General features: G+C 41.7%; 1 protein-coding gene across 2 annotated transcripts; it reads right to left on the minus strand.

Moving 5' to 3' along the window:
- Window positions 1-8,767: 8,767 nt before the first annotated feature.
- On the minus strand, window positions 8,768-155,623 carry CHRM2 (cholinergic receptor muscarinic 2). 2 transcript variants are annotated; one of them, XM_090043318.1, is made up of 2 exons: window positions 155,481-155,623; window positions 8,768-18,590 (listed from the first exon to the last, which is right to left on the minus strand). In XM_090043318.1, exon 2 carries the CDS (start codon window positions 18,542-18,544, stop codon window positions 17,135-17,137), a length of 1,410 nt encoding a protein of 469 aa, XP_089899444.1. In that variant the 5' UTR covers window positions 18,545-18,590; window positions 155,481-155,623; the 3' UTR covers window positions 8,768-17,134. The 2 variants fall into 2 exon arrangements, with proteins under 2 accessions (XP_089899444.1, XP_089899446.1); XM_090043320.1 differs by lacking the exon at window positions 155,481-155,623 and adding an exon at window positions 53,200-53,311.
- Between the last annotated feature and the right edge of the window lie 132,735 nt (window positions 155,624-288,358).

Genomic DNA, 288,358 nt, shown 5'->3' on the forward strand with positions numbered 1-288,358 from the left:
TATGCACATTTTCATAAATCCATTGATTGTAAGGGGCTGGAAGGGACCTTAGAAGATCATCAGGTCCAGCTCCCTGAACCAGGCAGGAAAGACAACTGGGGTCAGGTGACCCCAGTGAGGTGACCGTCCAGTCTCCTCTTGAAGATTTCCAGGGTAGGCGATTGCACCACTTCTGGGGGGAGCTTATTCCACAATCTGGACACCCTACCTGTGAAGAAGTTTTTCCTAATGTTGAACCTGACACGGTCTTCCAGGAGTTTGTGGCCATGACTCCTGGTTTTCCCCAAGGGTGTCCTGGTGAACAGTTGTTCACTGAGCCATTGATGTACTTTCCTGACATAGTGGTAAGCTTGCTACCAAGTCCCCTCTCAGCCTTCTCTTTTTCAAGCTGAAGAGTCCCAGGTCCTTCAGCCTTTTCTCGTATGGCTTGTATTGTAAGTCTCTGATCATATGCGTGGCCCTCCTCTGGACTCTCTCAAGCTTTACCACATCCTTGTTAAAGTGCAGCACTCAGTACTGGATGCAGTACTCCAGCTGGGTTCTCACCAATGCTAAGTAAATCGGAAGAATCACTTCCTTGGTTTTGATGGAGATGCACCGATTGATGCATGCCAGAGTATTATTTGACCTGCTGGCAACAGTGTCACACTGCCGGCTTATATTCATACAGTGGTCTGTTATTACTCCCAAGTCCCTTTTGTTCATGGAGCTGGTCAGTTTGGCATCACCAGGCCTGTAGGTGTGTAGTGGGTTGTTTGTCTCCAGGTAGAGCACTTTCCATTTCTCAATGTTGAACTTCATCTGGTTGCAACTCACTCAACTTGCCAGCCTTTCTAGATCCGCCTGTATCTGTAGCCTGTCTTTACTCTTTCCCAGAACTCGGTGTCGTCCACGAACTTAGACAGTGAGCTGTTCATCCCCACATCCAAATCATTGATAAAGATGTTCATAAAGATGCTACCCCAAGCACTGACCCCTGTGGGATGCTGCTGCCCACTTCTCTCCAGGACAACACACATCAGTTCATTAGAACTCTCTGTGGGTCCTACCCCACAGCCAGCTTCTTACCCACCTAACTGTCTTGCAGTTAAGCCCACAATCCTCCAATTTTCTCGTGAGAACATTGTGGGATACCAGATCAAAGGCTTTTTGGAAGTCAAGGTATACAATGTCAACCTCTTCTCTCTTATCCAGATGGCAAGTTACCTGTTCGTAAAAGGAAATGAGTTTGATAAGACAAGACCTGTCTGCAATGAAGTCATGCTAGCTGTCATTCAGAATTTCAACTTCCTTAAGACTATTGCAAATAGATTCCTTAATGAATTTTTCCTGAATTTTTTCCTGGAATGGAAGTTAGGCTAATTAGCCTATGGGTACCCAGATCCTCCCTCTTCCCCTTCTTGAACATGGGCACAACAGTGGCCCTCTTCCAGTCCTCAGAGACCACTCCGGAGTGCCATGAGTTTTGGAAGAGTTTGCCAGGGGCTCTGTGATGACTTTGGCCAGGTCCTTCAGCACTACTGGATGGAGTTCATCTGGTTCTGCTGACTTATATATGTCTAATTTCTTTAATTGATCACACACCAGTTCTATGGCAATAGTAGGAAGGCAGTCATTCTCGCCCTGCTCATTATGTGCCCTATCTGGCATAATTTTCCTCTTGGCCCAGTGAAATACTGATGCAAAGTAGTAATTCAGGAGTTCAGTTTTCTCCTGAGCGCTGGTAACCAGCTGTCCTGAGTTGTTGAGCAATGGCCCCACACTCCCATTTGTTTTCCTCCTGTTCCCTACATACTTAAAGAAGGACTTCTTGTTGTCCTTCATTCCTGTTGCTAATCTAAGTTCAGTTGCTGCCTTAGCCTTTCTAATTTGTTCTCTACAAGAGAGGGCTGTTGTTGTATAGCCCTTTTTGGGGCCTGTCCCCAGCTTCCTTTGTTTGTATGCCTCTTTCTTGAGAGGGCCAGCCATGATTTCCTGGTTTAGCCAAGAGGGCTTCCCAGCCCTTCTGGTACTCTTTCTCTGCATGGGAATGGATTTCCTTTGTGTCTCAAGGATCAAGTCCTCAAGGAATGACCACTCTTCATGCACTCCTTTTGCCTTCAGTCCCTGGTCCTGCAGTGCTATCCCTATTAGTGACCTGAACTTGTTGAAAATTTCCATTTTTGAAGTCCAAGCCTTCAACCCCACTATCAGATTTGTCTGCCTTGCAATGCACAGTGAACATGATGGTTTCATGGTTGCTGCTGCCCAGGCTCCCCTCCATATTTAAGTCGGTCAAAAGGTTGTCTCCTTTGGCCAGGACCAAGTCTAGGGAAGTGTTACCTCTGGTTGGCCTGCGCACCTCCTGAGTCAGGAAGAGCTCTTTGATGCAGGTCAGGAAGGAACATGACCAGTCTGACTTGGCTGAGTGTTCCTCCTTTTCTTGAAGGTCTCTTTCTCAGTGCTTTGTTTTGGGTTGGGTAGCCACAACCATTAGAAGTGTTTCATTGCCAACAAATGATAATGCTTTCTAGCCAGTGAGTGCCTGGTTTTAAGCCAGTGACCAACAGACAAGAACTTTTGTTATCACATTACTGGCTCCTGAGAGCTGTCTAGGACCCCAAGAAATTGTTGCTTCATAATCTGGCCAATAACTTAATGGACAATAAGAAGCACATTGCAGGTAATGTTGAATACTGGGAAACTGTTAGTACTGAGATAAACCAGAGCCTAATGGAGAGCAAGTCAGAGGCTGCTTCCTTATCTATGCACTCACTGCTTATCCATGACAGATACTGCATAAGGATCCAGAAAGAGCAGAAGCAAATATGGAATTGCCTTTTCAAATCTATTATTCTCTATCCCTTGTGTGCAAAATGCAAAGAGGAGGAGAGGCAAGGGGGAAGGTGCTTTGAAATCATGCTGTCAGTTATTCACCCTTAAGGGCTCTGTCATATTAGCCCCTTCCAATCAGATTATCAGTCTCTGTTGTACGGCTCATATCATTTCATGTTAGTATTCATGAGTGGTAATATTATTGGAAAGTGACTTTCATAGCATGTTAGCCAAGATGAATACTAATATGGAGTGATGGAGAGGAGCTAATGTGATGGGGCTGTCATACTGTGTTAACGCTGGAGTGCTGTGTCTGCCATTTCCGGCTCATACGGTGACTAGGAGTGTTAAGGAGCTGAGCATATTTCTCTTGTACTTTTCACCTGAAAAGGAAGCATATGGCATGAGGAGGATAACCCATACTAGTGGTTTCTATTGACATTGAAGTAGTGGAAGGAGATGCTCTTTGGCCATGTTTAAATCCCTTTGAATATGGATATGGATACATCTCAATGACTGTCCTATTGTATTCCAATGTATGTGACCCTAGATGTCACGGGATGAGTAGGACCTCTGAAAACCATGCAGTGCCTGTGACAGGTTTTATTTTCCAAAAGGAGATACGTATCCAACATATTTTGGGAAGAAGAGGGGGCCAGATGCTGACTTTAGATGATGTAGGGCAGAGTATTTTTCTTTTTGTGCCTTATCCCAAGTTCAGTTATAGTACTCACCTCTCCTAGCTGGCTTGCAAATCATCCAAAAAAAGTGATTAAACCCATTTTTTTCACCAAGGGCGCAACTTGCACTAAGCTAATGGATGGCACACTATCTTCTGTTTTCTCCTCTATGAATCTCCGTCACCGAATGTGGTGGCATTTTCTTAATTCTCTTCCCACTGTAACACAGCTCCGTAACTTTTTCTAGTTAGGGTGGTGCTTAAATCACCTAGTCTTAAGTCTGTGCATCTCTTCCATGGGAGTAGCAATACATAGTGATGGATACAGTATGGGGAGATGTTTGTATAAGGTGGGAACAATGTTTACCTTGTTGCTGTAGTTTGCAGCTCTTGAAGCCCAGCTCAAAGCAAGTTGCCCAGAGCCACAGCAGATGGTGAAGATTTTTCATATTCTAGCTATGTCACAAAGGCAGTTATGTTGTTAGCAATACCAATAGTAGGCAGACAAGAAGTGAAAATATAGAAAATTATGGAATAATGGGGAAGCATTCCAGGATCCAAGAAGAGATACTTGTTGAAGGAAGTCAGAGATATATTCAAAGGAACATTCACCTGACTCTCACATTGATATATAATCACACCATTGCTACTGTACCAATACTTAAGGGTGCTGCACATGCAATATCAGTTCTGTTATAACCAAACATTCATTAATTCTGCTATAGATCACAGCCTATAGGCCCCAATACAAGCAGAGGGGTAGAAGGCATCCATATAACACATGAGACATATAATATTGAAGTGGGCAGGCATTGTTTCTGTTGTTCTGCTTCAATTCCTGAGATTATAAAACATTAAAAAATGAAGGATTCTCTTTTGATAAGTCTGAGCTGCTTCATTTCAATTTTGACCCTTTTAATTTCTAACTGAAAAAATACCTCAAACAAAAATTTCGTTTCATTAAGAAAATATCAAAAAATCCCATGTCATCAAATATGAAACTTTTTTCAAATGTTTGTTTTTTTTTTTTTAAACTGAAACCAACCCCTTTCCATAAACAGTTTAGGCTTCCACAATTGGCATTTGCCAATGAAAAAATATTTACTATAAAGCCTAATATATTATATTATTATATATGTTATTCAATATAAATATATAATATAACTGGCAACTGTTTTTCTTCCAGGTACAATAAAATCCCCCAGGGAGACAGGGCATCAGCACAGCAAAATTACCATTTGTCACTTGTCATTTTGCGAGTGCTAGATATGCCAGCTGCATCTTTAAACCACTCGTTAGCTCTATGTATTTTATTTTCTTTCAAAAGAGCCAAATAATACGAACATGGGATTTGGGCTGGATCACCCCCAGTTTTGGGATGCCACAGCTATGCTTAATATAGCTCACCCAGTGGATGCTCAAGCCAGGCATGCTGAACTGGTCTCCTTTTCCTATTTCTTTGCTCTGGTGTAATACAGGCTAATTTTGATAGGGTTGGCTGTAACATAGACCTTTGTACAATATAGGACAGTCTGGACAAGTGAGTGTATTGTGCTACAGAATGCCAATTTTTACTTAGGGGGACACCAGTTGCTTTAAACTCCTGTCAGAGAATATCAACTTTCCTGTCTGTAAAGGGACTTGCGCTATATCTTGAGTTCTACAAGCAAGAGGCTCCCTGCTCTTTTTTTGTTTAGGGTTTTAGCAAGGCCCAGAAGAATTTTATGAGGCCAGCATCTATTTGTGTCCATATTCTCAGAAAATGACTCAAGGCAGCTGTCACCAGTAACACTTCCATTTGTGGATGTTTGTTGCTATGTGCCATATGGATGCAGTCACTCCTGCTTTGGCCTCATTTCCGAATATATTTCAATGGCATCCAAAGCTACATCTAATGATTATGGTCAGAGTCACATAACATCTGTATCTATACATTTAAAATGAATCCACTCAAATTTAATAGCCTTTGAAGCCTTCCTAGTGTAGCCTCTCTTCCTATTTCACTCCTTATTATGATTTATTCTGTGGCCATTAGCAAATTCTTAATGAGAGACTGAAACCTAGAGAGTAAGCTGAAAAGAGCACAGAGTAAAAGGAGAAAGGAGTCTATATTGGTGATGGTGGAAGGGGCGGAGGAGGTTTCTGTCTCTCTGTTTCTTTGAAATCACTGTTGCTGTTTTTATTATTCTCTCTGGATCTATGAAGTGGTGGCAATGAGTTGCCAAAGTCTGTAGAGAGGGCAGCAACAAAGTCCATTTCCTATCATAGCCAAGTGGGTTTTCTTGTGTAGACAGTGAACAAAACAGCTGGCAGAGAGCCAGAAGCAGACTTAATGGATTTACAGAATATCTGTATTTTTTCTATATTGATTTTCTCAGGGTTTTTCCTGAATGTAGTGAACAGTAGGTAGTTACACTGTGCAATCTGAGTCTTTAATAAAAAGCTGGCTCAGAGGGAAGCATCTAATGAAGACACTGCTGGCCTGAACAATTTCCAAAGCTCTTTCTTTCAGAAAATAACTTCTGGCGGGGACAAAGAAAGAAGAACTCTCTGCTGAGCAATGAACAAGAGCACATGCTACTGGATGTAAAGGGAGGTGTGGGTGGCACCAGACATTCCTACTCAATCTGCTTGAGAATGTATGATCTTTCTTGATTAAAGAGCAGAGTAATTTTGTGAACCCTGACACTGCAAGCTTATTAGGAAGAAGTGTATAAATACACACATTTTGGGGGTTGGTTTGTTACCAGCCTCTCTTTCTTTCTACTTTCTCTCCACCCACTCAGACACAGGTTGCAGAAGTCTGGAAACCCATATGCTCACTAAAATGCTTCTGTGTACATTCTGGTTAGATGTAGGAAACAAAGTTTAGTCGTTGACTCAGGATTATATATGCATATTTAGACCAATACATCCTAGTTCATTGGTCTGTATTTGCAGGTCTAGAAGCAGATAGGCTTATACTTGGGTTCCCCTCTTCCTGTCACCCACCTTGAAATGTTATTAAATGACTATTGAAAAAAATGTACAAATGAAGTCAAAATAGAACATAGAGATGAAAGCTAGTCAGCCTTTGTTTAAACTGGTATTTTCTAGGAAGGGATGTCATCACACACGCACCAGGAAGATAGCGCTCATTGTTCACCTAATCCTCAGTCATTAACCAACAGATTCATCACTCACATGTACCTGGGCCACATGGCAGCAGTTTCCAGGGGTTACAAGGGCAGGAGGAGGTGTGGGGGATTGAACACTAGGTGGATTGTATTGATATGCAAGTAACTGCTATTAGACAAATGATTCCACAGTATAATGGTTAGCACTGTAGATTCTGAGTCCAGTGATGTAAGTTCAAATATCAAGGAGAAGCTCATTTATTTTAGAGGGAAAAGATGGTCTAGTGATTAAGATGTTAGGCTGGGATTCAGAAGATTGGGGGTTCATTATTATCTGTTCTGCCACAGTCACTTTATGTGACCTTGATCAAGTTTCTCAATCCCTCATGACCATAGATCTTTGTTTAAAAAGTGGAGCTAAGATAGTGTCCCTACCTCACTGGGCTCTTGATAAGATAAAGGTTTTAAACACTATATTACGATGTGTTTATGATAGGATGGAAATGGGGGTCATATAAAATCAAGCAGAGATGTATATAATATGTGTATTTACCTGCAAGTTTCTGCCTCATTTATCTTGCAATCAGTCATTTTTAAATCTATATTGTGACATTACTGGAAAAAAGATCCAGGATAATAAGAAAGAGGCATTGGAAGGTGAAGATAGAAATGCTGGAGTGAGAGATAATGGTGGAAAAGAGTAAGGCAGAGAGAGAGAGGAAAGAATGGATGCAAAAACTGAGAAATAGAGAAGAGTCAGGGCATGTCTACATATGCTCCTGACTGCACAGTACCTACTAGTACTGTGCTATCCCGGTGGTGCATGGGTCATTTTTGACCCTACTACCCAGTAGCAATAAGTTACTGTGCAATACCTTGCTGCTACTGCACAGTAGTGGCAACATCATAGTTAGTGCCCACTGACACTATGTCACCATAACTCATCGCTATGTCACTGTAGCATCTTGTCTAGATGCATCCATTAATCAGAAAACAAAGAGGTCAAGAATAAAAAATAGACTCTTAAGAAAACAAGTGATGTACTGGAGACAGCAGTAGGTTAACACTGTATCATCAGATGACAGGCACCCTGCCTCCACAAAGTTTACCCCTTCTCCAGATACTGCTAAAACTTCTCTGCCAGAGAGGATATATCCATGCTGCTCACCAAAGTCCTGTTCATTACCACACTGAAATCACGGATTAAGCTATTTTTAAGAGGCATTTAGGTGCCTAGCATCCGTTGATCCCAATAGTAGTGAGGTATATAGATGTTTTTACAGATTTGCTCCCAAGATGCATTTACAATGCAAACATTGTGCAAGTACCAGATTTCATCAGCTACCAGGAGAGTTTCCATGGTACTATCCCTGGGCTTCCACTACTGTGTCTATACCCCTAGCCCTTTGCTTTTCAAAGTGCTGAGTATCTTGTGACATTTTGAGTATCTGTAGCTCTGACTAATTTCCATAAGATCTGGATTAGCTCAGCATCTTATACCACCCAGCCTTATATACTTAACAGGAATATTGTATATTTTAAGATCAAATTATAAATGTTCCAAGAAAAAGGAACTTATGAGAAGTTCTTACTCGGTGGTGCTGCCGCCTCCATTGTTTTAAACAGTGAACCCATGCTTGCTTAATGAGGAAAATACTCCTCTCTTTACAGAATTGTGTCCCAAAGTATACAGAGATGTATTCCAAGTGAAGTGGGGGTGGGGAAGGGGGAGGTGGCAAGGGGCAAGCTAAGTGAAGCTGGGGGTAGAGGGAAAGGATATTTTTCTAGATCCCTTTCTAAAGTATTGGTAGCATCCTGCACTTCCAAAGGATGACAAGTTTTCTGGGGAGGAAAAAGGAGAATTCAGAGAGGCTGGGGAAAATATGAATTAAAGCTACAGCAGCGAAGTGGAGAATAGGAAAAAACAAAGTAGTATGGGATTCTGTCCTTGCACTGATGAGCTGAACTTTACATGCAGGAAAAGGCTATGGGAAAAAAAGATTTGACTATAAACTGCCACTAAAACGAGAAATACCAAGTAACAAGCTTAGTATTTTTATTCTACTGTTATCCCAGCCTGGCACTGGAGGATGCAGTTTTCTCAAAGAGAGAGAAAAAAAGAGATGTACCACATACAAAAACATTTTTATTAGTAGTAATGTTATAGTTTGCTGTTTAATGCAATGCTTCAACTAGGAATACAACTTGGCAGAAGTACATACACATATATTGCATGTAATTTTAGTTGTGTCTTCAAAATATTTCAAATCCCTTATTTTTCAGTCCTTCCTTAGTTGTTTTGCTGGAGCTCTGCTTCCTAGATGGTTAAGGCTCCTCTCATTCTGTGTAACATACTCTAATGTTGCTGAATAAGTCTTTGTCCCCTCTGATGAACAGCAATATTGCGCACAAATAACCAATGCCTCTTCACCACTCTTTGCTTTCACTATTTGAATGCTGTGTATACTAACAGGTATATATCTATACAGTATATATAAATATATATATCTATAATGTATATATATATATATAATAATGTGGGTCAGCCTTACATAGCCAACCATAAAACTTGTGCTTATCTTATTTATATGAGATCAAATGTACGGCATCAAGATTTCAACCAATTCCCAGCTGCCCTGCTTGGCAATTCACAATCTTGCCAAATGAATTTGGACACCATTTATGTGTGATGCACTCACATTTTTTTCTGACAGTAAGTTTTTCTTCTTTTTTGTTGAAGACAAGATTACTGGTTTTTGCAAATCAGCAACAGGTTTTCATACCCTTACATTAAATAAAATGAAATAAAATAAAACAAAACAAAATAAAAATCTCCAGAGGAGACTAGGTACCTCCTCTTACATACAGTTTGAAGAGTAATTGGACATTCATTGTAGCTATATTTACATTGTAACTTATCTTTATAATATTACACGTGTTGTATTATTTCTGTACATAGCCAAGATACGCGGTTGGTCATGTTAAAATGCACTATCTAAAGGTATTTACAAATTGAATACTAGTCTCTGACTCACCAAGAGCCTCTTCAAAATGGCACCAGAAGTTAAGGGATAATTTGTAAGAACGTCCATTTATTAGTCAGCTTGGCACTCTTTCACCCTTATTTTATTAGTTTCTGCTTCCGAAGAGAATGGCTATCTTTGGAGTACAATGGTAAAGATGAAACCATCTGTAAAAACAAAACCTGTGAACTTCTCCAGATCAGATGAACAGAGGAGAGTATGAGAAGAGACTTCCTTCAACCAACCTGTCCTTTTGGAGCTTTAGGGGCCAGAATGCTTGGTTTGTTTCTTGTCCCCCTGTTTACTATATTGTACTTTCTTTAGTGCCAGTGGGGGAAACAGTGTTTTTGTCAAACACTCAGAAAACGACCACTGTCCAAGAAGGACATTTTAATAAATATTACAGTGATAATGCATCTAATGCCACCAGATACCAAATCCTCCTGGAGTCAAAGAAAGTCTTACATTAAACATTTTCCAAACGCTTCTTCATAATTACAATCCAGGGTGAATTTCACCCACCATATCCAAAGCAGATAAAAGAATTTCCATGCACCATGATAATTTAGTGAAGGAAGGAGAGGAAGAGTGATGACATGGTCCACTGTCTGCTTTTCATATTCAAATCAGTGCCTGGGTGAAGTTTATGTACAGCAAATATTCCTACTTTCCTCAAATATAAAGGCAGGGATAGGTGTGCAGTGGCATTATATTTTATTTCTGCAGGGAAGAAATGGTTTGGAATTAAAAATATGAAACAACATAATTGCATAAGATGAGCTACAGTGTGGGGTACTGCTCAAAAGCAGACTTGCTATGACTAGATTGCAAGGCTTTGTTCCCTTGTGAAAAAGGCAGTAGAAAGCAGATAACACATGAAGTGCTCTAATTGTATCTTAGCTCAGGACAGATGATGGTGGCTTTGCTTTATCATGTAATAACCCATAAACTACTGCACTGCATTGTATGATACTCCATCACGACAATATTCAATCTCTATTATTACCTATGTTGGTTATGGTTTGGAGATGACACATTAAAAAGAAAAAGATGGGGAAAGGATTATCTTGATTTTATTTTTTGTGTGATGGATTAAAGCTTTGAAGAGGAATTTTGATTACAGAGATTAGAGATCATATGCATCAAGATAACATGGAATGCAGTCAGGAGAGTTTGCACACCACAAAAAGTTAAGGTCTTTGTACGGTAGAAGTGGTAGTACAATTGTCTGAAAGAGAAAAGAAATCATAGACTCATTGCTGAAAAGCCTTAGAATTCACTTTTTTAATGCAGCAAGGTAAGAGGCTGTTTAAAGAAGGAAATTTTGGAAGAGATTGAAAAAGAGAAAAATAAAATATAGTTGAAAAATAAAACATAGTTAGGAGCCTCTACAAGTCTCCTTCATCAGGGAATGATTTTCTAAATAAATAAAATAAGTTAAAGTCCAAAACTAGGTACACTATATGTGGAGAGCAAACAGGATCACACATGAGTAGAAGTAGTATTTGTAGCCAACAGGACACAACAGTCTCAAAAGATCTGGAAGAAAAAGAGGCAAGTCTACTATCACCATCCCAGTTGCTATTAGGACTATCTACAATGCTATTTAGGAGCCCCACACTGGCAAAAAAAAAAAAAAAAAAAAGAAAGAAAGAAAAAAAGAAAAGAACCAGATGTCATTGACTTTGGTGATCTAATTCTCCTTTTGTGGATTTGAAGAATCTGCCTTTTAAGCCACAGGTTCTCTCTTCCTGGGTAAGAATTTGGCAAGAAGAAGAGACTTAAGAGACCACTGGCTTTGCAAAATACTTTTGAAGGTATTTGCGTGAGATTTTAAAACTAGAATCTCCAATACCCACCAACTGCTTTTCACCATTCCTGCAACTCAAGGCTACATACAGATGTCATAGTCTAACAAAATTCAATTGTTAGAATACAAAGTGCTAACAACTTATCCTAGGACATCACAAAATGCATCTGAACTGTTATCTGAGGATTGCATCATTGAATCAACAGCAATGCATTTAGCCACTCACTAAACCCTGCTTAGAAGGGTGAAATGTGTATATAACAATCCCAGGATATTTCTGCTCCAGGACAAGCACAGACACAACTTGTCTAGGAACAAATGCAATGTCTGTTCTTAGCTAAAATGACTGCAAATCTATTTTAACTAGCTGGTTAAGCTAGGTAAATGCCACTTTGTGTTACAGGAGTAGCAAAGAGCAGTGGCAGTACCTGATAGTTTCATCATAGAGTGAAAAGGTTGGAACAGCTCTGGCAGTATGTGTGTGTGTGTGTGTATAATATATACATATATAATATATATATACACACACACTTCCAGAGTGTGTATATATATATATACACACACAGACACATACAGCCCTGTGAGCATCAACCAAAGTTTGGGAACAGGGAGCAGTCTTTGTCTGCCTGGCCTGAACCTTTATTAACTATCCTGGACCCCAGCCAGACAGTGCAGAAACCCCTTCAAGCACTTGTCCTACCCAGTGAGAGATCACCAGAAGCTGACTGGTGTCAGAGCACATCTCAGGGACTTTGGCCTGTCCTTTCAGCTCCCCGTCATACACCTATTCCTGTGGACCAGGCTCCAGTGCCAGAGTATTACCAAAGAGGAATAAAACAGTCAGACCATAGAAGTGACTCTTTACTAATTTGGAGCTGTCTCCAGTGGTATAAAATAGGATGCCTCACTGGGAGATGAGAAGGGAGGAAAAACAATATCAATTATATTATAAAGATGATTCTTGGGATATTCTGAAAACATTTCCATGGGGTCTTGATTTTTCCAAGTGGACCATGTGTGAGAAAGGAGTGAGAAGAGGGGATATAGAAGAGTCAGTTTCTCAACATCTCTGTGTAAATTAACAGAGAGTAAGTTTCTGGTTGCTGTTTCATCTGCTTTGTACTGCTTCAGCGGCTTGGCAAAACAGCTGGAAAACCAAGTAAAATAGCCACCTGGCATTTTTGTCAGTCTATGGAAGCCCAAGACAACAGTAGAGTCAACATGTCTGGATGATGACAAGCCATGCTTCTGGATCAGCATATATAGGGTATATCAGGTGCATGAAGAGTGAGAGACTGATGGGGATGTTGCAGCTGGTACAACTTTGAATAGCCCTGGGGCTACCCTTGGTTGCTTCACCAAATCATACCAATTCCTTTTAAGGTAAAGAAATTTTCTTATAGATACTTTTATTCCTCCTCTATTCTGTGTTGGTACAACCAGTCTTCAGAATCTGATCTTGGCGCTCAAATCCTTACCGACATTTATGGAGAAGAACAACCCCCTGAAAAAAACTAACTTTTACACAGTGACCCTTTTGGATTGCTTGCTCTATTTTTCACAAGGCAACATTAAAAGGTATTGGCATATTCAACTGATCCTTGTGATCCCTAATAAATCAAGAGAAATTTCCAAATAGATGTCTGACAGATTTTTTTCCTTAGGTTTTGGACAGACTTGAGAACAGATTTTCAATGCTACTTCAGCTGGCTCCTTATATATCTCTTCTCCCCATTTTTTCCCCAAAGGTGACTTCAGTGCTCATGAACATTGCCAGCTAGATGTACTGTTTTGTCCTCTCAGAGAAGCGGCACAGAAACTTTTTCACCATGGACTGCCAATGTGAACTTAATCCTGATGTACAAGGACATTCTCTAGGGAGAAGAGAGAGGGTTCAAGCTCAATGCCCATTCACTTAGTGTCCCTCCAGAGGCTGTCAGCAAGGGGGCAAGCAGTGCTAATTTTAGCCTTTCACGTTTATTGTTCTTTATGAATTACATATGCAGTTTACCTAATTGACATGGGAACTGAAAATTCAGCCTGGAATGTGAAAATCCAGCTGGTCTCCTCCTGCCAACTGCATTGCAAATATGATGATTCTGGAATCAGAAGTTAGCCTGTGTATTATTGATGGTGCATGGAGCAGAACTGAATGCAGTTCTCCCTTCCACTGCTTCATTTGCTCAGCTGCACTAACAATGGTGGTTTATATCAGTCAGTTTAGCAGGCAGGATCCAAGTGACAAACGGGGCACCAAAGTGGGTAAACAGAAAGCACTGCTTTTAAAGAATCACATTTACATCTTTCGGAAACATAATTCACCAGGGAAATGAAGTGTGGTGATTGTGAAGTGTCATGTAGAGAGAACAAGGGAAGGTATGAGGGTTTTCTAAAACCCACAGCATTTTTAACAAGCACATCTTTGTTTGAAGGAACAAATTATTGTGTAGTCACGAGAAATTACTGCATTTCTTATTTTGCTAATCCACCACCAAACTGGATTAAACCTTTACGGATTTCAACTAATGTATGTGGTTTTCAGGAATCCCCCATGTCAAAGGAGGTTATACATGGTATGATGAATAGGAATTACCTTTGCACCTCAGAGTAGTTGTCAAGGAGAGCAACACAGCAATAATTACCATACATCATACTGAATAATGCACAATTTATATTATAACCCTGGAATCTATGTGAGTGTAGGTGTGTGTGCATGTGTGTGGACACATTATTTCATGTATGATGCTCTAAATTTTGAAGAATACATATCAAAGGAACTGTTGTTTCCCAGAATGAGTACAACTTAGAAGTATACGTGAAAGGCAAATTAAAACATGCCTGCTACGTGCATCCTATAAGACTTTCAACTGCTATAACGAATGGAAATAAAGTACCTTTTTCCTCAGGATAAAGGTGAGTCTGGTGCTGAGGAAGAGCATCGGAGGATGTTTATTGTGTTTAATTTCTCTGTGGGAGTTTGGCAGGGTATAAACATTTTCTTTACATCACAGAGTCTCTCATTATACCATGTGATGTGACAGAGCATTATATGGTATAATTGTTCCACAGAGCTTGTACTTTTTAAGCTGTCATTGTGTCCCAGGATATAAAATGGATTTGCAATTCATGTCCTGGTGACAGCTGGAGGATTCAGAGAAGAGTAGTTGGATACACGCCAGAAGTCTAAAGTTAAAAGGTGATCTCTAGGTGGCTTAGTAGAATATATGAAACTTCCTTTCCTACTTCAGCAATGAGTGTCATTGCTGTGAGGGAGGAGTGGGTGTTGTTTCTTGAAGAAAGAAATAGAAATTAAACATATTTCACTGTCTTTGATTTTTATCTGGAATTTTCAACATTTGGATGAAAACAAACAACAGACAAACTACTGAAGCATGGGAAGTTAATACCTTACTGGGGTTTTCATGATATGTCAGCTGAAGGTGGTTTTGACAGATACTCAGGCCTCTGTTTTGAAAGCCTTACACTGAGGAGCACTTACTTACCCAAGTAATTGCACTGAAGCAGAAACTCAGTATGGGTCACTGTGGGTAAAAGTTGCAAAATCAGACCATTGAGACCTGTCTGTTAGGAGATCCTCAGGTCACTTAAGATGAGTCAACTAAAGGTGCAAAGTTATTGCACATAAATTAAAGCATGTTAAAACCTTGTGTGGATGCTCTTATTCAAGTATCAAGTGACCTTAGTTCACTTTAGTTTAATTCACCTAATTTTCCCTTTCTGCCAGAAACTTTGGACTGCTAAGAATGAAAAGCATTCTATTTCCAAAGTGTTTCATTGCTTATTTCTGCTGAGTATCAGAAAAATGTAAGCCTGCAACATTTATATGCCTGTAATCCAAAAGGCTGCTATTTTGATGTTCACTTTGGAAGACTGTAATACAGTAGCATGATATGCCTAAAGGAGGCAGTGGCCTATTTGTTGGGCGAACATCATTTCATATATTGATGAATGTATTTGGATTACTACAGAGGCACCTGATGTGGGTTTCTCTGCAGAAAGCTGCTCTTTGGATAAGAATATCAAGGATCATGCCTTTTTGCCTCATCTAAAAGTTAGTATGACCCAGAGGGAGGCTATTGACCTCACAGAGAAAAGCTGTCCACAGTACTCTGATGCACTGTCCCCTGTTCACACAGTGAGCAGTTTTGTCACAATATATATCAAATACTAAGAATACGCCAGTCAGAAGAAGTCTGTTAGAATATTTTAAAGTGGTGATACTGAAGTGCCTCATTCATATAATCCCTTTTTCCTCCCTGCCCTTTTATTACTGTTATCCACTGATACGTACCGATAATATTGCTCCAAGCTGATAAAAGGGCAACATGACCAGAACCTTATCTTTTCAACAAAGTGTAGATAATCTCTTGTAGCCACCTAACAAGGGCCTAACAGGGACCTTGGCACGTACCCAGAATCAGTTCCAAGTGATGAACAATGCAAGGTTATTCTGTTCCTTAGCACAAATAAATTAGTAAGCATCTTATTTCTGTTGGACATTAGGACAGACTTTTTCATGTTAGCACTCTAGCTCATAGGCAAACCTCTTAACATTTGTGCCCATCTGAAGTGGCCAAACCAAAGTCTCCTTCCTTAAAAACAACCTACTATTTTTGGCTTCAGTTCAGTTCCTTGATTTTGGCCACATGGCTCTAAATTTAATGAAAGCTTCATATTTACAACTGGCTTCAATTTTTGATTTTTATGCCCAGGACACAGATGACACTAAAGGGAAGACATGTCTGATAGAGGCAAAAGAGAGATTCACAAGGGAGCATTATATAAGAGGAATTAAATGAACAAAATTCTCAACTACTTTGGCATACGAAGGCTTCTAGGAAGTCCATGGGGCATAAAGAGCTGAAAAGGACTTCCTTTTTCTTCATTTTCATCTCTGCTTGGTAGAGGCACCATGAGACTGAGTCCCTTAGACAAGGAAAGCTGACACACTTGGAACAATGAATAAATGAATCACTGGTTCAGACAAAGAAACTTTTGCCTGATATATGTTTGAAGATGAAAGAGACCCCTTATTTCATCTGCACATCCCCCAAATTCCTTGAGAATAATTTCTTTTTAAAAAAAGGGCGGAGGGGTTGGAGGGGTAAATGCAGTTCTCAAAGATGAACAATTAGCCTAACATTATGATTCTCAACATGAGACCTTGAGAAAAGTACTTAAGTTTGCTGTGACCCTGGCAAACAACCTTTGTAATACAGGTTCTTTTGGATTGCTCTTTGCCTCCATGCATTCTAAACCTTGTCCCTCCTGAATGTGTTGATGTTTTATTTATTGTTCAAGTTTTCTTACATTTTTTTTCCAAATGGACACACATCAGCAGACCAAAAGAAAGGAAAGGGTATTATTACTCCATACAAACTGAAACAAGTCATAGACACTAAAGCCCTTCTCCATGAGACCATCAGGAAGCAAGAAACTGTGCCTCAAGGCTGCTTTTTCTACTGACCCTTCCTTTCATCCCAACATTCCCCAAGAAAAAAGTTTTTTTAAGTGCAGTTCTCGAAGATGGAGCTGAGGCCCCATGTCAGTGTCTCCACTGGGCTCCTTGATTGCACATTCCATACTAGAGCATAAAGTGCTATGGCATTGTTTTTTTGTGTGTGTTTTTTTAAACTTGGAACTTCTTCCCCCTTTCTGTGATTTTTATTTTTTACCTTGTGGCTCCTATGTTCTTGTAATGGCACATAAGAAGGTGCTTAAAGGTTTTCTTGAAGGTAGCATTGCAGAGGGCGTAGCAGGCAGGATTGATGGTGCTGTTGATATAACAGAGCCAGTAACCAATAGTCCAAACAGTGCTGGGGATGCAGGGTCCACAGAAGCTGTTGATAAGCACCATCACATTGTATGGTGTCCAGGTAACGATGAAGGCCAAGAGAATTGCTAAGATAGTCCTGGTCACTTTTTTTTCTCTAGATGGGGGTGGTTTCTTTTTGGCTGGCTGCTTGGTCATTTTGACAATTTTACGGGCTACGCTGTTCTGCTTCTCATCCCCATTTTGGCCAGTGGTACCTACAATCTCCACGGTTGTGTTGGTTGGGACACAACAGTCCCCCTTTTGGGTCTTTGTGACTATCCTGATGCATGTCAGCTTGGAGTTCTCAGCTTTGGAGTGGGCTTGAGAAATGGAAGCCCTGTTGGCTTCTTTGGCAACTTCATCCTCCTTCATGTTGGAAGCAATGACACTGACGGAGGTGGAATCATTAGAGCTCTCCTTCTCCTCCCCTTGAATACAGTTCTCTGCTACACTCTCTCCAGTGGCTTTACCATTCTGAATTTTGCTATGGTCCAACCCATCTTCGCTGACTGGGATGTTGTTATTGTTTGGTTTCACTATTTTACCTTGGACTAGACTGGGACAAACTGGATCTTGGTTTTGTGCTGGTTCCTTTTTTCCTTTTTTCATCCTGCTCTTGCTGGCACGAGATATTTGCCAGTAGAGAATGGTCATAATGACAACGGGCAGGTAGAATGCTGCAATGGCAGTGCCAAAAGTGACAGCAGTATTGGAAAAGAACTGGATGTAGCAATCCCTATCGGGAACTGTTCTTCCCCCAACGATAAACTGCCAGAACAGAATTGCAGGTGCCCACAAGATGAAGGACAGCACCCAAGCGGCAGCAATCATCATGCCTGCCATCTTAGTGGTCCGCTTTACAGGGTATGTCAGAGGCTTGGTGACACAAAAGAATCTGTCAAAGCTAATAATGAGAAGGTTCATGACAGAGGCATTGCTGACCACATAGTCAAGAGCCAGCCACAAGTCACATACTACAGGCCCTAAGGGCCAGTAGCCAATCACAGTGTAAAGTGTGTATAGGTTCATGGAAAAGACGCCGATGATTAAGTCAGCACATGCCAAGCTGAACAGGAAGTAGTTGTTGACAGTCTGCAGGTGCCTGTTCACTTTGATTGACACCATGACCAAAATGTTCCCAATGATAGTCACTAGACTGAGAGACCCGGCTACCAGGACTATGAAGATCACCTCAACTGTTTTATAGGGGCTCCCCAGTGCCATTTCATTGTCCGTAGAAGCATTTATGTACGTTGAATTATTCATTTCTGTGTCTATAACAAGAAACCTGATGACCAATTATCACTTAAGCCTGCAGAGGAAAGAAAGAAAACAAAATCATTATGAAATTTACCCTTGATTCTTAACGAATAAAACCCAAGAAAACTGTATGGAAAACACTTAAATATAGTAACTTGGAGTGAGCTGGACTATTTGTGTATGAGTTATCTGAAAACTTGTGTGATTGTACTCTTTTTTGAAATAATATACAGTTGGGATTAAAATGCAATTTAAGAGCTTTTTTTAAAAAACATATTCTATTTCCATTTAAGAATTATTTGCAGTTTTAATTTGGATCTCTGTTAGTATTCACTCCCTATACCTCCAAATTTAGTTTGTTGTGATTCAGGGCTTTTTCAAGCTTGTATCTAAATTAAACCCGTTGGCGGGTGGAGGAGCCCAACTCGAAGAACATATAGTTATTAAAATATTGAAAGCAGATGAGTTTTATTTGGAACTGGGTGGTAAAAGATAATTTGTTTCTCTCTCTTTTTTTTTTTTTCCGAAGTGCCAACCCGAAAGCCTTCTGTGAGGTTCGTGGAACAAGTTGGTGTACTCTTTCCCCATAATTTTCTTATACTGCAATTACTTTTTGTCAGAGTTTGCAAAGATGGTGGTGCTGCTTGAGAAACTGAAAAATAATTCTGACAAGATACTCTACTGATAAAAATCTGCATAGCTCCATTGAAGTCAACAGAATTATGTGACTCCTATCAGCTCAGGGTCTGGCCATCTATTTAGAAACAAATCTGCATATATGATATTACATTTATTTTTTTCACAAATTTCAACAAGCTTTTTAAAGTGGTTCTGTACATTTTTACATGCATGTGTATGAAAAAAATGCCCTTGTAACAGGAAGAATTCATCCTCTGTTTTCTGACATCATAAATAGACCAAGTCATTTGTGTTACAAAAATCTATGGCATAAAGTAGCAGATGAACCACAAAGAAAGAAACCAACAAAAAAGAATCCTGTCTTCTTCGTATTTATCAATCCCTTTTTTGTTCTGTACAACATACTGACATTACCTAATAAATAATACTTAACATACTAGTAATATACCCATGATAGATGACCAAGAAACTAGCATCTGTTTTTGCCTTATGGTTATCAACCACACTTTTCTACATCCCACTGAAATCAATAGAATGCAGTAGAAGTGTGCAGCTTTTGAGTGCACATTATTTATGTGCTGAGCTCAAGGGATTATTAAAGCATGAAGGCCAGATGTGGTACAGAAGTCAGATTGTTTCTAATTGGAACGTTTCCCAAAGTTTTCCAGAAGGCAATGGTACTTTAAGACACAACTTTTAAGTTTGTGTGTGACTAAAGAAAGAAAACAAATCAGTTCAACTGGTGTGATAGACATTTACTACTGCAGGGAGATCAAGAGATTATTCTGTGGTACTTGATATTAACCAGATGACTTTACATGCATGCAAATGTGTGCATGCATCTGTGTGGGCACATAGTTTCGCAGTTGGTAGGGTCAGAAGGGACCTGAGCAGATCATCAAGTCCGACGCCTTGCCACGGGCAGGAAAGAACGCTGGGGTCAAACGACCCCAGCAAGGTGATTATCTAGCCTCAAGTCACTGATGAAGATATTGAACAGTGTGGGCCCAAGGACTGAGCCCTGGGGAACCCCACTGCCAACCTCCCTCCAGGTTGAAAATGACCCATCTACCACCACTGTCTGGGTGTAGCCCTCCAGCCAATTAGCGACCCATCTGACCATGTAGGCATTGACACCACAGTTGCCTAATTTTTTAATGAGAATGGGGTGAGAGACAGTGTCGAAGGCCTTCCTAAAGTCCAGAAAGACTACATGCTTGTAGGTATATGTATTCATGCATCTAGAATGCTATACACATATATTTTATACAGTATTACATACACTTTAACACCTTTAACACCCATATAATTCATAACTTGTAACTAGGATAATAGATTTTCACCATAATTAATACCCCCCACAGCAAAGAACCCCTTGGGTTTGGGGAGATGCTGGGGGACTACATCAAATTTAAGCATGCTTTGCCTGAACTATGTCTTTCAATTAAAACAACTGAAGAATGATGGACTAAAAATGGTGCTTATCTATTTGTCTCTAATATTACCATTACCTGAGATTTTGTGGAAAAGGCTTGTAGAACTGTAAATATAGCTGAGCAAAAGATGCTGCACCTTTATTGTTATGATTGTACTAGCCAATTGCCCATCAGGAATGACGTAGGGGGTGAGGGGTGGGTGGGGACGGAGTGCCACCACCCACCACCCCACGCTGCCACTGCCTCCCAAGAGTGGGGGTGGGGGGGACAGGGAGGGGAACCTTGCTCCACCGTCCCCTCCATCCCCCTTGACAAGCACCCCGTGCCACTGCCTGCTCAGTCCGTTCCATCACCACCACCACCAGGGAGCAGGGCGGGGTGTGGGGAGCCAGACCAGTGCCACTGGCCTTGCCCCCCTGCTCCATCCCCACCACCCAATGGCAATGCTCTGCCATGCCACTGCTGCCACCTCCTGTCCAGAATGCTCTTGGAGCACTCTGGTTGTTTCAGTAACCAATCAGAGTGCTCCAAAAGCATTACAGACAGACAGACAGATGGTCTAAGCCCTTTATTATATTAGAATTATAAAAAATGTGGATGGATGGTGAGATGGATATGTGGTGGGATATGTGGTGCGAAAATCAGATACTTTTGTTTTTTGATATATGAATGAATATTAGACATGAGGCTGGAGAAAAGCATACATCAGAGGGAGAAAAAGGTTGAGACAGAGAGAGAGATCATTTTAATTCAGGTATGCCTTTGGTATCTTGTGAATAGGCTAAAGGAAATCCACTAAAGAGTGTATACAAATTAAAGATTCTAAGTTATCAATCAATAATGCTGTATGATTGCTGTATGTATTACAAAGCTGTGTTTGGACACAAACCCTTAAGAATAGAATATTCAGAATTTCTTCCAAACGGAGCTAGTGTGGATTATTTTAGAAAAATATATTTTTGTTGAAATATGTTGTTTTGTCCAAGTGAAACTTTTTTTGGAAATTTATTGATTTCAGTGAAGTTTTTAACTGGAGGATTTCTGAGCTCTAGGGCTCTCTGATCAGAGAGGATGGGGAGGGGTGGGGGGAAGAAACAGAGAGAGAGAGAGGAGTTAATTTGAAACCAGATCTTTTAAACCTGCAAACAGGCATTTCATTTAATTCCGTTTTGCAGAGATGTGTCAAATGTTTTACTTTTATTCCAATGTGGTACAAAACAAATAGCAAAACGTTGACATTTGCTATAGAATGGACTTGTCATCTGATAGCCAACTCTACTCCTAGGCTTTCCCAACTTCATTTTCTCTTCTCATTTCTTCCTCAGAGAAATTCAGTTATTCATGAATAGTTCATTTGATTCAAGGGTTGGGGAGAAACCCAAGCTAATTTTATTTACCAGAAACAGGATTTTGCTGAGTGCTTTTAAACACAAAAACATTTCCCCAGACAAGCATGTTTTCTTACAGCATTCTTTCTTTGCACTGAGCTTTCCTGTAGTGCAAAAGTCAGTCTTACCTATAAACCAAAAACAATAGGATCCTGTTTAAAGGGATACTCACTTTTTCCTCTGGCGCACAGAAATATTGGACCAAATTCTGCTGCTGCTTACTTCAATATTCTCTTTTCCTTTGCACCCATGTAAGTTAGATAATGCTTTTTTCACTCATGTTAATGAAAACTAAGCAACGCAATCTAGGTTGGAGAAACATTTTATTAAAGACAACTAGTTTATCATAACTGTTATATAGTAATTGAGCACCAGTGTTGTCCTTTGCACTGCAAATAAACCATATGTAACCCCCCCCCCAAATCTCTTCCCTTTATCCAAAGCCCATTAAAGTCTGTTGGAATTTTTCCATTAATTCCAATGGGCTTCAGAAATCTCTTGATATCCATGGTTACTTTCCCAGCAATAGTTCACATGTCACTTCTAGACCTTTTTTGCTTCAGGAATATAATAACACTAACATGTCATATAGCCCAGATCCTTAATTATGGTGTTGATGTGTGACTGGAATTCAGTAGGCAAGCCCAGGGGTGGAGGCACCCTAATTCATTGTGACTTCTTATTAGTTCGGTGGTGATCAAGTGATGAAGGTGTCTGGCTAGAGCTCCAGAGACCTGTGTTCTAGTTTTGCTTGGGGCTTTCCTCAAAGGTTGACCTCTGTCCATCCAGCTGTAAATGGATGCATGTTATTCAAGCTGGAAAGTCAGAGGCAGCTTGATGTGTCGCTAGCCACATTGCTCTGTTAAATGCTGTTGCTTCCAGAAGCTCATGCACTCTGCTAGCCCAAAGTGCCCTTGAACTACCAGAGGTTTTTTTTCTTGAGCAATCAGGGCTTACCTTTGAAACTCATACATATATCAGTGGATTTGCAAAGTTGGGCACTGCCTATATGGGTTATTATGATAGATGTTTTAATAGTAACTTAGTATTTGCTAGTCAGATCAGTAAAGAAATCCATTTGATTTTTTGGGATAAATTCTCAGGCTTATACTTCTAAACATACAGATTTCTGTTATGAAAGCACAATCGTATCTATGTGAAAATGTTGAATATCATGGGCCTGATCATGGGGCCTGATCATATTCAGTGGGCCTAATCCAGCAAAGTGGCTGGGGGGGGCGAGTAGAAGGCCGATCCAGGTTGGTAGCTCTCCCACTGCCCAGCAAGGTTCCCTCCTCTCCCCATGTCCCTGGACAGCTGTGGCGGGGGATGGGCAGGTGGATTTCCCTTCCCTTCCTGCTCCCCTGGGATAGTGCTGGCAGCCAAAGTAAGCTGTGGAGGAAGACAGGGAGTGGGGTGAGTGGGGATCTGGGGTGCTAGGGGGACAGGGTATAATGGGCCTAATCTGGGGGGATGGGGGTCACCGGGCCAATCTGGGCTGGTGGTGGATGTGGACAGGGGGCCGTTGCCTGATCATTGGGCTTGGGGGGGTAGCAAGCCTGATTTGGGTCAGTGGGAAAGGGGGTGTGGGTGAGATGTTTACATTAATGTGTAGCCTAGAGTGGCTACATGTTAGTGTAACACCAGCTGGGTAACTTGGATCAGAGATAAACCTAGGGCTTTGTTACATATTAATTTTAGGTGGCTCCTGGAGCTTCTAACCCCTGGATTACCCACACCTTAACACCTGAAACTAGTTTTATGCACACTTTAGGTGGCTTAAAGTTACACCACAGCAGGGCAAGTTTATCTCTAATCTGTGGTACCCAGCTTGTGTTCCATTAATGTATAGCCACTCCCAACAGGTGAGTTGCCCAAGTTACAGTCCTCCAATAGCCCAGGATGCAGTGTTCCCTCCCCTTCTGTTCTGTATGGACAAACTTTTCACCCCTGAACTCTACTGCCCACAGAATAGTTCTAGCACCAAGCCAACTCCCTCTCTGACCCCCAGGGATGTGACTTTCCTACCCCCAGTGGTGCAACCCTGTGCTAATAGTCTGCAGAACACATGCCTGCTAGTCTGGTCACAGGGCATGGACAGACCCAGGAGTCTAGCGGGGCAGGGAAAGAACAAGGTGAGGGCCAGAACAGGTCTCAAGCTGGGGCTTTCTTCATAGGCAGGGGGAGTAGCTCCCCTCAAAAATGCCTTCCTTCACCACTTCCATCTCTGAATTACCCTGTGAAGCATGACCAGTATACACCAATCCCAAATCCCAATTTACTAAAACATAAGACCTTCTTTAATTTACATTTTTATAATAAATTATTTTTTTTTTAATTTCTTTTTATTTTATCCTTCAGTGGCTGACTTCCTTCATTTCACCACCTTTCTCCCATCCCCATTTCTCTTTAACCTCCCATTTCATTACCCATTCTCATCCTATTAACTCTCTGCCTCCCAGCTTCATGTTCCACCCTTCCCTCCTACAACCCATCCCTTCCCCCCGCCCCACACCACAGACATAGAAGCTTGTCCTGGTTCACCAGTCCTGTAGTGGCAACTCAGCTGTAGCTCCCAGTCAGGCCCCTGCTCACCAGCCTCCTAGTAACAAGTTACAGCTGTGCAGGTGGGGGACAGTTGGAGAAAGTTTTTAGCCTTAAGATAGGCTAGATATCAGGAGGTGCTACTTCATGGTCAGGGCGGCTAGGATCTGGAACCAACTTCCAAGAGACTATCCTGGGGGTCTTTAAGAGGAGGCTAGATGTACACCTTGCTGGGGTCTTTTGACCCCACTACTTTTTCCTGCCATGGCAAGGGGTCGGACTTATGATCTGCTCAGGTCCCTTCTGACCCTAGAAACTATGAAACTATATGACTGCTTCAAACTCAAGCTAGCACTGACACTGATAAATAGTTGAGCAAGCCAAATTGCAATGTGCAACAAGGCCCCTAGTCTGGAGTGGCATAACTTTAAGAAGCCTCAAGAGTATTTAAAACTAGTTTAATGTGTTAATGTGTGGATAATCAAGGGGTTAAGAGCACCAGGAGCTGCCTAAAATTAACATGTACGGGTTGTTGGGCAGAACTGATGAGTTTACTGCACACTCAGTACTGCTGGTCAGATAGGAAGCCCAGCTTCTTTGTGGAAACTGTTCTTGTGACTGGTAAAAGAGCAGTGGAAAAAGCTATTGAAGTAATGGTAATAGGTTGGACCACTGTGCAAACTCCCCATGCCTTCCTCCCAGGAATAAAACAGGACACTAAGTTTAGCTCCATAGCCTCAGCAGAGCTCATGGGAGGAAAAATAATCCTCTTTCTCATTTTCTTTCTTACATTTCTTTAGCATCCATCTGAGATATTCAGGCAGAGTTCTGGGGAGTGAACTTGTATTTAGAAACTATGGGTCACAATACCTGGGAACTACAGCTGGCACAATGAAGCAAACTGGTGAGATTCAGGATGTTGGTTGTACTCCAGTAAGCAGACCCTGAATATAACATGCAGCTATCTGTATACATGAGGTAAAGACAAGAACCTGAAGTATATCAATTTACCATCATCACTAGATACCATCATCACTATATGCAGTGCAAAAATGGAAAATGCCCCCCTGATGTGTTTTCCCCACACTGTCACTCCCCTAAGGCACAAGTTAATCCTGTAGCATAGTTACAATTCTAAAACCTTAAATTAGAAGATCCATTTTTTACAACATCCCTCACAAGGACAGTTACTATAATTTTGTGTGTGTTGAAAAATCTGACTGATACAATGAGCACATCAAGGTTTTATTAGGAAAACACTCTTTGTTTTGTATTAGTAATCATGTTTAATATGATGAGTTTAGAATGGTATCCTGGGGGCCTAGGAAAATGTACAAAGCCCAGGAGACTTCTCAGGAAAGAGACATTCTGTATTTTCAGGTTGGGTCTGTTGACTTCATTTAGGCTCCCCAGGACTGCGAGGGTGTTGCTAGATTGGGGTCAGTGTGCTGAGCACATTTCAGGACCCAAAGCAAGAGCAAAAAAACTATTGTACTAGTTGTTTTTTTTAATTCAAACTTCTGAATAGGCTATTTGCTTTCTGCTGCCAGAAAAGATGGGTCTTTGTATTCCCCCTGCACTGATCTGTGGGCTGTGCAATTTCTAGATAACACTTCATTCTGTGCACTTCTCTTGCAGCCTCAGGGGAAAGAATGTCATTAACTTGATGGACTTTGCTGAAGAACTTATGAGAGGTTACAAATTTAATCTTTTCTTTTGGTAAAAAATCATGAAGTATTCTCACATAGCAAAAAAGCTGATGTCTTTTCCTTATAGGTTATGTTGGGGAATCTGCTAGAGACAAGACGCATCTCTGTGGAATGCTTTTGATTTTGCTCTGATGCCCATTCTTTTCCTTGGCTTCGTGTGGCCCCAGACCAGCATGCCTGTAAAAACCATATGCTAGAGGCTACACTCTCCCCGATCAGTTCCCTTCTTTTACCTGAAGAGTATTTAATGGCACAGCAAGTACTCTTTGGGTATGTCTTTAAACAGTAAATGGGTCACTGTTCCATAAAATTAACAGCACAAATGTATATTGTGTTTCTGACAAAAAAAATAAAATAAAGTAAATGTAAAAAATACTCCAAAGAACAGTGGGGAGTTGTACATGAGTGGGTGCAAGTGCCTGCATTGATGCTGCTGCCTTAATTCCATCTTTAGAGCTGAGGGAGTTGTACAGGACTTAATTACATCTTGCTCACTGCTCTTCCAATAGTCTAAAACTGGTTGATGTACTGACTTGAGCACTATAGCTGGAACTCAAAATTGCACAGAGGAAAGATCCAAGATCAAGGATAATAAAAAGTCCTTTTTCAAATACATAGGGAGGATGAAGAAGGCACCGGGTAATGTGGGGCCCTTGCAAAGTACGCTGGGCAATCTGGTGGTTGCGCCAGAGGAGAAAGCGGAACTCTTTAACCAGTTCTTCATGTCCGTTTTCTTGTGCAGGGACCGGGACTTCCCCGCTGTGATGCCAGATGGACTCGAGGGGAACGCCTGCAGACCTCAGGTTGGGGAGGACCGGGTTAGAGAGCTTCTGGAGGAGCTGGACGTGTTCAAGTCAGCAGGTCCAGATGCTCTCCACCCCAGGGTGTTGAGGGAGCTAGCTGGGGTTATTGCAGGGCCCTTGGCATGGCTTTATGAGCACTCGTGGTGCTTGGGCCAGGTGCAGGATGACTGGAAGATAGCCGACGTGGTCCCCATCTTCAAAAAAGGGAAGAGAGAGGACCCGGGAAACTATAGGCCTGTCAGTCTTACCTCTATCCTTGGGAAGCTCTTGGAGAGGATCCTTAAGGAGCACATCTGTGATGGGCCGGCTTCAGAGATGATGCTCAAGGGCAATCAGCACGGTTTCGTTAGGGGCAGGTCATGTCAGACCAACCTGACTGCCTTTTATGATCAGGTCACAAAGGCAATGGATGCAGGTGTTGCCATGGACGTAGTCTTTCTAGACTTCAGCAAGGCCTTTGACACCGTCTCCCACCCCATCCTTATTAAAAAACTAGGCGACTGTGGCACTGATGCCTACACAGTCAGATGGATTGCAGATTGGCTCAAGGGTCATACTCAGAGGGTGGTGGTGGACAGGTCATATTCAACCTGGGGGGAAGTGGGCAGCAGAGTCCTGCAGGGCTCAGTCCTTGGGCCTGCGCTGTTCAATTTCTTCATCAGCGATTTGGACAATGGGGTGAAATGCAGCCTGTTTAAATTCGTTGATGATACCAAAATTCGGGGTGAGGTGAGCACGCTAGTAGGGAGGGAAAGACTGCAACAAGACCTGCATAGGTTACAGGAGTGGGCTGACATAAACAGGATGCGTTTCAATACTGACAAGTGCAGGGTGCTGCACTTGGGCAGTAGAAACCAGCAGCACACTTATAGAATGGGAAACTCCCTTCCTGAGAGCATGGAGGCATAAAGGGATCGTGGAGTCATTATTGACTCCAAGATGAACATGGGCCAGCAATGAGAGGTGACGGTTGGCAGGGCTAACTGGACCTTGTCGTGCATCCACAGGTGCATCTCAGGTAGAGCCAGGGAGATGATCCTCCCCCTCTATGCGACGCTGGTCAGGCCACAGCTGGAGTACTGCATCCAGTTCTGTGTGCCCCACTTCAGGAGGGATGTGGGCAACATTGAAAGGGTCCAGAGGAGGGCCACCCGCATGATCCGGGGACAGCAGGGCAGACCCTACATTGAGAGACTGCAGGACCTGAACCTGTTCAGCCTTCACAAGAGAAGGCTGAGGGGGGACCTGGTGACTGTCTATAAACTCACTAGGGGGGACCAGAAGGGTTTGGGGAGACACTGTTTCCCCTAGCGCCCCCTGGCATAACAAGGAATAATGGACACAAGTTATTGGAGAGTAGGTTTAGATTAGACATCCGTAAGAACTACTTCACAGTCAGGGCGGCTAGAAGCTGGAACCAACTTCCAAGGGAAGTGGTGCTGGCTCCTACCCTGGGGATCTTTAAGAAGAGGCTTGATGACTACCTGGCTGGGACCATTTGAGTCCAGTCTTTTCTCCCGCCCAGGCAGGGGGTCGGACTTGAAGATCTACAAGGTCCCTTCCGACCCTACTTCTATAAATCTATGATTCTATGAAAGGCCAGTATTAGCAAAAATATAGTCTCCATAGTTGCAGGAAGCAGCAAAAAATGAGCTATGACTCGTGTTAGAGTCTAATTAGGAATGTGCTGCTGCTACTGCTGCTGTTATCATTCTGCTGTGGGTGAGGACACCTACTTTGGAAGCTGTTCTCTAAACAGCTTCTCCAAAACACATTTCTTTTTGGTAGTGTTTAAGCATTTACATGATCATGAAAATATTTTCATTCTCTTTTGACCATCTCATAACACTATTTGCTTTTGCTTGCTCCTACACAAGGCAATATTAGGTAAACATGCACAACCTTATGTACTTTGTTTGGTCCACAAAACTGGATTTGACCTATCAAACCAGAGTGCATCTCTCCACACAGGTCTCCTCATTCCTACTTAGGGCTGCATGCAAAAAGCTCTCATGCACTGATTAGTGAAAAAGTAATCACACACAGGGAGAGATGAGTCTTCTTATAATTCTGTTCAAACTATACCTGGATTACTGCATGCAACTCTGGGTATCTCAGTCCCCAAACAAGGTCTGCAAAAAGAGGGAGCTTGCAGAAGGCACTAAAAAAGTACAGGCCTAATTCACCATTTGACATCAATGAAACTGTATTATTTAGAGCAATTGGGTATGGGAAGCTGAAAAAGAGATAGCCTTTCTATTTCACAGGGGCTCTGGAAATCCAGACACCCAGAATTATGGGACACCAGAAGCTCAGAAAGCAAAAGAACAGAGGAGGTGGTACTGTGGACGTATAATTTCTCTGATATTTCCCCCAGCTTGTACTTCCGCTGCAAGTACAGGACCCCAGAAAATGTCTCTAATCTCAGTGCCTTCCAAATGGACTCCTGCTCATTTGCACCTCAAAGTGATAGGAAAATAAAGAAAAAGAAATAAAGAATGAGAAACCGCTTCCTTCCTTCCTTCCTTTTAATTTGCTGGGATTCTTTAGGATAGAAGCTTATTAGGAGTTATGACTTGCTGCCAAAGGACATATCAGTTCCTGACTATGGATAATTACTTCCGCTACTTCCTTGACCACTAGAGTTTATACATTACAGTATCCATGCTCAGCATGTAGGGATATGCCTTTTAATTGCAACAACCTGTGCTGACATAAATGGGAAGTCCACTGTTCTTGATGTGGAGCTTTCCACTGGTCATAGCAGCACACATTAATATTTACAGAGAAATCAAAGATCAAAAGCAGGATTTTTAAAGGATTTGCAGCACACATGTAGACAGTGAAATCACAGCACCATCTTAAAGCTGTATTAGTAGTCCCCATTTTAGAAACTGGTGTTTCAAACTATCTTTGCATCTGCAGAGAGCCACAACCATTACATGCCACATATATTAAAAATCAGCACCATGAGGCTGATGTTTTCAAAGATGCCTAAGGAATTTGGACATGACACTCCCATTGAAATTAGTGGGGAACCCTGCACCTGCATCCCCAGGGTAGCTTAGAAAATCTTAGATGTTCTAGTTAATGGAGTTCAGAATTCAAAACCCGTTATTCAGCCTTATGGATGATATGTTCAGGTAAAAAGCCATTTGTAAAAATACTGGCTGCTGCATTCTGTACTTGCTGGGGATCTCCTTTCATGAGTACTACATCTAACTTTTTGTTAGGTATTACTATAGATCTATATACCTATATTGTTAGGTATCGCTATATACTGGCCAAGGCTAAGAGCAAGCCTTGTGGATCTGCCAGTCTGGGGACAAACCAGAGCAGGGGAACTGGAGAGGAGGAGTATCACTGAAGCTTATATTTGCAGCTGAAGCTATACTGCAGCTTTGCTGTTACTCTGTAGCTTATGGAGGAGAATTTCTTCTCTCTCCAAGGTCCTTAATTACACCATCTTTTTTCAAGAGCTTGAGCTTTTTTAAGCTTGAGCTCAAAATATCAATAAAATGTCTTGACACATCCTATCTATGCTCAAGTTCTTTACTACAGTAGATGAATTTTAGGAAATGAATCACTGGGTGGAGTGTCCCACATAGTGAACACAAGCCAACAAATACATTGGATACTTTTGGGATATGCTTTGTTGAAATTATGCAAAGGGGTAATTTGTGAGCAATTTCAGTAAAAAAAAACCTGATGGAATCTAGTGGTACAAGTAGATTGTTGTCTGCCAAGTAAGAAAAATAACAGAATTGAAATGTATGAAAATACTCCCTATTCTAACTGTAGCAACATGGGATTATAGAAATAGGGTAATCCAATCCATGTACTGGTCCCTGAGGTATGGATCCCTGAGGCACAAGACAGTGGGTCTGGGACACCACTGGCACCAGATAATGGACAATGTTCAATGTTCATCTTGAACTGAATCAAAGTGGTGCCTCACAATTAACTGTAAATGGGCCAGAATGCCAATGCCATCAGATGATAGCAAAGCTAGGCGCCAGACCTTCAGCTAAGGTGAATGAACATAGCTCCATCAATGGAGCTATATTAGTTTAGATGAGCAGAAGACATGGGTTCTAGATGTGAAAAAGAATCTTCACTGGCAGATTTTAGGTAGTCATTCTTCCCCCTTCACCAGAATCATCTCTGTGTTGTGGCACCATTTCTATAGTCTGATTAAAAATCCACATGTAGACTGAACTGAACAAAATGAGCTTGTATATGAATGTAAATGATTTCTTCATGCTATACTAGAATCAGAAACCAGAGGAAAGTAAGTTCTACTTCTGGCTACTGGGAAAGCTTGCCTCAGCAACTTTGTTACTTAAGCTTCTTTTAAGAGTAGATGAACAATACCAGATCCCAAGAAGATAGTCCTTGAATAATTAGTGCCATACCAGGTAAACACTTGCTAAGCAGCAGACTAGGAATTGGATCCAAAGCCTTTCATTACTCTCAGGCCATGTATCATTCCTGTGATATCAGAGAGAAAAATCTTATTAGAGTTACTCAAATAACCAGAGGGCAAGGGGAAAAAGCTAGAAATGAAGGAGTCTATTCACAGATTTCATAGATGTGAGGGTGGAAGGGACCTTGGAAGATCATCAAGTCCAGCCCCCTGCCCCAGGGGCAGGAAGCCAGCAGGGGTCATAGGATCCCAGCAAGATAAACATCTAAATTTCTCTTGAAGGTGTTCAAAGTAGGTGCTTGAACCACCTCTGGCAGCAGTCTATTCCAGACCTTGGGGGCTCAGACTGTAAAGAGGTTCTTCCTTATGTCCAGCTTGACACGGTCCTGAAGGAGTTTGTGACCATTTGACCTTGTCATCCCTTGGGGCACTCTGGTGAACAGATGTTCCCCCAGATCCTGATGAGCACCCCTGATAAACTTTTAGGTGGCTGTCAGATCACCCCTGAGCCTGCATTTTTCCAGGTTGAAGAGTCCCACAGGTCTCAGCCTCTCACTGTAGAGAGTCTGACCTCTGATCATCTGTATGGCTTTCCTCTGCCGTCTCACTAGCTTCTCCACATTCTTTTTGAATTGTGGAGCCCAAAACTGGACGCAGTACTCCAGCTGCAGCTTCACTAAGGCCAAGTATAATGGGACAATGACTTCCCAAGATTTGCTTGAGAAACATCTATGGATGCAAGCCAGTGTTTTGCTCGCTTTACTAGCTGCAGCATCACATTGAAGGTTCATGTTCATCTTGTGGTCAATCATGACCCCCAAGTTCTTTTTGTCTGTAGTGCTAGCCAGCGTAGCATAAGAATGCTGCTAGTTTTTCTTTCCAAGGTGGAGAACCGTACATTTTTCAGTGTAAAACACCATCAGGTTCTCATCTGCCCATTTCCTGAGCCTGTCACGGTCAGCCTGGATCGCCCTCCTGTCCTCAGGTGCGGACGCTTTACCGCAGAGTTTGGTGTCATTGGTGAACTTGGCCAGTCCGCTTCTGACACCTATGTCCACATCGTCAGTGAAGATGTTGAATAGTGTTGGCCCAAGGACAGAGCCTCGAGGGACCCCACTAGTCACAGGGCACTATGACAATTGACTTCATGATGATTTAACCAGATTCAGCCAGACTCAAGCCAATACACTCTTTGTTATCAATACTTTGAGCTAATTAATGACATAATTAAATCATCCACAAATGGAACTAATCCATAATAAACATTAATTTTTTCTCCCTTTGGTATAAAAGATTATACTCTCCAAGAAAGTACAGGAATGCTTTTGGTGAAATAATGATAAGAAACAGAAAAATTTAGAAGCAATATGTAGAGTCTCTCAAGGCATCACTTGTTAAAGCCCAGAGCAGGCCAAAAAGCCTGGCAATGACTGCAGGCACCTGTGATTTTTTACAGAATCTCTCTGGATCCTTTTTAATCACACAGAGTTCCCCACAAAGTCCCAGGGAATCCTGATTAAACCAAGGGAGGCCCACAGAGATTCCTCATCCTTTAATGCAATCTCCAAGAGTTGTTTCAACACATTGAGGGCCCAAATTTTGAACTCTTACTAAAGTCGGTGGGAATCTTTTCCTGTCCCTTAGAGGGAGTGGGGTCTATCAAGCTATTCTTATCATGACAAGAGAACTCAGCTGTCATCTAGTGAGACTCACAGTGACTTCCCATGCTTTAGCTTTAGAAAGAATGAATAAGTGGAATACACCTACTTGCTTTCCTTCCTAGCTTTTGAAAATATCCAGCTGCTTTACTTATCAGAGGACACCTAAGTCCTCAAATGCTGAAGGCTATGGCTCTCAACTGCCCTATGACATGGTCATAAACCAGGAGCATCTTAATCATCTTAAGACAGAAACTATGCCAAAAAACTGACCTCACCAGCTTTGAAGACTCAGCTGTATGGAGGGATACTTCATTCTATTATTTTTTTGGCAGCAGAGTTGCTTGTAGTATTCTTTCAGTTATAGCTGGGAAGGAAATTACTTTCCCATCAGCAAGACTGTTTGGGATTGTGAAATTTGTTCCTGTCTCAAATCAAATGAAAAGTAGGGCTGTGTGAAGCCTCGAGTGCTGATTCGATTCAGAGGAGATTCGGCCCAATTCGGTGGCCAAATCTCTGAATCCAAATTGAAGCAGGAGATCAATTAAAAGGTCTGAATTGATTCAAAGCTCTCTGAATCAATTCGGAAAAGATTTGGAGAGCTTCAATGATTCAGGCAGTCCCCACTGGCTGCAGCAGGGAGGTGGACCTGGACTCTGAGCTGGTAAGTAGGGGGCAGGGGAGAGGGGGCTGGAGGAGGGGGGAGGTGACCATGAGGGGATCCCTGCTAGGCCCCATCCCCTTCCTGCTCCCTCAACTCTTCCTGAGTGCCCCTGACCCCTGCCCATTGTCCCAGCCCCCGCTATGGATGCCTAACCTGTTCTAGCTCCTGGCTGTTTAAAAAAAAAATAATAAAGCCCCGGGCTCACCAGATGCTGCAGTAGCCTTTTGAGGCTTCTGGGGACTCACGGCAGAGCCCCCCATGCAACGCAGGGCAGTGGGGGGCAGCGGGGATTGCACCCTGCCTGGCAGGAGCCAGTGAGTGGGGTTTATTTTGTTTTTTGTTTTAAAGGACCAACAGCTGGGTCAGATGGGGCAGCCAGGGAGGCAGGGCTGGAGGCTCATGGCAGAGCCCCCCACACAGCATGGGGAAGTTGGGGGCAATGGGGATCGTGCCCCCCACCTGGCAGCAGCCGGTGAGTGGGGGCTTTTTTTTTTTTTTTTATAAGAGCTAGGAGCTGGGAGAGCAGCTGGAGCAGCCATTGAGAGTGACCAGGGGATGAGGCCAATTCAGAGATTCAGCTGATTCAGCGGTGGCTAAATCTCTGAATCAGATTCAACTGAATCAATTCAGGACAGTGATTTGAATCAACAAATTGAATCACTGTCCCCCGAATCAGCCTAATCCAAAGTGAATACTAGCTGCCTCACAAAGGCCTAATGAAAAGTCAAAATTTTGGAAAATTTTACACTCTAAAAATTTGAAAAATAATTATATTGAGTCAATAAAATGTTTCATTTAGATAAGTCCCAATTGTTCCACCTTGATTTGGACCTAATAAGGGTTGTTTTTTTTAAACTTGTTTACTGTAAATGATAAATGAACCTGAATTTTGAAACAGTCACTTTGTCCAACAAATGGTTCTTCTTTTGTTTTAAGAATGTTGACAATTTGATTTTTTTTTTAATTCTTTTCTTTCCAATAGAGGAAATTAATCAAAAATAGTCATTTGCCATAAAGAGTTTTTCCTTGAAAGACTGGAAAAATTTTTTGCCAACTTCAGTTACACTCATTTGCACCATGCTAGATGTCAGTTCTAGTGGCTCCACTGACTACAGGTGTTGCCCTTATCAGTATTGAAATATAGCAGCTGAAGTCCCTGATATATGAAGGAGCATCCCCTATATCTTCCCTTCCAGCAGAACAGGAAAAAGAGTGGGTGGGTGAATCAAATCTAGATTTCTTAAATTCAGACATATAGAAAGTAATGACTCTGCGACAAAACAAACAAGAATAAACACAACCAGCAGAAGGCTTCTGGGCAATCCACTAAAACAGCTGTAGACCCCGTAATAGGTGGCTCCTGTCATTCAGAATGACTGAAGCCTCTGAACCCGGGGGAATGTGCAGACCAAATCAGACATCTCTTGCATGTAGTGGTGACTTTCTTCTTCTCCCAGTTGTGACCAATAGTTAGAGAAATTATTAAGTGGTATTTCCTATCTTTCTTAAAACAGGAGAGAACAGAATTCTCATCAAAGAAGCTGTTCTTTAAAGGTTTCTAAATGAATTTTGCAGTTCAAAAGATTTTGTTTGTTTGGAAAAAGATTGGAGTAAGACCCAATAGCTTGTGTCCACTCAACTATGAAATGGGGTAACAATATTCATTGTTGTAAACTGCTTTGAAATCTTCAGGTACAAAGTATAGTATAGCCTTGTGTATGGCATTCTTATTCCAATTGCTTTGTGATCCTTTGACAGCGTCCTGTGCAATCACCCCTCTGTTTGGGATCACAGAGGACCAGGACGTATATACTTTCCTTGAGAGAACCAAATATTTATTTAGCAGTTTGTCTGTAGCCATTTTTATTCATAGTTGCAACATTATTAATAATCCTTCTAAGTCTCTGGCTGTATCATGTCTCAGCAAACAACCAGTACCGGCTTTACTTTTAATTACATATATCGCTGCTGCAGTCACATTGAATTTTTATTCCACTACAGATTTAAAACAGGCTTGTGAGTATAATTCTGTCTCTGATGCATAGCTCAAGATATTGGCCTTAACACATTGTGGTTTTGGCTAATGAGATACAGTACCGTAGTTTTGCATATGAATAATTTATCACAGTATTAAGAGAAGACCCTTATTCTATGTAAACTGGAAATTTAATACTTAAAAGGATGAACATTTAGTAACAAGAGATTTGGGGACTGTTTCTGACCTACACCCCAAATTAAAAACATGTGCAACATCACTGTAGCCTGAAGAACCAAACTACAGAAGCAAATAACCTCAGACTTTTTCCTCATTTTGTTTATTAAGGAAACAAATATTGGTCAGATGAATAGCTGGCCTGCCTGTTTCATTTGTGGCCATTAATAGGTATGTGGAGTTTTGCATCCAGGAAAAGCTTTGATTACAAGCTAGTATGACTGTGAAAGAATAAATGAAAATACATCAGTGTTTCTTTAAGGTTTTTGAAACCAAACCTTTTAAAAGTCCTAGATGGGAATATTTGAAATTGAAGCTGTTAGGAGTCTAAGATGTGGTGCTGACCAATACAGCAGAGCTGGGAAGGGAAAGAGAAGATTAGATTACCATAAACAAAAAGATACATCATGATTTGCCCTCTGTGGTCATTGCCATCCTTGTTGCTCAGAGCTGATTGTCAGCTCTTTGCTTGTGAGAGGCAGTGGTTCATTATGCAGAGCTATAGCTCATATGCCCAATCTAATGGCCCTGGGAACTGGCTGGAGAAATATGCTGAAGTATATGGTGTAGGCCATAAAGGGGGAGAGGATGCAAATCATTCTTCCCAAATTCAACATGAGGCCCAGAGGCCCCATGGCTCCTGTGGGGTGATGCCTTATGTTTTTTTGCAAATGCCATCTAGTCCAAAGTAAAGCTTTTTTAAGGGAGGGAAAAGAAAAACAAAACACACCTGAATAGATTATCTAGGCTAGGGACAGATATTCAAAAAGCCCGAGCCTGCATTGATTCAATCTTTGCAGGTTAGTTTTACCTGCAGAACTTGAACCAATTTGCAAGTGGATAGACATTCACTTTTGAATCAAGAAATGCAGGCACATGCCTGCAGTGGCTCAGGTTAGAAGCCAGGGGGCATTAGAGCAGCCCTCTCTTCCCTTCCACAGTGCTGAGCTGAGGGAAGGTGTGGCCAAGCCCCGGCAGGACACTCTGGTTATGGAGACGTTTAAACCTGCACTCTGGCCTGCACAGTCCCAGCTGGAGTGTGCTGGAGGAGGAGGGGGAAGCGCCCCTCACCAGGCTTTTCCTAGCTTGCTGCTTATGGGGTGGGAGTGTTGCCAGAACCTGGTCCCTAGCTACCACACTGAGGCAAGGTGGGGGAGGGGGAGGAGGGAGGACTGCTTGTGTGGGGTGCATGAATCTTTTGATGATACTGAGCTTTTCAATTTCCCTCTCCCTGCTTCTGCATACTGTCTGCAGCAAACTGGCACTCACAGGTCCCATGCGTTACAAAACAGGTAATTTCTCACACCTCTCACCGTCCCCTCTTGAACACTGACAGATTACAGCCTTTGAAGCAAGCAGCCAGCAGTCATCTTATCAGCCCATCAAGAAAACAGAGTCTCTTTCATTAGTTCAAGCTCTTCTTAAATAGCATTTTTCCAAGGAAGGAAGAAGGGAAATTACTAACTGACTTTTTGATTAGCTCCAAAAAGTCCTAAGTGGACACTGTCCTGTTTGCCTTTGTCCCAGTGAAATGGGAGATGCACACACACAGAGACACCTCTCAGCATTAGCTAGCATGGGGGTGGTGTGACCATGACTAGGGTAAGTGCTGCTGTGGTGCATGCTGTGGGAGAGGGGAGGTAAGGAGGGAGGGATCCCTGCTTGAGCAGCTAGGGGTTGGGGGCAGGGGGTGCATGGGGAAGCCAGGTAGACACTGATGTGTCTGCAGTCTCAGGATTATCAGACAGCTGGAATAGTGCCAGTGCTTTGGCTAGGGAGGAGAGGGGCAGGGGCAGCCCTGCTGTCTAAAGTGGACAGCCCAGCCCAGGTCTGAAAAGCATGCTGGGATGCTAGGGGAGTCTGATTTAACTTAAACCAGGAAGGGGCTGGTACAGAATGAATAAACTGGTTTGACTCGAATCAGTTAAGTCTAATACTACATTCAAACAAGTTGAACTTAAACCCATTTTGGCCATTTTGAAACTGGTTTATGTGTACTAAACTTATGTTCTGTTACAGGTTTAAACCAGTTTCTGATCACTTAAACTGGTTTATGTGTAACTTCTGACCCTGGCTTTAAAGTCTGACTTTATGGTTGCTAGCACACATTATGTCACCACATCCTAATACCTTTCAACACCAGCACTGGTCCAACCCTACTGCTGGGCTTTGGCCTGTGTGAGAATGATTGCCTTCATGTCTTTTGTGCTTAAGCTGTTGCCACTATTTTTATTAATAATCTGTCTTTCTGTATTTGTGCTTTACATTTTTTGTGCCATTGCTTTGGCTGATGGCCCAGGTATTTCCTACATGTGTACTACTTTCAGTCCCTTGATTCAGGGCACCTTACTAGTATTCACCTGAGAAATGTTTGCTGTGGAGAATTATGAGAGTTACAAATTATGATACCCAAAAGCTTATTTTAGTCTCATATGGAATGTCACTATCTGTGACCTAATTCTCTCAATATAGTTCCATATTTACTTAACTCATTAAACAGGAACTTCCACAAAGACAAAAACTTATGGTAAATCAAATACTGTTCAGAAATGCAAAGTACTTAGAAATAAATTCTTTCACTTGTACTTAGCCTGTGTTAGTTGACCTTGGTACTTTGAAACTGTGGAGTGGTATATTTGTAAACAAATCCTTCCCATCATGCAATACCACTATAGAAGAAGCTATTTTGCAGCAATTTTTCCACTCTAAATTTGAAATATTTTTGGTTCCAAGTATGTAAGACTTGATGTATGCACAATGTATATCAGCAGAAAGAAAGAGTAAGGGATAATACAAGAGAGTAAATGAGAAAAATAAAAGTGAGAGAGGAGTGTTAGCCACAAGAATTAAGTGCAGTGACTGAGGAAGGAGACTAGATGAGGCGAAAGCAAGAGGAAGTGAATGAGACTGGAGTGAGTTATAAGGAAAGGAGTAATGTGAGAATTTTTCCTAATAATGGTAAAAAATAAGGATTCTTTTTTCATAAACAATATTTGAAGGAAGTGAGTATATTTCTAGGTGTTTTTGGAAGTTTTCCTGAAATGTGCTTTTCTTTTCGTTTCTTTTTTTTTATGATAATTTTTTAGAACTTTTTTGATAGGACAAGGTCAAGTTCCACCTAAGTGTAGTGGTCCACTGGGCTAGTATAGGTAAGGCAGCCAATTTCCATAACCAATGACAAACAAAAGAGTGATGCAGTTAGTATCATATTTGGCTTCCTTTGACACACCAGCTCAAATGACCCATTTATAGCTAGGTGGGGAGAGCCTTTGGCAAAAATCTAGTCCAAAGCTTGAATTCATATATCTGGAGCTATGTGAGACATTTTAACTGCACTACAACCAAATCTTTTAGAATTCTGAAAAATGATCATAGGAAATTGCCTCATTCAAGTTCCTGCTCAAGGCAGAATCATATCTGTCTAAATCTAAGCCCTCATATGCAAGCTAAATTTCTCTTGTTGCAGTTTAAGGCCATTTGCACTTCTTGTCCTGTCCTGTATGGACACAGAGTATAGTTTATCTCTATCTTCTTTATAACACTTTATGTATCTGAAGCATAATTATCCCCACCTAGCCAGTCTTTCTTTCTCCAAAATAAATAATCTCCACTTTTCCAATCTTTCCTTGTAAATTAAGTATTCTACACCTGTAATCATTTTTATTGTTTTCTACTGGTTCTTCCCAATCTGTCCACATATTTCTTGAAGTGTGGGGCCCAAAACTGGACATAGTACGCCAGGTAAGGCCTCTCCAGTGCTGAACAGAGTGGAAGAATAAATGGGCTACTTCTTGACTTGCATGTAGCACGTTTATTTGTATAACCTATTATGCTACTGTTTGCTTGTTTTGCAACAAGAACACACTGATGACTCATATTTAGCTCACAGTCCATTACTGAGCTAACCTCCAGGTTCTTTTCTACAGTACTGAAGCTTAGCCAGTTATTCTTCTTTATTTTCTGTAGAATCTAATGGCACAGGTATGAATATTTTTCTCTCCTTTTTTCTTACACTTCTCTACTTTTTTCCAATTATGAAAAGAAAAGAAAACTAAAAACATGTCAGAGCCTGGAAACAATATGCTGTAATTACAAATTCTATTTATTTAAATGATTTTTTTAAAGTGTACCAGTGAAAAACTGGGACCTTAAACAAAAGGTAAGTTATTCAAAAGCATTTACAGTTATTCAAATGCAATACTGAAAAGTGCAGTGTGCTGCACTTGGGCAGTAGTAAGCAGCAGCACACTGTAAGATGGGAAACTCCCTTCTTGAGAGCACGGAGGCAGAAAGGGATCTTGGAGTCATTATTGACTCCAAGATGAACATGGGCCGACAATGAGAGGTCATGGCTGGCAGGGCTAACTGGACCTTGTCGTGCATCCACAGGTGCATCTCAAGTAGGGCCAAGGAGGTGATCCTCCCCCTCTACGCGACACTGGTCAGGCCACAGCTGGAGTACTGCGTCCAGTTCTGGGCGCCGCAGTTCAGGAGGGATGTGGACAACATTGAGAGGGTCCAGAGGAGGGCCACCCGCATGATCCTGGGACAATAGGGCAGACCCTACAATGAGAGACTGCGGGACCTGAACCCGTTCAGCCTTCACAAGAGAAGGCTGAGGGAGGACCTGGTGACCATCTATAAACTCACTAGGGGGGACCAGAAGGGTTTGGGAGAGACCTTGTTTCCCCTAGCAACCCCTGGCATAACAAGGAATAATGGCCACAAGTTGTTGGAGAGTAGGTTTAGATTAGACATCCGTAAGAACTACTTTACAGTTGGGGCGGCTATGAGCTAGAACCAACTTCCAAGGGAAGTGGTGCTGGCTCCTACCCTGGGGGTCTTTAAAAGGAGGCTTGATGCCTACCTGGCTGGAGTCATTTGAGCCCAGTTTTTCTCCCGCCCAGGCAGGGGGTCGGACTTGAAGATCTATATGGTCCTTTTCGACCCTACTTCTATGGTTCTATGATTCTGTGATTTTTCTTATCGTTGGAAAGGCAAATTACTCAAAATGACAATACGTTCTCTTCTCCCTAATATTTATGATATGCCTTTTCTACTTTTTTTTTAATTTCACAGATGGGTTGGGTGTGTTTGGTTACATGCCAAGCATCAGAAAGATCCATTATATTTTGGCTTTTGGTGAAGAATTGGCATCCTTTCTCAAACATGTCATGGACTTTGACTAAAATTTATCAAAGTACCAAAGTGAACTTTGGAGCCTCAGTCCCATTTCAAAAAGGACTTCAGCATTTGGGAACCTAAATCCTACTGACTAATAATGTGACTTAACTCTGGAATATCTTCTGAAGTGGCGTTTAGATTCTTTTTAATATACTGCCCTTCTTCTAATAATTGGGAAGTCTAGTCCTGGCAATTCAACTATTGTAGAAAGGCAAAGAGGCAGGAACAGCATTTTTCCATTGACAAGTTGTTCTCTATTTTTTCATTGCTATTAGTTATTGGTGGATAAGACCACATTCTCTTACAGCCTAGTCATTCTTTTCCCATTCAACTCTGCTACAAAGCCATGGTCTAGTGCTTGGGACCATTAAAGTCCATTTTAGTGACAGGCCAGTTGCAAAAGATTCTGAGATTCAGATAAACCTCTAGATGCTTATCTCTAAACAAAGCTGATTTCAGAGAGCCTGAATACATTACAAGAATGACATTTACTGTTGTATTTCTGTATTCTTGCTTCTGGTCCCAGGTAAAACCAGACTGCAAAAATGAGAAAGAATTATATAATAGGAAAAAAGAAGAGAAACTGTCATTGAACTCTCAAGCCTCCATGCACATAATGCCTACAGCAGAGCTGTCAACTGGTAGTCCATAGGCCACACGCAGTCCACAAAGGGTTATGTTATAGTCCTTGGGCTCCTGCCCAGACACCATTACCCCGATTACTTCTGTGGCAACAGGAGCCTGATTCTCCAGGTTCCCACTCCCTCTTCCAGCTTCTGCCTTTTGTGTCTACCCAAGGGCTGGTGCAGTGTGGCACAGGATGGGTTAGTGTAGGGTATAGGGCAAGGCCAGAGCCATGCAGCATGTGGTACAGTGGTAGGGGGGACCCATGAGGATGTGCCCTGCTGAAGTGGAGCATGCATGTAGTGGGTGGGGTGGTATCTGTGCAGGCATGACTTGCAGCGAGGAAGGGTGCAGGCACATAATACAATGTGCTTGGTGTGTGATCCAGAGGCCCATGGCTCCCACCGGTGCAGCCTGCAGGGCATGCAACTCATGGCTGCTTAGAAGTTGGAGTGTCCTGGTCTACAGCATCAGATATCTCAATCCAGAGCTGCCACTGGGTTCTGTAAGTCTATGCGCTGGAAATTTAGGCTGCAATGATTTCTTTTTCCCTTGACATTTATTATTAACTCTGATTTTTTTTTATGTCTGCTCTCCTCTTTTAGAGCAACATTCTTTTCTTACAGACACACAGGGGAACTCCTTTAGGGAAAAGCAGACTATCAGACATGTGCTTGATGTGGTTCTCAGAAAAGACTTGTCTTCCTTCTCAAAACATTCATCCATTCCTGTTTTGTTTCTCTTTCTTCCTGGAGCAACATCTAATATTCTCCCTGTTACTCATATTGATCTTTGTGCTCCCCACCCTTATCTATTCAGAAAGGTCAACTTGTATTCCCTTTTTTTGGTTGTCACACTGTGGTACATTTCTCTTCCATTGATTCAGCCATATCTGCTGTTCCACTGACAGTGTACACTGGAGTCCTTATATGTGAAGTGACCCTGTATCCTTTGCCAATTACTCACTGCTCTGACAGTGTTATGGACACTATGAAGTGTGGGAAGAAAATGAGGTACTTGCAGCTTGAAAGGAAATAACAGCTGTACACCATGAGAACTCCAGTGAGAAACAATGCTGTATTGTACATACAAGTATGGCATATCAAGCTTCAGCAGGGGAAATTTACATTGGAAATTTAGGGAGAACTTTCTCACTATAAGGGTGCTCAAACATTGGAACAGGCTACCTAGAGTAATTGTAGAATCTCCATCTCTGAAAATTTTCGAGAGTAGGTTAGACAGACACTTTGCTAGCATGGTTTAGTCAGAGCTAATCCTGCCTTGAACAGGAGGCTGGACTAGATGACCTCACAAGGTCATTTCCAGCCCTATTTTCCTATGATCCTCCAACCCAAAATAAATACTCAGTATGACTAACAATCTGTTTTGCTACACAGATTGCATATTATAATCACTCTCAATGTTCCTCCAAAGTTTATTTGAAGCTGTTACTTTGATTTCATTTGTTCCAAAATCACATGAAGTTGGCTTTGCTCACTATTGCAGAGTTGCGTGTGTAGTGTGTGTTGTGATCTGACTTCCCTGCAGGGGTGCCAGTCTTTTCTTGTCATCCCCCTAGTCCAAGCTTTTAATTTTCTCTAGTAGTTGTGGAGGACCAGGACTCCAGGATTATGCCACAGCATGGAGATCACACCTTACTATCTAATGGAAACCATGACATTAGTTTTGGCTGAAGATTGAAACAGCAGGGGAAGTTGTCAGTTTGGAATGAGCTGTGCTACAAGAGCTGTGAATTTGTTTTGGAATTTGCTTGTGATAATCACCAGGCCCGGCTTTGTGAGGGGGTGTTTTAGGTAGGTATGATGTAAGATTACAGTTTTTGGATGGTACCTTGGCTGAGGGGCCAAGATAGAAATAGTAGGATAACTGTAGGTCCATTTCTAGAGCTGTGTGGGGGCCCGGGTCTTGAATAGCAGTGACAGAGCTGTGGGGAGAAGGAAGAAGCAGCTTGCACAGCATCCCATATGCGTTATGCTTGGTGCTGTCCTCATCAGGAAAATTTTGCAGCAAAGTACTGTATGTAATGTGGGTTGGGGCTAGAGTGGGTGGTTGCAGGGAGTCCACAAAATTTATCTTTGATGAAGTTTGCAGCGCACCACAAATCCCTGATATGGAACCCAAACAAAATCTCTGAAATAGCACCCTGATTTACAGCTACCGTGTACCCTAGGTTGACAAGCCCCGTGATGTTTTTTAAGCAGGGTGTGACACAGGGGTGCATTACACAGCTGCCTGCTCACACAAGGAGTCTGCAACTTCAAAGCAACATCTGAAAAGGGATCTTGTGGGGGTAAAAAAAGAATTTCTACAGGTCGTTCTTTTCCCCTCCTGTGATATAACAAGATTAATATACCTTTGAAAAAACTCAGAGAGAAGAAGTTACACATTCTCACTTTTACAAAGATAACCAAAGGAAACTGGCAGTGGAAAAAAAAGGCAGCTCTGAGTCCATGCACTATCCCACAGTAGGGGTCACTAAGGTAGTTCCCACTGCTAGTGTCTTGATACATGCTTCTCAGGTAAAGATGGAACAATGCATCCCATACCCTGTCTTTAAGTTACTAAAAAAAAATAAAAAATCCATGTCTTCCCTAATTCTCAGTCCATATAACCATAAAGAGAGTATGTGGAAACCCCTGAGACCTATTTGTGAGGCTCTTGAGAATTTCAGAGCCCATGTTTTAAGGTTATGCTTCTAAGTGGATGGCAGATTCAGGTTATTACTTTTTTTTTGCAAATAAATTTTAAATCTAGATTTGATTCAACTTATGCTACTTAAAGACAATGTAAACTGTTTACCTCGGGACAAAGTGCAATTATTCATATTCATTTGTCTGTTGTCCCAGGATAAATCCTAAAATAGGTTGCTGGATAAGAAGTAGTAGTAGTGTATCCCAGGACATTTCAAAGTGTGTCTGAATGGTTATCCCATTAGAAGGATTACATCATTGAATCAATGGCAGAAAAGCTGCAGTACATTCAAGCTGTTCACTAAACTGTGATTAGAAGGGCAACGTGTGCACATGTCAATCCTGGGATATTTCTGTTCAGGACAAACATGGGCACAGCTTGTTCAGGGACAGATGCAATGTCTGTTCCTAGCCTTAGGGTTTTACATGATGTCCTGTCTCTGTTGCTTCTTCCGTGTAATATCGAAAGAAGTAATGAAGTCCCACATGGAGTTACTGGTGCTTATTTCTTTTGCAAGCATAAAAATTTTGCCTGAGGTAGGAATTTTTTTTATTTGATTTTTTGATTTGGTAGTTCTTTTGGAAGTGTCTTTAGTTATTTAGATTTGTAATATTCTGTCCTTCATGGGTTAAGGTTTGGACACTGAGGAGGCACGATCAAGTGGATTACAGTTGGGTAAACATTTGACTGGTTAGACATTTAAGGCAATACTTGGGGATAACCCTTTAAGTGGTCCTTAACATTTTCTACTTTACAAATGACTATGTAAGAATGTCAATAGTCACCCATTCTGGAGGCCTATAATGGGTCTGCTTCCACTCATGAGTAACATGGTCACCTGAAATAAATACCAGTGAAACTTTTGCGCCACCTGTGGTATCATTCATTCTGTCTGACTGCATCTACATGAGACGCTGATTGGGCAGTAGGCTGATACTACTGTGCAGTAGCATCACATGACAACAACCGTGATGCGACACTATTGTGCAGTAGTATTGGGCTATTGCACAGTAGTGTCATGAAAAATATGTTTGTTGGCATTGCTGCTCAGTAACTCAGGTTACTGCGCAGTCATTTAGTAAAAACAAGTACTAAACAAGTACTAAATGACTGCGCAGTAACAACTGTGCAGTCAGTGTCTCAGGTAGATGCAGCCTCTCTCCACAAAGAGTGAGCTTACTTCTGCACACCTTGGTCCACAACAGTCAAGAGACTGTTGCCTTTCTATTTTTCTTATTGTATTATGCCTAGGCAGGTGAATATTCAGCGTATCCCCAAATCATAATAGGTTAAGATGATTTGACGTTGAAAAAATTGAGAGTTCTCTTAATAAATGTGGCAGGGGAATGGTTCCAGGGAACATTTTCATTATGGATAGAAAGTTGGAGGTAAACTTTATCATATGAAAAGTTTGCTTTTTTGATGAACAAAGCCAAATCTAAAGTGAAAGCCTTAGTATGGACTTTATATAGTGTGTGGACTCTTTTGTTGGGGTGGTACCAACAGAAAGTCAAAGAATACTTTCTCTTTTCAGTCCCTCATATAGATAGAAGATGAGGCAATGCTTTGTGAGACCTTTCTATAGAAGAGGGTGCTGTTTTTGAAAAATGTTTTCCATTCTGACTTTGAATTGAAGCAGGAGGTGGAGAGAAGCATTGATCTAATTATATGATAAAGTTGGAGAAGGTCAGGAAGAAACAAGTGATAGGGAGATGTTTATCAGCAGAGCATCCAATGGTGTTTAGGGCACAATGACCCATCTGGGTTTTATCAGTTAATGAGATCCAAGCTAATTGTGATCCTGGGTGATGTGGTCAATGGAAAAATATACAGTATGACTTACAGGTAATGTACAAAATAGCTCTACTGTCCCACTTATAGTGCTCGTGCACTGGAATTGGAAAGCCACTGGGGTCACTCTGGCTAGATCCCTTCAGGGAGGACCTTATTCACTTTTTCTTGTTGGCTGTGTTGTTAAATGATTGCTATTGATGATATACATGGATGATAGATCTACTGTGCCAGATTCTATTTTGCCTATTAGGCTTGTAAGTGGATTTAGGCACCTAAGTGCAATTTTGTTCTTCCCTGCTCACATCCCTGAAAAAATGTAACGTGAAAGGTGGGTGGGTCCTCCTCCTCCTTGCTGCTTTTTTGTCTTTTAGTGTTAAGGGTAAGATGGTGATGTGTTACGTAAATGGATTTTCAGGATTTGGACAGGCTGGAGTGTCTAAGGCTTAGGTGTCTAAGTCCACTTAGATGCCTAATAGGTGGAATAGAATAGAATAGAATAGAATAGAATAGAATAGTAGCTACAGATGTGTGGGGGCATGTGGCTATACATGCGTTTGCTTGCTTGTATGTGTGTGTGAAAGAGAGAGGCAGAGAGGGAGAGAGCGACTGCACATCTTGTGATTTCATCTCTACTCTCCTTCTATGTGTGCATGTGTACTTGTGTGAGCAGATCTGTGCCATTTAACCTGGTCATCTGTATATTAATATCAGAACATATCTTATTTGTATGTGTGTCCATGTTGTGTTAGTGGGAAGTAGAGCATAAATACTGTAACTCATTGCACCAGATTCCTTTTTTGACTCAGGAAGGAGTTTAGCTTATTAATTTCAGACAGATTTTGTGCTTCTAACAGGCAATCCAAGGCATGTTTCACTCATCAGCAATAAGCAGACAGAGACTAGAGCCACGAGAAAAACATGCAGAATTACAAAAAATAGGAGGAGTATAAAAATACCAGGATTTTTCTTTGATTTAATCTTAAGCAGATATTTATAAATACACTCTTCCATTAATTTCAAAGCAGGTATTACCAATTGGTAAATACCAATTTAAATTGGTAAATACAATTTAAATCACACCCAGGAATCTTGAATTTTATTAGTGGTACAAATAAGGTCAAGTGTCTGGAACATGGGCATTTCTAAATAACATTGCTATATCTAAAAGAGAAACAGGTGTGCTTCCTGACCACTCCTGCTGGAACCTGGAATTTAATTTGTTCTTTCCCTTCATATCTCTACAAACATTTGTAACTGTTACATGCTTAGAGCCAGCTAAAGATTTGAGAAAGAGGTTGAGCTTCTCCAGTGAAAAGCTACCCACACTCTCCTGCACTCTGCATGGATACAGAAGAAACAATCAAGACATGCAATCCCTAACTAACGGTGCAAATGCGGTCAGACTTTAAATTCTAACACATGCTGGTATTCCAGTTTTGAGTTCTTACACAAATTTGTCAATGTAAAGAAGTCAAATGTTTCATATTTTAACAGAGATGAGATGCAACATTCTATAGGTGGTTCAGAAAATGGCCCAGTTTATACTGTGTTTGCTACTTTCACTTGTAAAGCGTATATGCAGACCTGGACACAGACATGGGTGAATTAGAGACTGCCCAGGAACTGGACAGAAAGGAGGCCTGAAAATGAAAAAAGAAAAAAATTGAAAAAAAAGTTTTAATGCTGCACATATATGGGACTGGCAACATTATCAATTAAGAATGAACTATTTAAAGACATAGATACCACAGATATGACAAAGGCTTTTGCAACAGGTCTTATTATTATGTCTGGCAAAGAAGGGCCTGATACCAAAAGTTTGCCTGGGGCTTCCAGGTGTCTAGGTACGGCACTATATACATGGGAATATCTATCATTAATCTGGCTTCTGATTCAAAACCAATTCTACTAGGCAGCTTGAGGGAGATTTGCTTATCTTCTTCCCTCTTTCTTTCCTAATGATTTGTTCCCAAGCCTCTTGTTAAAACTTTACTTGCAAATAGGAGGGAGGTTTAGAATGATTTCTCTAGAATTATCCATCCTCCAGATACCCCAGAAAGCCTCCAGTGCCACATGAAATTAATCCCTTTGCTATCTAATCAATATTTGCAGTATATTTTTTAAGAGTAAAGGAAAAACATTTCCAGAATTACACTTCATGCATGATTAGTTGCCCAGTGATGTTGCCTCTTTCCTTTTTTGCAGGGAGAACCACTTGTTCAAGGGTTTCTGGATGGGCCAGTAAGCCTTCCTGTGTGTAGAGTGAGGCTTTTGTCATTGCTTACTCCTGGCAAGGAGGGATTTTAAATTGCTTTAGGACTTTGCTTTGTGATATATGTGCAAAACTGTGAGCATAAGTAAATGTTGCTGCAAGTGGCAAACAAACTCCAGAAAACATAGTGGCCTTGTTTAGATAAACTTTCTGGAGTGATCTTATTGATCCTTCAAATTTAGAACAGGATTATTCACAAGATTCTCAGTAACCCTTGCATTCTGCCCATGTACACCTGCCGTGTACTTCCACTCCTAGTTCTGATTGAAGCAGAGAAGATTACAGACAAAGAATAGTGAAAATAACCCCCCAATATCCCTCTGAGAAGAATAGTCAAATGAACATTTTATCAGATCTCAAAAGTACCATTATGAACGTTGTTCAGTGGCTGACGTATAACCCCCCACACCCAACTGTTGTGTCCATTTAGGCCTTCAACCTTTGCACCCCTCATGAGCTCAAGGTGCCCCTCAGAAAATGCCAGGTATTAGTTTTCACTCTTTTTTTGACTATGGAAAAATAATAGAGCAATTTTCTATTGCAAAGAACTCAGAAAGGTTAGAATATTTTTAACACTATGGATTCTTATTTGAAATCGTTATTTTATCTTGTGAATCATGTTTGCACACCCATCAGTGTTGACATAGTGTGGCATTTTGTGGTACCCCTGAAAGAAGCTTAAAGTAACCCAGGGTGCCATGGTACTCTGGTTGAGAATCACTGATTTAGGCTGAAAAATCAGGGTTGAGATTTTTAAAGCCAATTAAGGTAATTAGAAATGGGACATCTAAAACCCCTCGTTAGCTTTCATGTCTTACAGAATGATTTCTTTAGGATGAGACATCAATGCATACGAGTCAGGTAAATGGTTGGTGTAATGTTTCCTTACAAAAAATGTTTCCTTAGCACACTGGGTACAAACAAACAGCAGGCAGCTTCCCTGTCAGAAATCCTCAAGACAGCCACTCCAGTGATATCCATGATCAAAAATTCCTGCCTTCCTGATCCTTTTAGTCATGCTCAAAACCCTACCTGGTGTTCTCTGCTTGCAGCCCCCTGATAGACTGCCACTCAATAACTTACTCCCTGAATTGTCAGAGAAACTCCTTAGGCCACATACATTTAAAACTGACCTGCCACATGATGAAGTGCCTTGGACAACTGGGGCATGTCCCCATGAGTGCACACATGCATTTCCCCCTGGGACAAAGAGCAGCAGCACATATTTGTGCACTCTGGCTCATGGCAAATTGCCCTGGGTGGGGTAGAGAGGCTGGGCTAGCACCTGGGCTGGCCCTAGCAGCCTTACCTGGAGCTCTAGGGGCCTTCTAGGGCTGGAGTAGTGGTGATCCAGGCATGTGGAGCCTGGGTGGCAGGTGGAGCATGACTCTGGCCAGTCACATTCCAGTTTCAGGCAGGTCACACTGCAGCCACATGTGCTGTGCCACTTTTTTTCCCCCATGTGTTTTTTAGATAGTGGGATTTTTTTTGTATCTAATTTTGCCATCATGCTGCAAACATGCAGCACGGTGAACCAATTCAGGTGCCCTGTGTGAGTTTTGCGATGCCTCAAAAGTATTTGAGGTGCCACAAAATGCATATTCCTGCTTGTGGGGAAATGGCCCTGTTGTGTTTACTATCTACATGGGTTTGGTTGTAACTTTTGTTGTAGGTTAGATAAGTCCATAAGGACATAACACAAGGGTATCATGTAATATATACATGTAAATTTGACCTGATGGATGGGAAAAGGGTGGCATTATACAAAGAATGAAATGTGCATCGCGGAGACCAACTGGCAGCTACAGGAATGGTGCTTCGAGGAGGGCTTTGGCTTCCTCAACCACGAGTGGCACATCACGACGAGAGACATGCTGGGACGGGACGGGACGGGCTCCACCTTTCCCCTAAAGGTAAGCATGTGTTCTCTTCTAGGTTGGCAGACCTCCTCTGGCGGGCTTTAAACTAGGCTCGTCGGGGGAAGGGGAAGATGAGGGCGGAGGAAACATCAAACTGCCAGACCAAACAGCACCCACAACTACAGCCCAGCCCAACAAGCGAAGCGAATAAACAGGTAAGAGAGAGGGGCAGGGTAACGCTGGGACTAGGGGGTCAGTACATACACCCACAGGAGGCCACAAATGCCTCTACACAAATGCTCATAGTATGGGTAACAAGCAGGAGGAACTCACCCTCCTGCTGGCTGACACCAGCCCGGACATAGTGGGGATTATGGAAACATGGTGGGACTCAACACATGATTGGGCAGTGAATGTCAAGGGATATAGGTTGTACAGGAGGGACAGGATAGGAAAGAGAGGTGGGGGCGTGGCGCTCTATATTAAGGAGGAATACACAGCCTCGTCAATTAGCAAGGAGTCAGGGGAGGGGCACTCTGAAGTGCTTTGGGTTAGAGTACAAGGCAGTTGAGGGGAAAGAGACTTAACGGTGGGAGTCTACTACAGACCTCCCAACCAGGGAGAAAAGCTTGACCAGGAATTGTTGGGTCAGCTCACAGAGGTAGTAAAGGCTAAGGATGTGGTAGTCATGGGGGACCTGAACTTCCCGGACATCTGCTGGGAAGAACAGTCAGCCAGGTCTGAACGCTCACGTAGGGGGGATCTTGTGGCCTGTTATAAACTAGTCAGGGGGGATCAGCAGGCATTGGGGAAGTCACTGTTTCCCCGAGCACCGCCAGGAGTGACCAGGAATAACGGTCACAACCTGGCAGAGGGCAGGTTTAGGTTAGATATCAGGAGGCGCTACTTCACAGTCAGGGTGGCTAGGGTTTGGAACCAGCTTCCAAGAGAAGTGGTGCAGGCTCCTACCCTGGGGGTGTTTAAGAGGAGGCTAGATGAACACCTTGCTGGGGTCGTTTGACCCCAGTACTCTTTCCTGCCATGGCAGGGGGTCGGACTACATGATCTGCTCAGGTCCCTTCTGACCTTAGAAACTATGAAACTATGAAACTAAGAAAGGCAGTCAATAGAAGGATGTAAGGTATTGTAAAATTGCTTTATCTTGCTTTTTCCTGTTGGTTGCTTTTCTAACTACAGCATCACCCATCTATTTGTGTGCTCTGTGGGCTTGTATATATGCTTGATTACACTTTCATCACCTCTGAACTGAGCCTGTAGAAAGCTGACTAATTGCCAATATGAGAGTCATTCATAGAAAGAACTCTTCCCTTCCACATTTTCAGCTGAAAAGTCCATCCTAGTTATTAGTCATCAACTTTGGATCTGGATTTTAAAGATTAACCTGAGAGTTACTGGTGTATTTTCTTCAGTTAGTAAAATGCTTTACCGTCAGTATCAGAAGGTGTCATTCTAGTGGCCTCGCTATGAAACTAAACTATAGAGACTGGATAGATGGGATGTCTCAGGATGTAGGATGCACTGGTAGGAAATATTCTATGGGTCAGTACATGGGGAGGCAAGGGGAAGGGGAAGGGCTGAATCTGGTTGTAGCAGCTCTAGAGGGGATGCTCTTCCTTCTCTCCAGGACACTGATACTAAAGCCATGCACAATTAAAGCTAAACTGACATCCGTGGAGTATTGTCTCCATTTTAGAGAGCTGTTGATAGTGCAACTCAGGACACAACAGGAAATAGGACTTCCCCTTAAAAGGTTTTTAGTATCTTTTGGTTGACGAGTTTGTGGTAGTTGATTTCTCTTGGCTGGCTTGAATGAAATACCTAGGGTTATCTCTACGGTCCCTAATCTATGCAAAATCTGGAAGAGGACTAGGAATTTGGAGACTGCATGCTTGGCAGAGCAAAAGAGAATGTATCTGTGGTATTACTGAAGAATTTCTAGGTAGGTTACAATAGCTGATGGATCGTGGGTGAATATTAGTAGCACATTAACACAAGAAATTAATTGAAGGCAATACAGAGTTTAAAATTCTAATGCATGCTAGCTATCAAACAAGAAATTAACAGTCAGCTGGCTATTCTAGGAGAGTCAGAGGTCTTGGCTTGATTTCTATTCCAGATCTCTCTCTAACCCAGTCTACATGGAATGGGAGTGCTAGAGAAGCTGTTTATTCAAGGATGGGAAAGAGTATCCCACATCAGCCAACCTTGACCTCTATGTAGGTGTAGCACTGAGTGTCTGTAAAGAAAATCTGATATAGTGCCCAGTCTAACGGAAGCCTGAGCACAGCTGAAGTCTCTAGTTGCTACTGCAATACAGAAGAATGAGTAAGTTTAATAAGTAATGGCAGTGGTAAGTGAGATCTTCAGATCTTCAAAAAAGTTCTGGGTAAGCCTTTCACAGGAAAGTTTCATTACGTTTGGTACATGCATGCATTGTTTATCTTCATGTGATTTGAACAAATCCTACCTCATATGGACATTTTTACTATGCTTTTATCAATATTACTTAAAATATTTAATTTCCTAGAATTCCCTCTCTTACTGTCTTTAATCTCATAAATAAATTAGGTAGATATAAGAAACAATTTTAAACAGAGAGTATCTATTGGCAAGTTTGCATTTACAATACAGTGCTGTAATGTAGAAGAGCACAGCATGCCAGCTAGTTAAATAATACAACATACCTTCTACCACAGTGAAAATATTCAAAAGATACCTCAGAGTCTCTTTCTCATGGGAGACAGGCAGTAAGTGGGTGAACGAACAGCAAGTACATCCAAGGGCCATATTATAGTCTCCTGTGTCTGTCTTCTCACATGGAGGTAAGATCCACTTGTGGAGTCTATGTCTGATCCTTTTCAGCTCAGCGGACACTCTGTGAATTCAATATTGAGTATTTCCTTTTTTGGTCTTATAGCCCAGGATTTTCTTCTTTGTTCCTCTTGTGTTATCTCAGTTATCTCTTATTATCCCTCTATTTTTAGTCAGGCAGCTTCTACAGCAAGAGCAGCAGCAGCCACTGCAGATAATATAAAATGTGGCCAGGGCTAATAATGATTCAGGCTATTCTTTTCTTACCTTCTTAAAAATATCTGTTCTGTAATAGATGGGACACCATAAATAAATACAGTGCCTATGAAATACAATCTCTAGCTCTCTGTATCAGATAGTAGTTGCATCTTTTCCTTTCATTTTTTCCTCCTTTACTGATTCTGTTCTTTTTTGTTCTAGTTGTGTATTTTTTAAAAATGTTCATTGTGTTCTCATTATGCTTTATATGAGGCTTATGGCCAGAGCTATGGCAGTTACAGTTAAGAATGTAAAATCCATTATACCCTTAATTACCCAAGCTAATTAACAACTATTGGCAGTTCAGTTAGAAGAGTTCAGACTGACTGAGTTTGAGATAAATCTAACCTCTCCAACTCTTTTTTGGGATAGCAAGAGTCAGAGCATTCATCTGAATTTATGAACAGAAGTAGAGCTTTATGTAAAAATGTATTTGTGCTTGCATAATGGCTGAGTCCACTTTCTTTGCTGTATATATCTGTCCTACAGTTGTTTTTACTGTCAATGTATAATCTAGAGAACTAATTTAGTGGCTGTTATGTTTATAGAAACAACAATTTTAAAGAAAATCTTAGTGAATATCTACGGAAAGCAAGCACACCCAGCATACCCGGTGGAAAATTAACTCAATCGAGTCTTAAAATAACAGCCTAGGATGTGCTCTACCTACAAATTAACTGTGACAGCTTGAATTTCAGATTCTGAAACTTCACAGCAAACAGCTCATCAAAAATCTACAGGTCAATAGTCCAACAGAAAAATTTCCATTGACTTCATCAGGGCCAGGAGTTGACCCCCCAAATTCATTCCCATTAAACTATCTAGAAAATGATGTTTGACTAACAGGTACATTTGTTATAATTACAAATTCTGGTGGATGATGGGGGCATGCCCACTACAATATCAATCAGTGAGGTTTTTGGAACACTTGTGAGGAATATAGATGTTTTAAGGTTGCTTAAAGAGCAATTTTATTGGACTAATCTCAGTCTGGAGTTGCCTGCTGGCTCCATATGGGAGAGAAGTTATGTGGGAAATTTCAGCTAGAATAGATGTATGGTACGAGTTCCCTTGTTTTGCTAAAAAGGAAAATACAATTAATGTATGCATTGGGGGGGTGGTGCCTGGGCTGGCATTGCATTGCTAGTTTAAACTTCACTAGGAAGCGAGAGCCATTGAGACAGAAACGCTAAACTCAGTGACTAGGTGGGAGCTTTGTTTGGCAGTGTAGAATTACCCCTGTGCTCACAATCACAGGATCTATAACCACTGAGTTTGCTTTTTATAGATCTACAAAAAATGGTACTTGGGAGGAGACTGGGGTAGTGGATTCAGTATTGATTTAGTAGGAGTGCCACTGAGAGTACACCCACCCTGCAATGAGAAATGTGATTGCAGCACACATAGTATATTTGAGCAAGTGTGGCTGCCATCACAATGAAGATGTGGTAGCTTGGGCTCCAGCATGGCTAATCACATAAGCAAATACATGGAGATAGCAGGGGGCTTATACTCTGTATGGAAGCTGGTATCGCCATCTCTTTACTACTAGTGTTATTAATAATGGCCTGAAATTGCAGTGGCAGAAATTTAGACTGGAGATTAGAAAGAAACGTTTATTATGAGCATAGTCAAAGCATTGGAACAGACTACCTAGTGAAATTGTGGAAGCAGATTAGATGGACATTTGCCTGGGATGATTTAAGCACAGATGACCTTGCCTTAAAAACATAACTTCACACGTGTTTTGCTTTTCAGATCCACTGTGCTGCCCTTCTACCTGTTGGTTTCCTTATTTGGTGAAAAATTACTAAAAGGGCCCTACTCCATAAGCATTTCAGTGAGCTAGGTCTCTCATAGTGTTTCAATACTACATGAAAGTAGCCTTGAAGAAATTTACAGTCTTGTGTTTATTCCTGACCCATTTCCTAATAGAAAAGTTTTCCAAGGTGCTGTCATTGTTGCAGGCTTCACATTGATGGAATGACAAATACTTCACGATTAGGCAGGAAGTTTTATTTTTAACTTGTAGTTAGGGCATATCAGTCGTGACAGTACCCATATTAACACACGTATTGCTACTAGCTTTTCTTCCTTCCTGTACCAAGTACAGCAATAACATACTAGAATGGTGGCACTAAGTTGGCATTCAAATGAGATTTAACATAGACAACTTAACCACTCCATTATTACAGATTCCACAGCTCTTTTCTCAACAGTTGGAGCTTGTTGTTCTGGTTAATCCCTAACAATTAGTAACTATATTTTGCTTGAACTCATAAGAAGGTGATCAAAGGCTCAAAGGTTCGTTAGGAGATTCAACTTCTATTAAAAGTAGTGGGAACTGGGAATCTTTTATTGTGCCCCACCCCTCCCAAATATATTTTTAGCATTTATTGCACTTTTTGTCTTGAGACCTCTTTGCAAACAGAGCTGGGAATATGCTGCAGCATGCCTCCTAATTACGATTAATTCCATTATTTTTAATCCACTTAACTTTAACTATTTTCATATGCATTTGCATTCTCTTTCAGTTACTGTTGTAGATTGGGAATTTTGGGGGGAGCATAAGGAAGTTTGGTGCCTGACTTCAAATTCATTTCAATGAGATTTAGGCACATAACTTGCTTAGGCTCCTTTGAAATTCTCAGTTCCTTCAAAAAAAGCTATTGGCAGAAATGTTCATGGACACAGCACATTTTAAGTAACTACTGAAGAACATATACATATAAAAAAAGTGATGACGGGCTCTGCTCTCTTTTTATATCTGTATTAAATCTCTCAGCCTGCCTACGATGAGCTAGATCTTTCTAGAGGCCAGAGAAAATTTAGATTGAATTAATTGCCCCTCTCCTATACAGTTTAGTGTTGCCCATTTCCTCCAAGAGCCACTCTTTATCTTTACAAGACACTGCTTCAAGACCTCTCTCCATCTCCTTTAAGAGCCATATAAACTCCCAAGCTCATTTAACATTGGGAAGTAATTGCCAATTTGCTGCACTGTTCAGTATAGCTCCATCATGTAAAGAGCAGAGCTGGACCACATAATTTAGGTCTAATGGGCTGTACAGTATCATACGGCCTTGGATGTAGTATTCTTTATATTCTTATCTGCAGCATGCTGCCTACTATTAAACAGCTGCTGTAATTCACACAACAGGCATCTGCATTTTGGTAATTGGTGAAGAGATCCCTAAATATATAATTTGTATATAATTTTAAGTTTGTGCTATAATTCAGGATCCTTAACAAATAAAGGCACTTTATGGATGTAAAAGGATGATAAAAATAATAGAGAGTAGAGCAATAATGATAAATAATATTATTAATGTACAAATTATAAAGAAGTTGAGCTAAGGAATAAAATCCCATCTCTGTGATTCAGCTTTTCCATGGAGGAGATACAGATTACATGGGTTTTTTCTGCAATCAAAATTAAAATCAAGGAAATAGCTGCAGGGAGCAGAGTTACTGGAATGGAACTAAGGAGTTTCTGGAAAAGAATGGGTCATCATGTTGCTAACAGAAGGGGGAAGAGAGATTACATGATTGCCATGGACTATCATTTCTCTGAATAAGATATAAAATATAATAGATGTAAGTCATCATTGTTGTTACCAATCCCTTGTTACCAAGTGGATAGGAGAATAGAAAAGTTATGTTAAAAAAGCCAGTTAACTCTCCTATCCCCCCCTATAAAACACTAGGTTTACATTCTGGCTGTGACGCTAGCTTTTTGTGGCACTCCAGTGATGAAAAAAGATCACGCATTTGAGCTGACATTCAGATATGAATAACTAAAAAATACCATAGGTGGGCATGTCCGAGATCTTCATACAAAGAGCCCTAATGAAAGGGAAATGTAGTAGGCTTTTAAGTGTTTCATTCTAAAAAAATCAATGAAGACTACAGGAAACTCATGCTGTATAACAGCATCTTGAGCGTTGAAGACCACAGATTCAATTTAGGCACCGAACCAACACAGAAGAATATGGATGGGGCAAGCTTTCCATATTGCTAGCAACTACCTAGCCCTGAGTAGGAGGAGAAATCACCACAATATGTGAACAGAAGATGGTATTTTATGCTTTGTACCCTTCCAGTTTGTGACCCCACTCTGCTGAGTCTGCTAGCAGTGGAGCTGATCATCTGTTGTGCTGTGGGGTACTTGCTCAGTGGGAACTGAACTTTATCCCACCAGCTCATTTCACATCAGCCACAGGATGTGAAACAGATGGCAAATATGTCCAGTCACAGATATAAGTTTACAGGGTCAACAGTCTTTGTAACATTGTAGGTGATTTGCCTGGCAATGGCTGCATCCTGAAAACTAGAGTGTGATTGAACCAGAGATGCGAGATCAGGAATGGTGCTATGTAGGAATATGCAATGATATTAGCAGTTAGCAGTGTTCTTGCTTTTATATAGCATTTCTCATCCCTAGATCTCAAAGCTCTTTAAGCATTAGAAGAAACTGAGGAGCAAAGACTTTAATCCTTACTTTTTCTTCGTGCAAGGGTGCCTTTTGCAGCAGAATTGATTTGGTCGCACTGAATAGGACAAAGAATGGGTAAAGGCAGCAGCCATGCATGCTACTTTCTTCACATGAACACTTTGAGAGACTCTGCACAGGGTTGGATGAGGGGTGACAGAAGCAGACGCAGTAATGTTAAGATTACGGCAGCATCAGGGCCATAGTAGTAATTTCACTGTGGCCAAAAGTTGGATTAGATCCAGGATCAGGACACAGGGGTCCTACTCCATTGCCAGCCCAGACGCAGATGACCTGTATATACAGTGCTACTATATAGGATGTATGCTGATTCCAAGCAGCTAGGCGTAAGAGATTTAACCAAGGAAACAGCAGAAGAGTCAGAAAGACTCTAAGGTTCTTGGTTTTCCAGACTATGAATTGTAATGATCATTGCTCTACAAGCCTTCTCCGTACTGGCTAGCCTGGTGCAGAAGGATCACCATGCACTTACAAAGCACTTCTAAGGAATGTCCTCAGTGAAAAGGATTCTACAATACATGCAGATCTGGGTCCACCAGCCCTGTGCCACTTCCATGTGACCCTGCAGTGTAAGGCATTCTCCATGGCAGGAGTAGGAGCTTCTGTAACTTGGGCAAACCTTAATGCTAGTGACTCTTTTGCATTGCAGAGCCTCTTAAGATACACAGATGAGCAAAAGTCCGAGTAGCTGTCAGGTAGAGATGATGCTGGCCCTGTGCTGCTATTCATTCCCTTTATTCTTTCCTGATTTGTCACATGATAGTACAATAGAACTAAGAAAGCAACAAAATTATCAATATCAATTATCATAATTTGAGTAGATTACTAGAGTCTCCACTAGTATATATCACTAGTATATATCACTGCTGAAGTGAACCCAGGCAAATTGATTCACGCCAGGCCTGGTCCAATGATCATGGAATAACATGCTGTAGGGAATATTATTAAATATTTATTTCCATTATTTGCCCACCCCTCATAACAACCCAGTTGTCAGTAGATTAGGGTTGACACTCAAGCAGGTTTTCCCCTCCATGGCTGTCCTGATATTACTGGGGCATGGCTATATCAGCAAAGTCTATCTTGCAAAATGATAAGAGAGTCCTCAGAACTTTGAGGCTGTACAAGGATCAATGCTGTACCAGTGCATCAAGGCATGATGATAACTATGTTAATAATAAGACACTGATATTTACCTCTAGGAACAAAGATGCTATAACGTTGGCCTGGAATGCACCTTGGCTTCATTCCTTGCCTCTGCAACTCTGGGCCTAGGGAGCCACTTACACAAAAGTGTTAAGGGAACATTCGCATGTGATGCTATGTTGCTGTAGCAATGCACTACAGCAATATAGCATTGGCAGGCACAAATCATGTTGCCGTATCTACGTTGCAGTAGAGACACAGTTCCTCAGTATAGCACTTCACTACGGCGATGCAGGGGCTAAAAATAACCATGTGGCACTGGGATGGAGCAGTAATGGCTGTTTCTGTGCCATCATTTAGTACTTCCTTTTGGAAGTACTAAATGATGGCACAGTATCAATGGCGCCATAGGGGCACATGTAGATGTGTCAAAGGAGTAGGGTTGCCATCATAGAGGGTATTTCAGTGTTTTGCTGCTCTGTCCTCTATTGATATGAAACTGGATGCCTTTATGTCCTCTATTTTTCTCTTGAAGAAAAGAGACCAGCTTCATATCAATAGAGGACAGACGACAACCAGATTGTCCTCTATGATGGCCACCCTACCAAGGAGTCTAAAACGTTTAAAACTCTAGCACTCTGTGCTTCCATTTCTACATGTCTGTTTGAATGTTGTGTCCTATTCGCCTGCTCTTTGTCTGTCTTGCTGTTTAATTTGTAAGCTCTTCTGCCCCAAACAGATACCATGTAAGCGCCTTAACAATTTGAACTGGCACTAGGTGTACCAGAAGTGTAGACATGCCCCATACATTTGTACAGCACTCAGATCAGTGGAACCTGTAGCCACTACAAAGGAATAATAATAATGCATGAAGAGGTTCCCTTGACCCGAGCAACACTATCAGTAGGACTTGGCAAAACTTATGTGCATTTATTTTTAATTTTGTGCTACCAGCAGTTATTTGTACCCAATACATTGCTAGGAATTAGCTGAATTTCTCAGAAAGCCATGGGTGGTGGGCATCTCTAGACACGCACGAGAAGACCGTTACTGAGGAACGGCCAGGACAATGCTCAAAGATAAAGGAGAAAGTGCAGGCTGAGAAGGGAATAAGGAAAGATAAGAGGATTCATTTTATGCAGCAGTGCTAGGCTAAACCTTGGATGAAAGCCTGGAAGTCATACAGTGAAGTCAGTGTGAGCCCTGCAGAAGTGGCCCAAATAAGACCATTAAATAATAGGTGATTCATTCTTATCTCTTTCCCCTCTCTTTCATCTTTATGAGCCAAGCAGTAAGAGTCCCTTTATTCCATATATCTCTGTTCAATGAAACAATAAATAAGCAAGTCCTGAACTCCAGCTGTAATAACAAGAGCTGGCAAGAGCCCAACAGGTCTGTACTGTTTTTATTTCAAAGGAAAAATAAACCCTTTTTTATTTATTAAAATGCTTTGGTTACTGATTCAGTTTCTTTGCTCCCTATATATGATTGCTTCACCTGCCTTGAGATGGAAACTGCAGGTATTTTGATAAATAGATTGTAAAGTTGTCTAGAATCACTACTGGTTCTTCAAGTGCCTGTGTATTCTCAACCAAATTGCATTTTTTGTTACTTCCTGCAGCAATGACTCCTAAATGAATCACAACAAATATCACTCTGCCTTCCACAGAGCGGGACACGAGGGGGGCTATTTCTTCCCTTTCGGGGTTGAAATTGTGCCAGTGGCATGGAGTATTGACCTACCTCATTGAGATGGTAAAGCTCCAACTAGGTCCTGCCTTCAGAGATGAGCTGCAAAGCTGCAGTCACACCCCAGAGCTAGATTCTAATCCTATAGTCCTGATCAAGAACCCATTACATTCCTACTGGAATTACACACCTAACCTACTTAGGCACTTTTATAAGTCCCATTAGGTATCCATCTGCACTTTTAGGCACCTAAATAACTTCATGAAACTGGCCCCTACTCTGCAAGTAAAATCATTGACAACTATGGTATTACTTTTGAAGTGAACAACTTATTGAATAAAGGTATAAGGATACGGACCAAAGAGACAGAAGTTAATTCTAACCATGGCAACTCAACACCAATGAAATAATGGGGCATTCTGGGATTTTTTTGGCAATTTAGAAAGTGCTGGGTATTTTTACAGTGTGGGGTAGTCATTTAAAAAGCTCTGTTAACAATGTTTTCCCCCTCCTGTGATCCAAACCTGCTTATGTGGTGAGTTTTGCTGTGTAAATTTGTGCTGATCTTTAATTTTCCTTCCAGTGTTTTAGTTCACTTTTAAACAGCAGACTGAGGAAAAAGAGTAATCATTTTGCTCTCTCTGAACCCCCAGTAAGGAACAGTTCTCACTGGTTGTAGCTACTTTGCAGCTAATTACTAATGTTTCATTCCAGTGACTCATTTGATTTACATTGTACTGACATAAAAAAGGGCCTAAAACCCAGAGAAGATTTTTCTGCTGGAAGACAGCATATCTTAGATACTATTTTAAGAGGTCAACTCCTCTTGAGTCATCCAGAACATACTTTACCTCATTAATCCATACAGGCATTCCTGATACCTTTTGCATGAGTGCTGAATAAGACAGCTCTAATGCAAACAAGGAATTAAATCATTTTCCTGTGATCATATGTTCCTCAGTGATTCTGTATGGAATACAGGTGTTTTAACACAAAGCCTCTTCTTAAGTTCTTTCCATTTGCACTTTCAGCCCTTGTCAAAGTTACCAACTATAATCTATGATAATCTTATATTTCATTAGAGAGCTGCAAAACTGTCTGAAATACTCATGTGATGGAAAAAGAAGAAAGCAAAAAAGGCAATGGATGGGTATTGCATCAGGGAACTGAAGAAAAAGCCAACACCTGAAATATTTAAATTAATAAACATACCCTTTAATAATGCTGCATTACTCAAAAGAGGCAAAGCAACTTTAAAGCTGGCCTAAATACTTGGCTGTGAATTCCCATGATTATGTGCTTTGTGACTTTCTGTTGGCCCACCACAGTGGATTTACAAGAGGTAGGGCAGGAACACATGGCTCTCCATTGATTCCTAAGCTGTTTAAGAGCCATTACAGTCTTCAGATTCCTGTAACTTAGGATATAGGCCAGATTCTGCCTTGGCAGACCTGTGGATCAGAGGTACACTAACATAGCATAACTCTCTCCTTTTGGTCTCTGAACTGCCCACACATTTTGTCCAGGCTGGATAAGCTGGTCTTTCAAATGAAGTTGAAAAGGTGACTCTACAAATGGCCTCATGGGGATCCTGGGTAGCAACTCAGTTAGGACCCTGATGACCCTAATTTCCCCTGTGACACTAGAAGTAACTCTTGCCTATTTGGTTCTTGCAGTTTAATTGCCTATATTGTACCATGTTGCTTGATGCACAGACCAGACAAAGTCACCAAAGATGGAGTATAGAAGGTCTTGTGGATGTGACAAAAGGAATAACAAACACAAAGTCCAGCAGGAGAGGGGGAGTGGAAGATTGTGGGAAGTTACTCACTGCCAGGTGCAAACGATGACAGTCTGAGAAGGCTTGAGGAGCCCAGAGATGGAGCAATGGAGGTAGGAAGGAAGCAGTCAGGGAGGAAGAGAAAGAAAATCAGAGAAAAACAAGGAGACGGCTAAGAATAGAGGGAATATGATGGTGAGACAGGAGACAGAGATATAAAAGTGGTGGGACCTATTAGAGAAGAAGCAGGGGGAGGCCATGTGAAGGAAAATAAAGAGCAAAAGGAATACAAGAAAGAGATAAGAAAGGACAATAACAGTGGGGCAAAGAAAAAAAGGGGAAAAAGGAGCAATTGTTGACATGGCAAAAGAAGAGGAAAAATGGTTTGGGGGGCTAGAAGAGTGAGGATTCACAGAACACTATGATTTCTCCCTTCCTGTGTAATATATGATTCTCCCCAGGATCATATATATCTAAATAGGGCAAAAAGCCCAAAGAAAAATCCCAGCATTTGGATATATGGGAGACAGGGAGAAAGATAACTTAGGTCAGATACACTAGCACACTGGGAGCTATTGACCAATTCCACTGATGTAACCGAACTATAAACCAAACAGGTAAGGTTGGATTATAGCCATACTATTCCTTTTGGGGCTCTGGAAATCGAAAGCAGCCAGAGTACCTTACTGAATCTGAGCCTAGACCTACATGGATACAGATGATATGTATATTTTACACAGAAAAAAATATGTTTTTTAAACAGATAATAGAACATTGTTAAATTTGCAAAACCAGTTTCTTAAAAGTCATGTAATGTCAGAATTAAAGAATTTCCTTTTAGACCAGGACTAATGTACTTGGATAGTGGTATTTTAGTATTTGTTTGAAGCACAAACTTCACTTAATGATGCTTCTTGCATTTATCATTACAAATACTCATCTTTCTGTCCAAGAAAAAATCTCTCAGGGAAAACACTTAAGGAAGAAAAACTCTCAGGAATTTCTATGCAGCCTTACTCACAAATTCACCCATTTCCATAACTCATCGTCTGATACTAGCTGAAGGAAACTGCAAAGATGATTTCAAACAGTTTTTTATGTCCCTAACTGCATTTTCATCATTTGCTCTATCTTTTCTTTCATTTAAGCTTCACATCAGTTCTTACTGATTTATATTTTCTGCTTCCAGATAAGCAAAGATAAATTGGTTAGGTGATGGTTCGCCAAGGCTCCCATCAAAATGGAGTCCATTTTTTATGGTCATTTTTCCTAGCTGAGTAGCAAATCTTTCCTTCTTGAATGGACTCTTGAAACTTCCTGCTTGATATTCCAACTTCCTAGTTCACTGTTCCTCTACTAAATGAAAGTGCTAAATCTGGGGCTTGAAGCACTGTGATGTTTTTAAGACTTTTAAGAAATCTTAGGTTGTAATAGTGGGTTTTCTCCCCCATTTTTCAGGCAAAATAATTTTTATTTGGTAGAATTCAGAAGTGCTGCTTTTTCTGCAAATATTTATTCAAACCTTCTGAAGCATCCTCAAAGGTCAGCAGAAGTGTTCTACCTCCTACAGGCTTATAGTGCTTCTTGTTGCTTTTAAAGCATCTTAGTTTCTTTAGCTGAGACTCCAGCAGTCCTTCATTTATTATGTGACCCAAGGAGCTAAGATGACACCACACAAGGTGAGGCAATCAGGGCAGTAGCTCTGGGAGATGGCTTGTGGGGGACAGACAAATAGCAGCTGCTCCTGCTGGCTGGCCACACTGCTGGCATCAGCACCCACGAGTTGCTGCTCCAGACACCAAGCTGCCCCATTACATCTCTGCTTGCATCCTTGCCACTTCAGTTTGGCATTAGTCAATGCTTAGCTGAAAACCACTAAATTATTCGTTACTGCTGTCTTATCAAAGGTGTCAGCTATGTGTTATGAAGTGAAAAGATATTTTGACCCATACTATATTCTCTTGGATTTCTGCAGTTAACGCCATTAGATGTTTTTAACCATTACAAATAGCACTGCCCAGAGTGATGCACATTTCTTTATTAGTTTATTCTCCAGCGTTTGGGTTAGCTTCTCTTTTGCTGCCTGCCACCCAATATGCCAGAAGAACTAAAGATAGGCTGCCTTACTTCGGCATTCCTTACTGTGAGGATCCTGATGATGCCCCAGGAAGGAACTGTTCTCTCTGTACTTGTTGGCTTAGGTAACTCCTGGCACCTCAGGAAAAAAAATCAACTATTTGATCTTAATTTCTACATTGCAGCCAACAGGGTGTCTGATTATTTCTCAGAAAATAGGCTGTTAAACTGAGTCCCCAAAAACCTCATGTGGGGTCATTTAATGCAATCCATTCCTTGCAGAACAGCACTGTAAATGCATGAAACATCAACACACATCTGTATTGCATGGAGACACCTCAGTTTTAGGGACAATTATCATTCTCTGGCTCCTTGCAAAATATGATGATTAGACACACATATTTTGTGGACAAAGTATATTTTGGATCCTCACTCTAGAGATACTGGACTTTACAGTTAGCACAGCTGGTAGCATTTACCAGGAATCCAGGGAAAAAACAGTATATGTTCCAGAAGACAGTGACATTGGTAATATCACATCAGAAATCTCCAGTTCTCCTGGAATTTGGAGTCCCTTTCTTTTGACTGACTAACTCTATTTTGACAAATTGTTGCCGTATTTCCACATACTTTATCATTGCCATTTATTTCTGAGGCATTAAAATTATGAGACATTTGAAATATTTATTGAGATAATGCCCAAGAAACGGTTTGGTCTGCTAAGAGAAGATAACCAGGAGTACGATTCTTAGGATGCAGCTTCACTGTATCCCTGGCATTCCTGCAGCTGCTCCCAAAAGCCCCTCTCAATTGCTCCGGCTTTGTATGCTCCAAACCTAGAACTAAGGTGTCAAGAAGACATGGCAGGGATGCCCACTGCTGCTGCTCGTGAGCACAACCGAGAACAGAGACTGCCCTAGAGTGACAAGAAGGGACATCCCTGAAACATCCTTACCATCTCAGTCCCAGGTTTGGAGACAGTGGAGGTGGGGAGGATGGGAAAGTCTTCATTTTCAGCAGAACCTCTGAAGCAATGTAGATATGACCTTAGGTTCCAAACTCAGATTTGCCAGTGATTCATAGGGTACATCTACATGTGCATATTAATGCACAGCAATAAACTCAGGGGTTTTATTGCTCCCAGGTGCTACATCTTCACATGTGCCCAGAACCACAGCAAAGTGAGCTGGGGTGTTGTAGCCCTGGCTGGCAGGGGGCCTGGTGAGCTTGCCAGCCTGGGGCTGCTTTGACTCAGCTCAGCGTGCTGAGGCATGAGGGTGTTTCAGTGAGCAGCTAGCTGGCAGGCAGCCCCCACACTGAAGTGCCTTCATGCTCCAGCCAGCCAGGTAGGCATCTACATGTATGTTGTTACTCACAAAAAAACTCCATAGCAGGATAGTACTTGTATTTACACATACTAACTTGCTGTGGCATTAATTAACTTCCTGCGACCTAATAGGGGAGCATGTGTAGATGCTGAGAATTTTACTGTGGAGCTAATTAGCCAACTCCACAGAAAACATGTCATGTTGACATGCCCATCTTTGGACAACTCAAGACCAAATACAATAACGCTCACATAGCTGTTATAAATATTCAGCAAAATCAATTTGAGGTCCCAAAATGGAAACCCCAGTACAAAACATTAGTAATGAGAGGTCTTCTGGACTTGAACTTGACATGGATATTCTACATATTGGCAGGAATGCTAGGTACCTGAGCCTGATCTCTTGCATGCTGTGATATCACTACAAGAAATGCAATCTCAGTAAGCAATGATTCTGGGAATAACATGACAGCAATGATCAAAATAGCATTACTGTCTCAAAGCCTGTGAATGCTAAGGGATGAGCAATCTGCCTTTGTGAAAGATCATGAGCTATATTCAGGATATTCTGCACTGAGATAGGCAAGGAAGTCATTGAGTTAAAAACAAAAGATTGAAAGGCTGTGAAAGTCATATAGGCAGGATGTAAAATGTGTCGTTGGCTAAGGGGGGGAATTAAATCCATTAAGAGATATCATGCTGGAGGAATATGCACTGTGTTATGCTGGGACACAGCTTTGGCCTCTCTTAGTGCAATTTCCTGCTTCCAGAAATGGTCAGTATTTAATGTTTTAGCGGAAATTGCTGCATAATGCATTAAGTTAATTATGCAATGCACTATTTCTCCTGTCTTCAATTCCCCTCTATTTCTAATCTGAGGGAATGCCTGGACCTTGTCTCTGTTCCTTCTTGCCTTCATCCCCTGTTGTGTACAGTCAGTAAGAGAAAAATGACAGTCTATCAAGTATGTTATAAATACTTTGAAATGAGTGGAGTAAACAGCATGGTAATAACATTTCATAAAGCTGGCCAGCCAGCCTCCCTAGTGAGATGCTTTTTATTATGTTCAGCTCCAAGTGTCATTTCCCTAATGCTGCCCATACATCTTGTGCCGGGTTACAAATCAAATCTGTATTCACCCTTGCTTTCTCCAGTGGTGGAGAAGCCTGGCAGTGGTCAGCTCGTGGCAAAGAAAGCATGTTATAAAACAGCAAGAGTTCTTTTGTAATTTATTCTCCTGACTTTTTGTTTCATTGTGGCGGCAGACAGCAGGTGATTGCAATTGTGCATTCTTCGATTGCATTGCCTGAGCTGTTCCCTTCCGGCACAGTGTTACCTGTTTATTTTCCAAATTGCATACACTGGAGGAATGAGAGCGAGATTCCAGTGGTCCTGGAAAGTCATGCTCTGTTGTCCCAGGCAGTGTGGAGAATATGATTTAAAAGTGGAGGGTGCTGGTTTGTGTGTGGATGGGGAGAGCAAATAAAATGGAAAACAAAAAAATACAAGTATGCTCCTTCAGTAAGAGATAGGGTGCAACAGTCAAAATGTTGTTATGTTCAAGTGCTCACATGGGGTCAGATGAATCAGGCTAGGGAAGACAGGGACAAAGTGTTAGTGCCACAGTAGGTTATCAGTAGTGACTTTGGTTCACGACCCTTTCAAATTACCAGTTGAATGAGTTTGACCTTCTCGTTCTAGTGTCACGAACAGGGTGTGTTTTGATTTTCAGGACTGAATAAAATACATTTCTGCTTATCTCTCCATCCAGGAGAGAAACAATAAATCTTCCTGGATAAATCTATTTTAAAAATTCACATTGAACCATTGCTAATCAAGCTATTCTATAATCCCAAGGCAGGTACTCATAAAATCCCCATGATATTTACATCTTCTGGCAGATGAATCCTCTCTATTCCAAACAACTACACTGATCAAATGCCTCTTTTATCCTGCCAGCAAATATCTTCTCCTTGTTTCCAACCCACGTATTAAGATTTGAAAGACTTTCCACTAGAAAAAGACCCAGTCCTTACTTTTGTTTCCCAAACCTGCATTCTTGTTGGATTTTATTCATCTGGCTGCTTCAAAAATTAACTGAAATACTCTTAAAACTGGGTTGTCTGGCAATAAAAAGTAATTGTGAAGAAGTATATGAAAGAAAAAAAGTCATACCAAAATGTGCCATTTGTTTACATCAAATTAGTTCAAGCTACTCTCTTACCAAAATCTGCAATGCATTGCACATTGGGAAGCAACATTTTTCTTTCTCCCATTTTGAAATCAAAATATCTCCTTTACCTGGAACAGTTTACTTTAGCAAGGAAATGGAGAGGAGGGGGCTTACTAGAAATATGCAAAACAATTCGTGTTATATAGGAGGTAGACTGTGCACTTCTGTTAAATTTCCTCATAATATGAGAGGATCTGTTGGGAACCCAGAAGTCAGCAAGTATAAAACTGATATAAGGAAATATTTTTTTCACACAAGGCACAGTTAGGCTGCATCTCTCAATGCTTCCAGATACTGAGGTCAAGATGAGAATGGTTTTTATACAGCACTGGCTTTTTATATGAAAATAAAGAATATCCAGTTTTCATAGCAAAGATTTGGGAGGAAAAGGGCTCTGTTACAGCTATAAATTTTTCTTTTTCAATGTTTCAGGAGTTAAGGCAATATCTAGCTATTGTGGACTTGGAAGAAACTTTTCTGAAGGACAGGTTATCCCATAATGGTTTACTGCAGAGGTTCTGGCACCTTTCTTTGAAGCAGGAGTTGGCAACCTTTTGTTACTGTGACTGAGTTCAGGCTCCTGATCTGGCCCCTTGATATGTGCTGCAAGCTCAAGCCCTCTGTACTTATCCTTGCTGCAGATACTCAGTCCCTCCACAGGAAGTGTAACCGTAAGCACAAGAGAGCAGCAGGGAGGGCTGTGGAGGGGACAGGCAGCCCAGTGCTGATGCAGCTGCATGCTACATGATCCTTAGTGCTGTCTGGGGCTGGATTGGACTTTCCTGGGCCAGATACAGTCTCTTCATGGGGCAGATCCAACCCATGACCCATAGGTTGTTAACACTCTTCTTCCTGTCATTGTGCTCTGGGGGTATCAATGGGGCTCACTGTAAGGGGAGAAAGGATTTATTTCTGGGCTCTTTTACTAAAGAAGAATAGTATGCACCAATGGCATAAATTGCAATTATTAATAGTAATCAAAGGATGTGCCTATTCTACAATTTGTGCTGATGTTTGGCAACTTGTAGCGATGTCTAGTAATTACATGATTCATTCATTAACTGAGTAATGCATTTAATTACTTTGCTTGTGGTATTTGGGATGTCCTCTATTATTTTGTTACGTAACGTAAGGACACAGAAAACGCAATTTTTTAAAAGCAATATGTATTCATTTAAATAATTCCTAGCAGACACAGATACGCTACAGTTAGTTCTTTTACTTTGGAGCACCAGTTATTTTTTCTCCACTAGAATCAGTGGGAAGCCTGTAGGTCAGGTCAGTGGTGTGTTTCCAAGTCCATGTAGCATGCCCAGGAGTGTGGGTGCTGATGTTAAGGACCAAGATGCATGGGGATGAATCAAAACAAGCTGTTGCTAGTCAATACAAAGATGCATTAACAAGGCTGTGTGAACACTGAGCAATGCATCTGTCCTCACTATGCTCCAGATCCTTTTGCTCCATACCTGCATTGAAGCCAGTAGAGTTATGCCAACATATATACCTGTGGAAGGTCTGATTTTCACCAGAGTGGATTACAATCTGACACAAGTGTGTGTGCGCGCGCGCACACACACACACAAAACCACATGTACATTTTTTTTTTTTATAAAGAGGTGATGGCCCTGAATTGTAAGGATGAGTGGCTGGCTCAGAGTTTTAGAGAGGTATAGAGACTTTCTCCTCCAGGAAGCAATCCAACTGGGTGGATTGCTATTGAAAATTGTGAGCAGACTTTGTGCAGTTAGCTGTAGGTCTGAGTCTGTTTCCTAGTAGACTGCTCCCCTCCTTCACCCCAAACAGTTTCAGTAGTAGAACAAATGGCTGTCACTGTCAATTGTTGCAGAAATGCCAAGCATTGCATGGTCCTGAAGCACAGCCCCATTATATCACCTCACATTGAAGCACTCAGGCAGGGGAGCCCATCCTTTCACAGGCCTGAGTACAGTCCTTTTGGCCAGTATCATCCTCCCTTACAATTTCTGTTTAAACACTTTTGAAATAATAACTGAGAAAATCCCCTGTTCTGATTAATCCCACAGCTGATTTCTTAGCTTTAAATCCTCTCATCATCTCTAGAGACATTCACCCACACACTCTGTCACGAGAGGAATGAAGACAGACTCCAACTCTCTGAGAGAGCACTAAGACATCGTTAACTGTATTATAATTGATGTTTTTATGGAGTTCCGGATCATTTACTGGTATTGAACAGTCCGGTGGCTTAATCCTACCTCACACAATGTAGAGACAAATAACAGCTCGATAGACTTCATCTCTCATGAAGGGCAGACAGAACAGGCCAGCCAGCATGAAAATACCTTAATCATGCTTCATCAGAGAGAGATCAAAGGAGATAAAAGGAGTGAAAGTGTTCCTGCCTTTGCTGCTTTCTTGTGCACAGTTTATTAAAGACATACAAACTATTATTAATACTGCTCTTGTGTCTTAATAGGGGACTTCCAAGTGGCTGAAAAACAGAAGCAACATTGGAACAAACACAAGAATGTAGACTAACTGAACACAACTTGCTCTTATATAAAAAATGCCTTCATTTGATACTAGGTACTAACTGGAAAGCCTCTCAGTTAACATAAAATGCTCAGTAGAAATATCCTCCCACTAGACAGCAGGCATTTGGTATTTGATCAGCTCTTTGTCTGAATTTGGGAAGGACTCCCTTCCTCATTAGATATCGTGTAAAAGCACCTCCTCATCAAGGTGCAAGGTGTTTCAAAGCTGCTACTCCAGGAAGGAACCTTCTCTTGATAGTTGCTCCCCCAACTTTTCCTCCTGGTCACTGAAAGCTGGGTTTTAATGGCATTCAGACACATAAAAGAGGCAGCCTACTGGGATCTACAAAAGCAAGTAATTATTTCATTTCTGTAGAAACAGTAGAATTTAGGCATTCTTGAGAGACTAAATACTGTTAAATATCTGGCCTAGAAATCGTAAGTGAATCTTTAAGTCTCCAGGTTTCTAGATGCCCTATGCTTCATCATTCTTTAAAATCATCTGCTCTTCCTTGGGCTGCTCCAGTTCTGATTTGATCAACATTAGGATGTCACCTTAGACATCCAGTAGACTATGGCTTACAAGAAGAAAAATGTTTAAAGGTATCTCCTCCAGTACTAGAAGGAGCAATGTGTTGGTGACCTGTTTGGACCTAGAGTCTAGTCCACTATAGCAATTCTATGTTCCTGTGTTTCACTAGTCGACAGCTGGCTATGGGATTTGGCACAGTATGACATGCAACAGACTATGCAGTGCATTGGGTCTGTTCCTCTTCTGCCAGTTCTAATATATCATTCCTTATTTTTACTGTGTGTAGAACAGTGGTTGATAAGAGTCTCAGAAATGCTCTCTTAGCAAAAATGATTTATGTAAACTTCTTTGTGCGAGTACTGGTTACAGGTAGCTAATCTGCTTACAAACGGTTGCAGTGAATGACAACACCAGAGAAACCTATCAGTCTTTCCACAACAAATTGGGACAAATGCTAAAAATAATTTGCTTTTTCTTTCTTGTCAATTCATGATACATACTGCAGAATGCCTGAATTGAAGACATGGACTGAAGACAAGGAATATGTAACAGAAGTGTTTTACTTATACCAGTTGGCCTCTGGGAGGGGAGCAGAGCATGATGGAAAAGGCCAATGACCTGTTTAATCAGGCCTCCTTTCTCCAGTAGTGGCGGATACTGGATACATTGGAGTACGAATTAAGAGTGAAATGTCCAATTAGTGCAAAGCATTGATCTATTCACATTGGCTTTAGTAGGGGCACAGTTTGGTCAGCACTGGGCACATCTACATGAGCTGTTTACTGTGGAATACATTAATAGCTCCACGGTAAATGTTTCAGCATCTCTGGGCATGAGTAGATGAAACGGGGGCCCTAAATTGAAGCTGTGGGTTTTAAAAAACACCACTTCAATTTAGGGCTGATTAAACCCCTGTGTTATGCACTCACCCCGCTGACTTACCTGTCTCTCATGTGGGGGGGATATGGTGAGCTGCCGGCGGATGGAGTGGTCCCTGGCTGTGGGGGTGGGGGAGGGCTGGTGCTTCCCTCCATGGCAGCAGTGCCCCCCCAGGTGGCACCCACCCGCAGACATCTGCAGGTGGTCCTGGGAGGAGTTTTAGTTTGCTGTGCCCCAGATCATTTAAGGCACATTATGCTGCTGGATTTCCTACAGTGACTGGAATTAGTGTGCAATATGCCACCAAGGCGTGCAAACACCGACACTATTAAAGCGGTGCAAAAGCTTTCTTTCAAAAGCATTTAGCTCAACTGGTCTTCTACAGGCAGTTTATCAGTTTTATACCTCTCTTATATATGCTATAACTCTTCTTTCAAAAGCATTTAGCCCACTGTAAGGTGTTGTGCACACACACCTCTTGTTTCATCTACACATGGCCTACATGTGTGGCTCTATTAGGCTGCAGGAAAACAGTAAACTCAGCAGCAGGTTAATACCTGCAAATACAAGTATTCTGTTGTGGAGTTTTTGTGTGTGCAAAGTTGTGGCTGGGGCACAAAGTTGCTTCAGTGCTGGGGCTGCCTGCCAGCTATCCCTGAATTGGAGCACCCTTGTGCCCCAGACAGCCTCTTCACAGGACATCGAGCCAGGTCAGAGCAGCCCCAGGCTGGCAAGCTGAACCCCCAGAGCCCCTGCCAGCTGGTGCTGATCTGACCCAGCTCAACATGCTGTGGTCCCAGTCACACATGTAAACGCGGTGCCCAGGAGCAATAAACTCTGGGACAATATACCCCAGAGTTTATTGTGTTGCATTAATATACTTGTGTAGATGCATCCACTGAGTACTTCTGAAATCCCTTCCTTTCATTGACTTTAATGGGAGCTAGATCAGGCTCTAGATTACTGCACTTGTTTTGTGCTATAATATATCCTGTATGAAAATGTTCTCCTGGCTCTTGTTCAGCTGGTTCTGAAAGCCATGAGAACTGATGCTGCTTGCAAGTCCCAGAAATACAATCCCTTTTTCAAATCTTGCTAAGCTATGAGTCTCAGTAACATCCCACTGTAGTGAGATCCACCAATTTAATTAAACATTGCATAATACTGTATTTCTTCTTGTCTGTTTTATATTTATTGCCTATTAATGTGTCTGATATTATGGGATGGGGTAAACGGAAGTGTCCAACTGGTCTTCTACAGGCAGTTTATCAGTTTTATACCTCTCTCATATATGCTATAACTCTTCTTTCAAACTACACTCACTTGGTCTTTTTGGTCCCTCCTTGGTATAATCTTTCAGGGCTTTTGGAGCTTTTCTACTTCCACTCTGTCTTTTTGCAGATCAGCTGCACTAAACTGGACAAAACATCATCAGGGAGGCAGTCAGTAATTTATATAATATAACATTCCACTTTCCATCTTACACACTCTTTCCCCTCTGCAATGTCTTGACCAGCACTGAATTGAGTAGAGAGGTCCTAATGATGACTTTCTCTCCCCTGAAAATTTACATTTGCTTAAAAGCCTATTTGAGTATATGGGCAGCCGAAACTGTGTCTTCCATTTGAAAGGTATTCACCACCTTGCTTAATTAGACCCTTCTAGAGTATCTTACAACCCTCATAGGGTTCTTTGACTAACCTACATTAGCCATCAGCTAATTTTGCTGCTGCAGCCATTGCCCCATATTTCAGGCTGTCAATAAATATAACAAACCACCAAAACCTCAATACTGCTATGCAGGGAAACCCATTTATTAACTTGGTCTAATGACAGGATTTGATCATTTATGACTGTTTCAGGCTGTTGATCTCTTACAGGTGCATCTCCTTTTGTACTACTGCAATAGATTGAGCTCAGGTGAGTCACTTGAGACAGCTGTCCCCAGGTTTAAATGGGAAGAGAATAATAGCATGGCAGTCTGATGAAGAGTCCTTCCTTCTGATACCAATTCTCATATCTAACAGAGTGAACATTTGGGCTTCAGGACCTGCTGCAGAGCTCATATAACTTCTTAAGTAGAGTTTTCTGGAAAATGACATGTATGTCTGATGGGAAATGTTGCTAATTCAACATACAAAGAATTTTCCCACCAAAGATGAGGAACTTCTGTCAAAATCAATGTCTTTCCAACAAAACATTTCTATTTCAATGATACCCCAAAGGCTCTTAGGAGTTCTTAAATTTGTATTTTTTCCAGGTTGAAAGACAGTGATTTGAGAAGGAATATTTGTGTGGGGGGGCAGATATTCAGCTTAGCTGTGCAACTCTATTGAAATAAATGGAAGTACTACTACAGTCTATACAGTACAAATACAGTCTTGTCAGCATGGCACATCCTGCAAATGGCTTGAAGTCACTGCACATAAATTAAAGTAAAATTAAACAACTAGAGGAATTTTCTCATTCAGGCATAAAGTAGTCTTAGGTCACTGTAGCCAAACACCTTCTCAGGGGAGCTGTCTTCCTTGGAGTGTTCACTCAAGGTAGAACTCAAGTGTTTTCCCTAATTTGACTACTGTGCATGCGCAAAAGTTAAGTGGTGTTTTCAACTTGTTAGCTATACTTCATATTCATGCTGGAGGAAAAAATCAAATGTCTGGTGCCTTGCTTATCTGGCTTTGGAGGCATGCTAGCAGCTGGCACGTTGTACCTTGTGCTAGAACAAAGCTGAGTTAGCTATCGGGGGTGAAGTGCTGGCAGAGTGCTGCTGATCTTTGAGCTAGTAATGCAGAGGGAACTCTGTACTGTTGGGTCAAATAGTCAGTGCTACTATTTTAATTATACTGTGTGGCATCACATCTCGTTTTACAGTGGGATCGTTGTTGCTTGAGTTAGGCCAACTCAAGAAGAACTGACAAAGTGAAGTAAAGTAACAGGAGCTAGTCCTGCAATGAAGATAAGCCTTTTAAAACTATGGTGGTAGATTAATAAACAGCCAGAAGTAAGTACATGGCATATAACACTGTGAAAGGACACATAACAGTTCCATTCCGGAAAGCTGGCAATTTTAGGCTGGCAATATTGTGAACTGATACATATCTATTATATTTCAGCAGAGTTTGTACACCATGCACATAAAACAGAAACTGATAAAAGGGATATTTTAAATATATTCTCATATATAATAGAACATCACAGTGCCTAGAGATTATGAGCTTTCTCTTCAGTTGATGTAAATAGGTATATTATACAAAACTAAAGATACAGCTGTGAATGTAAGTTTAGTCAAACTGTCCCTTGTTGGCTAGTATATGTTTGTTCATATACATGTGCATAGATCCTATCTGGAGAATAGCAGCCTCCCACAAGATGGGCATTTTAGTTATTAGGAAAAAAATCTTTTCAAACTGCCTCTTCTCTCTAAGTCTGTCTTAAACCGAACCCTCAGGTGTCCCACATGGGTAAAGGCTTTCACACATTGTCCTGGAAATGGCATATTTATGCTGATTGTTAACACTATGGAAATTAATATCTCCAGCTGGGGCACTGTGCTGGTCTAACACTGTTACCCTGAAGCTGAGCCATCTGAAAAAGGTGGAATGGGATTTTTCACTTGCTAGTGATAAAACATGAAGATGTCAGGCCTTGGAAACCCAGATTGGAAGTGACAGAAGTACTTGGCCGCAGAGCAAAGTAAACTGTAATCAGGGAGTTTTAGCTGCAGGCTTTAGTCAATGTACCTTTAGACGTTATCAAACTACATAGAGAAATAACATCAGAGGGACATTTCATTTTCTAAATTAGCCTTGGCCTTTCAGGCACCACCAAGGTTTCATAGGTTACCCAAGAGTGTATTAGTTGTGCTTGTCTGACTTACTTCTAGCCCTCTTTATTGTTTGTGTTATTTGAGACACTCATTGTAACCACATTTTTGTGGTTCAGTCTTTGTTGCTTCTATTGCTTACTGTGTATAATGCACTGATAGAATCAATTATATACAAAGATCTTAAAAGCCTTTTTCAAACATCAATTTTAGAAGCCATGGAGCAACCCTGGAAAGCAGAAGGCTTAAATGCATGCATTTCACAGCCAAGTTAAGAAAGCTGGTGAAGCCTACGTAAAGAGTCTGTGGCAGGCCTAGGAATTTTGGGTAGGGCTGGGTTGGCCTTTCACTATGAAAACTTAAACAACAAAAAATTCCTTTTGACTTCATGTTTCATTACAATTTCAAAGCCTGAACCCAGTTGGCCCATTGGCCCATCATTTCCAAGTAAACCTGAAACTACTCAAACAAATCTGGGCTTATTATTGCAAACTAAGTGAAACTTGAAGATTTCACCTTGATGATTTCTTTCATTCAAATGTAGCATACAAATATAATCTGAGCCCATCATAAGCCAGAACCAAAGAGAGGGTCCATGAGAAGTTCTGCAAGCAAAACATCCTAGCTGTATACACATCTAGCTATAATACTTCATCCTGTTCAATAATTCCCTGAGTTTCTAAGCTGGAAAAGGTCATTTTCTTGACAGATGGTCTTCAAATGAAAGGATGAGCCAGCTATTCAATAAATCAATTATGCCCCTTTCCATCCAAACTCAGAACTAATTCCCCAAGTTTTTCACTCCATTCTTACTCTGGATAAATTCTCTTTGGCTTAATGGGAGTTTGCCAGCGTAAGAACTTTGTAACTTGGCCATCTGTTTGGATACACAACTGCTCCATCTCCAAACCACAACTGCTTCATCTTCCCCCATTTGTTTTTCCCCTCCCTACTCTTTATGCATCTAAGCATCTGATTTCAAAGGCTAAAAACAACACCATAACTTTCCCTCAATTCCAAATGAATGACATGCCCTTAGGGGACAAGTCTTTTGGAGACAACCTGCTTCAATTCTTCTTCATGTGCATACATGCTTTTCTGCCACCCCCATGGGTGGATGCCCATATTCATCAGCTGTCTCTGCACGTCCTTCTTGCTCCAGTTTAAATCCTTGAGTGCTCTCCAGTGGATGTGAGAGCCTCAGGCTCCTTTGCCCTTTGAGCCATTGAAAAATCGTGATTATACAGAAGCAGATGTTATGTGCCAACACCAGAAGCTATAGGAGGGAGGTGTATTTTCAACAAAGAGCTGTTAAATCTATATGGACTTCTAATTGAATTGCAAAAATCTCACTAGAGAGACCAAGTCAATGCAACACATCCCTCTCTACCACTACCCCTCCTTAGCCCATCTCTTGTCTTCTTTTAAAAAACTGTTTTCCTTTTCATGACAGCAATTCTAATCCCTGGCCCTATTATCACAGTTTCTCTTGAGCAGTTATTTGGATTAGGCAGTACAATACATTGACTCACTTTGATTAAAACGATCCACAATTTAGAGGTTCCATCATCCACTATGTAAAAGGTAGTGATGGAGAGAGAACAGGAATATACAATGATTTCCAAACAAGGGCCTCTTGCTTCAACCTGCCTGCTATTTACATGGGCAATGAAAATTATTATTCCCTGTCAGCACAGTTCAACTTCTGTACTTTGTTCTTTCAATGATGTAGCAGAAATGAGTACTTGCTGTTGCCATAGACTATATTAGAGTGTCCCAAATGGTGGCATGCAGGCCCCTGCAAGTACCTCTTCCACTGCCACAAAGTGGGGGAGGGATTCTGGAGGACTGTGCACCACTGGCATTGCCTGTATGGCTGGGAGGAAATCCTGGGAGGCTGCTGGCACTACTTACACAGCGTGAAGGAGGGACTCTCATAGAGGCTGCCCGATGGCTTATGGCTGGTGTGGTGGAGGCCACCTGCAATTCTGCATGGGACTCCCAGTCATGGTGAAATAGGACAGTCTGTTCAATATTTTCCACCTGGGGCAGCATAGTATTACATGAAGTCCCTCCTGCTGAATGGAGCTAACTGGGATTTACTACTGCTTTACCACAATTACATGCATGTGTGATAAGACACATAACTTTGGTAGAACAGTGATAGTCTCCTTAGGAAAGTCTCAAGTACATGTGTGTATGCATTCAACCTTAATCACAAAGCTGGGTCAACATCATAACAACACACAAATACATACGATGTATATATATTCAGGGAATGATTCACCACTGCATTGGCCCAGTTTTATGCTGTTGTTATATCACTAAAATCCATGAATTTATACTAGTTGTAATCCTAAAGTATAGGTGAGTCAGACCTGCCTACTGTGTACTTCACACACACCCACTCTTTCACACACACACGAATATACATACATGCTGTATATATTCATCTAGTTTTAAAATTCTACCATTGTATAAGATTAGAGCTGGAATGAAATAGCAAAAAACAAATATTTCCTAACACGCATGCATTTCAATGCATTTGCTGCAGCAGAATGCATAACCCCTTAGTTCATGCATGTGGTTTCCAAAATGGAATATATAAGCAATACTATGCTATATTTCTTATAAGAAATATCATAAGAACTTAACAGCAGACTGAAATAGGTAAGAGCTAGAGATTGGCATACACAATGCACTTAGTCATGAATCTCTTTGGAAAATGTTTAAAAATGACACTGTCCAAGTGGGTGTTATATTAATTAGCTTGTGGAATCTATTGCCACCCGATGAATATGTTGTAGAGCTGGGTTCTGACATATCCACTGTTAGATGTTTTGACTAGTGAAATCTTTACATATATTTGCCTCTGCTTTAATTTACATGTGTTGACAGATTGTTCAGTATGTGCTATGTGCATCTACTTGAGATATATTTGCAGTTTGTATTGTGTTTGTACAAGTTGGGTTATATATACATAAGATGAATGTACACATCTGTTGATGACCTCTTCAGTTAACATGATGACTCCATTATCAGAGGGCCCTGGAGATCACAGGGATTTGGGGCAGCCAAAAAAGGGTCAGGCTGGTTAAAAACAGTAAAAAATATATATTTATGCTTTTAGGTTGCTTTAGCTCCTTGTCCAGAGTTATCCACATGCTGGTGTGGACCCTGAAGGCTATTTTAATTGGTCAGCTGTCACCTTTCACAAGGGATTTACAACTTCAGGGTTTAAGGATGCTCTCCTATAATTCCTTATCATACAACAACTAGAATAGGGGTGGCACTGAAACTGCTACTACAGACTGGAAACAGATGTAGCATTTGTGCCACCTTATATGTTGGCACAAAGCCCAGGTAAATGGATGTCCATGCCCCTAGTTGTGCCACAAATGCCCCTAAGTGTGGCTGTGACAAAAGGTGGTAAAATTTGTGCTGCTTGTTTGCACTGGGTGCCTGTTTGCTTTATAGTGCAAGAGCTCAGGCAGCCCAGAGGATCCCACACTATCCATCGACCCTAGGCAGGGGCTCCTGGGGCCTGATCCTCAGCACTGCAGGAATTCCCTCACAGGATCAGGCCCTGGAGATCCTAGCCTAGGTTTTCCTGCTTGCAGAGGCATGCCCTAAGAACCTGGCAGGGGATTCCCTGGTGCATGTATCACATTATGGTGCCCCAACTTAACACAGTGGTTGATGTCTGTCACTCAGTTAAATGGATCAGCTATGCTGGGACACATTCTGGAAGAGCTGATCCTGCTCTAAGGACAATGTCTGTTTACAGCCAGAGTTTATTGATGCCCATGGTTTCTCATGCAAAACAAGTGGTTTTTGATAATCTGCTCAGCCAGTTTAAAGGCTGCTATGCATTATTGGATCACTACAAAGCAATATAGAGAAGTATCAGGGCCATAGAGCTAGATTGTTAAAATTATTTACATGTAAATGAATAAAGGTGCATATACACATAAACGTCCAATGTGTGTGACTTTTGATGTAAAAATAAGGTAGGAAAAATGCAAGTGCTAATCTGTAAGTGCCTGTTTTGTAAAGGCACATTTGTGTCTCCTTCCACAAAATTAGGTGCAAATTTATATGTGAACAAAGTTAACCTTAGAAAGCTTGGCAGGCACAATGTCACTGAATTTAACCCTCTCAATGACCTATAATTACCAGGCAGCTATATAGAAAACCAAAGCAAACTACAGTTAACCAAAACATCTCATTTCTGAAAATATAACTTCAGGGCCTTCTATTCAAACAAAGACCAAGTTATATTTGTTCTGACTCATATATCATCAGCAAAATTGTCAGATCACTTGATTACATAATCTTTTAATTTCAGCAACAGTGTCTGGAAGAGAGAGAAAACATGGCATGCTTTTCAGAGATCAGGTTGCACTTGCAATACTAACATTTAGAAAAATCTTTTTCAGACACATGAACTGACTCATCTGGGTGATTTTGGCTTCAATTAGCAATGGGTGAACCTAAGGTTTACAGTTCAATTTAGATAAGCCTCCAAAATATCAATATGTTGCCTGAAGTGAAGTCTAATTAAAATGTATCTGAATCTGGTCTTAAAAACCCACCTAAAATTCACAAAAAAGAGTTCTATACTTTTAGTGAAACAATACATTTTTAAATTTAAAATGAAATTTTCAAAAATTTCAAGAAGACCTATAGCCAGTCAAAAACAAATGAATAGTCTTTCAGATGATATTCTGAAATGTTTTCCATTGTTGAATGAAATATAATCTTTGAATAGCCTTTTCTTTGCAATTGTGACCATTTCTGTTCTTGATATGTCTGATACTTCCTGTTTTTTTCTTGGTATTAAATATATACTAATGAGACTAGTCTTTTAATGTTATATTGATATTTCTGCAAAGTACAAATGCACTTGGAAAAAGGTAAATATACAAAGACCAAATATATTCATAATTGACCATAAATTTAGTTTGAGGTTCAGGTTAATACCCTGATCATTTTTCATTTTACCTAAACAGCTTGAATACTTTTCTCCCAAGAAGTGACAACTTCTGCTGGATTCCTTCTCCAATATCCATTTAAAGCAACTTGTTGTGGAAATCAAAGAGGTTGCAGCTCATTAGCATTCCCCTGTATACACAAGCACAATGTCCTCGAACTTTCAATTCCTTTCAAGTAACTCAGTGCATGGACACACAATAATTTTAATGGAGAGAGTTTAACCTTGGGCTCAGAGTATGTGCAGCTTAGACAGCAAATGCCTCCTGAAAGTAAAGAAGGGTAAAAGAAAAAGGGAGAAAATGCCTCCATTTAGAAACTACAGTTGCCTTGGGAATGTGGTGACGGTATTCAGGGTAACTGCAGAAGGCAACATTAAACAGACCATAAAACTAACAACATAGGAAATATGAACCCTCAGTCTGAGTGCCTGAATCACAATGCTTCTCAACTCATCCTTGGTTGGAGTTGGCACACCTGTCTGCTTTTCAAGTCAGAGAGCTAGGGAAGAGGAGGACATGAAATAGGAGAGGGTTCCTTTTTCAGGATTCCAAAGGCAAGATGGCATAAATCAGTGCTGTGCCACTGTGACTTCAATAAAATTATGCTGGTATTCACCAGCTGAGGATGTGGCCTTCAGGATGAGTGCTCCCTCATCCCAAGAGACAGTCCATATTGCAATGAATTTATAATTAATGGAAAAGACAGATAACTGGGAGAGACAATGCATTACCACTCCAGTTTTACAAATAGAAAATGGAAGCCCAGAGAGATAAAGGGCGAAATTTTCTCCTGCACCAGAGCTCTGGTTTCTGAGTCACAGGAGGCAGCCTCAGTGAAGGTGCTGCTTAGAGCAGTTTTTTACAAAAAGTTCCTTCAAAAATGCAAGCCTAGAATAATAGATCTCCACCCTGCCACCTCTTCTCTGCTAGGAGGCAGGGGGCACTTACAGGTGTATGACCCTGTTGCAGCAAAGTGGCACCAGAAGAGAACTCCTCTTCTGGGTATTTGCAGTGAATATACAATCTCTTTTGGACTGAGCGAAGCAAAATGGTCAGTAGAGAACCTGGCCCCAATGACTTCTCCGAAGTTATACATGAAATGTATAGCAGGCTGGGGAACGAAACCATGCATCTTGAGTCCTCCAGCACAGTAACATTATTCCTTTCTCTTTTGCCTTTTTTTAAAGTGTCTTCCTTTAAGTAATTCCTTTCATGGCAAACTAGGACATTGCGATTTAACAAAAGAAAGAAACAAACAAGAAGTTTTTTTTATGCTAAACCAAAATGCATACAAACAACATTTGTGACCATAAAAATCAATCAGATATTAGAAGTGAATTTCTGGGGGATTCCACACAACATCTAAGCAATCCTAAAGCATGATATTACCAAAAGCTTGTTATTTTTAATGTAGCCTCCCTAGAGCTTAGATCACAAACCCAAGGGCACAGATTTTAATCTCCACTGAATTTCCTTCCTATTAATCTTTTTGGCAGGTATATTTGTATTTAACAAATACTGTGTCTACACACTATATTCATGCTTGTAAATCTAGTCATGATTTCTGCTTGTCTCCCTGCTTCCAGTCATGGATCCCTGTCATGAGACAAAGCCATTGCCTCTACAGACAAATGCATCCTTTATTGTTATCTAGCCATCCATCGATGAAATTGAGTTATATTTCAAATATTCCATTTCTGCACAGACATTTGCAAACAGTCCTACTATGGTAAGATACACTAGGCCATAATAAAGCCTACTGAAAAGGGATGCAGTTTCTTCAATTTCAGTAGATTTGCATTAATTCATTGTACACTAGGTCCATATTTGATTAATTAATTCCTGGTTTTCAGAATGAGAATTCTGTTCCATGCATGGCAGCTTTCAAAGTTTGAGATTTGTTTTTCCTGTGCACTGGAACAAAATCAAAGACCTCAAATGCCTGTTTGCGAGGCAATATTTCTATTCTACACTATGGAAACATATGAAAGCTCTTGCCATATTGTATTAATCCACTGAAACTAAACATTGTGGGTTCTATGAGAAACTCTAAGCCCCTGGCATCACAAACATTCAAAGCATAGTATCATGTGATACCTGAGATTATTTTTTACATGTTTCTTACAGAGTAGAAGTGTGAAACTGCTCTGCTTCTTTTACCATTCTCGGTGACAACACAGTATTGAATTTCCTTCTCTATAACAGTGTAAATCATGCTGTAGCTACCTGCTATAATGATTACTGATGAACAGAAAAGGCTTCTGGCCATATACAATCTGCAGCTATATAAGTGTGTGTGTTCTTGACGATGCAGCAAGTAGCAACTTACAGGGCCTGTCTACACAAGATGCTATGTCACCATCAGCTATATCTCCATAGCTCACCATTATGGCGATGTAGCATCGGTGGGCACAAATTGTGATGCCAACGCTACTGCACAGTAGCTTGTTGGTAGTGTGTAGTAGTGTGGGAAAAAACCTGTGCCTCATCGGGACTGTGAAGTAACGCTGGTTACTTCACAGACATTTAGTAACAACTGCGTAGTCTGGCATGTGTGTAGATGCCCACAGGGTAGGAAAAGACAGGGCCCAAAAGAGGTAGCTCATGTAAAAGAAATATTATTTAGAAAATAGGCCATAGAACAGAGATTTAGCTGAGTGTTTTCAAGATGAGCTTAGCAGACGAAGTTAAGCAGACTGCAAGCCAGTCCAGGACAGGAGGAAAAGTGATGGATCTGAATCATCATGCTCTTTGACTGAATTCCCTGTGTCAATTAGAGCTGCAATGTGATAAGGTGCATTGGGTCATGGTGGGACCCAACACATGACTGGGCGGTGAATATCAAGGGCTATAGGCTGTACAGGAGGGACAGGACAGGGAGGGAAGGTGGGGGTGTGGCGCTCTACATCAAGGAGGAATATACATCCTTATCAAGTAGCACAAGGTCAGAGGAGGGGCACATTGAAGTGTTCTGGGTTAGAATACAAGGCACTCGAGGGGAAAGAGACAGACCACCCAACCAAATGGGAAGAGCTAGACCAGGAATTCTTAAGTCAGCTCATGGAGGTAGTTAGGGCAAAAGATATTGTCATCATGGGTGACCTGAACTTTCCAGATATCAGCTGGGAAGAGCAGTCAGCCAGGTCTGACCACTCACGTAGGTTCCTAGCTGAAATGCAGGACCTCCATCTAACCCAAGAGGTTTCATAGCTTCATAGTTTCTAGGGTCAGAAGGGACCCCCTGCCATGGCAGGAAAGAATACTGGGGTCAAACGACCCCAGCAAGATGTTCATCTAACCTCATCTTAAACACCCCCAGGGTAGGAGCCTGCACCACTTCTCTTGGAATTTGGTTCCAGACCCTAGCCGCCCTGACTGTGAAGTAGCGCCTCCTGGTATCTAACCTAAACCTACCCTCTGCCAGCTTGTGACCGTTAGTCCTGGTCACTCCTGGCGGTGCTCAGGGGAACAGTGACTCCCCCAATGCCTGCTGATCCCCCCTGACTAGTTTATAACAGGCCACAAGGTCCCCCCTCAGCCTTCTGTTGTGGAGGCTGAACAGGTTCAGGTCCCGTAGCCTCTCCTCATAGGGCCTGCCCTGTTGTCCTCTGATCATATGAGTGGCCCTCCTCTGGACCCTCTCCATGCTGTCGACATCCCTCTTGAAGTGCGGCTCCCAGAACTGGATGCAGTACTCCAACTGTGGCCTGACCAGTGCTGCACAGAGGGGGAGGATCACCTCTTTGGACCTGCTCGAGATGCATCTGTGGATGCATGACAAGGTGCGGTTGGCCTTCCTAACTGCCTCCCCACACTGCCGGCCCATGTTCATCTTGGAGTCAATGATGACCCCAAGATCCTTTTCTGCCTCTGTGCTGACAAGAGGGGAGTTCCCCAACCTGTAGGTATGGTGCTGGTTGTTCCTCCCGAGGTGCATCACCTTGCACTTGTCTGTGTTGAAACCCATCCTATTCTCATCCGCCCACCCTTGTAACCTGTCTGGGTCTGATTGTAGCCTGTTGCATCCTTCCAGTGTGCCCACGTCCCCCCACATCTTAGTGTCATCAGTGAATTTGAACAGGGTGCTTTTTACCCCCTCGTCCAAATCACTGATGAAGATGTTGAACAGTGCAGGCCGGAGGACCGAGCCCTGCGGAACCCCACTGCCCACGTCCTTCCAGGTTGAGAAGGACCCATCCACTACCACCATCTGGGTGTGGCCCTCCACCCAGTTGGTGACCCATTTGACTGTGTGGGTGTCTACACCACAGCACCCCAGTTTCTTAATGAGACCGGGGTGAGAGACAGTGTCAAAAGCCTTCCGGAAGTCCAGGAAGATTATATCCACTGCTACCCCTGCATCTAATTATCTGGTGATCTGATCGTAAAAGGCCACCAGGTTGGTCTGACAGGACCTGCCACTGATGAACCCGTGTTGGTTGCCCCTAAGCATGCAGTCCCCTGCTGGCCCCTCCTGGATGTGTGCCAGCATAATTTTCTCAAACAGCTTGCCTAGGATTGAGGTAAGACTAACCGGCCTATAGTTTCCTGGGTCCTCCTTCCTGCCTTTTTTGAAGATGGGGACCACGTTGGCCAGTCCTCCGGTATCTCACCAGAGCACCATGAGTGCTCGTAAAGCTGTGCCAGGGGACTTGCAATAACCTCGGCACAGCCCCATGAGGGGAGATGCCCTATTGGACCTGGTGCTGGCCACGGGCGATGACCTGGTGAGGGGGCTGTGGGTGCTCGACCACCTGGGCAACAGCAATTATCGCCTGCTGGAATTCACCATCCAGCACAAAGTGACAAAGGCCTGCAGCGAGGCAGCAGCCCTAGATTTCAGGAGGGTGGACTTCAATGAGGTAAGAAGAATAGTCGGGGAGGCACTGAGGTTCCAGAGGGGAGGGGAATTGGGTGTCCAAGAAGAGCGGTCATTCCTTCAGGAGACGATCCTCCAAGCCCAAAGGCGGGTAATCTCAACATGGATCAAAGGGGGCAGGAGGGCGCAAAAGCCCCCATGGCTCACCAAAAGCATCCAGGAACGTCTCCTAGCTAGAAGGAAGGCGTACACCGAATGGAAGGGAGGGGCCATCACCAGGGAGGACTACACTGCGGTTGCTCAGGGATGCGGGGGGGGGCAGTCAGGAAAGCCAAGGCGGAGATGGAACTGGGACTAGCTACCCAGATCAAGGACAACAAGAAGTCCTTTTTTAAATACATAGGAGGCAAAAAGAAGGTATCAGGTAACGTGGGGCCCCTGCAAGACACGCTAGGAAATCTGGTCATCACACCAGATGACAAAGCTAACCTATTTAACAATCTCTTTGCCTCCATTATCCTGAGCAGGGATCGGATCAGCCCCCCCCCAACCAGGACCCCCTCGGGCCCCAGGGGAGACACATCCAGACCAAGGGTCAGTGAGGATCTAGTCAGGGAACTTCTGGAGGGATTGGACATATTTAAATCAGCGGGTCGTGATGATCTCCACCCAAGAGTGCTGAGGGAATTAGCTGAGGTCATTGCGTGAATTCTGTATTGGCTTTATAAGCACTCGTGGTGCTCTGGTGTGGTGCCAGAGGACTGGAAGAGGGCCAATGTGGCTCCCATCTTCAAAAAAGGGAGGAAGGAGGACCAAGGAAACTATAGGCCAGTTAGTCTTACCTCAATCCTGGGTAAGCTGTTTGAGAAAATTATTCTGGCGCATGTCCATGAGGGGCCATTGGGGGAGGTTATGCTTAGGGGCAACAAATATGGGTTCATTAGAGGAAGGTCCTGTCAGACCAACCTGGTGGCCTTCTATGACCAGGTCAGCAAATCCTTAGATGCAGGGGTAGCAGTGGACGTAGTCTTTCTGGACTTTCGGAAAGCCTTTGACACTGTCTCTCACCTCATTCTCATTAAAAAACCGGGGGACTGTGGTGTCAATACCTACACATTCAAATGGGTTGCTAACTGGCTGGAGGGCTGCACTCAGAGACTGGTGGTAGATTTCGACCTGATGGGATGTGAGCAATGAGGTCCCCCAGGGCTCGGTCCTCATGCCCGCACTGTTCAACATGTTCATCAGTAACTTGGACGAGGGGGTAAAAAGCACCCTGTTCATATTTGCCAATGACACTAAGATGTGGGGGGATGTGGGCATGCTAGATGGGAGAAATAGGCTGCAATCAGACCTAGACAGGTTACAAGGGTGGGCGGATGAGAATAGGATGCGTTTCAACACTGACAAGTGCAAGGTGATGCACCTGGGGAGGAAGAACCAGAAGCAGACCTACAGGCTGGGGAACTCCCTTCTGGGCAGTGAAGAGGCAGAAAAGGATCTTGGAATTACTACTGATGCCAAGATGAACGTGGGCCGGCAGTGTGGGGATGCAGTCAGAAGGGCCAACCATACCCTGTCATGCAGCCACAGATGCATCTTGAGCAGGTCCAAGGAGGTGATCCTCCCCCTCTATGCGACGCTGGGCAGGCTGCAGTTGGAGTACTGCGTCCAGTTCTGGGCGCCTCACTTCAAGATGGATGTGGACAGCATGGAGAGGGTCCAGAGAAGGGCCACTCGCATGATCAGGGGGCAGCAGGGCAGGCCCTATGAGGAGAGGCTATGGGACCTGAACCTGTTCAGCCTCCACAACAGAAGGCTGAGGGGGATCGAATGGCCTGTTACAAACTAGTCAGAGGGGACCAGCAGGCACTGGGGGAGTCCCTGTTCCCCCAAGCACTACGAGTGACTAGAAATAACGGTCACAAGCTGGCAGAGGGTAAATTCAGATTAGACGTCAGGCGGTGCTACTTCACTGTCAGGACAGCTAGGATCTGAAACCAACTTCCAAGTGAAGTGGTGCTGGCTCCTACCCTGGGGGTCTTTAAGAGGAGGCTAGATGAACACCTTGCTGGGGTCTTTTGACCCCAGTACTTTTTCCTGCCATGGCAGGGGGTCGGACTTGATGATCTGCTCAGGTCCCTTCCGACCCTACTAACTATGAAACTAAGGTGAATTACTTGTGCATGTATAGATGTTTTTGGTTCAGGAGAGACCTCTGGAACTGCTCCACCTAAGGGGCTTCATACACCTTATAGACATTATATCATGGGCATGAAGACTACTCACCACTCCAAGATTTGTCCATCAAAGCATGCTGTAATATCTATGGGCTTGATCCAAAACCCATTGAAATCAGTGAAGAGATTCAATTTGAAGTTGTGGCCTTTGCCTCATGACTTATTTAGGAAAGTCAGGTGGTGATCAAGTGAGCAGCATTCTGTAAAAGGACAAGGACACCTTGGTTTCAGAGTACCCTGCCTGGTATTGCTCAGTCACCATGGCCTGTTGGGTATTCCACTGCTGAAAAGGACAAAAAGACTGTGCTTGGAGGATAAAGAAGAAAGTGGTGGTGGTGGAGGTGGAGGTGGGAACCAGCACATGAACGGTAAAGGTTAAATGCCAATGTTTCTCAGCAGTGAGATACTGAGGTACAGCTGACTTGGTCTGAGTTTAAATGTGGAGAAAGTGAAGGCATCTTCATTCTTTAGTATGAACTAAAAGCAAATACAGCATTCCTTCCTGGGAGGGGACAGAAAAATATGAATACTATGCTGGTTTCAAATTTGGGATGCCACAACACCCTTCTAAAACTTTTTGTAATGATTCACATGTCGCAAAATGAAAGTCCAATGAATTCATCATGAAAGGCTGCCTGCCAGCAAATCTAGAGATTCCCTACAGTGCCTTCTGCCAGCTGTTGAAAAGTCCTGCTGCTGGGCTCTTTAAGGACTCAGGATTTCCATCAGCAGAACCAAGTGACTTTCATTCAGAGTGCTCAAGAAGTTCAAACCCATTCATGAAAGGCCATTGTTGTTTCCCCAGGCAGTGCTGGGCCTTGGAAAGATTGCATCTTTACTATTCGAAAGGATTTCTTAGATCACAGAAAAAAAGAATAAAGCAGTGACATCTCTAGCCAGCCATTTCATTCACATCTGCTGAGCATGAACCAAAGATCACAGTCCTTTCATACAAACAGAGGAAGAGAATGAGATCTTTCTGTGATGAAGGTGCCCCATGTCTGTGGTGATCCTCATGGGATGAGATCTCTATATTTGAGTGGCCAACCATAAATGTACCTGCCTGAGTCTTTGGGCATGTCTATTAAGTTCTCATCTGCCTTCAAGAAAAAAGGAGATGAGAAGAAAAGAGTGGAGACCAGCAGCGAACAGGGTGATCTGATGGCAGGTCACATTAACCAGGAGAAATCAGCTACATTTTCTAGCTGATTTACATGGAACTTGCTCATTATGTCTTACATGCTGACAGGCCTAGGGAGAGACGAAGGCAAATTCAGCCACTTGGATGAATGGATCATCCATAGGAAACAAGCTTTCCTTACACATTTACCTCTTTCCCAAAATCTTAAAACAGAACATGCTGTGCAGGGTAATCAGAACAGAAGAATTTTCGGAGCTTAGATTGAATACATTCATATATTCAATAAGAAGATTACAATTCTTAATTCTGAAAGCATGGCAATAAGCATGTCTGTAATGGACTTGTTAGGTGTGTGATCATGTGAAAGGTTTGTTTCAAACAATCTAGCACAATTAGTTTATTTGGTAGAAGATTTGAGGTACCCAGTTAAAGATGCTATCTAAATTAAAAATATTTGGGCACTTTTTCATGTGCTCTGATTAGAGTCAGAACACTGCAGCATGATGTGGAGTCTCATGTATTCAGTGTCCCGCATTTAGAAATGGTGGTGGTGGGGGGAGGATGGAGCTTTAATAAAGCGTGTTGAAAGAGCTTTAGTTAAAGTGCCCCTGCCACCATTTTGAAAAGCGGGACACTGAATACACAAGATGCGTTTGTGCCTTTGAATTAAAGCAGCCCCCGAGAGCCACTCTAATTAAAACACCCTTGCCCTGACCCTGGAGCACATGTATTGGCACCCATTGTTCTTATGTGATTACAATGACATCAGAGTTGCTACATTTTGAGCTACTTTTTAGAGCAACAACATTTCAGAATGATGTAAATGTGTATGTCTGACCATGTTATTGGATGCTGTCACAATAATCTCGACATCTAATGGTGATAAGAGTATTGGAGGCAATGGGTGTTCTTGGAATGATAACATTCAGCATGATGATAAATACTTCTTGAAAGGCAGATCTTGAAGTAAAAAAATGCTGTCTTGGATTATCCAAACTACAAGAGCCAAATCAGATGTCTTACATAGCCCACCTCCAATTGAAGCATCCACTTCATACTTACTCACTTACAACACTTCTGGAATGCAGGTCTAGTTTCCCAAGGTTTAAATAGAGAGGGACACAGTAAGGCATTCGTTTGGTCTGTGTCACTGGGCAGCATGTCCTAGTTTTCTAAGCTTATCCCATTTTATAACTAGAAATTCATCAATAACATTTGTTATTGATACATTATGGCAGCTCTTGTATCTAAAAGTATTGGAAATCCAATAAATGGATTTCTTCAGAATATTAATGACAGATTAGGGGTTTGGGCACTGTCGCAGGGCACTAGGGTGTCCTGCTCCTTTAAGGGCTGACACTGCTAGGGAGAGGGCCCGAGCAGTCATCTGGGAGCCCCAGCTGCTGGTTACCAGGACATCCAGAATGTGATAGTTGGCCCACACCTGCCAGCTGTCAGCTGACCAGAAGAGGCAGGGCCTGGCATATATATAAACCCCAGGGCTGAGGCCAGGAAGGGAGTTCCCTGCTAGCAGCCAGAGGGGAAGGAGCCTCCAGGGAGGAAGTGCCCAGTGATGCTGCAACTGCCTGATATGCTGCACCTAGGGCTAAGGGGGCTCCATGAGCTCCACAGGTACCCTTGCCTACTAGACACTTAGTGCCAGGGACGAAATCTAATTCTTTTAAAGGGTCAGAGCACACTCTGATCTTTTGTATTATGTTATAGCCCAGGGGCTTGTTTTGTTTGCCATTGTATACCACTGGTGGTTTGGGTGAGGCTATTTGGGAAAGGAGGAGGCCTCACTGGGGGCCCACTGCAGTGTGGGGACCCTGGTGCCAGAGACAGTGCAGCATTTGGGGTGCACAAACCCCAGCACCAGAGAGGGCACAGTATTTTGGGGGGGGGGCACAGCCCCTCGCACCAGAGAGGGCATGGCATTTGGGGTGCACAGAGAGGGTACAGAGACAGGGCTGCGGAAAGCCCAGTGAGGACAAGAGGGCCTAATTATAGCACTAGGCGAGACAACGCCAGTACCATCTGCGAGGCTTGGGGCATGGTAAAGAGGTGGTTTGGAGCTATGCATATAGCCCATAAGGCTGGGGTGTCCTGTGACATCTGTTTTGAAATGTGACCCACAAGGGGCCTGGGAACCCACAGGGTTCAAGGAAATCCATCAGGACCATGTCCAACAGGATGTGAAGACAGCCTCCCTATATTACAAATACATCAAGATGTGGGAGGAGAGAATAGAGGGTGCCCATCAGGCCAAATTGGCACGGTTGAGGGGCCCTAGGGGTAACATGGCCATCCTTGAGGACCCCATCCTGTGACAGGTACATAAAGACATGGGAAGGAGGCAAGGAGGACCCATAAGATTGCTGTATCTCAAAGGCATGCCATGACCCAAACAGTCTATTACCTTACTATTCAGAGATCACTGAGGGATTTTGTTTGATTTCTACTTTCATTTGTAGGCTTCAATTCTGTCTGACTAAAAAAAAATATATATTGGATGTTCTGAAAATCTTGTCCATTAAAAAAAAACAACATATTTCTTCCCCCAAATTTGAAAGAATTCTAGAGCAAAATCTTCACTGCATGAAACCCCGGCTAAACCTTTCCTTCTCTATTACAACAGAAATCTTAAGTAATATTCTCCCTATAGATTGTTGGTGTTATATTTCTAGATAGATTAAATCTCCTAGGGTACTTGTAGACGTGCAGGGAGGCTGCTTTGATGGGCTGTAATTACAGTGTGTTGAAGCAGACACGATTTATCTAATTAGCATGCTCCAGCCATCAGAGTCCCTATGCTTAAAAATGATGGTGGGGGCACTTTAACTAAAGCTCATTAGACAAACTCTCAGAACCACTTTAATTAAAGTACCCCTCACCCCCACCCCTGGAGCATGTGCAAAAATGCCCCCTAATGTCTATGTATCCTTATTAACAATGCATGTAATGCAGAGACATGTAAGAAAAACAGACCTATCAGAAAGCTCATTTTACAGCAGTTTTGAGGGCTCCTTTCTTAAAAATACACCTGGGGAAAGGAAAATGATTAAAAGGAAGAATTCAGCAACCAGTTGAAAAACAAATTTACTGAAGAGTAGTGTTACTCAAAGATTCATATAAGTCTAGTAGATATATAACCAACTAAACACAACGTAGTCATATGGCCTGCTTTGCATTTGGCCACCTTTATCCCCCAGCCTAAGTGACCATATACTCATTTAAAGCTGGGTCAACTGGTGATGGAATTGGCAGGAGACCAGAGTGAAGCTCAAACTTGTACCCGTGGAGTCATAAAAAGGGCTTAACCACTCTGCCGCAGTGTCCCTACCACAAATCACATGCAATTGAGGGCAAGATGAGCTGAAATTGGAAGTTTCCGACAGTCAGGGGCCCTGATGTATATTATTTAGGGTATATAGAGTAAGTATGTAGAGTAATTTCTATACTGGAGCTTTACTTCATGGATGCATTGAAAGTTGAGGAGTGGCACAGCACATTGCAGGGTTTCCTCACCTCCATCTATCCCAATTTTCTCCAACCTTGGGAGTGAAAGCAGAGACGTAGGGTCTAATAGAAGCCTACCTATTCCATAAAGGGAGTTTCTATATTATAGAGGACTCTTTTGATAGTGAGTGGCAACTATATAATGTCTCCTTTAGGCAACCTGGGTGACACAGAGGGACAGTAACCAGGTTTCAGAGTCTGGCCCCCTTCCCAACATGAGCCTCTATTAAGTTAAAAGTCACCCCTGGGCAGAAGGCTTGGAATAGCATCTACATAAATTTTGGACCACATCTGGTGCATTGCTAAGGAAACAGCCTTAACAGGACAAGTGGCATTTTAGGGAAATGACAATCAGAGTATCACTTTGCCCATTTGCATATTATCAAAAAGCTTCAAAGAAAATGTGACCGCAGTTAACACAAGGACTGAGCAAAGAAAAGGGTTCCCTCCCCAATGTGTGCCACAGCATATCCAGATAGTTTGAGACAAGGCAGCTTTCAGCCATGCTCCAAGAGGCAATACACACTTTCCTGTATTGCCTCTTAGCTTAATGTTTCAGGTCTCAGACCCTTTTCACAGGGAAAGTTGTTCAATTAAAGATCTAATTAAATTTGTTTTCCCATGTTATTAGAAGTTTAATTTGTTTAAGCAAACTAAAGACGCTTGGCTTAGCTGAATTATTTTTGGTAAAATACTGTAGGACTGCTTCACAGAGAACATTCGTTCTCTTTGCTTGCCACAGGCAAGTACATGTGATATGAGTGACAACCTGACCACTGCTTGTGATTTAAGAATGGGACTGGATTTTGACATCTATATGGATGTCACCTACAGGTACAATGTGAACTCAGAGAGCAAAATGTCATGAAGAAACCAACAATAGTACACCCTTTATGTGCCATAGGCAAGAAAGCTATAAGTTTACATAAAATGCAATGGGAAAGGGGCTTTGAAAAAATCCAGGTGCAGAATGTGAGCTGAATTTTGCTGAGAGAAATGATTATGGCTAAATGATCAGATCAGGTCTTGTAATTGGTCATTTTTCTACTACCTTCCCCCTTATCATCTCTCACAGTAAATGCAAGAAAATTCAGTTATCTTCCATTTGAATTTCTTTCTAGTCTCTCTGGCCTGATTTAGTGGCAAATTCTCTGCTGGCATAACTCCACTGAGAAATGTCTCTTGTGACTGGAAAAAAACTGCAGCCCTTATGGTATTTATAGGCAAGGGTAAACCACCAAACCAAAGGGATGCTATGTAGCAATAACAACCTTTTAAAAAGAATATACAATATACTGGTTGGAAGAGGATAAATGCAGTTTCTGAAAATATTTTAATACCATAACCAGAAAAATAGGGATAGCCATTTAAAATTCCATTAAAACACACTGGGCTAAGAGAGAATTTTGAAGAGACAGAGGGGAAAATAGTAATTATTTTTTATGAAAAAGAAGGAATTGTTTCTCTCTAAATAGGGAGGCCTGGTATATCTGTAATGGAAAAAAGTAGTTTCAAAAGATCCACAGAAATAAAGTAAAAAACTTGTGTCAAATTAAGCTGAAATGCCTGTCATATTTCCTGCTGTACCACCAAGACTATGAAATAATATGAGAATGTCTCATTTAGCTGGATGGCTTTTTGCAATACATAATTCAATAAAGAAGACGTATGGATTGTTATATCCCTAAGGACTTGTCTTTAGTGTGCCAACAACCTATGTCAGGGAACACAGGATTGAATATGCTTCATCCATTTCAGTCCACTGACATGCTCCAGAGCTGGAAGTTCTCCACCCAGGCTACTCTGGGTTTGTCCTCATTGCCTGCTCTCAGGCTTGGAGAAATCTGAAGGCTAAGGACAAGCCTGAACTGGTGGTGAATATGCAACTCTAGGTCAGTGGATGGAGGTAGGTGGGGCACAGAGCTCAATGGACCACACTGCTGCCATGCTGTAGATGAGCTCAAAGACAAGAAGAAAGTAACATGTTCTTTAGATCTTGTCTCCCATCCTCTCTCAAGAAAAGCACAGCAGGCTGTCTATGTCCTTTTTGCAACTGCAGGAGCCCATCTGTTTTTGGAATTGAAAACTCTGGCTTTCCCGGGACAGTACGGGGGACTGTAGGACAGGAAGTGGAGTATTCGACAAGCATTTGCTTTCCACTTGTGTTTAATAGCATATTAATACCTTAAGTTCTTCTGTATTGAATTTTAATATACAAAAAGATATATGGCTCCATGAGAGATTCACATATTATTTAATAGGCTTGGTGGTACAGGAAATATAACTGGGATTAAAGTTTAAATTAACACAAATTTCTTTATTTGTCACAGGACTTTTGAAATGTTTCTGCTGTGCTAGATATCTATATTTGAAGACAGCAGTGATACTGCACTTTCCACCACTGCAAAATCTCCCAGTAGCATAAACTCTCAAGTGAATATGGGCTGCCAACCCCAACTTCCTGCAACAAATTATGGATTTAGGTGAGCCAAAGAAAATATGCAGGAGTCATTTTATCATGACCGGCAACAATATTGGATGCAGTTTTCAAATATATCCAAGTGATTTAGGAGCTCAAATTCAAAGTTACCTTTCTAAAAGCCAATATCCCTTTGACTTGTAATAAGATTCAGAGTCCCAAATTCCTGAGTCACTTTTGAAAATGAAATTTAGGCTTCTAAGTAAATGAGGAACATTTGAAATTTTTACGTTAGTTTGTATTAGTATGGAGAACATTTAATTTTTGCAATGGTTATTATACTATTATAGAGTAATTTTATGCGGTTATAGTAGTCTGAAAGACTTGGATGTTTTTAGTCTTTCTTATTTAGTTTACAATTTTGTACTGTATACTCAGTTTCTCTCTCTGGTTCTATTCAATACCCACATGCAGCCAGTAGGTGCACAATGACATGAACTTACACTAAGAAAGAAGTGCCTAAAGAAATGAATTAGAAAGAAAACTGTTCCACTGTCAATCAGAATCACCAGAATCACCACCTTTGTTTCCTTTTATTTCCATCCATAATACACTGCTCTAAATCACTTGAATACTTGGACCTGAGATATATAGTGATATTTTAAATGACTGTAAACTAGAATTGTAGAGGTGAAGGGTTTTAGGATTTTGTAACTAGAGGCTCCTAGGACAACAACACACAGGAAACCAGGGACATCTTAAACTTAACTTAAACTTAAGATCCCCCAAATTATTTTCTCTATTATTTTACATGATCAAAATTGCAGCCATTAATGAATTTATCCTCACCTTGTGTGTCTGTCAAAGGAATATACCAAGCCTTTGCAAGATCTACAATCTTCCAGGGTGAAACTGTCAATTTTGGATTCTTTGAAACAAATTCACTTATTGTAATCTAATTGCACTCAGTATATTGCATGAATTGTCTGTATAGAATATGCTTCAGTAGCTTCTGTAGATAATTTTTATTTAAACCCTTCCTCAACTTTAAAAATTCAAGCTCTAAGTTTGATTTTTAAATTCAGTAGGGTCATTGGGTACTATTTTCCAAAGCATTTCAAGTGACTTAAAACCCTAAATTATTTTGGAATTTAGGTCCTCTTACAAATGTTACTCCTTTGTTTTTATTAAGGGATACATGTTTACTACAAGACAATTAAAAATCTAGAAGAACCAGGTTACAGTCTCAAATCCCCTCGGTGAAGTGTCTATCTAATTCCCTTTCTCCTCCAGTATTTGCCCTCTCACAGCAAGTAAGCCGTGATGCTAGAAAACATTTTTAAAGGAACCTCTGATATTGGGTGCATCCTTTGAGAAACTTAGATATGTCAAGTTGGCCACCCCAAATCAGTCTCTCTCTGCAAATATTGAACTAATAATACTCTCAAATCATAAAGGATGTTTCTCATCTAGGTGGGCAACTTAATTAAAAGCCTCTTTCCTTGATAAATGCATATGTGATTAGCAGTCCTAGGAAAGGCTGTCCTTCAAGCTGTGCTTAAGGGCAGGTTGTCTGGTTATTAATGGAGAAGACATTCAGCATAGCTAATGAATACATTTGCTTCCTCTCAGGCAAAGAGATCTAAAGGGGGAGAATAAGAGAGACAGAGAGAAGAATACTGCGATGACCAGTTCCAGGGTTATGGAGGAAGGAAAGACATAACAGGCATTTGATACCATGACAGCTGGTCTTTTGGTGACAGTTGCAATAGCTGAGCCAAGATCATCCAGGGAAATGTCTTGGTTATGGACATTCAGCTATCCCCTCACCTTGAGTAAAGGTCCCATTAATCCAAGTTTGAAGACTTGTTAATACATGGCTGCTAACCATGATAATACATATAAGATGTGTGGTACCTACTGTGTGTCACAAACATACCAGTTCATTCTCCAAAACCTGTCAGTCTAACAACTTTCACCAATATTAAAATGACCTTTAAAATGAAAATGATGTTTTCCTAAGCATGTTAGAAGACAATCAATTGCTGTCTGTTATAATCATCTTTTACTGAGATAAATGGCATGTCCCAGTCAAGTATCCTTTAGAGACTTGACTTCCTTCATCACAATACTTAGAATGGTGACCCAATGGTCCTGCAAGCTACCTAATTGAATACAAATTCACTTACAGGATAATATCTTTCCCCTTGGAAAGTCTTCAATAGATAGCAGCAGGTTCTAACAAAGTCTTTCTTCTTACAGGTGTGATTGTACTCAGCAATTTAAAGCTTCAGAGGAGAGCTGTGTTGACAAATAACCGCCAAACTCTGGTCAACCTCCTCCTGGTTCTGGCCAAGCTGGCCATCTACAAGACCAGGAAGGAGGATGTAGCTGGTGAACCCAGGCGAGTATGGGGCTGTTTTTCTGCCACTTCTCTGCTCAGGTTTCTGGGTAGTGTTTCACTGGTCCGCATCCACAGGCTCTCTTGACTCATCCAGGGGGCAGTGGGTGCTGGCTGGTATGTTCTGCTTTGTGTCCACTTCTGGATCCCTTGTTTTGAACCTGTAACCCTCACTCCCGTTCCTGTGTTTTGTTTTTTTTAATTTGGGCCAAGCAATCAGGTGAGGTGTCCACATAGGCCTCCTTTATTAAGGGAGACTTATAGTAATTTGTGATGGGCCTAAGCCCATGATTTTACAGCATATCGAATAGGCCTGTTCATTGAGAACTGCTTATTGGCTTCCTGGGTTCATCCTTGTTCCTGGTTGCACACTCCAGCCCAATCCCATTGTGCTCCCAGACTCCAGTCTAGACCCAGATCTCTGACAGCCAAATCCTGGCTTGTGGCTTGGCTTGGTGAGCACCCATGTCCCAGTCCTATGCAGCTATAATTGCCTGGCTAGTGACTCTTGTTTGGATCCGTCTCTTCCATTTCTGGCTTGTGTTTCTTCCCAGGGTGGCCACCTACATCCCAGTCCCTTACATACCTGGGATTCCTGACCTGCCTGCGTCTGATCCCTTGGCTTCAGCTGAGACCCTTGCTTCCTTGATTGTGTCTGCTTCTGAACCCCTTCAAGTGTGACCTAGGAATAAGTCTCAAGTACCTGCATCCCAACTGTATGGTAGGGACCACTTACTATGGTTATCCCTATTGAAGGTAATGGATAATTTATAGCATCTCTAAATCATCTTGGGTGTAGTTAATTGGAAACATCCATTCCATGCTTGCCAAGTTTTGGAAATCTTGGCATAAGAGAGGTAAAACAATTTTGAAAGACATAATATAGCAATAGAAAGAAAATAAGGTTCAGAGAGAAGAGAAAGATAAAAGAGAAAGATGCAAGGAAAGAAGAAGAGAGAAAGGGGGGTGAATCAAAAGGGAGGAAGGAATATATTTTTGCTGCCTTTTCATAGACTCAGTACATCTTTTCCCTGGAGGATTTTTCTAGTGATTGCAGTTGGTGAATTATCTAGCATTTAAGACTTCTGAAGTTTAAGTCCACTTTCTGGTTACACAATAGCTGGAAGCAGTCTGGGATTAGTGCAGCTCCTTGTTCTTTTCATGTGCAGAAAAAAAAAGGGCTGGAGTTCTCTGAGCCTGTTGTTAGAGGAAATTTAATGATTTTTTTTTCTTTGCCACATTTTTAAATTAACATAAATTAAAAATTAAAGGGACTATACTGGTGTTGCAGGGATCTGAATGGATAACGAAAGACTAGTGCCTGTGCAGATTATTTTTTTTACTGAGTCCCTATTCTTGTCAGATCGGTCACCATGCAGTCTGCAGTGTGAATGTTATGTAGAAAATCTGGGATCTTTGCAGACAGGTTAATGCCATAAAAGCTTGCTTACAATGCTTAATGATACAGTACATGATACGTCAGTGAGCACTTCTCAGCCTTTTAACTAAGACAGAGGTAATATCATTTTAGATACCAACTTTCAAAGCATGCTGTGTCCTGCCTTTGAAGCATTTAGCTGTAGAATGTGTTTTCTGTCTCTAACTGATACAAGTCCACCTTTGTTATAAGAATACTACATTGTGACATGGCACTATTGAATTATGCTACACCATCACTGAACTATGATGAAGCATCCTGCTGTCATCCTGTTATGCTTGGTCATGAAAAGAAATGGTTTAAAAGTTACAGTTATAAGTAGATGTAGGATACTCCTTATCTACCCTGTCTTGGGTTCAAAATAGCTTAGGCTGCTCACACTGAAATGAGATTCCTTGTCTAATCTCAACCTTCTGGAATGCATCACAAAAATACCATGTAGATGGAGACATCTGGATTTTTTTTGCACATTTTCTGTGAAGCTGATGTTTTATTGAATGGGTTTCTGCATAAAGTCTTTAAAAAACCTAGAAACCTGCATTGTTTTAACTATACTGGTAAATATCTAAACTGGCAATTGGTTAATATACTTTTATTACCGCACCACATTTTATGACAAGTACCAGAGGATTTATAATAAATACAAAAGCTTTCTTCCGAAATTCCTGGGTTGTAAAAATTAATAAAAGATAGAATTTATTCATTCATATTCAGTCATATGCCAGATCCATGCCAAATGGAATTAATTTTGCAAGTAAAACTCCAAGAGATAATGCAGCAAATTATTTTCCAAAATTAAGATATGTATTATTAAAGCATTTGATATAGTGATTCATGAAACATTACTCTCACTGTTAAGCAAAACTGACTTGGATATGAGCATGGTTTGTCACTTGCACTGAAAGGATTGCTAACATGGATTAATGTTTAATTGATGTATCTCATCTAAAGGGAAACATCTAGTAATGCGCCACTGGAGAGGTGCGAGGCTTGGTTTTATTTAACATATTCATTAATGACTTGGAAAAACATAAACAAAACAGGAATGAAATAAATAATTCTAAAATGGGATAAGAGAACAAAGGGAGAAATAATATAAATGGTCTTGGGCCCTGATTCATTAAAGCATTTGAGCTGAACTTTGAGCACATACTTAAATCCTATTGACTTCAATGGTTTGTGCATATAGTGAAACATGTACTTAAATACTGTCTTGAAAGGAGATGCTTTCCTGAATCACATGCTCAGCAAGATTTGGCATATAGCCAGGAAATATATTTCAATTTGCTGCATCTGGGAGAATCATCTAAGACACAACTGTTCTATAGGAAGGGGAAGAAGTAATGGTCGGAAGACATGTGGGTGGTAGTGGACATTAATTGGTTATAAGAGATACGGGTTGTAGTGGACATTAATTGAGTATGTAATACAGCATCATAAAAGATCAATGTGATTCTGGAGTGCACACAAAGAGACTCTGCCAGAGATGTGGGAGGAAATAGCTGTTTCTCTATGGCACAGCTGCATGTGGAATAGTGGGTTCATTTCTCTATTAGTATCAGAAAGATATAGACAAACTACAGATGGTTCAAAGGAGAGGCAAACATGCTAAGTATGGCAATGAATGAATGAAGTGATGGAGGGATATAAAATATTTGTTGCCTGTTTCCACATTGAGAAAGCCAAGGGATTTTTCAGCATGGTACAAGCTTGCATAACTAGGAAGGAGGAATAGACTTAAATAAAGATTTATGGAAATTAATAGTAAATTAATAGTAAATATATACATCGAATGATGACTTAATATATAAAATAATAAAATAACAAATTAATCATTAAATGGAATAAAATAAAGAAGAGGGAAAAGTTAGATTGAATATTAGATTAAGATTACTGTCATTAGTATGCAATTGTGAAATTTATTTTCAAACTAAAAGAACATATCAAATGGGGTGATATGTCCTGGGTCTGGTACCATACAATAATTTACGCAATGGAAAATAGAGTACACTTATCAAATGAACAGATATCACCAAACAGAAAAGGATTACAAAGATTTAGGAAGACAGGATTAGAACTGAAAATAATATTGATACATTAGAGGAATAATCTAAAAACAGTAAGATGGTAGTTAATAAAGAAAAGTGCAAATTACTACACCTATGAAGGAAAAAAAAATCACATGGATGAATAAAAATGGAAAAAACTGGCTACTGCAGAAGAGGATCTGGGGAGTAATAGTAGACCACAAGCAAAATATGAATCAACATTGGTATGCTGTTTGAAAAAGGCAAATGTCATTTTGGGGGTATATAAGCAGAAATGTCATGCATAAGACACAGGAAATCACTGTTCCACATTGCTTGGCCTTGCTGAGCCTTCAGCTGGAGTACTCTGATTTTGAGACCCACAAAGATGTAAGCAAATTGGTGAGACTCTCAAGGGCAGCTTAAAAAAAAAAGCAGCAGCAGCCAAGAGGTTTAGAAACCAGGACCTAGGATGAAAGGGTGAAATAGCTGTATTTGTTTATTTTAGGAAAAAGAGGATAGAATGAATATGATAATAGCTTTCAACGTGTAAAAGGTTATTATAAAAAGATAGTGATCATTTGTTCTCCACACCCATAGACTGTAGGGGAAGAAGTAATTGTCTTAATATGCAGGAAGGGAGATTTAGGTTACATATTAAGAAAAACTTTCTAAGTATAACAACAGTTAACCATTGAAACAGGATATCTAGGGAGGCGATGCAATCTCGCTCACTGAAAGGTTTTTGTGAACAGTTTAAAATAACATCTGCCAGGGATATTTTAGGCGTGCTTGATCCTGCTTCAAGAGTAGAAGGATGGATAACCTCTTGAGATCCCTGCCCACCCTATGATTTCTAAGAGGTAGAAGTACAATGCTTACAGACAGTAAAATTAAACAGGCTAAAGATGAATATATATATCTTATATTGTACATCACACTTGATATATTATCATATATACTTTTTATTTTAAAATATTGTATGTAATGTTATTTTATATAATGCTATAACATTATACATAATATTATATATAAAACATATTTACTTTATTTAATATATATATTTCTATATATAACAGGGAAACATTTGAATGAAAAGAATGATGTACTAGCATGTAACCTATAGAGCTTGTCCATCTTTGAACTCTAGGAACATCTAATTCAGTTCCTTTTATTTATCTGGATTAGTTAAGGGTAAATCACAAATTTGTATGCATTCCTCATACTGTTCCATAATACTTAAAGGCAGTGGTGTAAAAAATAGGGTCTGTGTTCTGGGTGGTGCTGGTGGCAGCAGCTGTGGCAGCTGGGATGCAGTTGCAGCAACTGCCATTTTTTCCACTCCTCCCTAAGTGGCCACTCAAGGCTGGTGCCCCGGTCAACCACCACTCATTGCATTGCTGCATAGAGGGAAAACTTACATCTTATCTGCATAGGTGTACCAGAGAGGGGAAATACAAATCAAGGTCTTTTCACACTCTAGCATACCAAGGGTGGCTATTGGCCCTGTTTTATACCAGACCATCCTGTTTTTAAAGTCTTTGTCCCTTGTCCATTTCTAAATGAGAAACAAATAGCAAAAAGTCAACTTTTTCAGTTCAGTGGTGCAAATACATGTCAATCATTTGTCCTTGCAATTCTATTCTATTGGCTGTGTCTAGAGGTAGGGTGGTGCACAGCCAGGAGCAGCAGGGTTTCCAGCCAGGGAGGGAGGTGGCCTTTTTGTGGTGGTCCTGCCCCTTGCTGCTGATTGGCCAAGGAGGTTGCAGCCCCACTCCTCACTGCTGATTGGCCAAGGGGACCCAGCCCTCACCAAGGGGATGTCCTGTATTCTGGGGATGCATCAGTGGCCACCCTAATAACAGAGTAGATGGCAAATATATTTTGTCCCTCAAAGCTCTAAAGTACCTGGGAGGATTAATCAGTTTATATTACCTGTAGTGCTTATTACCCATGGTAATGGGTATGAGAATTTTCCAGGCTAGTCTAGCCTATAAATTACTGGTTAGGACATGGATGAAGCCGTGACTACCTTGCATATGGGTATAGATACTTGGAAAAGTATTTATTACATCTTCTTAAATGTAACCTGTAAATCATTTTATAAGTACAGTGAACACTATAAATAAGCTGAGCAGCAAGCAGAGAGCAAGAGCTCTGGGATAAGCAGCTCTGGTGTGGGACTGCCTTAAAGAGGGTTTCCTCTGTGCTAATGACTTGAGGTGGCTGACTGCTGCTAAAATGTTTGCCTAGTACATGGTGTGTGTTCAGGTTCCCACCCGCCATAGTGTGTGACTGCTTCCAACCTCCCATGCTTTTTTTCATTTTTTCCCCTTCTCTCTCTCTCTTCTTTCTCACTCTTTTTTCTTTTTTCTTTTCTTCTCTTTTCTTTTCCCTCCTGGAGTGACTGAGTGACAGAGCTTGTTCTGGGTGGGGCTGGTTTAAGTAATAGAGGGGTGCAGCTAGGCTAGGAAGCCTTATAAAAGGCAGCCCCTGGTGAAACATGGGAGCAGTAAACAGAGATGGAGTTTGTCCAGGGTGTTCACTCAAGGAGAGAGCCAGGGAGATGGGCACTTTGTGTGTGTGTGGGAAGGCGGGGAGGGGGAGTGTGGGAAAGGCCCCTAGTGTGGATGCTTGGTGTGCAGGTTCTTGTGGTGTGTCTTCCCTCTCCTTCTCCCCCACCTCCCTCTCTTTATTTTATCCTTACAGCATAGGTGTGCGCCAGGGAGCATAGGAGGCACACATGGAGTCTGGGTTAGGTGTTGTAACCTGCATGGGATGTGCCATGTTTGTGTTTCTCCCAGAGGGTCAGGAGCACTTCATTTGCACCAAGTGTAGGCTGGTGTTTGCCTTGGAGGAGAAGATCCATAGATTGGAAGCACAGGTATCAATGCTTCATTGCATTAGGGACCAGGGAGATTACTTGGACAAGAGTTCTGAAAGGCTGGTACTGGAGGATCCAAAGGGCAATGAAGAGAAGTGGCAGGATGTGACTACTCAAAGAAGGAAGGCCCCCAGAATTGAAGAGGAGTGGATTGAAGTTAGCAACTGCTTTAAAACACTCTGCAGTAGAATTGCTGAGGAAGAGGCAGGGGAGAGGACATCTGCAGGCATGAGGCAGAGGAAGCAGCCTAGAGAGCAGGAAGTGCAAGGACCCAAGAAGAAGGGCTCGAGGGCTACTGCACCAAGAAGGAGGAGAAAAATGGTGGTGGTTGGTGACTCCCTTTTGCTGAAGACAGAGGCACCAGTCTGTTGTCTAGATTTGGGGGCCCTGAAAGTTTGCTGCCTCCTGAATTCAGGATATCATAGACAGTCTGCCAAAGCTCATCCATCCTTCAGACAACTACTCCTTCCTGCTTGTCCACATAGGCACCAATGATACTGCCAGGAGTGACACTGATTAAAAAGGTAGGAGTTCAGGCAGAGACCATCGTATCTTGGAAACAAATGTGTGGCTGAGATGGTGATGTCCACATGAAGCCTTCAGCTTCTTCAACAATGGGTGGATGGTCTTGGGAGGAGGGGTCCTATCAAGAGATGGGATCCATTTGACAAGAATCAGGAAGAGCATCTTTGCTTGTCATCTGGCCAATCTAGTAAGGAGGACTTTAAACTAAGTTCTGTGGGGAGGGGTGATCAAAATCCTTCAGTAACAGAGCACTCTGTCCAGAGGGGAAAGAACTTGAAGAAGCAATTCAACTCTGGGAGGGCCAGAGAGCTACAGGACTGCAAAAAGTGGCACAAAAAGAAAGCAAGGAGATCAAATTTCAAAATACATCCAATGCATATATGTCAATGTGAGAAGTATGAGGAATAAACAAGATGAGCTGGTAGCTGCAGCCTGTGAAAAAGAAACATGACCTGACTGGCATCACTGAGACCAGGTGGGACATCTCTTATGATTGGAATGTGAACATTGAAGGCTAGGCTCTGTTTTGGAAGGACAGAGTTGGGAGAAAATGTGGTGAAGTAGCCTTGTATGTCAGAAACATCTATTTGTTCCCTGATTCAGGAGAAAAAAGACAGCAAAGCAGAATAGATTTGGGTGAATATGAAAGGTAGAAGACGTGGCACCAATATAATGGTGGGGATTTATTATAGGCCACCTAATCAGGAAAAGGAGGTGAGTGAGGCTTCAAGTACTCTTCAAGTATGTGACAAATCTATCCAAATGCTAATGGAAGAACAATACAGCCAAACAAAATGTCAAGCCAGTTCCTAACTTGTATGGAGGATTATCTTGGATCTTGTCCTGACCAACATAGAAGAACTGGGGGAGGATGTGAAGGATGTATAACTTGGGAAGAAGCAATCACAATGTGACAGAATTCCAGATCCTGAGACAGGGAAACCATGAGGTCAGCAAAATTAGGATGCTATTTCAAAACGGCAAATTTCACCTGACTCAAGGAGCTAATAGGCATAGTGTCATGGGAGGACAGACTAATGAATAAAGGTGCCCAGGAGGTCTGGGAGCTTCTAATGGGCACCATATTGGAAATCCAACAAGAAACTGTTTAGACACAATGGAAGCACAAGAAGAATGGCAAGAGACAAATGTGGCTGCACAAGGAGCTTCTAAAATGCCTCAAATACAAAAGGACAGCATATAGGCAATGGAAGAATGGGCAGGTCACCAGGGACACATACCAGGAAATAGCAAGAACCTGTAGGGACAAAATCAGCAAGGCAAAGATTAGGTTATTTTCCTGCTTAGGTGGCTTAACAAGCTAGAAAAAGGACCAGGGAAGCTGTGGGGCCTCTGTTAACAAGCCAGGGGGAACTCCTAACTAATTTGAATTAATCAAATCAAAAAGCAGAGAGAAATAATAAAGAAGTTCTTGTGAATCGCTATGTAGTCAAAGTCCAAATATCAGTTCAAACACGAACCAAGAGTTATAGGGCATTACAGAGGTATAGCCTCAGAGAAAGGCAATGTCCCCTACTAGTTTTCTCATTAAGGTTTAGTTCATGAGTAGCAGAGCATCGAACACCATTAAATTCAAACAGACATTAAACTCAAATATGCCCATTTGGGAAAGGTTCAAGCTAGCTGTGGAAGTTGAAACCCATCTTTTATAGCAAAGGAATAGCTGTGAGATCCAAAACATGGCTATCTATCTATTGCAGGAAGACTTAACTGTTCTGTGGATTTCACTTAGTCTGGTTTGCTAATATAGAGCTCTTTAATAGGAGAGAGTAATACGAATACTCAGAAGAAGGCATGTTGATAATTTGTAGTATTTGTGCCATATATTAGTGTATAGCAATTGAGTTTTAGGGCTATCTAAACTCTTGTACAAAGAAGGCAGTTTGAGGTACTCACATCTGAGGTAAGTTTTGCTTGGTTTAGGATTAATACAAGATAAAGGGAAAAGAAGGAAGAAGCTTTAAAACCTGTTGGCCCATTTATATTGGAGTCTATGAAATCTGTGGCTATCAAAAGGGAGCATATTGCTTGTCTACACTTCTCCCATCTGTCATCTGGGGAAAAAAAGCTTTAAATTAGATCTCCATTGCCAAGAGTCCTATTCCTGGTTGAATTTATGTAAGATTGAACATGCTGCCGAAATAGAATGTTCATAAGGCATTCTTTAATTAAGGAATATAATTTCCAGTGGGGAGGAGATTCCCTTTGGCTCATGGGAGGGTACTATTTGTATACAACTATAGCAGTTCTTCTGCAAAAATAAAATTACAGTGTGTTTGAGGAAGCTGGTCTTTTAAAGCTATCTTCTGAAGACAGAAGTGATTAGGGGAAAAAAAATCTACCAAGACCACCAGCCTACATATTAAGCAATTGAATTTAATGGGATCATTAAATAAAGAAGAGAGGTTAAGGTAATTGTGGGCAGGCTTTTTTTTAGAAATGCTTTTTTCTAGAAATGATTTCTTTTTGGAGATCTAAAGTCAACTAAATTAAATATTTTGGGGGTTGTATGGGAGCTACCTCTTTTTTGTTCAGCCTCCAGCACAATGGAAGTTGTGCTTGGGACCTCTGGGGGCTATTACAATATGAATAAATAGGAAGAAATTAGATCTGGCAATTCTGGTATGTCTTTGTTAGAAAATATACTGCAGAGAAACAGCTTACTCTATTTGATTCAGCTAAGACAATGCTTTAGCAAATGCCACGGAAGAGTTTAAGCCAGGGTTTCAGGGTTATACATTTTCTTTTTCAAGACAAGAGGTCACTGTAACGTTTGTCAGTCTTTTAACACAATGCTCTTTATACTCATTCTAGTCAACATCAGTCTTATAGAATTTCCATTGCAATCAATGACAAAACTTCAACTTACTTCATTTGGGCAACATAAATCACAGCACAACAACCATTTATTGCATTATGGACGATCTGCACTTCACCCTACATCACCATAGTGATGTGCTATGTCACCGTATGGCATGCTACAGTGATGTAGTGATCACATGGGTCTACCCGTGATTGGCAGCTGCATCACTGTAGCAGCACACTTCCCAGTTTTAGCGTGCTGCTATGGTGATATAAGGGTGAAATCTAGCAGTGTGCCATGTCCACAGTGTCATACAACAAGTTACTGAACTGTGCTTTAGTACTGCCTTGAAAGTATTAAAGCACAGCACTGTAGCAGTATTGCCATACAGCAACATGTAGATGCATCCTACAAGAGTAAACTCACAGGCATACATCCCACACCACATCCACATAGCAACATATCAGCAGAGCACCCTTCCCACAATATCAGACCATAAAGATTGACTCCTCCTCTTTCTTACCACTCTGTCACCCTCTTTGCCTACATAAAACAAATTACTCACTGAACATACCACGATGCAATAGGATATGCTGGACCCATCTACACATGCATTTCCTTTGGCCTAAATTCTGGTATAAGCTACTCCAGAGTAAGTGTTTTCAGGCAAGCATCTACATGTGCAGGGATTAGGGAAAAGATTTGCTGCTCTTTATTCCAAGTTTCCTGCAGCCCTGTAATAAGCTCCTGCCATCACCACCAGGAGGAGCTCTAGGCTCCCTCTGGGTGGTAGCCCAGGGGCAGGCAGGGAGCCCTAGGCCAGGAGACAACTGTTTTCTGGCCTCAAGGGGGGCTGCCTGCTGCTAGGGTGGGGACATTGTTTACCTGCCCTGGCAGCAGGGAGCTCCTGGCCCTGATCAGGGGCAGGGGACTTGGAAAAAGCTGCAGGGGAGAGGCAGGTCCCATCCATCTGCCCTGATCTGTTGGTGGGGCAGCTAGCTTGCTGCTAGGTGCCCCAGCAGCAGGTTGGGGCAGGGGGCTGGGACCTAACCCACCCCTGCAGCTCTTTCCAAGCCCTGTGCCTCAATCATCTGATCAGGACAGTTCCCAGCCTTCATCCAGCTGGGCATTTTGCATTCACAGAACTGAGTGGGAAACAGAGCTGGGAGGGGAACAAGGAAACAGAGCTGGGAGGGGAACAGCTTTGTGAGCATGGAGCTGGGGGAGCAGGAGAAACAGGCTAGGGGGCTTGATCCCACCATCTTGTTCCCTTCCCAGCCTGTTCCCCACCCAGCTCTATACTCATGTTGCTGGGGGCAGGGGGAGGGGGGGACAGGATCACCTGCTGCCACCAGGGGTGACAGCAGGGGAGCACATTATCACCGGCTCCATGACCATGGGGCTGGTGCAGAGAGATCGCTGTCTCCCAGCCTGAGCTCTGCGATCATGGAGCTCGAGCTGGGAGACATTTATCTCCTGGCCTGAGCTCCATGGCTGTGGGGCTTGGGTTAGAAGACCCTTATCTTTTAATGCTGACTCCACCACTGCGGAGCTCGGGCGGAGAGATAAGGGTCTCCTAGCCTGAGCTTTGTGACCATGGAGCTCAGGCTGGCAGATGAAAATCTCCCAGTCCCCTCTTCATGATTACAAACTGGGAGTGGGGGCTTGGACCTCCCTGCTGCTGGGGCAGGGGAACACGGTCCCTGCCCATGCTCCTATGGCAGAGCCTGCCCCAGCAGCAGGCAGCTCCCAGGAGCAGGGAGCTATCTCCTGCCTTCTGGTGGACAGCTAACTGGGAGCAGATTTGGCTTCTGGTCAGGTGACTATACAAGCACAACTGTGTCATTACTAACCGTGAGTAAATTTGCTACTTGCATTTGGAGGTAGCAAATTTACTCAGGATTAGGGAGGTTTACTGCGAAGTAAGCATGTGCACAGGTAGACACACATGCTTACTTTGCAGTAAACTATGCTAATGTGAAGTTAAGTATCTCGTGTAGACGCGCCCGCTGTATATGCACATATACACCTCACTCCATGGAGTACCCCCTCTACGCTGCTATCCAAAGAGGAGCAACCCTTCATACATACTCCTTTCATACATGTATACAAAGCCTAACAGGGCAGCTGCATACAGATTGTCCAGTCAATGAAGTAGTGTAGCCATGGGGTAGTCGGAAACTTTTATCCACTCTAAGCCAAATTCATCTCTTTCTGAAGCAAGGAAACCTGGTCCTGATTTCAGGGAGAGTCCATTACAAATGACAGCCTAAGAAAAATGTGTGGAAACAAAAGCAATTCCCTCACTTTCCTTTCTTGCTGCCGTGCCCTCACATCTTGGAGCTCCAGGTATCAGAGTGATGCTCTGGGGTCACAGAGGCCTAAAAGACTGATGTGATCCATGGGCTTCAGAAGGCTAACAGGATGGATGAGAACACATGCGGCACCATAAAGATGGTCTTATTGGCTTTTATGTCATTTTGAGAACTGTCAAATGGAACATCGTGATGAATTTCCAATCCTTGGCTGTTGGTAGCTCAGCTACATTATTAATAACTGCCTGTCCAACTGGAAGAGGCTAGTACATCTCTGTCATTGAGGTGGTCTGGCCACCAATCTCTTCCCTGCATGATCCATGACGAAAATTATATCAAGGATTATTGGGATGTGACACTTCCCACCTAAGATAAATATAATAGATGCTTGCAGTGGACAGGATATAACATGTGCCCAAGGTGGCTTTCAGAACTCATCTCTCAACTTCTACTAGTAAACTAGATTGCTCCCTTCACCCACCACAACCTGTGAACAAATTTGTGAAAGTTTCACCCAGAAATAAGGGAGACGGGCATATTTGTCTGGTGGAAATAAATGGGGATGAATTAATTATTAAGGCTTTTGTTAATTTTATTTTAACATTACAAATTGCTGCTGAAGTATATTGGACCATCTGGACAATTATTAAACAAAATATGAGTCCTCTGGCTAATAAACAATGAAGTTCAAGCAAAAGGTATTCCTCCCTGCCTCTTTGTCAGTTATAGGTACAGGATGGAGACCAAAATGAATAGATGTGAGAAAGAGGGAACATTTCTATGGGAAACAAAATCGTTCAATGGTTACTGTAAAGTGTCTTGATAACCAGAAAAGAACCTATGTAAAAGCCACATAAGTATACTTTCATTCCATTTTTGCTATATTGTATTAATTTCTCTTTCAGATATACTCAGTACTCAAGTAAAAAAGATAATCTCTCTGTCTGCCAGTCTTAAAAAGCCAGCCTGGTGTCTAAAAGAAAGTTATGTTCTTTCTGGCTCTGACATCACCCCAGTAATAAAAATGCAGTGATTAGGACTTAGCTGACAATTTTGCTGATGGCACATACGTCAGAATAGAATGCAGATCGTTCTTTCAGGCTGTAATAGCCTGGCTAACAATAGAAAAACTTGGTTTGGTCAATAAACGAAGCAGAGATGTTTCAAGGACGCACATCTATTGTGAAGAAAGTACTGTAATGACATTTTCACATGGACACTCTTTAGACTTCCTAAAGATTATCAGGGCTCATCTGTGACAATTAATTCCTAGCATTAGGGAATGGGGTTGTTCTACCTCACTCTGTCAATACAAGGAAGCATTGCATACAATGTCTCCTGGAGGTCTGGTGTAGTAAGCATGCAACATACAACCAAAGCCCAGACGTATTGACTGATAAAGAAGAAGAACTCAGCACTCAGTGAAGATGGAACACAGTCTCAGTTTTTATTTAGATTAATCCATATTCTTGTCCTCATGCCTGTGGAGGGAACATGAAAACGTGAAATCTGAAGTTCAAAAACAAAGAGTATGACCGCTAAATTTCTTACATTAAAAATAGCATGTTTTTAAACAACACATCTTGAGAGTTTGGGGGCTTGCTTTTTGAATACTTGCAGTTGGCAGAGTTGCCTACTTCTCCTCCATGTCAATCTCTGTTTTGATTGCTGCTATCATCTGATGATGATGCACTCAGTAGAACTAATGTGTGACAATGGGTTCCAGAAAGGAGCTCTCAAAGGACAAAACTGAAATCATACCCAGAACCAGGTCTGGGTCTAATCCGTGGGCTGCTACTTGTATTTTCAAGATAAAACGGGAATTATTGAGGACCAAATGTAGTTGCTCAGTACTTTGTGCAAATCTGCAGTGATGCATTAGAAGGGAATTCAAATTTAATCAAAATGATGTAACTTAATGAAGCTCTTTACTCTGAACACCTGCATGGTGGAGGGTTGAGCTAGGCTTTGTCCTGTCCTCTTTTTGACCATGTGTCAATGGTGGGAGTTGGAAGAGGAAAGGGGCATACTCCTCTTCCATTCCCATGATCTAGCTTTGATTCAGGAAATGTTATAATTAAGTGTCTACATGAGGCAACAGGACTGCACAGTAACATGGGTTACTGTGTAGTCATTTAGTACTTGCTTAACCAAGTACTAAATGACTGCACAGTAACAACTGTGCAGTCGGCTGCTCATGTATACATGGCTGGAGAGCAGGAATGTCTTGCTTGTGGTGTTAGACTGGGCCAAAATCTTACTTTTTATATAGTCCAATTTCAACCTTATTTGCTACACTGTTTGTCCAGCTCCACCCAGAACCAAAAGGATGACTTTAAAATCAGCAGGTTTAAATGGGCAGCTTGAGTAGTCATTTGCAGTACACACTACAAATCACAAGGTAAACACACCAGCTGGAACTACTTAGCTTGCTAGCAAATATCCATATGCTGTAATATTCCATAAACAAGGAGACTGGTCATTTTTTGGTGATTTTTAAAAGGGGTGTGTGTGTGTGTATTTTTAAGAACTTTCTGCATTAAGATGGAAAAAAAATGGGGTTAAACCTACAGCTATAACATGAGTCAACAGCTGTCATGTATTGTCATGTCAAACTGAATACATTCTGAAAATAAATAGGGAAAAAAACATCTAAATTGGAGCTGAGAGTTTCACTGGAACTCGAAGGAGCAAGAATCCATTCTTTGGGGGATAAAGAACAAGGTCTATGCTGGTACCCTGCCAGCGTTCCCACTATCAGTGGACCAGATTGAATGACCCACACTTGTGTAAGCATAGTTCCCAGAAATGTCCAGTGACTGCTGCCTCAGCCCACACAGTTACCAACATATAACAAATTGCATTTCAAAGCCCTTTTGAATAGCAGGCATGCAAAATACGTGTTGAAAAAGCTAGTTCCTGATGCAAACAGCTCATTTTGCTAATAATAATGTTTTGGTGGCTTTCCATCACTTTGGAATCCATGCATTTCATTTGTGACAACAGGCCATGGGTAAGAAACAACAACCCATGTGCTCTCGCTCTCTCAGTTTGCCGTCTGGCGTGCACAACTACTGTAGATTGCTTTGGAGAGGGCTCTTACCCTGTGTCAGCTCAGCAGTATGCTAATGGAACATTCAAAAGTGAGTAATACACTGACTCCACTCTCTGTGGTTTTCGACCCCCTCCCCTCCCCAGTCATTACCAGCAGGTTTAAGGGCACAGGGAAAAGAATAAAACAAATGGCCACTCAGCTGTGGGTCCTTTACAAATTCACAGCACATAGAACATCCCTAGCAAAGCAGAGAACAAGAGAGCTTGTAATTCTAAGTAATTGCACAGCCACATCACAATCAATACTGTATAATACAGATGTATTGTTTGTCTCTGGGAGTCATTTCCACCTCCCCCTCCCCCCAAAGATTTCTCTTTTTCTCGCTTTTTTTTTTTTTGTTTCCCTCTAAAGAAAATAGGAGAACAACCCTAAATAGTGAAAGAAGCTTGTGCAGAATCCATCATTTTTTCTTACTAGTGTGGCAGTATAGATATATTTAAAATCACTCTTCTATGCAACAGGCACAAGGATATCTTTTGTTTAATTTGATCCATGCTTCTGTTTACTGTCCCCTGTCTTTTCTACCTTTTGTTTAACTGTCCCCTGTCTTTTTCACCCACCTAACTTCCCAGAAATTCTTAGACAGGGAGAGCAGGAATGTAATTATACCTTAAGCAGTGGACTCATTTCTGCCACTAACAGTTTTCAAACTGCCTGATTAAGCTTGCTCCACCCTTCTTGGGGGTGTTTAGGTGCTCATAGGCATAGCAAGTGAATCAGCAACCTGCTGGGTTGTTGCACTGAGCAGGCATTTTCATACCTTAGAGTTATTTTTGTACTTTCAGCCATACATGACAGATATTAGGTGAACAGCTCAGGTAGAAGTACTATTATGCACGTGAAGATTCAGAAGATGCACTCTTCTTTGTAGGCCATGACTGAAGTATACATCATTTAAAGTAATTTTATAAAGGCATTATATTATTACCTGGGTACTATCAGTATCCTCACAGGAACACACTAGATGAGGCTGCTAGCCTGTGTAGGCTCTGTCTCTGACAATGGTCAGAAATACATGATTCAGAAAAAGGTACAAGAAAGTTTGCAGTGGATGTATATCTTTCCAATATTAACACAACACTCTATACTTATATCAGTATTGTGTAGAATTTCTCAAGTTGTGGATGTTTTTTCCGCTTCTTGTCAGTTGAAGCAAGTAATGGGTTTCCCAGATGGATGACTTCTTACAACATGGATGGAAAGAACCAGGAGATCTTTCTTGGCAGACAGAAAGAAAGACCTAGTAGCTGAGAAGGAGTTATTGGTTTCCGCTGCTTGTGAACAGCTCAACAGCATGGAGTCCTCCAGGTTGGTGTATCTCTATAGTCTTGACCCACCTGGAGATCCATGGTGTCGAACCATGAACTGACGAAGACAGCATTCCTCTTCATCATCAGCTCGTTGAATGATCCGTTACTTGTCACATGCTGTGCCAGAAATTCCAATGTCATTCTTGTACCTCCCAATATCATGCTACAACTTAAGGTATATACATGACTGCAGTGACCCCCACCTGTCTTAGGGCTTTACTGCCTTTGACCCTCTTCATAGACCACAAGTGTCTCCCATTATACTAGAAATAGTGAGGCCCTGTGTGAACTTCTTAGACATTAAGACAAGACAATTTAATTAAACAGGAAGGTTTTTCAGTATGTCTTGAAAGTGCTCAGATTGTGGATTCGTCTATTTATGTTCTAGTAAAGGCTTCTGCCAGATGAATGTTTAGATCTAGTAAAGATTAGCTATGGAAGAAGAACTGTTAAGAGTCATTTCTTGGCATTGCCAGATATTTGACTTATTATTTTCTATATTTTACATTGTCTATTTGCTGTTATTTTGGTCCTACTCGTTCCTTAATTTCTTACCCGTGTGCCATTCTTTTCAAACTTTCTGGCTTATCCCTTCTCTCCCATAGCTTCAGTCTAATGTATAAATAATAATCATCATGCTGACCCTTTATAATAGCTTAATGGAAAAAAAACCCAGTTAATCTTCCTCCTGTGAAGGGTTAGATAAATGGATTCCACTTATACAGAAAATTTCCACACACTGCTTGACGTTAATTAACTTAGCTTTACAAAATGCCTGCAAGGTATTGTATGAATTTTACATCACACTATGGATTTTACAGATGGGTATGCTGAGGCCCAGAGAGGGCTGAAATGCCATATTACCCATTTATGCATACAACTGGTCAATTTGTTCATTCAGTTGTGTGCCAATATGCTGTTGGCAACAATTCCTATGTTGGTCCATTGGGGAATGAGGCAGGACATTTTCGGCAAATAGACCTCTGCTTTAGGACTCGTTTCTTCCACTGGTCATGTGCAGCCCAAGTTTGCTAACCTGCAGGCAAAGAAAGCTTTATATTTATTCTGTGCTAGATTGTACTTCTAGGTATGAGTATGAGCAAGTGGTAATGTTAGAATAGCTCCTGGCAACATGGTAGGCATGTCTACACATGAATTTATGCCCACCTAAATTTACTGTGCAATATGTTACTACTTATACAAGCAAATGAGGAAATAGAGAATATCTCAACACCCTTTACTTCCCTACAGTCCAGATGGCTCATGTAGGAATATCAGGAGACTCGTGTTCTGCTTTACTCTCCTGAATAAGTGTATGTCCAAAGTCACACGCCAATGCTTATCTTTTTTTCCACATAAGTACAGGTCATAGAATCATAGAAAATTAGGGTTGGAAGGGTCCTCAGGAGGTCAAACAGTCCAACTCCCTGCTTAAAGCAGGACCATCACCGACTAGATCATCCCAGCCAATACTTTGTCTAAGAACCTCCAGGGATGGAGATTCCAAGGATGTGCATGTACATACTAATTAAAGAGGAGGGGTGAATTTATTCTTTAGTTCATATATGCAATGCTCATTTTAAGTATTTTTAAACATGTGTAGAGATGCTACCTTTCTTGAGAACTGAGATGTTCATTCCTTCAAATAAGTGTCACACCAGTGCACTTCAGAATGTATTGCCCCTGACACTAACTCAAAGAAAATTCCTTACAGATGTCTTATCTAGAAAAAATTCTGGCTTCTAAATTAGATCTATTTGGTATTTCTCTTCTCTGGTATTGTATTGCTCTGGACATTTGCTCAAACTAAAAATGGAAGTGTTGTAGTTGAGGGTTTTCAGGCATTCATCTGTTCCTGCTGCTTTTTCCTCATCTGAAGTTACAATAACCCTGTTTATGACATTAACATGTGTTTCAGTGGAGATGATTATGATGTCACAGTGGAGGAAAGTAATGAATATAAGCAGCAAGATTAAATGAACTCCTAAGCAACAAAGAATCTGGCTTTCATGCACAAGCTCATGATAATTTAATGCAAACACATTCAGGCTAATTCAGATCTTGCCATCCTCAAATATATACTGAGGACTACAGAACACTACTTCTTGAAGAGCTGCACTAAAATATACAGAACTATTGCTGACCAGCACATTACTTCTCAGATAGCACTATTGAAATATATGGATTACTGCTGAGTAAGTCTACAGAAATATATGGGGCTATTTGAAGAGTAAGGTCTTTCTCAGCAAGAAAAGTGGCAGAATAAGGCTTAAAGGAAAAGCCAAAAAAAGACATAGTATCTTAGTTACCAACGAAATTGCAACTAAGCTGCAGGTTTTTGAAAGTTTTCTGTGAAGCATCAGTAGCACCTTGATTAATTTAATAGAGAGTGGTAGTGTAGATTTATTGTTTTCTATTCTGTTTCCAAGAGGCATGAATCTGGTTAAGAAGAGCTTTGCTAAGGCAATCAGCATGAGACGATTTGGAAGGGAAACAGCAGCCCTTGTCATAAAGTAGAAGTTAAGTTGGAAAATCCATTAAGATTAAAATTCATGTTCCTCCCACCCTTGCCTCCATTTCACATGGTTGCAGGACTATAAAGCAACTTTTCAAATATACCGCACTGATGATTGGCAGTAAGATACCGTATCACTGAAAAAGGTAATTTATGTTGCTGTCAGTTATTTTCGTTTGTGATATTATCATCATAACAGTATATTAGCCTCAGATGCACCAGCAGAGAAGCTTTGGGCAGGATTTTCTGACTGGAGATGAGAGTGAAAATTGATAGACTCACTAGTGAAAAGCTTGACATAATATTTCTTTGCGGATGGACTAGAGACTGTGTTTCAACTTGTGTTAAACTTTTTTGGGTGGGACGTTCTCCAGGATTCTTCCAATATACAGCATCATACAAATTTGATTGGTCCAGCTTCTGAGTGGCTGTGGGCTGCACTGTGGGCTGTTCTGACTCCACTGACAACAGCAGAAAGCAGATGCTGGAAGAAGCAGGGGGTGTCCAGAGACCCTCGAAATCTGGGGGGCTGCTGCAGCAGAATCAGGCAATGGAGGGAGGCAGCAATGGCTGCGGGGAGTGGCCCCTGAAACCTTGAGGGGAAGAGGTGGTAAAAGTGGCCGGGAGTCTGTGGGCCATGAGCTACCTTCTTGTAGGCCATGTGAGGCTGGTGAGCCACAAGTTGGATCACCCTGGATTAAATGAACCATTATCAGGCAGTTACCTGCCTCCAACATTAAACAGCACCAGCTGCTTCAGTGGAGGGGACAACATCCTTCAGTAGACACTCATAGGATAATTCTGCAGTTGGGGAAACTATCCTAACACCTTGCTATTCAAAGATCTGGTTATGCTTCAGACACTTCTGGGTCCTTTTAGTTTGTTTCATGTTGGTAGAGGAAGTTGTTAAATTATGTTATAACTACATCTTTGCCTGGTCCATATGAATGGTACAACCCATCCTCAAATCCTGCAGACTTTTGGCTTCTTTTCTAACTGGTTGCAATGAATCCTACAGGCTAATGCTGTGTTGTGTAAGAGAGAATTTCCTTCTACCAATTTTCTCTCTTTTCTTCCCTACTGATTCCTTTAAAGACCTTTGTTATAGCACCTCTCCCTTTAATCAGTAGAGGGTGGATAAAGCTGTCTTCACAGCTCAGCAGTGATACTCTGAGCATCTGTGATTGATTCAAAGACTTCTTCCTCCCTAAGACATGAATATACTGGATGTGGAAGATCAGATAGCCTTCTATTGTAGTAGAACTTGGGTAATTACATTCTATTATCATAACTTCTTTTTGCAGTTGCATCAGATACAGTTCTCATCTTCATTTCCTGTCTTTGACTAATGTATAGTGTTGTTATGCACTCTTTGAAATGCTTGACTTTTTGGACTCAAGAAATGGTTGCATTTCACTGGTGGGTAAAGCATGGTGTTGGACAATCTATTGGTAAGGTATTTCTAATTACCTCTAGGTGATGGGTATGAGGCGTGTACGAAACAGGCCGTATTTGATTCGAATTCAGATTCAGCCTGAATGGCAGACAGTAATTTGATTAGTTGATTCATATCACTGTCCCCAATTTGATTCGGGCAAATCTGAATTTGAAGAATCGATGCTGATTCAGAGAATCATCGCTTTGGCCATAGACACAGCTCTAAATGTTTTTATACATACCTTGAGGTACCAGGCATGGCTTGTGAATGCTACAATGGTAGGGCAGATGGAGAGTCCCACAGGAGTGTGGGGGTACCCTCTGTGTGTTTGGCAGCAAATGGAAATAGACCGGAAGTACTTCTGGACCACTTCCAGGTCCACCAGGGAGTGGCCGTGGAGGGGTCCAAGGTGCCCCCCAGACCCAGGAGGCACCAGTCATCAAGCCAGTGGACCTGGAAGTGCTTCTGGTCCACTTCTGAATCTTCTGCACTCCTGTGGGATGCTCCATCTACCCCAGAATCTCCACATTCAGGAGCTGCTTGGTCCCTACCTGATACAATGGTGTCAATGTGGAGTGCTGCTAGGGCCCCTGCCTGAGGGGTGCTGCCTACCTGGGGATTGTCTGAGGCCTCCACCCAGACAGGGCCCACAGGGGAACTGGCATCCCCCTGCCCCCCAGCCTGTGGAGGATGCCCAGCAAGGCTGGGGGGGGGGCCAGGATTGGGGGCCCCCACATCTGTCCTGCAGGTGCCTGCCTTAGGGCCCTGGAGGTGCAGGTGAGGGAGCTCCAGGAGGAGGATAGCAGGCTGAGGGGAATCAGGGAGGTGGAGGATGACATTGATGGTTATATCCTTTCCCTGAATGTGATAAGGTGCATTGGTCGTGGTGGGACCCAAAGTATGACTGGGCAGTGAATATCAAGGGCTATAGGCTGCACAGGAGGGATAGGACAGGGAGGAAAGGTGGGGGCATGGCGCTCTACATTAAGGAGGAATACACATCCTCGTCAATTAGCAAAGAATCAGAGGAGGGGCAATCTGAAATGCTCTGGATTAGAATACAAAGCTGTTGAGGGGAAAGGGACATAACGGTGGGGGTCTACAACAGACCACCCAACCAAGGGGAAGACCTAGACCAGGAATTCTTAAGTCAGCTCATGAAGGTAGTTAGGTCAAAAGACGTGGTCATCATGGGCGACCTGAAGTTTGCAGACATTTGCTGGGAAGAGCAGTCAGCCAAGTATGACTGCTCACGTAGGTTCCTAACTGAAATGCAGGACCTCCATCTAACGTAGTGGTTGCACAGCCCCACCAGGGGAGACGTCTTGTTGGACCTTGTGCTGGCCACGGGTGACTACGTGGTGAGGGGGCTGCGGGTGCTTGATCACCTGGGTGACAGCAATCATTGCCTGCAGAAATCCAGTGCAAGGTGGCAAAAGCCTGCAGCAAGGCAGAAGCCCTAGATTTTAGGAGGGTGGACTGCAATGAGGAAAGGAGAATAGTCGGGGAGGCACTGAGGTCTCAGAGGGGAGGGGAATTGGGTGTCCAAGAAGAGCGGTCGTTCCTTAAGGAGACGATCCTCCAAGCCCAAAGGGGGGTAATCCCAACATGGATCAAAGGGGGAAGGAGGGTGCAAAAGCCCCCATGGCTCACCAAAAGCATCCGGGAATGTCTTCTAGCTAAAAGGGAGGCGTACACCCAATGGAAGGGAGGAGTCATCAATGGGGAGGACTATACTGTGGTTCCTTGCAGATGCAGGGGGGTGGTCAGGAAGGCCGAGGTGAAAATGGAACTGGGACTAGCTACCCGGATCAAGGACAACAAGAAGTCCTTTTTTAAATGCATAGGGGGCATTAGTGCTGAGGGAATTAGCTGAGGTCATTGTGGACCCCTGGCACGGCTTTATGAGCACTTATGGTGCTCTGATGTGGTGCCAGAGGACTGGAAGAGGGCCAATGTGGTTCCCATTTTTAAAAAAGGAAGGAAGGAGGACCCAGGAAACTATAGGCCAGTTAGTCTTACCTTGATCCTGGGCAAGCTTTTTGAGAGAATTATTCTGGCACATGTCCATGAGGGGCCAGCATGGGAGATTATGCTTAGGGGTAACCAACACGGGTTCATTAGAGGCAGGTCCTGTCAAACCAACCTGGTGGCCTTCTATGACCAGGTCAGCAAATCCTTAGATGCAGGGGTAGCAGTGGACATAGTCTTCCTAGACTTTCAGAAGGCCTTCCACACCGTCTTTCACCCTGTTCTCATTGAGAAACTGGGGGACTGTGGTGTCAACACCTACACAGTCAAATGGGTCACCAACTGGCTGGAGAGCCGCACCCAGAGCGTTGTGGTGGATGGGTCATTTTTGACCTGGAGGGATGTGGGTAGTGGGGTCCCCCAGGGCTTGGTTCTCAGGCCCGCACTGTTCAACATCTTCATCAGTGACTTAGATGAGGGGGTAAAAAGCACCCTGTTCAAATTTGCTGATGACACTAAGATTTGGGGGAAGTGGGCATGCTAGAAGGGAGGAATAGGCTGCAATTGGACCTAGACAGGTTACAGGGGTGGGCAGATGAGAACAGGATGCGTTTCAACACTGACAAGTGCAAGGTGATGCACCTGGGGAGGAAGAATCAGCACCATACCTACAGGCTGGGGAACTCCCTTCTCGTCAGTGCAGAGGCAGAAAAGGATCTTGGAGTCATCATTGATGCCAAAATGAACACGGGCCGGCAGTGTGGGGATGCAGTCAGGAAGGCCAACTGTACCTTGCTATGCATCCACACATGCATCTCGAGCAGGTCCAAGGAGGTAATCCTCTATCTGACCCTGATCAGGCTCCAGGCCCCTGTGTCCAGTTCTGGGTGCTGCACTTCAGGAGGGATGTGGACAACTTTGAGATGGTCCAGAGGAGGGCCACTCACATGATCAGGGGGCAGCAGGGCAGGCCCTACGAGGAGAGGCTGAGGGACCTGAACCTGTTCAGCCTCCACAAGAGAAGGCTGAGGGGGGATCTAGTGACCTGTCACAGACTAGTCAGAGGGGACCAGCAGGTATTGGAGGAGTCCCTGTTCCCCCTGAGCACTACCAGAAGTGACCAGGAATAATGGTCACAAGCTGGCAGAGGGTAGGTTTAGGTTAGATATCAGGAGGCACTATTTCAGTGTCAGGGTGGCTAGGGTCTGGAACCAGCTTCCAAGAGAAGTGGTGCTGGCTCCTACCCTGGGGGTGTTTAAGAGGAGGCTAGATGTATACCTTGCTGGGGTCGTTTGACCCCAGCACTCTTTCCTGCCATGGCAGGGGGTCGGACTTAATGATCTGCTCAGGTCCCTTCCGACCCTACCAACTATGAAACTATGAAACCTTGAGGTATGTAGAAAAAACGTTTAAAGCTGTGTCTATGTCCGAATCATTGAATCTTTCCGAATCTCTCTAAATCGATTTGGAGGGTTCCAATTAGATTTGGAGAGATTAAAGGGTCTCCTGATTCAATTCAGATTTGGAGATTCAGCCACCAAATTGGGCTCAATCTCCACTGAATTGAATCAGCAGCTGAAGCTTCTCGCAGCCCTAATAGGTACTATATAACTGAAAGACTGTTTGTATTACTAGTCTACCACCTACATTGTATTTTCAAAAGTGAATCTGAAATTATTTAAAAAAATTCTGAGCATCATAAGCTCCTACTGTAAGTGTATGGGAATAGGAGGTTCCCAGAATTCCTGAAAATCAGTCCTCCTGTTTCTCTCAGAAGCTTCTGGGAAAGAATTCCCTGTCATTTTTCCTAGTGCTTTTGAGGGAATTCTAGATGCATAAAATGAAAGATATGTTATCATCACAAGAAAATAAATACCATGGCACTAGCAGAAGCATCCTTTAGCAAGGTCTGTCAACTCAGAGAATGTTCACTTCTGTTAATGGTAGTAAGTCAAAGGATAGGCCATAAAAAACTGAGCGTTTTCTAACTAGAGCAGTAATGATGTAATCCTGGCTCATTAATGTTCAAGGCAAGATTCTGATTAACTTCAGTGAGGTTAGATTTCACCCTAAGATAATCAAATACTTGTTTTATGGATATCCACAGTCTCATGTCTCCTGAGGGGAAAAGGGTCTATATATCTGCCCCAGTCCACCTTTTTTTTAATGTGATGAAAATTTTGCCTATGATCTTCAGGGCTGGAATCCACTGAAGTCAAAAGTAAATCTTTCTTGACTTCAGCAGAACCAGGATCTCTTCCATGGTACTCACTTCTGATCTAAGATGTCCATACAGAGCACAAGGTCAGCTAGAACCTCCCGTGTGCAAATCATGCCCTATGTGCTGCTGATCTACTGTATTTTCTGGCATATCTCCTGTCCCCAAATAAGACATGAAAAATGAAAAAACTTTTTTTCTAGAGTCATGGCTGAAGTCAGGCTACACACAGGAGGGTTGGGGTTCATTAGCAGCAGCAGTGACAGGGTTATATATTTAGCTGCAAAGTGGACTCCACCCTTCTGCATGGATTTAGGAATCCAGCACAGAGCCAGCTCCAGGCAGCCATTCTAGCATCCCCATGCCTCCATTCTGGCACAGAAATCATCTTCCTTGCTTAAACCATGGGCCCCACTTTTTGTTTTGGAAAAAGATGCATGCATATATGAGTAAATGTGGTAGTCAGTAATCGCTGGCAGATATTATAACTAAAGGGCTTTTCACTTTGCTAAATCACACACTTCTTGCAATCTGTCAAAAAAGAAGTGTTTTCTGTAAGGGCTAGCACTTGTCTGAAGCCCAATAAGTCCTCATGTACCGAAAAGAGCCTGAAAAGAACAGCACAATTGACCAAATTACTCATTTTTGGCAATAACTTAGCAAGTCACCATGCAAACTTACGTGTAGCAAAATATCGCCAAATAAGCTGTTCAGTCAGAGAATTATAACCAATATTGAAAATGAAAAATTATTTACTCTGATTGTTATACTGTTATAAGCCATACACATCTTGAAAGAAACCAGGCGAAAAAGCAGAGCTGAAATGATCTGATGAGCACTGGAATGTTTGGCTGCAGATATCAGCATTGTTAAACAGTTACTCAGCAGATGCAATGGGTACCATAAAAAGCAAAAAAGGGACAGATTCAGGTCTAGGATTCTTCTGGCTGGAGCAACATCTTATGTTACCAAGGTGATAGCCTCTGACAAGGGAATCAGCAATTTCATTGATTGGAGCAGTTCCATCATACAGAAGAATCTATTTGGTCATAGTAAGGATATAGCTCTGCACTATTGTGTTATTTCCTTTATTGTGCTTAGGGGGCATGCACAAAGAAGGCAGCTTTTATTTTAAAAATATCTGGTGAGGAGGTCACTTTTGAAAACTTTCTTCTGTGACAAGTCTGTCCTCTAAAGGTGCAGCATGTTTAGTGCTGATAGAAGGAGGATCCTTATGGCCAAGTCATTATCAAAAGATAACTTATTTCATAGTAGATAGCTCTGCTCTCCCACCAGCTCCCTTCTCCTTATGCAAGATGCACATCTACTGAAGAGTACTATCCTGTATTACAAGATGGACTATGTATCTGAATCCTTGTATGCAGAGGTCATAAGCATAATGCCAGACAATGAATTCATCAGTAAGCCAGACTTTTGGTTCATGACAGCTACATGGTACATAGCCCCCTATGTATGCCTTCATAATATTTAGCCTGACAAGAGCAGCCATTTTTAATAATTATAATATAGGCATAGTGCATAACTATGTTTTTGGTAGGACTTTAATTCTTGTGGAGGGTGCCTTCTTATGATAGAATTACTATGATATCAGTGTAGCTCTGGGTTCATGAGGTTCCTCAGCGGCTGAACAGTATCTTCTTTTTCTAATTAAAAATCTTTCTGGACATGGTGGGGTTGCTAATACAGGAAATCAAGGAGGCCATGCTTACACTTGTCACAATCACAATTTTGTGGTCCCTAGACATCAAGGCTGGAGCAGGGGTGGAGAAATGGCTATTCCTAACTCTGTAGTGACATGTCTAGGCATAGTACCGTGACAAGGAAGTCTGTTTGAAAGATCAGATTGCCAAAGCCTATCCAATAATCGTCTGAAAGGTGTCAGAGTCAGGAACCTGGGGAACAGGAGAAATCTATCCCACTACAGCAAAAGTAAAGGGGTAAAAAAAACCGAGGGGATGATATACTAACCAATAGAGGCATACACTTTCATTGTGATATAAAAGGGCAGAGAAAGTGCTTCAGGGACGTCCTGAAGGCCAGCTTAAAAAAAATGCAACATCAAAGTCAACTCATGGGAGACTATTGCCCAAGACCACCCCAAATGGAGGAAGAGCCTGCTGCAGGAATCTCAGTACTTTGAAACCTCACGACAACAGGAGATGGAAAATCGGGAGCGGCAGAAACAGCACATTTCAAACTAAATCCAGCACCACCCACCCCACATGGAGACATATGTCTGAGCTGTAGTAGAATCTGTTGATCCTGAATAGGCCTCATCAGCCATCTTCGGGCACATAGATAAGACGATCAGGGAAGACAATCATCCTCGACTGTGAGGGACTGCCGAAGAAGAGATGTAAATGATACACTGCTAGTAAAAAAGGAATGTATAAAACAGTAAAATCCTTCACACTTCAGCTACACTGCAAGTGACACCACTAGAACTAGGAGGGAAAACACAAATTCATTTAAAAGACACACTGTTTAAATTCAAAGAAATATTCCATCCAGGTATTCCCATTTGGAGACTGGATTGCAAACCTAACTTTTTGATACCTACTTCAAACGTATCATTCCTAAAAACTAGAAAGAAAAGATACAGAGTCAGATAGATGTCACTGGTGTATAGAAAATAGATTAAATAAGAATAATAGGGCTGATTTAGGAAATTACATTAAATTATTGTGAAATGTTGCTCAATAGAGGCAAAAAGAGAAAACAAATAAAAACCATGAGAAGAAGCAATTTATTATTGTTAGCTCTAAGAAAACAATGATTGTGTTTTTCCCCATTTAAAAACATTATTAAACAGAATTTAATTTCTTTCAATCAAGCAGATGGAAATTTGTTTTCCTTTCTGACTACTGCAAGCTGACAAGGGAAATGGACATTTGGAGGTAGGTTTATATAATATAGCACTGTATGTTACAAGGTAGCTGTTAACAGCACTCAGTAGGGTTATTGTGAGGCATGCCATTATGTGGTATGGGATAACAACAAATTACTCTAAAGACAACTCAACTCACAGTGCAAGGACATAGCACCAGAGGCAACGTTTCAGTCTTTCTGCCACTGTTATAGCAATGCCTAGAAGTACTGCATTGCAGAGATGTAGATAGTGCAGGGAGAGGTCAGAGAGAAAGTAATGGCCTAGGTGGCAAAAAAACCCCAAAGCAATCATATGAGTCAGTAGGCTCTTCAAAGATATGTCTATTCATCCAAACCATTGTAAGCTTTTTGGCTATCCAAATCATTACTTCTTCCCTGGACTAAACACATACCTGCTGATATGATAAGCAGGAACATATCACCTAGTGATTCCACGTAGCATGGACCTTACAACATCATGACAAAGCAAAAAGTAATTCTACTGAGTGGTGATCTCTTACTATATATAACTACACTGGTGCCTATATTCCTCTCGTGCTGCAGTTCTCTTCTGAATTATTTTTATTCATCCATTAACACAGCGCATTATGTAATGATTTATTTCAGGATAAATTGGAAGATTACTTGTGTTGTTATTGTGCTTGGTTAAGAGAGTGTCAACTACAAACAGCTTGGGCAAAAGAGAAGCTTTTACTCAGACATTTTCTTTACCTGGGAAATATTCTTTTTGAAGAACAGTAGTAAGTGAACAACAAGAACTTTCTGTTTTATCTTTTTTCCTTCTCTCAAGCCTTCAAGCAGTTTCTTCAATAAGACTTCAAGAAAACTCATACAGGCATTTGGAGAAAAAACAAGATGAGAGCGGAGGATGAGCTGGGAAATAATAACGTAGCATTTTTGTATCTTTCATTCCTGAAAAAAATCTCTTCTAATAGACAACAATAATAGCATCATAGATAAAAACATAGAGGTTGGAGCTGAAGTGTGCCTTATTTCCAAACAGCCAGGACTTTGAGAAGAGTGAAACCAGCAACTGTACCTGTAGTAGTTACTATTGTCCACTAAAATCAAAAACAGTTCCCATGGCCTTACAGTGGCCTTCTGGGAGAGACACTGTCCATCAGTATGGGCAGGTGGCAGAATCTGAGCTGTCCAAATGAAGACACCTTCATTCATTGGTCTACAGCAGCTGGGGCATGTGTAACACATATAGAATGCATAACATGAACATACTTAACATGGGAAGCTGAGAAAGGACACATGCCATTATTCTTCATGGAAATAAACTGGGTTCAAATATTTCATAAGAAAAGGGTGATCTGAACTAAGAAGATGCTGTACAATGGAGAGAGCTTGTTTGCAATAGCATTTCTGTGAGGGTGCCCCTGTGGCCTGTCGTAACTTATCATGAACGGATTCATTTAGGATACCTTTGAAAATGCCCCTTTGTCCTTTGCTATAGTTGCCAGACAGCGTAATGTAGTGCTAGTGACCATGAAGAAATCCTGATATTGCTGCAACTTTGGATGCTGCTGTTGGAGTGCACATTACAGGCTTGAGGGAAATGGAGCAGATGCCTGGAAAAGATTGTTCATCTGAAGATGAATCTGCTGTGCCATTAAATTAATGGCTGTGAATGGTGCTTGAGTGTTGAATAAAGATAGATTTATTTCACTTTGATTTAATGTTTTCATGAGTTTGAACTGAGCCAATGCAAAAGTGAGCATTCCCAGTGAGGCTGTCCCAGTGACAGAGTTCTGCTGTAGGTGGAACCATAAGCCTGATCCAAAACCCACTAAAACCAATGGAATAATTTTTACTGACTTTTATGGGTTTGGGTTCAGAATTATTTTGCCAGATACAATGAGATGAGTGTGTGTGGACAGTCAGTGGTAACAAGAAGGTATCTCAGGCAGTGTGGCTTTGCCTCAGCCATCACAGGCAGTAACTGCAGGGAGAGAGAGGAGCAGACTGGCATTGGTAGGTAAAACGAAAGCCAGGAAATGAAAGTAAATTTCAAATAATATTTTCAACAATAAATAATAATAAGAGTAAAATGAAAACAAAGGTCCAGATTTGTGACCCAGCCACCAACCATCTTCTGCTGGCTTAAGGGTACTGTTTACTACACCACGGTCCCATTTGGCCCCTGGCTTGTCAAGGTTTGGCTGAAACAGTAAACTTTCTTTACCAAGACACACCCAATGTAAAATCGATGCATCAGGGAACCCACATCAACATAAAATGGGAAGAGGGGTAGATAAATTTCATAGATTTCATAGACATTAGGGCTGGAAGGGACCTCGGGAGATCATCGAGTCCAGCCCCCTGCCCAAATGGCAGGAAGTCAGCTGGGGTCATAGGATCCCAGCAAGATAAGCATCCAATTTGCTCTTGAAGGTGTTCAATGTAGGTGCAAAGAGAATGAAGAGGAAAAGATAGCAAGTGTATAAAAGGTCAAAGCCTCTGGAAAATAAAAATAAGAGGCAAACATGCAGTAAACACAAAAAGCAGCAGAAGAAATATGGGCAAATAGTAGATAACAGGAGAACAAAATAACTCCTGGCACTGCTAAAAATACAGGACACTTCAAAGAAAGCAGAAAGAGTGTGAAAGATAGCTGAAGAGCAAGTTCAACAGTGGAACAAGACTCAAAAAGATCAAGACAGGTTTTGAGCCAAGCCATGGAAATGGTGCCATCACTCATATATTAATTTAGAGTTGTTAAGGTCTTCTGTGTTGCACTCAGCAGATAGTGAATGCTTGGATGAGGTTTTAGTGGTTATATATGGTTCTAGCTTTCTAACTTCTCCTTCTTTCCCATTCTTTTGATTACATTCTCTATAGTCAGATAATATGAAACTTTTTTTTTCTTGCCACAGACCATTGAGTGCAAAACAACAATAAAAGCAGAGTGTCACTAAGTCATTTTAACTGAATGTGTGGGCACAAATGACTAGATCTTGTCAGTTTTGTACGAGAATATTTAGCTGGCCTGGAACCAAGATGAAAAATGGAGTGAACTGGGTTGGTGTTGTGTGGGCGTAAGGTGTATATATCTATCTATCTATATAGATAGATATATATATATCTATGCACACAGACACACACACACACACAAATATATATATAATATTTGACCTCTCTAGTAGCCTGTAATGATTTTCCTTCAACTGCAGCTAGAAAAATAAGCTTTGAGATTGAATTATTTCTTGAGGAAGGCAAACTGCTGTTTTTAGACTCCTTCTTTCCTCTCTTGCCCCCATCTAGTTTATGGGTTTATTCTACAGCTTGTCAAATGGTAAACAGAAGAACAGAACAAAAACTTCACAAATATATTTTACAATCAGAAGTGCTGATGTAGCCCAGCTTCTTATGGTCCATAGGGACATTGCACTTATTTGTAATCTGGCGAAGTGTCTATGTAAATACTTGTCAATCCCAAAATGTTCACTAATTTTAATAAGTCAGATTTAAATGTTATCTTTTGCTATTCGTTCTCTGTTAATCCCTTATTCTAAATATTTTACTTATTTGGATGCCAGTGCAGGCCCACACTGAAATACATACTGTGATTTGATTTAAGGACATAAATAAGTGCTATCCTTAACAAGAAGGCTTTTTTGAACAAAAGCTTTAGTCAGTTGACAGAAAGAGAACCAAGTGACAAATGGAAGTGGATCAAGCATATACCATACATAGTAATTAGTCAAAAAATAATCACAAACAACCTCTAGTATACAATTTTACATATTCAAATTTATTTTTCAAACAGTTGTGTTTAATGGTTACATTAAAAATAGGTCATATTGCAAATGATTCAATAACAGAGAAGGAACTAAGGTTCCAGTTCTTCAAGCATGTGCACATGCTTAACTGCACCATGTGATTAGTTTTACTGAAGGCACAGAGAATATATGCATGTAAAGTTATATGCACACAAAAGTATTTGCAGGATCTGAGACTAAATGTGTCACGAGTAATTCTAGTTTGGTATACTAATTTCCTGCATTGGCTGTATCAGAGGGTAAAGAGTTACCAGCCATATGTTCAGATATACTCCAAAGGGAGGCCAATCCATTCAAAATAAGTAAACTTTCGTTTAATTTGCCAAAATGTCAAGTCTTTTTTTAAGGACATAAATCAGCAAAAACAAATACATTTCCTCTCCAAAACTGTAATTTCAAAGCTATATCTGTCTTTACTTCCCTCTGCCCCCTCCTTCCTCTAACATGCACTTGAGTTAAAAAGATTTTGATGGCAGCAGGACAAATCTGCAGAAAATGTGGAAGTTTTCTGGAAAACCTGAGAAAAAAGAAAGTTCTGGTGTGTGGAACATATTTTTTTCATTTTTTGTGCCTTTGTTTTCCTAATATATTTTCTTTTATTTATTTATTTACTTATTACAGGAAAGCATACATTTTCCTTGAAAACTTCCATTCTGTAAGAACAGTTTTCCACTGAAAAAAATGCTGCCAATTTTCTGACCACTTAAGAAATAACCTGCCTAAGTCTCTGGTCTTCATTTAGCATCCATTGCTTTTCACTTACAGCTGGAGACACAATTTCCTAGCTGTTTAATTTTTTACCTCATTTACCTATTCTGTATTGCCTAACTGTCAGGCATTTTAAGAGAGTTTATCTGAAAGCAGCTGCAGTTTTATTGCCATACAGTATTTTCATTAATTAAGTACAAAAGTTATTATATAAAGCACATACTTCTTAATAGCTGTGATACATGAAGAGTCATTATAGTGAATGGAAATGGGAAAGAATGAGCCAGACCATTTCTAAAGTGAATTTGCAACTTAAATTGAAATGGGAAGATCCTTGCAAATTATATAGTAACTCCCACTGTTACAAGTGAATGAGGAAGTGAAAAGAGGGGTGATTAAGAAACAGGAAGAAACACTGAAAAAACAGGAAGAAACTTGTTCTAGACTGTAGTTGGAGAACATCAACACTGCCTCATTTGATAAATGTAAGTTAAGTTGCTACTTCATTTCCCAAGTATGTGTGGAAGGCAGCAACACAGCTCAGTCACTCTTGAGTGTAACAAGCCTGGTACATTCCTTTGACTTCTAAAATTACAGTGCTTTTTAATCCTAGAGCAGTCCATTAAAACAATTAACCATTCAACGGTACATTATGTGAAAGCAATAATGTGTCACTGAAATACAGTAGAAAAACATGTTGCTTTTCTTGAACAGTTATTCTAAGACTTGGAATAAACATAGCAGTATTTTCTTCTGAAAAGATAGCTGTGAGCTCATAATGGCTGTGTTTAATTAGGACAATGGGGGCAGAACTTCACTTGGTGTAAATCAGTAGACCTCATTTAACTTCAGGGTAGCTGCACTAATTCATATTAACTGAGCACCTGGCTTATATTCTTCATTATTACTTTGCATATTAATTTGAACCCAAGGAACTGGGTGGAAATTTTCATATGTACATAACATATGTATGCGCACACATTGTGTCCGCTGTTTTTAAAACAGCATCGGCAAAAAGCAGTTGCAACTTTAATTGCCATGTCATTTGCAACCTTTTTCCCCATCCTTATAAAATACAGGAAGGAAATTAGACCTTCATAATCTCTCCAGTGCATGGAGAGAATTCCTTTTATTTGGCAGAAAGCCGCCTGTACCCAATTAAAGGGTCCAATTCTGAAGCCTTTTAACAAATTACCATTATTCATGTGATTATCCCGCTGACAAGAGTGGGGCTGAGTGACAGTTGTGAGATCCCAACTACAAGAGAAAACCACCTGCTGTGATTAGTGCTAAGGATACTGAGGATGCATTGAAGATGGTTAGCAATGCATAGAAATAAGAAAAAAAAATCATTTCTTATTTAGAGGGTGTGATGAGTACATGCCTCTGAAACAAGCTGCCAGTTATAAGACAAGTGCTACTACACCTACCATGAAATGTAATTCAGCAGTGTTCTGTGGAGACTAAGTACTGCAAATTGTAATGAAATGGTATTCACTGGGTTCTCATGTGGATACTATACTGGTGCTACAAGAAACAAGTCTAGCAATTATTATTTATTATTAATATAGGGTGAGCAATGTGATAGGTGCCTTACAGGCAGGTATAAATGACATGAAGTCTCTGTCCCAGAAAGATTCCAAACTAGAGGCTAAATTGTGTTTTTTTCTTCTTAGTCCAGTGTAAAGGGAAAAGAACTGGAATTCAAAAGGCCATAATTCATTCCCTGTTCCCCTCTTTCTTCAAAACATGGGGAAAGGATAGTCATCTGTTAAATGTATTGCTGTTTTTTTGAGGTTTGGGACTTTAAAAAGAAAAAGCAACATTTTTCAAATGTCAAAAAAAATCTGAAAAGTTGGGAGAGTGACTTTTTAAGACACAAATTGAGTTGTTGATGAAAACATTCATGAAGAATTAAAACCCTGGGAAATGTTGGCTAGTCTGAGGTTTAATGTGATGGAGTCCAAATCTGATACAAATAAAGTGTTCCATTTCCATGGAAGGTACCCTGCAGAATGTGCTGTAGGGCTTTGGTTTAGCATTGTAGATTACTATGATCTTTTATGATTACATTCCTCTGTGGGATGTGGAGACATTCTTCACCATCCACCTGAACTTCCTCTCTTTCTTCATCATAAAGTAATAATAAAGATACACAGAGATATGAGATGACGTTTCACCTAGAATTGTAAGAATCCATAAACAATAAACAGATGAAGAGGTAGGAGATTTATAGAAAAGGGAAAGCCTGTTTTTATTTCAAGCTGAGCCCTGAATCAGTCAGGAGATGAAAAAATAAAAATGGCTTGTGACAGGCAATAACCTGTTTCAATGGCAAAATGGCCCTTGTAATGAAGCTGCAATCACTCTTCTGGTTTCCTGTGGTCTCACATCTTTTTTTTTCTTCTTGAAGAACTGGCACTTCCAATCTAATCTAACTCACTTGATTTGGGCTCTGTTTTATACTGACTGCCCTGTCTATTGTATGTTTTGTCGGAAAACTCAAGGGTAACACTGCACAGTTGTATAAGGAGAGGTACTGGGGAACGAGGTCAAGGAAGAGTCCTAGGGATCAATCCAGGCTGAAGGGTGGTGTTTTTGTGTTGTGGTTTTCTTTCCATTTATAGACATTGCTCCCTGGAAAACCTGTCTCCATTTCATCTGACACCGGGAACCATAGAGAAATCTCTTTGAAAGACAGTCTTGTTGTGAGAGCAGGACATTGGACTGAAAGTCAGGTTAACTGCAGTCTAGTCCTGGTGCTGACATTACTAACTGAGCACAACTAACTTATCTTTTTCTGTGGCTCTTGCTAAGCTGGTGGTTGTGATGCCACTCATTTGTGTAGGAATACTGACTTAAAGATGGGAAAAAGTATAAGACAACTAAAAGGAAAGCACTGTATTGGTGAATTCCTCTTTCTCATAGGACTTCTTTAATTCACTCCCAGGTAAACTTCTTTCTTTTCCTTTTTGCAGATAAAACATCCTGAATTATGTATGGATTATATTATATTTTGCACCATTCTGTTACAAATGAGAAACACTTTTAGACGGTATATCAAACTATAGGAACTATCAATTTGGAAAAGCCCATTGGTCCCCTTTATTCAATAAGTTAATATTCATCATTGGTTTATAACTCCTGGTTCACAGGAAGACAAAAATCTCCCATGATGCGCTGAGCCATTCAGGCAGTGCTCTGTTATAAGTGGAAAGCTTTTTCTTTGAGGCTTCATTTGTGGATCAACTTATAATCTACAGTCTGAGAATTGAGAGCCATTGTAATTGTAAGACTAGAGTGCTAGTATAACCAGAGTGCTAGTATAACTGGTTATATTCCCTAGGCCTGCTGTTTTTATTTGTGGCACCATCTGATGCCTCTTAAAAATGCATTACTCTATCTCAGTTGATAGTCTTTAATTCCACTGGCTGAAAGTCACTGAATTGAATCTCTATTTAATTTTTTAAACTTTCCTTTCATTTTAAGTGGGTGTGCATACTGTCTGTTATTATTTGGGAGGGAAAGTGTTAGCACGTAGGATGTATGAAAATGCCAAGGAAAGGGAGATTTTTGGCATCCTCACTTAGTCCAAGTAGCATCTTTGCAAGCACCTTGAGCCAGGTCAATACCTTACTTCATGCTGAGAAGTGCTTTACTGAAGACATATCCCATATGACACTACATCTAGACTAATTTACTACTCTGAGTAAGGGGGTCAGTATATAATCCAGAATGAGCAGCAATGAGGAGAGTGAAGAAGGGGTAAAAAGGGGAAACTACTTGAATCATAGAAATACCCCATGACTAGAGATACTTTGACTATATTCCAGCTCTAGAACATGCAAGGAAGGTATCAGGTGAGTGGCCTGATACAGAGACAAGGAAAGGGCCCCTATGCCTGACACTGGATCATATATATACATATATATACTCCTGCAGAGCCATGTAATCTATTGCCCCCTACAGACAGTTTCTCCTGGGAGAAGCTTTGATCTCCCTGGAGAAACCAAAAGTGCACAGATGTTCAGGCTTTTTCTGCCAGGGTGAAAATGGAAGAATGAATGTCTGTACATGTTGTGGCTTCTCTCAGAAGGGAACATTGCTCTTCAGCATTCCCCTGGGCTCCTCCACGCACAACTCTAGGAGACAGTGTGTCACTCACTGGACCCTGGTGCTCTAGCAAGGAGCAGCACATGCCCCTGGGACTGCTTGATGCACTACTGCCTTCTCTTGCCAGGCAGACTAAGGGAGCCTGCAGATCTTTCTGAGATGTGTGCACAGCTTGTTATTTCTTTAGGATTTGATTTATTCCTGTGCTGATGCTGGGATGAAGGGGATGCAATGCATCTACTGGCTCAAGTTGAGGCAGCTTAGCAAGCTAGCCAAATTGCACCCCTATTGTAATGGCCTACCAATCTCTGGGCATAAGAACATGCCCGCCAGCCCAGTTCTGATGTCTTTCTGGAACATCTCCATGTTTTTTATAGAGTGGAAGTTGTGCCTGCCCTATGATGATCCATTTTGGCAAGCCTTTTTGGCTTAAAAGGAACCGCACAGCAATGAAAAATAGAGCTTATAGCTCCCCCTCTATCCTTCCTCATTATAATCTCTTAGCATTATATATAAAGGATCACTAACACAAAGGATGCCACTCAGCCCTATTGTTATTTATTTAGTGGGAAAGGACATTAGATGCTTGAAGTAGGAGCTCCAGGTGGGAAGTAAGATGGCCACAGCAATTATTTGATGAAAATGGATCAAAATAAAAAATAATGTTAAGTCTGTTACACAGTGAATGAATCAGGTTCACACCTTCATATGACTCCACCTATATAACTGTATGCTTTTCTAAAAAAGAAGAGGATACAAGGAAGTTTAAAGAGTCAAAATATTTCCTAGGTTGGTCTGTCTGTCATAACTGCACCCTCAGTGAAATCCAATACCTCTAATGGCTTCCTCAGCTTCTGTTCCTGTGTATAAAAGCTAGGTCATCCAATCAGGGAACAGTTACTATGTCATGCGAGTGAGGTGATCAGTCATGGAGTGTCTCAGGACTGACAATTGGAATCAACATACTATGAACAGTTTTGGAGAATCCACTGGTCCTAATATATAGAAACAATCAGACAGCTAAGATTAACACATTTGTAAAAATCATGATGATAGACAATTAAAAAACTCAGGGACAAAAGACAGTGGATAAGTACCTGGCAAAGAACTCAGCCAGCTTCAGCCAACGTGTTTTTCATTTACTGAGGGGAAAGGAGGCCATTGCTTCTCCCTTGAGAACTATGCTTACCTGTCACTTAGGACTGATTGATCTGTACTGAGCTGCTGTTTTCATGGAAACCTTCTGCATATAGATATGCAAGGAGTCTATTGCAAAGTTAACATAATTTCTCCCTGTTTTTTCATATGAGTGGAAATTCCTCCATCCACAGTTTATCTTCTACATAGAATTCCACTAATTCTGCTTCTACAATACCGTTTTTGTTTGCACTAGCTTCCAACTCCTGGACATGCAGAAGAAAGTCCTACTCCTATGCAGATACCCTTCATACCTTTACTTTAAAGTTCATTGTGGTAGAGATGGAATGGTTTGTGACTATCAAGGCTGGTTCCTTTGTAGGTGAGTGCTAGAGTCAAAAGATGGCACAGACAGAGTAGTGACAATCCCTAACAGCAATTAGAAATAGCATGGCTCAGTGGCTAAGGTAGCAGGCTAAACTACAGAAGACCTATGTTTTGGTCCTTTCTCTGCCTCTCTTGGACAAGTCTATGCCTATGTTTCCCTTTTGACTATTTAGATTATGTGGTTAGAGTCTATAATATGTACCGTTTAAAACAGGTAGATTGTAAACTCCTCAAAACAATGATAGTTTCCTGCTATGAGTTTAGTACCACATGATGTCCTGTACAATATTGGTGATTTGGTATTGTAGGCACTCTGGTAATACAAATATTAAGGAGTGAGCCAGATAATGAGATGTAGATGGCAGTTCAGTGCCATTTTGACTATATCCGGTTCCCTGTTTTCTTGGGAATGGAAATCAGGTGTGGAAGACAGAGTAGGATTTATTAGGGGAAAGGAGGAAGAAGGGAAGAGGATACTTTGGAGCCCCCCAACATTTTGGATGGTGGATGAAGACCCTGTTTCTCTCTCAAGAGAGACTAAAACAGGAGACAGGCATATCTCTGCCCCCATACCATAATCACTGGCTCCCATTTCATGCTGGTGACTGTGGTGCTGCCCTATAAAAATGATAAATCCTTCACTTGTTTCCAGTAAAACCTCTCTCTCTCCTTTAAGTCACTTAATCAATAATTACACAATTGCTACAAAAGATATATAAATGTGAAGCAATGTTGGCAAAGTCCATTTTTATGAAATGCCAGGAAAATAATTACTTGAATTTTACATTATTTCTCCAAATTAGGACTTTTCTTTCTAGCTATGTCGCAGGTACATAACAATAATCTATATAGTAATATCAACTGCATGGCATGAAGTACTGTGCTTTGGAGAGCACTTTTTTTCTCTCTTTCTCAACTGGCTGTAGGTAGAAACAGGCAGCAGGTTTTTCCATTAAATTTTCATGTGTTCACAAGTTGAATTAGTTACCAGGCCCTGGTACTGATTCCTTCTCTGTGGGAAGTCAGTAGGTGTTGTTGCTTGCAAAAAGACTGCAGGACTGAAACCAAAGCTTGGGGTGATGTTTTTTATCATTGCTTACATATCCCCTACTAGTGCCACCACCATCAAAATAAAATAAAAGACCAGTTTCTATTTTTAAATGCTGCACAATTCACATCAGACTTCAAAGAGCTGATTATAAAGCAAACAATACACAGCACTTCCACCCCACCCACGTATATGCACATTCACCAGAAAGAAAATATGGTAAGATTAGTCACCCTAGGTAAGCACTTCTTCCATAAAAGGATTACAATCATACAGACAGCCGTATAGATATGAAGCCTGTTGATCAATTGCATCAGGTGGGCTGAGCATCGTTAGAGGGATCCACAGTGAGGGTAAGAGCTCAGGTGGATTACCCTCTCTTTGTCCTTAAAAGATTTACAAACTAGACAAATTAAGGGAAACCTCACCCTGATCTGGAGGCATCTTGTTGGTTTTTACTCCTAAATTCCCTCTGTATCTCCAAGGATTCTTCTATATATCTGGTCCTTTCAAATGCCCTTCAAGTCACACTGCTTACAAGGGGAGTTAGAGGAACCATACTGTCAGCCAACTAGGAATGATATGAAGTCCCTTTGAAATACATCAGTACTGCCCTTTAACTAACCAAAAGGGTTCACTGTTGAGCAGCATAAGGCCTTATACTAAGGGCAAAATCATATTCTACCTGAGATCCTATGCCACCCTGCTCAAGTCCTGGAACACAACACAGAAGATAAGTGCTCCTCACTGCTTTTCATGACTGGGTGTCTAGATGCTCATATTAATGCAACAAAATTAAACTTTGGTGTTTATCGTGCCTGAGTTTATTGCTCCAAGGATCCATGTTTACATATGTGCCCAGGACCACAGCATGTTGAGCCAGGCTGGAGCAGCCCTGGCTGTCAAGGGCCCCGGGGGGTCAGTCTACCAGCCTGGGGCTGCTCCAACCCAGCTCAGCATAGTTCAGAGGGGCTGGCTGGCACACAAGGGTGATCCAGTGCTGGGCTAGCTGACAGGCAGCCCCTGCACTGAAGCACCCTCATGCCACAGCCAGCTGGGTTAGCTTCTATACATACACTGCTGTGGAGTAAAAAACTAGGAAGCAGGATAGTAGGGCTGTGTGAAGCTTCAGTCGCTGATTCAATATGGCGGAGATTTGGCCTGATTTGGTTACTGAATCTCTGAACCCAAATCGAATCAGAGGACCCTTTAAGCTCTCCAAATTGAATCAGAACCCTCCAACTTGATGCTGATTCGGAGAGATTCAGGAAGATTTGGACATAGAGACAGCCTTAAGTGATTTTTCTCAATACTTCTAGGTATCAGGGTGCTGCTGTGAATACTGTGATGCCGGGGTGCATGGAGTGTCACACAGGAGCACAGGGGGCTCCCCAGTGCACTTGGCATCAGACCCAGAAGTGCACTTCTGGTCCACCTCTGGGTCCACCGGGGAGCATGCTGGGGAGCCCCCTCATGCCCCTTGGCTTGGTGACTGGTGCCTCCTGGGTCTGGAGGGGCCACCCAGGGTCCCTCTGCAGCTGAATGCTGAGCTGGGAAGGAGTGCTCCCCCTGCCCCCCAGCATGCTCACCAGCAGGCCCAGAAGTGGACCAGAAGTACTTCTGGTCCACTTCTGGGTTTGCCGCTGAGCACATGGAGGGCCCAGCTACACTCCTGTAGGATGCTCCATCCACCCCAGCATCACAGAGTTCACGAGCCACACCTGCTACCTGAAGGTTTGTGGAAAAATCTTTTAAAACTGTGTCTATGTCCGAATTGCTGATTCTCCAAATCAGCATCAAATCTTCAGGTTTGGATTCGGCTGAATTGAATCAGGGACAGTGAGCCGAATCAAGAAATTGAATCACTGTCCCTGATTCAGGCCGAATCCGAATCCAATTCCAATAGGGCCCACTTTGCACACACCTACAGGGTAGTACTTGTATTTACAAGTACTTAAAAGTACTACCCTGCTGCAGCATTTGTTAGTTTTCTCCAGCCTAATAGCTCTGTATGTGTAGATGCCAAGATGTTTACTGTGAAGATAACAGTCTATTCCGCAGTAAATGTCTTGTGTAGACACACACACTTAATCTTAAGGCATGTTACGAAAGTAGATACATTAATAGTTTTTCAGAGATTCAAGCAAGATGGAATACTGGCAGTACTGCACTCAGGCATTTAAATACTATTGAAGGGTACACGAGCTGTGAGGCTGCTCCAACGTGCTGTAATTACAGCACGTTGGAGCAGACTTGATTAATTGAGTCTGTTGAAGTAATTACTGTACTCTGGCTGGTAATTAGTCCAGCCAGCCTCCACATCTTGTGTATCAGTGTCCCAGTGCTTCAAAATGGTGGCAAGAGTGCTTTAACTAAAGCTCATTTGATCAGCTTTAGAAAGAATGCCCTCGCTGCCATTTTGAAGTGCAGGGATGCTGATACAAGAGACACTTGGGGTACTTTAATTAGAAAGGTTCTCAGAGCTGCTCTAATTAAAGTGCACCCCTCCCACATGTAAAAATGTCCTAGGTGCCTAGAAGGAGGAATAGGGCATGGACCTAAATGTAAACATAAACTTCTCAGGTCATGACAAAAAAGCTATAGCAGAACAAGAGACCATAGTCTGTCAGATCCCGGTGACTCTATGCACCAGGCAGGACCAAAGTATTTTTCCTTGGTGAAGGAATTTCTGTCTGTCCCAATCAATGCACAAATAGCACTGAAATCAGTGATGTGCGTGTGCATGCATGCACGCATGGATGCACACACACGTTAGCTTCTGGTGGGGCTGAGCTCTACAAACAGGAACAGAAAGTTAAACAACATACAGCAGGGAGTTGTGATGACAAGTACAGAACAAGTCCACACAGCCTGTGAAATAACTAATTGTTACACAGTAAAGGGTAATAATTTCTTAATGCTGCTGTGCAGAGACTGAACTTCATGGAAGAGCACAATGGGCTGAAGAAATGGAGAGCTAATGAGTACAACAAAAATAAATAAAGCAGTGTGATCCCCACAGAACAGACCATAGTGGACTTTCCAAATAATTAATTGATTCCTCCTTATTTGCTCATTATCTCTTTCCTGTTCTTCTACTCAGCTGTAAATATTCCATTCAGTCTGTCTTCCATATTTTAATTTCTCTTATTTGGGCTAGTAAAGCAATAAGACATAAATAAATAAGATGCTGGCACTGAGCTCCAGCTATGAAATAAAAAGCTGGGAGTCTGCTCTTGGGATTTCTTCCTTATTCTGTCTGTCATCATATATTAAAAACTCTAACTATTTGGGAGGCAACAAGCCAGCACTGAGATCCTGTCAGCCTTTGAAGAAGGCCTCATTCCACCTACCTACGTATAATTAAATTGGAACTTTTTACCTGCCCAGACCGGGATTCAGTGTTCTGTAGTCTTCCTGCAACCATTAAGCACAATACTAGCACCCTAAACTGAAGGGAATGCAGTGTTCTGATGCTGCCCTATGTTAGGTACTTGAAAGGCCCTTATCTGTGGTGAGGCAACACTGAATTTGGGTCTTCTCTATTCAACAAGTGGTAGAGGAACTGATATTTCACTTGGACCTCTGAAATAAAAGTTGTTCCCCATCTAGATCCCAGATATAAATATTGCTATGCTTTGAGGAATGCTCAAACTATAGAAATCAGGTCCAAATTTGGCAAATTATTCAGAGATGTACAATGAGCCACCATCTAACAAAACCTTAAAAACGATATATTGAAGCATACTAGCTTCTGTCCTTCCCCCATCACACTCTTTCAAAATAACATGCAGAATATTATTCAGACATTTGCCAGAATGCAGTGTTCCTAATTTAACTAACAGTGGCCTGTGCTAGTATTTTATCACTTACCTAAAAAGTTCCCACCAGTTCCTGAAACCCACAAAAAATCAGCATCACACCCTGAGAAATCTTCCCTGCACACTTATGTACAGTGGGCTTGATTCTCCATGGCCTGCCACCTTGTGTAGTCATTTACACCTGTGCAGAATGGGAGTAAAATGCTCTCAGAGCAGAATGCTTGCATGTCACACTCTCTTTACCCAGCCTGGAATGACCCAAGGCCCATGTCACCATTACCATTTTATCTTATTTTATTATTTTTATACCTTTTAAAGGTTTTGGCCAAGATTTTTAGCCTAAAGTTAGACTTCTAAATCCAGATTCAGTACCTAAGTGACCTTATTTTCTGAAGAGCCGATCACCCAAAGTCTCCGTTTTAAATCAGCACAAACTACTGGAAACTCAGCTTTTTAGAGAGCCAGGCTGTTTACTGATGTCATAACTATTGAACCACTAAGTCTAACTTAGGGACATTTGTTTGAAAAACTTGACTTCAATTGATTTAACAGCCTTTCTGTTTTCTGTTCAGGTCCTTTCTGCAGATAATGTTCCATGGCAATGAATTCAGGGAACAGAACAATTTCAGATGGGCACAGAGATTTTCCTAATATCACAGCAGCCATGTTCTTCACCTTGGCATATGGTAGTTTAGACAAATTCAATTTAATGGCTTGTGTCCCAGCTAGAAATAAAAAATGCACCAACAAGCAGGGATCATTTTCAAAAGGCAGCACCCACCATGTTATAGTTGGGTTTCTATACTGTAGTTCAGTGGTCTCCAAACTTTTTTGATCGTGCACCCCTATCAGTAAAAAAATTTTGAGCACGCACCCCCCATATGTGTATATTTATATAAATATAAATATAAAATAGAAGTTCTAATATTTTCTTTCCGCACACCAATGGATCATCTTGCATGCACCCCGCTTTGGAGACCACTGCTGTAGATGTTATACATTTAAGATTGGGTAATTAAAACACTATAGCCCAAATTCTGACGCTATTTTATGTAGCAAATGGGGCACACAAGCCCTACATTGCCCTGCTCCACATCATTTGGAGTGATTCCAAGTGCTGTCTGTCAACTAATGAACAGCAGAAAGAAGGTATCATTATACCCTGCAGATGAGAAGAAAAGATATTTATAGGTGGGGAAACCTCTCTTACAACAGCAGCCCTTAGGCTGCCTCCATTTTTAAGGTGAAAGAACTGCTCATTCTAGCTTCTCCATGGGTAGAAGGATGCTGAAGGGAAAATAAAAACATAAGAAGGAGGCAAGACTCTGAACATATTTCCTTCCCTGGCCATGCTACCCTTGGGGGAAGGTGTTATGGGACTCTACAGGGATTCTGGGGTCCACTTGCCTAGATTACACTGATGTACTGGAGCAATGGACAGCAACAGAGTGAATCTTCAAGATGCCGCAAAGGTGTAATGGTTTGCCTCCTGTTCTAGTGACTTGGTTTTACACATAAATATAGAATCATTGTATTTTTTTGTAAGGGGATCTTTTTGGAGATTGAGGGGTTAATTAAATGGTTTTTAAAATAGCTTGTGTTTATTTGATGACCTTCCACCCAAAGGTGACAGTAAGTACCTGATGTGCTGCCAAAGCAAAGCAAATTCCACTGATGACCACTGCCAGAGCAATACACCATCACCCTCACAAATATGCATACCCACTCTCTATATATGCTGCTGAGGGGTGAAGAATGTGTCTGGACCAGCAGCCCCTGAAGTGAATGGAAAGATTGTCATCATTTTTGGTAACCAAGGCTTCTGGCCCCTTATTTGTAAGTAAATTCTGTGTAGGACAAAAACAGAAATGTTTCAGACTTCCTTTGTTGTTTATCTCTATTTATAGATGCCCCAACCAAGATGGGTAAACACTGTTCTGCAGTTGCTGCTTCAAAGAGTTTACAATCTAAATAGGCAAAACAGGAAATCAGTAAGAAAGAAGAGAAAATGTTGTCATCCACACTTGATAGGCTGTGGAGGCACAGGGTGATCATACCCCTTGCCAATGGTCTCAGTGGAAATTTGCAAATCAGACCCATATATTCAAAGTGTTAATCAAGTATTTTAAGCAAAAAAGATGTCATGATATTTAGGCTCCTTATCCACCTCTAATAACTTAATGTATAATAACTTCTAAAGAAAAATATCAGATTTGGTACTTTATTTGTCAAAGTTGTGGTGGCAAAGAGTGACAGTATTTACTTATTTGGGGCATTTGAGGCCAGGAAATTTACATCTCTGTGTGTCATATCACTCAAAACATATCATTTTACTCTTCCTAGAGTGAAAAATTCACTCACATCTACCAAACAGGATAAATGAAATCTTCCTTTGCTTCTTTATCTGCCTTTACTTGCTTACTTCTACTTCAATATTTTTATTTTCTTCCATTCATTAAATCACAGTTATGAAATGAATAATAATGGTAGGATGTTCCTCTTAAGGAACTGCTTCTGAAGTCAAAACCTTTCAGTAAAGTCCTCTAAGTTTATTCCCAGTGGATAAGGCTGGAAAAAATTACTTACAGACATCAAACACTCATTTTAATGAGAATTTAACAGCAAGCCCTTCACATGTTCTATCTAATGACAACCAAGTGTGTCGGTTATCATGGATGTCAAAAGCAAAGGGGTAACTTCTGTTACCTTCCTTCTCCCCCATTGTGATAGTTAGATGTTATGTAAATAAGGCTTAAGCACTTTGGTAGAAGATAGAAACATTGCAAGTGAGACCCCCTCCCACCCCGTTTCTAGCTTCACTGTGAGGGCTTCCTTTGACTGTCTAAGGAAGTGTGACATTTGTCAGGTTAAATATAGAATGCAGTTTGGTGATGGCCTCCACTTTCATGTCACTCATGTTCTGACAGCTTTCACTGGCGGAGAATTCACTGTTAGAAACATAAAAGTGAATTTAGTGCTGGCAAAAGATGTCAGTAACAGTTGTGGAAATCAAAATCTTCAATTTAGGCACTGCATAGAATGGGGAATAGCAAGGGAAACTCCTCCCCCCCACACCCACACACCCATACCAGTCCCTTTCTTCTAACTCTTGCCTTGATTTGAAGTGAGGGTTTCTTAATCCTTTGGAGGATTAATTGTTCATGCACTCATTCTGCCCTCAGCTGCTGTGATAGCACTGCCAACAAAGGGCCTGGATCACTATTTCTTTCCACTTTGTATGATCATTCACACCCATGCAAAGGAGATACCAAATACTACAGGCTGAATTCCCCGTATAGTGGAGCTCTAGTTGACATAGAGGAAAGGTAGGATTATCACTTGATGTGGTTCTGCCATTCTGGCCACTTGGGCCTAGCATGAATTAGAGCAAGTGAGGTGCAACTTTAACTTACCCCAATTATATCCATCTATGTATCTGTGTATATATGTATATGTATGTGTATGTATGTATATTCCCAAGAAACTTTCATGACCCAAGAAACGCTATGTAATACTAATGACACAGAAGTAGTGCAACTCTGTATGGCACGCACCCACTTTATTCTCTTCCCACTTACTCCCTGAAAAGCCCCAACATTTCCTTTCCCTTCCTTACATTGGAAAAGGGGTTTGGGGCAGGAGGAAGTTAGAATGCCAGCAAGCTTTACACCAGCTTTGTGCTGAGAGGAATTCAGCACCAGTCACCTCTGGGCAGAATACAACAGTTCTGTGCTGTCTGAGTGCCGCCACGTACCTGAGAAAGAACACAGCTCTGCTGGTCTGACTTGGCCATTTAACACCCACCTGATACTGATGTAGATGACTACACCAGTTCAGAGTAATACTGGTGCAGGAATCTATGTGCAAATGAATGCTGTCTTTCCCCCAAATCATATCAAAATGTAAGATCTGCTGTCTTCAGTGCATAACTTGCCTTGTTAACCTTTTCTTCTTTCATTTTTTACCACAAGCTTGAAGAGATAGAAGTTTGCATTTTCAATTTGTAATCTTTCTGCATATTTGGTATTTTGATCATCTTAAGCTGCTAGTTTATCTCCGGAGGAACAGAAACTCTCCTGATTATCTTTTACTGAAGCCTGAGATCTCCAAAATCCCAGCAAGCGTGGTAGTTCCTTTGAATATGTTCTATCTACTTAGATATTCATGCACTACCTATCACTGAAGTATTTGAACACCTGGCAAATTGCAATTAACTTATCCTCACAACATCCATATAAGATAGAGAAGCCTTACTATTCCGTTTTGGTAAGTATGGAATTAAACCTAAGGAACCTGAAAAAATTGCCCCGTGATCAAAAGCACACTAAAATCAATGAGAATCTTTACATGGACTTCGATGGGCTTTGGATAAGGCCCCAAATGGCTTGCCCTAGGTCACAGAAGGAAGCTTCTACCATAGTCAGAATTTAACTGAGATTACTTGAATTCCAATCCAGTGATTTAAACACAAGAGCATCTCTTTTTTTATTATTATTAAAATGGACTGCTTGAATAAAACACTCCCAATTCTTTGTCAAGGAAATATGTGTGGTATGGTAATAACAGACTCTTGTACAGAAAAAAGCTATTGAACACATTGGATTGAGAGAGATCGATGAGGCAACAAATTCTAATAGAACAGTAATAATGGGTGATTCAACTCCCTGCATATTGACTGATCAAATATCACATCAAACTTAGGAAAGTAATTTCTTAGATCAGTGGTTCTCAAACTTTTAAACTTAAGGCACCTCTTTTTAGGCTCCAGGCACCCTTTGGAAAATGCCAGCTCATAGTTTTAACTTATTTTTTTGACTACAGACAAATAACAGAGCAATTCTGTTGGAGAGAAATCGGAAAGGCCACAACAGGTCAGAATGTTTTTATTACTATGAATGACTACTTGAAATCTCTGGGTGCATCCAGATGTGCAGACAGGTGCAGTTTGTGGCACCTCAAACATCTTTGTGGTACTGTAAACTGCACATGGAAAAAGTTAAAACATGCGCTGAGCTGCAAATTTACGGCACAGGGCCAAAATTGGATTTCCCAGTAGCAAAAATTGAAAGGAAAAAAAAACAGCACAAAAAGTGGGCAATGCATGTGTGAAAAGCATGCACTGGCATGCATGCACCTGGCTATAGAGCTAAGAGCAGCTGGTCAAGGGCATTTTGCTCATTGTGGGACAATTTGTCCCGCAATGAAGAGCGTGTGCAGGGGCGTACACTGTGGCAATTTGCCCCTTGCACGTCCAGACATGGCCTCTGGGTTTATCATGTGAATCATGGTTGCACATTTAACAGTGCTAACATTGTGTGGCATCCTGAGGCACCTTTGAAAGCATCTCAAGGCACCCTAGGGTGCTGCAGCACCTGGTTGAGAATCATTGTCCTAGAACGGCTAGTCCTAGGGCACAAAAAAAGGAAGTTCTCAACTTACTCTTAAGTAGCACTCTTCAGTAGTTGTTTGAAGAAGTAACATAATTGACTTACTAACGAGTAATGAAACAAATATCATTAAGTTTAACACCTGGAGAAAAGTCATATCAAACAAGAGCACCTGTAACATTACAATTAGAGAAGGGGATTGAAAAAAAATGTAATGAGCAAGGGTCAAGGAAAAGGAAATGAAAGCCCATAGATTCAGTACAGCAGATATTTCCTACACACTGTCTCTGAGTCAAAGAAGGCACGTGTTGCCTAAAAAAGAAGGAAAAAGAAAGGCAAACATAGGGATAAAACAAAAGAAAAATACAGTGTGGTTAAATGTTAAGGTTCAAGAGTATCAAGTACCCTCCAGAAAATGAAAATGAATCCTTAGTGCAGTGAGAAATGAGCAATATAAATTATGACAAGAAAAAACACTGGATGGAAATTAAGAAGATTTGGAAGGTGTTTGATGAGCAAATCAAATACACAGGGATGTGGAGGGAAAAAAATCCAATTTTTTTAAGTATGTTAGAATCAGGAATGCCTGAAAAGAGCAACAATGGGACTGCCGGACTGCCAGGGAGTAAGGGGAGCAAGTAAGGATGAGCAGGATTCTACAGAGACTCCGAACAATTTATTCACATCAATCTTCAACTCAAGAGATGTCGCTGTGATGTCTATGCCTTGCCTGTTCTTTTCAGGTGGAAAACAAAGCAAAACAAAACAAAACAGACATGTGTCTATCAGATGTTGAGGCGTTGAAAGAGGAACGGCTGGCAAATTGATAAACAGAATAGCAACATGTCAGAAGGCCTGAATGGTTAAACATCTGCAAGTTTGGCAGGCATTTAAAAATGAAGTGGTTGAGTTGATAGCAAAAATATGCAACCTCTCACTGAGGGCAGATTCCTCATAGAAGGGACTGGCAGGCAGCAACCATTGTGCATATCTTTAGGAAAGGCACTGGTGTGAGCTTAGGAATCATAGGTCAGGGAAACTTCCTTCACTTGCAAGTAAATGGATTGAAACGATAATCAAAAGTAGAATGATAAAATACATGCACCTACACCATTTGAGGGGGACAAATTGGCATCGGTTTCAGAAAGAAAAGTAATGGTTCTTGTATACAACATAATTCTTGGAACACATCAATGACAAAAATAGACAACACATAATTAGCTTGTATAATTTATTTCAGCTTTCAAGAAGCCTTTGACAAAGTCCCTTTCAAGAATCTATTACAGAAACTAAATAGCTGAGGGGTGACAGGTAAAGGATTGTCGTGAATTAGAAACTGAGAGAGAGAAAGCAAATATTACAAATGAATGATCAATTTTTATGTAGTAAAAGGTTCAGGATGAGGGGGAATGGCTGTGTATTATAACTACATTGCTTCTCTATTAATAATCTGGAAAAGACAAAGAAGATTAAGGTGGCACATTTGCAGGTTGACAAATATTGCTGTTAAAGAAGACTAGAGAAGGCTGAGGTATTTCAGGGGGAACTGACCAAGGTAGGTAAAGGAGTACTGTGATAGCAAATGAAATGCACTGTTTACTGATGTATGACAATGCATATGGAAGGAACAGTGTGAACTATTCAGACACGTTCCTTGGTTCTATTTTAACTGTTATCACTAAGGAGAAAATACCTTGGCATCATTATATACAGTTGTGTTAAAAGCTCTGTTAAATATGCAGGAGCAGTTAATAATAATATGATACAGAAAGAAGTAAATGAAGATTACTACTGAAAGTATGATGTCATTGTAAAATTATGTTGTAATTTATCACCTAAAACGTATTCACTTGGTCACTAGAAAAAAAAAGTAGAATAAATAGAGAGAAGTAATTGGAACTACAGAAGAGTTAAGAGGACATGAATAGACTCGGACTGTTTTGTTAAGAAAAGAGGATTAGAGGAGGTATTGTAGGTATAAATAAATAATAAATGGCATATACAAGGCAAATTGAGTACTCCTATTTGGCCTTTCTCATAAGACAATAGAAACTTTAAGAGGCAACAAATATAAAATTGATACATATTTTTTCTTTAAAAAAAGTAATTGCTAAACTCACTGTCATATGACATCACTGAGATCAAGAGTTTAGTGGAAGTCAAAACATTATTAGCTGCTTATATAGAGAATAAGAATATCTACAGTTAGGTTAGAACAGATAAAAGTTTTTGCTTTTACTTAAAACAGATACGAGCTTTCATGTTCTACGGGTGTAAAGTAGGCATAAAGCCTCTTGCACAACTGGCTACTGCAGTTTTCTGTGCACTCCTGTGAAGCTTCTGGTATGGACTACTGTTGGAGACAGGATACTGGACTAAAAAAAACAGAGGTTAAACCTAGCATTGTAATTCCTCTGTTCGTAGGTTCTCTAACTGGATGACTGGTGCCATTTGAATAGGAGAATAATAAGTAGTGAATAGCAAATAATGTGTTTTCAGTTAATTATTCATACTAAAATTCATGAAACTTTGAGAAGTGTGAATATTTTCATGAATAAATCATTGGTCCTCCAACTATTCACAAAAAATGAGTACCATGACCTTGCAGATACAAGTGAAATGAACTTGCCGCATTTATTCATGGAGATATTTGTGAATCACTTCATGTACGTGACCACTTCAGTTTTTAAGAGTTATGTTGTTCTGATCAAACGGATCACCGACTCCCCGATTTTTTGCATTATTTTTCTATGGAAGCTAGCTGATTGAATACTAGATAGGTGGATTAGAAGAAAGTGACTTTAGAAAACCTATTGCATTGCTTGAAAAGTGCATTCATTAGTATTTTAGACCTGAGAAATATATGACTTTTGACTGAAAGGGGCTTTATTACTTCCATGGTCAATTTGTGCTGACTTTTTCTTCTCACAGGCTGGAATAGATCTAAAAGCAAATGTAGGGCCAGATCCTCACGAAGCAAATCATCATCGTTTCACTGTAGTCAAGGGGGTTAACGTGTATTCATGCCAGCTGAGGATATGACCTAAAGAAATTAGTTTGAGATTTTTGTGAAAAAGGAGCCTTTGCCGGGGGGGGGGGGGAGAAGGGGAGGGGAGGAAACAACATACTAAAAATCATTATATACAGTTGTTCAAGGCAGGAAATATTTATAAGGTCACATTATTTACTCCCCTGTCTCTGCAATAGCTTTATCCTCCTGTATTTTTTCCACTACTTTTCAGAGAGGCAGGGGAAAATACTGAAAGATGCTAGGAGTTGCAGCTGCTCTTCAGGGTCAGTGCTTTGATCCCTAGCAGAAATTCCCATAGTTTGCACTGCCAAAGACCCTCCATTCACTAATAATTTACATTATTAAACCACAAGAGCTGGCAACCCAGAACTGGTCAGTAAGCAGTTGTCAAAATCGCAGCAAACTGTAATTAAAACTCTTCAGGAGATTGTTAATATATATAGCAAATTCTGAGCTAAATATGACACTACTTTAAATCAGGAGTAATTTCATTGAAGTTGATGGAGTCATCTCTCAATTTTAGGAGTGTAATTAAGATCAGGATCTGACCCAGAGTGGTAGGTAGCCAACACTCAGAACAGCATCCAGCCAGAATAAAAAACACAGGGAAGATTCTTAGCTGATGTACGTCACCATAGTTCCATTGACATGCTGAGCATCTGGCCCTGAACAATGATCTGGTTTATTTTACCCGTATCATATTCTTGAAAATGAACATATGCTGCACATGCATCACTGAGAACCCATTGTGTATATAACTTTTATTAGCAAGCATGCTGTCTAAAGTGTTTGACAGAAACAAGATGCAATTTAGTTCACCCTGACCCATCCCCTCTGGACTCCAAATCATGTTACCCATGGAGGTAATGACAGTGGTTAGTGGTGAAAGGAGAAATCTCTGTTTGAACCCAGAGCTGATATGCAGCACTGTCTGTGTGGGATACAGGCAGCAGTAGGCATATTTCTGCAACGGTAAAACAGTGAAAGAAATGCAGTCTGCTTCAAGCAGCTGTGACCTCCTGCATCCCAAACTGTTCATAGATTCATAGATGCAAGGTCGGAAGGGACCTTGTAGATCTTCTAGTCTGACCCTCTGCCCTGGGCAGGAGAGAAAACTGGGCTCAAATGATCCCAGCCAGGTAGACATCTAGCCTCCTCTTAAAGACCCCCAGGGTAGGAGCCAGCACCACTTCCCTTGGAAGCTGGTTTCAGATCCTAGCTGCCCTGACTGTGAAGTAGTGCCTTTGGATGTCTAGTCTAAACCTATTCTCTAGCAACTTATGGCCATTATTCCTTGTTACTCTGTGAGGGGCTTGGGGGAACAAGGTCTCTCCCAAACCCTTCTGGTCCCCCCTAGTAAGTTTATGGATGGCCACCAGGTCCCCCCTCAGCCTTCCCTTGCGAGGATTGAACAGGTTCAGGTCCCTTAGCTTCTCCTCATAGGGTCTGGCCTGCTGTCCCCAGATCATGCGGGTGGCCCTCCTCTGGACCCTCTCCATGTTGTCCACATCTCTCCTGAAGTGCGGTACACAGAACTGGACGCAATACTCCAGCTGCGGCCTGACCAGTCCCGCATAGAGGGGGAGGATCACCTCCTTGGCCCTGCGTGAGATGCATCTGTGGATGCATGACAAAGTACTGTTAGCCCTACTGACCGTGACCTTGTATTGTTGGCCCATGTTCATCCTGGAGTCAATAATGACTCCAAGATCTCTTTCTGCCACCGTGCTTTCGAAAAAGGAGTTCCCCAGCCTATAGGTATGCTTCTGGTTCCTACTGCCCAAGTGCAGCACCCTGCACTTGTCAGTATTGAATCCCATCCTATTTTCATTTGCCCACCCCTGTAACCTGTCCATGTCCTGCTGTAATCTGTCCTTCCCTTCTAGCATGCCCACCTCACCCCAAATTTTGGTGTCATCTGTGAATTTAAACAGGCTGCTCTTCACCCCATCGTCCAAGTTGCTAATAAAGAAATTGAACAGTGTGGGCCCAAGGACCGAGCCCTGGGGGACCCCACTACCCACTTCCCTCCAGGCTGAAAATAACCTGTCCACCTCCACTCTCTGAGTACAACCCTTCATCCAATTTGCAATCCATCTGACTGTGTAGGCATCAATGCCACAGTCACCTAGCTTTTTAATGAGAATGGGGTGGGAGACAGTGTCAAAGGCCTTTCTGTTGCTTGGGTTTATAACTAAGCAAGGGCAATAAATAGAAGAGTCCCTGGGAAAATAACTTTTAAATCTGATTCTGACCCTGATTCCTCTCTTGATTTGACACACTTGTGTCAGTGGATCCAGGCTGACAAGCAAGACTACAGCGACAAAGGCCACTTAACAAACCGTGTTCTGCTGGGTACCCAGAACTACCTGCTCTGCCTCCAAGCGTGTTGAGTCCGAATAGCCAGTATTACATCCCTGGGCAGCCCCAGTCAATGGAAAGGTATGGGAGCTTAGATAGAACCGTGAGCTGCCTTTGCCAGTTCAGATCCCTTGCAGTGGATGGTTTTAATGGCTGCTGAGGTACAATTTTCTCCACAGGTGCAAAGGAAGGGAGGGAAGAGAAAATTTGCAACCTTGGGCCCAGGGACACAGTGCATTTGGCTAGATTTTCTATATAGCTTGGAAAGGCTACCATCTGATTTTAGCATTTGCGATTCATTGGGCTATATCTAAGTCCTTAACACTTCTCTTAACCTGATGTTTGTTACCTACTAATGCAGGTCTACAAAGGCTTCATTTAAAGTCCATATGATTGATCCAGCATTGTCAGAAGTATTCAGTCAGTACTAGTTTGTGCCTCAGCACCTCTGAGCCAGAGATGGAAGGTATGAGACTTGGAAAGCCAAAAATGGAGCCAGAAAGAATTAGTCAATAAAAAATGTGTCTGGACTCCACAGCTCCATCTACCTGGTACCTGCTGCTCTGCCATTTTAGATGCAGTTTAAGACTAGCTTCATTAACCTTCAGGTCTCTGAAGTGGAATCAGCTGAATCCCACCAGGCCTTTGCAGGATTTTCTTCTAAAATGAGTATAGATTGAAGAGCAAAGAAGCAACTGGGTGGAAAGATACTGGGTGAAGTCAACCCACCCTCATTCTACATACCTTCTTCCTTCCCCTTCAAATGTTGCACCGCAGCCTCTTCCCCATTGCCCAGGGATATCCTTCCTTTTTTTTCCCAACACAAGAGGGCACTGTTCTGTGGCATCTGCAGCAAAGCACAAATCTCTCCCCCTGGATACCTCCTGTCACCTGAACTGAACTCACCTTCAAAGAGGACTTGCTTTCATGGGGGGTGAGGGTGGGGGGAGGGAGGAATCTGTTTTATTATGACCCATCTTTCTGTGTTTCCTGTGCTGGATTGCTATGGAAACAGCACCAAAAATGTATTATATATGTAGGTCATAATATTAATGAAGAGGGAATTGGGTGGGTGGGTGGCCTGGAGTTTATCAGTAGCATTAGAGGATTCATTTCAGTCCCCTTTAAAGAGGATCTGAACAGCAAAGATAACCAGGATGGAGTGACTCAGGCACCTCCAGAAGTAAAGAGGTCCACAGGCTGCCCCAGCCTTGTGAAAAACAGAAGAAAAGAGGAGCTGAGGGTGGGGGAAGAAGGAAAAGGGGGCAAATTTGCCTGCAGTTCTCAGATGTTGACTCAGAGGAGGACATGGGTTATCTCCCCTTAGGTAGAACTGCTCTCCCCTGAAAGCCCCTCCAACAGACATGTGCTTCTGCATCCACTCTGGGTTTAGGTCTCTCACCACCTGTACAGGGGCAACATTTCTTGGCATGAGGGGTTTGATGTGACCGGCACTGAACAGAAGGAAGCAGGCAAAGGGTAAAGGCATTGGTTGCCCTCCTTTCCTCCCCCACAACCAGCAAGGGGGCAACCTAAACTTGAACCCTCCCTGCCTTGAATGTTAATGGAGCAAGCTAATTGATGACTGCAATGCAGAGCCTCCAGGTAGCTGTCAAGCAGAGCTGAGGGGTGGAAGGAAAGGAAAGGGCCCAGCTCTTCTGGATTCATGGGTGTTAAGCCCCAGGCATGTTGGCAGGGTCCCAGAAGAGGAAGAACATGCCTGTTAACCCATAGTATTGAGGGAAAGGGGGAAGGAGGGAAACAGAGCCAAAGTGAAAAGAAATCAGGACTGTAAATAAGCAAGGGAGGAGGCACAGGGTGAGGGGTACTTCAGAGAGATCTCTGCCAGGTGATCTCTGGGGGCAGGTGAACCTCAAGCCCAGCAAGTCAGGGGCAAACCCACCCTAGACAGCCCTTGCTTCTCCCTCTCTTTGGGGGTCCTATCCAAAAGCCACCGATTGCAGCCAGAACTGCCAGGGGCTCCAGTGAGTGCTGGATCAGACCTGCATGGCTTAGGCTTGCCATCATCTCACCATTTCATGCCAGCTCTCCTGCCCAGAGAAGCTCATGTGGTCTGATCTGACATGGAAACTTCTGATCTGACATGGACACAACCCTTCTGTGGCAGGGCAGGATGGTGCCTGCTCCTCAGCCTTCTGGGTGAAGGGTTGCAAACAGGGAAAGCGGCCCTCCCCACTTCCAGGAGAGCTGCTTGCTAAACCCCGGGCTGATATAAGTGTTATTTCCCCAGTCAGCAAAGAGGAGAGGGGAGGAAAGCAAGAGAGACTTTGTTTTTGATCTAGTATGAGAGGAATGGAACAAAATAGACCTGGAAAATGTGCCTCCCCCACAAAGGAATCCTCTTGTAAAGCTCATTGAACCCAGTGCCATAAGCTCCCAGGTTGGGCAAAGACCAGGGAGCAATTTAATTTGAGTGGAACACTGCTTGATTGGGATTGAAACGAGTGCGTCTGCTCTACAGCCTGTGTCTGATCTGATCCTGGCGCTTTAAGCCTTCCAAGGCGGGCTCTTCAGTACAGAGCAGGGGCTAGTTATCAAAGCTATCCCATCCCATTTCCAGCCACCCCAAGCTTGGTTGTTTTCTTCCATGGAAGTCACTTGGCAGGAATTGTGCCCAGGCACAAGCATGACTAGAGCTGCGGCCATGTGGCAGGGAGTCCTCCTCTGAGGACAGTTGCAGCCTTTGCACAACTGGGGGGTTAGGATGGAACTGGGGGGTGGGTGGAGGTGAGATCTTGAATGGCAGAGGAGGAGAAACTGAGGGGTCTCCACAGCAGGTGCTTGCATGGGACCAGGGGGAGGTGGCACATGAATGTGTGGGAGGGGGAGACAAGCAGGTAGGACCCAGCACTGCCATCTCAAAGTGGGCTTTTCCAGGTGTGGAGCCTCACTCTCTGGTGAGGGGCATGTCTGACCCTGTGTAGCCACTAGCATGGCATAGCTATTTGGAGCAGAGGCATTGAACCCTGTTGAGGGGCTAGCAGCCTTGACCCATCACCAGAGCTTGGCATGCCCTCCCGACCCGCAGTGTAATTGCTGTGTGCCAGGACAGGCATGCAAGGAGGTCAAGCCCAGATGTAGCAGCACTGGCTACAGCAATCCGGCTGTTTGACTGCAGGCGAGGTGAGGTATGGGTGGTTTTTCTGGCATTTTCTTGCCCTCTGGTGCATGATGGATGGTCACCCAGCCCTGCTTCTTCCCCGCCCCCCTTTCCCCCTTCCCCCCCCCCAGGGTTAGAGCCAAGGCAGGGCAGAGACCCTGGGGCTGCTCATCCGCAGAACTGAAGCCCCCCAGCCCCTTTGATCCCCGTGGACCTCGCGGAGGGTCTGGACTAACCCCAGCACACAACGTTGGGTGGGAGCACAGGACATCTCCCGCCTGCCCCACGACTTGGCAGCTCGGACCTGCCTCCCTTCCCTTTCACGGCAGGACGGGAAAGTTTCAGAGGCAGCATCGATGCGCTCCGGGCAGCCCGGAGACCAGCCGGTGCGCGCCGCCGGCTCTGCCCCTCGGCCCCGCGGGGCAGCGGGCAGAGCCGGCCGTGCCCCCGGCAGCTCGGGCGCAGAGAGGGCGGCGTGCAGCTGGCTGGGGGAGCCCCTGGCCTCTCCTTCCCCGTGCCCAGCTCGTGTCTTCTTGAATGGCATGGGTGCATTTATTGCACTTCCATGACATGGGTCCTTTTCTTGCACTTGATTTATTCCAGGCATGCTGCAGACACACGCGCGCGCTGGCAGGATCTCTCTCTCACACCCCCTCAGAGGACATGCAGGAGAGGCCGGTCTCTAGGGCTTGACTGCAAGCCCTAGAGAATTTGCAGATCGTCTCAGGCTTGACTACAACAGTGTGGACTGCCCTCGCCCCCCATGCGAGGTCAGGATCGCCCCTTCCCCCCAGAGGTGCACGCACCCCTGCTTCTCTCCACCTACCAGCCTCCCCCTTCTCCCTTAATGCCCCGCAAATATTCCCCCCTTTCCCCAAAGCACCATGGCAAACACTGCACCCCCTCTTTATTGAAGCCAGGTCCGTGGGCGAAGAAGAGGCAGGCAGGACCAGGAAGGTCCAGGAAACCTTTCGCAGAAGTCGCGAATAAACATGTCACCTCTCTAGACAGAAGGGGAAAATGGCTCGGGGCATGTCACCGTGCGGGAATGCAGCACTTCCATACAGGCCCGTGGCTAGTGGTTGAAAACTGCGAGGGATTCAGGTTACTGCGGCTCCTTTACCCCGCTCTCCGGCATTTTAGCCTAGATTGGCGGATTATTACTCTCATCATCATGCAGCCCAGGCAGGCAGGTCTTTTGGGGGCAGCTGCTGCTCAGACACTGGCTGTCACCTCCTTTAAGAGCTCGCCCCTTTTAACCAAAAAAAGTTTCCTTTTGCCACGGCGGATTTCTCTGAACCCCTAGGGGAAGGACACGACTCCGGACTCAAAGTTTGGGGGGGTTGCCTCTTGCCAGCAGCAGCTGAATTTCCAAGTCGGCCCCATCAGAGAAACAAAACCCAAAGGAGAAGGGGGGTGGGGGAAGAAAAACATAGAAAGGAAAAAGGGAGGGATGGAAAAAAAAAGTGCCAGAAGCAAGGCATCCTACCTGTAAATCCAGTTGCAAGAAGTTGCATCTCATTCCGCTGAAGGTGATCTTGTCGGGGGAAGGCGATGATGAAGTCCACCCAGGTCTGGAAGCAGAGAGGCATGCAGGCTGAGCAGTCAGAGCCCAGATGCAGCCCCTTTATCTTTCTCTCCCATATCTTCCAGCAGGAGGGGTGGGGGGAGACAGATTACTTGGTGCTCTGATACTGGGGAGGTGACGGGGGGGGGGGGGGGGGCGGGGGCGGGGAGAATAACAGTTTGAAAGCTTTAAGCAAGAGGTGGTCTTGTCCGGGCTGACCGAGTTTGTCACACACACGCACACACACGCACACACCCCGCACCCTGGCTTCTGGCACTTGGGAGTCTCTGCTCCAGCTCAGGCAAGTTGAACTGCTTGCAGGCAGGAAAAAAAAAAATGTAGAGCAACAGTGCTATCAAACCTGGCTTCACGGTTTAGACAAGCCGGGAGGACTTAAAAATAGCAGCGGCTGGGGCTCCTACGTGGGCTGGCAGCAACTCTTTCTTCTCCCCACCGCGGAAGGAATGAGGCCAAGCGGCCACCTCCCTAGGGCGGGGGGTGGTGGCTGGGGCCGGGGGAGCCTAGGTGACCTGCCCTGGTAGCTGTCCTTGTTAGGCTGGGAGTTGGGATCCTGGCTCTGGGCGTGCGTGTGTGTGCGAGTGCCTTCGATGAGCTGCAATGGGCAGGCAATTTCTGCAGAGCACATTTACAATTTTCTCTCAATATGACAGGATTAGTTGCTGTTGAAGGCGCTCCTCCAATAAGAGCCGCACTGCTTTCTGATTTGGTGGCTCCGCTGAATAGAAATTACTGCTTCTTGTTATCTCCCTCTCCCTCTCTCTTTCTCCCTCTCATCAGAAGTCTTTATCTACCATTTGCACATCAGAACCGATTTTTTTTTCAATTACCTTTCCCCCCCCCCTTTCCCCCTACAACCTTCTTCTCTTTCTTTCTGGTTACTTTTTTTTTTTTTTTTTGGTTGCCATTCCAGGATAGCTGGAAGTCTCTAGCTATGTATGGGGAAAGGAGATCTTGCTTTTAGATTATTGCAGTCATCTGAGTCTCTGTGCAATGAGGGAAAGATGTTATTACGCTAAATCCAGTTTAGTTTTTAAACAGATTATTGTGCTGAAATATTCATGGGATGTTGCTTCCTTGGCAAAATGACAAACGCATTGGGGGAAAGAGATACATTTTTTCGAACAACAGTTAATTCTCCCTGGGTGTAAACTATTCCCTTTTAATTAATAGTCATTAGGCTGAGAAGTGTTTATTTTGCTTTAGGGAACTTGTCAGCTCGGTGCAAAAAATCTCAGTATGAACACCTTGCTTTATATTTGCTTGCAGTTGATTTTGTATGGATTTGTGTTATGGGGTGATGGCTTCTCCCTTCTGGGGGAATGAAATATTGGAGGTAGGAGAAGAGAGCTAATCTGATCTCCGAGCCAAAGCAACATGCCTACCAGGAGAGATAGAGTGTGTGTTTATGAAGGTGACATCAGTTTATGGCTTGGTGTTATGTGCCCGGCATCCTGAGCATCTCACCAGTCATCCCAGTATTTTATTACAAATAGCTATCCCGGAGTTAGAAGGACCCAGTGCTCTTAGAGCACAATGTCAGGCAGTGGCAGGGTGATGCAGCCCAGCGCGAACTGGCTACAATTAGTCACACTATCTGGACCTCCAGCTAAATCATTTAAAGTAGACTGCAGTTGGTGGCCCCGGTCCCCATTGCCTCATTCCCAGAGAAGCCGTGCACTTTAATGGGCATGTTTCTCAGCTTGTGTTTGCCCGTTCTGCTAACCCATCTGTTTCATTAAACACCACACAACTGATTTCAGCTGCTGCTTTTGTTCCTGGAAGGATACCAAATACATCTGTAGTAAGAGGCTAAAATAGCCGAGGGGGGTGAGGACCAGTGAAGACATCTGAAGTCCTTAACGCTTATCCATTTCCATCCCCCAGTACTTGGTAGAGAAAGGGCTACAGGTTGTTGCCAAGATGATACATATTTTGGGCCACGTTCCCTGGGAAGTGTTTGAACTTTCCACTCATTTGGTTGTAGGTACAATCCCCTGGGCACACTGCCCTGGGGTTTAGCTGTTAGTGTAACATGAGCACTGTGGGCAAGGTGGGTACATTCACACCTCATTACTGGGTGGGTTGCTCCTGGCCTTCAACGGGAGTATAGGACAATTTAGAAGGGCAGTTTGTTTCCCTCCGCACTCAGGACCTGATCCCAAGCTTAGGTCAATAGCTTTTGTCACCCTTTTGGTTTCAGTGGGTTTTGAATCAAGTCCTCTTATTGGCCATTCAATCTTACGACTCCATGGAGTTACTCCTGGATAAGTGGGAAGAAATCCATGTTCCTAAAGCAGCCGCCGGCCAACATTTGCAACAGTCTTGTTTGCATCAAAGAGCTACAGAAATCCATACAGCCAAAGCTTCAAGTCAGGCTAGATGACTAAGACTTTGGCGTTTAACATTTTTTGCAAACATTAATCATTAGGGCAAGAAGGGAGAATACACTCCTCTTCCCCCCTCCTCACCCCCCCAGCACGGAGACTATAGCTGTGCGCGTTGATTCCTGCAGAATTAGAGTTCAGTAATCATATGCACAAATGAGACCTTCCTATAGAGAGGTAGAGTTAGAGGTGTGACAACATTGACCCAATATGAACGTTTCTCCCTTTCTGCGAGCATTTGCCAATGCTCATTCCTTGATTTTCTGACGGGGGGAAGGGACTTTGGGGCAGGACCAATAGGACAGTCCCATCATTATCCCTCCAGACATGCATTCACGTATAGGGAGGTTGAACACAGCGGGTAATCTTCAGACTAGAGCTTTCTCCTCAGTGGCTGTAACCAGCTGCAGGGGGCTCCCCAGCGCCATGCTGATTTAATAGAAATCCCATATAGTTTCACAGCTCCGGCATGAGGCTAAGGTACAGACACCCAACAGGATCAAACTAAATTACGACATTCACTCCTGAACAGACAGCTCAAGAGCTGCTTGTTTCAGATCAGTCCAACTCCACGCACCCCCCCCCCCCACACACACACAACAAACCAAATAGAAACCCAGAGAAAAGAAAAAGAAAAGCAATGCCTGCTGCAAACCCTAGTCTATAAAAATCCAAGTTCTTGTCTCCAGGCGTGCCGAGGGAGTATTAAGTCTTCTTGTCTCTGAAACATATAGTACACAATGTTGTTTTCCTAAGGAATTTAGAGGGTTTCCTCCTTCTCACTCAGCTGTATTCATAAGCAATTTGAGCAGATACATCTTGATGACTTCCAGTGACTCTTTGGTAAACAATGCCTTTTAAGTTTGACAGAGCATCTGTTATTTCAAAACTCCTCTCTTTAGAGCAGCAAATGTGTTGTACAAACCAAGGAAACATATTTGCTGCTCCGGAGCTTTAAATATTTAAAATGCAAAAACCCTTACTCTAAAAAGGAAGGGGGGAAGGGGGGAACCTGCCAGAGATAAATCCTTCTTAAAACAACAGAGCACTGTCTCCTGTCTCCATTCCCAGAGCACACGCAGATCTTATTCCCACCTCAACCCCCTCCCTAAAATGTTGGCTAAGAAGCATGTGTTTATGGAGGAGAGTTTCCCGCCCCCCCCCCAAGAGCTTCTGGAAGACGAATTAAAGTTGGTGAAATTTAACTGATGGCATTGCTCCTAACATGTTCACATATATAGATGGTATATATGTGATATATGTATATCATATGATATAGATCATAAAAGTCTATATAGGTTATATAGTATATATATGTGGGTGTGTCTGTATGTTTATGATACATAGTATATATGTGTGTATGTATATATGTGTATATTTGTGTATGTATATATCTATATCTATATACATCTATATAGATCTAGATATCTATATAGCTATCTATATAGCTATCTATATATCTAGAGACATGTAGATATAGATAAATATATAGCTATAAATCTATATCTATATAGCTATATGTATATCTATTAAGTAACATGAGATCTGCCATTTAGTTTAGAACAGCGGCTCAGGGATACTTACCGACTGTTTTCTTTTCCTTTGGAAAGTCAGTCGATGGCTGATCGCTAGTGTGTGTGTGTGTGTGTGTGTGTGTGTGTGTGTGTGCGCGCATGTAAGAGAGAGAGAGGGGTCTTAATTATGGTGAGAGCAGAAGACAAGCTCCCTATCACCATGATAATATGGGTAAGGGCCACGAGGTGGTGGAGCGGACATTCACATGAAGTCATTTGAACAGACATCCGTCTTGATTTTGAATGCTGCGGGCAGGAAAGGTGTCCCGTCCAGCCCTCTGTGAGGTGGCCGCTGTTTGGAGATCAGGAGGAAGCCTTTTTGGTGGATCTCTGCTCTAGTGTGCATTGCAGTAGATCCTTGCTTCGGCGCCTTTATGTTGGAGACAAAGACGTCTTTAAACCCTTCAGAGCCTGAAAGGGAAATCACTTTGTCCTCAGCTTTGCAGAGTGAAGTGCTGGGCTCTTACCATGAATACACATGCAACAAACACGCCCTGGCTTTAAAGTGTTACTTAATGTCACTTCAAGGACAAACGTGCTCGTGTTCTGGGAAGGGAACTGAGTAGAGGGGAACGTTACTGAAGCCCTCACATTTCTCAGCTTGCTTTTCCCTTTAGCAAAGGGCTAATGGTGGCATCTGAGCTTTCAAAAACCAGAGGATCGCAACGAGCCCCACTCGCAGTTGCTTCACCCACCGCACCAGTTTTCGATTGGAGCAGAGGGAGAGGGCTTGCAGGCTCCATGCTGCACGTCTGTTGGCTTCACTCCACCTAGTTTGCCCTTATATTACACTTGTGGTAAGAAGCAAGTGTCCTCAAGTTCAGCCTAACCCAGAACGTTGATCTTGTTTCTCATCCCCTTTCTTTTCTTTTCTTTTCTTTTCTTTTAACCTATAGGTACGGTGTTTTCTGTATAGCAGACTACACTCATAGGGTTGGCAAACTTACATCTACCAGGTATGCAGCAAATGTAGGCAATCCAATTCCTGAACTGCAAGCTGCTCACCTTAACATCACCAATGCCAGAAGCGAGTGTTTTAAATGTGAATGCCAGCATTCAGCCAGGACTTGTGGTAGAGATGATCTCTTTTATTAGACCAAATAGATTTTTTTGCAAAAAAAAAAAAAAAAAAGAGAGAGAGAGAGAAAGAGAGAGATCATCTCTACCACGAGTCCTGATTGCTTTTTCCTCTAGACCAATACGGCTACAACCTGGATACCTGGCACTTGAAAGCATTCAACCATGCACCCATTCACTTGTACCTTGGTTTATTTGGTCGAGAAGAGTTCCTCAAGAAAATACCGGTGCCTCTCTAGCAAGCATCATTTCAAGGTGCAGCACATTCTCCCAGCATCTCCTGGTTGGATTTTGCCAGTGGTGTAACTTAACATTTCACGGGCCAAGGGAGGAGACTAAACAGGCAGAGAAGAAGAAGGAAAACACTCTTGATGAAAGCACTCGATCCCCCCTTCCCTCAGATGCCTTTTCCTAGTGCCTGTTGCACTTAGACAGCTTTTCTTTAGGGAAGAGAGGCAGAACTGGCAGGAAACACCCCTTACAGTTCAGATCAGAACAACGACTCGGGGATACTTCCTGATTGTTTTCTTTTCCTTTAGAAAATCAGACGAGGGCTGATTTATCCCCAAACACAGCAGGTGTAGTGTAAGTATCTCTCTTGCTGATACAGAAGGGGATTTTAGGCCAGAGACTCTGGGGATGGGCGAAGAAATAACAACCTGAACATGCACACTTGATCTAAACGCTTCCTGTTTATTGTCTGCTTGTTCCTCTAGGTACCCTACATCGGAAATACAGACCCTTCAACGAGCCTGAGCTAAAGCACCATATCCTTTGCTAGAGATGTCCAAAAGGGGTCCCAGTGTAGTAACTGTAGCACTGCATTCACGGTATTTCTGCAAACTATTGTAGCCTCTGACCTTCCCGGCTTTGATCACTAGAGATACACATGGAGTTGTTCTTGGAGCAGAGTACTTTGGGGCTCTTGTATTATTCTAAACATTTAGTCTTCCATGTACATTCAAGTCCATCACAGCATTGAAGCCTTCGGACAGCTGATTTGAATGATTTTTTTTTTTGGTGGGGTAAAGAGGCATGCAACGGAGTATAGTAAAACAACCGTTATAATGGAGACTGTGAAGAGCAAACAATAATTAAAGATGGGAAGAACGGGGAGCAAGAAAGACACAGAAGAAAGCAAAACAGAGAGCCGGTCTCCATGCACACAAACAGCTAAAAGGCACTTACAAACTGAAATGAATTGATTTAACTGAACGGGTGTTCGTACCTTTAACAGATAAGGGCATGCAGGCAGTTGGCCGTGTCCGTATCAGTGTGTCCGTATGAGTATTAAAAGTAAAATGAGATCTGCCATGGGAAGGCACTGAAGCACTGTAATATCGCAGCTCAGGAGCTAGCAAGCGCTGGGGAACTCACAGCATCAGAGCGCCTTCTTCCCAGGGACAGCTCTCAGCTCTCCACCGCAGCGAGCAAGGACTTGCCTTGCTTTTCCCAAGCTAAAGGCATGAAACACTAAATCAGTCTTAGGAACTCGCTAATTTTTTGTTTGGCTCCTTTCCCTGCGTGGTGGCTGGTTGTTTCCGAGCCCCTTTAAATGTTACAGCCTGAATGATTCAAGACAGGCTATCCTGATGGAAATGAAATGTGATGTAGGCTGGGAGGAGGTGAGAGTCTAATTTTCAAAGCCAAACTGATCCCATGCTCGTTCCGACGTGGTGAAATGGAAAATTAAGTCTAATGCTTTATTAAGGATACAAACAGGGTCTGAAAGAACATCCCGCCAGGCACATGGCCGCGGGGGAAGCATTTTTATAGGAACATGCAAAGGGGCTTGTGTATCATTAAGCCCTGCAAATCGCAGACGTCTGCTTTGGTGTCTAGGAATATCTGGAATTTGGTGCTATTTGCAAACGCTGCGGGTTCCTGGGCGAGGCGTTCAGTCCAGAAGTGGGCTGCTCGGAAGAGCGTTTCAAAACAGTCCGTAAATATATTTACTGAGCCACCTGTGTAATCTCAGAGGATGGACGTACTTTTCCACGCTCTCTATCCAAATAGTGCAATGATGACTACTGAAAACTGCTGGTCACAGTGCAACATATAATCACGATGTAGCCATCCTTCTAAACGCGCTTTCAGTGCACAGCAAATCAGAAGTCAGCACACTGAAGGCCCCCTCCATCTGTCACATTTATGCTGCAATTGTGTTGATCCCGGAATATATAGGAAGGGTGCTGCATGCGCACCCAATTTAAGGCACCAATGAGCCCTAACCATGTTCCCCATAAAATGTAGATGCTTTCTATGACTCTGTTATATGGCACCTCCGATGTCATGTGTGGCAGGGGGAGAGAATTAGGGGACTGTCAGTCCTGGGGCCCAGACCACACTGGGGTTTGAAACAGACCCAGGACTAACAAAGAGCTGATTGTTAGCTCTATCAGAGGTGGTGGGGGAGAGAGAAAGGAGGGGACGGGCGCCGGTGTCCAGGACATTAAACCCAGTGGCAGGCAGCACTGGCTATGTTGCCCAGCTCAGGGAGAAAAGACTCCTGGCAGGAGGGCAGAGGAACCTTTGGCTTCCTCCTCAGGGACTTTAAATGTTATGCTGGGCATCTTGGGCATAACTGACCAGTGTAGGGTTTTGGAAATTAGCTTATTGTCTGCTCTGAAAGCCATTGGGAACCAGAGCTGGGACTGTTCAGGTTCTGGGACTGACAATCAGCTGTTTGTTGGCCTGAGTCCCCAGACAGCCATGAGTCTCAAGCAGGACCTGGAACTCCCTAGCAGAGCCCATGTTTTCTGATTGTTGGCACCATATGTGGGCACCCCACTTTCAACTTGCTAGTGTATGGAGAGCCCAGGCTTCCTCTTTACTGGCAAGCAGTAATGGTGCTATTGGGATCTCTGCCTTGATCCCAAAATTGTGCCTCCTGCCATGCATGTGTGGCATGTCAGGAGCTGTTATTATTTGGACTGAGAACCCTATCACACCATGAAATGAAAGTGTGCAGGCTTCACTTGTACTATGCACAATTTAAATTGGCAGCCAGTTGTGGTAATAATGATTAAGTTCTTGAGACAACAACACAATAAGACCTTTGGAAAGGCCACCAGTTTCATAATATTCTCTCTGAAGAGAGGGCAGGGGAGGGAATATTACCTGCTACATCAAGTTTCTTAGTTACTGCACAGAGAAGCACTAAACCTTCTTGACCTCAAATCTCAAATGACTGAGTGCTTTTTAGACTCTTGTGCCTGTGTCAAGCAAGGCTTCAAATCTGAAACAATAAAATGAGGGCAATAGCCAGACACAAGAAATTCAGCATTTCGGTGAAAGCCTGAGAGGACGGCAACCTTTTATTGAAGGATTTCAGCACTCTGGACAGTCCAGGGCAACTGGGCCGTCAGGACCTTGGAGAGGATCTGACTCATGCTTTTAGCAATGGGCAGAATAGAAGGCCAGCCTAAATCCGCCACTTTGATTGATTCACTTTTAGTTACCTTATTCTTGATTTCTTTCAGGGAAACTTATACATATCAGCCTTTCTGCATGTGAGCCTTTGGAAATGTTTAAGTGCCAGAGGCCAGAACCTTTTCCATCCTGCTCCAGTAAAAGGACATGCTGGAGCCTAGGAAAACTCATTACTTGTGTAATGTTTTCATCTTACCCTTTAGACTAAGTCACAAAAATCAGCAACTAGGAAGAAGACCTACTTATTTTTTTCTATCAGTGTCTGTTTGTGGATGGCAGCAGGGTAGAATAAGATAACATTTAGGGCTAGATTCTATTGTACCTACTATGCATCTAAGTAGTGCTTAGATAAATAAGCCCATCCAAACTCTATTACATCCCAAAAATGTCTAAGTAAAACAACCACAATGTTACTGGGATAAAAGATAAGACAGATTCCCCTCTCCTTTATCAAACATTCACTAGATGTGATTTTTCTCTTAGTAAGATTTTAGGACTTGTATAGGATTGATGTACCTTCCCAGAGTGAATGAGAGTTAGATGACTACCTAGCTACACTGGGTAATTTCCAAGTATGCATACTTGACTGAGATTAGTTGAGCTATGTGGATTTTGATGTAAAATCTGAGTAAGTGCACTAACTTTTATAGACCAACTAAATAGTTGGGGGAAAGTTCTTTGCAAGCTTTTGAGCACAAAGACCCTTCATCAGGCATAAGGAAGCTTTGCAAGATACATTGGAGAACACATAAGATATCACATCTACCCAAAGAACCTTGCCTGCATATATCCTTAGGCCAGCATGGCTACAACCAACAACCCTGTAATAATTGGAGAAGGGTCTGGCCCTGAGCATGAAATCTTAATCCACCTTGCCTGAGTCCTTGAAAAACAGTTAATATATATACTTTTGTAGCACACTTTCATTTTATTTTTAAGATTATATCACAAAAATGGTATTGAGGAGGAGGGCCTTCCCAATTATGTTAAAATGTTGGTCATGGTTTAAGGCAGGGTAGACTAGGTTCACATTTAGATGCCTAAGTATTTCTTAGGGTGATGTTACCTGTTAAATTTGCATGTGCTAACTATGGATGTTGTATGGTATTAAAGACTGGTTACATGCTGTGACCAGTCTAGTGAGCAGGGGCATAGGTAAGAGCTGCCAAGTCTGCCCCATGGATGCCCATCTCTGGTGGCTGCCCCTCTTCTGAAGCTCCTCTGTGGCTCTCCTATGGCTTCTCACTCTCCCATGGCTTGTCCATGGCTCCCCCATGGCTGCTTCCTTGTGCCTGCCTGTCTCCTCTGTGGCTTTTCTGCTGCCACTGGCTCCACAGCTCTCTGTCAGTCCATCAGTTGGGGACAGTAGAGTTCAGAAGGGTAGATCATGCACAATGGGCATATCTATATGTGCATATTTACTGAGCACTAATCAAAATTACTGCACAGTACGGACATGTGTCTACATGTGTATGCTCATCCTGCACAATAAATATGGCAACTTATGCTGACTTGAGTGTAAATTCGATATGTGTATCATTCAGATATCAAATTTACCCAATTACCCAATTACTTATTGCTCAGTAGCACTCATGTAAACACCTTACTGCACAGTAATATGGTGTGTGTGGACTGACCTGGGACTAATTTTAGTCCCAAGTCAGTCCACCAGCAATGTTAATGTCCTTTAATGCTTGTATGTGTAGATGCCGGTCTATTCCTGCTTACTGCACTTAATTTACTATGCAGTCAATTTAAGCTGGTAAAAATTCACATGTAGACATGCCCAATGCGGGGTAAACTGCTCATATTGGCTCTTTGGAGCTAACTGATGTTACTGCAACATGAATTGCCAAAGACCAGCTGGGGATACTCCTCACCTGAAGATGCATAACTTGGAGATGCTCAAAGTTCACATGGCTCATCTTCTCCTGCATTAATTTTGCAGATGTTTCTGTCTTAAGCACATTTAACATGTGAGATGGGTAACATATAACAATAGCTTTAGACACTTAAGAGGAGGGTAGGACCTGGCCCCATATTTCTAAAGCCTGTCTTTCTATGAAATGCTGAGATATAAACACACAGATCAGTGCTAAGCACTGCCATACCATGTAAATTTTAACTTGCTCTGCTAATCAAATTAACCTTTTTGTCATTAAACCCTTTACTAGTGATTCTGAAATATATATTCTGAAATGCCTGGGGGTAACTCAGATCACAGCTCCTGATCAAATCAAGGTTTTGAATGAGCAGTTATTCCAGAGGCTGGTTCTTGGCCCATAACCATTTGGAGCTCAATATATATTCATTGTTATCTTCAAGAAAAAAAATAGTTATCCTTTTGCCTAATGGATATAAAAAGATTTCTGCCTACCGCTCTCTGGCCTATATATGTATTCTTCATTTTGCCTGAAGAGAGCAAGACAATCAAATATTACACATCAGATACAATGATGGGTTTTTTTTTTCTGTCACCTCAGGTATTTTTAATGCTTCTGTCCTTTGAAGATTATTCTCTTTAACTTGCTAGAGAGGACTGTCTCTCTAATTTAAATATATTTCCTAATCTAAAGAACTGGCAGCTAAAAATCAGAGAGATTTTCCAATTCCCTTTACAACGTGTTGGCAATATTATCACCCACCCTGCAGAACACAGTAACCAAGACTCACTAATATCAATACCTCTCTGCCATCCAGGCTCTAAAGTTGCTAATTACTTCGCTTACTGCAAAGGTGTCAATGCAACTTTCTTGTAATGAAGTTCCAGTCAATAAAAAACCTGGCTTGGTATATTTAAAAGGATACATGTCTGTGTAAATCAAAACATTTTTTCTTTATTTTAATTATCTGCATAAAGAGACAGATGCAGTCAGAATCCAATGGGTCATAAAAGTTACAAGGCCCTCAACTGCTTAGTGACTTTAAAGGAACAGAGTCTGCTTACACTAGAAGATGTAGATGGATTTGCAGAGGTTTATGAATTTGGGGATATCATTTTCTTGTACTAAAAAACATTTTATAATTCGGCATCAGCATTATATACCAGAGATATATGGCTGCCATTACCATTAGACATCAAGCTGGGTGGGTTCTCTTCTCCAAAAGTACATAGATTGCCTTCTGACTTCTTAGGCATGTGAGTACACTTATTTACCAATGACATCCTCAGAATCACTGCTTAGCTGCTCCTTACCCAATAGGCACTTCAGTTTTTTAATGCCTAAGTATATGCTAGTTGACATGTGCAAATCCACCTAGTACTGATGGCACCCTGTAACTGAAAAGCCTCAAGGAATTCTTTCATGCTAAAGCTCCTGAGTCTCCAAATCAAGTTTCTCAAAGATACAGGACTAGGATCAGCAGGGCCCTGCCTTACACAAAAGTCAGACCCTGCCTAAAACAAAAGGCAGCTGGGAATATACATTTGTGTGTAAGTGTCTGTGTGCATGTGTGACCTAAACATTAAGCAATTGTGTTTTTTGGGGGTGGATTTCTCTCCACCTTTTCAGTGAGAGATGTTCCATTTTGTAGAGACTTCTCCCCCACACAGATGATATAGACACAGGGTTGTAGAACCAACCTCTCTGTCTGGCTGAATTAAGGTTTAATTCTTTATACAAAAAACCTTTGACAGGAGAGACAGAGGGGAAACTCCTCCAGAATGGCCCTATCATGAAAGAAGTCACATATGATAACTCAAAATCAAGCAGATGAAGCATGATTTGAACCCACATTGCCAGCAACCCAGTCGAGTACTCTAAAAACACTAAGCTATTCTTGGGCCTCTTGTTCTCTATCTTGAAGGTTAATAGTTGAGGATCCTAGTAGAGGCTTGCCAGACAGAAATGCCTCTCTCCCACCAGGCACACCAGATGAGGTGTCTAAACTCTGCACCTTTGTTCTGCAGTTCACTCCTTGTTGCTATAGGTGCCTCTCTAAGCTATTCCTAAGGATCCTTTTTTTAGAAGTCTATCTGTTCCCAAGCACTGTATGAGAGAACTGGAGACCTAACCTGGAGTTGATGATTTCAGTAGCTGGCACTGGCAGGGCACCTACAGGTTTTTTATTGCAGTGGAGATATACTAAACTAAAGTTAGCTTTCTTCTTTTTAGGATCTGCTATACACTGCTAATTTAGGGAAAACAATCATTGCAAGGAGAAGGTAGGTTTAGAGTTCTGTACGTGTAGTTCAATGAGACCAAAAAGGCATTAAAAAGGAGCGAATAAATCTAAAGGACCTCATACAGCTTATCTGTCCACACTACCTTACTTTGCCCTTTTTCAAGACCTAGCCCTATGCAGACCTTGCTCTACCCTAGCCCTACCAGTCTCTCTAAATTCCTACATTTTGGTGACATTACCAGAATTATTTCCCCATGACCATCTTTCTTATCCTTTCAAATATCCATTCCTGGATCCAAGTAAAAAAATGAAGATAATAATGTCAAATCACTTTACATGTCGTAATTGGGTTATTGCAGCACAGTATTTAAGGAGCCTTGCTATGGCATGGATTCAAGTTCTGCACTGGGCTCATGTTGAAGGATTATATCAGTTAAGCCAGAAGTATATGAGTACCCAGTCATTTGAGGTGCGGAGTTAAAGGTGGTTGCATGTGAAGCTAATCACATCATCTTCTTGTGTGCCAGTGAATATAGAAATGGGTGTGTCTGAACCATGCTATCCTATGGACACTTTCAATTAGACTTTTTTGGCTTCTCATAAGTAGAAGTTAAAGTTTTCATGTTTAATGAGGACCTTGGCAGATTAATCAGATTTGTAATGATTCAGTTAGATATTCCTGTTTGCAAGTTTTCTTAAAATGTTCTCATCTCAATAAGAGCTAACAAAATCCAACTCTTAGACCCTAATTTATCAAAGAACTTAAGGACATGCTTCACTTACAGCATACACTTAAATCAGTCCACATTCATTAAAGCATTTAAATGGGGGTCAATGGGATTTAAGCAGTGCACAAATCCATTGCCAAATGAAAGCTTAATAGCACTGATTTACTTTTAGAACAACAGTAATGCAATTATTACTGATTTCTGGTAGTGCACAAGGACACCAATCTGGATCAGGGTGTCACTGTATCAGGAGCTGTACAAAAACATAAAATGACCTGGTCCCCCAAATGCTCATAAACTAAGGATCTGGCATCCTTATCATGCTGAGTAATACCTTACTTGGGACTTGATCACATATCTGTTGGAGTTAGAGGAAATTTTTCCTAGATCACAAAGGGCTTTGGATCACACTCTTGGTGAGCAGTTCCACTGAAATCGTCTGAACCACATGACAAATTAAATGTTATCAAGAATATGGCTGGCCTGAAGTAACAGTCTACAGTCTAATTTGCCTTGCTGTAATACACTCATAACAATATTGAATGATTTAATAGTAGATATCCATCTTTTACTTTCCCCTTCTCCAACTCTTTGTAATCTTGGGAGAAGGTTATATTGATGGGAATAGGTCTCTCTTTTTATTTTGATTCTATATTTACTGAATCAACTTACAATTCTCACTTCCTTTTGTTCAGAGACACTGAGTCTCTCTAAACCCATTTGATTTTCCCCAGTCTTACTACTGCCTCCTACTTAGATCTAATATATGTTCTGACTCACCTTAGTCTTCTACCCTGCCATCAATCCCTTCTCCCCTTAATTTTCAAACACCATTACCACTAAAGACTGGGCACTAAATGCCAACTTTTGCTTTCTTTCTCTACTCCATCTCTATGTCATTTCTCTGTTATCTGTCTAAACTTCTTTTAAAGAAAGCTGTCATAATTAATTAAAAGAATCACTTTTTGATACTTTGTTGAAAATGATGTGATGGTAGAGTAGAGGAAGTGTCCATCTACAGGTCAGAAGGTGTGAGATTAAACCTCACTCTGGACTTGTGCTGAAAGCCATCATTAGTCAGCCCAATTACAAATGAGTACCTCGTGACTTGGGCGGAGAGTCAGAGGTGCCCTGTCATGATGCTAACCAGATCATTGTGGCTATCACTGAATATGGAGGCTGACCTTGTTTAACCCTGGGATTATTGATTCTTTTCTCATTACCTCCATTAACTTTTGTGACCCCTTTTTTCCGATGAGTTCTTTGCTTGTATGCCTTTCAAAACACCGCCCCCGCATTTCTTCCACTCCCTCCTGATTTCTTACCTAGTGTATTCTGATCACTCACTCCACTTTATACTCCTCTGTATGCTGTCCTTTCACAGCATTTGATGAAGTGAAAGCTCATGCTCTCTCTGTATATATTATTTTGTTAGTCTATAAAGGTACATATCTACCCTGCCTTTTGACTGCCTAAACTAGCAGTTCTCAAATTGTGGGTCACAACCCGGAATGTGGTCACAACATTAGTGGATGTGGTCATGATAAACAGGGATCTGGGGGGCACAGGAGACATGTTGGAGAGGCAAGATGGGTCCCACAGGTGATGTGGTGGGAGGGGGGTGGGAAAGCAGAGGCGACATGGCAGGGGTGGGGAACAGGGGGGCAAGGTGATGCAGCAGAGGGGGCATGTTCTTTCCTGAGATTTCTATGCCCACAGTGGGGAGTGGGGCTGCAGTTGGGCTGAACCAGTTCCAGGCAGGAGTCACCTCTGTGGCCAAGTGGGCAGGACCCGGCATGGGTGGGAGCACCTTGCCACCCTGGCTGCCAAGTTGAGGCACAGCAGTGGTAGCACAGAGTTGTGTCCCAGCTGCTGTCAGGCAGGCAGGGTGCACCTCAGTTTGGTGGTCATGGCAGTGCGGTGCTCCCTCCCATACTGGGTCCCTCCTGCTGGGCCAGAAAGCCCCAAAGGGGAGGGCAGTAGGGTGGGAAGCCCCAAGCCTGCAGTGGGCAGGCCATATCCTCTGCTCTCCTCTCCTCCCCATGGGTAGCTGGGCCACCTGTGGAGGAGGGGATGGGGGAGCTGGGCTCTATGCTCTGCTTCATCCGCAGTAGCTGCTGCCTCCCATGCCATGGGCAGCAGCTAGGCTTCAGATGCTGCTGGGGGGGTGTGGCATGGGGCTATGAGCTCTGCCTCTGGGGCACCTAGGAGGGTGAGGGGCTATGGGTTGGAGTGAGGGGTACTGGCAGTGTTAGGGAGCTGTGGGTGGGGAGTGAGGTGGGATCAAGGGGCCATGCTGAGGAAATGGGCTCATGAATGGAGTCATGCTAAGGAACGATTGGGAAGCACGGGCCTATACCATGCTAGCCTGGTATCTAGGGTCAGCCAGACCATGAATGGCTTAAGAGCTGGACTGTACTTGACAGCCTTAATGAGGGAGGAAGGAAAAACCCACTCATGCTATATTTTCCAGCATCCACTTCTTTGTTCCCAAATCCTTCCTTTCTTCAGTTTTGGAAATAGCAGAGTCTCTTACATGTCTTTTTAGAAGTCCATAAGCCTCCCTTCATTATCATAATTACAAAAATATTGTAAAGTAATCCAAAGAGATGTGATAGATATTCTGATGTAGTATCGTTACTGAAAATCCAGTCAATGTTTCTGTAGCAAGCCCAAAATTTGTTCACTAAATATGCAAGAGACAAGGATTTTTGTAGGTGGGATCTTTTATTGCAACAACTGTAACATCACAATAATAAACCAAACTTTGCTTCCCCATGACCATTTTATGTAATTGGGTTACAATAAAAATGAAGTAATGATAGTTTAAAAAAAAAAAGAGATTGCTGATTCAAGTAGCCCTTTCAGGCACAGCATATGTGCAGCCTCTCTGACATTATTTAGATATGCTGCCTTCAAGAGTTACCTGAATTGTACAGATCCCTGCAGCAATACATCAACTGAATCACTTTACAAGGAAAGGGCTAGATTCCCTTGAGTTGATGTGACAATAGCTTAGTAGCTCCAGATTGTCTTATATCAAGTGGAGCAGCCTGTCTAATATGCCTTTTAGATTATAAAGGAGGAAAAAGTAAGTTCCTAACTGAAATTTAAATTTCTGCAATGATGACAATGCTAATTATTAATAGGCATAAATCATATGTGGCCAGAGTTCAGGCAACAGGACACACAAGGCTTGTTGCATTCCACAATATGGCTTGCAAGCACATTCTGTCTTTAATGTTGCTGTGTGACCTGTTGAGATTAGAAATCCCAGCATGGTGTAATCCTGCATAGAAACGGAAGATTGGGATTTGTAGTCTCCCTTCTGCATTAAAGCTGATGATAGATATAATCTACTTCTTTGTCTATGGCCCATAATGCTTATGGCAAGTTGCCAATTTAGTCTATGGCTAGGTCAGGTTTGTGCCCCTTTTCATTTGGTCATAATTTCTGCTGCTGATAATTCAGTCTTTCAAGTCTCATAGGCTAAGTACAGGCATTCAAGAAGGCCAAGGCAGAAGTGCTCTAACTTTTGAACTTTACTCTAAGCATTCAAGGTTAGGTTAGGAGCAAGCAAAACAAGCAAAGCTTGTCTGTACAGCCTGAGCATGGCAGGTACGGGGAGCTCTCATATACTTCTCAGCATGGCTTGTGGGTTCCTCAGGCTGCTGAAGACTCCCAGGTAGAGCCAAATGCCCAAGCCACCCCTGAATGGCTGGTGAGGACATCATGACTGCTCACCTGGACCTGATGTAACAGTGGCTTGTCATGGCCATGAGCCATCAGCTGGCTGTTCCCTGCAGGCCTACGAAGTGTACCTGTGCCCACCAACTGTGTGTGTGTGTGTGTGTGTGTGTGTGTTCAGTCTTCCACATGGAAAATCATTAAGCCAAGAACACCTAAATTCAGAGTAGGCAACCACATCCTTCCCTATGAGCATACTCCAGGCTACCAAGGTGTCGCATTAGACCATTCCCTCACCTATAAACATCACAGTCAGAAGGTCAGCAGTAACGTCTCTCCATTGGAAGCTGCCTTAAGATGTTTAGCCAGCATGACATGGGGTGTTAACATCAAAGTGCTCAGAACTACCTCACTTGCAACTGTATATGTCCCAGCAGATTACTATGCTACTGTATGGTATAGAAGTTGTTGGACAAAAAAGCTCAACACTGTACTTAACAGTGAACAGAGACTCACAACAGACTGCACAACTTACACACATATGTATTCTTTGCACACTAGGGCATTAGACAAATTTACATAAGAAAATAGACCCTAACCACTCCCCTGCTGCCAGGTTTCTGGGCCTGTGGAAAGTCCTGCAGGCCAGGTACTGTGGCCTTGTGTGTTGCACTAGATTTAGAGAAGGGGTAGGCTAAATGTAAATGAAATTGCTGTTCAGGCTAATTTGGCCTGAAATCTATTCCTACAGCATTTTATACCAACATCGAACAAGTTCCCCCATTGGACAGGACCTTGACAAGGAAGCATGGGTCAAAATGAACAGACTGGGATATAGATATGGACGCTTCAAAACAACATTGTATAAGATGAACGTCTTCACAACCCCCTGCATGAATGTGATATTCAGCAAACAGCACAACACATAATTGAAAGCTGCAATCTTTACACCTGCCCAGATGGGAGTGATAATACGAGACAGTGGCTCATAGTTGGCCGGAGGGAACAAGATGAGGGTGGGGTTTAGAAACATGGGCTTCACCACCTTGGGACATTGAGAGCCTAGGGAAAGGCCAGCCTGACACTTGGGCAGAGGAGATGAGCTCTGGCTTAGGTTAGACTGCTGCCCTGTGAGGTGGGGGGTGAGTGGGGTACTGCAATGCTCCATGGGATATCAGAGGAATGTGACCTACCATGAGCTGTGATGGAACAGATGTGGTATAGATGTTTGTTACTACACTCTAACCTACAATGCTAAAATAGGATACCATATCTACCCAGAGTGGGATTTGCCATTTTTACAGTGCTCTGTGTGCCCTGCCTGTTTGGTTATGGCTGTAGAGTGCTTTCTGTGTGTTTACCATACAATAAGTGTAACTTCTGCACCTGGCCATATACATTTGATAGACCTTTACTTTCTGGACTAAGAACAATTCATTCTTGTATGTTTTCGATAGACAGGTGATGATGAAATGGAACATGGTCCGATCCTATCGTGAAGGCTGTGTAATGATAAAATGTCTTTTTCATTACAAATGAAAGAATAATTCCTGCCAAACATACTTTGAAATAAATTTAGTTCTGTTTATTCTGAGGCACTGGGAATATTCAGATGTCTCTGCTTTTCAGCCCCTTTGGAAAAAGTCACTTTGTGGTGCAAACTTCATAAATTATGAAGCCTGCTAATATTCTGTTCTTGATTTTCTTCTTCAGGGAGCCACCTGATTTAGCCCCATGAACTGCATAGCTCTGTGTATTATTCCAATTGATTGTATCTATTTAATTTTGCATGACTGCCTTTGAAATATTATAGCTACCATTAACTCAGAATTTACACACAGCAAATGACCCAAGGAAAAGGCCTGCCCTTCCTGAACCACCTGGGGGATATTTTTACATTTTTATTTTGTTCTACATTAAAGATTGACATAAGAGCTGTGTAAATTGATTGCATTTATAAAAGTCATACACTGATATTCCCTGAATGCTCACTCTGGTGGTTAAGGCATCCATTCACAAAAGTAACTGATTGAATGCTTAATTTTAATCATGCATTTACATGCTTAAAATTAATAGATGCTTATGGAATAGGGGTGTTGTCTTGAACTGGACATAAATTAATATTAGCACAAGGCTATATTGTCAAGATTCCTGGGTTCATGACCTGGATCTGTCGCTCAGGGGAGCCATTTAAGTCCAATTGTCAGAACCCTCTTCTTATTTTGGATGAACAAGCTTATGTGTTCCCAGTTTAAGGCACTCAGGGGCTGTTTTTCATACCCATTATGCACTTATTATTCATTTGTTATCAAGGGGATCTGCACATAATAACTACTACTGGAAACAAAGACACGAGCACTTTAGAGAATGGAAGTCCAAAACTTTAGCTGTCCTGATATTCTTATTCGCAGAATTATTGCTAAGTTACCTCTTCAGGGGTGTATTATGAGGCTTTGTCGGGGGGCAGCGTGCATCACTGCATGTCTCTGACACCTCTCCCCCACCCAGAGACCGCCTCCTGCCGGCAGCGGGCCGCTCCTGGACTCTTGCACGCCTCTGACTCTCCTGCCAAGACTTTGATGACTCCGGTTCAGTTTTGATTGTCCGGCGCATGTCAGTCCAGGACTGAGACTCACTGTGGGCACGGGGTCCCGCGTCGCTGAGGGCTCCTCCTCCCCTACACCCTCACCCGTTCCACCGGGCCGTGACTGCCTATCTGGGCAGGTCACGCAATCAGGATGTCAGTCCCATCCATTTACAGAAGGAAACAAAGGATCAACACAAAAGATTATGGCCAGGAGTTCCACGGGTTCGGCGGGCTGCTTCAATCTTCAGCAGCCGTTCCCCTCTCTTCTCCTGTATGCCTCGGGGTTGGGACTCTCTTCCTACTTCCCCACAAGTGCTTCAGCCCTCTCTCAGGCTCCCCGAGTTTGTTCAGCCCCTCCCTGCCAGGATGGCCAATTCCCCAGTTGGGCTTGCTCCTCTACTCGGGAATATATGGTACCTGGCCCGGCCGCTCCCGGCGGCTTCAGGCCATCCTCGGCCTCCCCGTACTGGATGCTCGAGTTCCCAAGCTCCGCCGGGGTTGATCCTTACCCCAGAAAGTCCTGCAGTCCCTGCAGGTGGCTCGCATCTGCGTTCGGGAGCTTTCTCTGGCGGCAGCGCCTCCGCACGCTCCTTCCGGTCCCACCGCCCCTTCGTCCGGCTTCGCGTTTCCTTTATGCCGCCACCGTCCGTTCTGGGCCTTCTTTCTTCCGGGGACCTGAAAGAGGTGAGTTTCCGCCTGGCGTGTTGGGCCTGTGCCCGACGGGCTCGCCCGATGGCGCCGGGACAGGGTAACTCAGAGCCCACTGGCTCCTTTCCTCCCTCACAGGCTTAATGTATGTTAAGCAGTTATTTATATAGAAAAGTTGTTAATGCATATTAGGATTAAGTATCAACAGCAGAATGCATTCACACTTACCCTTCATTTAAGATGCTGTTTTTTATTTTCTTCACTTTTACTACTTAAGTCATCAAATCAGCTAAGCTTAACTTAATTTTAAGCATATGTTGAAGTGCTCTGGTGAATAGGGATGCAGGTGCTCATTTATCTGAAACTACACACCTGTGTAGGTGGTCTTTTGCATTCCATATAACTGTATTGTAGCAGTAACTGGAAACAGGAGTGAAGTATTTTTTATTTTTATAGTATCAAAAGCTACATATTGGAATTTTCCCATACTTCTTCTCAAGGTACATTTTAATAAAAGTCTTCACTTGAGTAAGATATTCCTGAACTTCACCATATTCACAAACTTTATATTTTCTTCAAACCTTCGTTGCTGACAGACATCCAGCTTTTAATATGCATTGAGTGAGAGTAGTTGAAAAGAAGCTGACAAGCTCCCTATCAATAAGTAATACACCTGAGAAGAGAGGCCCAATTACCAATTCCAGGTTATTATACAAGCTGTTATCTTAACTGTACCTTAAGAAAAAACACCAGCAGTGCAAAAGCCAAAATCTGTTTGCTTCCAGATAATCTGTCTAATAGGGAGAAGGAGGATCCTGCTGAGGAGGAAAGAATGGAAACAGTCTTCTGAATATTTTATACTGATCATATTAAATTTTTCTTTGGGACTTCAAAGTAAATACATTTAAGACTAGATGCACAAAGGGGACTTTGACTCAGTGCCTAATACCTAATGCCTCTCCCCCTGATGAAATCCACAGCCTTGAATTAGGTATGTTGCCTCTCCATACACTGCATGGAGGGGTTAAATGCATGAAGCAGTGTTGAAGTCAAAATGGTTGTGCCATGCTTGTATTGTTCCTGCCTCTCCATGCATAAGAGTGGAATGTACGAGCTGATGCCCTTTTGAAATGCTCCCTTTTTGATACAGCTCCAAATTTACATGTATCCAGACTCTAAGAATTTGAGCCATAAAAACCAGCTATTTGATTTGGGCCTGTCTAAACTAGTGAATACTGAAGAGAAGGTTCTGAGATATTCTGGGGAGATACTTCCCCCCTTGCTGAGACCCACAGCCCTGATCATTCATCTGGAGTTAGGAGATTAAAGTATTTTCCTTGAGAAAGAAGTAGTCCTTGGAACGGAGGCTGCAACCCAGATCTCCAATCTTGTGTTCCCTTTCTTTCTCTTTGGCCCATTGAATCTTTAAATATTCTATAAGGATTGGAACAGTCTCATTAGGAAGGACTGAGAATGAAAAGTGTGCATAATGAGGAAAAATAGGAGGAGAAGAAGAATTAAAAAAAGACAGGTCTTTTTCTGTCATAGACCTCAAAACACTTTAAATATGTAAATATCACATAATTTTACAGGTTGAGAAACTGAGGCAGACAAAATGGCAGAAGCAGCACTAGAATCCAGGTGTCTTAACTACTAGACCATCGGACCACAAAGACTTTGTGGAAGATAAATATTGTTCCTTACCAAACTAGCCTATACTACAGAGCTGCATGGATGCACAGATTATTTGGAATCGTTACTATAGAATGAAAATTCATTATCTTTATTTAATTGCTCCAAGAATTCAGTCACTATGTTCCAAGAAAGACAATATCAAGAATTGTTTCCTTTTATTAGCATTTATAGCCAGAAGAAATTGAAAGTTCATTAACTTAAGCTAAGTGTTTACTATAAGTCTATTTGCATCTTTAGTTGTGGAGGGGTCAAACCACAGTTGTCATCTATTGAGCTGTTTCAATTTCAAGGTCAGAAATAGAGAGAGAGACTGATAAAACACACTGCTATTCTGAACCCCACACTTCCACTGCTTTGAACAAAGAACATATGGGATCTTGTCTGTCTGATCTATTTTTGTTTGTAGCTGAAGACTCATTATGCTTCCCCCCCTCCCAATACAAGATCTGCTCCTCCTCTTGCCCCAAAGAATACATTTGGAATTTTTATTTTATAAGTATTCGTGTTTTGTCTCAGCACCACTGACCTTACTCTTTTACCGCTTCCCAGGTTAATTAGATCAACATAGGGAGGTCACTAATGCAATTCACGGAGCCTAGGGCTGCTCTTTTCTCTGGCTTTAGGACAACCTGTACATTTTTTGCTCCTGAAATCCATGTATCCATCATTACAGCATTTTTAATCTTTAAAGAACTGTGCAAAAACTAATTCGTTCTCCCTGGGTGTATCTACACATGCACTTTACTGTGCAGTAGACTAATTTACTGTACAGTAAAGTGTCACCATCTACATGTGCACAGCAATTAGGGCACACCAGACTATTACTGCGCTGCTGGATAGTCCTGTCAGAAACAGGTACCATCAGGCAGTACAATAAATTACTGAGCTTAAGCACATGTGTAGACACCATGCCTGGGAGTGGTTTACTGCACAGAAATTTGCTGTACAGTATATTCAGTTGTATTAATTGTATGTGTAGATACACCCCCTGTGAGTTAAAGACCTGCACATTAGTATTATAATTCCCAGTTTAAAGATGGGGAAACAGACAAAGAAGAGGTAAATAATTATAGCTCTTCATTCTAGTCCATTAGACTGCATTTCCTCTCAAGATAACTGAGCACATAATGATACCTGCACTAATGTCCACATTCAATAGGCAACCTTCTGCCTTAACTTACCACTTCAATATTTGTCTAACATTTTGTGTAGCCTTTAATTAAAGCCATCTCTACTAGGCAACCAATGCATCCTCTTGGTTTCAGCTGTAAGGCAATCTAAAAAACAAAACACCCAGTAACTGCTGAACTACACTTGAGCACTATTCTCAGATCTACCTTTCACAGAAACTAATAATTCTGAGAATGACATCACAGTTGAAACCAATGACTGCATACAGTGATAATGCGTCTTCCTGAGACAAATGTTTCTACGCATGTATTTGGGGAACAGAGACAGTACTTGTTCTCCGAGCCCCAACAGAGAAAACCTATTTATGAATATAGTCAAACTATCCTGACTGTACTTCCTGTTGAATAATTACTGTTTACCTCCCTGAGTTACATCCACTTTAATAGATGGTATCATTACAATGGTTCCCTCTTATACACCATGAAAGACAGTGAGAAACAATCACCCGCTGTTTTTATTAGGATCGGCTTGACTCTGAGATAGCAGCAGCAGAGCTATTGTTATGTTCTCAGCTAGAATCTATTTATATGCTATGACATGGAACAGTCTTTGCTGTCTTGACTTACCTATTCTCAAAATAAATGGTCTGTAGTTAAGATTAATACTATACATAATTAATACTAATTATCATAATAATACCGACCAAGTCACCAGGTTTAATTTCAATAGTAAAGCACCTCTAACCCTTGGGAATGAGGAAGGAAATAACCTACAAATCTCAAGTGGCTATATATTGTTCTTGTAAGCCTGAAGCTATTGTATATTGACAAAACAGGTAAATAAATTATACTGACTCAAAGCAGATAATTATAAAAAATAGAATCGGCATTCTATTTCATCAGAGTATTTCCCAGCTGTATTGAAACCTTCAGTGCCATAAGCAGGACATAGAGCGGAATCCCTTGCAACATATGCATACATTCTCTTACTCACCCTAATTACCTTTACTATTGATTTGTGTTGTGGCAAAGCCTTGGATCATCAGTTAGGGATCTGGTAACTGGTGCTAGATGCAGTACAAATGCAGGATAAGGCAATAAGCTTTGTCTTAACCAGTTTAAAATGAACTATGAGTCAATCTATTTTATTTTAGTTTCAAAGGAAATTCTGTTCCTTGTTGAACAAAAGGTTCATCCTTCAGTGGCAAAAATGCAAGTCAGTAATAATTATTAACCAGTAATATCATCCTTATTTTGATTTTACCTAAAAGAATAAATACAAACACTTAGCAAAATCATTAATATGTACACATTATTATTTGTGCAGCCATTTGGTCTTATTGCAATAACCTCTGAGATGTCTTGTTCTGTCCCCATGTTACAGTTCATCAGCCTCCCATTCATTACATTAGGCTTGACATGCAAGTTGCATACACACAGAGAATGGGTCTTCCTATATCTTCCATGAAAAGCTAGTTAGTACATTCTTGGGTTTTCTATTAATAGCAATTGCAGACCATAAGACCAGGGGAGTATTTGGTGATAAGAAGGCTGGTGGTACATTAGTCAGGTATGACCAGGAATATCATTTTAAAGAAAGTTTGCTACTTCTCTTGAAAGGAAGTTCTGGGAAGAACAGAAGGAGACATGGAAGGTTGTTTCAGCAGGGATAAGCAGCTGTCCTTTGTCAGCTGCTGTGTTCTCAAACTTTACATGGAGCAAAAATGGAGAAAAGGGTCCTGAGGGGAAGAGGAGACACAAGGTTTTAGCAGAGAAAATCCAGTTATTTTAAACAGGGGGGAGTTGGTCACTGACTTTGTGGGAGATTGATCTCAGTATTTCAGGATGGGGAATCTTCAGGAGGTCAGATCACATGGGTTACTGTTCTTCATGGAAAGAAAGAATGTGTTCTTCATTGGAAGATAGTCTTGCAAGAATCCTGTTCTGAGACCTCTCAGACAGGAAAGGGCTAGTTACTGTCCATCACCCTTTAGTGAGGAAGATGATCAGTGGTGTATTCATTCATACTTCGCTTTAATGGGATGAAGGACTGAAACTTGATGAATGCAGCATATAATCTTTCCTACATTTTATTGTTTCAGATGCACAGATCTGAAGAGTAATCAGGGCCAATAGCAAAAGGGAAATGGTGAAATTAATAGGTCCTCCTGAAAACATGGCTCATCACCAAAATGAAATAGATGTAGAGTTCATTTGAATTATGCCTGAATAGGAAGAACCATCACCCACTTCTCTTCTTTGATATATAGTATACATTTTAGAAAATTAAATATGAATGAAAGTAAATGGAAAATAAAAAGATATAAGATGGCACGCAATTATATTTATATTTTAAATCAATGACATCCAGGTGCATTTGAAGGGAGCTACAATATGACAATTGATGCATCACTGAGTCTGTGGGGAACGTATAGTTTAGATCTGGGGACTATATAGACTGAAGACAAATATATTCAGGTTTAAAACTGTTAAAACAATAGTAAGTATTCTTCATGAAAAATTATTCTTTTTCACTAAAGACTATGGTCTTCAATCTTTCTGTTAATCTTGAGTATTATTGACCTCATAAAGGTCATTTTTTGGTTTTAAAACCCCCTGAACATTTCAAAACAAATGAAAATGTTTGATGAAAAAATAAGCAAGGTTCACTCTCATGAAAAAAAATATTTGTCTGCTGTATTCATCATAATTTTGCTGCAGCTGTTAGGGAGTTCAGCATACCATGACATTTTGGGGAGAAACATAACATGGTTTTATTATCCCTATTTGTTTATCCCCTTTGTATCCCTTGGTTAAGGAGAAGCTTACTCAGGAATCATATATTAGAAACGGCTGCCTATCAGCTCTTCTTTTTCCAGATAAATCTGCATCATGCCACATCAGAAGCAATCAACTTCCTGTTTCTTTATGGCATGGATTTTTGTGACAGCTTGCATGGGAGCCTTCATTTGGAGCCTATTCTCATTCTTAATGCTCTATACTCTTCTGTTTTCCATTGCTGTTATTAATCTCCTAATCAGTGATTCCTGAGGCACAAATCAACCTTAGAGATGATCTGGATATCATATTTAAAGAACACTATAGGGAGAAAATATCATAGTTGTTTCTATTTCACAAGGTTCAGAATAGAATCTTTTGATTTTTTTGGAGAGGCAAGGGGGTTTTGTGATATCTTTTATTGGACCAGCTGTACAGAAATCTGACCAGTTTTTGGGTACACACTACCCTTCTTCAGGCCTTCTTTTTATTTATTTATTTATTTCACTTTTTAAAGACTATATGTATTCAAAATCCTTATCTAAAAAACATCAAAATGTTTCTCCAGGTTTTCTTTACTTAATAGGGAAAAAGCAAATTTAATTGTAACACAACTGTTAGCAACTATTTCAATAAAAGTACTGATAATAACATTATTAAAAAAAAAACCCAAAAGACAACAGCTTTACATAACATTTTTCATTTTTGAAACAGGCCAGTTTTTCTGACAAAACTACTTTCACTTATAAACAAAACAAGCCAGCCAGTTCTAGTAGGTACAATACCCTCTTCCACCCCTTACAAAGTTATCAGTGATGTTTGCAGTGTCCAATGAATGGCCACTGCATCCAATGGTTATAGGACATCAACATCTTTCACCTGATTTCTTGAGTCCAGATTTTGTTAGTGGCAGGTATCAGACCACTTCATAGTAGTGGGCAAAAATGCACACCCTAGGAAGAAGCTGCCCAGGGAATCCAGTAGGAAAGGGCACCCTTCTTCCTGAGAGGGCTTTGTTATTTTGGCCTTGCTATTTACACACGTAAAATCCAAGACTCCTCATTCTTTTTAAGATGTACTGGGGGCATTTTAAGCTGTCTGCACTGGGAAATCCCATGGTTTCTCTGACAGGGTGTCCTCATTTTCCAGTTACAGAAACAGTAATGTATTTACATAGTAAAAAAATCTGCATTTACTGGCCAAGGAGAAAAGTGGTTCCCAAAGCTGAGGAGCCCCTATGAAAGTGCTTTGCCCCTGCTTTTCTCCCTTGGGTATTACAGAAGACATTTCTGCTATGTAGTGTTTTGCAGCAGCCTTTGTTTTTTGGAGGGTTGGGGTGGGGGGGCATGGGAGACTTTTGAAAATGCTGCTGCATAAACAGCACCCTTTGCTGGATCTAAAATTTGGCTCTTCCTTCTGATAAATGTATTTTACTGCCAGCAAGTTATCATGAAGGACTATTGCTTCAAGGGGCATACCATCCATTTTTCTCTATTGGTAACTGGGTACATATCCAGCAGCCTCACAGGGGAAAATACTATCATCCAAATTGTCAGAGCAACCACAAGTCATTGAGCAACTATAAATAACCAGCTTTTGGCTAAGTAATGTCTCCAGATGGGAAGCAAGTAACGTGTGTGCCAAAAAGCTCCACTTCAGGGATTTACACTATTTAGGAATACAATACTGCTATTAGAACAATTTAAACTAGCACCATATCCCAAAACATTTCTGTAAGTGCTGACCTGACCTGTGTACTCCAGCACATGCTCCACTAAGCTATAGAGGACATGGAAATGGACAACCATAATTGTATCTAGGAGAAACATCTAGGGCACCTTTCCTGGGATAAATGTGCTGTAATTTCATGGAGCTGGAGGGGTTTAGAAGCTCTTTAAATAATCTTTGCTTCAATTAATTCAGTTGTGTTAGTAACTGTGGAAGCAAGAGGGGTGAGCTTGGAAAGGAACTGTTACTTAAAAAATTTACAGTAAGGATGTTATCTACAGCTGCTATATCTGCCTAATTACTCATACCACTAGCACACACATCAGGGATCAGGGACCTTGGAATAGCCTGCACTTCAAATGTTCTTAAGTTTCCTGGGAATCCTGGATGGCACATTTAAAAGGGACATCATAGAAAAGAGTTAAAGTGGCTTTTAAGTAGCTCCTGGTTAACAAACTTAAGCACACAAGGAAAGCAATTGACAGCCAGGCCATCCATATCAAAGTTTTTTTTATTTCCTTTAAAACTATTAGATATCTATTTCTTGAGAGACTAATTTGGTTGATGCAGCTATTTGCTGTTCCCACAGCATCATCAAAAATTCTTTGCTGAATGATGGCAAAAATCCTGAAGTATGCATTAAAATGAATTAAAATGTAGCACTGCAGATCAATTTAGGCAGCTTTTGGCTGTGTGTCTGTGGAAACATATTTGGTCATTTTATGTCGAGGTTTGAGAATGTAATCAGAAATTAAAAGAAGATAATGTCATTGGATTACCCGAGAATGAGCATAAATATCCAAGGCCTTATGTCCTTCTCACTTGCAATTACTTTTACATCTGTGCAATGCCCTGGATTTCAATAAAGTTACTTCTCATTTAACACTGTTATAAAAGAGTGAAGAATTAATTTTGGACCAAAGAATGAGAATAATAAAAGCTGAGTATCTACTGTAAAAACAACTTAGATTCAATCCTGAGATTTACTTTCCTGTCATTTATTGAATCTTTATTCATTTTCCATGACTATTATTTTTGTGAGCAAGAGCACATTAGCTGAAATCAAACAATGTGTGAAGTCTTGCATGAATACACAATGATGCGCAGGTTCACATAAGAAGTATCTCAGTCAGTTTGACTTCTCTTCTCCTGTTCATAAAAGTCCCAGTCATCCAATCATGGAAACAAAGCAATACCATATGTTAGCTGACCAGTCACATGCTACAAGAATTGTATAAAGAATAGCAAATGTCAAAGAAGTCATCAAAATGACTAATTTATGAACAACCCCAGGCTAACATCCCTGAACATGAAGTCTGCAAATTCACAGCAAACACAAGTTAGATCAGTGGTGATGCATGGGGGTACACGGGTGGTGCACGTACACCTCCTGAGAATGCTGGTGCCCCCCCTATCAGGCTGCGCTCCCTGGTCAGGCAATGGACAGGGGGGCAGGTGGGAGCACTGGTGGCCCCCTGTGAGTGCCGGTCGGGGAGCGGGGCCTCCAGCAAAAGCAGCTGCGCTGCTCTCAGAAGTGTCCACGGGAATTCTGGAAGTGGTGCAGCCACTTTTTGGTGAGCGGAAGGGACCCCCTCCCCACCATCACTGACTGGTGTCAGGTGGGGCATGTGTCCCCCCGACTCAAGAGGCACCAGCCACCTATGAGTCAGATCATGGCCTGTCCTGAATAGAGGCACAAGGAGCATCACAACTCTTCCTTATTTCTATGCATTGTTGTACCATAACACTACTTTCTGCATAAAGGGGGAAGCAAACTCAGAGCTACTGCTGCATCCTTCTTTGATGCAGGTGGGTGTGGAAAGGTGTGAAATGAGAAAAAAACTTATCTACATCCATGAAACATATGAGCAGTACAGTTGAGTGGGAATTAGGTTTTCTGTTTCACAAAAGCTATTCAGATTTTATTTTTTTTTGGAGAATGAGAAAAATTAAGAAAAAGACAGAAATGAAACCATAACTAACCAACGAAAAACTTTGGAATTTATCATAGAGCACCTACCAATAAATTACAGGTAACCAAACCAAACCACAACTTATAATAACTTTTTAGTGGCTTTAAAGTCATGGAGTGAAATCCTGGTCCTACTGGCAAAGTTTTGTTGATTTCAGCTGGGTCAGGATATCATTTCTAGTTGTGAAAAATATGATTTTATTTTTATACTTTATAAGTCACTCAGCATCAAAACAAGAAGTGATTTTGGTTTTATTTCTAAATACTGGGAATACAAAATTTTAATTTAAACTGTCATAAGAGTAAGCTCTAGCTTATTCTTTTAAAAAAGATGTTGCTTAGAATATAACAAAACTAACCTAATTCCAAAAGCTGAGGAGTCATTCTAGGATGACTTTTAAAAAAATCATACAGCTAGCTTTGCCAGGACCTCTATTTTCAGTTATTAGTGTTTAGGATTTCATTTAATTTTTTTCGTGAAAGTTGATTAATCTTTTCAGGGGATTATATTACTCAAAAAACAATAAATATGGTTAAACAAGTGATCTGTGTAAATAAGATTTGCCTGAAGCTTTAACGTGTAGCGCTTCCTAAAACGCATTTAATAAAGCATCCCTTGTCAAAACAGATATGCTATAAGAAGAACTGGTCAAACTACTACAAATTCTGCAGTTATTGTTCCTTGTATTTCTTCTGCCCTGTCATCCTTGTATTGTGGGACTGCTGACAATGACAACTTTCTCCCTGCAAAGCAATTTACAAATTCCTTTTAGTTACAAGCACTCACTAAATTGTTTATACTAGACAATTTTAGTGTATGTTGTGTTTGCAAAAAGTTTAGTTCATTTATATATCACTTAATTGTGGCATCTGATTAGCTATTTAAATCACATGGTATTATTTCTGCTTCCTGATTAAGGAACGTAAACTTTTTTTAAAAAATGGAGAACAATGACTAACAAAGGGAATAGTGATTACTTTGTGTTTGTATACAAACAACTTATTCATGGGAATGTATATGTTCATATGAAGTATAGTCAGTACCCAAACATCCCTATAAACAAAACTATGTACAAATAATAAAATTGCAAACGTTTTTTAAACAGGGCAGTATTTAAGCATTTGAAAAAATGTTCTGGGTACTGCTTATTCAGTCAGCAGTCACCTGCAAGGTGGATCTGAGTATCCTAACAATACGAGAGACCCTCCTGCTCCCTGTGGCATTCTGCCAAAATGATGATCAGCTAATTCAGTGGTTCTGAACCTTTTTAAACTCAAGGGGCATGTCTACAGGTGCATTTAAGTATGCTTAAATTTAATGTGCATTAGATTTATGCTCATTAAGTGGGTTTAGGCAAGCATCTACATGTGCAGGTGTTATAGTGCATTAATGCTGTGTGTGGACTGACTTAGGACTAAAGTTAGTCCCAAATCAGTCCACACACACAGCGTTAATGTGCTGTAATACCTGTACATGTGCTTTAATGTGCTTTAAATATTTGCACCTAAAATTGGTACCTGCAGGTATAAAATTCAGGTATAAAATTTCATGCAACTAGCCCCAAATGGCTATTTTTAAAGCACATCAAAGGCATGCATGTATAGACATGTGCCCTAATGTGCTTTGAAGTGTCTTGTCTAGATGCGCCCAAGGAATTCCTCACTGGAGTCAAGGCACTCCCAATAAAAACCTAAGTAGTGACATATTGGGTCAAATCAATGGTCTACCTAGCCCAGCAACAGTGGCAGAAATGGATGCTATACAGAGGCATCACAGACCTGGATATCTCTAGAATGATCTATCTCCTATTCTATCCCTCCATAGCATTCATCATTTATTACTTTAGAGCTGCCAGAGGAAACATCTCCAAGCATTTTGTTCAACAGCCATTAGTAGATCTATTATCCGTGAATTTACCCATCCCCTTTTTGAACCTGGCCATGCTATCTGCCTCTGCTTCCTATGGCAATGAATTCCATAATTTAACTTTGCATTGTGTAAAAAAGTACTTTATATTGTTAGTTTTAAAGATGTCACTTACTAATTTCAGTGGGTGTCCCCTTGTTTTAGTATTCTGCGACTTGGTGAACAGTTCCCTGTTCACTTCGTTCCTGTTCTTCATGATGTTATGGACCTGTTTCATACCCCGCCCCCCATAGTCTTCTCCTTTCCAAACTGAAGAGTCTTAGACTTTTTAATTTCTCCTAGTAAAACAACTGCTCCAAGACCCTGATCATTTTGGTTGTCTTTCTTTGTACCTTTTCTAATTTTTACATCCTTTTTGAGATGTGGGGACCAGAACTACATACAATATTCAAGGTGTAGGAGCACCATGGATTTGTATAATGACATGATAATGCTCTTTTTTTCCAATTCCATTCTTAACAATGCCCATCATTTTATTGGTATTTTGGTTGCCACTGTACACTGAGCTGATATTTTTAAAGAACTATCTACAATGACTCCAATATCCCTTTCCTGGGTCATACCAGCTAGTTCAGAACCCATCATTGTGTACATATAGTTGAGGTTATTTTTCCCCACATGCATTATCTTACACTTGTCAACACTGAAGTTTATCTGTCATTTTTTGCCCATTCAGTTAGCCTAGTGATACCTTTCTGCAGTTCCTCTGCATCAGCTTGGGACTTGACTACCTGGAATAATTTGGTATCAGCTGCAAACTTGGAGATTTCACTGTACACCCCCATTTCCAGATCACTGATGAAACTGACAGTGCAGAACCTTGGGGACCCCACTTTTGACCTTTCCATCCTGAAAAGTGACCAGTTAGCCCTACCCTTTGCATCCCATCTTTTAACCAGCTCTCAGTCCACAAAAGAACCCTCCCTCTAATCCCATGGCAAAAAAGCTTTTTAAAAAGCTTTTGGTGAAGGACATTGTCAAATGCTTTTTGAAAGTCCAAATATATTTTGTCACCTGGATCCCTCTTGTCTGCATGCTTGTTAGCACCCTCAAAGAACTCCATCAGATGGGTAAGGCAGGATTTCCCTTTACAAAAATCATGTTATCTCTTCCACAGCAGATCATATTTATCCATGTGACTGCTGATTTTATTCTTTATTGTAGATTATACTAACTTGCCAGGGATGAAAGTGAGACTCACTGGGTACACCTACACGTGTCCCTACGGCGTCGTTGTTACTGCACCGTCATTTAGTACTTCCTTTAGGCACTGGCACGTGGTTATTTTTAGCTGCTATGTTGGCATAGCAATGTGCTATAGAAAAGGAGCGTGGCATCATGGTTTGTGCCTGCTGATGCTCTGTCACTGTAGTGCGCTGCTACGGCAATGTAGTGTCTTGTGTAGATGTACCCACTGATCATCCCAGGATGATCTCTGGACTCCTTTTTAAAGATGGGTATTCTGTTGGCAACCCACCAGGCCTCTGGCATAGAGGCCATGTTTAATTATATCTTACATATTATTGCCAGAAATTCTGCAACTTTACTGTTGGGTGAAATGCCATCCAGTCCTGATGACTTACTGTATTTAGTTTATCGATTTGTTGTAAAATTTCCTCTGTTGTCACTTTAATGTGGTGCAACTCTTGAGACCCATCTACTAGAAAGGATTGATTGGCATGGGAATTTCTCCAGTATCTACTACGGTAAACAGTGATGCAAAGAGCTCATTAAGCAATTCTGCTATGACCTTGTCATCCCTGAGTGAACCTTTTACACGTCATGTAATGGTCCCACCAATTCTGTAGCTGGTTTCTCACTTCTGATGTATTTTTAAAAGTTTTTATTAACTTTAACATCATTTGTTAGACATACTTCAAATTCTTTTTTGGCCTGCTTTATTTCACTTTTATACTTGACCTGTCAGAGTTTGTGGGCTTTACAGCTTTCCTCTTTTGGGCACACCTTTCATTTTCTGAAAGATGTCTTTTTTTTGTCTTGAATAGCCTCCTTAACTTTGGTACTGAACCACCCAGGGGCTTTACTGTTCCATTTGGTGCCCTTTTTGATTTGTGGAATATGCTTTTCCTGAGCCTCTAATATGATATTTTTAAACTGCATTCAAGCTTCCTGCAGGCTTTTTAACATTTTTGACTGCTACTTTAAATTCCTTTCTAACTCACTTCCTTATTTATGTGTAATTTCCCTTCCTGAAGTTGTATATTGTCATGGTGGACTTTTCTGATGTACTGACTCCTGCCAGAATGTTGAATGTGATTATGTTATGGTCACTATTACAGATTGGTTCACCAACAGATACCTTTTGAATCAGGTCCTGTGTGTCACTCAGGATTAGGTCTAGAGTTGCTTTTCATCTTGTGGGTTCCAAGATGAGTTGTTCAAGAACGAAATGATTTATCACATTCAGAAATTTTATTTCCACCTCTTGCCCTGAGGAGGTATTTACCCAGTCTTAGTGAGGATACCTGAAGGTTTCCATTGTTAGTGGTTGTTGCATTTTAGCAGCTTCTCTAATCTCCCTGAGTATTTCATAATCACCTTCATCATTCTGATCAGGTGGTCAGTGGTACAATGTTCTTTTTATTCAAGTATGGAATTGCTATGCACAGGGAAACTGTGGTAGTTTTCTTTTCTGGTAAAAGTCTATACCGGTAAAAGACCTATCACCTGGACAAGGGAGAAGAGATTGACGTCATATATCTTGACTTCAAAAAAGCTTTTCATCTGGTATCCCATGATCACCTCTTGGCCAAACTGCCCAGTTGTGGCCTTGGCTCCACCACGATCCGCTGGGTGGGAAATTGGCTTCGTGGTCGGACCCAGAGGGTTGTGATTGATAGCAGTCACTCATCATGGTGCCCTGTGACCAGTGGGGTCCCTCAAGGCTCTGTCCTGGGACCCATACTGTTCAATATCTTCATTAACGATGTGGACATTGGAGTCAGGAGTGGACTGGCCAAGTTCGCCGATGACACCAAACTTTGGGGCAAAGCATCCACACCGGAAGATAGGCGGGTGATCCAGGCTGACCTGGACAAGCTCAGCAAATGGGCAGACGAGAACCTCATGGTGTTTAACACAGATAAATGCAAGGTTCTCCACCTTGGGAGGAAAAACCTGCAGCACCCTTATAGGCTCGGCAGTGCTACGTTGGTTAGCACTACAGAAGAAAAAGACTTGGGGGTCATCATTGACCACAAGATGAACATGAGCCTGCAATGCGATGCTGCGGCTAGTAAAGCGACCAAAATGCTGGCGTGCATTCATAGATGCTTCTCGAGCAAATCCTGGGACGTCATTCTCCCCTTGTACTCGGCCTTGGTGAGGCCGCAGCTGGAGTACTGCGTCCAGTTTTGGGCTCCACAATTCAAAAAGGATGTGGAGAAGCTTGAGAGAGTCCAGAGGAGAGCCACACGCATGATCAGAGGTCAGGAAAACAGATCTTACGATGACAGGCTGAGAGCCATGGGACTCTTTAGCTTGGAAAAGCGCAGGCTCAGGGGTGATCTGATGGCCACCTATAAGTTTATCAGGGGTGACCACCAGGATCTGGGGGAAACATCTGTTCACCAGAGCGCCCCAAGGGATGACAAGGTCGAACGGTCACAAACTCCTGCAAGACCGTTTCAGGCTGGACATAAGGAAGAATTTCTTTACTGTCCGAGCCCCCAAGGTCTGGAACAGTCTGCCAGCGGAGGTGGTTCAAGCACCTACATTGAACACCTTCAAGAGTAAATTGGATGCTTATCTTGCTGGGATCCTGTAACCCCAGCTGACTTCCTGCCCTTTGGGCAGGGGGCTGGACTCGATGACCTCCTGAGGTCCCTTCCAGCCCTAATGTCTATGAAATCTATACTGTTGCTATCTATACTCTCCTTAACATATAGTGCCACTCCACCTGTGTGTCCTACTCTGTATTTCTATACAGTTCATAACCTACTAGAACAGAATTGCATTGATTATCATCTTTCCACCAAGTTTATGTGATGTCTATTATGTCCAAGTAACCATTTAATGTCTAGTTCACTCAACTTATTTTTTAGGCTTCTGCCATTTGATTACAGACACTTATAAATTTTGTCAGCTGCCTGTTGCTGCTCATACTATTTGCTTGTAACTGTAGATGTTCTGATTTCTCTCCACTTTAGGTATACGTATTACTTCCCTACTATCTTCTTGACGATGGTATAGACTCTGCATGATATCCCTCTTTGGGACTGCATCAATCTGACCTGTGTGCTCTTCTGCACCCATTGACTTTCTCCCACTTTTTAGTTTAAAGACTGCTCTACAACTTTTTACATTTTTCATGCCAAAAGTCTGGTTCTTAGCTAATTACACCTAGGCCAGATTCCCTTCACTCTTAAGAATTAAATTAGAGCCTTTTCATTGAGGCCTCAGCAGCTCAAGTATTTGCTTCTATTCTAGGTCAGAAGTAGCACAAGTATCACAGGCCTCATTGAAAAGGCTCTGTTGTAATCCTTAAGAATGAGGGCTGTTTGGGACAGTCTTTGGAGCCTGGCATTACAATGAAGAGGTAGGAAGAAGCTTCTTCAAGGTTCTGCAAATCTGGGGTAATCACAGATCTAGAAGCAAATCTTATTGCCTTAACCAGTTGTTAATGATATAAAGACAGATCCAGAAAGAGACCTAGGCATACTTAGGTGCCTCGATTTTGACCTAAATCCAAAATTGCAACCCAAGAAGTGTCCACCCTCAGGGCATGAAGGACTTCCCTGTTTGACCTCAGAATCCCTTAGGCAACTGTGTCTTTTTGAGTGTACATTTCCCAATTCTAACGAGTTAGGTATCTGGTTCCTAATTAAGTCCCAGAAACAAGGTGAAGAGGCACCTAAGTTCTTTGAGAGCTTTGTTCCAGATGGTGCAACAAATGAAACCCCTCACAAAATACAGTTACAGCTGCTTCATTTTCCAAACACTGAAAAAGAGAAGAGGAAGGAGGAAGAGTAATCAAAATGTTCTAGAAGCCTGAGCATGCTAATCCAAAGCCCAGTGGCATCAATGGAAAGTCTCACTTCAGTGAGTATTAAATCAGCCTATTAGAGTGGTTTCTCCCCAAGAAACTTGATCGCTGAGTCTATTACTATTACTCCAGTGAAGATCTCAGAGCCCTTCACAACCTGAACAGGGTTGCAGCTGCAACTGTAGCGGTCCATTTACTTGATGAAACACCTAGGTGATAAGTAGAATATTTTCATCCCTTGCTGATCCTATCTGTTTCTACTTACTGGGCATGTCTACAAGTGCGTCCAACCGTGCAGTTGTTACTGCACAGTCATTTAGACTGCACAGTGTCTAAATTTAGTCACATAAATGACTGTGCAGTCACTGTCAGTACTGCTCAGTCCCAGCACCTCATGGGTTGTTTCCGATGAGCTACTGTGCAGTAGCAGTGGCATCACAGTTTGTGCCTGCTGATACTACATTTTTATAGCGATGAGCCATAGCTTGTCACCACAATGACATAGCATCTTGTATAGATGCAGCCACTGCGTGTTATCTGGCAGGCTGACACAACTGGATATGGTATATCTGCAAGATTTGCTGTTTTGTAGGTCATACACAAATCAGTGATGCAGTGACATTTTTACTAAATGTCTGTATTTATTTGAAATAAAAGAATAATAAAAAAAAAATCCACCCTCTTTTATTAAAAAAGGTCCAAGCAAGGGTCTACAGAAACAGAAACATGAGGGGTACTTTCAGACAGGGTGTCACTATTTTAGAAAGATATTTAGTACGCAAAACACATATTAACAACTTCATCATCTTTCTTACAAGCAAGCAAACCAACAAAAAAATATTTAAAATAAAAGCGTTAATAATTAAGTACACAACCCAGGGAGCTCAGCTTTCAGGTCTGGACTCCAAGGCATTTCAGACTAACTTCAGAGAAGTGATAAAAATTATATCTTCAAGTTTTAATTTTGCTAGTTAACAAACGGAGTTGCCAGCATATGGCAACACAATTTTCTCCTTTTTTCTGACTGCCCTCCTCTACTAGGAAAATAGCATCCTATGAACATAGGTCACTATCCAGCACTTCAAAGTCAGATATTTGGGGTGATGTTTGATTAGTGATTGAATGTAAGGCTTCTAAGGAGCAAAGAAATATTAATATCGGAGTGCATACCAATAGAAGTTGATAACCATCAAATATGAACCATATTTTTTGATTAAAGTCATAATTTATTTTGGTGTTCTAGTCACACACGAGTTTTTAAAAATGAATACAGTGTTTTGTAAAACATTTTGTGATATACTGTTGAAAACTTTCCAGTGTTATTAAGATAGTCTAAGTGTATTACAGATATATGTTATAGATGAGTGTGTACAATCTACTGACTTAAGACAATTGATTAGCCAGTTATTAAAGACATTTTTAGTGCTTTATTAACCCTTTAAATAATCTATAAATGGGGCCATCAAGGATTTTTGTGGGTTAGATATTCTACTGAACCAACTGCTTGGTTGGGATAAACTTGGACAAGTTTTTGAATGCAAGTCATTCTTCATCAGGCCTGGGACCTGATGATAAATGGGACACTAATATAAAGTGTGCCTGATGAAATACTATAGTGCAGCATATAATAGATCAGATTCTCTGGTGGTATAAATTGGTGTTTCCATGTAACTCAATCTAGCTACGGTGATTTACACCAACTGGCTATGAGGTGCTATAAATTTTACCTTGAACTTCTACAGCACTCCTTTTCCACAAACCATAAAATGCTTATAAATCTTAATGCACCTAACTTCACAAACTCCTAGTATAATAAAAAATTGTTATTCTCTCCATATTGTTGATGGCATTCTGAGGGACTGAGAGGTTAATTGATTTGGACAAGGTCACACAGCAAATCAATGTCAGAGACAAGACCAGATTGGGTATATCAGAAGTCCTATGTTGTATCTATCAGACCATCTGGTTTATCAAAATAAACACACACTGAATTATGTGATGATAAATTTAGCAAATTTAATTACATGATAACTAAAATATTATCATAGGCCAAATGGCATGTGAGGATTTGTTAGCCCAACAGCTTATCCATTTCCTGCCATCATATGGCCCCATTTCTTGGTTGCTGTGGGTCACTGTCAAATGCTCATGTTCTGTCCTACAGTGAAAATAGACTTTTGTTAGCCCTAGGGTCACAAAGCTGGGACCACAGTGGACTTAAAGCTGCGCTTTGTCTATGGGTATAAATAAAGGTTCTCTCCTGTGTCTTTCTGCTGCCACACAAATAACATCAAAACCAAATATCTGGTCCATGCCTTTTGCAGTTCTGTCATCCATAGTATGTACCCACTGACCTTGAAAGGAATCAGACCCTCTTTAATTTGAAGCAATTGCTCTTGAGCAGAATTCAGGAAGTTGGGGGGCAGGGGAAGAAGAAAAAGAAGGGCTTATAGTGACAAGGGCTTTGTTTTTTTCTGTAGAAAGAGGGGAGCTCAGGTTTGCAGGTAGTCATAATTGTGCAAGTATAAATCTTAGTTCAATATCAGGAGAAATCATTAGAAAGGTTTCCTCCCATTGATCTCAAGTGATTAGAATTAGGCCCACAGACATTAAAGTTACTTAAGTACTACTATTTTAGCAGTCCCCCTTTTCATTATCCTTTATTCCTTTCTCATGATGACCCCTCCCCCCCAGCTTCCTTCCCTCCATTCCATAAAACAAGGTCTCTGGCTTTCTTCATGCCACATTCAAAGACTAGTTTTCTCTTGTCTGGATGACTCCTAATCCTCTCTTCATTAAAACAATAAATAAATCCCACACTCAGTGCCCCAGGTTCCCTTATACTCAGGCATTCTCTTTGGCTTTAATTTGGCCTTTATACCTGAGCTACTATATCACCAGGTGTATGATAGGTTACTTTTAATTCCTCCTACCCACACAACTTTTGATTTACCCACTGAACATATGACTGGCTGTGAAATATTTTATAATTTTTACACAACAGCAAAATAAAGATTCTCAGTGGGCATAACTCAGCATAGCACAATCTAAGAGAAATGGAAACTCTCTCTCTTTCTCAACATTGACCTGTACCAGTTGAGGATTTAATTCAAAATATACCGTAACACTTAGCCTCTAGGTATAGGGACTTTTCTCCCACTGTAAAGTAGAAGCCATATATTATTTCCCAGGGGAGGGACTGAACAGCAGACTTTGTTATGAGACAAACCATCACTACACAAACCAATGGCAATAATTATCAGAGAGCATGAGAATGCACCTGTAATCATAAAGTGAATTAAAGATATAGATAAGTTTCACACAGATAACTGCAAGCAAAATGAAAAAGAGAGAGAGCACAACTGGAAAACAGAAAAGTAAAAAGAAAAGAGAAAGAATTAAATGAGAATTTGAAAGACTTTGAAGATCTACCAACCTAACTGATGACTCATATTCATGCTTATGATGAAGAAATTGAAGGCAAAATGAAAAGAATAAACTTACAGATATATTTTTAAATTGACAGCCTGCCTTGTCTCTCTCTTTGATGCACCCTTGTAATTATCCATCTAACTGACCAGTGTAACTGTCTTATAGTTTTTAGCAAAGACTTTATATTATTTTCTCTTCTTTTTGTGTAACTGCCGCGCGGCACTCTCACATTTATGTAACCTTGAAGTAGACTGTTAATCAAAATGAACGCTTTGTACTTCTCTCCACTGGCATTAAGCTACACATGCGCATTCTGTAAATTTCATTTCCTATCTAAAAGTGTCATTTCTGCAGAAATGAAACGTAGAAAATCTGCCTAGCAATAATTATGTAAAAGAAAATTATCCTATTTGTATACTATAGTTAGTGTCATAGAGGCAGTCCAACAAACATTTATAAAAGAGGCAAAAAAGCAGGAAGCAGCAGAGACGACAACTGGAAAACTCTGTGGGCCTGATCACCCCGCAGACCGGTTCTCAGCCTCCCCGCCTGGGCGTATCCCAGCGAAGATAAAGGCCTCAGAAATCCGACAACTGACAACGATTCACTGTGTTACAGTATTGCTTTGTGTTTCCCAATTATGAGCCGTTGACCAGTTCTGGGACTTAAGGAGCCGGCAGCCGCACCTAGCTTTGGACTTGTTCCACTGTTGGAACACAAGGGCTGGCTCTGGAACCTCGTGAGCCAACGGACACCCTATAGACTATCCCATTCATGAGCTGTTGACCAGTTCTGGGACTACGGAGCCGGCAGCTGCTGGCTCTGGAACCCCGTGAACCAACAGACCCCTGTAGTATCCAGCATACTGTAACTGAAGAAACATCGGAGACTCCGCTTCTCGACTGCCTCTCATCGTAGCTTAGACAGCATAACTACGCTCGCTATACTTGTATTTACTGCAACTTCGTTCCAACCGGCCTCCCCTCTTACTTGTAAGAGGGTGAGGCCAGGTGAGTGAATAAATCTTTTTATTTTACTCTATATCTACTCCGTAATAACTTTTATGACTAACATTCCATATCAATGAGCCGTTGACCAGTTCTGGGACTTAAGGAGCCGGCAGCCGCACCTAGCTTTGGACTAGCTCCACTGTTGAAATGCAAGGGCTGGCTCTGGAACCTCGTGAACCAACGGACCCCCTATAGATTAAGAGACACTAACTACTTACTCTAAGTCGTCTACTTGTGCCAACTCGGCGAACCTCGAGGGCGGCTAAGAGCTACCTCAATCCCGCCCCACAAGCCACGCGCTCGCACAACTCCGCAAAGCCCGCGGCTCCCCTAAGCGGTGCCGGAGCCGCTAGCCCGGCATTTCGCCACAACCAGGAGGACAACTTCCATTCCCCATGTTATCAAAGAGCCGAGACCCTTTTTAAGCATTTTCCCCCTTTCCTTAAAACTCCTTGACAACTTATTACAGGCCTGGCATCAACCTTTCTCCACAGAAAATAACTTTGCTGAGGGTTCTGTACAGTCATTTACCAAAATGCTAAATATACGTATAAAATACGTAAGAATGACTGCAGCATGGCATAGATATTTCCACACTGCCACCCAAAACTGACCCTCAAGAAGCTGCTTTGAATGAGAGAGAGGGCTTTTTCTTTTCTCTTATTAACCACCATATTTATACGGTCCTCTCTTTGATCATTTCTATAAGGTCTGCGGTGCTGGTAAATCTGCAAGTTAACAAAGATTGGATAGCCCAGGGTAGGTCTCCTGCTACTTATCTCTTTGTCCCTGTGCGGCAACATAACTATGTGGTTATTCACAAAATGCATAAAACCTTGTGGATTACTTTGATCTCTTTTTCCACCTCTCTCTCAGGGACCTCAGGGCTATTGCCACCATCTTTCAGGAGGCACAGCCTGGCCACAGATCCATTCAGAACTCAGCAACTGTACTGATTTAACTGTAGTGTCTGCTGGTCAAATAATAGAAAGTACTCATTCACTATCCTGATAAAATATGTATAACTTCCCTAGCACCCCTGTTCTCTGCTGGACCAAAGGGTGGAAAAGCAATAATAGAGAGAGGGTGAATCATCTAGCTTTTTGCAGCAGGAAATGGAATGCCTCAATTTAAAACCCTCCTGAAAGGGGTGTAAATTAAGAAGAACATGTGTGCATATGGCTGTGTTTTGGAAAGCAAATTCTCAGGGCTCTGATATAGATAACAAAGAAGAAAGAGAAAGGGACCATTACAGAACTGGCTCAGCTTAACAGTTTATCAATAATTCAATACAACTTTATTTTTCATAGCTTCTTTCATTCGCACTGCAATCCAAAAATGCTTTCCATATTTAAATAATACAAAGCAATGGATATTATATTGTATGTATTACAGAAAAAAACAAGAGCACAAAGATGTTGTATGTAGAATACATTCACATCAGATATGGGCTAATAATGGAGAGAGGGAAAGGAATTAAGAGGAGCAGGCAGGGGAATGAGATGTTTTCAGATAAGATTTGAAAAGAGATGGAGAGTTGATGAGTCAGAGAGATACTGGAAGGCTGTTCCAGATGGCAGGAGCTTATGTAAAGGGACAGAGAGAAAGCTAGTGTTAAATGAGTGGAAGCAGCAAGCAAGGGAATGGACAACAGGGGCTGGAGCTATAGAAAAACACTATTTGTAAGCTAGATTCTGAAATGAATGGTAGGCTAGGGAGTTCCTCTGAAAGAGAAGGTGACATGAGGTGCTTTAGGGTACCATATGTGTGAAAAGGTGAACAGCATTTTACACACCACTAAGCAAGACAGGATGTCAAGCAAGGGTTATTTTTAAATCAAAGACACTTGAAATGCTACAAGGGAGAAACAACAGCATGGCTAGAAGATAGGGGAGGCTTATAGGAAAAGAACAAAAACAATAGAAGACAAATCTTACGTGATACCATTTCCGGGTCCATCTGTATGTTTCAGATTAGTAGGACTGAAGAAAAAACTGTATATATCTACAGCTCTCCATGGTAATCTTTAAAGAGCACTTGTCTCTGCCACTGTCACTGTCAGAAAATTGATTCTTTTTTCCCCCTACTGCCATTTTACCTTGCTCCTCCTGGTAACTGTCACAGATTATTGCACTACCTTGAGCAACTACCAAGCATTCTGGATTCTTGGAAAGCCCATCTAGAGGATGATTTATTTTTCCCTGAACTGGCTTCCAAATTGGTGTTAGTAATTCTTTTTTGTGTGCACAATGGCTTGAGCATACTCAGTCCTGCACTTGCATGTGCTTGTAGCCATGAATCAAATACATAACTAACTGATTTGGCTTTCCATGCCCAAAACATGGTGACTAGTTCATTTTCATACCTACTAAGCCCGGTTTTGCTTCTTCCCACAAATACCTATTTTTTTCAGACTGGTTCCTATCAGTGTGTTCTGGTTTTGTTTTAATACTGGTAAAGTTGTTTTCATGTGAACAGCATTTTAATCCAAGAACTGACAGGATTAATTGCCACATAGTGTATGTCCTTAGACTGAGAATGAAGCTACCTTTCTATTAACTAGAAATGTCCAAGGACAGACATTTCTAGTGTGCATTCTGCACCTGAATTTAATCGGGAGGTATTGCAGAAGATTAGTTTCAGAGCTGCTAAAGGGAGAACTGACTTGCTGAAACAGGCAAGCACTGAAGAGGCTCACTTCTGAGCTGGTGAGATTGCTCACTCAGGGTTTCAGTCCAAAGCCCTTTGAAGTCAGCTGATATCTTTCTACTGAAATCAATGAGCTTTGAATCGCAGTTCTGAGTTTTGGTCAACCACTTATTTTTTTTCTAATGAAAGTTTTGCATTTTGTTTAACAGGCATCCACTTGAATTTCCAGCTGGAAGTGGGAACACAACAGAAATAAATTATATCATTTATATTGAAGTTATTTAAGTGTAGTTTCTTACCTGCTCCTGGCTTAAAGATGAATTTAAGTAGCAAAGTAGGAGCCACAGAAAAACACTCTACAGCAAACTGCAAGGAAAGTTTAGGGAACAACACTGTAATTCTGTTTTGTTTAATTTTATACTCACCATGCACATGTATTCTGCACCAAAGGACTGCCCACTTCCTCTTTGATTTTTTAAATAGATTTGGTGTTGAAAGTCTCAAACTGTAATGGCTGGGGCCTCTATTTTTCAAATGTTTTACTGAAAAATGTTTGGCTTTTCTGTTAAAGGGAATTTCCACATACATAACTTAAAGAATTTTCCCCTTCAAGATCTTTCTACTTCTTTTTTTTTTCTTCTTTCCCTTTGGTGCAGGATAGGATTTTCTGGACAATTAGTTTTATTTGCCCCCCGTGTATAACAGTTACATACAGAGTATTATTGACTGACCTGGAAAGTAATGAAGCTGCATAGGCTACCTAATAACTCATTTGATTTGCAACTAATGAATAGAATTAAGAATAAATATATGCTGGCCAAAGCAACCAGCTGACAGAGTAAGCCAAACAGATCAAGACAAACATTGACTCATACTCCAGGAATTGCAGGAATGTGTGCGTATGCATAAATATTCCATGGATATGCTGGGAAACATACATTTGTTGTGGCACCAGTTTACTCGCAAGTAAATTACTTGCAAATAAATGGTGCCAGGAAGGCGTCTACACGTTCAAGGAATTGGGAGTAGATTTGCTGCCAAACTACTCCTGTTTCCTGGGGCCCTGCAATGGGATTCTGCTGCCACCAGGGGGAGGTCCAGGCTCTGGCTGCAGCTTCCAGCAGCCCTTTTCAAAAGTCAGCCCTGCTTGTTGCTCTCTGGCCAGCCACTTCCCTGGCCAGGAGCAGCATGTACAGCACAAAGACAGCATGTGGCTGCACTCTTCTCACTGCCTGTGCCTCCCCTCATGATGGCTCCTCCAGCCCTGCCCCGGCAGTGATGGTCAGTGCCCCAGGCTCCTTCTGGCTGCTGTGCTGGCACTGCTGGCCCATTGCACTGATTATCACCTGGCCCATGGCCGCCTTGCCCCTCTTGGATCTCGCCTTCATGCAGTGACCACCTGCCTGCTCACCATGCACCATCACATACCTGCCAGCTTGACCCAATCTTCCTGGCTGGACTCTGGCATGGACACCAATGCTACCACTAGGGTGGCCGTCACCCTCCTGGACCTCCAGCCCCACCGCCTTTGGGCCTATTGGGCCAGCCAGGACTGGTGGTGGCATGTCATCCAGCACACCTGGGATGACTACCAGTGTACTGTTAGGCCAGCATCACCTTTGACCTCAGGGAACAAAAACAATTGTGTGGAGACAGATATTATTACCATTTGAGGCTTTACAGCAGCATCTTGAATTATACCTTACCCTAAAGAAAGTAAAGAATAGGTGGATCTGTCAAAAATAGACCTAATATATTTTAAGAAGTAACATGTTGGGAAGAAATATGTGGCCACATTCTTCACCAGCTGTAGCTTCTGGGAGATATTCAGGTATAGCCTCTTGTGGTGTAAGTAATGTTTTGTTCCTGGTTTCTACTAACTGATATAATTAGAAATAATAATATGCAAGTTTTGGCCACTGCCCGCTAGTCAATAGGAGGTTAAGGTAAAAAAAAAAAAATTGTGCTGATTTTTCCGGCCTAAACAGAGAAACTTTATCTAAAACAACTCCTGGTCCTAAATGAAGGTCACCCTCTGCAAAGAGCAGGCAAAAGCCTACACATCACTTAAAGCCCACTTAAACTTTCAAAACAGGGTTTAAAAAGGACTTAAGTAATACATAGACTGTTTTCTTGCCCTCTATATGGGGTTTAATTTCCCATTCCAAGAACAGCTAATTCAAAATTGTTCACAGAAATTTAGATAGAGTAGCCAAGCAGAAAATGCAGCTTTCATTAAAGGTTCAAGAACATGTCCGCAATTGCAGCAAATGCCTGCTGAGTAATATGACCCAGCAGATTTGACAGGAGACCTGACTTTGATTTATTGGTTGGCTGGAAAACCTTGGGTAAATCATATCACCTCTGTGCCATAGTTTCACTCCTCTATAAAATACAGGCTATGACACTGACTTCCGGCAAGTACATTGAGATCTGCTGATGAAAAGTACTATGCAAAGGCTGGGTACTATGTTTAGTTATCATAAAAAGTGTGTGTTAAAAAATACATACTGCAAATCATTTATGGATATTTGTGACATTTTCCATGGACTTGTCCATAAACTTTTGCTTAAAGAATCAGTTTATTTACAGGAATGTTGCCAGAAAATGAAAAACCTTCACTTTCCCAAAGAACCTTGTCTGCCAGAAAGTGAAGGCACTGCAAAAACTCATGTGTATATGCTAGCCACAGGAGTACCAGCACTGCAGCAGCTGCTTCTATCATTTTAAAAACTATTTGTGGACTACTTGTGGTGAAAGGGGGGCGGTAGCAATAGTAATAAAAAGAGAGACTTAAGTGTTCCTGTTCCTGGTGTCAGATTTTGCCTTGCTGAAAAGTCAATTAGGGTCAAACATTTGAGGAGATAGTTCAAAGTTACACAAGCTGGTATGGAAAATGGAACAAACAACAGTGAACTAATGGGGCAGTGAAATCCTCCCATGTGTCTTATGGTCCACAGTATCTCCCTACTTCCCTTCTCTTACTTTTGGTTAATAAAAACTAAATTGATTTCATATAGGGGTAAGCTGCTCTGCTTTAGTTTTCACTTAGCATGGGGTAAGAGCAAAAGGCGGTGAACACAAAACAGCCAATGCCCCATTTTAACTCACAAGAGTTGGTTTATTTGTCTGTACACAGAATGAAATAGGGCCAATGAAAGGACTTTCTGGAGCTGCTAGTAAAGACTCTCTAACTACATACAGCAACAGTATCCTGATCATTGACCAACTGTGTGGTTCTATCTTCAGTTGAATCCTCCTGCAGCACCATGGGAAACGTGACACATCCAAAGAACACAGGGACATAATCACTTCTGAATTGCTTCTAAGTTACTGTTCCTGAACCAATCCAAGCATGAAGATGCTTCCCAGCTCTGTCAAGTACACTCAACCAGTATGTCATTTAGTCTTGGTTCCTACTGTGTTATGTCTATCTGTCCCTCCGGCAACAGAAAGGACCTCAGCCCTTATGGAAAAGTCCAACAGAATTTAACAGGGATGACACCAGGAAGCTACTCTATATATTTCTAATAGGCTTTTACATGCATTACTGTGAAAACTATTAGAATGTAATAGAGAATTATATTCTTTCTGTGGAAAGCTGCTTTTGCTTGTTTGTTTTGGCTTTTTAAAAAATCATCACACTGAATTCTCCAACACGAATAGCGGATGGTTCAAACAGCCAATAAAAAGATGACCAGTTTTTATTAAATTCTATAGAATTTGTCTTCAAGATGACCCTCTCTTATTGGGGATGAAAAAGGCACACCCCTAATTCAATTTCTTCAAAATAATTGATAAATTCTTCCCAGGAGAAGACAGTCACTGGCCGACTGGCAAATCTACATTGTTTTTACCTGAGTGTCCACAGTCCAGAATAAACCTGGTGATTTAAGATTTCACTTTTCATAGAGTCAGAGATCTAGTTGCCATCATCTAGTTTGCATAATTCTGGACATACAATTCCACTGAGTCATTCTACTCTTGTGTGTAGTCTAACAACTTAGGCTAGACATCGATGTAAGAACATACCTTTCAGAACCTACACAGAGTCGGAATGTACCTTTCAGAAAGCCATCCACCATGAATTAATGACTCTAAGAGATTAAACATAGCATATCGTTTCACAATCTGCTTTGATCATCATTCACAGATTCATTTATGGAGGCAAAAAAGAAAAGAAAAACATAGCGCTTCTTGGCTTCCCACACTATCTTCCTTTATGCTGCAATTGCAGATTGCCTGTAAACAAAGGTGTCCTCTGAAACGGGAACTAGAAAAGAGTGCACTTAGCAACCACCTTATTGATAGCAGAAGATTAAGGCATGTTATAAAAATTGAGTAAACCATCAAAATAAGTGGTTTTTTAGAGGAACTGTACTTTCTCCCAGAGTCCTCTGAAAGCACCTGAATTCAACTAATTTATGAAGATGCACCATCAAACCAGCTCCATCACCCTTGTAGGAGTTACACATGCTGACCACAAATGCAGTTAATTAAATAAGAATATATGACTGTTTATTTTGAAAAGCACACACACATTATTGCTACACCTTATTACTGCTTGATTGATTTATTTATTCATTTGAATTATAGCCCAGTAGGGGCTCAGAGAGGCTTACAATCAAAGGCAGAATAACTTATAAAATAGGAGCCTGATAGAGGAAAACAACTTAAAAGGGAACTAGAATATGCACATAAAATAGAGACCCCCAAAACAATATGTCAGACTAGCTTTGCATGCTAAATACCTGCCCAAATAGGAAGGTCTTACAGTGCTTCTGAAACATGTCCAGGCAGGGGCTCTGGGAGGCCTGAAGAGGGAAGGAATTTCACCACTGAACAGCAACTGCCGAGAATGCCTTCCTATGCATTTTCACCAAGACTACTGAGCCTACTGATGGTTCTTAAAGGAAGTTGTTTTTGCCTGACCTTAGGGAATGTGGTGGATTGTAATGGAGAAGGCCCACGGGTATGTAGACTGTTTAGGACCTTAAATTGCAGCCCTAAAACTATTGTGAGACAGTGCAGATTCTGGAGCACTGCAGTTATGCATTCCTGGAGACCGACTCCACCAGCAGGAGGTGGGTCATCATATGCTGCACTACCTGCTTCTGGACAGTTTTCAACCCTACCAGAGCTCATTACAGCAGGGTAGCCTTGAGGTTATGAAGGCATGGATGATGGTAGTACCAGTGATCATAGTGGTAGCTGGAAGCTGAGAGCGCAGTGCATTCAATCTTTACTTTTAATAGTTTTATGAAATAATATGAAATAAAAAAGATGATAAAGAGGAAGCACTTAAAACATAAACATTTCCAAATCCTCCTGGTTGGCAGCTTGGTAGCGAGGCAGGCAAAAGAGGGACAAAAATAGGCAAATATACTCTTCCCAAACTATGTCGGATGGGAAGACACAATAGTGTGACATAAAACAGAGACTAGTGAATTCAACCACATACACTGGGCAGATGCATGAAAACTAACTGAATGAGCAACAGGAGCAAATATTTTAAAGAAATCCATAACTTCAGATTTGCTTGCCCAGATCATTTTTGAATAATTACCCATAGCAAATAAATTAATTATAAAGAAATTATTCTGTTCATAGGCAATTCTCTAATGGAAAAAGTGGTTGTATTCAATGAATAAATTATTTGTTACACATTATCTCCCAAGCTTTATTGCAGGGTCAAATGCAAGTTGAACTAAGGTCTGGTGAGCAGGATATTTTAACTGAGTGTTTTTCACAGCTTTCAGGAGCAGCATACTCAGCTATTCCTGAGGCTGCCAGCCATGACAGTTGATATATTCCAGTCCTGTAAGTTGCTTGTAGGTTTGAGGCAATGTTACCTTATCAGGTCAAGCCTTTTAACACTAACCCATACTTTTAATTACCTTTTTATTGACTGAAAATTTAAGCAAGATTTCTTCCATTTCCATTAAACTCTTCAGTGGAAAAGCAATATATGAAAAAAATACTGAAGACAAAGAAAATCCCATTTCCTCCATTGTTTTATTTCCCCCCTTTTCCATTGATAAATCAGGGATAAAAAAGGGGAAAATGAGATAGAGAAGAGAAATAAGAAAAAAAATGGAAGAAAAGAAAAAGGTGGAATCCACTGTAAATAAATAACAATATTTGAAACTGAAAAACAGAAAAAAATTCAATTTTTAATCATTTTCTATTGTTTTTCAGCAAAAAAATGAGCTATCTGTCAATTTGTTCTACTTGCAGTTCATTGTGATTTAAGATCCTAAATTTCAGTGACGTTCTTCAAAAGTTCAGTGATGTACATAATGTAAGAGGCTGAATAGAAAAAAACTTAAAAATCTGAGACGACTTCATGAAATGCAATCGGTAACTATTTCTTGTTACTCTTTAAACAATACCTTACATTTTAGGTTCTTTCCCATCAGACAATGAATGCTATATACGTCTCTGCTAGAAGGCTGATCCAAGTATCTATAAATATGAACCAGGTGGACAAGTTCAAGGTGGGCACATTTACATGTACACTTTAATGTGCCATAGACTATTTCACTGAGCATTAAAGCTTCACGTAAAAAAAAAAGATGTTATGCTAATGCACAGTAAAATAGTCTACTGTACATTAAATATTACTAAAAAAGCATGCAAATGTGCTGCTGCACATCAGCGCAGCCTAATGCACATTAATTTAGTATTTCACACTGGAGGGCAGGGAGGCTGCTCCATAGTGCTGTAATTCCGTGCATTGGAGCAAACTAAATTATTTGAGTCTGTTGGAGTGTGGCAATTACCGTACTCTAGCAGCCTCCTGTATCTCGTGCGCTTCAGCATCTCTGTGCTTCAAATGGCACTGGGGGCACTTTATCTAAATCTCATTCAGTGAGCTTTAGATAAAGTGCCCCGCCACCAATGCGAAGCATGGGGATGCTGATACATGAGACACTCCGGGTGCTCAGAGCCACTCTCATTAATGCACAACTGCCCCACTCCCAGAGCATGTGTATAAATGTCTGGAGGTACTAAATTTAATGAGCATTAGAAAAATCACATTAATGCATGTGTAGACACATCCAATATAAGTCCAGCATTAGGGCAGTCAAGATTTCTTTCTGTTTGCTTTATGATCTAACATGTAGTTTACTACCTAAATTCTCAGCAGTTGGCCCATGAGTACCGCGGTCTGCTGTATTTAGGAAAGTCATTCATGATGTCTTCAGATTTCACCTTGGGTTGATTTCATTCCTCTACCAAAGAATATGAATTTAGAGAGCAATACACAGTTAACAACACTTTATATGATAGAAGGGCTGATAACCTGGTATATTTCTAAGAATAGCTCATGGGGACCACTGAATATACCCCAAAGCAAAGAGAAATATTTAAATTTTTGATTGACACTATGAATGGTATTTAAAACACATTAAAAAGGAATTTATTAAGAAAGATTACTAGCTAGAATGTTAGCCGGCTCATAAAATATTAAACAAATACTGCAGTATATTTCCAGGTATTAAATTTTGAATTCAAATTTGCATTAGCAATCTGATTTTCAGTTATACTGGTAAAGTCAGACAATAGAAATATGCCTTGAATTGTAGATTCCAGATATGCTCAAAGCATCGCTTGAGAATAATTTACCAAAGAAAATATTTTCTGTTATTATTAGTAGTAGTAGTAGTATTACCTGTAATAGTAACAATAATATTAATAGTAATAATATTGTCTATACCATCATAATCATAACCTTTATTATTATTATTATTAGTAGTAGTAGTAGTAGTATTACCACTGTTGCTGCTACTGTTGTTGTTATTAGTATTATTATTACACATTTCTAAATAGCAGACTGCAAGGTCCGAAAATTAGATCTGTGCCCCCTTGAATTGGAGGCACAGACACATTATGTACAGACACATAATAAGTGACTGCTCCTGTCCTGAAAAAATTACAGGTTACAAGGCATACAAAAGGTGGGTAAAAGGAAAAATTGGTATTCCCATCTTATAGTTAGGGAACCTCATGTATAGTAAGATTAAATGTTTTGCCCAAAATATTACAGAACCTGACAGAGCAAGGAACTGAAATCAGACTCCTGTTTCCATTGTAAACTGGGCATATAAAATAAATACAATTAAGAATAAATCACTGTATAAATCATATGTTACTGATCATTTTCTGTTTTTATTCAAGATACATAAATTCAGCAAGAAATGCTTCCAACCTGGGGTTGTCTTCTACAGAATCATTATTAGTACTGTTAATCAAAACTAGGCTGCTCAAAACATGATATACCATATGGTGAAAATTAGCCCACACTAGTGGGTAGACAGACTAGATAGTCCTAAATAACTTGTCATTCCCAAACTGTGCAGTGTTACGCTGACACAAAATGTGACATGCTGACTCAAGGATAACACATTTACATTAATCATTGCAAACCCCAAACTGCAGCTAGCCCAAGCCAGCCCACATAACTATCTCTACTCTATCAGGGTCCAAGAATGATCAGACAGAGGGAGTGAATCATTCCCAGTCTCAGGAGCTTATGATGCTTCAGGCACATGGTGAGTCTACAGCAAAGCCTGGCTTAAGGGGGCAGAAAGAATGGAGTTCCTTATTTTTCAATGATAGCCATAAAAAGCAAATCTTCAATCCTAAAAATGCAAATAAAGGAGAAAAACAGAGTTAAAAAAAAGGCAGCAGCATCAACTGCTGGCCATAATCCTTTATGGCTCTCTAGGGTGATTAGATCCTATTTACTTCCACTTCTTGCAGCTCTGTTATTGTATTCTGCCACGGGAAAAAAATATGCCTCTTTAATTATCACTGTATGCTGTGTGCCAGCCAGGCCCTCTGTCCTGGATTGAAATCAATGTTAATGGCTTCTGAGACTCCAGTATGTTGCGTTTTTTTTAATTGATGTCTTCTCTTCCTCCTGCTGACCCCATCCTCATTTCATTATATTCAAGAACACATTGATGATCTTCTTAGATCTGATCAATTATTTTAGCTCCTTTCTGCAATAACTAAATTTAATAGTGCTTTGCTGGCACAATTTAATTACTGGCACAAACATCTGAAATTTGTGAACAACAGCTGAGCTACAGTGACAGAAAGCAGGTGGCCTTGTGGCTGTTAGGATCCAAGTGGCATGACAAATGAAGACAGTGCAAGCTACCAGGTGGTGTCATTACTACAATTTTGCTGTTTCAACCTCTTCCTTATCCATCAGCAATATTTCTTATATAATCTGACAGGCCAATGGCCATTACAGTATTCCTTTTTTCTTTGTAAATTATTAATTAATCATTACACTACTTATGGTTATTCTAGTTGTGATGTACCACAGGTAAAAAACTGGAAGGCTGTTCTAGAGAGAGTGATACACACATATTCAGTGTCAAGGTCATAACCACCTCAGAAACTTCTGCTATTGGGTAAATCCACACATTAACTACAAAGGCAGTTTGCTTTTAGATGAAGGGTCCAGGTATTAATTGATCTGTTACTTCATTTGGCTTTCAGAACCAGGCCCAATGGGCCAGATGAGTTTGACACCATTGGGATAGAAACTGGATATAAGTACTTTTGAGGGTTGTCATGGGATGGGGTCCTTAAGGATGGCCCTGTTTTCCTAAGGCCCCTTGACCATGCCAATTTGGCCTGATGGGCACCCTCAGTTCTAGCCCACCATGTCTTTGATGAAAAATATGAAAATAGGGAAGCTGCCTTTAAGTCCTCTTGGACATGGTTTGATGGACTTACTAAAACCTGTGGGTTCCTGGACCCCTTGTGGGTCTTGTTTTGCAATGGGTGTTTTGGGGGCACCCTAGCCTTATAGGCTATATACATGGCTCCAACCACCCCTTTACCACACCCCATGTCTCTCAGATGGTACCGGTGCTACCTTGCTGCAACCTCTTATAATTTGGCCCCTTGTCCTCACTGAGCTCTCCACAGCCCTGTCTCTGCCCCCTCTCTGGCGCTGGGGTCTCTGTGCCCCAAATGCCGTGCCCTCTCTGGCACTGGGGTCTGTGCCCCCACCAAATACTACACTCTCTCTGGCACCGGGGTCTCTACCCTGTAGTGGGCCCCAGTGAGGCCTCCTCCTTCCCCAAATAGCCTCACCCAAACCAACGGTCTTATAAAACTACAAACAAAACATAAGCCTCTGGGCTATAACTTAACATAGGCTACCAAAGATGTTCTCTGCCCCTTTACCATTCCCCGGAGCAGAGGTTAATCAGGCCTCTTTCCCTTCTCATTCTAAGAGGGCTCCTTCCACCTTAGCCATCAGCAGGGAACTGCCTCCCTTAGTTTCAGCCTGGGGTTTAAAGGGGCCCAAGGCCCTGCCCCTTCCTGCCAGCTGACCAGATGCAGGTGCTGACTAATTTCTGCCTTAGCCGGTTGCCATGGCAACCTGCATCTGGGCTCCTGCCTGGCTCTTTGCGCTCTCCCCAGGCAGTTCCTGCTCTCCCAGACAAGGGTCTCTAGGGAATAATGTTGCAAAGTAGAACAGGAAGCACACTTACAGTATGTAGATAAAGCATTTCTATTATTTCACTTTGTGTTTCACAGGAATGATAGTTGTTATAAGGATGACCTCTCTAGGAGACCGAGCCATGGACTAAGGACACAACTATGCCCTATACAAACTGAACAGAAAGGTATGGCATACTTGAGGGTGACATTTATTGCAGTGTAGCCAGGGCTCCAGATGCTTAGCCATTGTCAGATTCTTTACAGCTGTCACAGCATGGGAGAATTTTTGGGATGGATGGAAGGAAAATAATGAGCTGAAGAAGCTACTCCAAAGTATGAACTATAGTATGGGAGGAAATACATGGGTGTCTGTCTGCTTCTACTTCCTTCCTGGTTTGACAGTGAAAGCATCAAACCTAGATTACTTCTGGTTGAGCAAAATAAAAACTTACTATGGCTATCATACAGTGGGAGTAGCAGAAACACCTGATACATCTTTGTTGTTTTCTTCTCTTAAAAGCCAGAGACCACTTTCTAAAAACTTGCCTCCTCAGTCCATTGCAACTCCTCAGTCAAGAGAATTCCACAACAATAAGGGATCCATTGGTTCCACTAAAATGGCCATAAAAGGAGCCCTTCACCATCTCAAAATGAGCTTCAGCTGTCTGGATGACACTGGTGACACTAACTCTTAGCACCTAAAAGGTAAACAGTAGGGCTGTGAGAAATTTCAACAGGTGTTTAGTTTTGAAGCTGTTTCGATGTGGTTCAAGCTTGAAACATCAAAACTGAAACAAAATGAAAGGCTTCAAAACATCCTCAGAATGAAACAAGGGGACTCAAAATGTTTCAAAAGTTTCAAAACATTTCGAGTTTTGAAGCTGGGCTTGCTTGCAGCTAAACAGAAACTAAGGAGGCAGAGTCAGAAGAGGGGGGAAGGACTGCTCTGATATTGACATGTGTAGCTGGCCAGTGACAGTGATCTTTCCCTGAGGTCCCTTCCAATCCCAGGGGAGGGATGGAAAAACAGCATAAAACACATGACACATGTCATGAGTTCTGCTTGTGAGCATCTTGCGGTGCAGTTTCCCAGAAACCCCTTCATCTATCTCCTTGAAACTTGACAAAAGGTATGGTCCCTGCTGTTTTCATTTGAATCAAGAAAGAAATGGCAAAGTTATAGGCATTTTTGTGATCCCCCATTATAGCCTATGGGCAAAATGTTGAAACACATTGAAACAGCGAAACAGTTTTGATGAAATAAAATGGAACAGTGCTTCAAAACAGCAAAACAAAACACTGTCCCTTCAAAATGGCAAAGCAGAAGTCAAAACAAAATGGTGCTGTTTCTCACAGCCCTAATAAACAGCATGGAGCAAGTATCTCATGTGATTTTTAATATTGCCATTCCTTATTGTATTCCTTGCCTGAAAGGGCCTTAATTAATGTTCTGAGCCAGTGAAGAGGAATGGAGAGATAAGGGTGGCAAGGATCAGCTAGGTCTGGTAGATTTGAGAGAAGTAGTCGTCCTAGAGAACAAGTTGAGCAACTTGCTGGGGCTCATTCACAGCTATATGGGATGGTAGAGAGGGTAAGGAAAGAGAAAAATTACACAGGGTTAAAATAAGGAGGAATTATTATTCTGTAACAGATCAGCAGATTATTATTCTGTTTCATTTATCATCTCTATCACATGGTAAGTGGAAACTAAACAGAGGCAGTCTTCTGAATGAACAGCTTTCAAAAGTGCTGCTGTTGCTGCTTATACTTACTGTGGGATAGAGTGGACATAGGGAACAGTTACAAAAGATCAACTTGAACTGAAATCAGTTTACTTCATCTAAAGCAAACAGAATTGGTAGGGAAGGTAGAAGTGGACGGCAACTTGGGCAGCAGCGACCATGAGATGATTGAATTTAAGATCCTGAGGAAAAGGAAAGAAGGAAGTGCAGCCTTGTAAGGACCCTGGGCTTCAGAAAGGCAGACCTTGAATCCCTCAGGGAACTGATGGACAGGGTCCACTGGGAGGCCAATCTGAAGAGTAAAGGAGTCCAGGAGAGTGGTTGGTCATATTTAAGAAAACTTTACTGAGGGTGGGGGAACAAACCATCCCAATGTGCACAAAGGCCAGCAAGTGTGGCAGAAGACCATCTTGGCTTAGCAGGGAGCTCTTCAGTAAGTTAAAACACAAAAACAAATTTACAAGAAGTGGAAACCTGGACAAACAACTATGGAGGAGTATAAGAATATTGCATGGGCATGCAGGGATGAAATTAGGAAGGCCAAAATGCAATTGGAGTTGCAGTTGGTAAGGGATGTGAAGGGCAACAAGAAGGGTTTCTACCAGTATGTCAGCAACAAGAGGAAGATCAGGCAAAGTGTGGGTTCCTTACTGAATGAAAAAGGTAACCTAGTGACTGATGGTGTGTAAATGGCTAAAGTACTCAAGGCCTTTTTCATTGTAGTCTTCACAGGCAAGGTCAACTCTCAGACTACTGCGCCTGGCAGCACAGTTTGAGGAAGAGGTGAGTAGCCAACAGTAGTGAAAGAACAGGTTAGGGACCATTTAGAAAAGCCAGACGTGCAAGATCATGGGGCTGGATGCAATGCACCCGAGGGTGCTGAAGGAGTTGGCTGATGTGATTGCAGAGCCACTGACCATTATCTTTGAAAATTCATGAAGATCTGTCCCTACTCTGATTGTTAACAGTTTTGAAGGTATGTATAAAATGGATCATCCTCTAAGTTAATAATATTCACACTTAATTAATCTGCTCTTTTATTTTAGAGTATGGGGCATACGGCCAAGGCAAAATTAGTCCGCCTGAGTGCATAAACACATGTTCAAAGACAGATACAGGGAGGGGAGAAATGGGATGATGACTGTACCTGCATACTATTATTTTCTCTGTCTCTCTATCTCTCTCTGGCTTCTTTCGTCTTTGGTCAGTGGCTGTGTTCTCAGAAGGGTGCTTATATCATATGCCAAGGCTGTCCAGATGGTGGCCCCTGAGTGGTTAAAATACAGTCTGAAAGTTATAGTCTGTGGGGCTTTTGCTTCTGCTGAACTAGAGGAGGGTCCAGGGGTCTGCATGCTGCTAGTGCAGCCCACACAGTGAAGGAGGATGGTGGGGTTTGCATGCTGGTGCTAAATGCTATTGACCTAACAAGCCATGTTGGGGCCCAGGGCAAACCTTGGGGGAGAGTTTGTGTGCGTCTGTGGGGTGGTGGGAGGCATGCATTTCTAAGAGTGGTGGAGATGGGGGTGGAGGACACAGGTTCTGACAGCTGGGGTGGCTGGGCATGGGGCTGAAAGCAGAGGGGTGGGTAGCAATAGCCTTACCCACCAGGAATGTCTAAACAGTTCTGGCTGAGCTGCTGTTGCTGTGACATATGCTCTGTCTGCCCTGGCTCTCACTATTAAAGCAACAACATCTGGGGACTGCTTTAGAGTTCCCAGTGTCAGGCTGTGGGCTCTGCGGGATTGGGGTGCAATTCTGGAGCCCCTCCTAACTTGGTGCCCAGGGTGAGTGTCCTGGGGTTACAGTGAAACATAAATTGAATAGGAGCCAACAGTATGGTCTCACTGCAAAAACCCCCCAAATAAGTAAACAAGTAAAAACCAAAGCATAGTGGGTTGTATTAACAGGAGTGTCACTTGCAAATCAAGGGATGTATTTCTTCTACTCTGTTCAGCACCGGTGAGGACTCACCTGGAATGCTATGTTTAGCTTTGAGCCCCACACATTAAGGATGTGGACAGTCTGAAAGAGTTCAGCAGCAAGCACCAAAATGTTTAAGAGCCTTGGAAACATGAGGAAAGGCTGAAAGAACTAGGATTAGTTAGTCTGGAGAAGAGAAGACTGAGGGGATTTGACAAGTCTTCAAATACTTGAAAGGTGATTATAAAGAAGATGAAAATAACCTTTTTCTGCACTGTAGGAGACAGTGGTAAGAGCAATGGCCTCAGACTGCAGCAATAGAAATTTAGCTTTGAGGTTAGGAGGAACTTTCTGATTATGAGGGTGGCCAAGCATAGGAATAGGATATTTAGAAAAGTTGTGGAATATCTTTCCCTAGAAACTTTCAAGAGCAGGTTGGACAGGCCCTTGGCTGGGTTTACTCAGGGATGATTTTGCCTTGAGCAGAGGACTAGATTAGATGACTTCATGAGGTCCCTGCCAGCCTTACATTGCTATGGTCCTATCTTAATGAGCACAGTTTGGAACTGCAGGGAAGTCATGGTTACTGCATTAAACAGCTAGTAACTTCTGACAACAGCTAGAAAGAATATAGTTACCACTCTGCCGTACCTTGGGACTTGTCACGGTGGGCGCTGCTTGGCAAATTGCTCTCCTGTTTGCAGCACCCTCGTGGGCTTTAGTCAGCAGCCCACAGAAAAAATGTAATGTGTGTTTGAATAAGACTTGTATTTCTCTGGGTCCAGTCTAAACAACCAGAACAAATGCTGGCCAAAATGAACCTCATAATATTCCATAATTTTCACCCCTGGAGATGCAGCAAAAGGGGCAGTATAACAGCACTGGTCTCATGAAAAATCTGCCCATTGTGGAATGGGTGCCCTAATCCATGGTGACAGTTGTCTTGTAAAAATCCAAGGATATGGTTCAGAATGCCAGGCTAATTGGAGACCCCAAATATGCAACCAGATTTAAAAGAAAAATAATTGTTCCTCTTCAGATTTAACACAATGTCTCCACTTTCCAGAGTAGACTAGAGAGAGTGCATGGGTTTCTTCTACATATACCAGACACCTCCTTTGGACATCACCCATGCATGCCATTTCATCCTATAAGCCCAGTTCTTCATGGACCTGCATTTATGTTGTTTCTACTCTAACATACTCATATTGACAGGGCATGAATTGAGCTCCTGCTCTTGCAATAAAAAATAGAACAGCAAGTGCTTTGCAACAAAGGTTTCACAGCCATTGGAAATCACTGTTCAAGCAATAGATCTGTCAATCCACAGACTGAGCATTAAAGATTACATGCAAATCTCTGGAGGCCAAATTTTTCTCTAATTCAGCTGTAATAATTCAGCTCATTAAAAAGTCAATAGAACTGCGGGACTGTAACCAGAAGCACAATTTGATCGTGGGTTTCTAAAAGAGGGATACTTGGAATCTGCCCTAGCATCAGGACAATGACACATATGATTAGATTAAAATCCCCTGTACTGTGAGTAGGTTAAGACATTGCATATGTTTTAAGTGGGCCTGGTTGACATTTTTGCTTTTGAGTCTGGAAGATGAATCACTGGTGAGGCTAGATGAAAATCTTCAGTGGTTCCAGATTTTCAATTAAGTTTTTAAACAGAGCAATGGATCTATTTAGCCACTGCTGGAGATATGAGCAGATGAGTAGATGGATTTTAATTATGCCTACCCGAATATCCACAAGGGAAAGGCAGGAAAACAAACCAAAACAAAACATTCATGAACTGGCAATGCAAATCATATTTCTTCAGTTCTAAGGCCTGAACAACACATGGCATGAACATGACCAGTTCCCTGCCCCATGCCCCCATCGACTGGTGGTCTTTTGTTAAAGGGAAGTGGAAGATGGCCTTTCTTTTCCCTCATATACTCCAGGTCAGTATGAGCCTTTCCCCCCTACTTTGAACAGGTAGGTATAGCAGCAGGGAAGCACCCCAATATCACATCTAGTAGTGATGGGAAGCACTCCAATATCACATCTATTGATCATTCCTAAACAGAGTTCTCTGTTGTACTCAACAGATCCCTCAGGGCCAAGAGTGAGTTGTGGAGATAATACCCATTTATGTCAATGAGTCAAGCTACCCTACTCAGAGCTTCTGTTTCAGGCTCTGCATCAATTTGGGCCCAGTTTCTCTGTACATCAGGAGAGCTATGAACAATGTTTTGAGAAGGTTAAACCTAAGCTTCTGCTATAATCACTTGACTTCAGGAGCTGACCCCTAGATCTTGGTCCATAGTGCCTATACTTTAATTTTATGTGGAGAAAAACCATACATAACATGTTGGAAGAGTTTGACATTTTGGTTGTCAAAATGTTCAAGGGTTTTTTCCCCCTTCTCCCTACATATACTTATACTGATTCTTCCAATAGAGCAAACATCCTAGGAAGCACAGATAGATAACATATGAGACAGAACCCTTAGGAGGGTTCAGGGTGAAAGGTTGTAAAATAAACCTTTTGTTTGATTTTTTCTCTCTTTTTTTTAAAAAGGGAAGGTTTTATATTTTTAATATCCTCAGTTGGAGACATGAGTGCTGCTTTGGGAGTCTCATTAGTATTCATTTTTCACAGTATACAATAGGCTCTTGCAGCTGCCCTCTCTGCTGTATTTACTAAGGCAGATGTAGGAGTTGTTATAAGAATGCTAATAAAGCAAAAACTGCTATATCCAGCAATCTGAGAAGAAACTTTCAAAGACTATGATGTCTCTTTCAACTTCTGATGTTTTCAGATTATCATCAGTGGACCCTACTGTGGCTATAACTGTGCATTGTGCTTTGTTCAGCTCAGCACTGATATATATACATACATACATACATCTCACTCAACGCTTATTTTTATCTAGTACTACTTAGCCTCTGTTTTTGTTTTTATTTAGATACTACTTGGATGATCCTTTATTATCTACAGGGTAGGAGAGATTTAAAGCTATGTTTAAGGCATTTTGCTATGTGGAAAACCTAAAACAAATATATTTGCCATTTGCAGTCACTAAAAATGCATAAATTAAGTATTCTGAGTTCTGGGGTGAGGACTGTGAGGACAGCTGATTGACAGTTTTTGGATGAAACATCTTTTTGCTGGAAAATATCAGTTTGTTGAGACTGAAACTTTTTGCAGGAAGGTACCAGTTTTGATTAAGCTTTCTCCAGAAAAGCTTCTGAAGTCTAGGAAAGAATTCCTGGTTGAAAAGGGAGAGCGATAATCACTAATATTCCAATGGTGATGGCACTCAATTGGTATGTGAAAAAATCAAATTGAAGCCCTTGCCCTACCTAATTCAGACTACCACTTCAAGTTTCCATACCTCCAGTAAGTAACTTAACCATTACATTGTGAAGGCAGTTGCTCTTGCCTGATGAATACTTATTTGTAAAATATAGTAGAAATAATTGCAAGAACAGAGTGAGAGAGGCCCACCTGAGGATAGGAAAGTGATTAGGAATACATAAGTATAGGTTGTAGCTGTGTTGGTCTAAGGACATAGACAGAAAGGTTTTTTGGGTAAATCTGATCTCTTTTATTAGACCAATTCAAATAGCTAGAAAAATTTTCTTTGCAAGCTTTTGGTTTTAAACACCCTTTGTCAGGCTGAGGAAGCATTTCTAGTTGGTGTGTGCTCTTCCTGGATGGAATGAATAGTAAAGAAGGCTGGTATGCATGCAAGGAAGGCAGCCAGCAGAGATGTAAGTTGAGGAGTCAATGGGTGAGAAACAGGTTGGGGGTAGGAATGAATGTAGCTGGTGAATAGTGGGGAGGTACTTAGGGAGGCAGAAGTCAGGCAGGTTATAATGTGTCATAAATCCAATGTCTATATTTAGTTCATGATTTTTTTGTCCAAAGGAGGTTGAGAAAGTGAAGTTCATATGCTCATCTGTGAAAAGTGTTTTGTAAATTCCCTTCGAGGATTAGAGCTGAGAGACTGGAAGGAGAGTGGTTTTCCAGTGTGCATGTCTTCTGGTGCGCTGTTGCTGTTTGGTGTTATCAAGCGCGCACACTAACTGCAGATGCTTCCTCAGTCTGTTGAAGGGTATTGAAACCCTGAAGCTTGCTAAGTTTAATTTTTCCAACTATTTGAGTTGATCTAATAAAAGATACCAGATTTACCCAAAGACCTTCATCTGCCAAGGAATACAGAAAAATCACACTGGAGTCCCTTCTCTGAATTAGCCAGGGCAGGAACTTGAACCTGCCTTCCTGCATCTCACATGACTGCCCTTATCATTGGACTACTATGGGATGGTCTCGCTCTACATTTTCACCAAAAAAAATGCTTCAAAAAGTCGTGGTTTTGTTCTAGCGTAGAACAAAAAGATTTTAAAGATTTTTAATATGTTAATAATATTCCTGGGATGGGGAAACCATCCAGTGGAGCTGCTTGCTCCCAGAAGGGGAAACAGCTTTTGGTTAAAAGACAGGGTCCATTACCTCCAACTTATCAACTGCATCATTAAATAAAGCCTAATTAAAGGCTGTTTCGAGGATTACTAAACTATTTGCTCCTAGTTTATTGGGCAGGATCTGGCTTTATAATATGTGAGAGCACAGGGCCAGACACAATGAAGCCCTGATTTCTGACTGAGGCCCCTAGAAACTACTATAATAGGCAACAGCATAACTTAGGAGATGCAGCTTGGACAGCAGCCCTGGGTGCTACCTTTGTTGAGGCAGGGAGTGGGGTGGCAAGTCAAAGAAAGCCACTACTGCAGTGGTTGTTGATCATGCCATGAATGGCACTGTAGCCTTGTAGCTGACCTCCATGCTCAGAATTGGTTTGTTACACCTCTGATTCTAGGCAAAATGAATATATTTGAAGTGAGGGAAAGGGGAAATTTTGGTGAGTATAAGGTTCTGTTAAAATGCCGACTGTAGGGCCAGATGTTAGACTTAGCCACTTCATAAATGGAACTTCTTAACCAAATGACATGCAGGATCTTTCCTACTGAATTTAATTATCATAAATATTAAAAGTTCTTTAATTACACACAGCAAAGGCACAGGACATACTTAATAGCTGCTTCTAGATGAGTGTGGATGTTTGGTTTCCCAGAGACAATTAATAGTGAGACACCTTGTGCTGCTGCTAGTTGTCCCCAGGGAACATCTGTGCCACACACCTTCTTGCGCATGGGAGGCTACCTTGGTTGGGTGGAGGAGGCTGGGACCAGCAACTGTTCTGGTCCTATCAGCTTTACTTGAGGTCCTGGAGCCTGGGAAGCTGCAGCCACAATGCTCCTGTAACTTGGAGCCTGGCTGGCAAGCAGAGTGTAGATCCAGCTGGCCAGGTTCTGGTTATGGGTGGCACATGCTGCCTCCACTTTTTTTCTGTGTGGGTTTTTTTTACCCCTGGATCTCCAGTTGTCAACCCTCCTCCCCGTCCCCACACACTGCAAGGTAGCAGTGCATGAAATGCCTCAATGTGAGGTATGTGGTGCCACAGATGGGTCTGCGGCCCCACATACCACACGGTCGTAGTCATCTGGACATGGACAATGGGGCTAAAAAAAATACTTATATTTTTAACTGCTCAGGTCACTGTCGTGTTGTGTCATGCTGTCTAGCTTAGGGAGGCCCTAATTCCTGATGTAGATTTTCAGATGCTTCCACAATACATATTATAAATAATATGCATAAAAATCAGTAGTTTACCTCTTGCATAGGTTTCCAAGGACTCAAATGAAGCAAGAACTTTGCAGCTCCTACATGAAGGGCCAAACTAACAAAAGGTAGCACACAAGGAATCCACATATACCAGGCATTTCCTACCAGTTGCAATCAAATTTGCCTTGGACAGATATTTATAAGACTTCTTCCAGGAACTACTAGAAAGTTGGGCACTTGTAAGATTTATTCCACAGGGATTTGATTCTGATCTTTATTTGACTAATCCTGATGCAAATATGAAGCAATTCCACTAAAGGCAATGAGAATGGACAGTAAAATTACACTTGTAATGTCAAAATTAGGGGGAAGATAAAAAGAAAAAAAGAGGGAGTAGATTGTTTATACCTAGCTGAATGAGCTCTTTTCCTGGGGATACTATAATTTTTACTTCTCGAGTTACCAAACAATTTTCCAACCTTACAGTTAATAGCCATGCTAAAACTAGATGTTAAACTTTAACTTGACTTACATCTTCTGAAAAACCATTGCTTTCAAAAAGGTACCACAGCATTTATATCCGAGTAGAATCCAGCCCTCAGATACACTCACTTCCAGTCCAGAATTGTTGGGAGGTTTTAAAATCAAAAAATGGAGCTTACTTGGCCTTAAACTTCTATGGTGAATTTTCTTCAGGAAGACTATATTAAAGGCTGAATACAATGTAATTTAGTGGACTATTCCTAGGGCAGGATCCATTCACTGCTAGACTTCTCTGCTGTCTGGGCCCCAAGATTGCTCATGATTTTTTATAACGGTAGTCTATTCAAGGGAGAACAGTCCATACCAAGAGTGGACCACCATAACCCAATGTGAGAGACAGGGAGACAATTTCTATTCCAACATAAGAAATGCAAGAAAGCTATGTCCTCACACTGGCAGAAACCATACCGCGTATTTAATCAATAAAACGTTAAAAAAACCCAAATCCCTTGTCTATTGGAGAAGGATGAAAAAGGCACCAAGGGAACTTTGGAACAAACTTCAGACAGAATGCATAGCTGCATCTGGGTTAGATCAGAGCTCCTCCTACCAGATACCTGTAAGATCTGTATCCTACTTATCCTATTTATTCATAAAGCTTGCTATGCCAATTATATCTTATTGAGCTGAACTGAATTGAGTGATGAGTCACTGGTTTTGGGCCACTTCCTAGGGTGCAGGTGTCCGCTTCAAGAGAAACACGACTATAATATTTTTGGCACCATGTAATATTTTGCTTGTATGGGCATAACCTGTCAACATCAGCCAGCATTGCTCTTAAGGAAATTATTTTGGTCACAGAGAGAGTAAGGCAAAAAAGACATTAGTAGTTATGGCCCGATATGTCCAATCTCATTGAAATCAATTGGAGCTTTCTCATTATCATCTGTGCACTCTGTATCTGGCCCCATATGTGCAGCTTTTAACCATGTACATAACATTTCCCAAAAATCTAATTGTTCATATCCTCAGATAAACACAACTGGCAGACCATCTGAAATCACTCCTGCTGTTGACTCATCATAAAGTAATGACTATAGATGGTACCCTTCCTGGCATTTTGCTAGGAGGGTAATGACCGATAAAGAAACTGAACACTCCAAGAGGTAGTCCGGACATTCAGATTGGATAAATATAATAGCAAGTGTTGAGGAAGAACTCTTTCTAGCTGCCCCCAAGAAATATATTTGTTCATATAAACAAAAAGTCTTGGTGTTATGTGCTATGAATTACCACTTCCACCTGCACTAAGTTAATTTTAAGACAGACAAAACAAAAAGAAACCAATGTCTTTTAAGGGAAAAAGTTGAGAAGCTCTTTCTTTGACTTTGTTCATTTAGGAAAGTGAAGTGGCTGAAGGCATGTGCAAACATTCCTAATCTACAATCATGCAGCTTTGGGAATGCAGTTCAAGTAAGTTAGGGTGCTGGGGAGGACCAAGTGGTATTGGGGATGGCTAGTGGGGCCATGGGGTTGGGGGGAGGTTGACACAGCCAGAGGCATTTGGTAGAATTAGGGGGCTCTGTTAGGTCCACAGGAGTGATAGGTTCCACCTGGGATGGGTGGGTGGGTGGGGTTGAAGAGCAAAAATTAGCAAGGTCAGGGAAAAGGGGGTAGGAATTGTGCATCCCTGGGGCTGAAGCAAGCAGCAGGGCTTTCCTACCCCTGATGCTATGCTCTAAACACTTTGAAAGTTGGGTCGATCTGGCTAACCTGTGCCCAATACAACTGAGTGCTCCTATTCAGGTGAACTAAGAGCAGGTCCACCATTTTTTGCCCGATATAACTCCCAAAATGTATTTATACTTCGGCACTTAGATTGACCTAAACCTAGTTAGATCTATTTAAGAGTAACATCTGCATATACCCTGGAACAGAATGCAGATTCAGTGATTTGTACTCTGTAAACTGGTTTGTAATTCAAAGCAATTCAATATTTAACAGTAATTTGAGGTAAAATGAAAAAGCAAAGTTCCAATTCACTTTTCAGTTGTAAAATTGAATTTAAAAAGCTCAGGATAGGTATAATGTACTTGAAAAGACTCCAATGAAATGTAAAAATGAGCTCTAGGATTTTATTCAAAACAAATAAAAAAGAGGTATGTGAAAAGCCTTTGTTTAGCTGTTGCTGACATATGGTATTTTTCTACTCATTTCAAAGCCAGGCATGGAAAGATCAATGCAGGTTCACATTGTGCATCAGGATCTGAAAGTTGTCTTGTGAACTTGTCTTCATATGTAATGAGAACAAAAGGAACAGGAACTATTTTTAAAACAATGTTGTCTGTTTCTTTTTTATCTTATTACAAAACAATCCTGAATGAGAAGAAATGTGAGTGCCAATGTTATAAAATGCACATACAAAAATGCACTGTATATAACAAATAGGCAAGATATTTCATGGACTCCAAGGGACCAATCCAGCCTTTAGGAATATAGGTAAACTCCTACAATCATCAACAAGAGTTAAACCTTTTTAAGGCCAAATTATTCCACCCTTACTCACATTAAGTAAGATTTGTCTCACTTTCTCCTGATTTATATTAATCTAACTCTACTGTCATCTAGGGAATTTTCCCATATTTTACCTGATGTGAGAGCAGATTCTGACATTGCAATGGTGCTACTTGGGGAAAAAAGGTACCACTCAGGCAGAACTAAACACAAAGGCCATGGATAGAAAACATTTGTAGCAACTCCTTTAAACGGCTGTACTCAAGGAGTATTGTGTGTGATATCTTTTACTGAACCAACTGCATGGTTGGGATAAAGTTAGATAAGCTTTTGAATGCAAGACATTCTTCATCAGGGAACCTCACATTCGATAAACATAATAGCAGGGACCTGATGAAGAATGCTTTACATTCCAAAGCTCTTCTAACTTCCAGCCATGTAGTTGGTCCAGTTAAAGATAACACCCACAAAACTTGCTCCTTACATCATTCCTGGACTATCACAGCTACAACATAATTTCAACGCTACCTAAAAATGCTGTGGCATTTTGTAGGCATGTCCTCAAGACTCTTGTCTCACTATACTAAACAATATGGATCTGGAACACAGAATACAGCAATCCAGAAAATTTAGGGAAGTACCCACAGGAAATTATCAAAACACCTAGGAAAGAGGTGATACATGTTTGCCTAACCCAAAACACGAAGATCAGCTGTTCAATCTCCACAGGTTCTACATTCAAACAGCAGGTCTTTCTTGACCAAGAACTCATTCTTAAGAGTGCACTTCTCTTTGGGAGATCTTGAAATACTTTTCAAAGGTCAGTATCATTATCCTGCTTCTATAGATAGAGAAACTGAGGCATGGAGAAGTGACATTAAGTCTATAGTCACCCAGCAAATTAGGAGGGGAGCCAGAAACAGAGCTCTAGATTACCAGAGCAGTGTATTACTCAGAAGCCCACACGTGGCTGGCAATCTATTTGTGCACCTCCTAGACGTTTCTCTGCTGAAACCGAGATTTCCAAAGGATGGTTAGCTCATAAGCAGCAGACATAACTGCTTATCAAGGTCTGAACTGGATATATTAAGATTTCAGGTGTGCCCATGTGCTATTTCTATTATGAAGGGATCAGCTTCAATGGACCTCAATGTTCTGGATTACGTTTTTCTGACTCTTCCTGCTGTTTTAGCTGTCAGGCTATGTCTAACTTGGAGATAAAGGAATATACAGAAAGGTCGGAGAGGGGGAATTTTTTTTCATCTCCTACTAAAGGATGCCACAAAAGCAATCAAAACTAATAATAGTATCATTAGGATTGTTAATTTTTATTACAGTAGTGATAATCTTATGTAGTTTATTAGTAAGTATAAATTTGATAATCAACTATACATGCTCAGCCCTTCTCAGTGCATTTTAAAGAGTGGTGTGAGCATAAATCAATTAAAGATTGTGGGACACTAAAGTCCAACAGTAATGGCAGCCACATGAAAAGCTAAAATAGACATCTTTATACAAATCAATGTCTCAGTTGCCCAGGAAACCAGAACTTCTTAATTTAAGGACTTTGCAAAAGCAAAGTTGAACTGGCAAATTCCCCAAACACTGCACCCGATTTCCATATATTTTTACATTTGATAAAAAGTAAAACTAAAGTTGGATATGACCTAAATTGTGTGATCCTTGATGATTAAATAGAATTGGCTTGTTGTACACATTCCCTTGAAGTTGATGAGTGTTGTTCTCAAGCTTGAGAGGGTGGATGGGGTCTCCCTTACAGGATCTGTCAGGTAGCTTTTCCTACACTAAGTGCAATAGAAGTAACCAGGGAGTAGGGCTCATTTCCTAAACTGGATAGGCAGAGATATTGTATCTGTACTGGAAACGCTTCCAGAAAGAGGGCCAAGGAAAAAAAAAGACGAGTCTCTTACTAATGAGACTTGCAGGGAATGAGGCTGGGTTCTCTGAAAATGATAAGTGTATGGGCAATCTAACTCTATTATTTTAATGACTTGGAGCCTAGGCAGACTGCACTAATGTAGCGATACTTCAGAGAAACAAGGAAACATTTTATTTAGATTTCATTTACTTAATGGCTTACAGATTAATTGTGTTCCAAACGGACCTTGACATTGTTCAGCTAACCTTAGATATATCACCATGCCAAGAGTGCTCTTTATACACACCCATTTAGGAATGGAAAATGAGAGCTGAAAAACATTGAAAACATTCAGAATGACAGTCAAGCCCCATCTCACCTGGTCAAAACAACATAGCCGCAAGAAAGGATACCAGGCATGGACACAAGACAGCAAGTTTGTCACTACTGTAAGCAGAGTGATTGAAAATATTAGGAATCTGTTTAAAGGCCCACAAAACTTCAGTCCCACAAATATTCAGCTAATTTAGGGCCTGACCTAATACACAATGAAGTTCCTAATAGAAGCTCCTCACCTTTGGTATGGGAGTCAGCCAGGCTTCAAAACAACCATAGTGTCTTTGGGGTGAACTTACAAAACAATTCAATTTCTTCTCCAGCTTAACAATGTTTTTTTCCCACCATAATCATATACCTATCTAGCTCAAGTATTCAGAGATGGGTAAAAACGTGAATATTTATAACAGATCTGAACTTTAGTTAGTAAAGTCCATTTTTTCTTATTGCACTAACTGAATGCATCTGCTTCACGTAGAGTACGAAGATTATTTCCCTTCACAACATCACCCGCCAATCCTGATGCAAACTGTAGGAGCAAGCCAATCTATAATTACCACACATCAGTTTCTATTCCCCTTCCCCTATTAATTACCCTGCAACAGAAACACATATTAAATAATCCATGATTGCAATGGGGTAGAAAGGCAAAATTAACAAAGTAATTTATTTCCCATGATTTATAGGTTTCCTCCCATACAACTGTGTTAATTATTCAAATCAATATGAAGAACTAAGGAATTCGTCAGTGTAGAAAAGCCAGGGTGAATCAAAATTGCTGTAATGGATGAGATAGCTTGTCAAAATCTGGCAGGAAGCAACACCATTCAAAGACTGCTATTTCTCTGGAAATGCTTAAATGCATATGCAAAGAAACACAGAGAACTACCCAGGAACTTTCAGAGACGGAAAACTTAGCATACGAGGGTTGTGGGAAGAGGCAGAGAGTTTATATTTGTAAACTATACTGCAATTATAGTAAGGACTAAGAAAGAAGCTTTTTTTTAACATAATGGGCTATTTTGAATTTCTAAAATCCCTTCTCTCTGAAACAATGGGAACTAGAAACCTAAATATTTTTGAGGACCTGGGCTTCTGTGACTAGCTGCCTCCACTGTAGTGAGAAAAGTTATAATTTAGAGATGTTCCCTAATTTAGAAGAATTAGCAATTGGGAGATGGGCCTTCAGTCAGGGCGTAGCTACTTATCTGCTGCTCCACAATAAAAGGTTGTTTAGTTCTTAGTGATGTCTGACTGTCTTTACTGAATTCAATGATTACTACAACTGTGACTTAGCAACAGAAAAATAATTCAGGATTTAAGAGCAGCATAATTTTTTCAGTATTACAAAACATCAACTCTCTTAAATTAGCAGTTTCCCACTGAGGAAACCAAACTAGGCAGAACTATGGCAAGCTGAATAAAAAAAAGGAGTTTCCAAGTCCATTTATCATAATTTTCCTTGCCAAGACTGCCAATCAACAAAGAGTAATAGAATTTTGACTCTCCGAAATCCCAGAAAAATCTTTGCATTTATAATCAGTAGGCAGGTAGACAGATAGAGATATATTTACTTTTGCCCTAGGGGAAGTCTAGGTATAGAAATGAATGATTTAAAGGTTGTGATTTGGATATTATGTCTGAAAATCAAACTCCTTATAATGTGAAGTTGGGAAAGGGAGAAACTGCTGCTGAATCAGCCCAATCTCCAAATCACACAGGCCCACCCCCACCCCCACTCCCAGCACCAGCAATGGCTGCCCTACCTGCCCCAGAAATTTAAGCCATTTGTTGTGACAGGTGAGGATTTCATTTTTGATGGGGTGCAAAGAAGTGCTCCAAGTGAGACATGGTGAGGATAGATACCATAGACTTTCCCATAGAGTAACACACCAAGCTGACCTGCTGTTGCTAAGTCACAGTTGTAGTAATCACTGAATTCAATAAAGACAGTCAGACATCACTAAGAACTTTTATTGTGGAGCAGCAGATAAGTAGCTACTCTCTGACATAATCTCCTAATTGCAACCTTTAAATCATACATTTGTATACCTAAACTTCCCTTAGGGCAACAGTAAATATCTATCTATCTATCTATCTACACACACACACACACAATTTCCTCTTTAAGCGACTCAGAATATCCAATTCACTCTGTGGCATCTAGCTGTGCGGTGTCAGCAGGTTAGCTTGATGTGTTACTCTATGGTATCCATCCTCACCATATCTCACTTGGAGCACTTCTTTGCACCCTCACTGTCACAGCAAAAAATCGGGAATCCTGTATGGCTTAAATTTTGAGGGACTAGTTGGTAGATGCTGATAGAAACAAAGACAGAGGTTTTAAATACTTTTTAGCCAGCTGTGAAGGAAGCTCAGTACTGCCTTAATTGAACTCTGCGACATCACAAAAACGCTCTACAATTTCTATAAAACTTCAGAGCTCTGATGAATTGTTTTTCCTGATAGAATGTGTGTGAAGAGACTCAAGAAGTGTTCCTCTTGCCAACTCAATCCCCAACTAAAAGGTTTTCAAAACGTTCGTGTTTTGGAGAAATCCTTTCTAAGCCTAAGAGGAACTAAAGGGATGCTTGTAACAAGCAGGGGCTTCGTACTTTTAAATCTAAAGATTTTATGAATGGTGTGGCTAGATGAACAGCAAAGTCTGACCCTTGCTTCTAAATCCTTGGCTGGTCAGAGTAGAATTCCTCTGCTCCCTAACCGTGCCTCCTCCCCCATAAACGTTAATTTTTGGTAAGAGAACAAAAGAGCCTCACCTTCTGAAATAATGACATTATGTTGAATGAGTTCATGTTCTAAGGAACATTAAAGCTAAAGCCCAGTTATTTACATTGCTGGCTTAGAACAGTGCCCTGCAAACAGTTTTCTGCTGTTGACTATTCCTTGATTTGGGGGTGCTGAGTGGGGCCAATCTCCCTGAGAACCAGTCTCTTCTACCTGTCCCACATGAGAAAGCGAATCCGTCTGTCCCAGATGAGATGAAGGATTAAAGAGATGCAGTAAGCAAAACCCTGAAATCCCCCTGGCTTTATTTACAGCTGGGTATGAGTAAAGATGAGAACAACTTAATCAAGATTTAGTTGTGCATGTTTTATTTTCTGCTGCGTCGTTTTCCTTTTGGGCTCAGCAAGAGCACAATTGCATATTGATTACTAGATATTCACTATGTAGTGTTCAATAGATACTTTTGCATATGCTGCGTCCTAAGTGAAGAAAACTGAGCTAATGAGAGGGAAATTAACACTTCCCTTTCCTGCACATTTTAAATATTCTTTCCATTTTTTTCCCCAGTGGAAATTACCTCAAATTGCACCTTCTTCCTTCTTAAAAAGGTTTCCAGAAGTAAAACAAAGAGATATAGAAGATAAATAGATTATTGACAGAACTATATTATTATTTATCCATGTGTATGACTAGTTAAAGCAGTTGTACACCCCTGAGGCCTGAGCCCAGAGAGAGAGAGAGTATGATTGTAGCAACTTGAGACACCAAGAGATCAAGAGGTAGCTAGCTATTGTACATATGAGTAAACACACAATATGATTACTATATAATCCAATAATACATCCTGGACTTTGTGGTAAGAACTTTGAAAATGAACACCAACACTTTTATTTTGACCCTGCATCTGTGTGAGCAATGGGGGCAAACATAGCATAAAAGGACACTATGAAACATGGAGATGTGAATACATAGGGTATGTAAAGCACAGGGAATTGGGGCATCAAAATGTGAGGTGCAGAGGAGATATGAGAAGGGAGATGAAGTACAAGGAAAAAAATTCATGATAGGAGACAGCAGGGGATCAGACAATTCTTTCTGAGGCTGGAAGGAGTGAATGGAGGGGCATTCATTTTTCAAAAAAATCATTTAAAGAGTTTTGTCCCTGACATGCCACCTACACTCACTCTGGAGGTGAGTAACTTCTCCCTTAAGGCTTAAAAAATAAAGGCAAACATGAAACACTCACAATTTATTATCTATCATCTAAACTCAGGCTTTTTTCAAAGTCTGCTTTATGATGCTGGAATAGCACAGGTAAATAATCCAGACAATAATTGCTGAGCTAACACCTACAAGTCACCAGCATACACCAGGTTTGTTGGTTTTTTTAAGTGATGCAGTGGAGTAAATTCATGGGTACAGTCCATAGAGCACATGTAGCTCATTCTTCAAGGAAAGCATTGCTGGCTAAATGTAACGTCATCATCACTTCTGATTTTATCTTCTTTGCTGTTAATAATACTAATAGACTTCAAAGCAGCCAGTGTCCTCTCTCTCTCCCTCATCTGATCGCACTGCTCAATGATTCTGGCCAGAGGCATAATGCAGAAGCAGAGGCAGAAACATATGACAACCTGGGCTTTTGGTATAGAGACTGTCCCCAGCTTTTGTGCGCGCGCACATGCGCTCGCGCGCTTACACACACACACACACACACACACACACCCCCCCGTCACTTGCTGATTCATGCAGAGATATTAGTCTCAGTAACGAAAAGGGGGGGAAATGCAACACTACTCTTTGTGGAGATTAAGGGTGGTGGGAGGATAATCATAAATTAGTTTCAATTAGTTCAGAAGCTCATTCAATTACATGTCTATCTTCCCACAGCACTGGACTCTTGGAATTTCTTCATATGAACATTTGTATCTTGTGCAGGCACAAGATGTTTTTCAAACAGAGACAGCAAACTCTGAGTGCCAATCAATTATGGTAGATAGATAGTTTACTTTAACACGTTGCAGCATCTACAGGCCTCATTAATGGATGGGTAAAAAATCACTTCATTAACAAGTACATGGCATTTCTCTGCTAAGTGCTGATAGGAATTAATGCTAGAGTTGCTTTGGGCTTCCTGTTATCATGGGTCTAACATGAAATTTCAGCCTTTTGGCAGGAGAAATAAACCAGAAACACTGGGCCAGGTCCTCAGGACTTGTAAATCAGAATGGTTTGATTTATGCCCATTTACACCAGCAAAGGTCTGACTCCCTGTATTTTATTTTTGCAAGTTGCAGATACATGTTTTTCTTTTACCACCCGGAGCTCCCACAATAATGAGTCCATCCCTGGTAAAAAGTTTGACCTTTGAAACGCAAAAAATTACAGCCTTCTAACTTGCTTCAGACAATGCAGATTCCGGGAAACTCTGCATCTAGCTCATTTATTTTACAACTTCCTAAGTTCATTCATTGTCATGCCCTTTGTCAGTCTCAGAGTTCTTGTAAAGAATACATTCAAAAGGTATGTAGGAGATTGCAACCCCACTAAAAACAAGGGATCAATCAATGTGTCATGACCTTAGCTGTTCCTAAAAATTGTAATCAGCTCAAGTCCCACAGTGTCTGTCAGACAGAACTAATGGCAACTTCAGGTGAGAGTGTTCTTAGAAATGTCTTGGAAATTCAAATGCTGGAGGCAAACCACGATAACAACCTTGAGTGCACTGAGATAAGTGAGGTTAAAAAAGAATGTCATATTGTGGGTTGCAAAATACCATAAAGGCAGTTTGTTTTGTTTTGTTTTGTTTTATTTGGGTTTTTTTTTTTTTTACCAGTTTGCAGAATGTTCTTACGGGATTGTACTCTGTACCCAGCATTGTTGTACTTGAAGCTTTCCAGCCTTAGTGCCTCCATGCAAGACACTATAGGAATGCAACAGAGAGAGGGGAATGTATTAGTGTTAACACAGATTATTACAAACCTCATGAGGATTTAGGTGGTTACAGCTGTCCTGTCTAGTTACCTACAGGAACAAGGAAGCAAAGAAGGCAAAGGAGGAATACAACATATACAGTATGCAGAAAAGCTTCCCTCTAGTGGAGGAATCAACTTAAAACAGTGATTAGGAAACTGAGATGGGAGTAGTAGACATTTAGAAGAACATATGGGCTATTCCTAGAGTTATAGTTAGCCATGAATTTGGGCTTGTTTTTGTGTCCATATGACACATCAGTGGCACTGGAAAACCCTGTGCGATAGCTTCAGTCCACAAGTGCTAGTTCCAGGTATGTACCCCTATTAATAAAGGTCATTATTCTCTGTATGCAGTCACTTTGTAGTGTAATACAAGCAGTCCCCTGTTGATAAGCCTACAATTTCCTGTTTCCTCAGCCCATGTATATACCTGTCTACTACACAGAAGCCATATGACATTTAATAATTTCCTGCTTCATGTGTAAGCACTCATTTTCATGGCAGACTTCTCTAGACAGGCATCACTTCCCTTGCCTGCGCAGACTGCCAGCCAATGCCTGCTCTGTCAGTCTGCCCATCTACTCTTAATGTATGGCCAGAGAAGCACTCATGTTATGGTCAATATCAAGAGGGAATATAGCAAGCACCACAGTTTTGGCTGGGATAGTAAGAATATCCACAACAGTTACAGTCCCAGGAACAGAAATAGGGGAAACAGTGATACAGAAAGGCAGCAGAAGTGAAGCAGATGACCAGTACTGCTTCAGTTTGAGCCTTTGCTAGGCAGAACTTGCTGAGGCACTCTAAATCTGCCATGTCTCTTGACCCAGTTCTACTTTTGAGGACCTACTGTCTGTAGGAAAAAGATTATGAAGAACTTGCTGTGAACCCGTAGCCCTCGGCTTAGCAAGCAGGTCCTCCAGATTCCTTGGAAAACTGCCACAGGACTTGTTTGGCAGTGAACCCTAAAGCAACCTCCAGTTGAGGTTGACAAAACTATCAGTCCTCAGCTCAGTAAACCTGCCTGCTCCCTTTATTATTTTTTGAGGGAACTTTTCATTTAAAGTGGGAGTGATTTCCTGGTAGAAGGCCAATGGGTGTACACTGGGGTTTGTTGGCTTTCTTGGAGTATGATTGACTTTAGTTTAAGGCACTTCACATGGTGCTTTCTAGACCATTTCATGAGAGTATATAGGTAGCATCCTCCCAAGTAAGGTTGGATATCTATACCCCTTTGAGAGTTGAGTTATTGGGAAGGAATAAGTCCTAGCTTGCCCAAGCTTGTAAGTGCCAGTTTTCCTCAGAAGTCTGGCATTGTGCATTTTGTTGGTGCTTTTCACACTGATATTCCTAAAGCTGTCCCTCTGCTGCACCAAGCCTTTCAGAGCAATGCAGAAGTACTGCTTATAGCTAACTTATTTGTTGGTTCCTCCTGGGAAACAACCTATGAGCACATGTATGCCATCCACAGCTCTACTGGAGATAGAAAACACCATTTTCTGAAAGCCAGACATAATCTCAGGCACAATTCAAGTGTGCCTCATAGCTGGACAACTTGCATAACATCATCATAAAACTTCACCTGCAGCAGCCTGATAATTGAGTTGCTAGTATCAAACTGGATAGCTACAGATGGCAACTATCTGGGATAGCCAGAATATTAACCCACTTCTGTACCAGTAGGGGCTGTCTCAGTCATGCGTTATGTGGTTCTGGGTAGGTGTGCCCTCTCTTGCAGCAGTTGTCAAACTGTTTTTGTTTATCCCATATCTGCAAAGCAATATGCCCCCTCCACGCTATGCTAGCTCTACTGTTCCAGAAACACTCGGGGACAGGACAGCAATCAGAGCATGCATAATGTCATCCAGATTGCTCCTGTTTGTTTCCTTCATGTCCTCTGTGTCCAGTGCCCTTGGCATTTCTGTAAATCCTAACATGTCTTCCAGCATTGCTCTGTGCCCTACACCATAAACACTGGGGCTGCGGTCAGAAGTCTCTCCAGTGGGTGGATGGTTCTTTCACCCCACAATACAATGTCCTGGGCCAACAAAACAATATGATGTGAGGCTAAAGTAACTTTTGCCTTTAAGTTGTAAAGAAAGACAAGTTGTTCCTTAGGATAAGAGAGACCAATTTTTAGGAGTGTTCCAGTTCAAATGGGCTCTCTGTGGGCTACACCCTCACAGAGCTGAATACCACACGTGAATTCCAAATAGGATAGTGTGGATGTGGATAATTGGTCTTTGGAATGTGTTGTAAAAAACCAATGTGATTGGAGATAAGCGCTTTGCATTATTCACAGCGTAAGCCACAAATCATGCAGATATCTGTCAAAGTAGATACTCCCAAAGTCAAAAGTGTTCTTTTTTCCCCCAAAGTTGTTTTCTATTACTGCATTTACAAATCATGTTTTGATGGGAGATGAATGGATGGGAATACAGAACTGATAATTTAACCTTTCCGAAGTTGTCTGGCAAGGCATTGGCTCAGTCAGTCTGTTTCACTTACAGAAATATTATGAATTGAAATGGTTGATAGTTTTATTCCACTTCTTAGTGATTTTTGTTTATATTCCAAAGACATCATACATGCTGCAGGTTTTTTTATGATTCTTTGCTCTGCATTGAAAAGACTCTGCTTACAGCAAAGATGTGTGAAAACTAAACAGAAGTAGGCCAGGACAACTATTGCAAAGTTGTGCTGGAGAACCTGCATTGTTTCTGGTTTTAGCAAGCAATATATAGTTTTTCAATCTTTTTTCAATCTGCACGAGATCAAATTTGCTTTCCCTTTCCACAGCTAAAAAATAATTGAAAAATATTTCATGTGATTTATACAACCATAGAATCACAGATTCATAGAAAATTAGGGTTGGAAGGGACCTCAGGAGGTCATCTAGCCCAACCTCCTGCTCAAAGTAGGACCATCCTCAACTAGATCATCCCTGCCAAGGCTTTGTCTAACTAGCAGGGCTGTGCAAAATGGCACCATTCCATTCCGACTTTAGTTTCGAGGTCTGGATGGAACAATATTTTGCATTGAATTTCATTTTGAGTGTTTTGACACTGTTTCAACGTTTTTGCCCAACCATGGGGTTGGGGAAAAGAAGTCCACTTGGGCTGAGTTCCCAACCCCAGCTGAGGCAGGGAGTCAGCCCAGCTGAGCTGCCTCCCTATCCCCTGTGCTAGATCGCACTGGGGTTAGAGAGTCAGCCTCCCCGTCCCTGGCATGATCTAGCACAGGGGGTGGGAAGGCAGCATAGCTGGGCTGACTCCCTGTCTGCTGCTGGATCTTGCTGGGGATGGGAACTCAGCCCAGCTGGACTGATTTCCCATTCTCAGCACTATGGTTGAAATATTTCAACTTTCAAAACGTTTCCACTAGCCTTGTTTTGTTTCAAGGCTATTTCGACACCCTTTGTTTTGCTTCGAGTTTGCTGTTTCAACCTTGAAATGAGACAAAACTGTGTTGAAATGAAATGACCTGTAAAATTTCACACAGCCTTACTAACTAGGTCTTAAAAACCTCCAAGGATAGAGATTCTACCACCTTTCTGAGTAAAGTGTTCCAGTGCTTCACTACTCTCCTAGGCTAGGGACAGAAGTTACACATAAATCAGTTTAAATAATCAGAAAGTGGCTTAAATCTGTAACAGAACAGAAGTTCAGTGCACATAAACTGGTTTCAAAATAGCTGAAACTGGTTCAAGATAAACCTGGTTAAATGTAATATCAGACTTAACTGATTTAGGTCAAACAGGTTAATGAAACTTCTGTCCCAGATCCCTTTTTGGTTCAAGTTAAATCAGTCCCCCAGCATCCTTTCCAGCCCTGTGCTAGGCTAGGCTGTGTTGTCTGCTTCAGCAGAGAAGGGTTGGGAGGTGGGGGGAAGAGGCAGGGACTGCCCCCCCGCCCAGGCATACCCCAGCTGGGGTCAGGGAGGGGGGTTAAACACCCCTTCCCCCTCTCAAACTTACTTCTGGCTATGACTGTAGACTACAAATCCCAGAGGCACCTGGAAGTGGTCCCTGCCTGTCCCTGGAAGCAGGAAGAGGGCTGCTGCTGTGAGTCTGGACTGCAAATCCCATAAACCTTGGGGGCAGCAGAAAGAGGAAGCAAACACAGTCTATGCTGCCTTCATGCCAGAAAGCAATGCTATAGTGCCCCACAGCTTCTGGCCTGAGCCACTGCAGGCATCTGGCTGCATTTCCTGAATCAAAAGTAAATGTGTGTCCAGGTGTTTCTCAGTTTAATATCTGTAGTTTAGACTAAGCTGCAAAGACTGAATCAATTCAGCCTCAGGCTTTTTGACTGGTACAGATGTACTTATCCCTGGTAAGAAAGTTCTTCCTGATATCTAACCTAAACTTCCCTTGCTGCAACCTGTTCTGTCATCTGTCATGACTAAGAAAAATCTAGCTCCATCATCTTTGGAACCATACAGGATTATATACCATGTCACTTGTAGGCGTTATAGGGCTTTGGCTCCTTTTTGGTCAGTGCCTTGTCCCCCAGCAATGTCAAGGTGAAATCAGGCTTCGGTGCCACCTAGATGACTTGGGCGCTGCTTCTATTCACCTGCCACATCTTTGATCTTTTGTTTGTTGGGGAGGCAGTTCCCTGTAGGTGGCCCAAAGGGAGTCTTGACCATGAGTTTTTTTTTGTGGGTCTCCAACCTCTCCTTTACCCCACTCTTACCACATCCACGGCCTGGGCAAATGCTGCTCACCGCAGGTGTTCCTCTGGATGATCTTGTCTCATGCACACTGCCTGCCTGAAATGGGTCGGGTTTTCCTGGCTGTCAATCTTTCCATGTCCATCCCTCGTCTTTGGGCCAGCTCTCGGGCAATTAAACCTGCCCCATCTGGGGCTAACTGCAACTGAGGAAAATGTAACTGAAAAAGTGTCTGGCGTCTGCCCACAGGCTCCTGGGATTCTGTCTCCTTGGACCCCTTTGGTCACTTTGGGGGACTCATCTGTCCCTTTTCTCTTAGCAGGTGTGGGGACAGGCAGCCACCCCATGACCAGCCTCTGCCAGCTCTCCCAGAGTGACCTCCCTGTGGCCTGGCTGACCGCTAGTCAAGCTATCCTGGTCCCACCAGCTGGTGTCATTTACTTTCCCCTCCCATGGGTCTGTGATCCTCCATGTCTTCTTGCTGCAGGGCTGCCCAGAGATGCCCTCGATCGTCTGGGGCGGTCCTCTGTCACGGCACCTGACCTCCTAGTTGGAGCACCACCATTCTCCTGTGGTGTCTCATAAGGCTGCTGCTCTCTGGTGGGGCTCCCTTGCCTCTGTCAATGCCTGGGGCTCATGGTCTTTGCCTTGCCTGTCTAGATCCTCTGGCAAGCACCTGGTTCCTCTCTCTGGCATCCAAAGTTCTAGCTTTCTGCAGCTAGCTTCTCCCAGCCAGAGTTTCTCTCCCTGCTACTTGGCACTGCCCCATTCATATCTCTGGCTGATTTTCGAGCAGCCCACACCTCTCCACAGCCACACCCCTGGGACTCACTGATTTTCAGGGTCAGGTACCTCTGGAACTGCTGAGACTGTGTCTGTGTCTCTCCCCAGCTGCCACTTATCTTTCACTCCTGTGGTGAGTATCAGGGTGCATCAGAAAGGGGTTTGGGATGTGTTGGGGGGGGGCTTTTGCCTCCTCCCTCACTGCGAAGGAGTGAGACAGAACTTAGAGCATGGAGGGCCAGCAGGGCTGCAGCCCAGAAAGGAAGGAAAATGCCTGCCCAATTTCCAGAGCAGCATCTCCTCAGGATTGGCAGAGGGAGGCTGCTCAAAGGTATTTCTGGCCCCAGAGAGGGGCAGAGAAGGGTAAGTTTTCTGCAGGCCACAGGGAGAGAGGAGCAGCTGAGCATCTCAACAGACAGGAACTGCAGAACGGGCCTGAGAAATGCTGCAGAAGTGACCCTGAGGCAGGCGGAGGCCTGTGAACAAGTGGTTAGTGGGAATCTCTGGAGTGGAGCTGAGGATCCAGAGCGAGGGAGCCCACAAGGCCAGAGAGAATCTCCAGACTGGAGTTTGTCCAACAGAGGATCCAGAGGAGGGCATGAAGGGAAAAATCTACACTCATGGGTAGAGCCTTCCTGCACAAGGGGGAGACCCCAAAAAGACTGTATATGTTCGTAGGGATGCAGGGCAGGCTAGCACACAGCAGAGAATGGACTAAGGGATTGTTTTTGGGGACATTGCCAGAGCCTGACAAGAAGGCTGAGAAGCAGCCGTGGTTTTTTTCTGTGCTGTCTTTTGCTGTCTATTTTGATTTTGTTTGAACACAGGCCAAGACCAGCCCCTGGAAGGCTGTACCCAAAAGAGGCACTTGGACACCCTGGGGTGCAGAGAAGGTTACAACAGGCAGCACTGCAACCTGGCTGTGGAAGAACATCGTAAAACACCATCTGGAGAGGCTAGGCTGGGGTAAAGGGGAGGTCTGGAGCCCCACCGAAGACACAGGGATTAAGATCAGGCAGGATCACCATGGGCATTGTCTCCTGGGAATATATAGGTCATCAAAGTCATGGCAGGAGACAAAAATTTAAGATCTACTTCCTGACAGACCTGGTGATCCAGAGCTGAGGTCTACCCTGTCACCACCTGTAGTTAGATGAGCACAGAGCAGCATGAGCAAGCCCTATAATACCTACAGACATCACATTTACATACCACATCAAGCCAATGCAAAGCCTTAATTGTAAGGATCCAGTTAGGGGATCACTGTACCATGACATAAAACCCATACATGCCCATAGTTGCTTAGTTATAGATTCTGTCTTTAAGAAATAAATCCAAATTGACTAGAACATAATACAACATGGCGTCATATACATATGATGGCATAGTTGTTACTGCACAGTCATTCAGTATTTGCATATGCAAGTATGCATTAATGTCTCCCTTTGGCCTTTTCCCCCATCCCCCTGCTTTCTTCCACCTCCCTTTCCTGCTTTACCTTTTGTCTTTTTATTTCTACCTATTTACATTCTCACTCACATCCTGCCACACTTTTAGCTTCTCTCATTCCTTGGAGTCTCATATCAGCAGAGACTCCCTTTGCCTGAAGAAGGGTGACCACACCTGAAAGCTTGCCAGGAACTTTTTCTGAACTACTCAGTTGGTCCAATAAACCTGACCTGCCTTTCTCTATTAGGGGATACAAAGGGCCTCATCTGATCCAAATGGGTTAACCCTGTCACAGGTGGGAATTAGACAGGCCAGAAGGAAATAACCTGAGTAAGATATAATTAAAGAATGATGACTGCTTTAAAGGTGGACCTAGAAGGAAGGGTTATATTTTAGCCATTTTGTGAAGTGGGAAAGAGCTGGATTTGGTATCATCCTTGATTTACAGGGCAAAGTAGATATATAAGATATATGGCAAATACCAAAGTCATCAGCTTGGGTGATAGGGAGATAGATATTACTGTCAACAGTTTCAAATGAAAAGCTTCAATGGAAAACACTTCGAGAATGGACCTCATACAATTTCCTGGGACTGGACTCTTCATCTGATTGGTGAGACCCAAAATCCATTGTTTTATGGCAGAGTTTTACGAAGACATGCTTTTTCTGTTTCTCAACTCATTCATCTATGCACAGTGATGGGAAACTCTTCAAGCTTCTTTTAAACAGAAGTATTGTGGAAGCAGTAATTGTATTCCTCCTGCAAGTGCTTCCTTTTCCTCTTGCTGTCATCCTATTAAGCAGGAGAGCCACTTGACATCCTGTTCTTGACATCTCTGCATACTATGTAGCTGGGATGTAAATGCACTATTAGAGTCAAATCAGTAGTTCTCATCTGCCAATTAAAAATCATAGGGGAAGTTTCATATCTAATATGCTATTACCTGTCTCATAGGAAATATTTCTTCGTATTCTATATTATTCAGCTTACAAAAAAGGGAATTTAATTTAAAACTAGTCTTTTCTTCTTAAATGTAGAAGCTGAACTGACACACTAAATATAGGGATGATGCCAAGGGGAAAATCAGCATAAATCAATGGAACCATTCTGATTTACAATGCCTGAGGACCTGCCCCACTGTTTCTGGTTTATTTCTCCTGCCAACAGGCTGAAATTTCATGTTTCAAGTAGGATCCTTTTTTTTTTGGCTCACAGTATTTGTGTTAGGGTTACAGTGAATAGTCTCATGCAAGATGGGGACTCCATTGTGCTAGGCACTGTACCTAACACTGGTGCTTACTCAAACAGTTAATTTTTCAAGATGAGAAGGAATAGGATAATGGAGTAATAAAGATTCTCTTTGACAGATGGACAGATACCCAGCACATGCTTACTTCAAATGACTTGCCCAGGTTCATTCAGGAAGTCTCTGGCAGAGCAAGGAACTGAACCCAGCTCTTATGCATCCCAGTCTACTACCTGAAGCACAATGGCGACATACCCTTCCATTCACACCCTTTCTTTCAAAACACTCTATGAAGCCCAACGAATGTACAACTGCTTAGGAACCTAGGCTTGACTTTTGGCTTCAATATCCAGAGAAAATTGTTGTGAACAAAATCACTACTTTTGTTATTATGAGAGCCGGTGCCAGTGAGTATACCTCGCAATGACTTTGTAAGGGTATCAGGGTGATGGATGCCAAAAGGGATGAACATAGGCTTTATTTTGTTTTTAAATGCTATACGAAATCAGAACTCAAAAATGTGCTATGCTCCACTGGCTGGCCTGATGTGGATGGACTGGCTGTACATGCCTTTGTATTACCTACTGCCATCCCTGAATTTGCTTTTGAAGGTACCATTCTAGTGTTTTCAATATTACATAGCCCTAAAAACACCATCCATGTAATAATTTGGCCAGTCAGGGAAACACTAGTTTTTCTAGGGCTGCTACATAAGTCAATGAAAAAAGATTCCAATCTAATTTAATGGGAATTACACAGTTCATCTTCATAAACAATTTTGAAAATGCCAGGGTAAACTTTGTAGTTCTAAGACTCCTGGAAGTGAAGTTGGGAAATTGATGTATTGATTTTATATTAATGCCCCAAAAGCATTTCCATTTCAGCAAGTGTACAGTGGTAATAATATTGGTTTGTATGCTGAAATCTCACTGAAAAGATTAGTATAAACAGTGTTCTACAATGAACTTTGTGGGCCAGATGCAAAATGATCATGTCTCAGTGGGTGCATTTACAAAAATATGAATATTTAAATCACCCAGCTCTTTAATAACTTGCTTTGAGTTGTTGTCTACCACTAAAGTGGTCTCCTATTCCTCACAGCATTTGTCCTCCTTGGCAGATGGATTCCAGCCTCTCCTTCTGCCCCCCTGAGGAGCCTCACAGCAGAATGTGGCATTTTCCCATACTTCAAAGCATGCAAGATTTGGAGATAAACTGAATCTGGGCCTCCTTTGAGGGAATTGAGTGTTGCATTCCACAACTGCCATTCTGGAAATGTAAGCACAGGTAACAGCCCCACTGGAAGAAAAGGAAATAAAAACATGGACCACAGTAGGATTTCTTCCTTTTCTATAGGAAAAGCTTGAGAGAAGAAAAGGTTCACTTCAGTCAAGTTTTTCCTTACCTATAAACCCATTTAGTTCCATAGATGGATGATTATTTTAGCTTTGTCCTTCAGCCATCCCCTAGACTTGGACTTTCATTGCTACAGAGAGGTAGGTATGCCCACTGGCTATAGCACTGGGTTGAGATGCAGAAGACCTGCTCCTAGCTCTACTGCTGGATTTCTGAGTAACCTTGAACAAGTCTCCTTTCCCCTTTTTTCCACATCTGTAAAATATGAATGAAAACATTGACCTCTTTCTTAAAGTGCTTTGAGAGCTACGGATGAAAATGTCATATAAGTGCTAGGTATTTTGATTATGTATTACTTAAAAATGGAATTTTCTTCCAAAGCAACCATGAATTATAATTAAGTGAATGTGCTACTACAATGCTGTTTTATAGCCACTAATCCAGTTCTTGAATGGAAAAATTGACAAAGCCAAATAATTTATACCCAAGAAAAAACCAGATTATTGTTACTGTTCAATAGCAGAACAATATTGTTACTTTTGTAACATAGTTGGTATTGATATGGAGGTTTGTTTGAGATATGGATTCTTGCATTGTGCAAGGTAAACAATAGAAGATCTGCATCAAAGAAAAAGCCATCAAGCTGTGCTGTCATGCAAGTACTGTGAAATAATGCCACCTCTTTGGAGAATGAGAAGATGGCAGGTTATGTGAGAACAAATACTACAAAAACTAATTCAGGAAGAAAGCAGGCAAGTGAAAAGAACAGCATGTCCCACCAAACAGTAATATAAATGAGAAGTTACCAAAGGAGCTCTTGAAATTATTCAAGAATGACGCTTTCCATGATGTTTAAACAATATTTTCCCCTATGTTTAAATAATTTTCTTTTACTGTTTATAATAGCTGGGGAATCAGGAAAGGGTAAACAGTTTCCCTACTGGCCATTTTTAATCCTGGGTTGTCCACACACTGGCATGTTACTGGCAGGTTCCTCAGCAGTGCTGTTCTGCCCACCGGGAAAGTTATTACAGGGCAGCTTGTGGAACATAGAAGCATATAAGAGTAGGTCTGGAAGAGACCTTGGCAGGTCATTTGTCCAACCCCCTGCTCAAGACATGATCATCCCTGATGAAACCATCTCAGTCAAGTACTTGTCTAAACTGCTGAATGGCTAAATGGCTGGGTTGCTGCTTTTGTCTTTGAGCAGTAGAAAGAGTGGTTATAAGAAAAACAAGAAGATTATATTATAAACAGAAATGTTTACTAAACCAACATTGAGCATGAACATACTCTCCTTCCAGCTGACAAACTTTAAGGTAACAAACATTTATGCTAGACCGGCTGGACTATGCAATCAGACATCTCTTTTTTCACTCCTCTTTTAAAACTTGCCCCCACCCTAACTTTGTATTTGTTCCAAAGAAGAAGCAATGCTGTTTAATATCACTTCCCTTCAGGAGCTGGGAGGATTGTGTGAGAGAAAACTCTTTCAAAAGGAAAAAATATTTTGAAACATACTGCATGAGAATTTCCTTGGAAAGAGGCATTTTTTTGTCTTAGTTCAATCATGCTCATTCTCCAGGGACCAGCTGACTCTTTCCTTTATGAACAAAGAAAGTGCCAGCTCCAGGAGAACTTGTCATTCTTTCATTCAAGAAGTGTTAAAAATTAACCAACTGCCAACATAAATGTTTGAACTCATTATTCAATCCATTCCCATATGAACAACATGTAGTAATTAGGAATATCTCTCAGGGCCAGACCCTCAACTGGTGTAAATTACCATAGCTCCAATCACTTCAAGTCACTGAGGATATATTTATGCAGATCAGTATAGCTCCAACTGAGCTAGTAACAGGACTGGCAGTTTAGCCATGTCAGTGCAACTAATTAACCTGGGAGAAGAACAATACTGTCCCAGCTATATTCGGTCCAGGATTTTTGATAGTATTTCTGTACAGCTCTGCATTCTACCATCTATTCATACCAGCTCAGCCAGAGCTAGCATGGGTATCCATTCAGACCCCTGTGTTACACCTTATAGATATACACTGAGCTATACTGCTATGGAGCTGTGCTGATTTATACCAGCTGAAGATCTGTCCCAAGACCCATGTTGGAGTATGGAAATGAGAAAGCTGGTGGAGGACATTGTGATGTATATGGGAGCAGAGGCAGAATGTAATGCAGAGAATGGGAAATGTTTTCTCTGTGTCTCTTTTCTTCCCACACTGGCTGTGACCAGATGTGCAGGGGCATGTGCTTGCAGCGGCAAAAATAGTAGCAACACAAATTTGTGCCACTACACTGTGCTGCGTTGCACATGCCTGTATGTACACTTTGTTAAGGGACAAATTGTCCCACTTCGAGCGAACTGCCCTTGACCAACTCCTTCTGGTTCCTGGGATGCTGGAGGAGCTGGGGCACAACTAAAAGAGTGGAGGATGCTCTGGCTGGCTGGATCAAGCCTCCATGTCTGCTTGTGCATGCTCCTGTCATGTGTGCCACACCACATCTTTTTCCAGCTCTTTTTTTGCTACTGGGATTTTCCAGTAGCAAATTTTGGCCCCATGCTGCAAATTTGAAGCTTGGGGCATGTTTTAATGTTCCCCATGTGCAGTTTGTGGCACCACAAACCTCACATCCTTGCTCATCTGGGCATTGTGTCTGCCTTGCTTGTTTCGAATGTAAACTCTTTGGGACTGAATTGTCTGTTAGTACAAATCTGTATACAATGGGGCCATTATGTGGGTTAGGGCTTCTAAATACTAGCTGAATAATATACCACAATGTTATTATGTTGGATAACGCTTCATTACATAGGGAGTAGGGATTACATATGGAGTAAGAAAGAGTGTGGAATCTGGTCCAAAGTGATGTGACAACAGATAAGGCCTGAGTTGAAACAGGTTAGATGTGAAGGGAAAATAACGGAACAAATTAAACTTGGAGTATCCAAGCAAACTGCTTGGTAACCAAGACCTGGAGGGCACCCAGTTTGTTGGAGAAAGTCAGAGAAGCTGCAAAGAATGAAACAATGAATACCATGCACGTCATTTTGATGGTACCATTATTGTCAAAAGGAAAAGGACAAACCCATGAGTGAAAGAAATATTATCTTCATGGTTCAGAGAGAAGATTAGAAATAATGGAGGGTGAAAAAACACACCCATAAAAATTAAAAGCCTATGTAAAAGGGAATGAACACTTGTCCTGATTGACTGTCCCAAATCTCAGCCTCATTATTCATTTTAGAAATGCCCATCCTGCTACCTTTGTTTTCGCCCATGTAAGTTTGTTTTGTTATATGGTTACATCTGGTTAGATTAACAGTGATGAAGGCATTGCCAAAACCTCAGGGCAGAACTACTGAAAGAGTCCAAAGCTGAGCAGGCCTAGCAGGAAAAAAAACCACACAGTTTGTTAGTCTTCACGCACAAATTGGCAAGAAACATTAGACAAGATACAGTACTAGTTTAAATTTAGTTAACTTGTTTAGTTCACTGGGTCATCATCCTTCCTCAGTGTGCAGGGAGTTACTGTGATAATAGGGATAAGCTTGTCTAGGAAAGCCTACAAGTAAGGCATATCTGTGGTCTGTTGTTGATTTTCTCCTCTAGCATTGCATCATTCAGAGCAGTGAGTGTGTACAAACAAGTGAAGCTAGGCAGAAAACAGATGTTTTCCGCACAATCAGTTCACAAATAATGAGACTGTTTCAATGCATGTTGTTAGCTCTCCCCCTCACGGCTAAAACCAATGAAATCCATTGGGAAGCATGCAACTAAAAAAAAGCAAAGGCAGATTTATTTTTTTTTATGGAGAGGGTAGGATGATGAATGGGGAAATTTTGCTCTATAACTAAAGTGTCTTAAAACATGGTTAGTTTTCTTTAATGAGCCAGAAGAAAAGTATGAACCAAGGTCCCTTACTATCAAAAGGATTTGATGTATCATAGGAATGCAGTGTGGCATAAACCATTTCACAGTAAGTTCAGTACACAAAAGTCTAAACTGGAAATGCCAACTCATCTTAGTTCATTGACCACTCTTTATCAGTTTATGTGAAGAACAGTTGGTCCAAATCTGAATCCAAACAGAACACAGATGGATCCTTTTGTGAGCAGTCTTGGTAGATCAGCTAAGAAAGACTGAGCATAGAATTGGGACCATTCTCATATCCAAACCTGGTACTTCTAGAACAAAGTTACATTAATCTGTCCACAATAAGGCAAGCTGGTGAACAATACAGTAATGCACAAATGGAGAACTTCTGTCTCCATTTCTGTCAATCCATAAGGGCTCACAAATATTTAATTAATTTAAAAATAACAAGACAAATCCCTTCAGAACAGCTTCAGGAATTAAAACAAAAGGTACTGAAAGCACAGAACCAAAAGGTCCTTTTGTAGTGTATACCTATAAATATGTGAGAAGCAAGTAGAAGTATAAGAACCAGAGTTTTATTAATTATGTGAGAAGACCAGAGGTACATGCTAAATTCCCAGCAGCCAGTCTCAAAATTGTATTCTGCTCCCTCCCTAAACTATATCCCTCCTGAAACCTGATCCTTCTTCTTCAGTTCTTTCTTCTCTTAATCCTCCAGGAGACTATCTGGGTAAATAATATATTCTGAAACTAAAGGTAAATGAAAGCAATTATCTGGACAAAGTAATTGCACTGAAATGCCATGTTCCAGGCCTTGACAGTGCATTATCTTCTTTCAATAACTGGATAAACACAAAACAGGTGGAAAAGTTCCATCCACTTATGATTTCTCTTCACTTGCATCCATGTGTCCATGTTCAATACCTGCTTTCCCCCCTCCCCCACAACAAAATCCATGAGAAACAAGAAAAAAAAACAGGAGCAAGAGTTAGACAAGCATGAGGGCTGAGGTCTTATCAGATATGAGATGATTTAATAACTTCTGATAGGTTGGTCAATAATCTAACACAATGCAGAAACAAAAAGTCAGTGCACAGTTGTGTGTCACAACAGATTTCTTCAGTTCCGAGTAAATGCTAATAATACAATGCCAGCTTTCAACATTTAGGCTTCAATAAATATCTAAAGTGAAAGCTTGCAAATGAAATTTATTCACATAAAAGGATGATCAGGGTGAATCCTCCATGCAAGTTTTTTCTAGTGTTGTAGCACTTGCTTTTCTTCCCCATTAAAACACAATGGCCATTATTTCTTTGCTCTTTGCTCTTAGCGCATTTTGTCACTATTCCACTCCACTTACAGACCGTCTTCTGGCATGACTCGGGGAACCTAGGAAATGATCTGATGATTCCCTTGTATTTTGATTCTGAGACAGGGCTTAATTTCTTACCCTGACCTGCCTCTGTACAATCTTGTCCCTCATCAGATCATTCATGGAGGCGCAATTACTCAAAGAACAGACAATAGATCTCATTTATCAGAAGTGTTTCAGGTACAAACAAAACCTTTTTTTAAGGGTGTTTTGACTGGAAGTGGCAGCATTCAAGTGATGCTGTAGCCAAGATGGTCCAAGAATTATGTAGGAGGCAAGGATTTTTTTCTGGTACTATCTTTTATTGGGTCAACAGCATAGGTGGAATAAAGTTAGACAAGCTTTTGAATGCAAGACATTCTTCAGGTCTGAACAATAAATGCCTAAGATTGAAAGCAGTGAAGATTCTCCAGCAATCCAGATAACTCCAGATAACTAGTTGTTTCATTTAATAGGAGGGTAAAGTCTTGACACAACTTGCATTTTAAATCACTCTGGTGAGCAGTGCAACCTAAAGCAGTGAGGTCTCATGATAAGGACAGGGAATTTAGAGTTGGGGGGTGTAGATTTTATTGTAGACTGATGCTCACTTTCTCAGGCTTCTCGTGCATAACGTAAAAAATATAATTTACCCCCTGCTTTTATTCTTGGGTAGTGTAATGAAATAAATATCTTAGTATCTAAGAAAGCTCAAGGCTCTGCTAAGGACAAGAGGACTGTCACCTCTCCCAGACAAGATGGGAATATAGTTGCCGGGGTGTGGGGAGCCATTCAAGAATGAGCAGAATTTACATTGACATCACTAATTGAGGGATTAGGACCCCAACTTGTTAGTTTAAGTGTCCTGGGCTGCTCCTGGATGACCAAGTAGGGGCTGTGACCAAAATAAAAGTGAGGGGCATGCAAAGCTGCAAGGACCTTGCCATAATTGCTATGCCCTTGCCACCTGGAAATTCAGTTCATGTAGTATCATCCCTGTGCAGTGAATACACTGAAACAGAAGAATGTGAGTTTGATGAGAGCTTTACATCAGGATCATATTGATTGGATATTCGTTAGATGCCAATAAAGTATCCAGTTCATGCCTTAGGTGTTGGTTATCAAATTTTCTTGAGACTTGGTTACATAAGATACCACTTTCCACCCATCACAGTAGATATCAAGTGAGGCACTTGAGTGGGGACTCCCTCATTAAATGTAGGGACTCCCCCATTCTTCATGACCGGTCTGCTACTGTGGAATGCTCACACCTCATTCTAGGCTGCCAGATCCATCTCTGAAGACAGGCAGGTACCATTTGATTTACAGGTCATGTTTTCTGGTGGTGTGTATATCTTTTGAGCATAGAAGAAGATTTGATGGTACATTTTTTTCCCCAAAATTATGAAATGATGTTGAGTGCTGCTGCCGAGGGATGGATGTCTCTTTATGCTTCTGTAAATATAGGGCAGAGTAAACAACTCAAATGTGAGAATTCAGCTTTCACTGTAAATGCGGGACGAAAAAATTATCAATAGTGTTTTCCCTCTAAAATTTCTGCAATTCCTGATGCTCAAAATGTATAAATAATTTATTTTACCACTTGAAACATGACAATGGCATTTTTAAAGCCACAATGCAATCAATTCGGACAAAAGAAGATGCCAGTGTGGGGGCTACTCCTGCAGAGACCTATGCACAGGAATAGCTTTATTCGTTCAAGTGGTTGCAGTGGCTTAAGAGTGACTACCCCTACATCAGTAAAGTTGCTCACATATGTAAGTCTTTAAAGGTGTGTTACTCAACCTTTTTCCACAGTGGGCCAGATGGAAAGTGCCCAGTCTGACTGGGGGCCATATCCAGCCAGTAGCTCCAATCCAGTTCCCAGGACTGGCATGGTGGGAACTATCCAGCCATGCAGAAGGGGTGAGAAGCAACCGGGTCCAGCCCGGCCCTGCAGAGGGGAGAAGGGGGCTTCATAGCCCCTAAGGGCAAGGATTGTGACCCAGTTGCAGGTGAGGGGGATGAGGTTGTGGCTCAGCCCCATGGGAGGGAGGGGTCATGGACTGATGCTGTGGGGGGAGGGGATGTAGTCTGGCCCCACAGGGGAAAAGGGAGCATGGCCCATCCCTGTGCAGGGGAGGGAGCATGGCCTGGCCCCAACCCAGCCCCACAGGGGAAAGGAGGCATAGCTGGGCCTTGCAGTGGAAAGAGGGCATGGCCTAGCTCTAACATGGCCCTGTGGGGAAGGTGGGGGAATGGGCTACAGGCTGTCTTCAACATGTAAGACTTGGAATTTGGGAATTTGGCAGGGGGGAGGATGGCCATATTAATGGCCACTGTTCCCTGACTGCCAAATTTCCTGACCTGTGTGGAGGTGTGGGGGCCAGATGCAATGGCTCTGCATTTGGCCTACAAGCTGGAGGCTGAGCACCATTATTTTAAAGGATAGGACCATTATTTTCTTATAGGTTAGTTAGCCTGTTCATGTGTTTTCTGGTAGTAGCAGTAATTGTTTTGGCTTTGCATCAGCTTTGCCATGTTGGATAGTGATATATTTCTGCCTCACTAGTGGCCTCACCCAAGATTTTACATCTGGAAGGAAACCTGAAGGTGCAAGAAACCTGGCAAGTAGACTCAAGCTTTGAAGAAACCTCAATGCGTCAGTAAAATTTTGTTACCAACGCACATGCCATAACTGTTTATGACAGTGAAACAGAGTGGTATATTTTATGAACAGGAAAGTACAAACACTAAATACCATGTGAATGAGCAAGCTACTGAGCTTGGGTCTAGGAAACTAAACCCAGCACATCAGAGATTTGTGCCATCTATTGTTTACAACTTACACCCAACCATTTCTGAGATCAAAATTAAACTGTACTTTACACACTCTTTTGTATTGTATAAACAGTGCTCTGCTTAATGTGTGGGACAATGCTGTCTGTAGAAAGCCTGCTACCAGTTTAATTTACTGCAGATTACGACTATCTGTTCCAAAGTTAGTATATGCTAGCAGGGTTAACAGCATGGATAGAGAATTTGATAATCAGCCTAGAGTAGGGGTGGAAGAGATTAGAGATTACTTTGGAAAGCTGGATATTTTCAGGACAGCAGGGTCAGGTGAGATTCATCTGAGAGGACTCAAGAATTGGCTGAAGTAATTGCAGAGTGATTGACTCTTATCTTTGACAACTCATTAAGGTAAGTTTGAGTCCCAGAAGACTGGAAAAGAGCAAATATAAAAAATGGGGAAGGAGGAAAACCCAGGGAATTACAGGTCAGTCATTCTAATTGTATTACCCAAAAAGATGCTGGAGCATATCTGTAACACTTAGAGCAGGTGTCAGCAATATTACAGGCCGGATCCAGCGTGTAGGACTGTTGGGTCTGACTTATGGAGCTAGGGGGTTTTGGTGGCATTCAGTGGTGGAAGGCTTACCCTCATGGTGCTGTGCCTGTGCCTGTGAAGGGGACTTCACAGTTGCTGAGCTATGGCTAGGCAACAGGGAGATGCAGCAGTGGTGGAGGAAGCCATGACCTAGCACCAGCGTACTTCAGACCTGAGTTGGGTCATTTCAGTCCATTACTAGAAAATGTTGCTGACTGCTGGTTTAGAGGATAATGTGATGATAAGGGACAGAGAACACAGATTTGTCAAGAACAAATGCTTAACCAACTTGATTTCCTTCTATAGCAAGGTGACTTCATATGATGGAAGAGTCCTGTATGTGGTAAATCTTGTCTTCTGACACTAGCTTCCATGGTGTTCTTATAATAAGCTAAGAAAATATGGTACATAATGAAACTATGGTAAGGTAGGTGTGTGATAAGTGGGTGGGTAGTCATACTTAAAGAATAGTCATCAACGGTTCAATGTTTAACTGGGAAGAGGTATCAAGGAGTTTCCCAGGGGCCTATTCTGGTTCTAGTACTGTTCAGTATCTGCAGTGATTTGGAGGATGAAACTGAGAACACATTTGGTAAATCTGGAGGATGGGATGAGGATCAAAACTGACCTTGAAATGTTGGGCAATAATCTGATATAACACAGAGAAAAAATCAGTAAGGACAAGAACAAACAAGAGCAAGAACTTAGAACTTATGATGGAATAATCAAATGCACAACTGCAAAATGAGAATTAACCGACTAGGCTTCAGTACTGCAAAAAAGGACCAGGGAGTTATTGTGAACCACAAACGGAATATGAGTCAACACTTGGTATTGTAGCAAAAGAAAAGAAAAAAAAAAAGAAAAGAAAAAAAAAGCCATTAGCTTACAAAGTTGTACAGGTTAAGAGTTATTTAGAAAACCTGAATGTGTATAAGTCCACAGGGCTGAACAGGATGCACCCAAAGCTGCTGAGGGAGTCGGCCAATGTGATTGCCATTATCTATGAAACTTGTGGTGATTAGGAGAGTGCCCAGTCTGACTGTGGGCCATATCCAGCCAGTGGTTCTGATCCAGTTCTCGGAACCGGTGTGCTGGGAACCATCTGGCCACGTAGAGTGGGGTGAGGGTCCTGGACGATTGGAAAAGGGCAAATATAGTGTCCATCTTTAAGAAAGGGAAGAAGGAGGATCTGGGAAACTACAGACCAGTCAGTCCCTGGAAAAATCATAAAGCAGGTCCTCAAGGAATCAATTTCTATGCACTTGGAAGAGAAGAAGGTGATTAGGAACAATCAGCATGCCTGACCAACCTGATTGCTTTCTATGATGAGATAACTGGCTCTGTAGATGCAGGGAGAGCAGTGGATGTGATATACCTTGATTTGAGCAAGGCTTTTCATACCGTTTCCCACACCATTTTTGCAAGCAAGCTAAGGAAGTATGGGCTGGAGGAATGGACTGTAAGGTGGACATACAATTGGCTAGATCATTGAACTCAAAGGGGAGCAATCAATGGCTCAATTTCTAGTTGGCAGCCAGCATTAACTGGAGTGCCCCAGGGGTTGGTCTTGGTGCTAGATTTGTTCAATATCTTCATCCAAAATCTGAAAGGTGGGATGGCGTTCACCCTCAGCAAGTTTGTGGATGATACCAACCTGGGTGAAGTAGCAGATATGCTGGAGGATAGGGCTAGACTTACACAAATTGGAGGATTGGACCACAAGAAATCTCATGAGGTTCAATAAAGAGAAGTGCTAAGTTCTGCACTTAGCCAGCTGGTCCCCCACCTGTAGCAGTGCATGGAATTGTTCTAGCCTAACCAGCAGCTCATCAGAAAAGGACCTGAGGGTTACAGTGGACAATAAGCTAAATATGAGCCAACATGGTGCCCCTGTTGCCAAGAAGACTAACAGCAAACTGGGCTGCATTAGTAGATGTATTGCCAGAAGGTAGAGGGACGTAATTATTCCCCTCTATTCAGCACTGGTGAGACCACATCTGGAGTACTGTGTCCAGTTTTGGGTCTCCCCATTACAGAAAGGATGTGAACAAATTAGAAAGAGTCCAGTGGAGGGCAACAAAAATGGTTAGAGGGCTGGGAAACATGATTTATGAGGAGAAGCTGATGGAATTGGGCTTATTTAGTCTGGAGAAGAGAAGACTGAGGGGGGATTTAATAAAAGCCTTCAGCTACCTGAAGGTTCATTCTAAAAGGATGGAGCTAGATTGTTCTCAGTAGTGGCAGATGACAGAATAAGGAGAAATGGTCTCAAGTTGCAGCAAGGGAAGTTTAAGTTAGATATTAGGAAAAACTCTCTGACTAGGAGGGTAGTAAAGCACTGGAACAGGCTACCCAGAGAGGCTGTGTAATCTCCTTCCTTAGAGGTTTTTAAGACCTGGGTAGACAAAGCCTTGGCTGGGATGATGTAGTTGTGGAGGGTCCTGCCTTGAACAGGGGGTTGGACTAGATGACCTCCTGAGATTCCTTCCAACCCAGATTTTCTATGGTTCTTTGTATTAACAAGAAGGTCATATGCAAGTTGCAGGAAGTGATTCTTCCAGTGCATTCAGCACTGGTGAGGACTCTCACTGAGTTCTGTGTTCCCTTGTTGAACATTACACTGCAAGAAAAATGTGGAAAAATTGGAAGGAGTCACAAAAATGAGCAACAAAAACTATATCAGATCTAGAAAACATGATGCATAAAGAACAGTTGAAAGAATTAAGTCAGTTTAGTCTGGAAAAAGGAGGACTGAAGGGGGCATGATAACTGGTTTTGAATACAAACAGACTTCTAAAAAGAATGGTGATCAAATGTTCCCTGTGTTTGCAGAGGACAGGACAGGAAGTAATGGGGTTAAACTGCAACAAGGGACATTTAAGCTGAATATTAGGTATAACTTTCTAACTATTAGATTGGTTAAGTTCTCCAACAAATTGCCATAGAGAGGTTATGGAATCTGTAAAATTGGAAGTTGGACAAACACTTGGTTGGAATGGTTTTGACAGGGAGGATCCTATCTTAATGAGATCACTGGACCAGATGACTCCTGGACATCCCTTTCGGCCTGATTTTCCTGTGATTATACATATATATCCAAATTCTTTATTATAGATATATGGTTCCAGATTTGGGTATAGTCTATATTCCATTTGAATGAATGAATATGGAAAGACTCAAATGAGGGGGAGTAAAAAATGTCTAATGAAACCATTTTCTGTCACAAAATGGATATTCATCAACATTAAATTGTTCCACTGGAAGATAATGAGGCTGAATTTTTCATTAGGAAAAACTAATCAAAACATTTTGTTTCATTTGGTTAACTGTGTGACTAGGCTGCATAATGCATCATGGGAGTCAGTGATATGGACAGACGTTAATGAGTCCTGTGATTTGTATTCTACCCAGAGGTAAAATCCATAGGATAGGAGAGAGGCATGAGAAAGGCCCTGCTTCACATTGTCATGAGATCCTTTGGGATGCAGATTAATGTCGATGTGAAATTAAATGAAACATTTCTTTTTTGAAATTTTGACTTAATGAAAAGTGTTGATATTTTGACTTCTGTTGTGATCTGAGACTAAAATAAATGCCAACACACTAGGTTTCCCTGAAGGATGAATATTGCAGTTTTGTTCAGCTTTTGTTTCAAAGAAAATGTCCAATGTTAACACCTGAGCAGATGCCCTGACATACTAAGGGGCCTATGATGTGTTTCCTTTCTGAATTTCCTCACAATGTTTCCTCCCCAGTCCTCACCTCCCCATGATTTTCTACTGAGGGGCTTCTGTGGACAGGGAAAATGACACTCTTTTGCTAGTGCTTCCCAGCACAGGACCTACCAAGGTTTTTGTCCCTTCCTCTAAGGGAGACTGTCTGGTCTTAAATTTTCTTAAGTCACTCTCTCTACTAAGAACAAAATGTACCATTCCTTTTACTTTCATTATCCAAGAGGCTTGTTCTGCTGTGTTTCTGAGGAGCAATAGATCATATAATAGCCAAGAAGGTTAATCACACCAATGCCTCTGCAAAATACACCCCTGGGATCCTCCCAAGCACTAATACATTTTGGAGCTTTGCTGTTTGTTTTAAATGTAGGAGGTAATGAAGGGTGAAAAGGTCAACCAATCTTACAGCATTCCTCATGAATGAGAAGAGATGGGGCTCAGGTGCAAGAAATGAGAAAGGTATTCTTTATTAACACTGCTGAGCAAACACAGACGCTAACTTTTCCTGGCTCTTTTGTGTACAGGGAAAGGTGCACAGCTTATGCTACACAGTTGCGGATGAGGGTCTGGACCAGCAGCTGCCAACTACACAAAAATGTCTAACCTGTTTAGTCCTTGGCTTTTCAGATGTGTTTGCCAGCTAGGGTGCCAATGAATGTCAATCTTTGTGACTGTTTTTGCTGTATGGATGCCCATTTACTGGACACTGAGCAGAGATCATTTCCAACCCTGACAATGTCAGAAGGTAACAGAACAGATTTTGGGTTGGATTTCATTTGGGTTTGGGTATCAAGTAGTAACTTAAGGCATTATACTATACTGCATTTCTCAATTTCAGTCTCCTGAAAAGTTACGTTTCTGAGTGGAACATTTTATTCTTTTATTCCAGTCACTTCTATCCTACCAACCCTCTAACTGCTGCTGTGAGCCATAATTTCTCACATACTCTTGGGGGAGAAAAACCCTTTAGGGAGTGTATTTATATGAAAATTCAGAGAGAATGTCTACCAAGCTAGCCATGTTATAGTGCTACAGCTCTTTGGAATTAGTGTACATATGTAGCCAGGGCTTACAAGTTTGTCTGTTATTCATAAATGTGGTTACTTGGCAGCCATGTATTTTTTTATGTAACATTTTCATTACTGTGGCCCCAAAATACAGGAGTATGTTTGTGATATTTGCTGATGACCCCAAGTTGGAAAACATCATCAATACCAAGGAGTTTGGAACATCATGCAGGAAGAAAGAACTGGCTCACCTTGAGAACTGGAGTAGTAAAAATTGGATGAAATGTGATACTACAAAATGCAAGCCCCTGCACTTAGAGGCTTAATATGAAGATGTCTGTTATAAGCTAGGTCTTATCAGTTAGAAACAACATATAAGAAGACAAGGGCAAGGAGGAGAGGGGGCACAGTAGTGCATTCACACTTCCCTTTCCACAGTGTAGCTTGCAGGCTCCAGTTCCCCTATGGAATCCAGACCACGCCACAGGAGATGCAGCTGGTGACCTTTTTTAAATCCCTGAAGCAGGCAAAAACCCTCCACTATGGCCATCCCTTCCCTTCCCCTCTGTGCTCAGCAGCATCTCTGCTCCCACACTTCCCTTCATCCTCTCAAGCCTCTGGGCACAGGAAACCACCATCCCAGGCTGATCTGGGTGGGAAGAGCCTCAGAGCTGCTCCTGCTGGCTTCAGCTGGGGCTTAGGAGCAGGTATGCAGGGAGCAGAGTTCATCAGGTGACAGCAGCAGTGGGCTCCCTGAGGAGCAGCAGCAGACCGAGGGACATTGAAATCATCTGTCACTGTCCCCAGCTGAGCCTTGGGGTGTTCCCTGCAGCTGGGGCTGCTGAAGCTGCTCTGTGCAGCTGAAACTGCTACAACAGTGGTGGTGGCAGGCAGGCGGGCCTCCTCCTTTCTGTGTAAATAGACAGGCAAGCAGGGAATGGGAGGAGAGGGTGGAGTGGGATATTACTAATCACAAAGGTGAAGGGATAGAGTAGGGAAGGAAATATTCTTATGTTATGGAGACTTTAAAAAAGTCTCTGGCTGTTGCTCTAGCAGCATGATTTGTCTGCCCCAGGAGGAAGGAGAAGGCTGGGAATGTGGGCTACAGCCCCTCTTGCAACAGTGGTCATTTTCCCCACCCCCATCTTTGCAAACACCTGTGGGGGTCAAAAGATCTGGGTGCATTCACTGATTTTAGCATGACTAAATGATCAGCTGGGATGAAAGCAAATGCAACCCTAGGGTGTTTCAGAATGGTGTTTCCAGTGCCCATTGAACAAGGCACTTGTAGGACCTCATTTTGGGTGCCACATACAATTCTGGCAGACAAAGTAAATCTGATATCTTTTATTAGACTAAGTCAAAGAGTTGGAAAAATTCTTCTTTGCAAGCTTCTGGTCATAAATATCCATCAGGCTGAGGAAGCATCTGCAGTTGCTGTGTGCTCTTCCTGGATGGAATGAATTCTGGTTGTGTATACTCAATTCATCTTCATTCAAACTCAGCTGAAAGCAGAGAAGGATTTCTAGGGAATTCAGGGGAATGGATAGCCCATTTTATGAGGAGGGACTATATAAGCCTCATTGTTTAGCCTAGCAAAAAGAAGGTTGATAGGGGAAATAATTGTTGCCTGTAAATAATCGGGATAAACACCAGGAAGAAAGAAAAGCTATTTAAATTAAAGGGTAATATTGGCATGAGAACAAATAGAGAGAAATTGGCCATGAATAAATTTAGGCTGCAAATTAGAAGCAGCTTTCTAAGCATCAGAGAAGTGCGGTCCAATCGGAGTAGTAGGGAAGAGCAAGCTAGCTAGTTTAAACACAGGGCATACTCAGTTAACAAAAGCGATTACAGAAGCTAGGAACGGCACTTGATGATGTAGGGAATCCTGTCCAGCTCTGTATCCTATGTTTTTCTATGCTTATATTCTTGAAGTTGCATAAGGTGCAAAGACAAAACAATAGCATTCAACTGGCAAGGAAAACTTACCAAATGGCAGGCTAATGGTGATAGGTTGTTCGGATGTTACTGCACACTTCCAACACTTGAAATAACATTGCAGAAAGTGCTTCGAAGTTCCAGAAGCTTCCACAACCCCAGCAGCTGCTTAACATAGTGCTTTGCTCATAGTAACAACTATGCCTTCTGTTTGGAAACTTCATGGTCACCACTGCAATCTAAACCAATATTAACAATAAATCATTAGTAGACATGGTAGTCATTCAGCTGTATCTGCATTAATTTTTTTTCCCCACTGGTGCTGACCTTCAAAATGGCTGTTAAACATAATAAAGAAAAGACTGATTACAGGACTGAAGAATAATAACGACACTTGGCACTTCATATTTCTAAAGTGCTAGTTAGATCAAGCCCTACTAGTTTGATTAAATAATCAGCAAGTGTGCTGACAGACATGAAAAGAAACAAAACAAAACTGCTTTACCAGAAGAGGAAGCATGTTAGTTGACCCAGCTCCCCAGTGTCTGTATAGACTGGGCACTTCAGCAGGGCTTTTTAGCACTTTTATATAAAGCTGATTCATTAAGCTCTTAGATAAATGTTCCAAAAATCCCCACTGAAGCATCCAATCTATACAGATATTGGGTGAGCTGGGTCACACTAACGAGATGCCTCTCCTGGGTGTGCACTGCGCTGGGTGCAGGGGCATGCCAAGCTGAAAGTAAAGCACTGGGGTTTTTTTTCCATATCTGTAAGGAGTCTAAAACTATTTGCCTGAGCTATTTGCCTATTTTGTCCTCTGCACGTTATGTGTCATGCAATTAGTGGGTTAATAGTGCAATTATTTTAGATGAGCTACACATGCAAATTAACTACCATGCCATAAAAAAGTCCAACCAGTTATTAAGTTAGAGTTGGAAAATGTGTACTAACTTTATAACTGCTTTCTATCCAGCTTTAATATGCACATGTAGCATAGCTATGCCCCTGTGGCTGGAAACCACATCAGCTGATGAGACTTCTAACTGCAGCAGTCTATGGGGTGGTCTGGACAATGGGAGTCTCATTAGCTAATGAGTCTCCCATCTACACAGCAGGAGCTGGTGCAGGGGGACCCTAGGATCATAGTCCTGCCCTCCCCCTCCCTCTACACCAGCAGTAAGGTATGATAGGGTCTGATGCTAGATCCCACAGTCATTCCTTTTTCCTTGCATGTGTGGCATGGCAAGAGGCATGATTCCATGGATTGTGCATTAGATCCTATTACGCCTTCACCTGAATGTCCAGAAGGGCCCCGAGTAAAATATGCAAGATTTGGCCCATTTATAAATAATTGAAAGGTTGGATGAATTTGATGAGTTGGTTCCTAGAAAAGGTTGGGACTTGGGACCCAAGTTTACTAGCCTTTCTGCAGTGTGGGGAATCCTTTCCCATCACATAGAATGATTTTTTGCAAAATTAAATTAGAGAATATAGGGGGAAAAAGCCTATCTAATAAATGCTCATCTCCTCCTTCCTTTCTCCTGAATATAGGTCCAACCTCAGGGTGTGGTTATCTGTTTGAATCATTGTTCTTCACTTGCAATCTGTTATATCCTCTAGTAGGATCCTTAGAATGTTCATATCTTTCTCTATGGTGTCTTTCCACACCCGTCTTACTCTTCCTCTTGGCCTATTGCCATTTAGGGTCATCTCAGAACACTTATACACTGGTTTCTCTCTGCCCCATCCCATCAGAGGCCAAACCATTTGAATCTAGCATCTCTGTTATTTGTGGTGATTTACCATACTCTTTAAAATGTCATGTTGCCATCATTTCTCACCTTATCCTTCAGGCTGACTCCCAGAATCAACATTGATGATTATTTCAATTGATTATTATATCAGTTGTTGATTATGAATAAACCTTGGATCGTCTCTCATTGGTGGGAAATTAGTTTTATTAAAGTCAAAGGCAAGGCTCCCGTGACTCAGTAGGGCCTGAATATCAACGTGACTTACCTTTCATCTTTGGAGGACATATATTTGTGACACACAAATAGATAATACTCTGCTGTTAGAATAATCAGTCTGAGCTCATGGTAGAGGTGATATCTTTTATTAGACCAACAAGATTTTTGCAAAAAAAATATTTAATTGCAAACTTTCGGACCCATCACCCTCCATTAGGCAATGGAGAAAAGATTGTAAAAGTTCTCCTGGGCAGAAATGAAAGTTCATATTTCATAAGATTTCACAGAGGAGTCAATAGATGGAAAATTCCTCTCGGCAGGCAGGTCTTAGCTGTTAAAGTGTCTCTTACTGCTCTGTGAGGTTCTGTGGTGATGCAAATTAGCTTGGGTGACTGGTGCCTCCTGAATCTGGGGGGGCACCACAGGAAGGCACTTTCACATGATGATGATGATGGGCTATCACTCACGAGGAAGTAAGATAGTCTTCCAAGAATCTTAATAGTGAGTCTGCAGGTCACTCCATAGCCCAATTCTAGATACACATGTCTTGTCGCAGTGAGGACAGATGTTTCCAGGAGGGATGAGCACTGTTTTGCTAAACTGAATATTCGGATATTCTTTTCGCCTGTTCCTCTTTTCCTCTTTTGCCAGTCAATGAGCTATTTCAAAGTGTTGAGGTCCTTCCCAAAGAGATTTCCTCCATTTTGGTTGGTCCTGAGCAAGACTCTCCCAAGTGCTGATGTCGATGTTAAACCTCTTCATGTTTGCTTTCAGGGTGTCTTTGAAGTGCTTTCTTGTCTTCTGCTACTTTGCTGAACTTCTTTAAGCTGTGAGAAAAAGATTCTCTTTGGAAGGCAGGAATCAGGCATGCAAACAACATGACCTGTCCAGCAAAGTTAATTTTGGATGAGCATGGCCTCAATGCTGTTGGAATTTGCTTTGGCTAAGATGCTGATGTTTGTGCATCTATCTTCCCAGCTAATCTGAAGAATCTTGCAAAGGCATTGTTAGTGGTACTTTTCCAAGCTCTTGAGATGTCTTCTGTATGTGCTCAAAGTTTCTGAGCCATACAGCAGAGTTAGAACGACAATTGCATGGTAAGCCAAGAGCTTCATTTCAGTAAGGTTGTCATGATTTAAGAAGACTCTCTTACTCAGATGTTGAAAGGCTGTGCTTGCACATTTCAAGCTACGTTGTATTTCCACGTCTGCCTTTGATGAAAGATGTCTTCCTAGATTGGTGAAGTGATTCATGTTCTCCAGCAATTCTCTGTTGATTTGAATGGGGGGAGGGAGGGGAGTTGTTTCTCCATTTGGAGTAGGTTGGTAAAGGACTTGCATTTTCCTGATGTTTAGAGTTAGGTCAATACTCTCATAGACTTCCGAGAATATATTAAGTCTTCACTTCGGACTTGAGTCTGTTGAGGTTGAAGAGTCTTACATCCATCCTATACACAATTTCATTTCCAGGTAGAAGCTTTCTGTCGACGAGGTGCATTATGGTGGAAGATGAAGATGGAAAACAAAGTTGGAGCAATGATGTCACTTTGCTTCACTCCAGTTTTCATCTCAAATGGTTTAGTTTGACTCCCGTTACTGAGAACCCTTGCTGACATGTTGTCATGGACAAGTCTCAGAACACTTATGAATTTGTTTGGGCAGCCAATTTTGGACAAGATTTTCCATAGGGTTTTGAAGTTTACAGAAACAAAGGCTTTAGAGAGGTCAATGAAGGCCAAATAGAGAGGTTGATTTTGTTCAAGACACTTCTCCTGGATTTGACATGCTGTAAAGATCATGTCTGCAGTTTCTTGAGATGGTCTGAAGCCACTTTGAGATTCTGGAAGAATTTCTTCCACAAGTGAGATGCCTCGGTAGTTTCTGAGGCAACTACTGCATGTAGCACAGGGGTAGCGGAAATGCTGACAATTCTGCCACTGGCACGCCCAATTTCAGGGGGGGCACTAGTGCTCTCTGTGCCCCTCTACCAGCCAGAATGTTTGCTTTCAGGGAGGGCACCAGTGCTCTTAGGGAGGCATGAACCCATACTATGCATTGTCTATGCAAATTAGCTTGAACAAAGGCAAAAGCAGTATCTCAGGTTTCAGGTAGCAATAGTTGCTTCCTTCTTGGGAAAATATAAGGATTTCATTTATAAAATTGGCTAAAATTTGATATCTTTCATGTGTCAGCTATCCAGGTTGCAGCTGTATTGGTTTACAGGAAAAATCAATCTGGGCTCATGGTAGAGGTGATATCTTTTATTAGACTGACAAGATTTTTGCACTAAAAAACAATTTAATTGTAAGCTTTCAAGCTTTTGGATACCGGCTGTTAGTACGACATTCCCTAGCCTGGTAATTTCAACCTCTCTCTGTTAACATAACATTCTATTTCAAATAAAGCCATTAGAGGAAGACAGAGGTGGAATGCAATTCCATAAAGTTTTCCTTACAGATCCAAGACCACCTTTATAGGAGAGATGGGAAAGCACATAATGTCTTACCCTAATAATACTTGAGTAGCAATTTTTGAGGAGTGCAGCAGTTTTGTTTCTGTTGCATATTCTACAGTGCAGGCTCAAATGTGTGAGCAGCAGCCAATTACCCACATGCACAAACCATACCGTACTTAGTGAAGTTCAAAGAGGCTTTCTCCTTTTGCATTTAACCGCATAGCTTCCCTGTGGCTACATGCTTTCTCAAGATTAAAATCAACCATTTGGATGTTTCTCCATCTCCCCAGCATGTTAAATTCTTGTTCCAGTGTATGACTCTGTATAGTTATTGTTCAGCCATTTCAGATTGCCTTTTTTTCTCCCAAGGCTATTTGAAATGCAGCTTCACTCTCCAAGGAAGGCAGTGTGATCAAATTAAATTTTATTTCGACATAAATAACAAAACAATTAAACACACACAAACTGTTACTTACAATGTGATTATAGCAAGCAAAAGAACTGTAGAAAACTGGTATCATCACCCACAACATATCAGCTCCCTTTATGTCTTTGAGTTACATCTGTTTCCTTTAGTAATAAAATGAAATGATACCACAGCAGAGCCAAAACAGTTATGGAAGACCGAATTGGATTTTATTTTGCTTCACACATCATTAATAAACTTGGTGCAATTCTGAATTCAGAGCTTTTATGTCTGGTGATATAAACAGAACATAGTTTGATGTTCTGAGTCCAGATTATGTTTACAAGATTGGCAGTTGGAGAAATTATATTTTGATTTGCAAACTAGGCAATATTGATAGGAAGGCCCTTGAAAGGGAACAGCCACACCACTTTGCATCTATATATCATTTGTATTTCAATGATCTCAAAGTTTTTTTTACACATCTGAGATAATTAAGACTTCTAGTAATCCCTTGAGAAAGGTATTATCTTCATTTCACAAATGGGGGACATGAGGCACAGAAGATTTTCAAAGCAGTCCATAGGGTTTAACATCCCATCTCCCATTAACAACCAAGAAAGGTAGTTAGCCTACAGTTTAAAATTGCTTCCCGTGTCACCTCCCATTACAAAAGCCCTTATTTCTCTCTGTGACACATCCAGCTTTCCTACACAATCTTTGCAATGCAGTTAAGGGTTAACAATTAAAATATCAACAGTTGATTGGAAATATGAGTACAGAACAAAATGGACTACAGGAGGTATGTTATTGATTGCATTATTCATTTTAAATTTAAACCAGTGAAGCTCATTTTTTGGTTATAGAATAATTTAATTTAACAGTGTGCCATAGAATCCAGGAATCTTACTATAGCATTTAAGTGCATTTGCCACATAGTGCACAGCCTCTATGTTATGGTCACTGTTCAAGAGAATGTAGTGACTCAAAGGACTAAAGCCCTTGCTTAAACAAAAGATTAGCCCAAATTTGGCTACTGATGGTCATCTGCTATCAGTTTAGCCATAACAACATAACGTCAAGTGCAGATGAAGAAAGTCATGGTTAACACTGATCTCAAGTATTGATAAATTCATTGGATAAACCCCCCCCCCCCCACTTAATTACATGTCTGTAATTAAGGTCTGTACTAGTACAGTTAGTGGGTTCTGGCCATTCATGACTGAATCCTAAATACATATAAGGCCTATGGAAAAGCCTGCTGTTTCCAATGAAGTTTTGCCTCCAGTCTAAATAGCCTTGAAGTGGGAGAACCACTGAGCCACCAAGATTAACCTTGACTTCTACCACATCTGCAATGTTTTCACCTTTTCTTATGTCTGAAAGATGAGATTATTTGTTTCCATCACCTAGGACCTGGAAAAAGTACAAACTAAACAAAAGCCTATAACTGTTGGATGCTTCTCAGCTGCTTAACAGAAATATCAATGACCTCCAAAATAACAAAAGCCCCCAAGAATCTTCAGAGGGTGGTGAGAGCTGAGTAACTCATTGAAAGCAGAGAAGAAGAGCAGTGAAGCACTCCTAAACTATGTACATAGCTATCTCTTCAAAGAACTAGAGCAATAAGGATTTTACAGTGAAGTGTATGGGACCCATTCTCCATTATTCAAATAATTTCAGAAGGGAATGGGAACTGTGTGGTTCAATTCTTAGTTTCATTCTTAGGCTAAGTACAGACAGTTATAAAGCCTGAGGCTGAACTGATTCAACCTTCACAGGTTATTTTAAGTTGCATTGATTTAACGAATAAGCAAGTGAACAGACATTCACTTTTGATTCCAGAAATGCAGCCACCTGTCTTCAGTGGCCTAGGCCAGAAGCTGGGAGGCACTAGGGCATACCTCTCTGCTCATCCTGAGCGGACAGCTTGGATCAAGGCTAGCTCACCCACCCAAAGGGCGGGGGGCGGGCTGTGGGAGAGGTGCAACACATTTTGGGATGCTGGGGGACTGTGAGCTAACTTGAATCAGGAGGGGATCTGGGCCTTAAGTTTAATAAACTGGTTGGACCTAAATCAGTTAAGTCTGATACTACATTCAATCAAGTTTATCTTAAACCAGTTTCAGCCATTTTGAAACTGGTTAATGTGCACTGATCTTCTGATGTGTTACAGATTTGAATGAGTTTCTGATCACTTATACCAGTTTATGTGTACTTTCCATCCTTAGCCTTAGAGTAAGACTCACTGCACTATAGAAGGTGGCAGTGACTTCCTGGCCCCTAAACACAAGAGGCTTGATTTTCTACTGCTTTTTGCCCTGTATTGCAATGTAGAGCTGAGTCAATATATGTCCTAATCCAAATTCTACATTGGGCATGTATAAAAGACAATAGACATTGCTAGGCTGAGGAGAGCCAGGCCCATGTTTCTCATGAGATACAGAAGAGGTAGGACTTTGGTATGAAATTCTAACTCAGAACAATGGCTTTCTATATTCTCCTCGCATAGGAAGCTCAGGTGGAAGCAATTTCCTCTTACTCTGGAAGATCAAGGAAAGAATAATGTTCATTTTTTTTTTACCAGAACAAATACAGTAGCCACATGTGGACACTTGCAACTATTTTCCATCAGAAACGACTGTTTAATTGAAAATGGAATATTTCACAGAAATATGTCAGTTTTGGTACATTTTTGAGGAAATTCAGTCAAGATTCTATTGGAAACCTATATGGTTTCTTGGCAGCTTTGATTGTTTTGGGGCCTGAACGTGAAGGCAGTTCTGTTGTGTGAACTGCTTCAGCTTTGGGGACTTGGGATGCTGAACAAGAAGTACAAAACTAGCAGCTGAGCTTACTAGGGCTAGCTTGTGAACTTATTCCTTTCTGCTGCACTGAGGAATGCTCAGCCATATGAGTTCTTTCCCCTTTATACGGTTGCATGAAACTTGCATACATGTTCAGTTTGGTATAAAAGCTGCACCTGAGATACTCTCCACAGGCACATCCAGACATCCAGGCAAGTGCAGTTTGTGGCACCACAAACCTCTTTGTGGCACTATACTGGAATGGGAAGACATGCCCCACACTGCGAATTTGTACCATGGGGGCAAAATTTGCTACTGGGATATCCCAGTAGCAAAAAAAAAATGCTGCGAAAAAAAGGGACACGTCTGTAGCATGCCCTGCAACACACAAAAGGCTGACTGTCCAGAGCAACACTCTGGCTTCTGGTCAGGCTCCATGCTCCCAGATCAGTGCCCCTGCTGCACAAGGACATCAAGTAATATTGGCTCCACCCTCTCCTACCCTTACCCAGGACAATTTGCTGCACTCTGAAGCACATGTGCAGGAGCCACTACTTGTGCCATTGCAAGCTCAGATTCCTGCATGTGTCCCATGAAAGAAAATGGATGGGACCTGGTCAGAGAGCCAGTGAAGATGGACAAGGAATAAGCAGAGCCATGGTTTTATCACTGCAACACAGCTAATGCCAAGTCAGGATGACTACACTCACAAACGGGGAGGAGAAAACATGGTGTGTGATGAAAACAAATGCTATTCTCAACTTCTCACACCTTCTATGAAAGTAGTGGATCTCCTGGAGGAAGGATGCCTCAGATACAGGTCTCAAGGATACAATACCTGGCAGTGTTGTGCACTTCATTCTTCACTTGGGAATGTTCCTAAAATCATCATGGAGTTGTAACAAAAGATGGAAAGTTACAGGCCTTTTGCCATCAGAGTTGCTGAAAACATTTCAGTTCAGAAAGCACTAGTCATTGGAGCCAGAGATACTTAAAAGAGGGTGAAAAATATCTAGGTGGTCATTCAGAACCTTCCTGTATTAGGACATTTTTTCCTTTCATCTCTTGCCCCCCCAGCAGCACCACCTTGTAGAGAGCACAGATCTACCCAAGCTGAAATTTGATTATTCTGTTAGAGAATATTTTTCATACTCCATCAAACACTCCTCATTTTGCTTCTTCCAAGATGCCTACATCATTAAATTCTATAGCAAGCATACTAATGAGTGCAGAGAAAGGGAAGCAAATTGGCAACTGAAATTGAGCCAGAGTTTGAAGCCCAGTCTGCCTGCTTTGCCTTGATCCTTTAGCGCTATGGGAATGGAAACAAGCTTCATCTGTTCCTTGGAACACTACCATGTGCCTGGGAATTTCTATTACGTGTAAAAGTTGGTGTACTCAAGTTGGGCGGGTCAGATCATGACCTAAGTGTGTCATGCTCCAGCATGTCCAGTAAATAGGTAGTCTTTTGGGGAGCATTACCAACTCACAGAATGTAGAGCAGCATCTAAACCAGTGATTCACAACAAGGAAGCCACAGCATCCTGGGGTGTCTTGAGATCCTTTCAAGGGTGCCTCAGGGTGTCATTCAATGTTATCATGCTTTGGTGTGCAAACATGATTCACAAGATAAACCAGAGATTTCAAATAGGAATCCATAGTATTGAAAACACTCTGACCTGTTGTGGTCTTTCTGAGTTCTTTGCAACAGAAAAATTGCCATATTTATTTTTGTAGTTAAGCAAAAAGAAGAAAACTAAGAGCTGGCACTTTCTGAGGCATGCTTTGAGTCTAACACAGTTCAGAGCCACTGATTTAATCTGTTCTAAACAAATGTATGTAGGGTTCTGTGCTGCTCTTATCATTGCCATATCTGACCATTCCCTTGCAGTGCAGTAAGAGATGCACTTAACATCTGTCAGATGTGATCTGTTCTTTTTTTCAGTATCTCCCAACGGTGAATAAAAAAGGGGTGGCATAGGATTTTTTTTAAATGCACCTACTGCCTATCTATATTAGAGAGAGCAAAACTAAAGAAGCCTTCCCTGCACTTGGTGTGGAAGATGGTGAGATCTGGAACACCCCTTAGTTCCTTTGAGAATCCATTCCACTGTTCGGTACGAGCCTTTGTGAAAGTTTTATATCCCACCTTACACGAGTTGTCCCCTTATAGTAAAGGAGGAAGAATGAAGTTGTACACCACATCATCACCCTCATACTAGAACTTCAGGTGAAATTGTAGGTATTCAGGTTCTAGGCCATTGAGTACTTTTAAGATAATGACTAAGACTTTGAACTTTCCTTGACATTCTATGGGAAGTCAATGTAAGAGTAAAGAACTGATTTAAAGCACTTGTGACGCTTTGGGTTGATGCTGAGTTGGGCTGCAGCACCCTGTACTAAGTAGATTTTCCTGAGAGTCAATGGTTTTAGGCCCAGTATAGGATGGAGCTATCAGAAAGCTGGTCTCATTAGAGTGCATCAACCAACCTGATCTCAGCATCAGCATGAGTGAGACAAAAAACATTCTCTGACGGATCTTCCTCCTCCTCTTTGCTATGCCAGAAAGAAGGAGATTCTTGCAGTGAATTCATCCCATGCAGCAGAAAAATTTCATAATATTTATGAAAGTCCTCAACTCTTTATGGTCTGACTTATATTATTGTGTGCGTGTAAACAAGCAATCTTACTTTAACTACTATGTCTAGATCCCTTCTAGTCTAATAATAAACCTCTCTCTGATTTATATATTCTAACCTCTTAATTATCTACCTAAATTACTTCCACTGTATATCTAAGCCAGTGATTTTCAACCTTTTTTGGACTTAAGGCACCCCTTACTAGACTCAAGGCACACTCACTGGACTCAAGGCACCCTTCCATAACTTTGTGTGAATTGAGTAGCACCCAATTTCAAAAACAAGTTTATATAATTACAGTGCTCACCTCCTTACACACAGGCGGGGCAGTAGGGGTGAGGTATCATCTCAGGCAGGGACAAGCCTGGCTTATCTGCTTATCTCCTCACATCTTGCAGCACCCTTTGAAGGATCTGGTTGCACTCTGGAGTGCTCCAGCATCCTGGTTGACAATCACTGATCTAAGAAGATATTTTATTGAAAGGTTTGTTGTCAGCCAATATTTGTTTTTCTCCAAAAGAAACCTGTAAATATAAATTACAGTGGATTAAAAAACCCCCAAACTATAACATTTGAAATAAATATTTCACTTTCCCCAGGTATCCAGTAGAAGACTGATCTATATGATCAAAGGTAAAATGTGCATGAAATCTACAAGCTTTACTTTTCTCTCTTCACATTGACTTATTTTGCCAGAAAACTGGGACCTGCTGTTTATGACAGCATTTTCCTGTTCTTGTGATGAAAACTATTTTCATAAGATGAATTAACATAAATTTGGCTAAGTACATGAGCTAATATGTTGCAGCCTCCAGTACAGTAATTATACTAATACTTGAATTAGACTGTATGAAATAGAATGCAATATTCCAAAACATAGTCCCATTTGGTTCTCAGAGTATCTTGCAATAGAATTTTGTTTAATTAGAAATGTGATTTTTAAGTCCTTAGCCCAGTATCTTTGGGATTAATTTCTTTGATTTAAATGGTAGAAGAGGAGGCCCTTAATAGCTTAGCTCCAGTTGCGTAAATGCTCCATGCAGGTAGACAGTTATACCATATTCCATTGATTATTAATATAGATCACCATGAGGAGATGTCCAAAAGACTGGTTTCCTCATAATACTGAAAATTAGGGGAGAAAATCATTTCAGGCTAAGCAGCTACAAAAATCTATTCTATTGGCAAAATAGAAAAGTAAGTAAAATAAATATATATTTAGAGTTGAATGAAGTATTTTGTCATGTGGAGATCTTGCTTAGGTTTGTTTTGACTTTTAAAAATAAAATTAGAGCAAATTTTAAAAGTGCAAAATCGTCAAATAAAATGATTTGAAACATTTTATTCCAGAAATTAAACATTCTGAACTCAAAACTCTGAAACACTTTGCTTTGAAAAAGTTATATGAAACTTGTTTTGGCTGCAACTATTTGGAAAAATTGACAGGACATCACAAATGTTTTGGTTAATGCAAATCAGCATTTTTTGCTTATAAAAGCTTTAGCAAGATGTTTTACTTGATTCTTGGTACAAGTTGGCACTGGAATATGACAACTCCCAGGTCTTTTATGTGAACAAATTTCAGAATCTGAGCTTGTTGCGAATTTAATTTTGACTCTGTCTTTGTGATTGGTTATCAAAGTCACATAATATTGTTTCTATAACTATATTGTCCGAATTCTTATAAAACAGGAAGCCTGCAAGTCCATCCAGAATATTTGATAAAGTAGTGTCATCTATGAAAGCTTATGCCTCTTTGAATCAGCTGGTCTTTAAAATGCCACCTTGCCCTGCCTCCTATGAAACCAGAAATACATGTCAGCTGACTGAAGACTTCTTGTATAAATCTTTTTAAAAAAATACATATTTGCACAAGCATTTGCAAAAATCGCAGGAAATGATTTTAAAAACAAGCAAAGCAAATTGTTTTACACAATCATTTGTAGAAAATCTGTGGCATTAATAGGCACAAAGTGATTCTAAAATTTTAGCCAAAGAACTCTTTTTCATTCATTCATCTCTTAACTATTTTAAATACTTTTCCCCTCTCATATTTTTAAAATATGATATTTTGCCATATTGAAACAGACCTTTGTTCTTTCACATTCATCATTGTTTCCAGGAGTTGCAAAAACTTGATGACTGAATGGAAGGTAAAAGAAATGACATAAAGCAAACAAAAACCAACAAATAACACCCCCAGGCTAAACCCCACCATTATAAGTCTATCCAAATGTTGATGGGAAGTAAATATTTCTTTCTGAGTCCCATCGTGATCAGCATGGAGTCTGAGCTTTGATCATCATTATTGTAACTTACATAACTACAAGTATTATTGGTCAAAAATAATCCAGCCCTTAGTTAAACCCAGGAGCAGTGCTTACTTCTATAACCTCCTGCGGTACCGAATTCCATAGGCTGACCACATAGTGTGATTTAGTGCTTTCTTTTTGGTGTTTGTTTTACAATCACCATAGTTGCTATTAATTTCATCAAGTCAACCCTGCCCTCATATTGTGGAACAATATAGAAAGGAGAGACTGATTAGCTTTTACTGTGGCCTTTGTAATCATGAGAGCTAATAACATCTCCCCCGCTTCAAGTCTTCTCCGTTCCAGGTTAAATAATTGCTTTTGCAATCTTTACTTTACACTCCCTGGATTTATAGCATTAGAAGATTTTTTTGTTGTTATTAACTCTGGCGTTCTTGAAAGGTAATATGAATTCATGCAACATGTGTGCTTACAGCTTTAATTTCTACCTGTGAGTGTCTTGCATTGAAATTTCCTTAGCATTTTCTTTCTTTTTCCTAGTCCAAACATGGCAGGGGGAGTGAAGAAAGCCTAGGTAGAAAGGCTCACTCCCTTTAATCTTGACTTTAAGTTCCACAGGAATATGTATCATATGAATAAGATCCTTAATAGATGCATAGAAGGACTTGAATAAAGTCATTATCCCCCTGGTAAGCCTTGTATGTAGTACTTGTTAGTGTCACTATTCTTACAAAGTTAAAGGGGCTTACACCTTTTTTACCCTGTGAGAATTTATGTTTATGGAGCCCCATAAGCTCCAAGGCCTGGAAGGGGTTATTGGGGCAGCATTGTTATGAAGTAGCATGAAGGGGGCCTGGACTATTAGTTGACAGCCATGGGCAGGCTTATAGGAATGAAGTAGGAGAGCTGAGGAAACTGGGGGGAGCTCATCACTGCAGGTGTAGGCAGAAAGGAAACACACGTTTTTCCTACATTTCCCTAACAAATGAAACTTTTGTGGGTTACAGCAGCAGACTTCATCTCCAATGAACAACAGAAAAATTGTTACGAAAAGCCTGCCTTCTCCTGCTTCTCTGGTCCTGGGGTCGCCTTCCAATACAAAGGCCGTGATTTTGCAGGGCAAAGGGGAGAGGGAAGTTGTATGAAGAGCCTGCAGAGAAATATGAAGACAATAGAGGGTGCAGAAACAAAGATTTTACCAAAGACATAGACAAATGTTTCGATAAGCTAGGAATACGATGGAGCCAGTGAAAAATGAGGCACTTGGGCAGCAAAGTCGTGCAAGACCAGAAGAGGAAACAATAGGTATTTGTCTTCTTCATCCAGTTAACCTCAGATAGCTTAGCAAAAGGGTGTTTGACAGGTGCAAAAAACAGAGCACTGTTGAAGAACTCAGAGGCAGGGTGGACTGACTGAGAACTGGGATTGATGGAAGGAAGGTTTTCAAGAGCTCATTTCCCCTGTCCTATGAAGACTGTCAGGTGAGCAAGAGGAAAAAGTAGTCCTGCGAGTCTTCGGTCTCCAACAGTCAGAGTAGCCAGAGTGAACTTGATTGAATGCATATACGTCAGGGTTGATACTACAGAAAATGTTAGAAACATACCATTTCACAGTCATTCACTATACTGTGATCACAGCTTCTAGAGCTCAGTGGGTGGACCTGCCTAAAAATTTTGGGGGATGAGGGGGAGAGACTTCTTGTTTTTTGTTGTCCGTTTTTCTGGAAGTGCATGGGCACGCGGTAGTTGAGCTTTGGCTTTACTTCTCATTCACTTGTACTGGGAATTTCTAAAAGTGTGTTACAAAGAAGTCTGGAACATTCTTTTACAACTTTTATTTTTTTACCATTTTAAAAAATAATTTAGGGACTTCTTGCTCAATTAATTTCAACATTGTGTACGGGGGGAAAAAAGCAGGTCTTGATCCTGAAACAATGTGCTAATTTCTTGGTTGCTGCAACTTTCTTGTGCAGCTTAAAAAATCAGCTTAAAATAGAAACTCAGTTGCAACCTTACCCCGGCAAGATCCATAGTACATGACGAACACATTGTTGACAATCAACAAAGAACAAATGACAGCAACAGCAAGCTGCGGTGCCAGATTTTGCATCTGGAAAGATTCTGTTCCAGAGAACTGGGCTTCCATTCCAACCATCCTTCCTGAATGTCTAATGGAAGGGGTTATTGTTATGCAGGCATGTAGACTACAGATGGTGTCTTTTTGGTTCGCTACCTTCTCTTTGCTGTCTGTGTTGTGCAGCTCTTGGCCTGCAAAACAGGAAGAGATTAGTAGAGGATTGTAAAATCCTTCACAGTGATGTATTTTAAGTTCAGTGGCAGGGATGTTTGTGGGTTTGTCTAACTGAAAAGGTTTTGTTACAGCAGTGCTGTTCCTTATGTTTTGCTACTGCCACTTTACCAAAGATCAAAGATGAGACCATCAGCACAGAAGTGCGAAAGGCAGCTGTTGCCGCACAGCAAACACTCCATACGTGCTCAGACTGCTTATGGAAAAGGTTTGCTGGAGCTGTACACAGTAATAATAGTACCAAAAAAATCTACATATAACAGCAATTACTAAATATGCACACATTGCAATGCCTAGTTACTTGCATATAGATTGCTGCTCTGTCTGCTAGCTAAAACATATGATACAGAGAGCACTGCTAGAGGGCTTAACAAGCAATATAAAGAGATTTTATTTAGCATATGCAGTTTTGGCATATTGTTTCAGCCATGTTAAGGCAATGTCATCACCCATATGAAGGGTCTGAGTGCCACCAGGTAGTATTGTAAATGGACATAAACCAAACTGAACTTGTCCACAAGGGCATTTGTTGAGATTGAGAAGGCCCCATCGGTGTAGGTTTGAAGCACAGTGACCCTGTCCACTTAAAAAATGGTTGAGAAGTGCCCAATAACAGTGTGGCCAGTTAAATCCTGGTTGATTGACTGTATGGTCAGGGGTAATATGGTGATTGATTGGTGCTCATGCTGACCATTCTTCATGCTATCCAGTAAGTAAGGAAAAGTCAAAGGATTTTGAAAGGGTGGACCATTATAGGTGTCTTAAGGGAGGCTGAGCTATTGGTGTGTGGAACATGTCCCAGTGTACTGGCAACATAGCATTATCACAGAGCCTGGCTAGTAAGTTTGCTTCAGCATTTGTGCAGTGGAGATGAGGGGGAGCAATGTTAATGAGGACTGGTAACCACAGGGGTGGAGTGGGTTGCAATGTGCCTGACATAAGACACAAGACACAAGGGTAGTGTCTTTAAAGAGATACTATCCCAAACCCCCGGTTTAAGGAGAAACTACCCTATCACTACACTACACTGTACAACAGTCTCAAATACGTTTGAAAAAATTGCCTTTCTGTCCTCTAATTTTGTTTCATATTTTTGGACATGATTTTATTGGGAAAAAACCAAGAGACATCAGGACTTCTCTATGTGAAAATAGCTTGGTTTTTAAGCAAAATTCAGTATTAAGGTTTTGGGTCATTATCAGAGTTTTTAAGAACAGATTAAACCAATACTTGTCTAGGATGGTTTAGATAGGAATGATCTGCCTTGAGCAGGGGGCTGGATTAGATGATTCCATGAGTTCAGTGCACTTTGGCTTCCTTGCCCTTATCGGTTGTCCAGAGATCTGATTGAAAGAATTATTCATCTATATAAGATGACAAACCAGCAGTTTCTCTTTCTGTTAGTAAGGCATTCTCAGTAGATCCTGCATCCTAGGATGACTACATCATTCATTAATTGTCCATAATTCATTCTTCTGCATAAAACAAGGCATCTCTTTCCTGTGTCTGAGTGTACATTAGTCAAAATGCACGGCATGCCAGTTACTAGGTATGGAAATCAGTTACTTGCATGGTAGTGCAGAGAACTGCATATAAGTTGAGGTAGTTTTTTTGGTTGCAGCATTTAATTTCCTCTGGACTGAAAATGTCATATTAGTTTGTACAATGGCAGTGTGAGTTCCATGGGTTTTTACCTTGCTAACTGCCAGAACAGATTAATTCAGCTGACATGGAAAAAGATGATCATTCCAGCTCATGAAACTCAGCCTAGGTTGTAGATGCCCAGCTGTGCTCTGTCTAGCTTGTACAACAACTCTAATAGAGATTCAGGGTGCCCTATGACTTATCTAATCCTAGTGTCCTCAACATTTCCCAGATGTAACTTTGGCCTCACTGTTGAAAATTAATTAACAGTTGTACTGTTCTATGCCAGTAGGGATAGAATCCAGCTCAATATATTTAATATTGAGGTTGTCTTGGTGGTGCTAAAAGGAGTAATAACTTTTGTCTGAAAAGTAAACACAACTGGCTCTCAAAATACAAGAGACAGAACAATTGCTTAAAAAGCAAACATCATCACATAGTCATTTTTTAGAGTTGAATTGTACTCTTAAGGTCAGTATATAATATGGGATCATAGGTTCATATGAAAGTAGGGCTGTTCAAGGAAGGAACATTCCCAACTAAACCATCCCAGGCAAGGTCTAACCTTTTTTGAAAATTTCCAAGGATCAACACTACACAGCTTTTCTAGGTAGCCTGTTTCAATGCCTGACTACAATTATAGTCAGAAAGTTCCTCCTAATTCCTATCCTAAATTTCCTCTGCTGCATCTTGAATCCATTTTTCCTAGTCCTGCTCCCTACAGTCACAGAAAAGAACCCATCTCCATCCTCTCTATAATCTCCCTTGAAGTATTTGAAGACTCTTATCAAATCCCCCCTCAGTCATCTCTTTTCCAAGCTAAGTAAACTTAGTTATTTTAGTCTTTCTTATAAGTCTTTTCTCTCAGGTCCCTGATCATTTTTTTGCCATGTATTGGACTCTTTCCAAACTGTCCACATCCTTATTGAAGTGTGGGGCCTAAAACTAGACAAAGTATTCCAGGGGAGGCCTCACCAGTTCTGAATAGATAGTATAATCTGCAGTGAGATGATGTTTCTCATCAGTATTACACTATTACTGTGGGCATATTTAAAAGCTCATCATGGTTATAAGCTTTAATAATGCCCTTATCTACCTTTCTGTCTGTCTATACCAGTTAGGAAAATTAAACAGTGGATATTGTCAGGATGTTTTGCAACACAAATTATAATTTTTATTCACTGTTTATAAGAAGATGTATAAGCCAGACATGGAAAGCTATTTCACTAAATATATTTATCATCTTTCCTGTCATACATCTGTAGGTTGGTTACTGTTGGATAATTGACTGTCATCAACAGTGTCCAAAATATTTCCAGTCATCAGAGTTCTTGGATGAATTGCCATGGTCTCTCTCCTTCAACATGCCAAGTACAATAGCTATGGTACTTGTCAATTTTTTCTCTGGCTTGCATGGGAGGTGTGTGACCTGACAGGTATACTTGAACAGACTTAAGGGTATATGGAAAATTTTACAGTTCAATTAATAAAGAAAAATAACATATACTTAACTTTGAACCATCTGGGCTTCCAACATCTTAAAAACCAACAAATATTTGCTAATCTTTAGTTTAGAGCAAGTACTTTGAAACAGTCGCGGAACAGGGTCTACGCTGCATTATTTAATTCTGCACCTGGATTTTTCTCTGCATTCTACTTTTTATCTAGAAAGTTTCAAAATGTGTAAATAAAACATTAGAAAGCCATGTGGAGCATCTGTATCAGTTTAAAAGTGCACTTTGAGCATAATCACTTGGGACAAGCCTAAGTCAGTGAATGACGCTTGCATGTGCTAATTGTATTTTTAATGTCCTTATTGAAGACCAATTGCTTAAGTGTTTTTCTGTACTTGGGCCTCAGTCTTACAGAATCAGAAATACCCAGAATTCCTTCTGCAGTCAGTAGGAACTGAGGGAAGTAAGCAATTTCCAGGACTGGGCTTTGTCAAAGCCTGGATCAGCAATTACAGCTCGAATTTTCCAAAGCACTCATTGTTGGTCTAACTCTGCTCCCATTTTAACATGGACTTTAATGGAAACACAGCTCAGGGAGCTTTCAGAAATCTGACCCCCCCACACTTTACTTTAAAAAAAAAAAAGATATCTTTAGTGCATTTAAACTTTTTGCTCTGTAGCTTAGTTGCCAAGCTGCTAAGTGGGGAATACACATGCTTACTTTAAGAGTCTGCTTAATTAACTCTGGTGAATTCAAGTTCAATAGCTGTAGCTGATTACGGCATCTTAATATTTTCATTATAATTTTCCTAAATGGGAATAATTTGCTGCCTAATGAGTCTGTAAAAATTCTTCCAGATGATACTCAAGACAATGTAGGATACACTGCTTTGTTTCTTTGCAGTTTTCATGTTTTTGCATTTTGCCAGTAGTTCTGCCTGTGTTACAGGTAGCAATGATTAAAGCTGAGCAAATAGTTTTCAGGAAATAATTTACATTATGAATTTGACCTGTAAATTCACCATTCTATCTGTCTGAATTTCCCTAGCACCTAATTTTGAGTCCTCCAATCTCCAGTGGGCCTGAAAGTTGATGTTGGGATAAGCCTAGAATCTATGAACATCCAGGTCTAGAGCACATTAGTGGGCTGAGATGGACAAGGAATAGCTAGGGTATCTCAACCCCATCATCCCTAGAACTGGATGTTGCAGTGGCATAGACAAAGTCTTAGATGTATGAGGCATCTAAGTGATGCACAGACATGAAACATCATCTGGGCCCTAGGGTTTATGAACTCACCTTAAGTCCTGCAGTCTCACTTAAAGGTTGGAAGGTTGTTGCGTCACTAAGAGACAATTCACTGATGACAAATAATAAAATAAATATTGCTTGAAAGCTCCCTTTTTCACACTGAATTTAAAACACATGTCCAAGAATGTTTGTTTTCTTGATATCAGCTAGAAAAAAGTCAGATTCCAGCTTCTGTATAGCTGGAAACAATTAACTTGGCAAAGACTTCCCTTTCTATGTAATGCCTTCGGAATGGACAGCAAAAAGAATTGTTCTCTCTCTTTTTTTTTTTTTTTTTAACTAAAGCCCTGTTTATGCACATTTCAATCTCCCAAGATTGATTTCTGGTTTAATTATAAAATCTTTGCTTAAAATTTTGAACATTGTTGGGGGAAGATTTATTTGGGGAGAAATGCTAAAAATAGATTAATACACATTGAAACAAAATCTTTCCAAGCCTATGGTTACTGTATCTTTAGAATTATATTTTTTAGAATTAAGGTTTAAACTATGAAACTGTTTAAATAAATCCAACTAAACCAGTTGGTCACTGATCTCCGCCTTTCCTCCTGACACGTCATTTCAGAAACCTCCTAAAAAGTCATGTTGTATGGAAATATACTGGGCCTGAAATTCAGCAGGCCATATTCTGAGCTAGTATACATTAGAACTATTTCACTGAAGTCAGAACAACTTCACTCATTTACACCAATTGAGAATCTGGCTCAACACCTTTGAACAGCTTCTTCAAACCTGCTCTGATACTTTCTGTATTGATTTCTTCACCGTTGCTGAGTGCTTTGTTATACTGGCACCAAGAAAGAGATTTGAAAACATTTCTTGAACTTTTATTTGAAACCATTTGTTTGAAAACATTTATTACACCTCTAAGTCATGCAATAAGTGGAATCACTCAAGTCCGGATGCTGTGAACTTACTATATTGTGCGTGGTCTTTTAATTGGGTAAACACAGCTCAGGGCACCAAGAACAATATTTGAATCAAACACCAGAAGCCTATTGTCCTTATAAGAAGAAACAAATACCAATACTCAAGAGAAAGGATCAGGACCTAGATGGGAAGAGAATCAATCTTACCCTGCATACTGGTGTCTTCAGTCACTCATAAAATATACCATGTGGCAGTTTTAAACATCATTTTTGTGCTCTGAAATTTCAGTGGCTGGTAAGGACAGGTACCCCCTGGGGCACCAAAGAATGTTAATTTTAGGCATTAAAAATAAGGTATTTCTGTTTGAGAGCTATGTAGCTGTCAATAAAGCAAGGTATTGGCTGAGGACCACTTGTGTCCTTCCACATTCGTATCTTTTTTCATTGGAGCAGGAGTGGGAACCCAGGGGCAAGCAGAGGTAGGTAGCTAAAGGCATCATAAATGCATATGGTGTAATGTAAACTACTAAAGTAACTAAATAAATGGAATAAAAATGCAGTCTCACCCACTGCTTGGGTCAGAGGTGACCAGTAATTGGAAGCTGTGAGATTTAGAAAAGTATAGTTAAGTGGCCCCTGGTTTGGGGTTGTCTCCAACACCTTTGGGCATGATTTTCAGGAGTGCTTAGAGTTCCTGCTAACATGAATAGATTTATATCTATATAAAATCCAATTAGATGGTCAATCAATTAAAAAGCTGGGTCTGATCAGCAATCATACAAGCTTTAGGGAGTAGTGTCTCATTCTCCTCTTCCTTGACCCTTTCTTTGACCTGATGTCTTTCCTATTTTCCTTCAGTTATGCCTGAAAAATCCTATTATTTATCAGGCATAACGGTGAGGAGATTTTTAAAATAGCGTCTTGGAAGCAGTAGATGGAAAATAAAGACAATTGTGAAGACCAGATTCAAAGGTGCATAACAGATGTGTTACACATATCATGGAGCTGGTTGGTGGGTTCTTAACATATGCAGAGGGCTCAGGTTGGGATAGCTAAAAGCTGCTGGTGCAATATTTTAATTGTAGGAGAAAGGGACATACATATGTTTGTATGCATTACAACAGCATCATTTTCCCTAATCTGAAGCTTTCTGATGAATTGTTGGAGCAGTTTTCTTGTGTATGGTCTAAAATGTGCTACCAATTAAAGCTGCCAGGAAAGGGAAAATCACCGTACAGCCAATAACGGTATCTCTGTTACCACATTTTATGGAGCTGCTTAAACCAAACTGACAACTCACAGGAAGTCCAAACAGAGCTTCTGCCTTGCTCATATCATGTATCCCACCCCCAAAATATGCTTGGACGTATACACGTCCAACTAATCAACTAATGCCAGGCAACAGCTTGGTGAGACAATCGATAGCAAGGGGAAGGGAATCAGACTCAAACCATCTGTTTGAAAACAAATTACTAAAACTAATTCTTCCAGGATTGCACTCTGCCCCTTTTCTGTCTGTGAAGCTCCTGCTTTATGTTACAATTGCAAATTATTCTATTTTCCTTACTGAAACAAAAGCATTTCTCAACAAAAGCCATCCCAGGAAACTATTGTGTTTACCTGCCCAATCGTATTAAAATGTTTCCAGCTCAGTTCCCCCTAAATCACTGGTCAATTTTTATAATTTAGGCAGGGTAGTCTAGTAACCATTTCTTGTCCCTCTGCTGACCTTTGTTGTATTTTTTTAAAATCTGAGTTAGTTAACACAAATTTTGGGACTCAATACAGAGGGAACTTAGCCAAGTTCTTTAGACTGCTTTAGGCTGTCTAGTGTATAAAGTTCCATTTTGCCTTGTTCAGCTAAACCAAAAGCACATTCAATTCTCTGTCCTTCCTCTGCCTACCTTAAATTAATTTGCATTTTGATCATTCACATTTGCTTGAATCACATTTTAATCCTTATGGCATTACACATAAACCAGTTTAAATGATCAGAAACTAGTTTAAATCTGTAACAGAACAGATGTTCATTGCACATAAATCAGTTTGAAACTGGCTGAAACTGGCTTGAGATAAACCTGGTTGAATATAGTATCAGACTTAACTGATTTGGGTTCAACCAGTTTACACAATGTTTGGCCCAGACCCCTTCCTGGTTTAACTTAAACCAGAGTCCTCTAGCATCCCAGATGCTTTGCAGTCCTGGATAGGACTATCAGCTCCAGAGAGCTGGACTGGCCCTGCCCCTCTGCTCCCTGGCTGGAGCTCTGGCAGAGATTTGCAGCCACAGCAAGGTCTGCCTGCCTTCCCCATGCCCCATCTCTGCCCCCCACCTTCAACTCACTGTTCAAGCAGGGATCTCTCCCTTCTCTCTTCCACAACAGAGGCCATATCCAGGATGTGGTCTGTTAGCTAATGCTGAGAGGTGTCTGTGTAAGGCAGACAGGACAAAACAGACAGAACAGTGTCTGCTTAGAGGTTTATGGAGCTAATCAACAGGTTGCTGGTAATGTCCCTCCATTCCTTCCTTGGAAAAAGTTGTTTAAAAAGAGCTTGAACTAATGAGAGAGGCTTTTGTTTTGCTTATGGGCTGATAAATGTTCTTCCCTGCTGTGTAAGTAAAAGCTGTGCAACTCCTTGCTGGGTCCAGCATGGTTAGAGGAGCAGTGAGGGGAGGGGGAACCCCTTCCTAATCAGAGTGTCCTGCCAGGGCCTGGCCATACCCCCTGCCCTCGGTTCAGCTCACTGTGGAAGGGAAGGGAGGGCTGCTCTAGTGCCCCCTGGCTTCCAGTGTGAGTCACTGCAAGCATGTGCCTGGATTTCCTCAGTCCACAGGGGATAGCTGTGCAGTTACAAACTGGCCAGGCCCAGCCAGGTTAGATAAATCTGCAAAGCTTGAATCAATTCAGGCTCAGGCTTTCTGAATATCTGTCTGTAGTCTTTATGTCTGTTGCCATTTGTAAATACAGCAGACTTTCTTATAGCAACTCTTCCCTACCTGGACTCCAACCCTTCCACTGAGTCTCTTTCTCCTGCTGCCATTGTGAGTGCTTGTGTAGAAACCAGTAACTTCATGGGGCTGTGTGGTGTGTTGTCTGTTTAATAAACCTGTTATTTTAAAACCCTGAGTTGGGTTTTTGTCTGTTTCCTGACTGTTTCCTCCTTGCCACCACTTATCTGCCCCCTGATCTCCCACCTTTCTGCCTCAGTTTCCAGCCCTGATCTCCCAGCTTTCTGCCTCAGAGTCAGGGTCTCTCTTTCCTGGCTATCTCCTCCTTGCCACTGGGCTTTTTTTCCTTGCACCAGTGGCCTTGAGTAACTCTGAGGCCACTTGACCTTAAGTTACCCCAGCTCCCCTCCAGTCTGCTAGTTCTAATCCTGGCCCCAGCAACTTTCATTCCTGGCACTTTCACAATCTCATTTTAACCTCCATCCATCTCCCTCCTTCCCCTCCTTCTGGAGGTCTTTGACCCTTGATTCCCCCCTCCCATACTCTAGGTATCCCAAGTACCCTAAGGACACACATACACCCCATACCACCCAAGTTAGGAACTCACCTGTGTGTATGTGTAGGTGGGTGGTATATGTGTGAACTGGCATATATATTATTGTGTGCATGATATATGAATGATTGATCTGTGTATGTGTATTGGATGTGTATGTGCCTGAGTTGGTAGAGTGTGTGTGTGTATGCACCTAATTGATTTTTTTGTGTGTACATGCAATTGTACACCACGTCTTCCTGTCTAACAGCATGATATTGAGATCCTGAGGGTTGGCCTGACCCCAGAGAGAAACATGAGCACATGACTGCAAAAGTTGGGGTCTTAGAAGTAGAGCTCTTACCTAGCACTACATACATGTAGCTTGCAGGAAAAATATTCTGTTAGTTTTAGAAAACAAAAGAATAGTAACTGGATAGATTTTTTCCCACAGATTATTCCCTAGTTATCCCTTTAGTACCATTTCTACCAGGAAGGAGCAATCTTTTTGGTAGGTAGGCCACAAATTAGCCCTGCACCTTTCCCAAGAATCTTTTCAAGTCCCTTTCTCTGCCTGATCTGCTGCTCTGCTTTCTGCTCCCTACTGTGTGCTCCCTTCCCAATGTCTTGCTTTTCTCTCTGCTTTCTGCCCTGTGCCTGCATCTCTAGCTATATTTTCTGCCCAACCTACTGCTGTGCTGCCTGTCTCTTCCCTGATCTGCCATGTGGCGTGCTCAGTGGCTGCCTGTTCTATTTGACTTGTGGCATTTGAAGGTTGGCACAATTTACACTTTCATGCTGTGGGCAAATCCAAGGTTCTTATTATTTTATTGTTTGTTTTAAGGGTTAACTATTAGTTTCACACACAAAGCACAGAATGAACAAAATAGGTGAGATAGGTTTTTGTGAAAGGGAAGATTTAAATGAATTAGAGTATGCCTATAAAAGACAGGGTCACTAAAGTTCCGAAAGAAGAGTAATATAAAGCTGCATTTTCCCACTTATAGTAGGCAGGCTTTTAATTTCTATCTCCTCCCAACCTCAACACCAGACCATCCAAGATTGCTAAGTTCTTAGAAATAACTTACTGTGAACATTGGAACAATGACAAAGAAAAATTAAATATGACATCATGACAGTTTACAATAGTTAGGATGACAGTCAAAGAAAACCACTGGTCTGAAAAAAACAAACCAAGCAAATCTGTTTGCATTGGACAGATTGCTGCCATCCCCCCAAATTGCCTGCATCCACATGGGCAGACAAGGTTCTTTGGGTAAATGTGAAATCTTTTATTAGACCAACTAAATAGTTGGAAAAAACTATTCGTTGCATGCTTTTGGGTACAGACACCCTTCTTCAGGCATGCCAACATAATTGTGAAGGTTGATAAGAATGCCTGGCCTGAGACTTAGGAAGCCTGGGTTCACTTTTCTGTTTAGTTACTGATTGTGACATTGGTCAAGTCACTTTAGGGCCAGGTCCTAACTAACCTCAAAGATTAAGCAGGCATGCCTGAAGAAGGGTGTTTGTACCCCTGTACCCACTTAGGTACACAGGCAGAAAATCCGGTTTTCTTTTATCATTGTATATATTCCACATATGGCTCCAAAGCATCCAAAGTTTTTCCAGATCTGAAGCTCTGCCCAAAGCCTCGCACAGCCCTAGAGAACATCCATCCAGCTTTCAGAGGCTTGAGCAGAGTGGAATAGGATTACATTTAGACACCTAATAAGCAAAAAAAATCTGCCCACTGGGTGTCTATATGAATCTTTTGATATCTAAATACCTTTGACAATATGGCCCCAAGGAGCCTAAATCCTTAAAGTTTTTAACTAGATGGGTGGTCCCAAGTGCTTAAGTTACTTTGGAAGTCATGATTTGGGGTCATACCTTGAAAAGTATGGCCTGAATCTCACATCTGTAAAAAGGGGGTGATACTATTTCTTTTTTCTGCCTTGTCTGTTTACAGTTCTAAGGTCCTCAAGGGGGTTTGTATGTCTGTGTGTGGGGAGGTAGGGGTTGTTTGCTACTAGGTGCGTGTGAAATGATTAACAGAATAGGGCCTTGATCCCAGTCTCAGTCTTTGGGTCCACTGCATTAATAATAATCTAACATATGTCTGTTGGGTAGGAGTTGCAGACAGGACTGGTGTTTGTATGTTAAGGCTGAGACTTCTTAGAGCTACTGTTTCAGGGACAATAATCTGCCATTCTACATTATAAACAAAACTCCCTCTTTTAAAACTTTTAGAAGTAGCTAGAACAGAACATACAGCAGACCTGCTTTGCAAACAGGCAAATGGAGCAGGCAGACTTTCTGTACAGCCACAAGGCATATTTATTATTTATTCTTTTATGTCCAGTCTACTATTCAATATCAGTTTATTCCTTTCATCAAGGCCAAAAAACTTAGGGCTTCATACAGTCAGTGGATGACATAGTCACCTGCTTTATTGTGCCAAGAAAATAATCAGCCTTCTTAACACAACCCCTGAACCTAGAGCACTCAGAAATTTCTTTCTAAATATTTCCCATTTTTTGAGAAACAGGATATATAGAGAGCTCACTTCCTGCTCCAATAAAACACTATGTAAACAGCAAATAAAGAATAAATGAATACAGCAGACCATTGATACTTTGATTCTCTCTGGTGCTCAAATACTTTTTTTTCTTTAATGCGATGTTTTGTAATTGCATTTCAGATGCCTGAAAGTTGTAACTGGTTTTCCTTTCCCTGCCACTGTTAATGCTATTTGGCAGTCATGGTTTATGTCTTCATTTGAGTACCAGTTTGGTCCATGAGGTCAGTCCATCTCTGGAAGCAGAGATCGGCAGTCAAATGTTGAAGAGTTACAGAAAGTAACACAAGGTACTGTGCTTTGCCTTGGTCCTATTCACCACATAAGGGCTTTCTGCCTCTTCAAAGACTCTTTGTACCCTCTGGGCCTTTTTTATGACTCTAGATGTTGAGCTTTGAAAACCCTTCCCCGAAAAAGGAATAGAGGGGTTAGCTGTGCACTTAGATTCATTCTGCTTCAGGCAGTATTAAATTAGTTACAAATATCTTGTGTTGTTGGCAGGGGGTGATGCATGTGGAGAGCACCTATAATACTTGCACTCCAGATGCATTTCCTCCTGTTCCTCACATTGATCCAACAAATGAGCTTCCAAGAAGTCAGGAGAAAAGTGAGAATACATGGGTGGGGTGACACCTTACTCTCTCCCCCGCCATCCTCTATCTTCTGAACGTAACTCGAAAGCCTTTGTTTCATCTTCCACTCACCAAGCTGGAGGAGAGGATCTGGATTCTGAACTGTATTAATAGATTCTACTTAAATGCTTAAGTGTATTCTATAAATAGCCACAAAAGGCCAGCTTCTATTATACATATTAGGTGCATAACTGAATTTATGTGCCTAAGTTCTATCCTATTCCACCTTGCTCAATTCCCTGAAAAATAGTAAATAAAAAGGACAGTGGGTCTTCCCCTTCCTTGCTGCTTTTTTTGTGATTCAGTCTTAAGGGTAAGAGGATGGTGTGTCACAAAAGTGGGTGTAATATGCATTTTCAAGGACTTGAACAGAATGGAATAGAATTGCATTTAGGAGCCTAAGTCCACTTAAACATGTAATAGAGGAATAGGATTCTGGCCAGAAGTCAGTTGTCTAAATATCCATATTACTTGTCAAGCCATGCCAAGAGCCCATTTCCAATCTGGGGGGACTTGTGTGTTGAGGTGAAAGAATATATTATTTATTATGACACTATATGCTTTCATAATTGTGAAGGTCAGTAAGAATGCCTGGTCTGAGATTTAGGAAGGCTGGGTTCACTTGGTTCACTTCTCTGTTTAGTTTCCGACTGTGACTTTGGTCAAGTCACTTTAGGGCCAGGCCCTAATTAACCTCAGAGATTAAGCAGCTCTTAGGTAGGACATATATATGCTGACATCACAAAGAATGATTCATATTGACCCTGCTCAGCAGCTGTGCTAAGATTTTTAAGGCACCAACATTCATACTGGCCTAAAAAAATTAGTAAACACCTTGAGTAGGGCTACTGTGCACGTTCAGAAGTGAGCCAGGCTCACTATCTATGGGTGCTTGAATACATGATGAGTGGCACTTATATACATGACAAATATTACCCTACGTGGCTTAATGGCAACATGCTTTACATGTATGCAAGTTTTTGGTGATTTAAATGAGTTGCATCATCATAAGTTAATCCTCATCCCAATGTAGTTTAGTTTGAATGATGCAATTTGGAATGGTACAGCCATTAATCTGTCACATGTACATGATAATTTACTGAATGACATGTAGCCTTTTTGTCCATTGGGTGTCGCTACAATTTCTGTGTAGCGAGCTCCCTTGTCCATCAAGTGTCGCTACAATTTGCAGGTGTTTATGTGTAATTAGTGTTTTAGGACACCAAGTGTAGTTGTACTTGAATGAATCTTCTGCTGACCTCGTATTATTATTTTATTAAATAAACAATTCAAAGAAACTGACCTGTGGTTGTCATCTCCTATATCACTTAGTGTGGTGGGTGTCTAAAGGGCCCCAGAGTGTGTTGGGGTGTTGCAGATTGGGGTGACTCTGGGCTCTTTTGAAGATTGATAAGTGTCTGTTGTATGTTCTTCTGTCTCCATTATTGGGAATAATGCGGTGCGTAGTATACCTGACTCCCTCAGCACTGTTATAGAAATACTGCACAGTGAAACATGCTATTGAATGCTAGTGACCTAATGTAAATGCCCATGCCACTCTCTTCTTGTTGCCACACCTAACTTGGGGTTTCATAGATTTCATAGACATTAGGGCTGGAAGAGACCTTGGAAGATCACTAAGTCCAGCCCCCTGCCCAAAGGGCAGGAAATCAGCCGGGGTCATAGGATCCCAGCAAGATGAGCATTCAATTTACTCTTGAAGGTGTTCAATGTAAGTGCTTGAACCACCTCTGATGGCAGGCTGTTCCAGGCCTTGGGGGCTCAGACAGTAAAGAAATGCTTCCTTATGTCCAGCCTGAAACGGTCTTGCAGTAGTTTATGACCGTTTGACCTCATTATCCATTGGGGCGCTCTGGTGAACAAACGTTCCCCCAGATACTGGTGGTCACCCCTGATAAACATATAGGTGGCCTCAGATCACCCCTGTGCTTTTCCAGGCTGAAGAGTCCCATGGCTCTCAGTCTGTCATGGTAAGGTCTGCTTTCCTGACCTCTGATCATGTGCGTGGCTCTTCTCTGGACTCTCTCAAGCTTCTCCACATCTTTTTTGAATTGTGGATCCCAAAACTGGATGTAGTACTCCAGCTGCTGCCTCACCAAGGCTGAGTACAAGGGGAGAATGACGTCCCGGGATTTGCTTGAGATGCATCTATGGCTGCAAGCCAGCGTTTTGCTCACTTTACTAGCTGCAGCATCACATTGCAGGCTTATGCTCATCTTGTGGTCAGTGATGACCCCCAATCTCTTTCTTCCATAGTGCTAGCCAGTGTAGCACTGCCAAGTCTATAAGGATGCTGCAGGTTTTTCTTCCCCAGGTGGAGAACCTTGCATTTTTTGGTTAAACACCATCAGGTTCTTGTCTGCTCATTTGCTGAACCTGTCCAAGTCAGCCTGGATCACCTGCCTGTCTTCTGGTGTGGATGCTTTGCCCCAAAGTTTGGTGTCATCGGTGAACTTGGCTAATCCGCTTCTGATACTAATGTCCATATCATTGATGAAGATGTTGAACAGTATGGGTCCAACGACAGAGCCTTGGGGGACCCCACTGGTCACAGGACACCATGATGATTGACTTCCATCAATTACTACCCTCTGGGTCCAACCATGGAGCCAATTTCTCAGCCAGCGTATCGTGGTGGACCGAAGGCCACAATCGGACAGTTTTGCCAAGAGGTGATCATGGGATACCAGATTGAAGGCTTTTTTGAAGTCAAGATATATGACGTCAATCTCTTCTTCCTTGTCCAGGTGATAGGTCACTTGGTCGTAGAGGGAAATGAGATTGGTTAAGCAAGACCTACCCGCAACAAACTCGTGCTGGCTATCGCTTAGGATGTTGGTGTCGGCCAGTCCATTAAGAATGGCCTCTTTAATAAACTTTTCTAAGATCTTCCCAGCGATAGGGTTAATGCTGACAGTGGTGTTGTAAAATCATTCAATGAAATAAAAATGATCTGTGCTAATGAAAGGTGTATCCTGTTCCCTTAGTTTGGGGTTCAGGATTACGGCATGGAATTAATAACCAATTCCCTGCTTTATGTGGGCTGCTGAGTGTGGTTTTATTTGCTGTTAAAAGCAGTAAGTGGACACCTAGTCTCAGGATGGTAGATACTAGCCTGCAGACATCATAACTTTTTTTTTTGGTGTTCAAGTCAGCCCCCCCATTCCCCTCCCCAAAGCCAACCTGCAGTTTCAGGACGGAACACACTTTTCCTGGTCTGCCCTGGTGACTGACACTTGAGGCACAAGCCTAACCCGAGACTTGTGTCTGCCTCACACTGGGGAGGGGGCAGATGGGCTCCTGGGCAGGTAGTCAGTCAGTTGGCGAGGGGCCCCCAGGAACAGTGTCTTGACCCATGGGTAACTGTGTAGCTTGATGTTGTGCCATGCATGGACAGGGATTTTTTGAGGTGCAGAGATGATGGAATAGGTCTTCCCCCATGGCTGCTGTGCCATGCCTAGTGTAAAGAAGCCTAATCCTGCTGGGTGAATATGCTGCTGACAGGTGGAAAAAATTGCAACAGGACAGGTGAGGGTGGAACAAGTTGGGTGGGTTCTGCTCTGAGAATTTAACATCTAGGAGGAGTTTAATGGTTTCCCAAAGTTCCCATGCTGTCTGGACAGCTGTCCAGCTGTCAGTCTTTGCAACAACAGGGGACGTGAGGTCTGGCCCTGTTGGGTGTGTTCTGCTTTGAGCATTTAACACCTAATAGGAATTTAATGGGTCCCCAAAATTCAGTGGGCTACTTTAATGTTCTCCTTTGAGAGACTCAGAGCAGTCGTTCTTGGTCAAATGTGTTTTAGTTAGAAATGAATATTGCTTAGACTGATTTTTTCATGAACATGCATCATTATAGTAGTAAAAAGACATTCCTCTGTCGTAGTAATTATGCATCATTACCTTATAAAAGCTGTTTTGTGGTTTGTTTAATTATGGTTAATATTTGGTTTGTAAGTAAAGGTTTCTATCTGCTTTGCTCAATTCTTTGCTTCATGTTCCCTGTGTTTAAGAGGGGAAGTGTAGAAGAGTGTAGATGAGGGAAGTGTAGAAGGGTGTGGAGGTATGGTGTTTGCTGGCTTGTACAAGGATGGGGGAAGGGGGTTTGCTGGCTTGCAGTGCCAATTACCATTTAGACAAACCTGCCTAACTGGTTTTGAAGTCTGTTTTTCTGCTGTGCAGCGCCCACCCAGTTAGTGCTTCCCACATTAACAAACTCCTCGGCCAGCCCACCACCACTTGTCCTTGGTTTGGCCACTGTGTCTTTCTCTGGGCACAATAATAAACACCTGGGCCTTGAAAGTCCCTGCCCCGCCCTGCCCAAGCTCCCACTTTGGGTGGATTGGCTGGGGAGCACTGGGAAGCTGCATGTGCTCAGAGGAAATATTATGGGCACTGTGTAGCATCCCCAATTACTGCTCACTGCCATACCTCACAGCACCCACATTCTGGGCAAACACCCCCACCCCTTAGTCCAGAGTGAGTGTGTCTTCTTTCATTTGTGCAATGTGTCTGAAACAAGCCTGATTTTCTTTGGTTTGGCTTCTCTCCCCCTACAACCCATGTCTTTACAACCCTTCCCATGACAGCAGGCAGACATGGATGAAAATTCATTTTAATTTCACCAAAGCATTTATTTTATTGTCAGTAACTGAAGCAGAACTAAAACAATGCAGTGACACAATGCCCACACCCTGGTTTCCTACAGAAGTAACAGCACAGCACTAACAAGTAAAATCAGATCATCTGTCATTGGCTCTTCTTCCCCCCTGCCGTACCCCCTCTGTCTCACCCTCCGTTTCATCCCTAAAGTGTTGTGGTGCTCCCCTTGGCCTGCTACAGTGTGTGTGTAGGTGGGGGGGAGCACCTCACATGCAGGCAAAGTGGCTGTTGCTGAGGTTGTTGTTAAGGAAGGCAGATCATAGATAGGGGTTTCTATGAGGGTCAGCTCACGGACAGGAGCTCACACAATGGATATCATATGGCTGGTCCCAGGGGGGCAGCTCATGAATGGGGGCTGGGGTCATGGGTCTAAGAAGCTCCTCTCTAAACATGCCCTACATTCACTGGCTCTCAGTGATATCCTGACAGCACTGTCTGGCCAGGTCAACAAATTCCTTCGTGATGGCCATGATGTACTGTTGAGCTGCTGCTTCTTGTTCTTCAACCTTTCTATATACCTCCTGGAGTTTATTCTGCCAGTCATCCATGGACCGTACTCATGATTCTGAGGCTGCCACCAAAGCCTGGATCATGTTTTCTCTTGTCTGTCATTGCCTGCAGCGGCATTCATGCATTTGCTGAGCTCTGGTCCATGCTGGTGTCCATGCTTTGGGCACACTCCCCAAAATTCCAGTGGATGCAGTAGCTAGTAACAGGATTTGGGGGGAAAAAATGGTGTTCATTTTCAAAGATCTTGTCCCAACTCTCTGTAATGGACTAACTATTGGCAATCGCCAAGCAGCATCCCTGCCACTTAGCAAATTAATGCAGCTACCTGAAAAGGATGATTACCTAAGAACCCAGATGTCTCTCCTGTCCACTAAGGAGTTCATTGTACATCTCTTAGCAGCACACATTTCTGCTGCTAAAGGAATTAATGCTTCCCCCAACAAGCAACTTTAAGAGAAGAACCAGCACATCCACCCCCATGTAAGCAAAACATTGCATGACTGCAAGCAGCGGACATATTTGCCATACCTCCACCCTTCTATACTTCCCTCTTACAAAATTAACCCACTCCCCTCTCCCTTCTATCTCACTGTGCCTGGCCCTGGTACAAAAATGGGGTGAGATCCATATAAGCCCTAGTCACCCAAACTCATCTAATGCCCCTTCCCCATAATTTAGAAGTCCCTGGGCCTGGATCCTCAGGCGTCTCTAGCACTGACACTGATTTTTGCATCTCTGGATTTCTGCCATGTCACACAAATCAGGGAACAGTACCATCATGGAATCTGATGCATCCTCCTCCTCTGGGTTAAGCAGGCAAGGTATCAGGAAGAGTGGGGTCATGGTCAAGACAATTTTGTCTTGGTTTTCCCTGTCCTGCAGCTGCTGTGAGCACTTGCTCCCCACCTCCAACTGGTTGCCTGAAGGCTGTGCAGTGCATATTGCACTGCCTGCTGCAGTGGCAGAACAGCCTGTGGACTCTTGTGGGGCAGGTGACACTATAGCCTCCTGCACTTATATTGTCCTGAAGGATTGGAGACAAGAGTCACCTATGTCCTTTGTGAGAATGCAAGACAACTGCTCATAGAATGGGGCTACTGTGTGTCCTGCTCCTGAAGGAGAATTCTGGTCCTTGGCCAATGGAAAATACATTTCAGAGCCTTCATCTTGCTGTGGCACTGCACTCAGTCCTGGCTGTGGCCACGCAACTTCATTTCCTTGCCAGTGGCCACATAGACTGGCTTATTTTGGCAATTTTCCAGCTGTGCCAGAACCTTTTGATCCCCTCAAATATCAATCCAATCTACCACTCTTCCTATGCCCAGTTACAGGCCACAATTTAGGGATGTATCTGGCTGCTGCTCCAAGCCCAGCAGACATGGCTCACTGCTTGAGTATATTTTCAGGGCCAAAATGAGGCATAGAGAGAGGGGTTGCTATGCTCTGACAAGAATTGTGAGATGCTTTTTGTCCCTGCTGAGAGCACTTTTAAAGACATGTGTATGGTACCTTTTCATGCATGTCTGACTTTCCACATATGCATACCTATGCAGGTGCAAACTGTATCTCAGTACCGGCAGTCATGCAGATATGCTAATGTGATTTTTCCTACCAGAA

This window comes from Crocodylus siamensis, chromosome 4, assembly GCF_052110815.1.
Source record: "Crocodylus siamensis isolate JL-2025a chromosome 4, ASM5211081v1, whole genome shotgun sequence".
NCBI classification, from domain to species: Eukaryota; Metazoa; Chordata; order Crocodylia; family Crocodylidae; genus Crocodylus; species Crocodylus siamensis.

What these genes read in the sequence shown, in the direction of transcription:
- CHRM2 (XM_090043318.1), bottom strand. Translation starts at nt 18,544, where the DNA reads ATGAATAATTCAACGTACATAAATGCTTCTACGGACAATGAAATGGCA.